The sequence below is a fragment of the Rutidosis leptorrhynchoides genome, chromosome 5, assembly GCF_046630445.1.
Source record: "Rutidosis leptorrhynchoides isolate AG116_Rl617_1_P2 chromosome 5, CSIRO_AGI_Rlap_v1, whole genome shotgun sequence".
Taxonomy (NCBI): domain Eukaryota; kingdom Viridiplantae; phylum Streptophyta; class Magnoliopsida; order Asterales; family Asteraceae; genus Rutidosis; species Rutidosis leptorrhynchoides.
Window position 1 is genome coordinate 377302332 of NC_092337.1, and position 288358 is coordinate 377590689.

Here is a 288358-nt window from a genome sequence, read left to right on the forward strand (position 1 = left end):
ATGGAAGATACGATGATATCTTAGAATTTCTAATATCAGAGGATGATGCGAAAAATCTGTCTGTGAAGGTTTAGAATAAGAAGTAAGATTCTTACTAATGGTTTCAGCAGACACTGAATTATTTGGATTCTTTGAAGGTAGATTTAGTCTTTGTGATTTATCCACAGCTTCCTTCATGGTCTGCTCAATCCGTTTTTCAGTTCCAAACCTTCTCTTTTTCTCAGCATTACCACCATACTATTCTTTATCATCAAACTTTTGACTGTTAAGGTCGTTTACAGTTTTTGTTGCTTCATCAGCATTGTTCCAATTTCAGAGAACTATTTCATAGTTTGGGATGTTTGTCAGAAACTTCACATTCGAAGTATGTAAGTCTAGAAGATAGATGTTATCTATATATAACTGTTGTCGTAGAAAATGCTGCGAGATTCAAAATACTGATTGCTAATTCCCGGTAGTTGGTATGGCAATTACCGTTACAAGATGTAGATGAGTACATGATAGGGTTTCAATGAGTATAATGACTTTTCAGAAGGTCAAGGATCAATGAAGTTGTTGGTAAATTTACTGCTAATGTGGTGGAACATAAAAGGTTCCTCGGTAACAAAAATGTATATGTCAAGGTTATAATAAGACTAATCTGAAAAGTCGAAATTGACTGGTTGAAAGTGGGGTAAAACTGGATACTTTGAAAAGGGATTGCAATATTATTTTCAGTAATAACAATGCTAAAGGATCTTTCACATTTTTGAAGTCAAAGTATAGCTTTGAAAGATGTAGAGATCTAAGAATGATGTCACCCGTTAAATCTTGACTTGGATTTTGATCCGTCAATATCAGAATATGTAATTGAATTTGTATGGAAACGATTGTATATCGCTGTGAGCATAGTTGATAATTTTTGTTTTTGAATCAAAGTTGAAGAATGTACAGTATAACATATTAATTGTGAACTTATATATTTCCCGGGAATTACCTACCTGTAAAAGATTTCACAAGTAATATTTTGTACAAAAGAATTTTCATTACAGTCTTTATGAAAATATATGTATGTATATTTATTCAGATGTAATACGGATTTAATGAGTTAATATCATATTAAGCTCATTTGATTTTCGGCTTGACTTAGAAATGATTAATCTCTAAAACATTAAAGATTACATAATCTTTGCGGAGTTTTTCACTAATGAAATCAACACTTCATTATTTATTCTTATTGATATTCCTCGGTGAAGGATGTGGTGCTCGTGGAATTTTTGTGAACCTTACAAGGCACAGATGATGTTTTCTGGAAAGTTTCGAGTATATCGAAATTGAAAATGTAAAATCAATTATGTAATTGATTAATACACTTGGTTTATTATGAAATGGAATTCATTGGGTTGAAACAGAGATTGTAGTTAACAATGGTTAAGTTGTTAAGGAAGGATGTACATCATTGCATATTACTAATATGAACTAATCGAGTAGTACCTACCAGTTAAGATTCACATGTAATAGCTTAGTACGAAAAGATTTATTTTGATTTCAAAATTCATATATATTAAATATACATAAAATTTCTTTAGGGGAAATGAGTTAATACTTCATCGGTTATTGTTGCTGGTATTTCTTGGTAACTACGGTGCGTATGACGTTGATGCTCGTGGAACAGATTGTGAAGTTGAGGTTTGCGATGCGGATGTTGTTGTTGGTGGTAATGGTAATGTTGGTGTTATTGTCGGTGGTACTGTTGATACCGGTGATGCTGCTGGTGCTTGTAACCTTTGCACCATATTCTCTAAAGCCACTACCCGAGCGCGAAGCTCGTTGACTTCTTCTACTACACCGAGATGATTGGCGGTTCGGACGAGCGGATGAATAAGATCCAGAATTTGAGATATTATATTATCGTGACGAGATACTCTGGAAATGAGAGAGAAAATGGTGTCTCGAACAGGTTCGCCGATAAGTGCTTCAGGTTCTTCGCTAAGAGGGCAATGTGGTGGATGGAAGGGATCGCCTTCTTCTTGTCTCCAATAATTAAGTAGGCTATGAACCCATCCCCAATTCATCCAGAATAGATGATGGCTAATTGGTTGATCCATTCCGGTTACACTGTCTTCGGAATTCAGGTGAATATCCATATCGGAATAGCTGTCAGAGTTTAAGGAATTTGAACTAGATACGGGATCCATCTTGTATAATTATGGAGATGATTTTTGATATGAATTAGATTATAGAATTTAGTTTGGTATTCTTCAATACATAATTTACATATGTATATATAATACCAAATTCCATAAATCACGGAGAAATTTTCGGAAGATATCAGGAAAAGTTTACAGTAGCAGATACGCTAAGATATGAATTTTTGTCTATACACTATTTATGCAATAAATGCAGGAAAACGTGTCTAGACTTAAGAATGATAAGCATGTAATTTCCGACAAGAAATGATAAGCAATACTTTTAACATGCAGACACGGTCGAAGTCCAGACTTACTAATGCATCTTAACAACTATCAGTTAGACACATTCATGCAAGACCTGGTTCGCTAGGACCAACGCTCTGATACCAACTGTGACGATCGCTCCAAATCCATATGGATGAACACGTCATTCATTGATTTCATTGCGAGGTATTTGACCTCTATATGATACGTTTTGTAAATATTGCATTCTTTTGAAAAGGCACACCATAAATGAATATTTAAATCAAAGGTTTTCGACATCTGATGATTTCTACATATAGACAATCACCGTATATAATAGTTTACAATAGTACTTCCGTTGACAATGCAGTCAAAATAAGGTACATGATGATGAATTGGTGAATGCAACGTTTTCTTGAAAAATATGCCATATAAGACTCCATGCACATAGCTTGTCTATCATATAAGCAAACAGTGGAAGACTTCTAGGGAACCTGAGAATAAACATGCTAACAAGTGTCAACACAAAGGTTGGTGAGTTCATAGTTTGTATGTTTCGCATAATCTGTATATAAAGATGGATCACAAGATTTCAGTTGTTTCATCCAGAAACGTTTACCAAAATATTCTACGAAATTGAGCACCCTGGTAACTAAACTTAACGTATATATAATTTGTACCCTTTGTATAATCATCTTAATAATACACGCAAACCAACGTGTACGCTTCTCAAATAGCATACGTCCGTTAAAAGGCTAATGCTCTAGCTCGGACGGGGATATCAAGCCCTATGGATCCATATACTACTACTCGCGCCCACCAGTTCTTATAACCGGCAGTTACTAGTTACCAAAGCTAAGGAATTTTCGGTTCAAACTCAGTGTAGAATTTAGTATGTACTTGTATCCATTGTGTTTAAAATAAATTGCATGTATTCTCAGTCCAAAAATATATATTGCAAAAGCAATTAAAAAGGGATCAATGAAACTCACCTTAGCAGCACATAAAGTTGTTCATCGTAATGTGACCGAAACTCGGTATATCAAATAATCGTAGATCTCAACCTAGAGAACATATGTTGGTCAATAAATGTCTATCAAGCTAGGTCAGGTCATAGTGTATCACAATCCTAATGCTCTAAATTGACATACAAAAGTTATTCAAAGTTGTTTCAAAAAGTCAATTTTGACAATAGTTCAACAAACGAGACGTACCTTATATAAGGATTCATTTACTCGGTTGGTAATTTTCAAAAATCCATTTTATCAATATCATAAACAAGTTGTTTAAGTATTAATTGCAGATTCAAAAAGCAATTCCAATTAATGTCAATTATAATTCAGTTGACCATATCTTTTGATTCGTTCCTCGAAACTATTCGATATCTAAATGAAAAGTTATTGATTTTTCGCCAGCTTTCCGAAAACATGTTTATCATATACCTTTTACCCGTAATATATGTATTTAATTTCGTGATTTATTATAAACTGTTTAACGACGAAATTTAGCATACAAACATGTATAAATATATACACTCGAGCACTAGTATGTATACACTATTAATTTATAAAATATAAAATATAAATGCTTACGTATTAATATTGAGATTCAATATTGTAGAAAAGTACGTGACATAACGGAGATGATAAACACTAAGTTTGATTCACAATTATACCCCCGAACATTACCCATAACCTCCTTGGCAATAACCCATAATTTTCTTAGCTTTAATTCACTCGAAAATCATTTTTGAAATCGTTTGAACATGACCTCGTCGTAGTATTTTATGTATAATACTAATAAAAAATATATTAATACTACTGATAATAATAAGATTAATATTAATATTAATCTTTAATAATAATAATTATAATAATTATAATAATAATAATAATAATAATTATAATAATAATAATAATAATAATAATAATAATAATAATAATAATAATAATAATAATAATATAAATAATATAAATATTACGGAGTATATATCTATATCTGTGTAAGTGTGTGTGATGTTCGAGTAAAACAATTGAATTTATAGTACCTTTTCTGAAAAAGCACCCCATGCGATCGCATGGGATTTGTGCTTCAAGGCCATGCGATCGCATGGCCCTCTGATCCAGCTCACAAACTTTTAACTTTTTGTTTGTCGACATAATTTTATATAATATATATAATATATTTAATTTATATAATTAATTATATATTATATTAAATTCACATGCATAGTTGACTTGTAATTTTTGTTCCGATAAGTCGTACGTCATCACTCGACTTATGTTCCGGTTCCGGTTTTTCAAATGTCCTTTCGTACGCTGATAAAACTTGTATTTTACATTTCGTGTCACGTACCTTTGTCAAAATATAGCCTTAAATTATCCCTAAACTATACCACTCAAAGTATATCTTAAACTTTCGAGTATTTTAATCATTTACTTCTATAAATCATCGTCTCGCTATTTGTTAATATATATATAATAACAATTCGTTTTTATGACCAAGTTAATATTACTACGTATATTTTATCGTATTGTTAAATATATATTTTCAATATTAATAAACACGTTTTAAAATACATATCGCAAGTTATTCATATATCTAATTCCAACAGTTGATATTCCTTATTATTGTATGTGTCCAAATTACGTTATTTAAACAAACACTTTACCATATATTCCGAATACCGTTAAGAATGAATGATTTCCCAAATCAACGTGGACCTTACAACAGAGACCCGTAATAATATCATAATCCTTAAGGGACTCAATAATTATCTTTTAATTCAATCGTTTGGCATAATCTTTTAACTCTGTATCTAAATATATCAATCAGATAATCAAACCAATAAGTTTAATGCACAGTATCATATACTCAATACTTTATTACGTTTTCAAGTTATGGTATATATATGTATCTATTTACCTATAATTGTTCACGAATCGTTGAGAACAATCGAAAGGTAATTGAATAGTTCAAAAATTTTGAGATTCAACTTTACAGACTTTGCTTATCGTGTCGGAAACGTTAAAGATTAAGTTTAAATTTGGTCAAAAATTTCCGGGTCATCACAGTTGAAAAGTGCTAATTCTATTTAATTATTTTAAACTAAAAAATAGATAACTTTTGAATCATAAATACTGCATTACTTTTTAAGAGATACTTATAAAGAGTTGAAAATATAGGTCACCGTGAACCAACCACACACATTTTGACCCTTTGAATCATAATGAATGTTTGTACCTGTAGTTATGAGTTTTTTTGTTATCGTTTGCTGAATAACTATATAGAAATATAGAAATATTATATGAATGTCGAGGTTACTAAAAACCATGCAAATAATAATATGATTCACATTTATTCATTTACAACAAATATTTGCTTAGTCCCATAAAGTAACCCTGCGAATTCGCGGGCATTAAGCTAGTAATAAGAATAAGAATAAGTATAATAATAACAATTATTATTATAATTAGTTAATAGTAATATAATATTAATAATATTTAATATTAATAATAATAAATAATAATAATAACAACCATAATTAATACTCTCTTCGTCCCACATTAAGTGTTCACATTTGACTTTCAAAGTCTTTTGTTATTAACTTTGATCGTAAATATTTTTTTTGTGTTATATAATATTTGATAACTTTTATATGAATGGATTGAGTTTTTAAACTCGTTTTTATCTATATATTTTTTATCAAATAATATGTAATATAAATAAAAATATTTACGGTAAAAGTTTTTTAAAAGTCAAACGTGGATGGAGGGAGTATTAAACTTTTATTTTTTTTAGACTGCTTTAGAGATATATATAGAGATAGAGAAAAGATAGTTGTGGAAGTGGTAAATGTAGATCAATGTAGAGAATTGATATGTACGCAATCATTTTTTACATGTACACAACCAAATATGCTTTACTGTATTGTACAGTACAACATTCAAAGCAATTTGATTGTGTACATATCAAAATCTGGTTGCGTACATATCATCGCCCCATGTATTTATAGTCTTAAATAAGTCAACATTAACCTACAAATCTGTAGTGACCCGAACTTTTCCATGTTTATATATATTAATTGAGATTGATATTTACATGATTAAATGTTTCCAACATGTTAAGCAATCAAACTTGTTAAGACTTGATTAATTGAAATATGTTTCATATAGACAATTGACCACCCAAGTTGATCGGTGATTCACGAACGTTAAAACTTGTAAAAACTATATGATGACATATATATGGATATATATATATAGTTAACATGATACTATGATAAGAAAACATATCATAAAGTATATTAACAATGAACTACATATGTAAAAACAAGACTACTAACTTAATGATTTTTAAACGAGACATATATGTAACGATTATCGTTGTAAAGACATTTAATGTATATATATCATATTAAGAGATATTCATACATGATAATATCATGATAATATAATAATTTAAAATCTCATTTGATATTATAAACATTGGGTTAACAACATTTAACAAGATCGTTAACCTAAAGGTTTCAAAACAACACTTACATGTAACGACTAACGATGACTTAACGACTCAGTTAAAATGTATATACATGTAGTGTTTTAATATGTATTTATACACTTTTGAAAGACTTCAATACACTTATCAAAATACTTCTACTTAACAAAAATGCTTACAATTACATCCTCGTTCAGTTTCATCAACAATTCTACTCGTATGCACCCGTATTCGTACTCGTACAATACACAACTTTTAGATGTATGTACTATTGGTATATACACTCCAATGATCAGCTCTTAGCAGCCCATGTGAGTCACCTAACACATGTGGGAACCATCATTTGGCAACTAGCATGAAATATCTCATAAAATTACAAAAATATGAGTAATCATTCATGACTTATTTACATGAAAACAAAATAACATATCCTTTATATCTAATCCATACACCAACGACCAAAAACACCTACAAACACTTTCATTCTTCAATTTTCTTCATCTAATTGATCTCTCTCAAGTTCTATCTTCAAGTTCTAAGTGTTCTTCATAAATTCCAAAAGTTCTAGTTTCATAAAATCAAGAATACTTTCAAGTTTGCTAGCTCACTTCCAATCTTGTAAGGTGATCATCCAACCTCAAGAAATCTTTGTTTCTTACAGTAGGTTATCATTCTAATACAAGGTAATAATCATATTCAAACTTTGGTTCAATTTCTATAACTATAACAATCTTATTTCAAGTGATGATCTTACTTGAACTTGTTTTCGTGTCATGATTCTGCTTCAAGAACTTCGAGCCATCCAAGGATCCATTGAAGCTAGATCCATTTTTCTCTTTTCCAGTAGGTTTATCCAAGGAACTTAAGGTAGTAATGATGTTCATAACATCATTCGATTCATACATATAAAGATATCTTATTCGAAGGTTTAAACTTGTAATCACTAGAACATAGTTTAGTTAATTCTAAACTTGTTCGCAAACAAAAGTTAATCCTTCTAACTTGACTTTTAAAATCAACTAAACACATGTTCTATATCTATATGATATGCTAACTTAATGATTTAAAACCTGGAAACACGAAAAACACCGTAAAACCGGATTTACGCCGTCGTAGTAACACCGCGGGCTGTTTTGGGTTAGTTAATTAAAAACTATGATAAACTTTGATTTAAAAGTTGTTATTCTGAGAAAATGATTTTTATTATGAACATGAAACTATATCCAAAAATTATGGTTAAACTCAAAGTGGAAGTATGTTTTCTAAAATGGTCATCTAGACGTCGTTCTTTCGACTGAAATGACCACCTTTACAAAAACGACTTGTAACTTATTTTTTCGACTATAAACCTATACTTTTTCTGTTTAGATTCATAAAATAGAGTTCAATATGAAACCATAGCAATTTGATTCACTCAAAACGGATTTAAAATGAAGAAGTTATGGGTAAAACAAGATTGGATAATTTTTCTCATTTTAGCTACGTGAAAATTGGTAACAAATCTATTCCAACCATAACTTAATCAACTTGTATTGTATATTATGTAATCTTGAGATACCATAGACACGTATACAATGTTTCGACCTATCATGTCGACACATCTATATATATTTCGGAACAACCATAGACACTCTATATGTGAATGTTGGAGTTAGCTATACAGGGTTGAGGTTGATTCCAAAATATATATAGTTTGAGTTGTGATCAATACTGAGATACGTATACACTGGGTCGTGGATTGATTCAAGATAATATTTATTAATTTATTTCTGTACATCTAACTGTGGACAACTAGTTGTAGGTTACTAACGAGGACAGCTGACTTAATAAACTTAAAACATCAAAATATATTAAAAGTGTTGTAAATATATTTTGAACATACTTTGATATATATGTATATATTATTATAGGTTCGTGAATCAACCAGTGGCCAAGTCTTACTTCCCGACGAAGTAAAAAATCTGTGAAAGTGAGTTATAGTCCCACTTTTAAAATCTAATATTTTTGGGATGAGAATACATGCAGGTTTTATAAATGATTTACAAAATAGACACAAGTACGTGAAACTACATTCTATGGTTGGATTATCGAAATCGAATATGCCCCTTTTTATTAAGTCTGGTAATCTAAGAATTAGGGAACAGACACCCTAATTGACGCGAATCCTAAAGATAGATCTATCGGGCCCAACAAGCCCCATCCAAAGTACCGGATGCTTTAGTACTTCGAAATTTATATCATATCCGAAGGGTGTCCCGGAATGATGGGGATATTCTCATATATGCATCTTGTTAATGTCGGTTACCAGGTGTTCACCATATGAATGATTTTTATCTCTATGTATGGGATGTATATTGAAATATGAAATCTTGTGGTCTATTGTTACGATTTGATATATATAGGTTAAACCTATAACTCACCAACATTTTTGTTGACGTTTTAAGCATGTTTATTCTCAGGTGATTATTAAGAGCTTCCGCTGTCGCATACTTAAATAAGGACGAGATTTGGAGTCCATGCTTGTATGATATTGTGTAAAAACTGCATTCAAGAAACTTATTTTGTTGTAACATATTTGTATTGTAAACCATTATGTAATGGTCGTGTGTAAACAGGATATTTTAGATTATCATTATTTGATAATCTACGTAAAGCTTTTTAAACCTTTATTGATGAAATAAAGGTTATGGTTTGTTTTAAAATGAATGCAGTCTTTGAAAAACGTCTCATATAGAGGTCAAAACCTCGCAACGAAATCAATTAATATGGAACGTTTTTAATCAATAAGAACGGGACATTTCAGTTGGTATCCGAGCGTTGGTCTTAGAGAACCAGAAAATTTGCATTAGTGTGTCTTATCGAGTTTGTTAGGATGCATTAGTGAGTCTGGACTTCGACCGTGTTTTCTTTAAAAATGATTGCTTAACATTTTTGTTGGAAACTATATATTTTTATCATATGAATATTATGTGATATATTAATCTCTTAACGTGTTTGATATTATGTGATAGATGTCTACCTCTAGAACAAGTCCCATTGACTCACCTAATAATAATGAAGAGTCAAATGTAAATTGGAATGATTTGTGGACTGATTCACAAGTTCCCGAAGAGGAACCGGAAGAAGAGTCAGAACCGGAAGAAGAATCGGAACCGGAAGAAGAATCGGAACCGGATGAAGAAGAATCGGAACCGGTGGGGGAAATAATAAAACGGTTAAGTAAAAGAAAATCCTCAACCAAACGACCAAAGTTAATTATGGTCAATGGTGTTTCCGCCAAGGAAGCAAAATATTGGGAGGATTACCAATTCTCCGATGAATCGGATTCCGACGAGAATTCCGATGATGTTATAGAAATTACCCCAACTGAATTTAAAAAGGCAAAAGAAAATAATAAGGGAAAGGGCATAAAAATAGAGAAATCTAATTCCAACCCCGATGAACTTTATATGTATCGTCAACCCCCGAAGTCCTTAAGTTGTAACAATGACCCGGGAACCTCTAAACCACCAGGTTTTTCTAAACCAATGTGGACAACGACGGCTCGTATTAGGGGAACATCATATATCCCTAGAAACTTGGCAAAACGAACCAAAACCGAAGAAGAAGAAACGAGCGAGTCGGAATAAGATAGTTGTATTCGTGTGGTGTAATATATGTAATATAGTGTTCTTATGCTTTATGATATATGTAAAAATTGCTTGTATTAATAAGTATTTTTTTTATGAATCTAACTCTTGTCTATTTTACAGTTTAAAAACACAAAATGGATAGACAACCCAATATTTTAAGAGACCTACCCGGAGACATGATTGATGAAATCTTGTCTAGAGTCGGCCAGAATTCTTCGGCACAACTATTTAAGGCGAGATCAGTTTGTAAGACATTCGAAGAACGTTCCAAGAATGTCTTGGTTTATAAGAGACTTTCGTTTGAAAGATGGGGGATATCACATTGGGAAACCCATAAGTTACGATGTGTTTACTTTGACGCATATATTGCGGGGAACCCAAATGCTATTTTACGCAACGGGTTAAGAAATTATTTTGACTCAATATATCCGAATATTGGACTTCGTGATTTAGAAAAAGCGGCTAACATGCAACATAAAGAAGCATGTTATGCTTACGGATTAGTAATGTTCGCTTCTCACCAAAGTGAGAACAAGAACATCGGGCTACAACTATTAAACAAAACGTTTCCACAAGTGACGGAGTCGGTAATTGGGGTAAGAAATGAGGTTTTTAGATTATTACGGGACTGTTGGACATTACGTAACCCTCGTCCCTTTGACGACGCTACAACACGCTGTCTTATCAACGGCCATAACGGTTATGTTGCACAAGACCAAGGATGGGAAGTAGTCCTAGTAAAACCAGAATGCATGACTTGTTTCTGAACGTATGAATTACGTGTCTTTATTGCCTTTGCTGAACGACTTGTGTACTAGCTAGAATTATCTTCACAACTATCTTGTATCAAAGTTATTGTGTGCTATATTTCATGCTTTATGTAAAATAAGCGGTATTGTAAGTTTGTAAAATATTGTATAAAAGTTTGAACGCGAAATATTATTATAATCAGTTTTTCATATAGAATTGTAGTAGTTGAATTGTATATTAGCTACTAAGTATGAACTTAACGGGTAGGTACTACCCGAATTTAAACTTATAAAACGCTAATATGAAGAAAAAGCTTTTATAAATGAGTTCATATTATGCTACGAAATACTATTAACTACTCTTAATATTCTGTATGATTAACTTGTTCCATTTAACTATTTTGAAGGAAATGGCACCGACTACTCGACACACCGTGAATATGAATGAAGAGGAATTCCGTACTTTTCTAGCTTCAAACATAGCCGCAGTACAGGCTGCGCTACATACCAACAATAACCTTGGATCTAGCAGTACAGGAAATCGTGTAGGATGCACCTACAAAGAATTCACTGCCTGCAAACCTTTGGAATTTGATGGAACCGAAGGACCGATCGGATTGAAACGGTGGACCGAGAAGGTCGAATCGGTGTTTGCCATAAGTAAGTGTACTGAAGAGGACAAAGTAAAGTACGCTACGCATACCTTCACAGGTTCTGCGTTAACATGGTGGAATACCTATCTAGAGCAAGTGGGACAAGACGATGCGTACGCACTACCGTGGTCAGCATTCAAGCACTTGATGAACGAGAAGTACCGTCCCAGAACCGAGGTCAATAAGCTCAAGACAGAACTTAGAGGGTTACGAACCCAAGGATTTGATATTACCACGTACGAAAGACGATTCACAGAATTGTGCCTATTGTGTCCGGGAGCATTCGAAGATGAGGAAGAGAAGATCGACGCATTTGTGAAAGGATTACCGGAAAGAATTCAAGAAGATATAAGTTCACACGAGCCCGCCTCCATACAACAGGCATGTAGAATGGCTCACAAACTAGTGAACCAGATTGAAGAAATAATTAAAGAACAGACTGCTGAAGAGGCCACTGTGAAGCAAGTCAAAAGAAAGTGGGAGGAAAACGGTGATAAGAATCACCAATACAACAACAACAGTAATTACAACAATAATCGCAACAATTATCCCAACAATCGCAACATCAATCGCAACTACAACAAACGGCCTAACAACAACAACAATAATAACAACAGCAACTACAACAATCATCCCAACAACAATAATAACCGCAACAACAACAACAATCAGAAGCAGCTATGCCAAAGGTGTGAAAAGAATCACTCGGGGTTCTGCACCAAATTTTGCAACAAGTGTAAAAGAAATGGTCATAGCGCGGCGAAGTGTGAGGTCTACGGACCAGGGGTTAATAGAACGAAAGGAACAAATGGTGTCGGAACGAGTAATGGTGGAGCAAGTAGTGTCGGAGCAAGTTATGCCAATGTAGTTTGTTATAAATGTGGAAAACCGGGCCACATTATTAGAAATTGCCCGAACCAGGAGAACACGAATGGACAAGGCCGTGGAAGAGTTTTCAATATTAATGCGGCAGAGGCACAGGAAGACCCGGAGCTTGTTACGGGTACGTTTCTTATTGACAATAAATCTGCTTACGTTTTATTTGATTCGGGTGCGGATAGAAGCTATATGAGTAGAGATTTTTGTGCTAAATTAAGTTGTCCATTGACGCCTTTGGATAGTAAATTTTTACTCGAATTAGCAAATGGTAAATTAATTTCAGCAGATAATATATGTCGGAATCGAGAAATTAAACTGGTTAGCGAAACATTTAAGATTGATTTGATACCAGTAGAGTTAGGGAGTTTTGATGTGATAATCGGTATGGACTGGTTGAAAGAAGTGAAAGCGGAGATCGTTTGTTACAAAAATGCAATTCGCATTATACGAGAAAAAGGAAAACCCTTAATGGTGTACGGAGAAAAGGGCAACACGAAGCTACATCTTATTAGTAATTTGAAAGCACAAAAACTAATAAGAAAAGGTTGCTATGCTGTTCTAGCACACGTCGAGAAAGTACAAACTGAAGAAAAGAGCATCAATGATGTTCCCGTCGCAAAAGAATTTCCTGATGTATTTCCGAAAGAATTACCGGGATTACCCCCACATCGATCCGTTGAATTTCAAATAGATCTTGTACCAGGAGCTGCACCAATAGCTCGTGCTCCTTATAGACTCGCACCCAGCGAGATGAAAGAACTACAAAGCCAATTACAAGAACTTTTAGAGCGTGGTTTCATTCGACCAAGCACATCACCGTGGGGAGCTCCTGTTTTGTTTGTCAAGAAGAAAGATGGTACATTCAGGTTGTGTATCGACTACCGAGAGTTGAACAAACTTACCATCAAGAACCGCTACCCACTACCGAGAATCGACGACTTATTTGATCAACTACAAGGCTCGTCTGTTTATTCAAAGATTGACTTACGTTCCGGGTATCATCAAATGCGGGTGAAAGAAGATGATATTCCAAAGACTGCTTTCAGAACACGTTACGGTCATTACGAGTTTATGGTCATGCCGTTTGGTTTAACTAATGCACCAGCTGTGTTCATGGACCTTATGAACCGAGTGTGTGGACCATACCTTGACAAGTTTGTCATTGTTTTCATTGATGACATACTTATTTACTCAAAGAATGACCAAGAACACGGTGAACATTTGAGAAAGGTGTTAGAAGTATTGAGGAAGGAAGAATTGTACGCTAAGTTTTCAAAGTGTGCATTTTGGTTGGAAGAAGTTCAATTCCTTGGTCACATAGTGAATAAAGAAGGTATTAAGGTGGATCCAGCAAAGATAGAAACTGTTGAAAAGTGGGAAACCCCGAAAACTCCGAAACACATACGCCAGTTTTTAGGACTAGCTGGTTACTACAGAAGGTTCATCCAAGACTTTTCCAGAATAGCAAAACCCTTGACTGCATTAACGCATAAAGGGAAGAAATTTGAATGGAATGATGAACAAGAGAAAGCGTTTCAGTTATTGAAGAAAAAGCTAACTACGGCACCTATATTGTCATTGCCTGAAGGGAATGATAATTTTGTGATTTATTGTGATGCATCAAAGCAAGGTCTCGGTTGTGTATTAATGCAACGAACGAAGGTGATTGCTTATGCGTCTAGACAATTGAAGATTCACGAACAAAATTATACGACGCATGATTTGGAATTAGGCGCGGTTGTTTTTGCATTAAAGACTTGGAGGCACTACTTATATGGGGTCAAAAGTATTATATATACCGACCACAAAAGTCTTCAACACATATTTAATCAGAAACAACTGAATATGAGGCAGCGTAGGTGGATTGAATTATTGAATGATTACGACTTTGAGATTCGTTACCACCCGGGGAAGGCAAATGTGGTAGCCGATGCCTTGAGCAGGAAGGACAGAGAACCCATTCGAGTAAAATCTATGAATATAATGATTCATAATAACATTACTACTCAAATAAAGGAGGCGCAACAAGGAGTTTTAAAAGAGGGAATTTTAAAGGATGAAATACCCAAAGGATCGGAGAAGCATCTTAATATTCGGGAAGACGGAACCCGGTATAGGGCTGAAAGGATTTGGGTACCAAAATTTGGAGATATGAGAGAAATGGTACTTAGAGAAGCTCATAAAACCAGATACTCAATACATCCTGGAACGGGGAAGATGTACAAGGATCTCAAGAAACATTTTTGGTGGCCGGGTATGAAAGCCGATGTTGCTAAATACGTAGGAGAATGTTTTACGTGTTCTAAGGTCAAAGCTGAGCATCAGAAACCATCAGGTCTACTTCAACAACCCGAAATCCCGGAATGGAAATGGGAAAACATTACCATGGATTTCATCACTAAATTGCCAAGGACTGCAAGTGGTTTTGATACTATTTGGGTAATAGTTGATCGTCTCACCAAATCAGCACACTTCCTACCAATAAGAGAAGATGACAAGATGGAGAAGTTAGCACGACTGTATTTGAAGGAAGTCGTCTCCAGACATGGAATACCAATCTCTATTATCTCTGATAGGGATGGCAGATTTATTTCAAGATTCTGGCAGACATTACAGCAAGCATTAGGAACTCGTCTAGACATGAGTACTGCCTATCATCCACAAACTGATGGGCAGAGCGAAAGGACGATACAAACACTTGAAGACATGCTACGAGCATGTGTTATTGATTTCGGAAACAGTTGGGATCGACATCTACCGTTAGTAGAATTTTCCTACAACAACAGCTACCATTCAAGCATTGAGATGGCGCCGTTTGAAGCACTTTATGGTAGAAAGTGCAGGTCTCCGATTTGTTGGAGTGAAGTGGGGGATAGACAGATTACGGGTCCGGAGATTATACAAGAAACTACCGAGAAGATCATCCAAATTCAACAACGGTTGAAAACCGCCCAAAGTCGACAAAAGAGCTACGCTGACATTAAAAGAAAAGATATAGAATTTGAAATTGGAGAGATGGTCATGCTTAAAGTTGCACCTTGGAAAGGCGTTGTTCGATTTGGTAAACGAGGGAAATTAAATCCAAGGTATATTGGACCATTCAAGATTATTGATCGTGTCGGACCAGTAGCTTACCGACTAGAGTTACCTCAACAACTCGCGGCTGTACATAACACTTTCCACGTCTCGAATTTAAAGAAATGTTTTGCTAAAGAAGATCTCACTATTCCATTAGATGAAATCCAAATCAACGAAAAACTTCAATTCATCGAAGAACCCGTCGAAATAATGGATCGTGAGGTTAAAAGACTTAAGCAAAACAAGATACCAATTGTTAAGGTTCGATGGAATGCTCGTAGAGGACCCGAGTTCACCTGGGAGCGTGAAGATCAGATGAATAAGAAATACCCGCATCTATTTCCAGAAGATTCGTCAACACCTTCAACAGCTTAAAATTTCGGGACGAAATTTATTTAACGGGTAGGTACTGTAGTGACCCGAACTTTTCCATGTTTATATATATTAATTGAGATTGATATTTACATGATTAAATGTTTCCAACATGTTAAGCAATCAAACTTGTTAAGACTTGATTAATTGAAATATGTTTCATATAGACAATTGACCACCCAAGTTGATCGGTGATTCACGAACGTTAAAACTTGTAAAAACTATATGATGACATATATATGGATATATATATATAGTTAACATGATACTATGATAAGAAAACATATCATAAAGTATATTAACAATGAACTACATATGTAAAAACAAGACTACTAACTTAATGATTTTTAAACGAGACATATATGTAACGATTATCGTTGTAAAGACATTTAATGTATATATATCATATTAAGAGATATTCATACATGATAATATCATGATAATATAATAATTTAAAATCTCATTTGATATTATAAACATTGGGTTAACAACATTTAACAAGATCGTTAACCTAAAGGTTTCAAAACAACACTTACATGTAACGACTAACGATGACTTAACGACTCAGTTAAAATGTATATACATGTAGTGTTTTAATATGTATTTATACACTTTTGAAAGACTTCAATACACTTATCAAAATACTTCTACTTAACAAAAATGCTTACAATTACATCCTCGTTCAGTTTCATCAACAATTCTACTCGTATGCACCCGTATTCGTACTCGTACAATACACAACTTTTAGATGTATGTACTATTGGTATATACACTCCAATGATCAGCTCTTAGCAGCCCATGTGAGTCACCTAACACATGTGGGAACCATCATTTGGCAACTAGCATGAAATATCTCATAAAATTACAAAAATATGAGTAATCATTCATGACTTATTTACATGAAAACAAAATAACATATCCTTTATATCTAATCCATACACCAACGACCAAAAACACCTACAAACACTTTCATTCTTCAATTTTCTTCATCTAATTGATCTCTCTCAAGTTCTATCTTCAAGTTCTAAGTGTTCTTCATAAATTCCAAAAGTTCTAGTTTCATAAAATCAAGAATACTTTCAAGTTTGCTAGCTCACTTCCAATCTTGTAAGGTGATCATCCAACCTCAAGAAATCTTTGTTTCTTACAGTAGGTTATCATTCTAATACAAGGTAATAATCATATTCAAACTTTGGTTCAATTTCTATAACTATAACAATCTTATTTCAAGTGATGATCTTACTTGAACTTGTTTTCGTGTCATGATTCTGCTTCAAGAACTTCGAGCCATCCAAGGATCCATTGAAGCTAGATCCATTTTTCTCTTTTCCAGTAGGTTTATCCAAGGAACTTAAGGTAGTAATGATGTTCATAACATCATTCGATTCATACATATAAAGCTATCTTATTCGAAGGTTTAAACTTGTAATCACTAGAACATAGTTTAGTTAATTCTAAACTTGTTCGCAAACAAAAGTTAATCCTTCTAACTTGACTTTTAAAATCAACTAAACACATGTTCTATATCTATATGATATGCTAACTTAATGATTTAAAACCTGGAAACACGAAAAACACCGTAAAACCGGATTTACGCCGTCGTAGTAACACCGCGGGCTGTTTTGGGTTAGTTAATTAAAAACTATGATAAACTTTGATTTAAAAGTTGTTATTCTGAGAAAATGATTTTTATTATGAACATGAAACTATATCCAAAAATTATGGTTAAACTCAAAGTGGAAGTATGTTTTCTAAAATGGTCATCTAGACGTCGTTCTTTCGACTGAAATGACCACCTTTACAAAAACGACTTGTAACTTATTTTTTCGACTATAAACCTATACTTTTTCTGTTTAGATTCATAAAATAGAGTTCAATATGAAACCATAGCAATTTGATTCACTCAAAACGGATTTAAAATGAAGAAGTTATGGGTAAAACAAGATTGGATAATTTTTCTCATTTTAGCTACGTGAAAATTGGTAACAAATCTATTCCAACCATAACTTAATCAACTTGTATTGTATATTATGTAATCTTGAGATACCATAGACACGTATACAATGTTTCGACCTATCATGTCGACACATCTATATATATTTCGGAACAACCATAGACACTCTATATGTGAATGTTGGAGTTAGCTATACAGGGTTGAGGTTGATTCCAAAATATATATAGTTTGAGTTGTGATCAATACTGAGATACGTATACACTGGGTCGTGGATTGATTCAAGATAATATTTATTAATTTATTTCTGTACATCTAACTGTGGACAACTAGTTGTAGGTTACTAACGAGGACAGCTGACTTAATAAACTTAAAACATCAAAATATATTAAAAGTGTTGTAAATATATTTTGAACATACTTTGATATATATGTATATATTATTATAGGTTCGTGAATCAACCAGTGGCCAAGTCTTACTTCCCGACGAAGTAAAAAATCTGTGAAAGTGAGTTATAGTCCCACTTTTAAAATCTAATATTTTTGGGATGAGAATACATGCAGGTTTTACAAATGATTTACAAAATAGACACAAGTACGTGAAACTACATTCTATGGTTGGATTATCGAAATCGAATATGCCCCTTTTTATTAAGTCTGGTAATCTAAGAATTAGGGAACAGACACCCTAATTGACGCGAATCCTAAAGATAGATCTATCGGGCCCAACAAGCCCCATCCAAAGTACCGGATGCTTTAGTACTTCGAAATTTATATCATATCCGAAGGGTGTCCCGGAATGATGGGGATATTCTCATATATGCATCTTGTTAATGTCGGTTACCAGGTGTTCACCATATGAATGATTTTTATCTCTATGTATGGGATGTATATTGAAATATGAAATCTTGTGGTCTATTGTTACGATTTGATATATATAGGTTAAACCTATAACTCACCAACATTTTTGTTGACGTTTTAAGCATGTTTATTCTCAGGTGATTATTAAGAGCTTCCGCTGTCGCATACTTAAATAAGGACGAGATTTGGAGTCCATGCTTGTATGATATTGTGTAAAAACTGCATTCAAGAAACTTATTTTGTTGTAACATATTTGTATTGTAAACCATTATGTAATGGTCGTGTGTAAACAGGACATTTTAGATTATCATTATTTGATAATCTACGTAAAGCTTTTTAAACCTTTATTGATGAAATAAAGGTTATGGTTTGTTTTAAAATGAATGCAGTCTTTGAAAAACGTCTCATATAGAGGTCAAAACCTCGCAACGAAATCAATTAATATGGAACGTTTTTAATCAATAAGAACGGGACATTTCAAAATCCATCACAATTTTACAATCCAAAGCCTGCAAATATACCATCATATGGAGAAACATATCAACATTGACCCAAAAAGCGGTTTCTGTAAATCAAATTCAATTTTCTACAGCAAACGAAAACCAATTGCATTACTGATAATGCTAAAAACGAACATATATTTCATAGCATTATTCCTCAAGAAAGACAAGCTTTTAGTTGCAATTGTTCTATTTACAAGTGATATTCGTTTAAATAATAAAAGGTGAAGACAAAAGACAGATTCGACGAATTGAAGACGCAAACGACCAAAAAGCTCAAAAGTACAAAATACAATCAAAGAGGTTCCAATTATTGATAAGAAAAGTCTCGAAATTACAAGAGTACAAGATTCAAAACGCAAAGTACAAGATATTAAATTATACGCAAGGACGTTCGAAAATCCGGAACCGGGACCAGAGTCAACTCTCAACGCTCGACGCAACGGACTAAAAATTACAAGTCAACTATGCACATAAATATAATATAATATTTAAATAATTCTTATAATTATTTAATATATTATATTATTTATAAAACCGTCGGCAGAAGAAAACAACCAAGAATAAGCCTCCCCAGCTGGCCATGCGATCGCATGGCCTGGAAGGCATAAATCCATGCGATCGCATGAGCCCCAGTTCCAGCCCACATGCCTATAAAAATCGAGCTTTGGTGCACCAAAAATCAATCTATCTTTCTCTTCTCTTCATATATACGTAAAATATATATTTATAATTTATATTTTAATTTTAATTTTAATTATAATTCTAATAATAAGGGTATGTTAGCGAATATTGTAAGGGTGTAAGTCGAAATTCTGTCCGTGTAACGCTACGCTATTTTTAATCATTGTAAGTTATGTTCAACCTTTTTACATTAATGTCTCGTAGCTAAGTTATTATTATGCTTATTTAATCCGAAGTAATCATGATGTTGGGCTAATTACTAAAATTGGGTAATTGGGCTTTGTACCATAATTGGGGTTTGGACAAAAGAACGACACTTGTGGAAATTAGACTATGAGCTATTAATGGGCTTTATATTTGTTTAACTAAATGATAGTTTGTTAATGTTAATATAAAGATTTACAATTGGGCGTCCCTATAAATTACCATATACACTCAATCGGACACGATGGGCGGGGTATTTATATGTACGAATAATCGTTCATTTAACCGGACACGGGAATGGATTAATAACCACTAGAATAATTAAAACAGGGGTGAAATTATGTACAAGGACACTTGGTATAATTGATAACAAAATATTAAAACCTTGGGTTACACTCAGTCGACATCCTGGTGTAATTATTAAACAAAGTATTAAAATCTTGTTACAGTTTAAGTCCCCAATTAGTTGGAATATTTAACTTCGGGTATAAGGATAATTTGACGAGGACACTCGCACTTTATATTTATGACTGATGGACTGTTATGGACAAAACCAGACGGACATATTAAATAATCCAGGACAAAGGACAATTAACCCATGGGCATAAACTAAAATCAACACGTCAAACATCATGATTACGGAAGTTTAAATAAGCATAATTCTTTTATTTCATATTTAATTTCCTTTATTTTATATTTAATTGCACTTCTAATTATCGCATTTTTATTTTTATTGTATTTAATTGCACTTTTAATTATCGTACTTTTTAATTATCGCAAGTTTATTTTATCGCACTTTTATTATTCGCAATTTCATTATCGTTATTTACTTTATGCTTTAATTTAAGTCTTGTATTTATTTTTAATATTTTACATTTGGTTTTAACTGCGACTAAAGTTTTAAAATCGACAAACCGGTCATTAAACGGTAAAAACCCCCCTTTATAATAATAATATTACTTATATATATATTTGTATTTCTATAAAAGTAAACTAATATAGCGTTAAGCTTTGTTTAAAAAGATTCCCTGTGGAACGAACCGGACTTACTAAAAACTACACTACTGTACGATTAGGTACACTGCCTATAAGTGTTGTAGCAAGGTTTAAGTATATCCATTCTATAAATAAATAAATATCTTGTGTAAAATTGTATCGTATTTAATAGTATTTTCTGTAAAAATATAAGCTATTTCGTATACCACGCTGCAAACATCAAGTATTTTTGGCGCCGCTGCCGGGGAGACTCTTAAACGCCGGAAGCGCAACGCTAATATAAAAAAAAAAGATTTTTAGTTTACTTTTATTAAAATTCATTTTTATAAAAATACGTTTTAAATATTCGAAAATATAAAAAGAAAATCAAAAGTATAAATATTTTTAGGAGTTTGATAAATATTTAAGTTTTATAAAGTTTATTTATTTCTATTTTTTTTAGTTTGTAAAAATATAAGTTTTATTTAATTAATAAATATATTTTATATTTTACAGCAAAAAAAAAATAATAATTAATTCGGCCCGAACACTGTAGCAGCCCAGCTCTTGGCCCGAAACCCTAGCCCATGCGATCGCATGGCTGGGCAACTGAGGACTCATGCGATCGCATGAGCCCATCTGACACGCCAGACTGCAACTGCATTAATTACGAATAATAATAATAATTATTATATTTAAACCCTAATTAGGGTTATATATAATATATATTAATTTAGTTTTTATTATTAATTTGTATTTTTAGTTTAATTAGTTTATTTAAATTGTAAAATTAATAGTTTTATAAAATAAATAATATAAAAATAATATTTTTATAAAAATTGTACTTTTTACAACTTTATATATATTTTTATATTTTGTCCCTTTTTAATCGTTTTAGCGTAACTTTTGTATTTTTCGCTCCTATTTAGTTTTAATTCATAGTCTTTGCCATAGTTATTTTTACTTCTAAATTTTTAGGCTTTGCCGTAGAATTCCTTAAGTGCTTTTTCTTTAGACTAAGATTTAGGTGCTTTAGAATTTTGCGACGCCTTTTTAAGTTTTAGTTTCTTTTTAAGTTATTTTCATTTGGGATTTAGTTTTCCTGTAAGCTTTAATATTTTTAGACACCTTTTACTATGTATCAATTATCATTTCAATTAGTAATTTCAATTTGCGATTATAATTTTAAGTTAGTTGTAGTAATAAGGTTAGGTTAGTCAAAGTACTTTTAAGTTTTATAAGTTTCTTTAATTTTTCCATCACCTTTTATTTTTCAACCATTTTTCTTTTCCGATCTTTTTCGACGAACTCTTTTTCTTTCTTATTTCTCGCTATTCTAGTTTTTAGGACATAGATTTTTATTCTACTTCTTATCTAAATTTCTTAAAATTACGAAAATTTATTTTAAGTGGTTAAATTGATAGACATCAAAATTTTCTGGTTCGTAGTAATAGTTGGATTTGTACGTGGACCGGGTTATTGGAGCCAAACAGTCCTCAATTATATTGAGACCAAACGAATCCTGCCCCTCTGCCGCATCTTTTGGCTATTCGAAACGTGGGCAAAATCAGAAAAGTCCATTAATTGGATAACTTATTATAATTTTTCTTTCCTTTTTAAAACTAATAGGATATTCAGTGAATGCACCGAGCAAGACGATCACCACCTTTTGTACGTTCACCACCTGTAACTAGATCAAGACATTTAGCAAATATAACCGCCGTTGATTTTTCTTTAGAATCGTCATCCAGTCGACCAAGTACTTCAGTTCAAATTTCCGATAATCCATTTTTTGAACCCGACCTCACAATTGAGAATCCGGAGAATATTCAGGAACGGTTCGTAGATCCTGAACCATTAAACTTTCCTCCGGAACCACCAATCATTCAAACAGAGATTGTTGAGGAACGAACCATTAAATCAGAATCCTCTAGTGATTCCGATTCAACAAATTCAATTATGGAAAATCTGGAACCTTTAAGTATGGAAGACCGAATGAGAGCTAAACGCACTGGCCAAGGTCACGCAATTACTCATCCAGACATTAATGCGCCAGATTATGAAATCAAAGGACAAATTCTACACATGGTGACTAATCAATGCCAATTTAGTGGTGCGCCAAAGGAAGATCCAAATGAACATCTACGTACCTTTAATAGGATCTGCACACTATTTAAAATCCGAGAAGTGGAGGATGAACAGATATATCTCATGTTATTTCCCTGGACTTTAAAAGGAGAAGCCAAAGATTGGTTGGAATCGTTACCTGAAGGGGCGATTGATACATGGGATGTTTTAGTTGACAAATTTCTTAAACAATTCTTTCCTGCATCTAAAACCGTAAGACTTCAAGCAGAAATTGTTACGTTTACACAGAAGCCAAATGAAACTCTATATGAGGCATGGACAAGATATGGAAAATTGTTAAGAGGATGTCCGCAACATGGTTTAGACACCTGTCAAATAGTACAAATATTCTACCAAGGATGCGACATCACTACAAGGAAAGACATAGATATAGCAGCTGGTGGTTCTATTATGAAGAAAACCGAAACTGATGCTTACAAAATTATTGATAACACTGCTTCCCACTCACATGAGTGGCACCAAGAAAAAGATATCATTAGATCATCTAAAGCATCTAGAGCCGATTCTAGCCATGACTTAGATTCCATTTCCGCAAAGATAGATGCTGTGGAGAGACGAATGGAAAAGATGACTAAAGATATTCACTCAATACGAATTAGTTGTGAGCAGTGTGGAGGACCACATTTGACAAAAGATTGTCTCAGTATTGAATTAACAATGGAACAAAGAGAGAATATTTCATACATAAACCAAAGGCCTGGAAATACTTATCAGAATAATTATCAACCGCCAAGACCGATTTACAATCAAAACCAGAATTATAACCGAAATATTCCATACAACAACCAACAAGGTCCTAGCAATCAACAAGTATCTAATAATAATTACAATCAGCAAAGACCGAATTTTCAAAACAAACCACCACAACAAACTGATGATAAAAAGCCGAATTTAGAAGATATGATGACGAAGCTAGTTGAAACTCAAACGCAGTTTTTCACATCTCAAAAACAAACCAATGAACAAAATGCTCAAGCATTTAGAAATCAACAAGCTTCTATTCAAAATCTGGAACAAGAAGTAAGTAACCTAGCAAGGTTAATAGGTGAAAGAAAACCGGGAAGTCTACCTAGTGATACAAATGCTAACCCCCGAAATGAAACAGCTAAAGCCATTACCACAAGAAGTGGTACAACACTTAAACCACCTGAAATACCTGTAACTTCTGATGAAGCTATTCCTACTCCACAAGAACCACAACCTGATCAAGATAAAGAAAAAGAACCGGTAGTTGAAAAGGTTAATGAAGATAACACAGTTAAGGATAAACCTTATGTTAAACCATACCAACCACCACTTCCTTACCCGAGTAAAATGAAGAAAGAGAAACTTGAAGCCGAGCAATCCAAATTCTTGGATATGTTTAAACAGATAAATGTAAATCTTCCTTTCATTGATGTGATTTCAGGAATGCCTAGATATGCTAAATTCTTGAAAGATCTAATCTCAAATAGAAAGAAAATGGAAGAACTCTCGGCTGTTACTATGAATGCTAATTGTTCAGCAGTGCTGTTGAATAAGATACCAGAAAAATTATCTGATCCAGGAAGTTTCACAATTCCATGTTTTCTGGGTAGTCTTAGTTCAATAGAAGCATTGGCAGACTTAGGTGTTAGTATAAATTTAATGCCATATTCACTGTACGCTAAACTAGACCTTGGAGAATTGAAACCAACCAGAATAAGCATACAACTAGCCGATAGATCAATAAAATATCCTAGAGGGATAATGGAGAACATGCTAGTTAAAGTTGGTACTTTAGTATTTCCAGTAGATTTTGTTGTTCTGGACATGGAAGAAGATTCTCAAGTTCCTCTCATATTAGGAAGACCATTCTTAAACACGGCTAAAGCAATGATAGACGTGTTCGGTAAGAAACTGACCCTAAGTATAGAGGATGAGAGTGTTACCTTTTCAGTTGATAGAGCAATGCAACAACCACAATCTGCAGATGATACATGTTATTATATTCAAACTATAGATGCACATGCAGAATTATTAGAAGAATTTCCAGAATTACAAGGAACAGGAGAATGTTCTTTAGGAGAAGGTAATGAACCAATTGATGAAGCTGAAATGTTAGCTACACTTATAGCTAATGGATATGAACCAACAACAGAAGAAATTCAAATGCTAAGAGAAGAAGACAGATATCGATACAAATCATCGATAGAAGAACCTCCGAAATTAGAGTTAAAGCCACTTCCAAACCATTTGGAATACGCTTATTTACATGGTAAATCTGAATTACCTGTAATAATATCGTCTTCTCTTACTGAAAATGAGAAATCACAACTCATTTCTGTGTTGAAAGCTCATAAACCAGCCATTGCATGGAAGATTCATGATATTAAAGGAATAAGTCCTTCGTATTGCACACATAAAATCCTTATGGAAGAAGGTCATAAAACGTATGTGCAACGCCAACGAAGACTAAATCCTAATATGCAAGATGTAGTTAAGAAAGAGATTATTAAACTGCTAGATGCAGGTCTAATTTATCCAATCTCTGATAGTCCATGGGTAAGCCCAGTTCAATGCGTGCCTAAGAAGGGTGGCATGACTGTCATTACAAATGAGAAAAATGAGCTTATTCCTACTAGGACTGTAACAGGATGGCGTGTATGTATTGATTATAGAAAATTAAATGACGCCACCAGAAAAGATCACTTTCCCTTACCTTTCATAGATCAAATGATGGAAAGATGAGCCGAAAATAGTTACTATTGTTTTCTAGATGGATTTTCCGGATATTTTCAAATTCCAATAGCACCCGAAGATCAAGAGAAAACCACGTTCACGTGCCCTTATGGTACTTTTACTTACAAACGCATGCCATTTGGACTTTGTAACGCCCCTGCAACCTTTCAAAGGTGCATGATGGCGATTTTTCACGACATGATAGAAGAATGCATGGAAGTTTTCATGGATGACTTTTCAGTCTTCGGTGATACATTTGAATCATGTCTAGTTAATCTCGAACGAATGCTTCTTAGATGCGAACAATCAAATCTAGTACTTAATTGGGAGAAATGCCATTTCATGGTTAAAGAAGGCATCGTTCTTGGACATAAAATTTCAAAAGAAGGAATTGAAGTGGATAGAGCTAAAGTAGATGTAATTGCTAAACTTCCACATCCCACCAATGTTAGAGGAATTAGGAGTTTTCTAGGGCATGCCGGTTTTTACCGACGTTTCATAAAAGATTTTTCTAAAATTGCCACTCCTATGAATAAACTCCTAGAAAAGGATGCTCCATTCATCTTTTCAGATGAGTGTATCAAATCTTTTAATATTCTTAAAGAAAAACTCACTAATGCACCGATCATGATAACACCAAATTGGAATCTACCATTTGAACTAATGTGCGATGCAAGTGATTTTGCAATGGGAGCCATTTTAGGACAAAGGATTGAAAAACGATTTCAACCTATATATTATGCTAGTAAGACGTTACAAGGAGCACAAACGAACTATACAACTACTGAAAAAGAACTCTTTGCTATTGTTTTTGCTTTTGACAAATTTCGATCATATCTCGTTCTAGCAAAAACGGTGGTCTATACCGACCATTCTGCTCTTAGATACCTATTTTCAAAACAAGATGCTAAACCAAGATTAATCCGTTGGATCTTACTCTTACAAGAGTTTGATATTGAAATCCGAGATAAAAGAGGAGCAGAAAATCTCGCCGCTGATCATCTTTCTCGTCTTGAAAATCTCGAATTAGAAGTTCTAAATGAATCGGCCATACAAGACAACTTTCCTGATGAATATCTATTGAAGATAGATTATAAAGAAATTCCATGGTTTGCAGACTATGCAAACTACTTAGTTTGTGGATTCCTTGAAAAAGGATTATCGTACCAAAGACGAAAGAAATTCTTCAGTGATATAAAACACTATTTCTGGGAAGATCCACATCTGTTTAAAAGTTGTCCCGATGGAATAATACGCCGATGTGTATTTGGAGATGAAGCTAGTAAAATATTAAACCATTGTCTCACAGGACCAACAGGAGGGCATTATGGGCCTCAACTAACAGCAAGAAAAGTTTATGATGCTGGATTCTATTGGCCTACAATTTACAAAGACGCACACCTTCTTTGCAAATCCTGTGATGCTTGTCAAAGGGCCGGAAAAATAAGTCAACGTGATGAAATGCCACAAAATGTCATCCAAGTATGTGAAGTATTTGACATTTGGGGTATTGACTTTATGGGTCCATTTCCAAAATCTCATAATAATCTATATATACTCGTAGCCATTGATTATGTATCTAAATGGGCGGAAGCACAAGCTCTCCCAACTAATGATGCACGAGTTGTAATCAACTTTTTAAAACATCTTTTTGCAAGGTTTGGAACACCGAAAGCTTTAATAAGTGATCGGGGTACTCATTTCTGTAATAATCAACTTGAGAAAGTTCTTAAAAGATATGGAGTAACTCATAAAATCTCCACCGCATATCATCCACGAACAAGTGGACAAGTTAAAAATACCAACCGAGCTTTAAAACGTATTCTAGAGAAAACCGTAGGATCAAATCCAAAGGAATGGTCCATTAAATTGGAGGATGCACTCTGGGCTTTTAGAACAGCCTACAAAACTCCAATTGGAACCACAACTTTTAGACTTGTTTATGGAAAAGCATGTCATCTTCCAGTAGAAATTGAACACAAAGCATTTTGGGCTTTGAAGACATGTAATCTTGATATACATGAAGCTGGATGTCTACGATTAAGTCAACTAAATGAATTAGAAGAATTAAGACATGAAGCATACGAAAATTCGTTAATCTATAAAGAAAGAACGAAGAAATGGCATGATAAAAGAATTAGAAGTTCAAAAGAATTTAAAGAAGGAGACAGAGTTCTTCTTTTCAATTCACGATTCAAGCTATTTCCTGGAAAATTGAAATCAAGATGGTCTGGACCATTCATAGTCAAAAGAGTTTTCCCATACGGAACGATAGAATTAATAAATTCAAATGGGATTGAATTTAAAGTTAACGGTCACAGAGTTAAACATTACATACATGGTCCGATGGAAGTCGACAACGAAGTTAATCACAATTTCGACACCACAGCTAACTAAGTGTGGGGAGAATCAAGTCTTTAAAGGATAATATGTATTTCTGTTAGAGTTTGATTGTCTATTTTCGTGTAGTTCTCGAAAATGGAACCTGAATGGTCTTTCCCTAGCAGACCCTAAAGAACTAGTCTTCTCCCCCCATTCTGAAAATTTTTTTTTTTTTAGGTTTTTACGAAATGAAGACTGCCTGTGAACTAAACCATGGTCTAATGCTACACGCTTTGATCACTAAACGTAATAATGACATACTACCGAGTGAATTAGTATCAGTAATCAGAGAAAGAATGGACGGAGTTAGAAAAGAATCCAGATGCGAAGATAATAAGTTACAATTTGGTAAAGGAAAATCAAAATCCGCAGCGAAAAGAAGAGCACGACACCTAGAAAGATGTCACAAATGCGGAAAATGGTCACATGGAGGTAAATGTTCAAATAATCAAACCTATTCAAATACCGAATTTGTTACTTTATGCAGAGACGGACCGTTCATATGTTTAGAAGAAAAGACACTGAATGCTCGAGGTTACGCCTATGTAGCCATGGAAAACCAATTAAACCGACTATCTTATGAATGGGATAGATCATATAACTAAGAAATCTATTTCACAGGTATGTTTTTACAGTTTTTATTTTTATTTTTATTTTTATTTTTAACCTTTTGATAATAAACGCTAATTTGTTCGCTAAAAAGTATTAAATTGGTATTGAATAAAATTAGGTTTGGCGACCGAAATTATTGATATCATTCAAAAATTTATTACATCACTACGAAATTTAACGTTTATTCTTAAGGTATAAATATCTTTAATCAATCAACCCAAAATATTTCAAAAATTCGTCATGAGTTAAATTAGGTCTTGGAACTGAAATTACTTTACCGAAAAGAGGGGCGCATATTTTTGATAATATTTGATTGATTAAAGTGGGATAAAAAGCCAAAAAGATTTTTAATTTTATTTTTACCATGTTTTTAAAATTAATATTTAAATCTTAAATTAATATTGTAAACTTTGTAAAAACAATATTTTTAAAAATTGTAAATATTTGAATTTTTAAATTAAGTTTGGTGTGAATTTTTAATTTTTAAAATATGAATTTTTAATTTTATGCATTTCAAATTTTAAGTTTGGTGTGAATTTTTAATATTAATTTTAAATTTTATATTTAAGTTGTGTGAATTTAAAAACAAAAATTTACTTTATCTCATTAAGTTAAAAATATGATTTTTAAAATTCTTCGTAAGTTGAAGACTAGGTCTTTGAACCGAAATTGCTTTACCCGAGGAAGGGACGAGAACTTTTATTATCATTATTTTTAATCTTATTGAATTAAAGTATGCCAAAAACATTAAAAAAAACCCAAAAATCTTTACTTTCAAAAACCGCGCTTCGATTTGACAAATTTTAAAATTTTGTCGAGGGACAGACTAGGACAACGATCCGAAACGCCCTCGCTCCTAAAGGAAAACAAAATTTTTAAAATTTAATTAATTATAAGTTTTATAAAGCATAAGGTTTTATAAAATAAAAAAAAAAAAAAAAAAAAAAAACCTGAAAACACTGTAGCCGGCACCCCATGCGATCGCATGGGGTTTGCACTTGGAACCCATGCGATCGCATGGGGACCAAATGCAGGTCAGAAACAAATAACAGCAGCTGTTCTGTCTTCCTCACCACAACACACACACATTCACGAAACTCACCCAAAAATTCACCAATTTTCGCCATTTTTCCACCGTAATTCGTCATTTTTCTTGCTCTAATCATGCCTAGATTCTCATTCTTCAGCAAATTGGTAAAAATTACACCCCTAAACTCTATAAATTCCTAGTTTTTGTGATAATTACCAATTTTTTATCTAATGCAATTTTGTTAATTTCAAGTGTAATTAGTAATAAATTGTTAGTATTTTATGCATGTATAACCTAGATTGATGCTATTTAACATGATTTGAAGCCAAAAACTTCAAAATTTTTAGAAATCTAGGGTTTGTGTTCTTGAGCAATTTGGGGCTTTTTGATATAAACAGGTTATGGCCGATTTTTGTCATGAATTATTGCTAAATTGAGTAGTGTAACATGTTTAGATAGTTAAATGATCCAAACAATGATCCTAAACATGATTTTTGGAGATTAAAGTGGACTTTTTAAGTCTAAAATTCATGAACTTGATTAATTTGATATATTTGCCATTTGAGACTTGTTTAATTATTAATAATGAATATTTTGACATGTTATTTGAGTTAAATGCTTATGAATTTTGTATACATTTTCATATGTGCTTATTTGAAAAGTGTAGAATTGTGAAAAATTGTGAAAATGTGTATAAGTTTAATTTTGATTTAACATGTTATAGTGATTGTTTTAAGTTGTTATTTTGCTAACACTAATGCATATTTGGATGCACAATTTTTGTGTTTAATGTGTTTTACAGAGAGCCGATACTGGAGGATCAGGAGCATCATCATCTAGACGACCAGCACCAGCACCAGAACCAGAAATGCAACACGAACAAGAACCGCAACAGGAACAACAACAGCCTGATCAGCACATACCTTATTATGATCCGGTACAGTTTGTTGATGAATTCATAGTATTCCCAATGAGGCCGCCAGTAGAATTCCCAACGATTCCTGAGCACAATCTACATCCTAATCTGAGATTTGATAGAAGATGGAGAGATTACGAGACATATCAAAGGAACAAATTCAAATTGGTAACAAAAAATGTAGAGGTGCCAAGGGTAATTGATTGGGCCCCTTTGGAAACGGTCCATCTAGCTGACCGTGTTAGACAGCTTTTAGTTCAAAGGTATGGCAGTTCTTCTTTTACAGATTGGGAACGTCTTTTCACCATTCGTAGACCTGTATATAAGGAATGGTGTGTTGAGTTGATGAGTACTGTATCACTTGATACAAATATAGTTAGGATAGATGATAGAAGATTTCTTAGGTTTATCCTTGGCGGTAGGATGTACAGAATGTCCATGCTGGACATGGCCAGGGCCTTACAGATATATACTCCTGGTGAGTTGCTATTACCCGATTGTACAAACTTGATTCATTATGGTGAACGGGTAGATAGTAACTTTGACGCTGACACCATTTGGAGGCGTATGTCACATTTTGATGTTTTTACACGAGCAGGAGGACACTCCTATACACATATTGACAGAGCCGAGCTTCGTATTATTCATAGATTTTTGGCTAACTCGATTACACAAAGAGGTCATAATAAAGAAAAAATTACCTTATATGATTTATTCTACCTAAAGTGTATTCGGGATCCTAGAAGCTTTGTCAATATCCCTTACTGTGTTGCTTTTTATTTATCTAAAATGGTAGAGGGATTGCAGGAAGGGAGTATAATAGGAGGAGGTATTTTTGTTACTCTCATTGGAGAGTATTTAGGTGTTGATAGGAACCAAGGGGGTCCATTACAGATTTGTAGAGAACAGGTTGAGCCCTTAGGATTGAAAGTTTATGTGGGTGCTAAGGTATTGAAAAGTAGACGTAACCAGGCAGTACCCTATGAGGGATCTCATCCTCAGGTAGAGAGAGGCTCAGACGAGGAAATGGAGGAGGCGGAAGACATTAGGGATGTCTTTCGAGATGCTATTCTTGACGTCCACGTTCGTATAAATGAGGAAGCAATGACGAACGCGGCCAGACATAGTATGTATGAGCAGTGGAACTCCGAGCGAGTATACGAGGATTATAGGCGACGCCAACACGATAGCTGGTTAGTTCATCAGCACTAAATCATGAGCCAGCTATCATATCAGGTACCAAATAACTATGTACCTACTCGACCTGCTCATTTTCCGCCACATAGCCCCGATATCCGACCACCCTTTAACCGGTATGACTATAACCAAGCCTATCAGAACACCTATAACCAACAATGGAACCCACCCGATGAGATGAACTGGAACCCCTATCCAGACTGATTTAGTTCCATTTGGTTATTTTTATGATTATTATGTTTTTATCTTTTGACTTTATCATGTTTAAACTTATGTTATTGGATATATTTGTGTAATTTTTATTATTTTATTATTATTGTGTACTAATATTTCATATTTAGAATTTGAAAGTGGGATATTAAGTCCCATTTCAAATTGCCATGCATGATTATACTTGTATGTATGTATATTGTCGATTGTTCAAAACAGGGTAAAACAGCGCACTTTCAAAGACTGGCATTAAGTTCAGCAAAAGCTACTAATTTTGACGACAAGATGACAAATAAATGTGATGTAACAACAGACGAAATGAACAAATGCTATACACCATTTATCATTCAGCAAACAAACGCCAATATATTTGGAAACTTTGGTAAAATTTAATCATTTCTACGCTAATCACCCTCAATAATTTAAATTGTACTGATTTCTTGCAAATGAGGGCATTGCAAGATCTTAAGTGTGGGAAGGGGTTAAATTCTTTCGGATTTTTAAAATTTTTATCTTTATACACTTGGTTACCATTAAAAATACTAGTAACGTAGTAGTTGTATTAGAATCTAGTGCTCTCTGATAATAAAGAACAGCCCTAGTCTTATATACTGACTACCCAATTCTAGTAAAAATTTTCAAAATTTTCAATTAAATGTACTCAAAATCATGTTTATACATATTTATGAACGATAAAACTATGTGTTAACACCGAAATTATTGTAACCTCGGAAAGGACATAAATTGAGAAACAAACCAAAATGTTGAAATTCATTTAAAATGGAATAGAGGACGATAAAAAAGAAAATAAAAGCCAAGTGTGGGAAAATTTACCAAGTTATCTTAAACATATGTCACATATAACTGTAACAAATAACTGAAAATACTTTTGCTTTGGACTAAACTAAACCATTTTACCCGATGAAAGAAAAGAAGAGATGGATCTACACGATGAATCAATTCCATCATTAAAAGGAAGTAAAGTCTTCCGAAAAAGACACGCGCTTCTTGATTTAGGTCAAGAAGTTGTCGTCCAGACCAGCTGTAGGTTGACGAAAAATCTAGAAAAGTCATCACTAAAATCAGCAGGAAATCCACGAACCTCAGCATTAAACAGGGTCGCCAAGTGGTCAGATTTATCCTAACCATGAGAAGGATTTATCTCGTACAATGGGGGGGCACCGTGCAAATTAGCTTGATAAGACTAATAAATCAGATCTCCAGAAAGGATAATCTCCTTAAAAGATCAAAAATCAGCTTTTAAGACTGATATTACTCAATCCTTGAGATTGACTTTAAAGATTGAGAATTACAAACTAATGGAATTCGATGATATCTAAACTCGAGTTTGAACGAGAAAATATTTTGATCAAATTAAAACCGATTTGTTTTCTGAAAACCCATTTTCAATGCGTTCATTACCATTGAACGTAAAATCCTAGGAATTCACCTGGAATTCATTAGGTCACCTGAACCAAATCGGGTGTCAACCGTAAGAACGGTGGTTGCATAGTGGTCAAAGACAGGACCTTGTGCCAGACCGAAAAATCATAAGGGTGAGCTTTACTATTGCTCCTACCAAGAATAGTAATTGCATCCGACACGTTATAGACCATAATTAAAAGCATGTCAGGGGACATTGCCTTAACAGTTGCTTGTTCAACGCTTTCCTTTACAACCGGACGGTAGTTTATCGAAAGGTAATATACGGGACAAGTAAACTGGACGTGTTGCTTTCCAAATACAAGGTTAGCAAGTGGGTGACACAAAACCGCAAGTTTTGAGCTAAAATTTTCAAATCTGAAACCCACCAAACCCACAAAAATATTTTGCAAACACCGGTGAAGGGTTATTCCGGAAAACTTATCTAGGGTAAAAGCTAGATTGAATTTTCAAAAGATCAAATATTTTCATAAAGATCCAATTTCCTTAAGGATCTACATTTTCATAGTCATGTGGGACTGTAAACCGCCTTTCAAATGTGCACTTTGCTTTGGAAACCGAAAGTAAATCGGCTATTTGATTGCAAGTGTCGTTGACCTAAACCCGAGGCAACTGTGGATGACACACCCACCTTTAACCATGGTTCTATCGTTACTATCATTGTTTATACCGCCGTATAGAAATCACTGATGTACAAAGTGTGAAGAATAAAGAAGTGATTCTAGTATTTCAAGACGATATTGCTTGAGGACAAGCAACGCTCAAGTGTGGGAATATTTGATAATGCTAAAAACGAACATATATTTCATAGCATTATTCCTCAAGAAAGACAAGCTTTTAGTTGCAATTGTTCTATTTACAAGTGATATTCGTTTAAATAATAAAAGGTGAAGACAAAAGACAGATTCGACGAATTGAAGACGCAAACGACCAAAAAGCTCAAAAGTACAAAATACATTCAAAGAGGTTCCAATTATTGATAAGAAACGTCTCGAAATTACAAGAGTACAAGATTCAAAACGCAAAGTACAAGATATTAAATTATACGCAAGGACGTTCGAAAATCCGGAACCGGGACCAGAGTCAACTCTCAACGCTCGACGCAACGGACTAAAAATTACAAGTCAACTATGCACATAAATATAATATAATATTTAAATAATTCTTATAATTATTTAATATATTATATTATTTATAAAACCGTCGGCAGAAGAAAACCACCAAGAATGAGCCTCCCCAGCTGGCCATGTGATCGTATGGCCTGGAAGGCATAAATCCATGCGATCGCATGAGCCCCAGTTCCAGCCCACATGCCTATAAAAATCGAGCTTTGGTGCACCAAAAATCAATCTATCTTTCTCTTCTCTTCATATATACGTAAAATATATATTTATAATTTATATTTTAATTTTAATTTTAATTATAATTCTAATAATAAGGGTATGTTAGCGAATATTGTAAGGGTGTAAGTCGAAATTCTGTCCGTGTAACGCTACGCTATTTTTAATCATTGTAAGTTATGTTCAACCTTTTTACATTAATGTCTCGTAGCTAAGTTATTATTATGCTTATTTAATCCGAAGTAATCATGATGTTGGGCTAATTACTAAAATTGGGTAATTGGGCTTTGTACCATAATTGGGGTTTGGACAAAAGAACGACACTTGTGGAAATTAGACTATGAGCTATTAATGGGCTTTATATTTGTTTAACTAAATGATAGTTTGTTAATGTTAATATAAAGATTTACAATTGAGCGTCCCTATAAATTACCATATACACTCAATCGGACACGATGGGCGGGGTATTTATATGTACGAATAATCGTTCATTTAACCGGACACGGGAATGGATTAATAACCACTAGAATAATTAAAACAGGGGTGAAATTATGTACAAGGACACTTGGTATAATTGATAACAAAATATTAAAACCTTGGGTTACACTCAGTCGACATCCTGGTGTAATTATTAAACAAAGTATTAAAATCTTGTTACAGTTTAAGTCCCCAATTAGTTGGAATATTTAACTTCGGGTATAAGGATAATTTGACGAGGACACTCGCACTTTATATTTATGACTGATGGACTGTTATGGACAAAAACCAGACGGACATATTAAATAATCCAGGACAAAGGACAATTAACCCATGGGCATAAAACTAAAATCAACACGTCAAACATCATGATTACGGAAGTTTAAATAAGCATAATTCTTTTATTTCATATTTAATTTCCTTTATTTTATATTTAATTGCACTTCTAATTATCGCATTTTTATTGTTATTGTATTTAATTGCACTTTTAATTATCGTACTTTTTAATTATCGCAAATTTATTTTATCGCACTTTTATTATTCGCAATTTCATTATCGTTATTTACTTTATGCTTTAATTTAAGTCTTGTATTTATTTTTAATATTTTACATTTGGTTTTAACTGCGACTAAAGTTTTAAAATTGACAAACCGGTCATTAAACGGTAAAAACCCCCCTTTATAATAATAATATTACTTATATATATATTTGTATTTCTATAAAAGTAAACTAATATAGCGTTAAGCTTTGTTTAAAAAGATTCCCTGTGGAACGAACCGGACTTACTAAAAACTACACTACTGTACGATTAGGTACACTGCCTATAAGTGTTGTAGCAAGGTTTAAGTATATCCATTCTATAAATAAATAAATATCTTGTGTAAAATTGTATCGTATTTAATAGTATTTTCTGTAAAAATATAAGCTATTTCGTATACCACGCTGCAAACATCAATTACCAGCAACAGAATCACTCGATATAACCAACTTCATTTCCGCACTAGCACACCACGGCACCACCGCATACATCGATGCGTCAACCGGCACCCGTCTCACCTTCAACGACGTTTGAAAATCAATCGAATCCGTCTCTTCATGGCTCTACGATTTCGGTATTCGTAAAGGCGACGTCGTTTTACTTCTTTCACCTAATTCAATTCATTTTCCTATTGTTTGTCTCTCAGTTATGTCAATTGGTGCCATAATCTCCACCACCAATCCAATCAGCACATTCACCGAAATTAATAAACAGATCGTTGATTCCAAACCGGTGATTGTGTTCACTGTAGTTGATTTATTACCTAAACTTGTAGGTTCAAATCTCCCAATTGTAGTTATGGATTCTGGAAATGGATGTGGTCACAATAGTATTGGAAATATTGTGAGTAATATAGAGAATATAATTAAGGAGCTGCCACGTCAGCAAAGAGTAAAGGAGCGAGTTAATAGCGATGATCCGGCTACGCTTTTGTACTCATCGGGTACAACGGGATTGATTAAAGGAGTGATCTCGACGCATGGGAATTTAATAGCAATGGTTCCAACTATCGCGGAACGATTTAAGCTACAAGAAGGTCCACAAACGTTTCTATGCACGATTCCGATGTTTCCCGTGTACGGATTAGTAGTGTTTGTATTGGCATTAATAGCGTTTGGAGAGACGATTGTTGTTTTACCAAAATTCGATATTGATAAAATGTTATCTGCGGTTGAGACGTTCAAAGTCAACTATGTACCGGTGGTGCCACCGGTACTTATGACTTTGGTCAACAACGCGGAACAAATAAGGAAGAAATATGATTTAAGAAGTATGAAGTGGATGATGTCGGGCGGGGCGCCGTTAAGTAAGGAGTTGATGGAAAGGTTTTTGAAAACGTATAGTGGAGTGATGATTATTCAAGGGTACGGGCTGACAGAATCAACGGGAACTGGGGGGTCCACTGATACGATTGAGGAGAGCAAGATGTACGGGACGGTTGGGAGGTTAGCGCCAAGTATGGAAGCAAAAATTGTTGATCCGGAGAGTGGAATTGCGTTACCCGCGAACCAAGTCGGGGAGCTTTTGCTCAAGGGTCCTACGATTATGAAAGGTAAGACTACTAGCTACACAACTACTAGTTCCATCGTAAACTAAATTTATTTATTTAACATGTGATAAACTTGAAGTGTCTATATATAAATGTTTGTGCATGTTACTTGCCAAAATGCATATATCCTGGTGATATGTGAGGATATATGTGAAATGCATAGAATATGCGGTAAGTTAAATGTAAGATTTCTTTTTACAAAAATACAAAAATACATATAAGTAGTTCAAACTTCTAATTCTAATACCATTTGTTAGAGTGTAGGGTTGTGAAAGTGGAATGAGACAATGTTGTCTTAAAGGTATTTTATTGTGGTAAAAAAATGTTCTGATAAAATATAATTGGTAATTAACTAATAGAAATTACAATAACAACAGTTAAATTCAATTCCACATAAAAAATATTTATTTTAAATTAAAAATCTTAAAATCAATGAAAATCAAGTATAGGATTGATGTTGCCGGTAGTTTTCTTCGCTCCATGCCATCAACAACGTAAAAATGCAACGCCCACAACTTTGTGTTGTGGCGTTGTAACGTGAACGATAGCATAACAAGTGGTCTAACTAGCAAAGGGTGGGTTCACGTTGTAGGGGCAAGAAAGTAAAATTGAAATGCTTTATAAAAAAAGATATTACTTTCTCTTCATTACAAGTACTCTGAAATTACGTTATGTACGTTATTTTAGAAAATTTCACTAACTTCATTCTCTATCCATCAAAAATTTTATATTGAAAATAATTTTCTGATTGGTTGAAATAAATAAGAGTTTAGAAATTATAAAATTAGGAACTGAATGATGAAAATGAAAAATAAAGAATTTTCTATTTGCTAGAGTAACTCTTGGCTACTCTTTTAGTATAAGGATAATAATATCTAACTAGTGAAATGACCCGTGAATTTTACGGGTTTGTTTAAACGAAACAATAAAATGACATATTTTAGGTATTAAATAAATGTAAATGCTAAATTCATTTATTTTAATGACCCGTTTAACTAAGAAGATTGTTGTTGTTTTTACAAATATATAGAGATATGTATTTTCGCATACATATGTAACGTAATTAATTTCGTAAAAAGAATACATATTTGAATATTAATAATAATATAATAATTATAATTATAATTATTATATTAAAAATAAATAATATACTGTAATAAAGTTCGCTCAAAGTTAGGTACTTATATTTATATTTTTAATAATAATAATAAATATTAGTAATAATAAATGCCTTTAAATTTTTTTAGAAAATTAAAATTACAATTTAGGAGAGATTAATGTTTCCTTTTATAAAAGATATCGTATTATTTTTTTAATTAAATTAATATATAATTATGACATCATCATTATGAAAAGTAAAGGGTAATTGGCTGAATGATGACATCATTATTTTAGAGCTTTATATGACTATATATACATAGATTGGATAGTATAGTAATTGAATGGTATTAATTTGATAAATACAAAATAAAACGTATCAACCAAGACGCCAACTACTGTTTTAAAACCTAATTATAAACAAAATAATTATAATTATAACTATAATTATATAATTGTTATTCACGTTATTAATGTTCTTATTATTATTAATTTATTATTAATTAATAATTAATAATTATAATTTATATTTTAATCTTTCATTTATTATTTTTATTTATTTATTTATTTATCATTATTAATATTAATATTAATATTAATATTAATTGTGGTTCCTATTCCTATATGATTATTAAGTATTTCTTTTTCTTTTTATTATTAATATTTTTATATTATTACTTATTATTATCAATTAATAATTAAAATTAATTATAATATAATAAATGGTGGTTAATCTCTTCGATTATTTTTTTTTTTTTTAGAACGGCAGAATTAAATTAAGCTAGCAAGAAGCTAGGAAAAAATTACAAAATGTTCAAAGGAAATTGAAGCCAAACATTCCAATCGATCTTAAATAACTTAGATCTAGAGGATAACCAATCAAAAGCATTAACAACAATGTAGTCTAAAAGATGGCTCTTCTTGAACAAACCGGAGCTGAAGACAATATCGTTCCTGAGCCTCCAAATAGACCAGAGAGATGCGATGCAGATGCAGTGTAAAACAAGCGTAACTTTTGGGTCTGGGGAGGCCGAAGCTAGCCAATTCCGAAGCTCCAACCCATTTGACCACCTAGGCAGGGAAATACCGGTCCATGAAGCAACAAAACTCCACACTTGAGAAGCAGACTGACAATGAAAGAAAATATGGTTCGAATCCTCCAAGAAAAATCCGCAATCAGAGCACGAGAAAGTAGAACAATACACATTTCGGGCCTGCAAATTCTTCTTATGGGGCAATCTATTAAGCAAAAGGCGCCAATAAAAAATAAGGACTTTAGAAGGGATCACTTTATTCCAGTACGTGTGTCGGGAGACGTCCATAGAGCTATCTAAAATATGCCGAAGAGAGCTAACCGAAAACACATTATCAGAAGTAAGAGACCAAACCCACTTGTCCACCTTATCCGTACATGAAACATTCTCCAATAAGTTGCAAAGAGAAGTGAGTTGATCAGCTTCTGCCCCACCACGAACACCTCTTCGCCATTGCCAAACCCAATTAAGGTTCTGCCATCTATCAGAAACCAAGCATTCCCTATTCACGTCAAGTTAGAAAAGACGTGGGAAAAGAGCACCAAGAGTGGAATCATGACACCATCTATCCATCCAGAATCTAGTATGAAGACCATTTCCAACATGAATGGACAAGATTGAAGGGTGAATAACCTGCAAAGAGTGCAAAGATAAAAGACAACTGTTAATTTTGCCCCAACAAGTAGCAGGAGCACGCGTGATGCAAGGATAAAGGCCATCCGGTTGAACACCATGAATAGCTTGAATAATTTTGACCCAAATTTGGTTCTTGTTATGGACATAACGCCACCTCCATTTATAAAGAAGAGAATTGTTGAGAGATTCCATGCTAATCACACCAAGACCGCCCTTATCTTTTTCTTTCAAAATGTCATCCCACTTGACCCAATGAATCTTTCTATCGCCCGGATTACCACCCCAAAAGAAATTTGCACGAATAGATTCAAGGCGATTAATAACACTCTTTGGGGCTTTAAAGATCGAAAAAAAATATGTACCAAGAGTGCCAAGAACCGACTTCACCAAGGTAAGTCTACCGCCATAAGATAATAGATTAACCTTCCACGATGCAAGTCTTTTCTCGACTTTATCAAGAACCGGGGACCAATTGTCAATACGACTCATGTTAGCACCCACGGGAAAGCCTAAGTACTTAAAAGGGAGAGGAGAATGAGCACACCCAATAAGAGAAGCCACACGAATCACTTCATCTTGAGGAATGCCAATCCCTAACAAGTTTGACTTATGAATATTTATACGTAAGCCAGAAACAGTATAGAAGCACTCGAGCAAGGTTATCAAGTTGCATATGTTATCGTCATTCCATTCTCCCACGAAAAGAGCATCATCTGCAAAAAAACAATGTGAAAGGAGACAGGAGGTGTTACGATTGCCAATACGAATACCCGCAAACAAGCTTGCGTCCATGGCATCTTGGATAGCCGCATGAAGCCCTTCCATACCAATAATAAAAAGAAACGGAGACAGGGGATCTCCTTGCCTCAATCCACGACCGATACGAAATTCCTCAGAAGGAGAACCGTTAACCAGAATGGAAGCACAAGAGGAGGTGAGGCATCCTTTGATCCACATAATCCATCTCTTACCGAATCCCAGGAAAGAAAGCATCGAAAAAATAAAATCCCAACTTATTGAGTCGAAGGCTTTTTCAAAATCCACCTTGAGAATCATGGCCTTTTTCTTGCGACGTTTGCACCAGTCTATGACTTCGTTAATAATTAAAGGTCCATCAAGAATTTGACGTCCCTTAATAAAACCAGTTTGCTCTGGACTAATGATATAATCGATGACCCCAGCAAGACGATTAGCAAGAATCTTCGCTAGGATCTTATATTGAATGCCAATCAAGCTAATCGGGCGATAGTCTTTGACAAACAACGGATTATCAACCTTCGGGATCATGGTGAAAAAGGATGAGTTGCAACCTTTTGGAAAGTGACCTGATGCATAAAAGTTTTCAACGAAATCAGTAATATTAGGCTCCAGAACAGACCAAAAATGTTTAATAAAGCGAAACGAGAAACCATCCGGGCCAGGAGCCTTATCATCTCCACAGTCCCAAACACCACGCTTAATTTCAAAAGCTGAAAAAGGTTGTTCAATAGTATCGGCAGTAGCAGGAGTCAGCTTCAAAAGGTGAGAACTTGGACTAATGATTTTAACACAATCTACGCGCATAAATTTCTCTTTAAAACAGTCAAGAAAAGCGCCTTTCACAGCCAACGGGTCAGCCTCCCAAACTCCGTTATACATGATGCCAGGAACAGCAAGCTTTTTTCTCTTCCTCTTAATAGAAGAATGGAAGAAAGCCGAATTTTCGTCGCCAAACTGAATCCATTGTTTCTTGTTCTTCTGAGCTACATCCATCGCATCAAGTTTGTTGATGCGTAAAAGATTGTTTAAGGCCTCAATACGACGAGGGAAAAGAGTAGCGGAATCACCTCCATTATCAAGCTCACAATCAATATTATCAATAAGGGTAAGCAAATTAGATCGATCAACAAAATTCACATCTTTTTTCGACTTATGCCACACCTTCAGCTTACCTTTAAGAAATTTCAACTTGTCTTTAAAGTAAACAAAAGAATTTACGTCGCAACATGCATATGAAGCATCGAATTCATCGCAAGCAGCAACAACAATTTGGTCAAAACCGTCAATGCAAAACCAAGAATTAAAGATCTTGAAGGGGATCGGGCCAAAGTCAGACTTGTCGACAGTTAGAATAATCGGGCAATGGTCCGACCACAAGTTAGGCAGGATTCTACCAACCATTGAAGGCCAATCATTAAAGCAGTCAGAAGACATTAAGAACCGATCCAACCGAGCTCTATTGTTGCAAAATTTATTGGAACGAGTAAACTTACGCCCGCTTAAAGGAATATCCACTAAGCTAGTGTTAAGAATAAAGCCATTGAGGTCGCCTGCAGTTAGGTGACAAAAGGAAGATCCATCTCGTTCATGAGGAGCCCGAACAGCATTGAAGTCACCAAAAAGTAAGAATTCACCAATATTATTAGCCATAAACGAAGATAAATAGGACCACAAAAGAATCTTCTTAGGTCTTTGTTGAGGAGCATAAATGTTAATAAGAAAACAGGGAGTTTGAAAACCTTTTCTAAAACCTTCAACGATCAGGAAATTATCGAAAGAAAGAATCCTTTTCTTCACAAAACTAGTAGGGTCCCAAATGGTTAAAATACCACCTGAACGACCACGGGCACTAGAAGAAGCCACCTCAAAAAGGGAGTTACCCCAAAGCGATTTAACGACAAAAATATCAAGTTGAGTAAGTTTCGTTTCTTGAATACCCAAAACGACAATACCATGATCTATGCAAAGACTTCTCACCCATTTTTGTTTGTTTAATGATCTCACCCCTCCACCAAGATTAATTGACAACGTATTCATTAAACAGAGTTATGAGCACCCAAACTAGCAAGCAGTTTCTTGAGATCTCTTTGACAACCTTTCATGTCATAGCCTAAGGAATTCCCAAAAGTGATATAGTTATCTAATTTTTCACAGAGCACCTCGTCCACGTTGACCGAAGGAGACTTGTTATTTCCCGTTGATTCGGTTGATAAAACTGGGTTCCCATTATTTTGTTTCGTTCCACTAAAACCAGGTGCTTTGGATAAGCTACTACCGTCTTGAGGCTGAGAATTACATTCCTCGGGAACAGGTTGTTCCTTTTTTTCATTGATACCAGAATTATTAAAGCCGATATTAGGAGAGTTGGCAACAGACTGATTGAAATCCTGCTCGCCTTGAGGTTGCACTTTGGGAATGGACTGAAATGTGTGTGGTTGCCCCAACAAATCAAAAGAATCATTGACGTATTCACCTTCCTCTATATCGTCGCTACTAGAATCATCAGAGAGAACTTTAAAGTTCTGATGGTCCTCATCATCAGATTTTTCTTCATTCGAATCTACTTGTGCCTTCAAAATAGTCGGATTCCAGTCAGCTACTTCTTTCACAAGTACAGAATATTCTTTATCTGCAACCGGGACCAAAGTCTTCTCGTGAATAAGGTTCAAGTTTGTGGATAGAATACAAACTTTTCCTGCTCCTTTTTTATCATTGATGTCAGTATCTTGAAAGAGGACTCTTCCAAAACGAAAGGCAATTTTCTTAAAAGCCTGTGCAGTCCACGCACGAATCGGTAAACCTGATATTTCGATCCAAATTGCACGCTCCTTAACAGAAAAAGTTTCAGAGTAAGGCAAAATATCAGCAAGGGTGTTATGTATTGCAAGGCATTTCTTAAAGTTCCAAACGGATTCGATGTTAGGGAATTCAATCCAAACCCAATCCCCACCAATGTAGCGGACAGAAACCTTCATCCAACCAAATTCGATTGAGATAAGGGATTTGGGTTGGTGTTTTTGCTCTACCCAAAAGGATCAGATCAGAGTTTTCCAATTGAAGACATTCCTCATCAACAATAGAGATCCGTTTCAGAGGTGTGTGAATCTGAGCATCCAAACGATTGCCAATAATGGCAGATGCATAAGAGTTAATGGGAGGTGGATTAACACGATTTACACGACTGGAATTGTGGTTTGCAAGCGTGGGGTTAACAGGAGTAGCTTGTGTACGATTAGGTTTAAAATTGGAAGACCTGTCAAAACGTACACGAGAGACAAAGACATGGAAATTGCTTACCCAAATCGACGCAGCCTCTTTGTCTAGGTTACGATTCGATGCTAGAGAGTGGAAACGAATGAAGGCAAATCGTTTATTCAATTTTGATAATTTCCTTGCGATGTATACATCTGCAATCGCTCCAAAACATGAAAACATCTCACGAAGGTCTGAAGAGGTAAAGTGGTGGGGGAAATTGGTGATGAAAAAGGTTGAAAGGGATTTGTTATTGCGTTGTTGATCGGAATCGGGGGCCATCTTCGATTATTTGTTTAGGAGTTTTCTTACCTGAGGCTAATGCTTTGGAAGCCCCTAATAGAGTTGTGTTTGAGTATTATGATTAAGATTAGAAGAATATCATCTATGATGTTAAGTTGGTTAAAGTGAAAAAAACGTTTAGTCGTTAATATTAAAATTAAAATCAAATGTCAATCAATATTCAATATTATTAATAAGTTTAAATTTTAACTTTAATTCTATTTACGCCGTTTAATTTTTATTTTCTATTTTCTAAACATCTATATAGTCATAAACATTGCTCGGAGATTTAATGACTTCATTGCTAATAATGAAGAAACAACAACAAGAGCAACATTCGTGGGTTATATGTTAACGGTTTGTGGATCGAATCGCCTTGCGAAATAAAGGAGGAGGTATTTAAGCACTTTGAAAGCAGATTCCAGGAAACTAATGTTGAAAGGGCAAGTATGGAAGATCTCTGCTATCCCTCCTTAACATCTAGTAATGTATCCGATTTAGAAGCACCTTTTGATGAACTTGAAATTAGGAATGCCGTTTTTGACTGTGGTAGTACTAAGGCACCTGGGCCGGACGGTTTTAATCTAAGATTTTTTAAGCAGTTCTGGGAAACAATTAAAGGTGATTTAATGGAGGCTTTTGGGATAAAGGTGAATTGTCACGCGGTTGTAATGCATCTTTCGTCACTTTAATTCCGAAGAAGCCTAATCCGTGTGGGCTTAACGACTTTCGCCCGATTAGCTTGATTGGGAGTTATTACAAGGTTATTGCAAAGATTCTCTCAAATAGTTTAAAGAAGTGTATCCCGTCACTTGTAGGATCGGAACAAAGTGCATTCATAAAAGGTAGATTTATTTTAGATGGTGCGTTGATTGTGAATGAAACCATTAATTTTCTAAAGGAGAACAAGCAACAAGGTATACTCTTTAAAGTCGATTTTGAAAAGGCGTTTGATTGCATCAATTGGAATTTTTTGATGGACGTGATGAAGTGTATGGGCTTTGGTGATAGATGGGGGAATTGGATTCTCTCATGTTTAAAATCTGCTTCAATTTCGGTTCTTGTTAACGGCTCTCCCACTAAAGAATTTTCTTTAGGGCGGGGTATCTGACAAGGGGATCCGTTGTCGCCTTTCCTTTTTATCCTCGCGACAGAAGGACTTAACATCTTAACGAAATCGGCAACTGAAAAGGGTCTTTTTGAAGGAGTTAAAGTTGGTAAAGATAATGTTTTAGTGTCTCATCTCCAATATGCCGATGACACCATTTTTCTTGGTGCTTGGAACCATGCAAATGCGTATAGCCTACAAAATCTTCTTAAATGTTTTGAATTAGTCTTGGGACTAATAGTAAACTTTCATAAAAGTTTTCTCTATGGTATTGGTGTTAGTGAGGTAAATGTGCAAAATATGGCTCAAAGGTTACATTGTCAAGTTGGTTCTTTCCCCTTTACATATCTTGGCCTTCCGATTGGTGGGAATATGAACAAAATAAGTAGTTGGAGCCCGGTTATTGACAAGATCAAGGCTAGGTTGTCAAGTTGGAAAATGCGATCGTTGTCTTTTGGTGGAAGACTAGTCCTAATTAAATCGATCCTCTCGAGTTTACCATTGTATTATTTCTTGCTTTTTCGTGCTCCGTCATGTGTTTTAAAGTCACTTGAGAGTGTGAGGCGAGTGTTCTTTTGGGGCGGGTCGGCTTCGAGTACAAAATTATCATGGGTTAAATGGGTTAATGTTCTTTCTTCATATGAACATGGGGGGCTTAATATTGGTTCTATAAAATATAAAAACTTAGCCTTACTTGGGAAATGGTGGTGGAGATTCAAAATAAAACCGAATCCTATGGGCTAAAATCATTAAAAGTATCTATGGTTCGTGTAGTGGCTTGGATTTAAGGAATGAAGCAATTCGCGCCTTAAAACCTAGCGTTTGGCGTTCTATTATTTTAGCAGGTCATGACATTCAGGAGCTTGGAGTGCAGTTCATCAATTCGTTCGTGAAAAAGATCAGTTCAGACTCGGCAGCAGCATTCTAGAACGAAGCTTGGTTAGGTGGAACCAAATTGAAGCTTGCGTATCCTCGGTTATTCAGGCTGGAAAGTAATAAAGACGTGGCCATTAAAGATCGGGTGGAACGCGTTGGTGACTCTCTGATATTGAAGTGGAGCTGGACAAGAACTCCTGCTGGAAGAACCGAAAGCGCACTCTTGGACTTGTGCAATCTGATTTCGATGTACTGTTTTTCGAATACTGGTATCGACTCCATGAGGTGGTCGCTCTCCAATGAAGGCAAATTCTCTGTTAAGAAATTGCGCAATGCCATAGAAGATCAAGTTATGTCGGGTACGTCTCATTTTTTTGAAACTCTACCCAATAATTTAGTCCCGAAAAAGCTAGAGGTTTTTGTGTGGAGATCAATTCAAAGACGACTTCCAACTTTGATTAATCTGGACAAGCGAGGCATCGATTTAAATAGTACGAGATGCCCGCTATGTGACGATAGTCTTGAGTCCGTGGAGCACTCGTTAATATTGTGCAAACATGCGTATGATCTTTGGTGTCGTGTGTATTCTTGGTGGGGGCATGGTACCTTTTCCAACCTAAGCATAAATGAGATTCTACGGGGCAATGGTTTGACATCTTGTTCAAGCTTAGGCAAAAAAAATATGGCAAGCAGTTGCATGGGTTTGTTCGTACCTAATTTGGAAGAATAGGAATAACAAAGTCTTTCGTGGAAAATGTTGGGGCACCCCGGGTGCGTTTAACGAAGTGCAAATTAAATATTTCGAGTGGATATCGCATCGCTTAAAAAAGAAGAAACTTGATTGGTTATCGTGGATAAATGACCCGAGTGTGTATTTAAAACTAATGTAATTTGTAACGTATACAGCGTGGTAGTTTGGTTTGCAAACTCTTCAAACGTGCATGTAAATTGTGTAGCCCTCTTATGGGTACTCGTGGTTTTCTCTATTGTTTCGATGTATTTGTTTTCGTTTTAGAAGTAATAAAATTTCCTTGCTTTTCAAAAAAAAAAAAAAAACAAGATATATTAATTTATAGTTGTATTATATTCACCACGTGATGCATGTTACGGAGTATAAATATCATGTGCGGATATTTTTATAAAGTCAAATACATACAGTTGTAAAGTAGACTAATTAAACGAATGAAACTACTCCGTATAATTAACTAAACAAAATAATCTCAATATGGTCAACTGTTGGTGCAACAAGCATCAAAATCGACATAACGTACTAAGTGGCTATTTATATTGCATGATGTAAATCTCTAGTTCACATTGCGTTTGTATTGTTTAATTCAGTCATTTGGTTCCGATTGAACAGTATTGTACATGGATATGTGTTGGACATTTGGATATTTGTTTGGTTGTTTCTTATGTTAGCTAAGTGATTGTGTTTTATACATGTTGATATAATCGTCGATTGTTTAGGTAACGAGATCGTTAAAGTTTATCAATCCTTGATTGTTTAGGTAACGAGATCGTTAAAGTTAACTCCAAAGTTAAATGGCTGGTTATTAGCACGGAAGTTAGAGACTTTAGCACGAAGGATGACTAACAATATATAAATAGGGGTTTCGGATTTCATTTACAAGTTACACCTTAGAAACCCTAGCCGCACTTAGAATTACTCTAATCGTTTTCCAACATCCCAATACTAATAACAATTTGAGACATCGATCTAATCTCTTACGACATCAATAGGTTTGACTTAATCGATCTCAAAAGTTAGATTTTATTTTTATTAAAGCTCTTTTTGTGATTTTCGCTACGTTTAGATTCTAGCAACATTAGGTTTAACACTATTCCGTATTTATGTCATATATATATATATATATATATATATATATATATATATATATATATATATATATATATATATATATATATATATATATATATATATATATATATATATATATATATATATATAAACAAAAATAAGTTAAAAGTCGCATAACATATTATTCAACCAGGTAACAATTTTGATAGACCAATCATAAATCTTGTATATTTCGGAAGCTACATCGTCAACGCTTTTGAAGCCTTGTAGCCGTTATTACCGAATGAATTTCTCATTTCAGGTTACTTTAATAATTCGGAAGCTACATCTCAACGCTAGACTCAAATGGATGGCTAAGAACAGGAGACCTTTGCTACATTGATGAAGATGGATTTCTGTTCGTAGTCGATAGGTTAAAAGAACTCAAGTATAATGGTTATCAGGTAACCAACAAGCCGCTAACATGCTATATGATGGCATTTACATATATATTCAATAATAGTAATAGTTTACAACAATGACTGTTTAGTCACACTTAGTACGAAGTTTAAAATGTCGATAAATAAAAAACACACTTTTTTGCCTGATATGTTGAACATAATTGTTCTCTTTTGATATGAAGTGAATAGTGATATATCCGGTATAGTTTTTGATATATCCATCAAAATTACACATGAGCTCTTAATTAACAATTTTTGACACCGATTTGACCAATGAAGCATACTGTCCAGGTTCAATTCCTGACTATGTCAAATTGTTTAAAAAGGGAGTCTGACTAGAGGGTGCGCATGATGCGCAAGTCACCCGGTAACATGTCTCGTGCTCAGGGGGCTGGCTTGATTACCCGAGATTTTACCTTCTATGGGGAGCCAATGTGCTCGTTTATAGGAGGGTTTCTTCGCTTACTAAGAAAAACTACTCCTTATATATGATCGATATATCATCACTGTTAGAAAAATAAAGAGTAATATTGTATTTATTTATCTATTATTTCAACCAATAGGTTCCACCGGCAGAACTAGAAGCTTTGTTACTAACTCACCCCGATATAGAAGATTGTGGTGTGATCCCGTAAGTTTACAGATGTTATAAAGTTCATGATTACATGAAATCATCAGAAACTAATTTTAACAATTTAAATTTTGTAACTTGTATTTCAGGTTTCCAGATAAAAATGTTGGCCAGTTTCCGATGGCATATGTAGTGAGGAAAAGTGGAAGCACTTTATCTGATAAGCAAGTTATGGACTTCATTTCTAATCAAGTAAACTTATATCTTCAATCTTTAACCCTTATAAATTGTCTAGGAATAGATGCTTGATCTTTTAAAGATTATAAATGACAAGATTATCCCTGCTTACAAAACTCTAACAAGATTACGTATTAATGTATCCGGAGGGTGGTATCCGCCCAACCTGAATTTGAAAAGAAAAAAAAAATAATTTACACTAAATTTTTTTTTTACTAAAAAATAATGTTTTTTTAGTATTTAACTCATGTCATTAGTTTTACTCCTCCTAAAATATGGTTCAAGTTCTGGCACTGAACTCTCGCATATATAAATCTTTTTTCTGAAGATACATATGTATGAATGAAAATCGATCTATTATGTTATATCGTATATATTATACAATTGTATTTAATGACAAGCTAATATACAAATTTTATTACACTTGAACACATTATATAGGTTGCTCCCTACAAGCGAATTAGGCGAGTATCCTTCATTAAGTCAATCCCGAAGAACCCGTCTGGAAAGTGTTGGGAAATTACGGTCTCACTAATTCCCACCACCCAGCCCAACAATAATAGTAAAGAAATAAGAACAATACACAACACAAGATTTAACGTGAAAACTCCAAAACAGTAGAAAAACCACCGACCCCCAAAGAGAGAATACACTATATCACAAATTGTTACAATGATATAGACGACTCTCTTAAGCCAACTACACTCTCCAAAATATTTAACTAATACAACTCTCAAACAATGGTAAGAAAGAAAGAAATAATCAAATACTTAAAGTGTATTGATTGGTGCAATTTGAAAGTAATCCCATAAGCTCCTTTTATAACCAAAGAGATTACTTCCCACTCTTTCCATCCACCGATGTGGGACTAAGCAAAAAATATTTCTTCTACTAGCCAAAAAATCAAACCAACAAATCTCCACCTTTTGAATAGAAGAAGATAACCATGCTTCCACATTGCAAGGATAACCGATGTAGACGCTTCCTCGACGACAACTTCAAGATCCTCATCTTCATGTCGTTGACATTATCTCCCAAGAGACAAAACTTGCATCTTCATCGAACATTGTCAAGACCCGACAATCATTGTCATAACAGACAATCATAACTCTAAACAGAATTATCATACTCCACCATAAAGAGTATAGCACTTAGAATATCACATTCCAAGCATTTTGTATCGGCACATGTTGTATACCCAGCTGAACTGTTATGGTGCAACTTCCTGTTTGGCTTTCCCAGGAAGTTTCATCAGCTACAACATTCGTTTCCACCACACAACCTGCATAAACGCCAAACCAATGCCCATGTGCAATTGTGGAACCGCTAACGAATATCCCTTTCCATGGTGGCGCGGACACACCATGAGGATGACGTGACTTCAGAGGAATTCGTCACTCTCCGTAACAACGGAGACAATGTTAGCATCTTTGGAGCCATTTGCCGGATTAGCTCCACCTGGACAATTATGTGATGAGCCGTACAAAACCATCGTGTACGAATCATCAACAACGGGATCATTACAAGGTCAAATACTATATGTTGTTCAAAATAAGTTTGCATTCATGAAAAAAGGTGACGTTTTAACCAACGTCAAATGTTTAACATCCGAAAGTATGCTTCTACGAATAGCAAGCAAAAATAATAGTACGTGACCCATAGGTCGTTACAAATACATTGTTTCAAAAAGTAACATAGTTTGAATGCAAAATAAACGTTTCATGCGAAGACATCTCTAATAAGCGCAGCGGGTGTCTACAAAGCATGACTAGTACAGCGGAAGCAAGCAAACCTTAAGCACCTGAGAAAAACATGCTTAAAAATGTCAACACAAAGGTTGGTGAGCTATAGTTTAAGTATAACAGTAATGTAAGGTAAGCCACGAGATTTCAGTGCTTCAACAGCGTTTCAAAACAGTATGAAAAGTATATGTATAACCGTGGGCACTTGGTAACTAACTTAACGTAAATAACACCCCCTAAAAGTACACTTGGTGAGTGCGTATATTTACGAAGTATTAAACACCTGTTAAATGCTAGTCCTACTAGCCCGAGTGGGGATGTCTAACCCTATGGATCCATATCTAAGATTCGCGTTCACCGGTTCAAAGACCAATGACTAAACGTTACCGAGCTAAGGGGAAAGTTTATGCCGTTGTGTAACCCACACATATATAAAGTTTAAGTACTCGTGCCTAGTATGTAAAATGTAAAATGCGCATGTATTCTCAGTTCTCAAAATAGTTAAAGTAAAAAGGGATGCTATAACTCACAGTGGAAAGTAGTAAAAGTCGATACGAGGGAAATGTAAACAAGTAGTTGGTCCGGAAGTTCCTCAACCTAAGTCAAAAGTTACTAAGTCAGTAAATTGTTCCCAAAGGTTTAAAAGTATGTAAATTAGGTCTTAAGTATCATCATCATTCATCATCAAACAAAAAGTGTAAAGTAAGTTTTAAGTCAAGACTAGGGTTTGAAACAAGGGCTGACTTTGTTCAGTCGCCACGACCTCTATAAAAACTGAAATGAGGTGAGACTAGTGGCCATGGCTCCGTATATGAGTCCCCTAGAGGCTGACCAATTTCCAGAACCAAACTCATCATCATTTGACCGTGGTGACGGTTTAAGTGCGAGTAGGTCAGAAATTTCAGCACAACGTTAATAGGGTGTAGTGACTTTCGGGAGGCCATAGATCCTAAACTGTAACTCGGATTAAGACGAGGTCTTAACGGAAAATAATCTACTCGAACCGAACTAACTGAAAATCAACTTTCCAGTAGCCCAGGTAGTCTGATCAGTTCCATAAATAGTAAGTAAAGGTGTTCCGGTGGGTTCTTGGTGTTTGATGCTCATCGCGGTCCTCATCCTTGATGCGTATAGCTTCAAGTGTACAACTCGTTGATGGGTTTGCATCATCTTAACCAAGGTTTGACCATCATAACACTAGTGTAAGTCTAAGATATGTAGCACAACTCACTTAAGAGTTGTATGTAGTTTGATGAACCAAAGTTACATCAAGATCTTAGATCCGACACATACTTGAGTTATAAAAGTAATATTAAGCTATAAACTTGAAAGTAAACTAAATAAACAAGATCTTAAGTTGTAGAACTTAGATCTTAGCTAGATCTTAAAGATCCTAGACTAGAAAGTCTAGATCTAGTGTTCTTAAGTTAGATCCTAAGTTACAAAACTTGGATCTACACTTTAATGAAATCATAAGTTATGAAACTTAGATTTTCAACTTGCAAAATGTATGTAAGCTTGTAAGCTCTTATTTACAACAAAATTAGAAGACCATAAGTTATATAAACTTAGATCCAACATAAGTATATGAAGTTATAACTAGAAAGTTAAACTTCCATGTTCTTGAACTTATAAAGTTAACTTTAGTTCAAGAAAAATGAGATCAAGATTAACTAGTAATACTTGACCAGAGAACAATAATCACGAATTTAAAAGTACATAACATGAAGAAATAAACTAAATTTACAAGTAATAAGTTCATGGTTGTTCATACTTAGAAAGATTCAATCCAATGCTTTGATCTTTTAAGAAAGTAAACCTTAAGTTTACAAACATGAACACAAGTATGATAATGAAACTTATGAACTTTAAATCTTTAAAACATTTAAGTGTAGAACCATAAACTAGAAAGTTTAGATTCTTGTTCTTGGTTCTTTACAAACAAAAGATGAAAGTAACCAAGATTACATGAAGATTCAAGCTAGATAACTTGATCTTTAACAACTACAAACAACTACAAGTAATTAAACAAATAAGAATGATGATGATGAATATTTAGGTTTCGGTTTTCCCAAGAAAAAAAGAAGAAGAAATAAAGTTTGTTTACTTACAAACTAGAGAGAAAAAGCTTGGAGGAAGAAAGTGTAAGTAAGTGTGTGTGAGAAATGAAGAATACTAGTAAATAAGTATACAAAAAAATTTGAAATGGAGCTCCCTCATACCCCTTGGTGACCGACGGTTTAGGAGCCAAAAGAGGGAAAGTCAAGTGCTTGCTTTCTTGCATGGGGAGAAGGTGTTAGCTTGAAATGGTATTAAAGCAAATTGGCATGGGAAAATGGTGTAAGTATGTATGTAACTAGATTCCTCATGTCACTAATTAATCTTGTTTATCATTAAGATGTTACTAGCATAAAGTGGGCTCTTAATTAATCCATTAAGAGAAGTAAGGTGGGCTTCCAAGTCCATGTTCATTAATAAAGGCCCAAGTCCAAGTATGTAACAATTAAATAAGCAAAGCCCAAGTAATTAACTAGTTACATTACTTAATTAAAAATGATCAATATTAATTAATCATGAATGTAAATAATATTCGAAAATATTATTCGTGAAAAGTACGTGTGTCACAAAGACAAGTCGGGCCATGAAAAGTTAAATACGGTAACAAGTAACACGTATAAGAACACGCTTATTAAAACACAAGCATTAATAATAAATATTAATAAATATACGTTGGAAAATCCAGGGTCGTTACATTACCCACCTGTTAAAGAAAATTTCGTCCCGAAATTTTAAGCTGAGGTAGATGGAGGAGCTGGGAAAAGGTGAGGATACTTCTGCATCATTTGATCCTCTCGCTCCCAGGTAAACTCAGGTCCTCATTTGGCATTCCATCGTACTCGGACGATCAGAATCTTGTTATGTTTCAAAGTTTTGACCTCACGGTCCATAATTTTGACAGGCTCTTCCACGAAGTGGAGTTTGTCATCAATTGTAAGTTCCTCCAATGGTATGACATGTTCCGGTTCAGCAAGACACTTTTTCAAATTCGATACATGAAAGGTAGGATGAACGAAGCTCAATTGAGTTGGAAGATCCAAACGGTAAGCAACGGGTCCAACACGTTCCAATATTTCAAAAGGACCAATGTATCACAGATTGAGCTTCCCATATTTTCCAAAACGGATCACACCTTTACAAGGCGCGACCTTCAACATTACACGGTCACCCACGTTGAATTCAAAGTCTTTACGTTTAAGGTCGGCATAACTCTTTTGGAAATCACGGGCCGTCTTGAGTCTCGCTTGAAATTGGACAATCTTCTCAGTTGTTTCATGGACTATCTCGGGTCCGGTGATTTGCGTTTCGCCTACTTCGGCCCAACAAATAGGAGATCGACACTTGCGGCCATACAACGCTTCAAAAGGTGCGGCATTAATACTCGAATGATAACTATTGTTGTAAGAGAACTCGGCTAGCGGAAAATGCCTTTCTCAAGCCTTTCCGAAATCAATAACACATGCACGCAACATGTCTTCTAAAGTCTGAATAGTACGTTCGCTTTGTCCGTCGGTCTGCGGGTGATACGCGGTACTCATGTCGAGACGGGTTCCCAAGGCTTCTTGAAAAGAACGCCAAAATCTGGAAGCAAAACGGGGATCGCGATCTGAGATGATCGATAAGGGCACACCATGACGAGATACAACCTCTTTTATGTATAGTTGAGCGAGTCTCTCCATCGTATCCGTTTCCTTCATGGCTAAGAAGTGTGCAGATTTAGTAAGACGGTCAACAATAACGCAGATGGTATCGTATCTGCCCACCATCTTTGGTAACTTCGTAATGAAATCCATTGTTATCCTTTCCCACTTCCATTGTGGGATTTTTGGTTGTTGAAGTAACCCAGAAGGCTTCTGATGTTCGGCCTTAACTTTTGAGCAAGTCAAACACTTACCGACATAAGTTGCAACGTCCTTCTTAAGATTAAGCCACCAGTACTGTTCCTTAAGATCGTGGTACATTTTACCCGCTCCTGGGTGAATCAAATATCTCGACTTGTGGGCTTCACCTAGTATAAGGTTCCATAGATCTCCATAACGAGGTACCCAAATTCTTCCGGCATAGCATCGGAGTCCAGTCTCTTTAACTTCAAATCGAGAAACGAGAATGTTCAAGTATTCATGAGATATATTCTCCTCCTTGAGAGCCTCATATTGGGCTACTCGGATTTGGCTATTGAGGTTCGAATGATTGGTGATGTTCAGTGCCCGAACACGAAGAGGTGTCATCCTCTCCATTCGGCTCAAAGCGTCAGCTACAACATTGGCCTTGCCAGGGTGATAACGAAGTTCACAATCATAGTCGTTCAGTGTCTCGATCCATCGACGCTGTCTCATATTCAGTTGCTTCTAATCGAAGATGTGTTGGAGGCTTTTATGATCGGTGAAAATAGTGCTCTCTGTTCCATAAAGATAGTGTCTCCATAGCTTTAATTCAAAGACAACGGCTCCAAGCTCGAGATCGTGCGTTGTGTAATTTCGTTCGTGAATCTTCAGTTGTCGGGATGCGTAAGCGATAACCCTTGTGCGTTGCATCAGTACACAACCAAAACCACTCTTCGAAGCATCGCAATAAATGACGAAATCGTCACTACCTTCAGGAAGTGATAAGATAGGTGCGGTGGTTAACTTCTTTTTCAAGGTTTGAAATGCTGATTCCTGTTCGGGTTCCCAAATGAACTTCTTCCCTTTGTGAGTCAGCGCGGTCAAAGGACGCGCAATCAGAGAGAAACCTTCAATAAATCTTCGGTAGTAACCGGCGAGGCCTAAAAATTGGCGGATATGAGTCGGAGTAGTGGGGGTTTCCCACTTGTTGATAGCTTCAATCTTTGCGGGATCAACTTTGATACCTTGATCGCTCACAACGTGACCCAGAAATTGGACTTCCTTCAACCAAAACTCACACTTGGAGAATTTTGCATAAAGTTGCTCTTGTCTCAAGAGTTCCAACACTAGGCGGAGATGTTGTTCATGTTCTTCTTCGCTTTTGGATTAGATGAGGATATCATCTATGAAGACGATAACGAACTTATCCAGGTATGGCTTGCATACACGATTCATGAGGTCCATGAATACGGCAGGTGCATTGGTTAAACCGAATGGCATCACGAGAAACTCATAATGACCATAACGAGTTCTGAATGCAGTCTTCATCACGTCACTCTCTTTCTCCCTCAACTAGTGATAACCGGATCGCAAATCGATCTTAGAGTAAATGCTTGATCCTTGCAGCTGATCGAAAAGATCGTCAATTCGGGGAAGAGGATACCGATTCTTGATCGTCAATTTGTTGAGTTCACGGTAGTCGATACATATGCGGAATGATCCGTCCTTCTTCTTCACAAATAAAACAGGTGCGCCCCAAGGCGAGAAACTTGGTTCGATAAATCCACGGTCTAGCAGTTCTTGTAATTGGCTCTACAACTCTTGCATTTCGGAAGGTGCGAGTCGATAAAGTGCGCGAGCTACAGGTGCAGCTCCTAGCACTAAATCGATCTGAAACTCTACTGCTCTCGGTGGTGGTAATCCAGGTAATTCTTCCGGAAAGACATCGGAAAATTCGTTCACAATTCGTACATCATCCACGCTCTTCACCTCAGTTTCTAACGTTTTCACATGTGCTAGAACAGCAAGACGTCCTTTCTTCATGATCTTTTGCGCTTTCATGCAACTAATGAGATTCAGTTTTGAGCTATATCTCTCTCCGTAAATAATCAGCGGCTCACCGTTTCCGTACGGTATACGAAGAGCTTTATCTCCACAGATAATGTCGGCCCTTATCTTGGTCAACCAGTCCATACCGACAATAACATCAAAGCTTCCCAACTTAATGGGTATCAAGTCAATCTAGAAATCCACACCATCTATGTTGATAATAGCTCCTCGGCTAACTTGGTCAACTTTCTCAAGTTTTCCATTGGCTACCTCTACAAGCATACTCTCCTTTAAAGGAACTAACGACCAATTTATCTTAGAGCAAAAGTGTCTACATACATAACTTCTATCGGCACCAGTATCAAACAGAACAGAAGCTAATAGATTGTTGATAGTGAATATACATGTGACCAAGTCGGGGTTCTCACGAGCATCCCTTGCATTTACATTGAAAGCTCTGCCACACGGTGGTCCGCCGTCCTTTCGCTTGTTGGGACACTCATTTCTGAAGTGGCCCGTCTGTCCGCATTCATAGCACTTTCTCGGTCCATTAGGGTTTGTCTTCACATTCAAGGTGGTGATCTTGCAGTCTTTGCCAATATGCCCAGTTCTTTTACATTTTTCGCAGACCACGTTGCAGTACCCGGTGTGATGCTTGTAGCATCTCTTGCACTGCGGCAGACTACCCTTGTAGTTAGAGTTCGAGCTAGTGTTCGGGTTGGGGTTGTTTCCCTTGAAACCTTCATGTCGCTTGGCTGGGTTTTGATCATAGACTCTCCCCTTGTTGTTGTCCCACTTACGCTTCTCACTACTACCCGATTCGAATTTTGCCTTTTCTGGTTCATCGATGATAATTTGGTTCATTAAGGTGTGCGCCATGCGCATAGCTTCCGGGACATTAGGTGGCTTAGACGAGGTGACATTTCCCTTAATGGACTTAGGAAGTCCCCACAAGTACCTTTCCATCCGCTTAAACTCCGGGGTAACCATCGTTGGACACATTAGAACTAATTCCAGATACCTACGGTTGTAACCATCAAGATCGTTTCCAACAACCTTCAACTGCCAAAACTCGGCCTCCATTTTCTGGATCTCTGTTCGGGGACAGTACTCTTCAATCATGGCCCCCTTGAATTCCTCCCACGGGGTAGCATACGCCTCATCAATACCCTTTTCTTGAGCCAGTGTGTTTCACCAGGTTAGTGCGCCGTCTGACAGCGTACAAGAGGCATACTTGGTTTTGTTCGTCTCTGAGCAGTTGCTAACTCGGAACACAGATTCTAATTTCTCAAACTACCTAGTGAGACCAACTGGCCCCTCAGTACCACTAAAGTTGTGGGGCTTGCAGCTTTGGAATTCCTTATAAGTACACCCATTACGAATGGGCTGGTTAACTGGTGGGGCTTGGGGGTTCATTTCCGCTAAAGCTGCGGCTACTCGTTCAGTGATCATTTCTTCGATCTGTGCTGCTGTGGGCGTTGATCTTTCGTTGGCCATTGATGTTCTAAACAAAAATTTTGACTCAAGTCAAAATCCAGTATTCGAATAATAGTAATACAGTATATGGTAACCAACATGGAATCAGCACAACACATGCTAATTAAGTAACGCAAATAGATTCAGATACCACAAAATCATCATACAGTAACGTAAATAAAACACTGTATAAAAGTTAAACAACCCAAAGTTCCATTAATTAATAAAAGTTGCATACATCCTTATAGGTTCGTACAATACATGAGTGAAACATGAAACTACAAACGGGATTACATAAAGAAATCTAATACAAAAGCCCTATGGTAACGGTAGGTAAAGGATGTCCATCATGTGGGACACCTGGTCCTCGAGCTCAGTTACCCGAGCACGGAGGATATCCACCTCCCTCGTCAGTTCCTCGACAGAGGGAGAGGCTGATGGAGCAGGCGGTGCTGATGGTGCAGGTGGTGCTGGTGGTGCAGACGGTCCGGTACCAGAAGTAGATGCTGCGTAACGGGGAGCCTTACGTATGAATGGATCGGCAGGATACGGCACAAGCCGCTTACGGGCGGTAACTCTAACCTTCAGTCCACGTACGTTAACGAACGACCTACCTCCGTTAACCCCCGAAATAAAAGTACCGTCGAAATGATACCGCTTCTTCGGTGGGGTGGAGGGTGGCTGTACGGGTGCCTCCTCGGGGTCCTCATCGGAATCATCGTCCCTGGAATCGTCGGATGTTGAGTCGTCAGATGATGAGTCATCGGAATCATTGGAAGGTGGATGTGCTCGGCCTGTAGTCATCAGTCGGTATCTGAAAGGCGGGATCGGCACGAGACGTCCATCAGGAAGGCGTCGGCACCAATGGTTATGCTCATTACGGAACGGACCTTCCCCATGTTCCCCAGGAATCACAGCACCACCGGAATGGTGCTGTGGCTCCGAGGGTCCTGGGGCAAGTGGAGCTGGAATCTCCTGTAGGTCCTCGGCTCCGTCTGAGGTGATCACTGGGTCGGGTGCATGGCTACTGGCTCCAGAGGACGGAGTGCCAGAGTCACTGGAGGGTGTTGACGACGGGATCTGAGAATCGACAACAATAGCAGGAGAGGTGGCGGATGAGTCTGAGTCGCTCTCCAAAATAATAACAGGCGGGACATCCGACATCTGAACAAGGAAAAATAACTTTTTCCATATCAATAAGTCATAAAGCAAGCACGTATTAGGCAAAGTAACTACGACAGTCTAGATCATCTATAGCAGTAAGTAGCATGGCAATAACGACAAGTATCATGCAATCGAAAGCAGATAATAGCATGCAGTAGTGAAAACAAGTAGCAGTATACGGCATATAGCAGTAAAAGTAAGCAGCAGCATGCAGCAAGTTCCGCGAAAACAAGTAAACTAGCAAGTTGTAGATTAGTCCTATTAGTGAATCCTACTCGGTCCGGTCTAGACTCACTAATGCAACCTAATTCCCTACAACCAATGCTCTGATACCAAATGTGATGCCCCGTACAAAATCATCGTGTACGAATCATCAACAACAGGATCATTACAAGGTCAAATACTATATGCTGTTTCAAAATAAGATTGCATTCATGATAAAAGGTGACGTTTTAACCAACGTCAAATGTTTAACATCTGAAAGTATGCTTCTACGAATAGCAAGAAAAAATAATAGTACGTGACCCATAGGTCGTTACAAATACATTGTTTCAAAAAGTAACATAGTTTGAATGCAAAATAAACGTTTCATGCGAAGACATCTCTAATAAGCACAGCGGGTGTCTACAAAGCAAGACTAGTACAGCGGAAGCAAGCAAACCTTACGCACCTGAGAAAAACATGCTTAAAAATGTCAACACAAAGGTTGGTGAGCTATAGTTTAAGTATAACAGTAATGTAAGGTAGGCCACGAGATTTCAGTGCTTCAACAGCGTTTCAAAACAGTATGAAAAGTATATGTATAACTATGGGCACTTGGTAACTAACTTAACGTAAATAATGTGACACCCCGTCCTAATCTATCTAGATGAAGTCATCAACATTTGATCCCAGAGCGATGATCGACTCCAAATAATGTCCTTAAAATGAGCAAAATGCACAACGGAAGATTTCTTTCATACCTGAGAATAAACATGCTTTCGAGTGTCAACCAAAAGGTTGGTGAGTTCATAAGTTTATAATAAAACAATAAAATTCATCATTTTGATAGACCACAAGATTTAAATGCTGCATGGTACAAATGGGCCCGAATCCTATACCCACTTGTAATGTACATGTGATATCTTTTAAATACAGTACACATTTCTCGTGTACGAAAATCATCTTTCATAAATCTTAGTAACCGTACACATATCTTGTGCACAAAATAACATACACATAACCTGTGTATAAAATCATTCTCTCGATACATAACATTCACTTCAATTGGTGGTAATTATCATGTGCACATAATTCAATGGTGGCAATTATCATATCCACATAATTCAATGGTGGCAATTATCATGTCCACATAATTCAATGGTGGCAATTATCATGTCCACAGAATTCAATAATAACCCGCAGAACTTCTGTCTGCATAATAATTCATTCGAGGAATGTTTTGCTTGTGTCTATCTCGTCAAACATTTATAAAAGCATTTCATGTATTCGAAATTCAAAATATATTTCAAAAGCATTTAATAAAGCAGTTGTAAAAACAGCGCATGTATTCTCAGTCCCAAAAATGTAAAGAGTAAAAGGGAGCAAATGAACTCACCATACTGTATTTTGTAGTAAAAATACATATGACGACATTTAACAAGTGCAGGGTTGGCCTCGGATTCACGAACCTATATCAAGTATATATATTAACACATATAATCACATAATTCCTTTTATATTTATATATTTTTAAGTGTTGTAGTTATGTATATATATATATATATATATATATATATATATATATATATATATATATATGTACTTTATTTATTTATTTATTTATTATTTATTTTATATCTTCAATTATATTTTATATATAGTTATTTTGTAAAATAATCAATATTCATACATATAGTTATATGAGAATATATATATATATATATATATATATATATATATATATATATATATATATATATATATATATATATATATATTTGTAATTGGTATTATATCAAAAATCAATAATTTGTTATATGTAATTATTTATAAATAAATTTTAATATGTTTAATATAATTTTTACGTAATATTAATATAAGCGTATAATATTTATAAAAATAATACTATTAGTAATAATAATAATAATAATACTTCTAGTAATAATAAAGGTGATAATAATAATAGTAATATTAATAATAGAAAACTACCTTAAAAAGCTCCAACAAAATAAATTGTCTCAGCCCGGGCTCGAACCCAAGACCCCTCGTTTAATAAACATCCCTTAAACCATTTGATCCATCAGACTTTTCTGGTATAATTGGTTCCCTAAAACATTTTAACCATTAAATCCTTCTATTCTCTTCTTCATACCCATTATCATCATTCTAATTATATATGTATCATCATCTTGTTTATCTTGCATCCATGATCATTTCTCCACCGCCATCATAATTATGTCATTAGCCATATCATCATAATCATAATCACAACGTATTCATAATTATAATCATACGCATAATGATATCATAATCATAACGTGATCATTAGTCCTTACTAACTCCATATCATAATCATGTTGTTACCACTCTTACCATCGTATACCTCATCATTTATTTCCATTTTAAACGTCATTATCATCACTATATATTTGTCATTATCACTAATCATCTAACTTCATCATCATGATATTAAACTCTAATTATTATTAACGCTATTATCTTGAAAACATGATAGATTCATCATCATACCACTCGGCCTAACTGAAACATGAACTCATGTCCCAAAGTTCACTAAATAACACGATAGCTACTTTGGTAGCTGGAATTCGAACCAAAGGGGAAAAAATAAAACGCCAAGAGATTCAGCTTATACTGGCCAAGGTATTCACGCCCCAAAAAAAATGAAATATGATGGCCCAAGAATTATGTCAGCCCAATCACTTAATGTATTCCATTTCGTCCCACCCCAAATTAAATCAACTTAGGATTCGTTTCTTTTTCATAAACCAATACGTGTGTTGTCATCCGAATTAAGAGAACAAGAGGTAGTGGATTTGTAAAATCTTGGCCCTACCATTAACTTCCCACTACTATATCTCTATGGAATGATAAAAGTTGCCTCCCACAAATTTAAATCCTTAAAAGCCACGAAATTAGTAACACAATTGTAGGTGATATTTGAAAGTTGTGTGGGTTTTCGTTTGAGTTTATTTAAACATAATTAGAAACAGAAGCAGTAGCTGTACTTAACTGCAGTCATGCAACCAGTGAAGTAGTGAAAGGATGGTGACTTGTGGTGGTTCGATTATAATCAAAACAGAAGAAAAGTTGCAGCCATACACACGAGTATGGGCGTACAAATAGAAGAAGACAGCAGTTTTAGGGTTGATCTTTAATGATTGTTTGGGTCATTAATATGGAAAACAGATACAAACACACGTAGCAGAGATAGATGACAGGAAATTAATCATGGTGGTGATTCGTTCTTGATAATGAAAGCAGAAAAAAAAAATGAGGTGGTTTTGGTGATAGGGTTATGGGGTCGTGGAAGGTGATTGATAAGGCTAAAAAGGAACATATATTTCATAGCATTATCCCCCAAGAATGACAAGTTTTTAGTTGCAATTGTTCCATTTTCAAGTAATATTCGTTTATATTTAATAAGTGCGAAGACAAAAGGCGAAAACGAAGATTTGAAGACAAAAAGGTCCAAAATGCTAAAAAGTACAAGATACAATAAAAAAGGTTCAAATTATTGATGAGGAACGTCTAAAAATGACAAGAGTACAAGTTACAAAACGCAAAGTACACGATATAAAATAGTACGCAAGGACGTTCGAAAATCCGGAACCGGGACATGAGTCAACTCTCAACGCTCGACGCAACGGTGTAAAAATTACGAGTCAACTATGCACAAGAATAAAATATAATATTTAAATAATTCATAATAAGAATAATATTAAATAATAAAAAGTTGTTAATTGAGCATAGTTCAGGGGTCGTAAATGAAAATTCAATTTCAAAATTCGCCTATAAAAGGCAGTGTATTCGATCAATTTTAGGGACAACTTTTTCCATCCTCTTTTTATCTATATATCGATCAAATATCTATATTCTATATCTCTATCATAATGTTAACTTAATAAGATATAACAATAATCTTAATTTTAATTTTAAATTATGATAATAATAAGATTTATGATAGAGATCGTTTGAGTGTGTAAGTCGAAATTCTGTCCGTGTAACGCTACGCTATTTTTAATCATTGTAAGTTATGTTCAACCTTTTTACATTAATGTCTCGTAGCTAAGTTATTATTATGCTTATTTAAAACGAAGTAATCATGATGTTGGGCTAATTACTAAAATTGGGTAATTGGGCTTTGTACCATAATTGGGGTTTGGACAAAAGAACGACACTTGTGGAATTTAGACTATGGGCTATTAATGGGCTTTATATTTGTTTAACTAAATAATAATTTGTTAATGTTAATATAAAGATTTACAATTGGGCGTCCCTATAATTTACCATATACACTCAATCGGACACGATGGGCGGGGTATTTATATGTACGAATAATCGTTCATTTAACCGGACACGGGAATGGATTAATAGCCACTAGAATAATTAAAACAGGGGTGAAATTATGTACAAGGACACTTGGTATAATTGATAACAAAATATTAAAACCTTGGGTTACACTCAGTCGACATCCTGGTGTAATTATTAAACAAAGTATTAAAATCTTGTTACAGTTTAAGTCCCCAATTAGTTGGAATATTTAACTTCGGGTATAAGAATAATTTGACGAGGACACTCGCACTTTATATTTATAACTGATGGACTGTTATGGACAAAAACCAGACGGACATATTAAATAATCCAGGACAAAGGACAATTAACCCATGGGCATAAAACTAAAATCAACACGTCAAACATCATGATTACGGAAGTTTAAATAAGCATAATTCTTTTATTTCATATTTAATTTCCTTTATTTTATATTTAATTGCACTTCTAATTATCGCATTTTTTTTAATTATCGCAAGTTTATTTTATCGCACTTTTATTATTCGCAATTTCATTATCGTTATTTACTTTATGCTTTAATTTAAGTCTTGTATTTATTTTTAATATTTTACATTTGGTTTTAACTGCGACTAAAGTTTTAAAATCGACAAACCGGTCATTAAACGGTAAAAACCCCCCTTTATAATAATAATATTACTTATATATATATATATATATATATATATATATGTATTTTTACAATTATTGTGTGTAAAAAAAATATAGTGTTATACTTCACGAGCTCCCTGTGGAACGAACCGGACTTACTAAAAACTATACTATAATACGATTAGGTACACTGCCTATAAGTGTTGTAGCAAGGTTTAAGTATATACACTCGATAAATAAATAAATAACTTGTGTAAAATTGTAGCATATTTAATAGTATTTCGCACTAAAAATAATACTATTTTGTATACACCCCCTACGACATCAAGTATTTTTGGCGCCGCTGCCGGGGACCGCTAAAACGCTATATTTTTAATTTATATTTGTGAATATATAAGTTTGTAAAAAAAAAAAAAAAAACTATTGTTTTTGGGTTGTTGTAAATTCTGGGACCCACCCATGTGGGATTGTCAAAAATTTGTAAAAAGTTAATATTGATGGACAAGAGACTAATGTCCAAGGGTGGACAAGTATTTTTTAAATTATTTCTGATATAATCAACATTTACCAAAAACACTTGTCGAAAAGTCAAATACTTCGACCATAGAATGTTTTATAAAATAAAGACCATAAATAATATTTCGTATACTATTAATCTATATTTGAGTAAAAATATATAATTTTTTAAAAAAAAAAAACATTTAAAAAAAAAAAACGAAAAAAAAAAAAACGTAAAAAAAAAAAACGTAAAAAAAAAACAAAAACGTAAAAAAAAAAAACACGAGCTTTGAATCTGCATCAGTTTTGAGCCTGCATAGTTTTGAATCTGCATCAGTTTTGAGCCTGCATAATTTTGAATCTGCATCAGTTTTGAACTTCCATCAGCTTTTGAACTTGCATTCAATTTTGAATCTGCACTCCCATTTTGAGCCTGCATATAAAAAAAAAAAAAAATTATTAAAAAAAATATATTTTTTTAAGATTTTGTCTATAAAAAAAAATGTTTTTTTAGTTTTATTACCTTTAGATTTTTAGACTATAGTCGCAACTTTTAGTATTAAGTTTAGTTTTGCCATAGTTATTTTCTTATTTTTATTTTTCGACGCCTTTTACCTATGTATCAATTACAATTCCAATTAGTAATCTTTATTTGTAGTTTTAATTTTAAGATAGTGATAGTTATAAGGTTGGATTAATCGCGTGTTTTTAAAGTCTTATAAGCCACTCTTCGCCTTTTTCATTTTTCGACACTTTTCGACGCGCAATCTATTTCTTCCTTATTTCTCGTCATTCTAGTTATAGGACATAGAATTTTATCTACATCTAATCTAATATTTCTTAAACGGAAAGAGAAATTATTTAAGCGGTTAAGTTAATAGACGTTGACATTTTTCTGGTTCGTAGTAATAGTTGGATTTGTACGTGGACCGGGTTGTTGGAGCCAAACAGTCCTCAATTATATTGAGACCAAACGAATCCTGCCCCTCTGCTGCATCTTTTGGCTATTCGAAACGTGGGCAAAAATCAGAAAAGTCTATTAATTGGATAGCTTATTTAAGTTTTTCTTATTATTTTTATAACTAATAGGATATTCTGTGAATGCACCGAGCAAGACGTTCACCGCCTGTCATACGATCACCGCCTATAACTCGATCAAGGCATTTAGCCAATATTGTCGCCGTTGATTTTTCTTTAGAATCATCATCTAATCAAACAAGAACTCCAACTCAAATTTCCGATAATCCATCTTTTGAACCCGATTTCACAACTGAGAACCCGGAGGATATTCAAGGACAATTCCAAGATCCTGAACCACTAATTATTCCTCCTGAACCACAAACCGTTAAATCAGAGTCCTCTAGTGATTCGTATTCAACGAATTCAATTATGGAAAATCTAGAACCTCTAAGTATGGAAGATCGAATGAGAGCTAAACGCACTGGCCAAGGTCACGCCATTATTAAGCCAGAAGTTAATGCTCCAGATTATGAAATCAAAGGACAAATTCTACACATGGTGACTAATCAATGCCAATTCAGTGGTGCGCCGAATGAAGACCCAAACGAACATCTTCGTACGTTTAATAGAATTTGTACACTATTCAAAATCCGAGAAGTGGAAGACGAACAAATCTATCTCATGTTATTTCCCTGGACTTTAAAGGGAGAAGCCAAAGATTGGTTAGAATCGTTACCTGAAGGGGCGATTGACACATGGGATGTTTTAGTTGAAAAATTTCTTAAACAATTCTTTCCGGCATCCAAAGTCGTGAGACTTCAAGGAGAAATTGTTACGTTCGCGCAAAATCCAAATGAAACATTATATGAGGCGTGGACAAGATTCGGAAGGATGTTGAGAGGATGTCCTCAACACGGATTAGATACTTTTCAAATAGTACAAATCTTCTATAAAGGCGTAGACATCGCTACAAGAAAAGACATCGACATAACCGCTGGTGGATCCATTATGAAGAAAACCGCAACTGAAGCATACAAAATTATTGATAACACAGCCTCCCACTCGCATGAGTGGCACCAAGAAAAAGATATATTTCGATCATCTAAAGCGGCTAGAGCCGATTCTAGCCATGACTTTGATTCCGTTTCCGCAAAAATAGATGCTTTCGAAAGACGAATGGAAAAGATGAATAAAGATATTCACGCAATACGAATCAGTTGTGAGCAATGCGGTGGACCACACTTATTGAAAGATTGTCACTTTGAACCAACCATGGAACAACGAGAGAATGTTTCCTACATGAACCAAAGGCCGGGAAATAATTATCAAAATAATTATCAACCGCCAAAGCTAAACTTCAATCGAAATCAAAACATTCTTTACAATCCAAATGGACCAAACAACAACTCGTATAACCAACAAGGTCCGAATAACCAACCAACTCAAAACAACACTTTCAATCAACAAAGACCTAGCTTGTATAAACCACCACAACAAACCGAAGAGAAAAAGCCAAATCTAGAAGAAATGATGGTAAAGCTAGTTGAATCTCAAACACAATTTATTACATCTCAAACCCAAACGAATGAGAGGTTTGATCAGTCATTAAGAACTCAACAAGCTTCCATTTTGAATCTAGAAAAACACGTTGGTACTCTTGCTAGCTTAATGAGTGAGAGGGAACAAGGAAAGCTACCGAGTAATACTGAAGCAAATCCTCGGAATGAGAATGTTAACATGGTTTCAACAAATTCTGAAAAACCAGCTCCGGAAGATGGGAAGGTTTTAGATGATAATAAAAATGAAGAAGTTACACCACCACCACCAGAGTATGTAAAGCCAGTGGTGGCACCATATAAACCATCCATCCCGTTTCCAAGAAAAAGAGTTGAGTATGAGCAAGTAATAGGTAATAAAGTTGGTGATACCTCTGGAAAGAAGAAGAAGAATAAGAATAAGAAAGTACAAGAAACAAAAACCGTAGAAGTAAACCCGGTGAATACAGTTCCACCAAAACCTCCACCTAGGGTAGGTGATCCGGGTGAATTTATTGTTCCTTGTCTACTTAGTGATTGTGTCATGTATGATGCACTAGCAGATTTAGGTGCGAGTGTAAGTGTTATGCCTCTTTCCTTATATAAGAGATTAGGAGTAGGTAAGTTAACTCCAACAGATATGAGTGTTCGACTCTTTGATCAAACCATTAAGCACCCAGTTGGAATTGCTGACAACCTACCCGTTCAAGTAGGTAATTTAACCTTTCTAGTCGAATTTATTGTCATTGACATAGAAGAGGACCCAAACGTTCCTCTAATTTTAGGCCGACCATTCTTAGCGTCCACCAAGACGTTATTTGATGTAAGAAAGGGTAGAATGACACTTAGTAGTGGTGACAAATCGATCACCTTTATGATTCGAAAGACTAAATCTCCACCAACCAAAACCGTTGAACCAACAAAAACGATTGGTAAGAACCATGTTGTTTTACCAACTCCAACGGTAATACTTAGCAATAATGAAACGCCTAAGTGTGGGGAAAATGAAGTAACACCTAATGATGACATGATAACAAAGAACCCCGTTGTTGATACGAAATTAAATGATCCCGTTATTAATAGTTCAATGAAGAAACTTATTAAACGGATTCGCGATGCTAGAACCAAGGGGAACTTTAAGTTATGTAACCGGTTAGTATCCAATCTATCACCTAAAGAAAAGGAGAAACTAGTTGAAATTGTGGATATTACACAGGAATCCGACCAATGGCTTAAAGAAAAAGTTACGGATATGCAAGTTGATTATGGACCAAGAGAAATTAACGATGAAGTTAATCACAATTTCGACACCACAGCTACCTAAGTGTGGGGAGATTTAAGTGTTCTAAAAAAATGCTATCTAGAATTAGTTGTTCTGTTCTCGTGTAGTTCCGAGAATGGAATCCGATTGGTCTTTTCCGCTAGCAGACACTAAAGAACTAGTTTTCTCCCTCCATTCTGAATCTTTTTATTTAGTAGGTTTTATATAAAATTAATATGCTTTTTAAATTTATGTTTTGAATGATTTTAAAAACAAAAATTTACTTTATTTCATTAAGTTTAAAAAATGATTTCTAAAATTCGTCGTGAGTTAAAGACTAGGTCGTTGAGCCGAAATTGCTTTACCCGAGGGCGGGGCGACAAATTTTGTTATCATTTAATTTTATTGATCTAAAGTATGCAAAAAAAAATATTATATTAATTTTTGAACGTAGGGGTTATATACCAAACTTCAAAAATATGTATATATGTTTGTATTTTATCTTATGTACAAAACAGGGTAAAACAACGCACTTTCAAAGACTGTCATTAAAGTTCAGCAAAAGGTACTAATTTTGACGACAAGACGCAAAACAACAAATATGATATAACAAATGAAGGAATGAACGATGAGGCGCCATCTATCATTCGACGAGCTTTGTAATTACAAACTCGGTATTTTTAATCACTTTTCTACGCTAATCACCCTCATGAATTTAAATTATAGTCTGATTTCATGCAAATGAGGGCATTGCATGATCTTAAGTGTGGGGAAGGGTTATAAATTCTCTCAGGTTTATACTTGGTTTATTTGCCAAATTTTGTGAAAATTTGAAAAATTTTCAATTAAATGAAGTCAAAATCATGTTTATACATATTTATGAACGGTGAAAACTAGGTGATAATACCGAAATTATCGTTACCTCGGAAAGGACATAAATTGAGAAACACCCTAAAACGCTTGAATTCATTTAAAATGAAATAGAAGAAAATAAAAAGGCAAAGAAAGAAACTAAGTGTGGGAAGAATGTACCAAGTTATTCAATTTAAAACATATATCACATATTTTTGTACAAGATTATTGCAGGTACTTTTGCTTTGGACGATACTAATCAGTTTTACCCGGTTTACTGTAATACATTTGAAAGAAAGATGGATCTACACGATGAATCAATTCCATCATTAAAAGGAAGTAAAGTCTTCCGAAAAAGACACGCGCTTCTTGATTTAGGTCATGAAGTTGTCGTCCAGACCAGCTGTAGGTTGACGAAAAATCTAGAAAAGTCATCTCTAAAATCAGCAGGAAATCCACGGACCTCAGCATCAAACAGGGTCGCCATGTGGTCAGATTTATCCTAACCATGAGAAGGATTTATCTCGCACAATGGGGGGGCACCGTGCAAATTAGCTTGATAAGACTAATGAATCAAATCCCCAGAAAGGGTAATCTCCTTAAAGATTAAAAATTAGCTTTTAAGACTGATAATACTCAATCCTAGAGATTGACCTTAAAGATTGAGAATTCAAACTCATGGAATTCGATGATATCTAAACTCGAGCATGAACGAGAAAATATTTTGATCAAAAATACAAACCGATTTGTTTTCTGAAAACCATTTTCAATGCGTTCATTACCATTGAACGTAAAATCCTAGAAATTCACCTGGAATTCATTAGGTCACCTGAACCAAATCGGGTGTCAACCGTAAGAACGGTGGTTGCATAGCATGGTCGGAGACAGGACCTTGTGCCAGACCGAAAAATCATAGGATGATCTTTACTATTGCTCCTACCAAGGATAGTACTAGCATCCGACACGTTAAAAGACCATAACCAAAAGCATGTCATTAGACATTGCCTTAACAGTTTCTTGTTCATCGCTTTCCTTTACAACCGGACGGTAGTTTACCGAAAGGTAATATACGGAACAAGTAAACTGGATGTGTTCTATTCGATACCGGGATAGCAGTGGATTACATGAACCTAAAAGTTTTTAGCCAAAATATTGATCCACAAACATATTTTGCAACACCGATGGTGGATCAAATCAGAAAACTTATCTAGGGTGAAAGCTAGAATGAATTTTCAAAAAGATCAAAAGTTTTCATAAAGATCCAATTTCCTAAAGGATCTACATTTTTATAGTCATGTGGGACTGTAAACCACCTTTCAAATGTGCACTTTGCTTTGGAAACCGAAAGTAAATCGGCTATTTGATTGAAAGTGTCGTTGACCTAAACCCGAGGCAACTGTGGATGACACACCCACCTTTAACCATGGTTCTATGGTTACTACCATTGATCATACCGCCGTATTGAAATCACTGATGTACAAAGTGTGAAGAATAAAGAAGTGATTCAAGTGTTTTTCAAGACTGTATTGCTTGAGGACAAGCAACGCTCAAGTGTGGGGATATTGATAAGGCTAAAAAGGAACATATATTTCATAGCATTATCCCCCAAGAATGACAAGTTTTTAGTTGCAATTGTTCCATTTTCAAGTAATATTCGTTTATATTTAATAAGTGCGAAGACAAAAGGCGAAAACGAAGATTTGAAGACAAAAAGGTCCAAAATGCTAAAAAGTACAAGATACAATCAAAAAGGTTCAAATTATTGATGAGGAACGTCTAAAAATGACAAGAGTACAAGTTACAAAACGCAAAGTACACGATATAAAATAGTACGCAAGGACGTTCGAAAATCCGGAACCGGGACATGAGTCAACTCTCAACGCTCGACGCAACGGTGTAAAAATTACGAGTCAACTATGCACAAGAATAAAATATAATATTTAAATAATTCATAATAAGAATAATATTAAATAATAAAAAGTTGTTAATTGAGCATAGTTCAGGGGTCGTAAATGAAAATTCAATTTCAAAATTCGCCTATAAAAGGCAGTGTATTCGATCAATTTTAGGGACAACTTTTTCCATCCTCTTTTTATCTATATATCGATCAAATATCTATATTCTATATCTCTATCATAATGTTAACTTAATAAGATATAACAATAATCTTAATTTTAATTTTAAATTATGATAATAATAAGATTTATGATAGAGATCGTTTGAGTGTGTAAGTCGAAATTCTGTCCGTGTAACGCTACGCTATTTTTAATCATTGTAAGTTATGTTCAACCTTTTTACATTAATGTCTCGTAGCTAAGTTATTATTATGCTTATTTAAAACGAAGTAATCATGATGTTGGGCTAATTACTAAAATTGGGTAATTGGGCTTTGTACCATAATTGGGGTGTGGATAAAAGAACGACACTTGTGGAATTTAGACTATGGGCTATTAATGGGCTTTATATTTGTTTAACTAAATGATAATTTGTTAATGTTAATATAAAGATTTACAATTGGGCTTCCCTATAATTTACCATATACACTCAATCGGACACGATGGGCGGGGTATTTATATGTACGAATAATCGTTCATTTAACCGGACACGGGAATGGATTAATAGCCACTAGAATAATTAAAACAGGGGTGAAATTATGTACAAGGACAAAGTATTATTAAACAAAATATTGATAACAAAATATTAAAACCTTGGGTTACACTCAGTCGACATCCTGGTGTAATTATTAAACAAAGTATTAAAATCTTGTTACAGTTTAAGTCCCCAATTAGTTGGAATATTTAACTTCGGGTATAAGAATAATTTGACGAGGACACTCGCACTTTATATTTATAACTGATGGACTGTTATGGACAAAAACCAGACGGACATATTAAATAATCCAGGACAAAGGACAATTAACCCATGGGCATAAAACTAAAATCAACACGTCAAACATCATGATTACGGAAGTTTAAATAAGCATAATTCTTTTATTTCATATTTAATTTCCTTTATTTTATATTTAATTGCACTTCTAATTATCGCATTTTTTTTAATTATCGCAAGTTTATTTTATCGCACTTTTATTATTCGCAATTTCATTATCGTTATTTACTTTATGCTTTAATTTAAGTCTTGTATTTATTTTTAATATTTTACATTTGGTTTTAACTGCGACTAAAGTTTTAAAATCGACAAACCGGTCATTAAACGGTAAAAACCCCCCTTTATAATAATAATATTACTTATATATATATATTTGTATTTTTACAATTATTGTGTGTAAAAAAAATATAGTGTTATACTTCACGAGCTCCCTGTGGAACGAACCGGACTTACTAAAAACTATACTATAATACGATTAGGTACACTGCCTATAAGTGTTGTAGCAAGGTTTAAGTATATCCACTCGATAAATAAATAAATAACTTGTGTAAAATTGTTGCATATTTAATAGTATTTCGCACTAAAAATAATACTATTTTGTATACACCCCCTACGACATCAGTGATGGTGATTTGTGGTTTGTAAAGAAGATGGTGGTTGTTCTCAATGTGGTGATCGAGAGTGGCATGGTGGTGGTGCTCTCAGTGGTAGCAGGCAGTTGATCGATTAAAGTAGTAAAGGTGATGATGGTTCGATGGGTTGTCACTGGTTTTCTTTCTGTTTTTTTTTTATTTTGTTTTTTCTGTTTCCATTCTCATTGTATTAGTTGTGATTTATATAAAGTTTAAGTAATAATATTACAACTAAATCGTATCAATTATGGTTTGTTTTGTAGAGTGATTGGTTCGACAATTTGTACCATCTGGAACAGAAGGATATTTAAAAAGATCACGACCTTTATCCTGATTTGTTTGTTATATACCAGATGGGAATCAATTAGTACAAGTTTATAATAATAAATCAATTTGTAAAACAGTTTGATTAAGATAGGGAACTGAATATTTATTTTTCGTTTTTACATAGGTATATAATCGTAGATATATATGTACATGTATATTATGCTTAAATATATATGTATTTTATATATATATATATATATATATATATATATATATATATATATATGTTTATATATGTAAGTATTTATATATATCTGTATGTATATCTAATTCTTAATTTTTGAAGATTAACTAGTATAATTATATCAATACTATTAATATTAATAATACTTCTAATTATATTATTAATAATAGTATTATTGACAAAGACTAATAATAATAAATGATGATTATTAATATGATAATATTAATACTACAATAATTATAAATTTAGTAATGTTAATAATACAAATGAAAATAATATTATAATAGTATTAATATTAATATTATCACTTATATATATCGAATTTTATATACATATAATTTATGTTAGATATAATATTATTATTAATACAAATTTTAATGTTACTATTAATAATAATACAAAAAGAAATGTTCGTATTATTAATATAACATTTTTACTTTATTTTGAAATTACATATAATATAATAACTTTTATTGAATATTTATTATTTATAAATTTTATATGTTATAATATACTTATAATAATATTTATGTATAAAAATCATATTTACGGATTTATCTTAATAACAACCTAATTATATTATACATTATTTTACATATCCAATTCTACTGAATGATTAGCATTTTATCATTTTACATTATTATATATACACATATATTTATGTTTATACATATAATTATATATGTACATATATATATATATACACAAATTTATTTATAAAAATAATTGTTCGTGAATCGTCTGTAATAGTCAAAGTCAAATGTATACATGAACACAGTTCAAAGTTTTCAAGACTCAACATTATAGATTTTGCTTATCGTGTCGAAATCAAATAAGAGTTAAGTTTAAATTTGGTCGGAAATTCCCGGGTCATCACAGTACCTACCCGTTAAAGAAATTTCGTCCCGAAATTTGAGTGAGGTGGTCATGGCTAACAATAAAAATGTTTTCATGATGAATATGAGTGGATAATTGGAGTTTTATCATTATTGACTAATATAGATAAAACAATTCGATTAGGTGAAACGTACGAATGAAGCTGTCACAATAGATTGAGATAGAGATTTAACTTTTGACGTAGTCACGATGGAACTTAGAAAATAAGGTGCGTCTTAGCTTTTGACGTTGACTTGGTTGAATTTCGGAATTCAAGGGATTTAAAGAAAATCTTCGAAATCTAAAAGATTTGATTCTTCGGCGAGTAATGAAATTAAGATCTCTATGATTAAATACGGTGATCTGCCTCGATTACTCGGTCTGATATTTCCATTATAAATAAAACTTTTCCGTTCCATTATTTTTTTACCATTACTATATTCAATTCCCAAAAAGATTGTGAAAATGCTTAATCCAGTTCTGATCCTTGTCCTTATCTTTACTTATCGCAACAATCATTCTCCTTTTTCAACTTCCACCAGAAAAATATGTTTACTTCTACTAGTACCTTGGGTGATACTATTCTTAATTATACCGTGTCTTTATATTGCTATTCGTATTAATATTCACTGTTTGTAACCTCCATGTTGTTATTGGCCCTTATATTTTCTCTTATATTTTGGAGCTCTTTGCCTTTTTATTATCTTCTTAACCTCTAGTAAACCGAGTAGCGGTCCAGATTTCGTAAGTATGAGTTTCGAATGAACTTAATATCCTAAACGAGAAAGAACGTAATCGCACGGTTTGATTTTTCAAATTACCTGAATCACTGAGAATGGAACTATCAAGAATATACTTTCTTGCTATGTTCAGAAGTTAAGCAGAATGAAAGAGTTATGTAACATGACACATGATGACATTATAATCTGTGAATCATCATGTTCCATTTAGAAACTCAGCATGACTTACTATAATATAATCACGTTGATCAAGTGTCATTATATTATACTAACTCATGCATCAGTTCCCAACATTACTTCAATAACATTCATATTTTAAGCTCGAAAGTTTACAGAATATAGAAACTAACAGTTTCTATATGATGTAACACTGATATCATGAAGAGATTAATGATTTCAGATAAGAATAGTTATGAAAATATCTTCGAAAATATAGAGGATATTTATAATGAAAGATACGATGATATCTTGGAATTTCTAATATCGAAGGATGGTGGAGAAAATTTGTCCACAAGAGTTTGGAGTCAGAAGCAAGGTACTCGCTAAAGATTTCATCAGAAACAGAATCATCAGGATTCTTAATGTACAAGTGTGGTCCTTGTGATTTGTTCAGAGACTCCTTCATAGTTTGCTCAATCAGTTTTTTAGTTTCAAACTTTTTCTGAGCTTTGCCAACATACAATTCTTTATCATCAACTTTAGGCTGTTGAGGTCATTTACAGTTTTTGTTGCTTCATTCAACATTTTCAAAATTCAGAGCATTAATTTGCAGACTGGGTGCTTTTCAGAATTTCAGAATTGGAATTCGTAAATCCAGGAGATAGAAGTTATATATATATATATATATATATATATATATATATATATATATATATATATATATATATATATATATATATATATATATATATATATATATATATATATATATATATATATATATATATATATATATATATATATATATATATATATATATATATATATATATAAAAATTGTTGTCATAGAATCGCTGAGAATTTCGAGATTATCGATTGATGTCTTCCGGTACTTGGTATGGTAATTGTCGTTACAAGATACCAATGAGTTCATGATAAGGCTTCAATAGATAAATATATTGATTTGTCGTAGAGATTTGAGCCAAGGAGCAAAGAGTTTATCATAGAGATTTGAGCCAAGGAGCAACGAGATGGCTGGTACGTCTGCTGGTAATATAGTGGAATATAAAAGAATTCTCCGGTATCAAAGGGTAATCTTATATATATCAGGATTATAGTAAGGCTACTTCGAATGAAAATTCGAAGTTGACTTGCTGGAGCTGTGACAAAATTGGCTACTTTGAAAAGGGATCGCAAAGTTATTTTTACTAATAAATGCCAAAGGATCTGACGCGGCTACGTGTTAAACTTTTACTCAGTTTCCGAGTATTTTCAGGTGCATAACTATATGTATCAATCTTTTCTTCCGTAGATGAAGTGCAGTTGGTTCATCCTCTCAATTGAGGTGTTTTCAAGAATTATGAAAGGTTCGATCGCAGATTAGAATTGTCATGATACAAATGGCGTTTAAAATGAAATCAAGTGGCAAACTTGAAGAATCGTTTAGTTTCATATGTTATAATCAATATTTTAATTCATTTTAATTGTCCAAAGTGGGTAGTCCACAGTTACTAATTCAATAATTCATATACAGTTTATAATATTCGAATTAATACGTATCGTGACCCGTGTACATGTCTCAGACTCGATCACAACTCAAAGTATATATATTATTATAGAATCAACCTCAACCCTGTATAGCGAACTCTAAAATTACAACATATAGAGTGTCTATGGTGATTCTAAATAATATATATATATATATATATATATATATATATATATATATATATATATATATATATATATATATATATATATATATATATATATATATATATATATATATATATATATATATATATATATATATATATATATATATATATATATATATATATATGCGTCGATATGATATGTCAAAACCTTGTATACGTGTCCCGATATTTACAGTATTTAAATGACGATAAATAAAGTGCGTTAAATAAATAACAGAAATTAAATGACGATAAATAAAATTGCGAGAATTAAAATTGCGATAAAATAAATTGCGATAATTAAATTGCGATAAATAAATTGCGATAATTAAAATGTAATACGGAATTAACAGTTAGCTAGGAACAGTTAGCGTGAATTCTTAAAAAAATTTCTCATAATTAATTTGTTTGTTTCTAACAAATTTTATTTTGTCCAATGTTTTCTTCATTATGCCACTTGTTGGATTCTGATAGGTCAAAATCCAAATATGAAATTGAATGAAAATGGTTATTCTGTGGTGAACGGATTTGTATATCTGGAGATGTAAGTAGGATATTAAATGACCGTTGAATCAGATTCGAAGAATATACAGTGTAACTTATTAATGTGAAGTCTAAATATTTCTAGGGTATTACCTACCCGTTAAAATATTTTCACAATTAACACTTTGTATGAAAGAATTTTTAATTACAATCTTTATGAAAACATATATACATATATATTTTCTTCAGATGTAATCATGGATTCATTGAGTTAATATGATATTAAACTCATTTGGTTTACCGTTAGAACTAGAATACATAATCTCTAAAACATTTAGAGATTTCTTAATCGTCATGAAGAACGAAGATAATCGATGTAGAACGATACGTAGAACGATGATTATACTCGAGGTACAGAATGAGATGTTGAGGCATGGATTGTTGATGGTACTGGTGTTGATGTCGGTGGTACTGTTGGTGTCGGTGATGTTGTTGAAGCTGGTACGTTTTGCACCATATTTTCTAGATTGATTACTCAAGCGCGAAGCTCATTGACTTCTTCTATTACACTGGGATGATTGTCGGTTAGAACAAGTGGATGAATAAGGTTGGGGATTTTGGGATATCATATAATCATTGCAAGATATCCTGGAACTGAGGGTAAATATGGTGTTTCGGACTGGTTCGCTGATAAGTGCTTCAGGTTCATCGCCAAGAGATGAATTCGGTTGGTGAAAAGGATCGCCTTCTTCGCGTCTCCATTGATTAAGTCGACTACGAACCCATCAGATGAATTGGGGATGGATGATTGGTTGATTCATTCTGGTGACACCGCTTCAGAGTTTAGGTGAATATCCGTGTCGGAATAGTTGTCGAAATAACTATCGGAATAATTATCGGAATCTAAGGGACTCGAACTGGTTGAGGGACTCATCTCATACGATCAGATGAAGGATTTTTGATAGGGAATAGAATAGGATGTAGATTAGTACCCTGCAATACATAATTTACATATGCATATATAATACAAAAATCCCATAAGTTACGGAGGAATCTACGGAAGCTGTCAGGCAAAGGTAACAATAACAGATACGCTAAGATATGAGTTTATCTATACACTGTCTATGCAATAGAGGCAGTAAGATGTGTCTAGACTTTAAGGATGATAAGCAAATAATTTTCGACACTAATGATAAGCAAAAATTTTGACATGCAGACACGGTCGAAGTCCAGACTCACTAATGCATCCTAACGACTTATCAGTTATACACACTAATGCAGATCTGGTTCGCTAAGACCACCGCTCTGATACCAACTGTAGACATACAGTGGGGACAACCACCGTCCCACCCAGTGCCTTAACTATACGGCGACCACTGAGTGTACCTCAGATACTGATTTTAGGGCCTGCCTCTCGGCTATTGTCAACCCTCGTAAGGGATCGCAAGGAGTAAGAGCCAATGCTTCGTCACAGGTCACACTGTGAGAACCTCCTTTACGACTAACCCGCCACACATGGACGGCGTTATACCAGCTCTGATACTAACTGTGATGCCCCGTCCTAATCCATCTAGACGAAGTCATCAACATTTGATCCCAGAGCGATGATCGACTCCAAATAATGTCCTTAAAATGAGCAAAATGCACAGCGGAAGATTTCTTTCATACCTGAGAATAAACATGCTTTCGAGTGTCAACCAAAAGATTGCTGAGTTCATAAGTTTATCATAAAACAATAAAATTCATCATTTTGATAGACCACAAGATTTAAATGCTGCATGGTACAAATGGACCCGAATCCTATACCCACCTGTAATGTACATGCGATATCTTTTAAATACAGTACACATTTCTCGTGTACGAAAATCATCTTTCATAAATCTTAGTAACCGTACACATATCTTGTGCACAAAAATAACATACACATAACATGTGTATAAAATCATTCTCTCTATACATAACATTCACTTCAATTGGTGGCAATTATCATGTCCACATAATTCAATGGTGGCAATTATCATGTCCACATAATTCAATGGTGGCAATTATCATGTTCACATAATTCAATGGTGGCAATTATCATGTCCACATAATTCAATAATAATCCGCAGAACTTATGTCTGTATAATAATTCATTCGAGGAATGTTTTGCTTGTGTCTATCTCGTCAAATATTTATAAAAGCATTTCATGTATTCGCAATTCAAAATATATTTCAAAAGCATTTAATAAAGCAGTTATAAAAACAGCGCATGTATTCTCAGTCCCAAAAATGTAAAGAGTAAAAGGGAGCAAATGAACTCACCATACTGTATTTTGTAATAAAAATACATATGACGACATTTAACAAGTGTAGGGTTGGCCTCTGATTCACGAACCAATATCAAGTATATATATTAACACATATAATCACATAATTCCTTTTATATTTATATATTTTTAAGTGTTGTAATTATGTAAATATATATATATATATATATATATATATATATATATATATATATATATATATATATATATATATATATACTTTATTTATTTATTATTTTTTTATATCTTCAATTATATTTTATATATAGTTATTTTGTAAAATAATCAATATTCATACATATAGTTATATGAGAATATATATATATATATATATATATATATATATATATATATATATATATATATAATATGTTTAATATAATTTTTACGTAATATTAATATAAGCGTATAATATTTATAAAAATAATACTATTAGTAATAATAATAATAATAATACTTCTAGTAATAATAAAGATGATAATAATAATAGTAATATTAATAATAGAAAACTACCTTAAAAAGCTCCAACAAAATAAATTGTCTCAGCCCGGGCTCGAACCCGAGACCTCTCGTTTAACAAACATCCCTTAAACCATTTGATCCATCAGACTTTTCTGTTATAATTGGTTCCCTAAAACATTTTAACCATTAAATCCTTCTATTCTCTTCTTCATACCCATCATCATCATTCTAATTATATATGTATCATCATCTTGTTTATCTTGCATCCATGATCATTTCTCCACCGCCATCATAATTATGTCATTACCCGTATCATCATAATCATAATCATAACGTATTCATAATTATAATCATAAGCATAATGATATCATAATCATAACGTAATCATTAGTCCTTACTAACTCCATATCATAATCATGTTGTTACCACTCTTACCATCGTATACCTCATCATTTATTTCCATTTTAAACGTCATTATCATCACCATATATTTGTCATTATCACTAATCATCTAACTTCATCATCATGATATTAAACTCTAATTATTATTAACACTATTATCTTGAAAACATGATAGATTCATCATCATACCGCTCGGCCTAACTGAAACATGAACTCATGTCCCAAAGTTCACTAAATAACACGATAGCTACTGTGGTAGCTGGAATTCGAACCAAAGGGGAAAAAAACGTCAAGAGATTCAGCTTATATTGGCCAAGGTATTCACGGTCCAAAAAAAATGAAATATGATGGCCCAAGAATTATGTCAGCCCAATCACTTAATGTATTCCATTTCGTCCCACCCCAAATTAAATCAACTTAGGATTCGTTTCTTTTTCATAAACCAATACGTGTGTTGTCATCCGAATCAAGAGAACAAGAGGTAGTGGATTTGTAAAATCTTGGCCCTACCATTAACTTCCCACTACTATATCTCCATGGAATGATAAAAGTTGCCTCCCACAAATTTAAATCCTTAAAAGCCACGAAATTAGTAACACAATTGTAGGTGATATTTGAAAGTTGTTTGGGTTTTCGTTTGAGTTTATTTAAACAGAATTAGAAACAGAAGCAGCAGCTGTACTTAACTGCACTCATGCAACCAGTGAAGTAGTGAAAGGATGGTGACTTGTGGTGGTTTGATTATAATCAAAACAGAAGAAAAGTTGCAGCCATACACACGAGTATGGGCGTACAAATAGAAGAAGACAGCAGTTTTAGGGTTGATCTTTAATGATTGTTTGGGTTATTAATATGGAAAACAGATACAAACACACGTAGCAGAGATAGATGACAGGAAATTAATCATGGTGGTGATTCGTTCTTGATAATGAAAGCAGAAAAAAATGAGGTGGTTTTGGTGATAAGGTTATGGGGTCGTGGAAGGTGATGGTGATTTGTGGTTTGTAAAGAAGATGGTGGTTGTTCTCAATGTGGTGGTCTAGAGTGGCATGGTGGTGGTGCTCTCGGTGGTGGCAGGCAGTTGATTGATTAAAGTAGTAAAGGTGATGATGGTTCGATGGGTTGTCACTGGTTTTCTTTCTGTTTTTTTCTGATTTTGGTTTTTCTGTTTCCATTCTCATTGTATTAGTTGTGATTTATATAAAGTTTAAGTAATAATATTACAGCTAAATCGTATCAATTATGGTTTGTTTTATAGTTGGATAGGTTCGATAATTTGTACCATCTGGAACAGAAGGATATTTAAAAAGATCACGACCTTTATCCTGATTTGTTTGTTATATACCAGATGGGAATCAATTCGTATGAGTTTATAATAATAAATTAATTTGTAAAATAGTTTGATTAAGATAGGGAACTGAATATTTATTTTTCATTTTTACATAGGTATATAATCGTAGATATATATGTACATGTATATTATGCTTAAATATATATGTATTTTATATATATATGTTTATATATGTAAGTATTTATATATATCTGTATGTATATCTAATTCTTAATTTTTGAAGATTAACTAGTATAATTATATCAATACTATTAATATTAATAATACTTCTAATTATATTATTAATAATAGTATTATTGACAAAGACTAATAATAATAAATGATGATTAGTAATATGATAATATTAATACTACAATAATAATAAATTTAGTAATGTTAATAATAGTATTATTGACAAAGACTAATAATAATAAATGATGATTAGTAATATGATAATATTAATACTACAATAATAATAAATTTAGTAATGTTAATAATAAAAATGAAATTAATATTATAATAGTATTAATATTAATATTATCACTTATATATATCAAATTTTATATACATATAATTTATATTAGATATAATATTATTATTAATACAAATTTAATGTTACTATTAATAATAATACAAAAAGAAATGTTCGTATTATTAATATTGTAACGACCCTGGTTTTTCCAACGTTTATTTATTAATAATTATTATTATTAATACGTGTGATTAAACAAATGTACGTTATTACATTTACATGTTGCCATGATACACTATACTTGACTTTTAAGTGCCCGAAACGTCTTTGTGACACACGAAACTTGCACGAATAATATTTTCAAGTATTATTTACATTCATGATTAGTTTTATTAATCATTTTAATTAACTAAGGTTTTTAGTTAATTACTTGGGCTTTAATTGGTTTAACTTGTGCATTATTGGAACTTGGGCCTTTATTAGTGTTATTGGACTTTAGAAGCCCACCCTACATCTTTTATGGACTCTTTAGCCCAACTCCCATGTAACTAGTCCATTTCTTTTACATGTAAGTAGTACTTACAAGGGTAGCTAGTAGTTTAAAAGACTTGGAATCTTGTTAGCTCATAATCCCCATGAACAACCATCCTTTTAACCAACTTTTGAAGCTTTACATGCTAGAGACCACCAAACAAATCCCTCCCCCCCTCCTTGAAGGCCAAAACCGTCGGCCATCTAGTATATGGGGAGAGATTTTCATTTTTTTTACTACATGTACACTAGTATCTTTCATTTACTTCTCATTCTCAAAACACACTTCAACTTGCACTTCAACTTTCCTTTCTTTTTCTCTCAAGATTGTAAGTAACTTGAGACAACTCTTTCTTCTCTTTTTCTTGCTAAAACCGAATTCCACATTCACATATCATCATCATCTTTGTTCTTTAATATTGTAAAATTACTTGATACTTGTTAGATGTTGTTGTTATTTAGTTACATGAACTTTATTGATATTATTTTCTTACTAGTTTCAAGAATCAACTCTTTAGTTGACTCTTCATAATATCTTGTATTTATCAAGAACACAAGAACATAAACTTACTAGTTTATGATTCTACATTTAATGTTTCCAAAGATTTAAGGTTCATGTGTTGAAAGCATACTTGTGATTCATGAGGTAAACTTTAAAGTTTACTTTCCTTAAAGATCAAGCTTAGGCTTGAATCTTTAAAGTATGCAACCCATGAACTCATTAACTTGTTTAAATTAGTTTGTTATTTCATTTATACACTTTACTAGTTGATAATCTAAGTTTTGTAACTTATGGTTTTACTAAAGTAAAGATACAAGTATTAATCCTTAAGATTTAACTCTAGACTTTTGAGTCTTGGATCTTCAAGATCTAACTAAGAACTATGTTCTACATTTTAAGATCTTGATTAGTTAGTTACTTTCAAGTTTATAGTTCTACATTACTTTCATATTTCATGTATGTGTTAAAACTAAGACTTTGATGTAACTTTGGTTCATCAAAACACTTACAACTCTTAAGTGAAGTTGTGCTACATGTCTTGGACTTGCACAAGGGTTATGATGGTCAAAACTTGGTAAATATGATGTAAACACATCAATGAGTTGTACACTTGAAGCTATAGGCATCAAGGATGAGAACCATGATGAACATCAAACACCAAACCCACCGGAACCCATTATTTTTCTGCTTACTGTTCTCTCCCTACTGTTCTGCTGTTTCTGTAAGAGACCAGTAGACCTGGGCTGTTGTGATTATGATTTTCAAATAGATCTTTTCGAGTAGATAACTTTTCATATAGGACTTGTCTTTATCCGAGTTACGGTTTAGGATTTATGGCCCTCCGATCGTCACTATGTCCTTTTAACGTTGTGCAGAAATTTCTGACCTACTCGCACTTAGACCGTCGCCACGGTCAAACAAAGACGAGTTTTCTTCTGGATATTTTACCACACTTAAGGGACTCATATACGGAGCCATGGCCACTGGTCTCACCTTAATTCAGTAAGGTTAGAGGCCGTGGTGACTGATCGAAGTCAGCCATTGTTTTAAACTACTTTCATAAACGAAACCTACTTTACGCCTTTTGTTTGATGATGAATGATGATGAACTTTATGACCTTAAATACATACTTTTAAACCTATTAAGACAATTTACTGACTTAGTACTATTTGCCTTAGGTTGAGGACCTTCGGACCGATTACTTGCACACTTTTCCGAACCAACTTTACGACTACATTATCATTGTGAGTTATAGCATTCCCTTTTTACTTTAACTTATTTTGGGAACTGAGAATACATGCAGATTTTATGTTTTACATACTAGGTACGAGTACTTAAACTTATATATGTTTGGGTTATACAACGGCATAAACATTCCCTTTAGCTCGGTAACGTTTAATCATTGGTTTTTGAACCGTGAACGCGAATCTTAGATATGGATCCATAGGGTTTCACATCCCCACTCAGGCTAGTAGCGCTAGCATTTAATGAGTGTTTAATACTTCGTAGACATACGCACTAGCCAAGTGTACTTTCAGGGGGTATAAACGTTAAGTTAGTTACCAAGTGCCCACGGTTAACATATACTTTATCATACTGTTTTGAAACGCTCTTTGTAGCACTGAAATCTCGTGGCCTACCTTACTTACTGTTATACTTAAACTATAGCTCACCAACCTTTGTGTTGATGTTTTTAAGCATGTTTTTCTCAGGTGCTTGAGGTTAGCTTCCGCTGTGTACTAGTCGTGTTGTAGACACCCGCTGCTTAGAGTTGTTATCGCATGAACTACTTTATTTTGCATTCAAACTTTAGTACTTTTGAATTATGACTTGTAACGACCATTGTGGTCACATACACTTATTATTTGCTTCTACTTAGTGGAGCATGCTTTTGGATTGTAAAACATTCGATGTTGGTTTAGACATCACTTTATTTATGAATGCAAACTCTTTTTGAAAACGCATATAGTACTTAACCTTGTAATGATCATGTTGTTGATGATTCGTACACGATGGTTTTGTACGGGGCATCACATTTGGTATCAGAGCATTGGTTGTAGGGAATTAGGTTGCATTAGTGAGTCTAAGACCGACCCGAGTAGGATTCACTAATATGACTAATCTACAATTTGCTAGTTTACTTGTTTCCGCTGAACTTAGTGCATGCTGCTGCTTGCTTTTACTGCTATATGCCGTATGCTACTACATGATTTCACTGCTGTATGATATTACTTGCTTTCGATTGCATGCTACCTTCGTACGATTTGCGGTTATTGCCATGCTACTTATTGTTATACATGATTTAAACTGTTGGCCTAATACGTGCTTGCATATGAATTACTGACATGGAAAATTTATTTTTCCTTGTTCAGATGTCGGATGTACCACCTGCTAGAGTTTTGGGCAGTTTAGACTCTTCAGCTACTCCACCTACCACTGTTGCCGATCCACCGATCTCGATACGCACAAGTGACCCCGGCGCTTCATCTTCCGGGACTAGCAGCCAGCCGCCTGCACCAGTGGCTACTTCTGATGGACACGTGAGCCCTACGGAGATTCCAGCTCCGTCTGCTCCCGAACCCTCGGATTCACAGCCCCGCATCGGTGGAGTTGTGATCCCCGCAGAGTTCGGGGAAGGGCCATTCTGCAACCATGTGCGTACGCCTTGCCGACGCACTCCCGACGGATGTTTAGTGCCGATTCCACCAGGCAGACACAGACAGATGTTGGCCGCCTTCGGACTACCAGTTCAGCCACCCGTGCCACCACCGCATGATTCGGATGACTCATCATCCGCCGATTCTTCATCAGATGATTCTTCATCAGACTCCAGTGACGACGAGGACCCTGCTGATATACCTATTCAGGCACCCTCCACCCCGCCGAAGAAGCGGTACCGTCCTGATGGCACCGTCATTCCAGGGGTGAATGAAGGTCGTGCTTTCACTGACGCTTTTGGTCAGCGTCGGAGGGTTACTGCCCATAAGCGGCTTGTGCTGTACCCTGCCGACCCACTCATACGTAAGGCACCTCGTTACGTGCTGACTATTTCTGGAGCCGGGACATCTGCACCCCGCTTCGTGCGGTCTGCACCACCCGCTCCACCAGCACCATTCGCTCCACCCGCACCACCTGCACCACCAGCACCACCTGCCCCACCATCTCCCACAGTCGAGGAATTGACAAGGGAGGTGGGAATCCTCCGAGCTCGGGTTACTGAGCTCGAGGAGCAGTTGACTCAGGTTTTAGACATCCTACACCCACCTTCACCATAGGACTTTTGTATTAGATTTCATGATGTAATCTAGTTGTAGATTCTTGTATTATTTATGTATTGTAAGAACTTATGCGAATGTATGAAACTTATTATTATTAATGAATGGAACTTTGCGTTATTTAATTTTTGCACGATGTTCTATTTACATTACTGTACGATGATTCTGTGGTATTTGTACCTAGATGCGTTCTTTAATAACATGTGATGTTTTGATTCCATGTTGGTTACTATATACTGTATTATTACTACTTGCATACTGGATTTTGACTTGAGTCAAAATTTTTGTTTAGAACATCATGGCTAACGATCGATCCACACCTACTGCTGCTCAAATTGAAGAGATGATCCAAGAACGTGTAGTCGCAGCCCTAGCAGAAAGAAACCTCCAAGCTCCACCGCCACCACCACCGGTTATCCCACCCGTTCGGAATGGGTGTACTTACAAGGAATTCCAGAGCTGCAAACTGCATAACTTCAGTGGAACCGAGGGACCGGTTGGTCTCACCAGATGGTTCGAGAAACTTGAATCAGTATTCCGAGTTAGCAACTGTTCGGAGGACAACAAGACCAAGTTTGCTTCGTGCACGCTATCTGACGGCGCGCTAAAGTGGTGGAACACGTTAGCTCAAGCGAAAGGCATTGATGAGGCGTATGCTACGCCATGGGAGGAATTCAAAGCTGCTATGATTGATGTGTATTGTCCGAGAACCGAAATTCAGAAGATGGAAATGGAATTCATGCAGTTAAAGGCCGTTGGGAACGACCTTGACGGTTACAACAGGAGATTCTTGGAACTAGCTCTTACGTGTCTGATAATGGTCACCCCAGAATTCAAGCGAATGGAAAGGTACTTCTGGGGACTCCCTAAGTCCATCAAAGGAAACGTCACATCGTCCAAACCACCGAATGTTCCCGAAGCAATGCGCATGGCGCATACCCTCATGAATCAGATTCTTATTGATGAGCCGGAGAAGGCTAAGTTTGAGGCTGGTAGTAGCGAAAAGAGGAAATGAGACAACAACCACAACAACCACAACAACAACAACCACAGGGGGAGAAACTACGATCAAATCCCCGCCAAGAGGCACAACAATGGTGGAAACCCTAATCCCAACAACAACACCAACACCAACCCGAACTACAAGGGAATCTTACCACAATGCAAGAGGTGTTACAAACACCACACTGGGTATTACAATGTTGTCTGTGAGAAGTGTCAACGGGCTGGGCATATCGGAAAAGACTGCAAGGTCACCACTTTGAATGGGAAGCCGAATACCAATGGACCTAAAAAGTGCTACGAATGCGGGCAGACGGGCCATTTCATAAATGCGTGCCCAAACAAGCGAAAAGATGGCGGACCACCCCGCGCTAGAGCTTTCAACGTTAATGCAAGGGACGCACGTGAAAACCCCAACTTGGTGACAGGTATATTCAAAATCAACAATCTTTTAGCTTCTGTCTTGTTTGATACTGGTGCGGATAGAAGTTATGTATGTAGACATTTTTGCGATAAGATTAATTGGTCATTAGTCCCATTAAAAGAGAGTATGCTTGTCGAGGTCGCCAATGGAAAACTTGAAAAGGTTGACCATATTAGTCATGGAGCTATTATCAACATAGCTGGTGCAGATTTCGAAATTGATTTGATACCCATCAAACTGGGAAGTTTTGACGTGATCGTTGGTATGGATTGGTTGAGCAAGATAAGAGCCGATATCATTTGTAGAGATAAAGCACTTCGTATACCACAAGGAGATGGCGAACCACCGGTTATCTATGGAGAGAGATGTACCTCGAAGTTGAACCTCATTAGTTGCGTGAAAGCACAGAAGATTATGAAGAAGGGACGTTTTGCTGTCCTAGCACATGTGAAAGTGGTAGAAACTGAGGTGAAGAGCATGAACGACATTCGAATTGTGAACGAATTTTCTGATGTCTTCCCGGAGAAATTGCCTGGATTGCCGCCGCAGAGAGCAGTAGAGTTTCAGATTGACTTAGTGCCAGGAGCTGCACCTGTAGCTCGTGCACCTTATAGACTCGCACCATCCGAGATGTAAGAATTACAGAGCCAACTACAAGAACTACTTGACCGTGGATTTATCCAACCAAGTTTCTCTCCTTGGGGCGCACCTGTTCTATTTGTGAAGAAGAAGGATGGATCCTTCCGTATCTGTATCGACTACCGTGAGCTCAACAAATTGACTATCAAGAATCGGTATCCTCTTCCACGAATTGACGATCTTTTTGACCAACTACAAGGATCGAGCGTCTACTCAAAGATCGATTTGCGATCCGGTTATCACTAGTTGAGGGTGAAGGAAAGTGACGTGATGAAAACTACATTCAGGACCCGTTATGGTCATTATGTGTTTCTCGTGATGCCATTCAGTTTGACAAATGCACCTGCCGTGTTCATGGACCTCATGAATCGTGTCTGCAAGCCGTACTTGGATAAGTTCATTATCGTCTTCATAGATGATATTCTCATCTACTCTAAGATCGAAGAAGAGCATGAGCAACACCTCCGACTAGTGCTTGAACTCTTGAGACAAGAGCAACTATACGCCAAATTCTCCAAGTGTGAATTTTGGTTGAAGGAAGTTCAGTTTCTGGGTCATGTTGTGAGCGACCAGGGTATCAAAGTTGATCCCACCAAGATTGAAGCTATCAGCAAGTGGGAGACCCCTACTACTCCGATGCATATTCGCCAATTCCTAGGTCTCACCGGGTATTACCGAAGGTTTATCGAAGGTTTCTCTCTGATTGCGCGTCCTTTGACTGCGCTGAATCACAAGGGCAAGAAGTTCATTTGGGAACCCGCACACGAATCGGCATTTCAAACTTTGAAGAAAAAGTTAACCTCCGCACCTATCCTATCACTTCCTGAGGGCAGTGACGATTTCGTTGTTTATTGTGATGCATCGAAGAGTGGTTTTGGTTGTGTACTGATGCAACGATCAAAAGTTATTGCCTATGCCTCCCGCCAATTAAAGATCCACGAGCGGAACTAAACTACTCACGATCTTGAACTTGGAGCCGTTGTCTTTGCGCTCAAATTGTGGAGACATTATTTGTATGGAACTAAGAGCACTATCTTCACTGATCACAAGAGTCTCCAACACATCTTCGATCAGAAGCAACTGAATATGAGACAGCATCGATGGATTGAGACGCTCAACAACTACGATTGTGAATTCCGTTATCACCCTGGCAAGGCCAATGTTGTAGCTGAAGCTTTAAGCCGAAAGGAGAGGACGGCACCTCTTCATATTAGGGCTCTGAACATCACCATCCATTCGAACCTCAACAGCCAGATCAGAGTAGCCGAAGATGAGGCTCTCAAGGAGGAGAATATATCTCACGAACATTTGAACATACTTGTCTCTCGATTCGAGGTTAGGGAGTCTGGACTCCGATGCTATGCCGGAAGAATTTGGGTACCTTATTACGGAGATCTCCCCAACCTTATACTCGATGAAGCACACAAATCAAGATATTCGATTCATCCTGGAGCTGGCAAGATGTACCACGACCTTAAAGAACAGTATTGGTGGCCGAATCTTAAGAAGGACATTGCAACTTATGTTGGGAAGTGTTTGACTTATGCGAAAGTTAAAGCCGAGCATCAGAGACCTTCTGGTTTACTTCAATAGCCGGAGATCCCACAATGGAAGTGGGAAAGGATAACGATGGATTTCATCACCAAGCTACCAAAGACGGTGGGCGGATACGATACTATTTGGGTTATTGTTGACCGCCTTACCAAATCTGCACACTTCCTAGCAATGAAGGAAACTGATACAATGGAGAGACTTGCTCAACTTTACATCAAGGAGGTTGTATCTCGTCATGGTGTACCTTTATCGATCATCTCCGATCGCGATCCCCGTTTTTCTTCTAGATTTTGGCGTTCTTTGCAAGAAGCCATGGGAACCCGTCTTGACATGAGTACTGCTTATCATCCTCAGACTGACGGGGCAAAGTGAACGAACGATTCAGATCTTGGAGGACATGCTGCGTGCATGTGTTATCGATGTTAGAAAGGCCTGGGAAAGGCATTTGCCACTCGCCGAATTCTCGTACAACAACAGTTATCACTCTAGCATTAATGCTGCTCCTTTTGAAGCATTGTATGGCCGTAAGTGCCGATCTCCTATTTGCTGGGCCGAAGTAGGCGAAAAGCAAATCACCGGACCCGAGGTAGTCCACGAAACGACGGAGAAGATTACTCAGATCCAAGCTAGACTTAAGACTGCCCGTGATCATCAAAAGAGTTATGCCGATCTTAAACGTAAAGACTTTGAATTCAACGTTGGTGATCGTGTAATGTTAAAGGTCGTACCTTGGAAAGGTGTGATCCGTTTTGGAAAACGTGGAAAGTTAAACCCACGATACATTGGTCCTTTTGAGATCTTGGAACGTGTTGGACCCGTTGCATATCGTTTGGATCTACCAGCACAATTGAGCTCAGTTCATCCTACCTTCCACGTGTCAAACTTGAAGAAGTGTCTTGCTGCACCTGAACTTATCATACCACTTGAAGAACTTACGGTTGATGACAAACTCCACTTTGTGGAGGAGCCAGTTGAAATTATGGATCGTGAGATCAAAACTTTGAAACGCAACAAGATTCCGATTGTATGAGTACGATGGAATGCCAAACGAGGACCTGAGTTTACTTGGGAGCGAGAGGATCAAATGATGCGGAAGTATCGTCACCTTTTCCCGACTCCTCCATCTACCTCAGCTTAAATTTCGGGACGAAATTTTCTTTAACAGGTGGGTAATGTAACGACCCTGGTTTTTCCAACGTTTATTTATTAATAATTATTATTATTAATACGTGTGATTAAACGAATGTATGTTATTACATTTACATGTTGCCATGATACACTATACTTGACTTTTAAGTGCCCGAAACGTCTTTGTGACACACGAAACTTGCACGAATAATATTTTCAAGTATTATTTACATTCATGATTAGTTTTATTAATCATTTTAATTAACTAAGGTTTTTAGTTAATTACTTGGGCTTTAATTGGTTTAACTTGTGCATTATTGGAACTTGGGCCTTTATTAGTGTTATTGGACTTTAGAAGCCCACCCTACATCTTTTATGGACTCTTTAGCCCAACTCCCATGTAACTAGTCCATTTCTTTTACATGTAAGTAGTACTTACAAGGGTAACTAGTAGTTTAAAAGACTTGGAATCTTGTTAGCTCATAATCCCCATGAACAACCATCCTTTTAACCAACTTTTGAAGCTTTACATGCTAGAGACCACCAAACAAATCCCTCCCCCCTCCTTGAAGGCCAAAACCGTCGGCCATCTAGCATATGGGGAGAGATTTTCATTTTTTTTTTTACTACATGTACACTAGTATCTTTCATTTACTTCTCATTCTCAAAACACACTTCAACTTGCACTTCAACTTTCCTTTCTTTTTCTCTCAAGATTGTAAGTAACTTGAGACAACTCTTTCTTCTCTTTTTCTTGCTAAAACCGAATTTCACATTCACATATCATCATCATCTTTGTTCTTTAATATTGTAAAATTACTTGATACTTGTTAGATGTTGTTTTTATTTAGTTACATGAACTTTATTGATATTATTTTCTTACTAGTTTCAAGAATCAACTCTTTAGTTGATTCTTCATAATATCTTGTATTTATCAAGAACACAATGTAATGACGCGAACTTTTCCATGTTTATATATATTAATTGAGATAGATATTTACATAATTAAATGTTTCCAACATGTTAAGCAATCAAACTTGTTAAGACTTGATTAATTGAAATAGGTTTCATATAGACAATTGACCACCCAAGTTGACCGGTGATTCACGAACGTTAAAACTTGTAAAAACTATATGATGACATATATATATGGTTATATATATAGTTAACATGATATTATGATAAGTAAACATATCATTAAGTATATTAACAATGAACTACATATGTAAAAACAAGACTACTAACTTAATGGTTTTGAAACGAGACATATATGTAACGATTATCGTTGTAACGACATTTAATGTATATATATCATATTAAGAGATATTCGTACATCATAATATCATGATAATATAATAATTTAAAATCTCTTTTGATACTATAAACATTGGGTTAACAACATTTAACAAGATCGTTAACCTAAAGGTTTCAAAACAACATTTACATGTAACGACTAACGATGACTTAACGACTCAGTTAAAATGTATATACATGTAGTGTTTTAATATGTATTCATACACTTTTGAAAGACTTCAAGACACTTATCAAAATACTTCTACTTAACAAAAATGCTTACAATTACATCCTCGTTCAGTTTCATCAACAATTCTACTCGTATGCACCCGTATTCGTACTCGTACAATACACAGCTTTTAGATGTATGTACTATTGGTATATACACTCCAATGATCAGCTCTTAGCAGCCCATGTGAGTCACCTAACACATGTGGGAACCATCATTTGGCAACTAGCATGAAATATCTCATAAAATTACAAAAATATGAGTAATCATTCATGACTTATTTACATGAAAACAAAATTACATATCCTTTATATCTAATCCATACACCAACGACCAAAAACACCTACAAACACTTTCATTCTTCAATTTTCTTCATCTAATTGATCTCTCTCAAGTTCTATCTTCAAGTTCTAAGTGTTCTTCATAAATTCCAAAAGTTCTAGTTTCATAAAATCAAGAATACTTTCAAGTTTGCTAGCTCACTTCCAATCTTGTAAGGTGATCATCCAACCTCAAGAAATCTTTGTTTCTTACAGTAGGTTATCATTCTAATACAAGGTAATAATCATATTCAAACTTTGGTTCAATTTCTATAACTATAACAATCTTATTTTAAGTGATGATCTTACTTGAACTTGTTTTCGTGTCATGATTCTGCTTCAAGAACTTCGAGCCATCCAAGGATCCATTGAAGCTAGATCCATTTTTCTCTTTTCCAGTAGGTTTATCCAAGGAACTTAAGGTAGTAATGATGTTCATAACATCATTCTATTCATACATATAAAGCTATCTTATTCGAAGGTTTAAACTTGTAATCACTAGAACATAGTTTAGTTAATTCTAAACTTGTTCGCAAACAAAAGTTAATCCTTCTAACTTGACTTTTAAAATCAACTAAACACATGTTCTATATCTATATGATATGCTAACTTAATGATTTAAAACCTGGAAACACGAAAAACACCGTAAAACCGGATTTACGCCGCCGTAGTAACACCGCGGGCTGTTTTGGGTTAGTTAATTAAAAACTATGATAAACTTTGATTTAAAAGTTGTTATTCTGAGAAAATGGTTTTTATTATGAACATGAAACTATATCCAAAAATTATGGTTAAACTCAAAGTGGAAGTATGTTTTCTAAAATGGTCATCTAGACGTCGTTCTTTCGACTGAAATGACTACCTTTACAAAAACGACTTGTAACTTATTTTTCAGACTATAAACCTATACTTTTTCTGTTTAGATTCATAAAATAGAGTTCAATATAAAACCATAGCAATTTGATTAACTCAAAACGGATTTAAAATGAAGAAGTTATGGGTAAAACAAGATTGGATAATTTTTCTCATTTTAGCTACGTGAAAATTGGTAACAAATCTATTCCAACCATAACTTAATCAACTTGTATTGTATATTATGTAATCTTGAGATACCATAGACACGTATACAATGTTTCGACCTATCATGTCGACACATCTATATATATTTCGGAACAACCATAGACACTCTATATGTGAATGTTGGAGTTAGCTATACAGGGTTGAGGTTGATTCCAAAATATATATAGTTTGAGTTGTGATCAATACTAAGATACGTATACACTGGGTCGTGGATTGATTCAAGATAATATTTATCTATTTATTTCTGTACATCTAACTGTGGACAACTAGTTGTAGGTTACTAACGAGGACAGCTGACTTAATAAACTTAAAACATCAAAATATATTAAAAGTGTTGTAAATATATTTTGAACATACTTTGATATATATGTATATATTGTTATAGGTTCGTGAATCAACCAGTGGCCAAGTCTTACTTCCCGACGAAGTAAAAATCTGTGAAAGTGAGTTATAGTCCCACTTTTAAAATCTAATATTTTTGGGATGAGAATACATGCAGGTTTTATAAATGATTTACAAAATAGACACAAGTAAGTGAAACTACATTCTATGGTTGAATTATCGAAATCGAATATGCCCCTTTTTATTAAGTCTGGTAATCTAAGAATTAGGGAACAGACACCCTAATTGACGCGAATCCTAAAGATAGATCTATTGGGCTTAACAAACCCCATCCAAAGTACCGGATGCTTTAGTACTTCGAAATTTATATCATATCCGAAGGGTGTCCCGGAATGATGGGGATATTCTTATATATGCATCTTGTTAATGTCGGTTACCAGGTGTTCACCATATGAATGATTTTTATCTCTATGTATGGGATGTGTATTGAAATATGAAATCTTGTGGTCTATTATTATGATTTGATATATATAGGTTAAACCTATAACTCACCAACATTTTTGTTGAAGTTTTAAGCATGTTTATTCTCAGGTGATTATTAAGAGCTTCCGCTGTCGCATACTTAAATAAGGACGAGATTTGGAGTCCATGCTTGTATGATATTGTGTAAAAACTGCATTCAAGAAACTTATTTTGTTGTAACATATTTGTATTGTAAACCATTATGTAATGGTCGTGTGTAAACAGGATATTTTAGATTATCATTATTTGATAATCTACGTAAAGCTTTTTAAACCTTTATTGATGAAATAAAGGTTATGGTTTGTTTTAAAATGAATGCAGTCTTTGAAAAACGTCTCATATAGAGGTCAAAACCTCGCAACGAAATCAATTAATATGGAACGTTTTTAATCAATAAGAACGGGACATTTCAGTTGGTATCCGAGCGTTGGTCTTAGAGAACCAGAATTTTGCATTAGTGTGTCTTATCGAGTTTGTTAGGATGCATTAGTGAGTCTGGACTTCGACCGTGTTTACTTGAAAAATGATTGCTTAACAAATTATGTTGGAAACTATATATTTTTAACATGTGAATATTATGTGATATATTAATCTCTTAACGCGTTTGATATTATGTGATAGATGTCTACCTCTAGAACAAGTCCCATTGACTCACCTAATAATAATGAAGAGTCAAATGTAAATTGGAATGATTCGTGGACTGATTCACAAGTTCCCGAAGAGGAACCGGAAGAAGAGTCGGAACCGGAAGAAGAATCGGAACCGGAAGAAGAATCGGAACCGGATGAAGAAATAGAACCGGTGGGGGAAATAATAAAACGGTTAAGTAAAAGAAAATCCTCAACCAACCGACCAAGGTTAATTATGGTCAATGGTGTTTCCGCCAAGGAAACAAAACATTGGGAGGATTACCAATTCTCCGATGAATCGGATTCTGACGAGAATTCCGATGATGTTATAGAAATTACCCCAACTGAATTTAAAAAGGCAAAAGAAAATAATAAGGGAAAGGGCATAAAAATAGAGAAATCTAATTCCAACCCCGATGAACTTTATATGTATCGTCAACCCCCGAAGTCCTTAAGTTGTAACAATGACCCGGGAACCTCTAAACCACCAGGTTTTTCTAAACCAATGTGGATAACGACGGCTCGTATTAGGGGAACATCATATATCCCTAGAAACTTGGCAAAATGAACCAAAACCGAAGAAGAAGAAACAAGCGAGTCGGAATAAGATAGCTGTATTCGTGTGGTGTAATATATGTAATATAGTGTGCTTATGCTTTATGATATATGTAAAAATTGCTTGTATTAATAAGTATTTTTTTTTATGAATCTAACTCTTGTCTATTTTACAGTATAAAAACACAAAATGGATAGACAACCCAATATTTTAAGAGACCTACCCGGAGACATGATTGATGAAATCTTGTCTAGAGTCGGTCAGAATTCTTCGGCACAACTATTTAAGGCGAGATCAGTTTGTAAGACATTCGAAGAACGTTCCAAGAATGCCTTGGTTTATAAAAGGCTTTCGTTCGAAAGATGGGGGATATCACATTGGGAAATCCATAAGTTACGATGTGTTTACTTTGACGCATATATTGCGGGGAACCCAAATGCTATTTTACGCAATGGGTTAAGAAATTATTTTGACTCAATATATCCGAATATTGGACTTCGTGATTTAGAAAAAGCGGCTAACATGCAACATAAAGAAGCATGTTATGCTTACGGATTAGTAATGTTCGCTTCTCACCAAAGTGAGAACAAGAACATCGGCCTACAACTATTAAACAAAACGTTCCCACAAGTGACGGAGTCGGTAATTGGGGTAAGAAATGAGGTTTTTAGATTGTTACGGGACTGTTGGACATTACGTAACCCTCGTCCCTTTGACGACGTTACAACACGCTGTCTTATCAACGGCCATAACGGTTATGTTCCACAAGACCAAGGATGGGAAGTAATCCTAGTAAAACCAGAATGCATGACTTGTTTCTGGACGTATGAATTACGTGTCTTTATTGCCTTTGCTGAACGACTTGTGTACTAGCTAGAATTATCTTCACAACCATCTTGTATCAAATTTATTGTGTGCTATATTTCATGCTATATGTAAAATAAGCGGTATTGTAAGTTTGTAAAATATTGTGTAAAAGTTTGAACGCGAAATATTATTATAATCAGTTTTTCATATAGAATTGTAGTAGTTGAATTGTATATTAGCTACTAAGTATGAACTTAACGGGTAGGTACTACCCGAATTTAAACTTATAAAACGCTAATATGAAGAAAAAGCTTTTATAAATGAGTTCATATTATGCTACGAAATACTATTAACTACTCTTAATATTCTGTATGATTAACTTGTTCCATTTAACTATTTTGAAGGAAATGGCACCGACTACTCGACACACCGTGAATATGAATGAAGAGGAATTCCGTACTTTTCTAGCTTCAAACATAGCAGCAGTACAGGCTGCACTACATACCAACAATAACCTTGGATCTAGCAGTACAGGAAATCGTGTAGGATGCACCTACAAAGAATTCACTGCCTGCAAACCTTTGGAATTTGATGGAACCGAAGGACCGATCGGATTGAAACGGTGGACCGAGAAGGTCGAATAGGTGTTTGCCATAAGTAAGTGTACTGAAGAGGACAAAGTGAAGTACGCTACGCATACCTTCACAGGTTCTGCGTTAACATGGTGGAATACCTATCTAGAGCAAGTGGGACAAGACGATGCGTACGCACTACCGTGGTCAGCATTCAAGCACTTGATGAACGAAAAGTACCGTCCCAAAACCGAGGTCAATAAGCTCAAGACAGAACTTAGAGGGTTACGAACCCAAGGATTTGATATTACCACGTATGAAAGACGATTCACAGAATTGTGCCTATTGTGTCCGGGAGCATTCGAAGATGAGGAAGAGAAAATCGACGCGTTTGTGAAAGGATTACCAGAAAGAATCCAAGAAGATATAAGTTCACACGAGCCCGCCTCCATACAACAGGCATGTAGAATGGCTCACAAACTAGTGAACCAGATTGAAGAAAGAATTAAAGAACAGACTGCTGAAGAGGCCAATGTGAAGCAAGTCAAAAGAAAGTGGGAGGAAAACGGTGATAAGAATCACCAATACAACAACAACAACAACAACAACAACAACAACAACAATTACAACAATAATCGCAACAATTATCCCAACAATCGCAACATCAATCGCAACTACAACAAACGGCCCAACAACAACAACAACAACAACAACAACAACAATAACAACTACAACAATCATCCTAACAACAATAATAACCGCAACAACAACAACAATCAGAAGCAGCTATGCCAAAGGTGTGAAAAGTATCACTCGGGGTTCTGCACCAAATTTTGCAACAAGTGTAAAAGAAATGGTCATAGCGCGGCGAAGTGTGAGGTGTACGGACTAGGGATTAATAGAACGAAAGGAACAAATGGTGTCGGAATGAGTAATGGCGGAGCAAGTAGTGTCGGAGCAAGTTATGCCAATGTAGTTTGTTATAAATGTGGAAAACCGGGCCACATTATTAGAAATTGCCCAAACCAGGAGAACACGAATGGACAAGGCCGCGGAAGAGTTTTCAATATTAATGCGGCAGAGGCACAGGAAGACCCGGAGCTTGTTACGGGTACGTTTCTTATTGACAATAAATCTGCTTACGTTTTATTTGATTCGGGTGCAGATAGAAGCTATATGAGTAGAGATTTTTGTGCTAAATTAAGTTGTCCATTGACGCCTTTGGATAGTAAATTTTTACTCGAATTAGCAAATGGTAAATTAATTTCAGCAGATAATATATGTCGGAATCGAGAAATTAAACTGGTTAGCGAAACATTTAAGATTGATTTGATACCAGTAGAGTTAGGGAGTTTTGATGTGATAATCGGTATGGACTGGTTGAAAGAAGTGAAAGCAGAGATCGTTTGTTACAAAAATGCAATTCGCATTATACGAGAAAAAGTAAAACCCTTAATGGTGTACGGAGAAAAGGGCAACACGAAGCTACATCTTATTAGTAATTTGAAGGCACAAAAACTAATAAGAAAAGGTTGCTATGCTGTTCTAGCACACATCGAGAAAGTACAAACTGAAGAAAAGAGCATCAATGATGTTCCCGTCGCAAAAGAATTTCCCGATGTATTTCCGAAAGAATTACCGGGATTACCCCCACATCGATACGTTGAATTTCAAATAGATCTTGTACCAGGAGCTGCACCAATAGCTCGTGCTCCTTACAGACTCGCACCCAGCGAGATGAAAGAACTGCAAAGCCAATTACAAGAACTTTTAGAGCGTGGTTTCATTCGACCAAGCACATCACCGTGGGGAGCTCCTGTTTTGTTTGTCAAGAAGAAAGATGGTACATTTAGGTTGTGTATCGACTACCGAGAGTTGAACAAACTTACCATCAAGAACCGATACCCACTACCGAGAATCGACGACTTATTTGATCAACTACAAGGCTCGTCTGTTTATTCAAAGATTGACTTACGTTCCGGGTATCATCAAATGCGGGTGAAAGAAGATGATATTCCAAAGACTGCTTTCAGAACACGTTACGGTCATTACGAGTTTATGGTCATGCCGTTTGGTTTAACTAATGCACCAGCTGTGTTCATGGACCTTATGAACCGAGTGTGTGGACCATACCTTGACAAGTTTGTCATTGTTTTCATTGATGACATACTTATTTACTCAAAGAATGACCAAGAACACGGTGAACATTTGAGAAAAGTGTTAGAAGTATTGAGGAAGGAAGAATTGTACACTAAGTTTTCAAAGTGTGCATTTTGGTTGGAAGAAGTTCAATTCCTCGGTCACATAGTGAACAAAGAAGGTATTAAGGTGGATCCGGCAAAGATAGAAACTGTTGAAAAGTGGGAAACCCCGAAAACTCCGAAACACATACGCCAGTTTTTAGGACTAGCTGGTTACTACAGAAGGTTCATCCAAGACTTTTCCAGAATAGCAAAACCCTTGACTGCATTAACGCATAAAGGGAAGAAATTTGAATGGAATGATGAACAAGAGAAAGCGTTTCAGTTATTGAAGAAAAAGCTAACTACGGCACCTATATTGTCATTGCCTGAAGGGAATGATGATTTTGTGATTTATTGTGACGCATCAAAGCAAGGTCTCGGTTGTGTATTAATGCAACGAACGAAGGTGATTGCTTATGCGTCTAGACAATTGAAGATTCACGAACAAAATTATACGACGCATGATTTGGAATTAGGCGCAGTTGTTTTTGCATTAAAGACTTGGAGGCACTACTTATATGGGGTTAAAAGTATTATATATACCGACCATAAAAGTCTTCAACACATATTTAATCAGAAACAACTGAATATAAGACAGCGTAGGTGGATTGAATTATTGAATGATTACGACTTTGAGATTCGTTACCACCCGGGGAAGGCAAATGTGGTAGCCGATGCCTTGAGCAGGAAGGACAGAGAACCCATTCGAGTAAAATCTATGAATATAATTATTCATAATAACCTTACTACTCAAATAAAGGAGGCGCAACAAGGAGTTTTAAAAGAGGGAAATTTAAAGGATGAAATACCCAAAGGATCGGAGAAGCATCTTAATATTCGGGAAGACGGAACCCGGTATAGGGCTGAAAGGATTTGGGTACCAAAATTTGGAGATATGAGAGAAATGGTACTTAGAGAAGCTCATAAAACCAGATACTCAATACATCCTGGAACGGGGAAGATGTACAAGGATCTCAAGAAACATTTTTGGTGGCCGGGTATGAAAGCCAATGTTGCTAAATACGTAGGAGAATGTTTGACGTGTTCTAAGGTCAAAGCTGAGCATCAGAAACCATCAGGTCTACTTCAACAACCCGAAATCCCGGAATGGAAATGGGAAAACATTACCATGGATTTCATCACTAAATTGCCAAGGACTGCAAGTGGTTTTGATACTATTTGGGTAATAGTTGATCGTCTCACCAAATCAGCACACTTCCTGCCAATAAGAGAAGATGACAAGATGGAGAAGTTAGCACGACTGTATTTGAAGGAAGTCGTCTCCAGACATGGAATACCAATCTCTATTATCTCTGATAGGGATGGTAGATTTATTTCAAGATTCTGGCAGACATTACAGCAAGCATTAGGAACTCGTCTAGACATGAGTACTGCCTATCATCCACAAACTGATGGGCAGAGCGAAAGGACGATACAAACGCTTGAAGACATGCTACGAGCATGTGTTATTGATTTCGGAAACAGTTGGGATCGACATCTACCGTTAGCAGAATTTTCCTACAACAACAGCTACCATTCAAGCATTGAGATGGCGCCGTTTGAAGCACTTTATGGTAGAAAGTGCAGGTCTTCGATTTGTTGGAGTGAAGTGGGGGATAGACAGATTACGGGTCCGGAGATTATACAAGAAACTACTGAGAAGATCATCCAAATTCAACAGCGGTTGAAAACCGCACAAAGTCGACAAAAGAGCTACGCTGACAGTAAAAGAAAAGATATAGAATTTGAAATTGGAGAGATGGTCATGCTTAAAGTTGCACCTTGGAAAGGCGTTGTTCGATTTGTTAAACGAGGGAAATTAAATCCAAGGTATATTGGACCATTCAATATTATTGATCGTGTCGGACCAGTAGCTTACCGACTTGAGTTACCTCAACAACTCGCGGCTGTACATAATACTTTCCACGTCTCGAATTTGAAGAAATGTTTTGCTAAAGAAGATCTCACTATTCCGTTAGATGAAATCCAAATCAACGAAAAACTTCAATTCATCGAAGAACCCGTCGAAATAATGGATCGTGAGGTTAAAAGACTTAAGCAAAAAAAGATACCAATTGTTAAGGTTCGATGGAATGCTCGTAGAGGACCCGAGTTCACCTGGGAGCGTGAAGATCGGATGAAGAAGAAATACCCGCATCTATTTCCAGAAGATTCGTCAACACCTTCAACAGCTTAAAATTTCGAGACGAAATTTATTTAACGGGTAGGTACTGTAATGACCCGAACTTTTCCATGTTTATATATATTAATTGAGATTGATATTTACATGATTAAATGTTTCCAACATGTTAAGCAATCAAACTTGTTAAGACTTGATTAATTGAAATAGGTTTCATATAGACAATTGACCACCCAAGTTGACCGGTGATTCACGAACGTTAAAACTTGTAAAAACTATATGATGACATATATATGGTTATATATATAGTTAACATGATATTATGATAAGTAAACATATCATTAAGTATATTAACAATGAACTACATATGTAAAAACAAGACTACTAACTTAATGGTTTTGAAACGAGACATATATGTAACGATTATCGTTGTAACGACATTTAATGTATATATATCATATTAAGAGATATTCGTACATCATAATATCATGATAATATAATAATTTAAAATCTCTTTTGATACTATAAACATTGGGTTAACAACATTTAACAAGATCGTTAACCTAAAGGTTTCAAAACAACATTTACATGTAACGACTAACGATGACTTAACGACTCAGTTAAAATGTATATACATGTAGTGTTTTAATATGTATTCATACACTTTTGAAAGACTTCAAGACACTTATCAAAATACTTCTACTTAACAAAAATGCTTACAATTACATCCTCGTTCAGTTTCATCAACAATTCTACTCGTATGCACCCGTATTCGTACTCGTACAATACACAGCTTTTAGATGTATGTACTATTGGTATATACACTCCAATGATCAGCTCTTAGCAGCCCATGTGAGTCACCTAACACATGTGGGAACCATCATTTGGCAACTAGCATGAAATATCTCATAAAATTACAAAAATATGAGTAATCATTCATGACTTATTTACATGAAAACAAAATTACATATCCTTTATATCTAATCCATACACCAACGACCAAAAACACCTACAAACACTTTCATTCTTCAATTTTATTCATCTAATTGATCTCTCTCAAGTTCTATCTTCAAGTTCTAAGTGTTCTTCATAAATTCCAAAAGTTCTAGTTTCATAAAATCAAGAATACTTTCAAGTTTGCTAGCTCACTTCCAATCTTGTAAGGTGATCATCCAACCTCAAGAAATCTTTGTTTCTTACAGTAGGTTATCATTCTAATACAAGGTAATAATCATATTCAAACTTTGGTTCAATTTCTATAACTATAACAATCTTATTTCAAGTGATGATCTTACTTGAACTTGTTTTCGTGTCATGATTCTGCTTCAAGAACTTCGAGCCATCCAAGGATCCATTGAAGCTAGATCCATTTTTCTCTTTTCCAGTAGGTTTATCCAAGGAACTTAAGGTAGTAATGATGTTCATAACATCATTCGATTCATACATATAAAGCTATCTTATTCGAAGGTTTAAACTTGTAATCACTAGAACATAGTTTAGTTAATTCTAAACTTGTTCGCAAACAAAAGTTAATCCTTCTAACTTGACTTTTAAAATCAACTAAACACATGTTCTATATCTATATGATATGCTAACTTAATGATTTAAAACCTGGAAACACGAAAAACACCGTAAAACCGGATTTACGCCGCCGTAGTAACACCGCGGGCTGTTTTGGGTTAGTTAATTAAAAACTATGATAAACTTTGATTTAAAAGTTGTTATTCTGAGAAAATGATTTTTATTATGAACATGAAACTATATCCAAAAATTATGGTTAAACTCAAAGTGGAAGTATGTTTTCTAAAATGGTCATCTAGACGTCGTTCTTTCGACTGAAATGACTACCTTTACAAAAACGACTTGTAACTTATTTTTCCGACTATAAACCTATACTTTTTCTGTTTAGATTCATAAAATAGAGTTCAATATGAAACCATAGCAATTTGATTCACTCAAAACGGATTTAAAATGAAGAAGTTATGGGTAAAACAAGATTGGATAATTTTTCTCATTTTAGCTACGTGAAAATTGGTAACAAATCTATTCCAACCATAACTTAATCAACTTGTATTGTATATTATGTAATCTTGAGATACCATAGACACGTATACAATGTTTCGACCTATCATGTCGACACATCTATATATATTTCGGAACAACCATAGACACTCTATATGTGAATGTTGGAGTTAGCTATACAGGGTTGAGGTTGATTCCAAAATATATATAGTTTGAGTTGTGATCAATACTGAGATACGTATACACTGGGTCGTGGATTGATTCAAGATAATATTTATCGATTTATTTCTGTACATCTAACTGTGGACAACTAGTTGTAGGTTACTAACGAGGACAGCTGACTTAATAAACTTAAAACATCAAAATATATTAAAAGTGTTGTAAATATATTTTGAACATACTTTGATATATATGTATATATTGTTATAGGTTCGTGAATCAACCAGTGGCCAAGTCTTACTTCCCGACGAAGTAAAAATCTGTGAAAGTGAGTTATAGTCCCACTTTTAAAATCTAATATTTTTGGGATGAGAATACATGCAGGTTTTATAAATGATTTACAAAATAGACACAAGTAAGTGAAACTACATTCTATGGTTGAATTATCGAAATCGAATATGCCCCTTTTTATTAAGTCTGGTAATCTAAGAATTAGGGAACAGACACCCTAATTGACGCGAATCCTAAAGATAGATCTATTGGGCTTAACAAACCCCATCCAAAGTACCGGATGCTTTAGTACTTCGAAATTTATATCATATCCGAAGGGTGTCCCGGAATGATGGGGATATTCTTATATATGCATCTTGTTAATGTCGGTTACCAGGTGTTCACCATATGAATGATTTTTATCTCTATGTATGGGATGTGTATTGAAATATGAAATCTTGTGGTCTATTATTATGATTTGATATATATAGGTTAAACCTATAACTCACCAACATTTTTGTTGACGTTTTAAGCATGTTTATTCTCAGGTGATTATTAAGAGCTTCCGCTGTCGCATACTTAAATAAGGACGAGATTTGGAGTCCATGCTTGTATGATATTGTGTAAAAACTGCATTCAAGAAACTTATTTTGTTGTAACATATTTGTATTGTAAACCATTATGTAATGGTCGTGTGTAAACAGGATATTTTAGATTATCATTATTTGATAATCTACGTAAAGCTTTTTAAACCTTTATTGATGAAATAAAGGTTATGGTTTGTTTTAAAATGAATGCAGTCTTTGAGAAACGTCTCATATAGAGGTCAAAACCTCGCAACGAAATCAATTAATATGGAACGTTTTTAATCAATAAGAACGGGACATTTCACACAAGAACATAAACTTACTAGTTTATGATTCTACATTTAATGTTTCCAAAGATTTAAGGTTCATGTGTTGAAAGCATACTTGTGATTCATGAGGTAAACTTTAAAGTTTACTTTCCTTAAAAATCAAGCTTAGGCTTGAATCTTTAAAGTATGCAACCCATGAACTCATTAACTTGTTTAAATTAGTTTGTTATTTCATTTATACACTTTACTAGTTGATAATCTAAGTTTTGTAAATTATGGTTTTACTAAAGTAAAGATACAAGTATTAATCCTTAAGATTTAACTTAATAACTTTAGATCTAGACTTTTGAGTCTTGGATCTTCAAGATCTAACTAAGAACTATGTTCTATATTTTAAGATCTTGATTAGTTAGTTACTTTCAAGTTTATAGTTCTACATTACTTTCATATTTCATGTATGTGTTAAAACTAAGACTTTGATGTAACTTTGGTTCATCAAAACACTTACAACTCTTAAGTGAAGTTGTGCTACATGTATTAGACTTGCACAAGGGTTATGATGGTCAAAACTTGGTAAATATGATGTAAACACATCAATGAGTTGTACACTTGAAGCTATAGGCATCAAGGATGAGAACCATGATGAACATCAAACACCAAACCCACCGGAACCCATTATTTTTCTGCTTACTGTTCTCTGCCTACTGTTCTGATGTTTCTGTAACAAACCAGTAGACCTAGGCTGTTGTGATTATGATTTTCAAATATATTTTTTCGAGTAGATAACTTTTCATATAGGACTCATCTTAATCCGAGTTACGGTTTAGGATTTATGGCCCTCCGATCGTCACTATGTCCTTTTAACGTTGTGCATAAATTTCTGACCTACTCGCACTTAGACCATCGTCACGGTCAAACAAAGATGAGTTTGCTTCTGGAAATGTTACCACACTTAAGGGACTCATATACGGAGCCATGGCCACTGGTCTCACCTTAATTCAGTAAGGGTAGAGGCCGTGGTGACTGATCGAAGTCAGCCTTTGTTTTAAACTACTTTCATAAACGAAACCTACTTTACGTCTTTTGTTTGATGATGAATGATGATGACCTTTATGACCTTAAATACATACTTTTAAACCTATTAAGACGATTTACTGACTTAGTACTATTTGCCTTAGGTTGAGGACCTTCGGACCGATTACTTGCACACTTTTCCGAACCAACTTTACGACTACATTATCATTGTGAGTTATAGCATTCCCTTTTTACTTTAACTTATTTTGGGAACTGAGAATACATGTGGATTTTATGTTTTACATACTAGGCACGAGTACTTAAACTTATATATGTGTGGGTTATACAACGGCATAAACATTCCCTTTAGCTCGGTAATGTTTAATCATTGGTTTTTGAACCGTGAACGCGAATCTTAGATATGGATCCATAGGGTTTGACATCCCCACTCGAGCTAGTAGCGCTAGCATTTAACGAGTATTTAATACTTCTTAGACATACGTACTTGCCAAGTGTACTTTCAGGGGGTATAAACGTTAAGTTAGTTACCAAGTGCCCACGGTTAACATATACTTTATCATACTGTTTTGAAACGCTCTTTGTAGCACTGAAATCTCGTGGCCTACCTTACTTACTGTTATACTTAAACTATAGCTCACCAACCTTTGTGTTGATGTTTTTAAGCATGTTTTTCTCAGGTGCTTGAGGTTAGCTTCCGCTGTGTACTAGTCGTGCTGTAGACACCCGCTGCTTAGAGTTGTTATCGCGTGAACTACTTTATTTTGCATTCAAACTTTAGTACTTTTAAATTATGACTTGTAACGACCATTGTGGTCACATACACTTATTATTTGCTTCTACTTAGTGGAGCATGCTTTTGGATTGTAAAACATTCGATGTTGGTTTAGACATCACTTTATTTATGAATGCAAACTCTTTTTGAAAACGCATATAGTACTTAACCTTGTAATGATCCTGTTGTGGGCATCACAAATATAACATTTTTACTTTATTTTGAAATTACATATAATATAATAACTTTTATTGAATATTTATTATTTATAAATTTTATATGTTATAATATACTTATAATAATATTTATGTATAAAAATCATATTTACGGATTTATCTTAATAACAACCTAATTATATTATACATTATTTTACATATCCAATTCTACTGAATGATTAGCATTTTATCATTTTACATTATTATATATACACATATATTTATGTTTATACATATAATTATATATGTACATATATATATATATATATATATATATATATATATATATATATATATATATATATACACACACACAAATTTATTTATAAAAATAATTGTTCGTGAATCGTCGGTAATAGTCAAAGTCAAATGTATACATGAACACAGTTCAAAGTTTTCAAGACTCAACATTATAGATTTTTCTTATCGTGTCGAAATCAAATAAGAGTTAAGTTTAAATTTGGTCGGAAATTCCCGGGTCGTCACCCTACACTTTTAAATGGACTTGTAAGCCCATGGACTATGTTAGTATTACATTAAGGATAATCATGGTTAATTAAGTTAATTAGGAGACCAAGTTGTCTCAAGCATGCAAGAGTTATTTTAACTTGTTACTCATTCTAGCTAACACCATATTCCCACATTAGAAAGTTGCCATTTGACTTCCCATATATGCTTGTAAACCGTCAGCACTAGGGAGGGATGAGGAGTTCATTTTTCACTTCACTTTGTTACTTATTCATTTTCAATTCATTTCCTTTACACACACTTACATACAACACTTCAAACTCTCTCAACTTTTCTCTCTTTTCTGGTAAGTAAAATGTTTAATTTTCTTTCTTTTTCTCTTCTAAAACCGTAGCACAAATTCATCATCATCATTGTTAGTTTGTAGTTTGTTACTTGTTTGTTGTAAAGATCAAGTTTCTTAGCTTGAATCTTCATGGATTTGATGAAGAACCAAGAACAAGAACTCAAACTTGTTAGTTTGTAGTTCTACATTTAAGTGTTTTCAAGACTAAAAGTTCATAAGTTTTATAATCTTCTTTATGTTTATGTTTTGTAGACTTGAATTCTTAAGATCTAAACTTTAATTTGAATCTTCTCAAGTATGAAGCAAATATAAACATAATACTTGTAGATCTAGTTTATTTCTTCATTTCATTTATTTAAAGTTGTAATGTTGTTAATTTGGTCAAGCATTACTAGTTAATCTTGATCTCATATTTCTTGAAACTACCTTGTAAGTTCAAGAACATGTAAGTAAACTTTTTGATTATAACTTTGTACACTTATGTTAGATCTAGACTTTTGGGTCTAGGATCTTCAAGATCTAACTAAGAACTATGTTCTACAACTTAAGATCTTGATTATATAAGTTTACTTTCAAGTTTGTAGCTTAATATTACTTTTAGAGTTCATGTATGTGTCGGATCTAAGATCTTGATGTAACTTTGGTTCATCAAACTACTTGCAACACTTAAATGAGTTGTGCTACGTGTCTTAGACTTACACATGTGTTATGATGGTCAAAACTTGGTAAAGATGATGCAAACACATCAACGAGTTGTACACTTGAAGCTATATGCATCAAGGATGAGAACCGTGATGAGCATCGAGCACCAAGAACCCACCTGAACACTAAACCTACTGTTTTTTGGGTCTGATAAAAATACCTGGGCTACTGTAAAGTTGATTTTCAGTTAGCTCTGTTCGAGTAGATAATTTTTCGTTTAAGACTCGTCTTACTCCGAGTTACGGTTTAGGATCTATGATCCTCCGAACGTCACTATGTCCTTTTAACGTTGTGCTGAAAATTCTGACCTACTCGCACTTAAACCGTCGCCACGGTCAGCCAAAGATGAGTTTGGTTCTGGAATTTTTACAGAAACTAAAGGACTCATATACGGAGCCATGGCCACTGGTCTCACCCTATTTCTGTTTGTATAGAGGTCGTGGCGACTGAATGAATTCAGCGTTTGTTTTAAACCCTAGTCTTTACTTGAAACTTACTTTACACTTTTTGTTAAATGATGATGATACTTAAGACCTAATTTACATACATATAAACCTATTGGGACGATTTACTGACTTAGTAACTTTTGACTTAGGTTGAGGACTTTCCGGACCTACATACTTGCTTACTTTCCCGAACTAACTTTACTACTACTTTACCACTGTGAGTTATAGCATACCTTTTTACTTTAACTATTTTGGGAACTGAGAATACATGCGCATTTTACATTTTACATACTAGGAATGAGTACTTAAACTTTATATATGTGTGGGTTATACAACGGCATAAACTTTCCCCTTAGCACGGTAACGTTTAGTCATTGGTCTTTGAACCGGTGAACGCGAATCTTAGATATGGATACATAGGGTTTGACATCCCCACTCGGGCTAGTAGCGTTAGCATTTAACGGGTGTTTAATACTTCGTAAATATAAGCACTCTCCAAGTGTACTTTCAGGGGGTTATAAACGTTAAGTTAGTTACCAAGTGCCCACGGTTAAACATATACTTTACATACTGTTTTGAAACGCTCGTTGTAGCACTGAAATCTCGTGGCCTACCTTACATTACTGTTATACTTAAAATATAGCTCACCAACCTTTGTGTTGACGTTTTTAAGCATGTTTTTCTCAGGTGCTTAAGGTTTCTTGCTTCCGCTGTTGTACTAGTCATGCTTTGTAGATACCCGCATCGCTTACTAGAGTTGTCACCGCATGAAATGTTTATTTGCATTCAAACTTATTTACTTTTGAAACAATGAATTGTAACGACCTAAGGGTCACGTACTATTATCTTTGCTTCTATTCATAGAAGCATACTTTTGGTTGTAAAATATATGACGTTTGTTATGACGTTACCTTTTATCATGAATGCAAACTTGTTTTGAAAACGCATTTGACCTTGTAATGATCCTGTTGTTGATGGTCCGTAGATGTTGATTTAGTACGGGGCGTCACATTTGGTATCAGAGCATTGGTTGTAGGGAATTAGGTTGCATTGGTGAGTCTGGATCTGACCGAGTAGGATTCACTAATAGGACTAATCTACAACTTGCTAGTTTACTTGTTTCTGCGGGACTTACTGCATGCTGCTGCTTACTTTTGCTACTATATGCTGTATACGCTACATGTTTACTCTACTGCATGCTACTATATGCTTCGATTGCATGATACTTGTCGTTATTTCCATGCTACTTACTGCTATACATGATTTAGACTGTCGTAGTTAATTTGCCTAATACGTGCTTGCTTTATGACTTACTGACATGGAAAAAGTTATTTTTCCTTGTTCAGATGTCGGATATTCCACCTGCTATCATTTTAGAGAGCAGTTCAGACTCTTCGGCCACTTCACCTACCGTTGTTGCTGACTCGATCCCGTCATCTACACCTTCCAGCGACTCCGGCGCTTCGTCCTTCGGAGCTAGTAGTCACGCACCCGGCCCAGTGATTTCCTCAGACGGAGCCGAGGACCCCCTGGAGATTCTAGCCAGGACCTCCGGAGCCACATCACCATCCCGGTAGTACTGTGATTCCCGCGGATCTTGGGGAAGGTCCGTTTCGAAACGAGCATAACCATTGGTGCCGACGCACTCCTGATGGACGTCTCGTGCTGATCGGGCCTGCCAGATACCGACAGATGATGGCCGCCCGAGGAGAGCCACTCGTGCCGCCACCCCCAGTCGATCTAGACGACCCATCATCCGCCGATTCTTCCTCCGACGACTCATCCTCTGACGACTCTAGTGACGAGGATTCAGATGAGGACCCTGATGATGCACCTGTACAGCCACCCTCCACCCCGCCGAAGAAGCGGTACCATTTTGATGGTACCGTCATTCAAGGATTAATTGAGGTCGACCATTCGTTGACGCTTATGGTCGGCGTCGTAAGGTTACCGCCCGAAAGCGGCTTGTGCCGTACCCTGCTGATCCTTTTGTGCGTAAGCCTTACCGCTTTGCAGCCTCTACTTCTGGAGCCGGACCGTCTGCACCACCGGCACCACCCGCACCACCAGCACCGCCTGCCCCACCATCTCCCACTGTCGAGGAACTGACAAGGGAGGTGGAGATCCTCCGTGCTCGGGTAGCTGAGCTCGAGGACCAGATGTCCCATGTAATGGACATCCTTCACCCGCCATCACCATAGGGCTTTTGTAGTAGATTTCATTATGTAATCTAGTTGTAGTTTTATGTTTTACTTATGTATTGTACGAACCTATGCGGATGTATGCAACTTATTATTAATGAATGGAACTTTGGGCTGTTTAATCTCTGTATGGTGTTCTATTTACGTTACTGTATGATGATTCTGTGGTATTTGTACCTAGATGAGTTACTTAATAAACATGTGATGTGTTGATTCCATGTTGGTTACCATATACTGTATTATTATTTATTGAATACGGGATTTTGACTTGAGTCAAAATTTTATTTATAACACCAATGGCCAACGGACGATCAACACCCACCGCAACCCAAATCGAGGAGATGATCAATGAACGAGTCTCTGCAGCTTTAGCGGAAAGGAACCCCCAAGCTCCATCGCCACCGGTTATCCAGCCCATTCGTAATGGATACACATACAAAGAGTTTCAAAGCTGAAAACCCCACAACTTTAGTGGAACGGAGGGACCAGTTGGTCTCACTAGGTGGTTTGAGAAATTAGAATCTGTGTTTCGAGTTAGTAACTGCTCAGAGGCGGACAAAACCAAGTATGCTTCATGTACGCTGTCTGATGGCGCCCTAACTTGGTGGAATACACAGTCTCAAGCAAAAGGTATTGATGAGGCGTATGCTACGCCATGGGAAGAATTCAAAGGGGCCTTGATCGAGGAATATTGCCCTAGGACAGAGATCCATAAGATGGAGATTGAGTTTATGCAGTTGAAGGTTGTGGGAAACGATCTCGATGGTTACAACCGTAGGTATCTGGAGTTAGCCCTAATATGTCCTACCATGGTTACCCCGGAGTTCAAGCGTATGGAAAGGTACTTGTGGGGACTTCCTAAGTCCATTAAAGGAAATGTCACCTCATCTAAGCCACCCAATGTCCCGGAAGCAATGCGCATGGTGCATACCTTAATGAACCAAATCATCATCGATGAACTGGAAAAACCAAAATCCGAAGCGGGTAGTAGTGATAAGCGTAAGTGGGATAACAACAAGGGGAGGGCCTATGATCAAACCCCTGCTAAGAGGCACAACAACGGTGGGAATCCCAACCCAAACACAAGCTCAAACCCGAACTACAAGGGTACCTTACCGCAATGCAAGAGGTGCTACAAGCACCATACCGGGTATTGTAATGTGGTTTGTGAAAAGTGCCAACGGACTGGGCATATCGGTAAAGACTGCAAGGTCACCACCCTGAATGTGAAGGCGAACCCCAATGGACCGAAAAAGTGCTACGAATGCGGACAGACGGGCCACTTCAGAAATGCGTGTCCCAACAAGAGAAATGACGGCGAACCACCGCGTGGCAGAGCTTTCAACGTTAATGCAAGGGACGCCCGTGAGAACCCCGACTTGGTGACAGGTATATTCACTATCAACAATCTATTAGCTTCTGTCTTATTTGATACTGGTGTCGATAGGAGTTATGTATGTAGACACTTTTACGATAAGATAAATTGGTCATTAGTTCCTTTAAAGGAGAGTATGCTTGTAGAGGTAGCCAATGGAAAACTTGAGAAAGTTGACCACATTAGCCGAGGAGCTATTATCAACATAGTTGGTGTGGATTTCGAGATTAACTTGATACCCATTAAGTTGGGAAGCTTTGATGTTATTGTCGGTATGGACTGGTTGACCAAGATAAGGGCCGACATTATCTGTGGAGATAAAGCTCTTCGTATACCACACGGAGAGGGCGAGCCACTGGTTATTTACGGAGAAAGATGTACCTCGAAACTGAACCTCATTAGTTGCGTGAAAGCGCAAAAGATCATGAAGAAAGGACGTCTTGCTGTTTTGGCACATGTGAAAACATTAGAAACCGAGGTGAAGAGTGTGAACGATGTACGAATAGTGAACGAGTTTTCCGATGTCTTCCCAGAAGAATTGCCTGGATTACCGCCACCGAGAGCAGTGGAGTTTCAGATCGATTTAGTACCAGGAGCTGCACCTATAGCTCGCGCACCTTATCGACTCGCACCTTCCTAGATGCAAGAATTGCAGAGCCAATTGCAAGAACTGCTAGACCGTGGATTTATTCAACCAAGTTTCTCGCCTTGGGGCACACCTGTTTTGTTTGTGAAGAAGAAGGACGGATCATTCCGCATGTGTATCGACTACCGTGAACTCAAAAAATTGACGATCAAGAATCGGTATCCTCTTCCCCGAATTGACGATCTTTTTGATCAACTACAAGGATCAAGCGTTTACTCTAAGATCGATTTGCGATCCGGTTATCACCAGTTGAGGGTGAAGGAGAGTGATGTAATGAAAATTGAATTCAGAACTCGCTATGGTCATTATGAGTTCCTCGTGATGCCATTCGGATTAACCAACGCACCTGCCGTGTTCATGGACCTCATGAATCGTGTCCGCAAACCAGACTTGGACAAGTTTGTTATCGTCTTCATAGATGATATCCTCATCTACTCTAAGAGCGAAGAAGAACATGAACAACATCTTCGATTAGTGCTTGAACTCTTGAGACAAGAGCAACTTTATGCCAAATTCTCCAAGTGTGAATTTTGGTTGAAGGAAGTTCAATTTCTGGGTCATGTTGTGAGCGACCAGGGTATCAAAGTTGATCCCACCAAGATTGAAGCTATCAGCAAGTGGGAAACCCCCACTACTCCGACTCACATTCGCCAATTTTTAGGTCTCGCCGGTTACTACCGAAGATTTATTGAAGGATTTTTTTCTGATTGCGCGTCCTCTGACCGCACTGACTCACAAAGGGAAGAAGTTCATTTGGGAACCCGCACACGAATCAGCATTTCAAACCTTGAAGAAGAAGTTAACCACCGCACCTATCTTATCACTTCCTGAAGGCAGTGACGATTTCGTCATTTATTGCGATGCTTCGAAGAGTGGTTTTGGTTGTGTACTGATGCAACGCACAAAGGTTATCACTTACGCCTCCCGACAACTGAAGATTCACGAACAAAATTACACAATGCACGATCTCGAGTTTGGAGCCGTTGTCTTCGTATTAAAACTGTGGAGACACTATCTTTATGGAACTAAGAGCACTATTTTCACCGATCATTAAAGTCTCCAGCACATCTTCGACCAGAAGCAACTAAATATGAGACAGCGTCGATGGATTGAGACGCTGAACGACTATGATTGTGAACTTCGTTATCATCCTGGTAAGGCAAATGTTGTAGCCGATGCCTTGAGCCGAAAGGAGAGGATGGCACCTCTTCGTGTTCGGGCACTGAACATCACCATCCATTCAAATCTCAACAGCCAGATCTGAGTAGCCCAAGATGAGGCTCTCAAAGAGGAGAATATACCTTACAAATATTTGAACATTCTTGTCTATCAATTCGAGGTTAGGGAAACTGGACTTCGATGTTATGCCGGAATAATTTGGGTACCTCGTTATGGAGATCTACGGAACCTTATACTAGATGAAGCCCACAAGTCGAGATATTCGATTCATCCCGGAGCGGGTAAAATGTACCACGATCTTAAAGAACAGTATTGGTGGCCAAATCTTAAGAAGGACGTTGCAACTTATGTTGGTAAGTGTTTGACTTGCTCGAAAGTTAAGGCCGAGCATCAGAGGCCGTCTTGATTACTCCAACAACTGGAAATTCCGCAATGGAAGTGGGAAAGGATAACGATGAACTTCATTACTAAGCTACCAAAGACGGTGGGTGGATACGATACCATCTGGGTTATCGTTGACCTCCTTACCAAATCTGCACACTTCTTAGCGATGAAGGAAACGGATACGATGGAGAGACTTGCTCAACTATACATCAAAGAGGTTGTATCTCGTCATGGTGTACCTTTATCGATCATCTCAGATCGCGATCCCCGTTTTGCTTCCAGATTTTGGCGTTCCTTACAAGAAGCCATGGGAACTCGTCTCGACATGAGTACAGCTTATCACCCACAGACCAATGGACAAAGCGAACGAACAATTTCAGACTTTGGAGGACATGTTGCGTGCATGTGTTATTGATTTCGGAAAGGCCTGGGAAAGGCATTTTTCGCTAGCCGAATTCTCCTACAACAGCAGTTATCACTCGAGCATTAATGCTGCACCTTTTGAAGCGTTGTATGGCCGTAAATGCCGATCTCCTATTTTTTTGGCCGAGGTAGGCGATAAGCAAATCACTGGACCTGAGGCAGTCCATGAAACAACCGAGAAGATTGCTCAGATTCAAGCAAGACTTAAGACGGCCCGTGATCGCCAAAAGAGTTATGCCGACCTAAAACGTAAAGACTTTGAGTTCAACGTGGGTGACAGTGTAATGTTGAAGGTTGCACCTTGGAAAGGTGTGATCCGTTTTGGAAAACGTGGAAAAGTTAAACCCACGATACATTGGTCCTTTTGAAATCTTGGAGCGTGTTGGACCCGTTGCTTACTGTTTGGATCTCCCAACTCAATTGAGCTCAGTTCATCCTACCTTCCACATATCAAATTTGAAGAAGTGTCTTGCTGCACCAGAACTTGTCATACCACTGGAAGAACTTACAATTGATGACAAACTCCACTTCGTGGAAGAACCTGTTGAAATTATGGACCGTGAGGTCAAAACTTTGAAACGCAACAAGATTTTGATCGTTCGAGTACAATGGAATGCCAAACGAGGACCTGAGTTTACCTGGGAGCGAGAGGATCAAATGATGCAGAAGTATCCTCACCTTTTCCCTACTCCTTCATCTACCTCAGCTTAAAATTTCGGGACGAAATTTTCTTAACAGGTGGGTAATGTAACAACCCGGAATTTTCCAACGTTTATTATTAATATTTATTATTAATACTTGTGCTTTAATAAATGTATTTATATACATTTACTTGTTATCGTATTTGAATCTCCATGGCCCGACTTGTCTTTGTGACGTGCGTACTTTTCACGAATAATATTTTTGAATATTATTTACATTCATGATTATTTATTATTAATCATTTTAATTAACTAAGGTTAGTAGTTAATTACTTGGGCTTTATTTATTTAAATTGCATACTTACTTGGGCTTGGACCTTTTATTAATGGATTTGAACTAGTAAGCCCACCCTACACTTTTAAATGGACTTGTAAGCCCATGGACTATGTTAGTATTACATTAAGGATAATCATGGTTAATTAAGTTAATTAGGAGACCAAGTTGTCTCAAGCATGCAAGAGTTATTTTAACTTGTTACTCATTCTAGCTAACACCATATTCCCACATTAGAAAGTTGCCATTTGACTTCACATATATGCTTGTAAACCGTCGGCACTAGGGAGGGATGAGGAGTTCATTTTTCACTTCACTTTGTTACTTATTCATTTGCAATTCATTTCCTTTACACACACTTACATACAACACTTCAAACTCTCTCAACTTTTCTCTCTTTTCTTGTAAGTAAAATGTTTAATTTTCTTTCTTTTTCTCTTCTAAAACCGTAGCACAAATTCATCATCATCATTGTTAGTTTTGTTACTTGTTTGTTGTAAAGATCAAGTTTCTTAGCTTGAATCTTCATAGATTTGATGAAGAACCAAGAACAAGAACTCAAACTTGTTAGTTTGTAGTTCTACATTTAAGTGTTTTCAAGACTAAAAGTTCATAAGTTTTATAATCTTCTTTATGTTTATGTTTTGTAGACTTGAATTCTTAAGATCTAAACTTTAGTTTGAATCTTCTCATGTATGAAGCAAATATAAACATAATACTTGTAGATCTAGTTTATTTCTTCATTTCATTTATTTAAAGTTGTAATGTTGTTAATTTGGTCAAGCATTACTAGTTAATCTTGATCTCATATTTCTTGAAACTGCCTTGTAAGTTCAAGAACATGTAAGTAAAGTTTTTGATTATAACTTTGTACACTTTTGTTAGATCTAGACTTTTGGGTCTAGGGTCTTCAAGATCTAACTAAGAACTATGTTCTACAACTTAAGATCTTGATTATATAAGTTTACTTTCAAGTTTGTAGCTTAATATTACTTTTAGAGTTCATGTATGTGTCGGATCTAAGATCTTGATGTAACTTTGGTTCATCAAACTACTTGCAACACTTAAATGATTTGTGCTACATGTATTAGACTTACACTTGTGTTTTGATAGTCAAAAATTGGTAAAGATGATGCAAACACATCAACGAGTTGTACACTTGAAGCTATATGCATCAAGGATGAGAACCGTGATGAGCATCGAGCACCAAGAACCCACCGGAACACTAAATCTACTGTTTTTCGGGTTTGATCAGAATACCTGGGCTACTGTAAAGTTGATTTACAGTTATCTCTGTTCAAGTAGATAATTTTTCGTTTAAGACTCGTCTTAATCCGAGTTACGGTTTAGGATCTATGACCCTCCGAACGTCACTATGTCCTTTTAACGTTGTGCTGAAAATTCTGACCTACTCGTACTTAAACCGTCACCACGGTCAACTGAAGACGAGTTTGGTTCTGGAATTTTTAAAGCAACTAAAGGACTCATATACGGAGCCATGGCCATTGGTCTCACCCCATTTCAGTTTGTATAGAGGTCGTGGCGACTGAACAAAGTCAGCCTTTGTTTTAAACCCTAGTCTTTACTTGAAACTTACTTTACACTTTTTGTTAAATGATGATGATACTTAAGACCTAATTTCCATACTTATAAACCTATTGGGACGATTTACTAACTTAGTAACTTTTGACTTAGGTTGAGGACTTTTCGGACCTACATACTTGCTTACTTTCCCGAACTAACTTTACTATTACTTTACCACTGTGATTTATAGCATCCCTTTTTACTTTAACTATTTTGGGAACTGAGAATACATGCGCATTTTACGTTTTACATACTAGGCATGAGTACTTAAACTTTATATATGTGTGGGTTATACAACGGCATAAACTTTCCCCTTAGCTCGGTAACGTTTAGTCATTGGTCTTTGAACCGGTGAACGCGAATCTTAGATATGGATCCATAGGGTTTGACATCCCCACTCGGGCTAGTAGCGCTAGCATTTAACGGGTGTTTAATACTTCGTAAATATACGCACTCGCCAAGTGTACTTTCAGGGGGTTATAAACGTTAAGTTAGTTACCAAGCACCCACGGTTAAACATATACTTTACATACTGTTTTGAAACGCTCGTTGTAGCACTGAAATCTCGTGGCCTACCTTACATTACTATTATACTTAAACTATAGCTCACCAACCTTTGTGTTGATGTTTTTAAGCATGTTTTTCTTGGGTGCTTAAGGTTGCTTCTTCCGCTGTTGTACTAGTCATGCTTTGTAGACACCCGCAGCGCTTACTAGAGTTGTCACCACATGAAATGTTTATTTGCATTCAAACTTATTTACTTTTGAAACAATTAATTGTAACGAACTAAGGGTCACGTACTATTATCTTTGCTTCTATTCATAGAAGCATACTTTTGGTTGTAAAACATATGACGTTTGTTATGACGTCACCTTTTATCATGAATGTAAACTTGTTTTGAAAACGCATTTGACCTTATAATGATCCTGTTGTTGATGGTCCGTACATGTTGATTTAGTACGGGGCATCACACTACTAGCCCGAGTGGGGATGTCAAACCCTATGGATCCATATCTAAGATTCGCGTTCACCGGTTCAAAGACCAATGACTAAACGTTACCGAGCTAAGGGGAAAGTTTATGCCGTTGTATAACCCACGCATATATAAAGTTTAAGTACTCGTGTCTAGTATGTAAAACGTAAAATGCGCATGTATTCTCAGTTCCCAAAATAGTTAAAGTAAAAAGGGATGCTATAACTCACAGTGGAAAGTAGTAAAAGTCGATACGCGGGAAATGTAAGAAAGTAGTTGGTCCGGAAGGTCCTCAACCTAAGTCAAAATTTACTAAGTCAGTAAATCGTTCCCAAAGGTTTAAAAGTATGTAAATTAGGTCTTAAGTATCATCATCATTCATCATCAAACAAAAAGTGTAAAGTAAGTTTTAAGTCAAGACTAGGGTTTGAAACAAGGGCTGACTTCGTTCAGTCGCCACGACCTCTATACAAACTGAAATGAGGTGAGACCAGTGGCCATGGCTCCGTATATGAGTACCCTAGAGGCTGCCCATTTCCAGAACCAAGCTCGTGTTCGTTTGACCGTGGTGACGGTTTAAGTGCGAGTAGGTCAGAAATTTCAACACAACGTTAATAGGGTGTAGTGACTTTCGGGAGGCCATAGATCCTAAACCGTAACTCGGATTAAGACGAGGTCTAAACGGAAAATCATCTACCCGAACCAAAATAACTGAAAATAAACTTTCCAGTAGCCCAGGTAGTCTGATCAGTTCCAGAAACAGTAAGTAAATGTGTTTCAGTGGGTTCTTGGTGCTTGATGCTCATCACGGTTCTCATCCTTGATGCGTATAGCTTCAAGTGTACAACTCGTTGATGGGTTTGCATCATCTTAACCAAGGTTTGACCATCATAACACTAGTGTAAGTCTAAGATATGTAGCACAACTCACTTAAGAGTTGTATGTAGTTTGATGAACCAAAGTTACATCAAGATCTTAGATCCGACACATACTTGAGTTATAAAAGTAATATTAAGCTATAAACTTAAAAGTAAACTAAATAAACAAGATCTTAAGTTGTAGAACTTAGATCTTAGCTAGATCTTAAAGATCCTAGACTAGAAAGTCTAGATCTAGTGTTCTTAAGTTAGATCCGAAGTTACAAAACTTGGATCTACACTTTAATGAAACCATAAGTTATGAAACTTAGATTTTCAACTTGCAAAATGTATGTAAGCTTGTAAGCTCTTATTTACAACAAAATTAGAAGACCATAAGTTATATAAACTTAGATCCAACATAAGTATATGAAGTTATAACTAGAAAGTTAAACTTCCATGTTCTTGAACTTATAAAGTTAACTTTAGTTCAAGAAAAATGAGATCAAGATTAACTAGTAATACTTGACCAAAGAACAATAATCACGAATTTAAAAGTACATAACATGAAGAAATAAACTAAATTTACAAGTAATAAGTTCATGGTTGTTCATACTTAGAAAAATTCAAGCCAAGGCTTTGATCTTTTAAGAAAGTAAACCTTAAGTTTACAAACATGAACACAAGTATGATAATGAAACTTATGAACTTTAAATCTTTAAAACATTTAAGTGTAGAACCATAAACTAGAAAGTTTAGATTCTTGTTCTTGGTTCTTTACAAACAAAAGATGAAAGTAACCAAGATTACATGAAGATTCAAGCTAGATAACTTGATCTTTAACAACTACAAACAACTACAAGTAATTAAACAAGTAAGAATGATGATGATGAATGTTTAGGTTTCGGTTTTCACAAGAAAAAAAGAAGAAGAAATAAAGTTTGTTTACTTACAAACTAGAGAGAAAAAGCTTGGAGGAAGAAAGTGTAAGTAAGTGTGTGTGAGAAATGAAGAATACTAGTAAATAAGTATACAAAAAAATTTGAAATGGAGCTCCCTCATACCCCTTGGTGACCGACGGTTTAGGAGCCAAAAGAGGGAAAGTCAAGTGCTTGCTTTCTTGAATGGGGAGAAGGTGTTAGCTTGAAATGGTATTAAAGCAAATTGGTATGGGAAAATGGTGTAAGTATGCATGTAACTAGATTCCTCATGTCACTAATTAATCTTATTTATCATTAAGATGTTACTAGCATAAAGTGGGCTCTTAATTAATCCATTAAGAGAAGTAAGGTGGGCTTCCAAGTCCATGTTCATTAATAAAGGCCCAAGTCCAAGTATGTAACAATTAAATAAGCAAAGCCCAAGTAATTAACTAGTTACATTAGTTAATTAAAAATGATCAATATTAATTAATCATGAATGTAAATAATATTCGAAAATATTATTCGTGAAAAGTACGTGTGTCACAAAGACAAGTCGGGCCATGAAAAGTTAAATACGGTAACAAGTAACACGTATAAGAACACGTTTATTAAAACACAAGCATTAATAATAAATATTAATAAATATACGTTGGAAAATCCAGGGTCGTTACAAATTAACCCTTACATGCCCAGTCTTTCCTCACTTCCAGCATGTCAGATTCTTTCTAGAGTTTCTCTTCTGCCTATCCGAACACAACAGTACCGTAGCTTCTGATGACGAGATTCCGTTACCTTCCAATCTTTTCTCCTCGGATAGGAGCTTGCTAGTAACATCTTCAAACTTCAACGTTTCTTTCCCGTACATTAGAATAGGTTTCATGTGCTCATAGGACGATGATAAAGATAATATCAACCTCAAAGCTTTATCTTCATCATCCGTATTAACTCCAATAGCCTCCAGTTCCGAAATAATACCGTTAAGAATACTTAGATGATCTGAAATCTTTGAACCCCCATCCATACGCAGAGTATGAAATTGTTCTTTAAGACACAACCGATTTGAGATGCCCTTACCCTGGTACAACTGCTCTAGTTTAACCCAAAGCTCATTTGTCGTTGATAACCCGTGCACATTTGCAAGCACGTTCTTTGTAAGACACAAACGAATCGCACTTGCTGCCCTCAAATCCATATCATCCCATTCTTCTTCATCGAACTTACTGCTAGAATCATTGCCGGGAACAAAGGTGGGTTTACCCTTCAAAGTCTTGTGTAAACCGGACTGAATCAACACATCCTTGACTTGAACCTGCCATAAGCCAAAATTGATCATCCCATCAAATTTCTCTACATCAAACCTCATTAGACTGAACTTCGACATCGTATCCGTATCTTATAAACAACACTTTCTCTGATTTTGCTCACGTTTCGAATAGCCAAAAGATGTAGCAGGTAGCCAGGACCCTTTAAATCGGAAATCCACAACTCGCCACTAACAAATCCAACTATTACTACGAATCAGAAAAAATATTGTCTAACCAGATACCCTATACGATCAATAGAAATAGAACTCGTTTCTGATGTGGACGATCCACTCCCGTGGCAACCACAGAGCATACTCCGACTCCTATAAGCGAGACCCCCGTCAAACCTGACGCTCCGATACCAGTTGTTGGAAAATTACGGTCTCACTAATTCCCACCACCCAGCCCAACAATAATAGTAAAGAAATAAGAACAATACACAACACAAGATTTAACGTGAAAACTCCAAAACAGGAGAAAAACCATCGGCCCCCAAAGAGAGAAATACACTATATCACAAATTGTTACAATAATATAGACGACTCTCTTAAGCCAACTACACTCTCCAAAATATTTAACTAATACAACTCTCAAACAATTGTAAGAAAGAAAGAAATAATCAAATACTTAAAGTGTATTGATTGGTGCAATTTGGAAGTAATCCCATAAGCTCCTTTTATAATCAAAGAGATTACTTCCCACTCTTTCCATCCACCGATGTGGGATTAAGCAAAAAACATTTATTCTATTAGCCAAAAAATCAAACCAACAGAAAGATATTGAGGAAAGACTTGATTAAACTTGCAGCCTCGAAATTGTAAAAGAGATACACTCATACACGCTCTTTTTTGGAAGCTCTTTTTCAAAGAGTGAAGTGAATTATACATTTTTTTTTTAGTCAAAACTCACAAACACTTTATACAAATATTTACAATAATTCACGAAATATGTCTACAACGGAACTTGAACCCTCAACTTTTTGGTTAAAAGGGCCACTAAAATACCGCTAGGTCAATGGCCCTTTGGTGAAGTGAATCATACATTACTTAAAGTTCGGTCTTGTAGGATGATTACTAATGCATATTTTTTTTTTTTTTAAGTAAAACTGGTATTGGGTTCAATGTATTGATCGAGTATTAACGCTCAACTTGTAGAGCATGTTTGTCAAAGAACTTTTAGGAGCTTTTAGGAGCTTTTAGGAGCTTCTAGCTTTTACTTTTTAAGAAAAATCTCCTATTACAAAAAAAAAAAAAAAAAAAAAAAATCTTTGTTTGGCTACACAAGCTTAAAGTTTTTTGTGTGATCAAAAAGCTTCTACTTGAAACGCTAATGTTGGTAGCGTTTAAAATTCATGCAGAGCTTTTTGTTGTTATATTACTGCAATACCCCATATATTGATATAATTCCCACGTAAGTTAATGTTTATCCGAATAAAGAGATAATTCAATTCTCTTTTTCACGTTATATTTTAACGGAGTATTATATGATATATTAATATTTAATATATTAATTAATAATAAATATTAAATATAGTTACAACTAGAGTATTATCAGTGGCGATTCTAGGATCGGAACTCAATGAGTTCCCGAATTTTTTTCAGTACTAATTATATTTGAAAGATATATGTAATCCGAGTAGTTAAATTTAGTGGAGTCATATATAATTTATAGAAAAAACTACAAATTCGAAAAATATATGGGCTCCTATAATTAAATTTAGTGGTGTCCTATAAAATTTAAAGAGTATTTTTTACGTAAAAATTTTAACTACGGGTGTCCCGTGACCTCACGGGTCTTTACCTAGCCTCGCCAGTGAGTATTATGTGCATTTATATTTAGATTGTTTGTTATATTTATATGTTTTTCTAAATTATTAGAGACTAAGATGTGTTAATTAATTATCCAATATACTAACCTCCAACTTGTATATACTATGTTATCTAGATTTTTGCAACGTTATTTGTGATTCAGTATTATGTATATTATACCGTTTGCTATTTTTTTTCTTTGAAAAACGATTAACTTTATATAACTAATCGGGAAGATTCATAAAAATGAAATCAACAAAACACATACAATCACATGCAAAACGGCCGAGTTTGACTAAAACAACCAACCTAACATGCAGTGGCGGATCTAGGAATAATGGTCACTGGTGTCACTGGTTAAAAGCAAAAAAAAAAAAAAAAAAAAAAAAAAATCTTGTAGATGGCTAGTGGCGGATTCGAGAATTTTATTGGATGGGGGGCGAAAGTTCTGCTATATTGTTTGAATTCTTGGAAGACGCTGAGAGTTTGTTGTCCTTCTCATTAATTATGAATACCGACACATAAAAAATGAGTTCATATAAAAGTTAATAATACATATATCAAATATCAAATAATAATACTAAAATGTCACTAATCGATTTAAATATCACATTTTAACGTTAGTTTTAATAGATAGAGTGAGTGAATTTGAGTAGATAAACTATGAGTAAAATGGTACTCCGTAATTTATTTGGTGAATAGGTGAATAACTAGTACGAAGTAAAATGATACAGGGTACTGTACTACGTACGACTTTGTTGATTTGATTTAAAATTTACTACGTAATAAAGAAGTTAGGAAAGGTAAAACAAGGTTTATATGGAGTCGGAAAAAAAAAAAATACTCCGTATCAATCACACCTATTTGTACTTTTTTATTTATAATGATGTACTCTAATCTTGTATATAATCTTGTAATATACAGGAACTTTACACACCCCAAAGCAAAAGCTAGCAATTAAATTGGGTTTTTTTAATAGGATATACAAGTAATTTAATACGAGTACAAGTAATATATGCATCAAAAATAACCCCATATTTAAATTTCTCTTTCCTTTTTACTGTCTTCTTCTACCTTTCTTCTTCCCTTTCATTATCATTTCTTCACCTGCAACTCACAAACTTTATACAAAAAATCAAGATCACTATCTGATGCCCCTTTCATGTTGATGCACTAGGCGGTCGATCATGTGGTGCACTGGCGTCTATTCACTGTGTCACTAGTAAAAAACCCGAATTTTTCCCCACTAGATTGCGTATTTCAGTGGTGTCCTGTGACACCACTGAGTACACTACAGATCCGCCCCTGCTAACATGTGCTCACAACTTTTAATTACCGAGCTCATGTGTTTTTTAATAACTATGTTTTATTTACTAAATCAAAAATGATAATACTAGCATTAAGTGTTTTTTCCTCGTGTCTATTTTTGTCATTTTTTTTTTTTTTTTTTTAAGTTTCAGTTACTTTGTCAAACACTTAAATATATCTACCAGCTTCCAGCTTCCAGCTACCAGCTAACAGCTACCAGCTTCCAGCTAGTTTTGCCAAACATACCCTAGTAAATGATATTGAACAAGCAGGTGTGGTGTAGTCAGTCGTGCGTTGCGGCGGTCAACCTTATATTTTTACTGGTTGAAGTCGAAATAATTCTGCATTCTATTGTGTAATAAGTTTTGAAACTATCTACATATTTTGCCACATTAATTTAAACAAACTTGTACACCGACTAACTTAATTTTAGTGCTTCCATTTGACTACTTTACCCGTACTAAAAAAGATATAACGCGGTTCAACAGAAAAAACAACAAAAACTATGTGTTTAGGTCAATAAAATAAATCCCAAATCTGAATTTCAAAACGTAAAATTATATAATTTACATTAATTCAATAGTTTAATAAAATAAAAAAAAAATACGAAGTCTATAGAATTATATGATCATAAATTTAAGCAAATTGGGTCAACATTAGTTAACACTTCTAAATTTTAATATTAGTAAAAGGTTAAGTAAGAGCGAATTCTGGTTAAGTTTTTACCGAGAAAAATCATTTCAAACGAATGTCTGAAAGAAAATAACAATATTTCTATTTTAGCTTATTAGCATGACTTGATAATTTGTTTGTAGTGTTTAGGTTTTAGCTCTTGAGGTCGTTTTAGTTGGATTCGATGAGGCTCGGTGTTAGATAGTTTTAGTTGTTTTCTTGCTTTCTAGGTTCGAGCCTCTTCTCTCATTCGTTGTAATTCTAATTGTGAACATGTTATTTTGGAAAACGTTTCGTTTGTATACAAGTATTCTGGTTAAGTAAAAATCAATTCAAATGATAGTTTGAAAGAAAACAACAATGTTTCTATTTTAGCTGATTAGCATGACTTGATAATTTTTTTGTAGTGTTTAGGTTTTAGCTCTTGGGGTCGTTTTAGTTGGATTCGACGAGGCTCGGTGTTAGATAGTTTTAGTTGTTTTCTTGCTTTCTAGGTTCGAGCCTCTTCTCTCATTCGTTGTAATTTTGATTGTGAACGTGTTATTTTGGAAAACGTTTTCGTTTGTATACAAGTATTCTGGTCAAGTAAAAATCAATTCAAATGAATGTTTGAAAGAAAACAACAATGTTTCTATTAGCTGATTAGCATGACTTGATAATTTGTTTGTAGTGTTTAGGTTTTAGCTCTTGGGGTCGTTTTAGTTGGATTCGATGAGGCTCGGTGTTAGATAGTTTTAGTTGTTTTCTTGCTTTCTAGGTTCGAGCCTCTTCTCTCATTCGTTGTAATTTTGATTGTGAACGTGTTATTTTGGAAAACGTTTTCGTTTGTATACAAGTATGCATTGTTTTTGCCAAGAAAAAAATCACGTGGAAGGAAGTGACATACGTTATATATTATATAATAATACTATATATTTTAAAAAATAAAATACTATAAACCAAGTCATGGAATCGAACTCGGATGCCAAAGAATGAATACACCAGCCAACAACCAAGCTAACTAGCAGACAATACCTAAATCGAGTAACACTAAAATATATCACATAAATATTAGTTGTTGTATAAAAAGACGAAAAAGCTCAAACTCAACAATGACTTTTGCTTTCTCAAATTGATATATAGAGTAATATTGATTATTAATTAATATATTAATAACTATAGATAAAATAAAAAAATATCTTTCCTTTTTTACTAATTCATTGTGTAACTTGATTTTAACGAGTGTAACAATAGCTCGTGCGTCTATGCAGAAAATGATTTCACTCGATAATTTAAAAATTGTTTGAGTAGTAGAGATGTACGTTGAATTGTGACGAAAAAGCCTTTGCAGAAATACATGTTTTTGCAATATACACTAAATACTTTTTCGATACTTTAGAATTACAATCCGAATATCGAAAGTTTGTCCAACTTATCAAATTAGTAGGAAATGAAAACAAGTAACAAAAAGACTCGAATATGCATCCATTAGTTTAACACATGCTTACATTATCCACTAGGGCAAGGTAGTAGCTGAATATATTTTGGAAAGAAAATTACTCTCTCCCTTTCACCACAAGTGTTCACATTTCCATTTTGGGATATCTTATTTTAAGTGTCAATTATGTATTTTAATCAATGAGAAAGAGTTATTCTGGAGAGAAAAAATTTCTGATTGGTGGAGAATAAAGTTAGTGGAATTTTTTAAAACTGTGTTCAAAAAAATAAATGAACACTTATAATGGGAAGGAGGGAGTATATAACTTCTATCTTCTAAGCAAGGTTGAAAAAGACGCGAGACGGGACCGAAACGGTAGCGACCTCAAAACGTCGCAACGGAAAAAACGGGGCCGAGACGGGGTCGAAACGGATGTTGACTAATGTTGACTTTTATATATATAAATATATATACACATATTTTAGAGTTAAAAACCTTCGTTGACAAGTTTGTACCTATAATTGAAATGTCCCGTTCTTATTGATTAAAAACGTTCCATATTAATTGATTTCGTTGCGAGGTTTTGACCTCTATATGAGACGTTTTTCAAAGACTGCATTCATTTTAAAACAAACCATAACCTTTATTTCATCAATAAAGGTTTGAAAAGCTTTACGTAGATTATCAAATAATGATAATCTAAAATATCCTGTTTACACACGACCATTACATAATGGTTTACAATACAAATATGTTACAAAAAAATAAGTTTCTTGAATGCAGTTTTTACACAATATCATACAAGCATGGACTCCAAATCTCGTCCTTATTTAAGTATGCGACAGCGGAAGCTCTTAATAATCACCTGAGAATAAACATGCTTAAAACGTCAACAAAAATGTTGGTGAGTTATAGGTTTAACCTATATATATCAAATCATAATAATAGACCACAAGATTTCATATTTCAATACACATCCCATACATAGAGATAAAAATCATTCATATGGTGAACACCTGGTAACCGACATTAACAAGATGCATATATAAGAATATCCCCATCATTCCGGGACACCCTTCGGATATGATATAAATTTTGAAGTACTAAAGCATCCGGTACTTTGGATGGGGTTTGTTAGGCCCAATAGATCTATCTTTAGGATTCGCGTCAATTAGGGTGTCTGTTCCCTAATTCTTAGATTACCAGACTTAATAAAAAGGGGCATATTCGATTTCGATAATTCAACCATAGAATGTAGTTTCACGTACTTGTGTCTATTTTGTAAATCATTTATAAAACCTGCATGTATTCTCATCCCAAAAATATTAGATTTTAAAAGTGGGACTATAACTCACTTTCACAGATTTTTACTTCGTCGGGAAGTAAGACTTGGCCACTGGTTGATTCACGAACCTATAACAATATATACATATATATCAAAGTATGTTCAAAATATATTTACAACACTTTTAATATATTTTGATGTTTTAAGTTTATTAAGTCAGCTGTCCTTGTTAGTAACCTACAACTAGTTGTCCACAGTTAGATGTACAGAAATAAATCGATAAATATTATCTTGAATCAATCCACGACCCAGTGTATACGTATCTCAGTATTGATCACAACTCAAACTATATATATTTTGGAATCAACCTCAACCCTGTATAGCTAACTCCAACATTCACATATAGAGTGTCTATGGTTGTTCCGAAATATATATAGATGTGTCGACATGATAGGTCGAAACATTGTATACGTGTCTATGGTATCTCAAGATTACATAATATACAATACAAGTTGATTAAGTTATGGTTGGAATAGATTTGTTACCAATTTTCACGTAGCTAAAATGAGAAAAATTATCCAATCTTGTTTTACCCATAACTTCTTCATTTTAAATCCGTTTTGAGTGAATCAAATTGCTATGGTTTCATATTGAACTCTATTTTATGAATCTAAACAGAAAAAGTATAGGTTTATAGTCGGAAAAATAAGTTACAAGTCGTTTTTGTAAAGGTAGTCATTTCAGTCGAAAGAACGACGTCTAGATGACCATTTTAGAAAACATACTTCCACTTTGAGTTTAACCATAATTTTTGGATATAGTTTCATGTTCATAATAAAAATCATTTTCTCAGAATAACAACTTTTAAATCAAAGTTTATCATAGTTTTTAATTAACTAACCCAAAACAGCCCGCGGTGTTACTACGACGGCGTAAATCCGGTTTTACGGTGTTTTTCGTGTCTCCAGGTTTTAAATCATTAAGTTAGCATATCATATAGATATAGAACATGTGTTTAGTTGATTTTAAAAGTCAAGTTAGAAGGATTAACTTTTGTTTGCGAACAAGTTTAGAATTAACTAAACTATGTTCTAGTGATTACAAGTTTAAACCTTCGAATAAGATAGCTTTATATGTATGAATTGAATGATGTTATGAACATCATTACTACCTTAAGTTCCTTGGATAAACCTACTGGAAAAGTGAAAAATGGATCTAGCTTCAACGGATCCTTGGATGGCTCGAAGTTCTTGAAGCAGAATCATGACACGAAAACAAGTTCAAGTAAGATCGTCACTTGAAATAAGATTGTTATAGTTATAGAAATTGAACCAAAGTTTGAATATGATTATTACCTTGTATTAGAATGATAACCTACTGTAAGAAACAAAGATTTCTTGAGGTTGGATGATCACCTTACAAGATTGGAAGTGAGCTAGCAAACTTGAAAGTATTCTTGATTTTATGTAACTAGAACTTGTAGAATATATGAAGAACACTTAGAACTTGAAGATAGAACTTGAGAGAGATCAATTAGATGAAGAAAATTGAAGAATGAAAGTGTTTGTAGGTGTTTTTGGTCGTTGGTGTATGGATTAGATATAAAGGATATGTAATTTTGTTTTCATGTAAATAAGTCATGAATGATTACTCATATTTTTGTAATTTTATGAGATATTTCTTGCTAGTTGCCAAATGATAGTTCCCACATGTGTTAGGTGACTCACATGGGCTGCTAAGAGCTGATCATTGGAGTGTATATACCAATAGTACATACATCTAAAAGCTGTGTATTGTACGAGTACGAATACGGGTGCATACGAGTAGAATTGTTGATGAAACTGAACGAGGATGTAATTGTAAGCATTTTTGTTAAGTAGAAGTATTTTGATAAGTGTATTGAAGTCTTTCAAAAGTGTATAAATACATATTAAAACACTACATGTATATACATTTTAACTGAGTCGTTAAGTCATCGTTAGTCGTTATATGTAAGTGTTGTTTTGAAACCTTTAGGTTAACGATCTTGTTAAATGTTGTTAACCCAATGTTTATAATATCAAATGAGATTTTAAATTATTATATTATCATGATATTATCATGTATGAATATCTCTTAATATGATATATATACATTAAATGTCTTTACAACGATAATCGTTACATATATGTCTCGTTTAAAAATCATTAAGTTAGTAGTATTGTTTTTACATATGTAGTTCATTGTAAATATACTTAATGATATGTTTACTTATCATAGTATCATGTTAACTATATATATATATATATATCCATATATATGTCATCATATAGTTTTTACAAGTTTTAACGTTCGTGAATCACCGGTCAACTTGGGTGGTCAATTGTCTATATGAAACATATTTCAATTAATCAAGTCTTAACAAGTTTGATTGCTTAACATGTTGGAAACATTTAATCATGTAAATATCAATCTCAATTAATATATATAAACATGGAAAAGTTCGGGTCACTACAGTACCTACCCGTTAAATAAATTTCGTCCCGAAATTTTAAGCTGTTGAAGGTGTTGACGAATCTTCTGGAAATAGATGCGGGTATTTCTTCTTCATCTGATCTTCACGCTCCCAGGTGAACTCGGGTCCTCTACGAGCATTCCATCGAACCTTAACAATTGGTATCTTGTTTTGCTTAAGTCTTTTAACCTCACGATCCATTATTTCGACGGGTTCTTCGATGAATTGAAGTTTTTCGTTGATTTGGATTTCATCTAACGGAATAGTGAGATCTTCTTTAGCAAAACATTTCTTCAAATTCGAGACGTGGAAAGTGTTATGTACAGCCGCGAGTTGTTGAGGTAACTCTAGTCGGTAAGCTACTGGTCCGACACGATCAATAATCTTGAATGGTCCAATATACCTTGGATTTAATTTCCCTCGTTTACCAAATCGAACAACGCCTTTCCAAGGTGCAACTTTAAGCATGACCATCTCTCCAATTTCAAATTCTATATCTTTTCTTTTAATGTCAGCGTAGCTCTTTTGTCGACTTTGGGCGGTTTTCAACCGTTGTTGAATTTGGATGATCTTCTCGGTAGTTTCTTGTATAATCTCCGGACCCGTAATCTGTCTATCCCCCACTTCACTCCAACAAATCGGAGACCTGCACTTTCTACCATAAAGTGCTTCAAACGGTGCCATCTCAATGCTTGAATAGTAGCTGTTGTTGTAGGAAAATTCTGCTAACGGTAGATGTCGATCCCAACTGTTTCCGAAATCAATAACACATGCTCGTAGCATGTCTTCAAGCGTTTGTATCGTCCTTTCGCTCTGCCCATCAGTTTGTGGATGATAGGCAGTACTCATGTCTAGATGAGTTCCTAATGCTTGCTGTAATGTCTGCCAGAATCTTGAAATAAATCTGCCATCCCTATCAGAGATAATAGAGATTGGTATTCCATGTCTGGAGATGACTTCCTTCAATTACAGTCGTGCTAACTTCTCCATCTTGTCATCTTCTCTTATTGGTAGGAAGTGTGCTGATTTGGTGAGACGATCAACTATTATCCAAATAGTATCAAAACCACTTGCAGTCCTTGGCAATTTAGTGATGAAATCCATAGTAATGTTTTCCCATTTCCATTCCGGGATTTCGGGTTGTTGAAGTAGACCTGATGGTTTCTGATGCTCAGCTTTGACCTTAGAACACGTCAAACATTCTCCTACGTATTTAGCAACATCGGCTTTCATACCCGGCCACCAAAAATGTTTCTTGAGATCCTTGTACATCTTCCCCGTTCCAGGATGTATTGAGTATCTGGTTTTATGAGCTTCTCTAAGTACCATTTCTCTCATATCTCCAAATTTTGGTACCCAAATCCTTTCAGCCCTATACCGGGTTCCGTCTTCCCGAATATTAAGATGCTTCTCCGATCCTTTGGGTATTTCATCCTTTAAATTTCCCTCTTTTAAAACTCCTTGTTGCGCCTCCTTTATTTGAGTAGTAAGGTTATTATGAATCATTATATTCATAGATTTTACTCGAATGGGTTCTCTGTCCTTCCTACTCAAGGCATCGGCTACCACATTTGCCTTCCCCGGGTGGTAACGAATCTCAAAGTCGTAATCATTCAACAATTCAATCCACCTACGCTGCCTCATATTCAGTTGTTTCTGATTAAATATGTGTTGAAGACTTTTGTGGTCGGTATATATAATACTTTTGACCCCATATAAGTAGTGCCTCCAAGTCTTTAATGCAAAAACAACCGTGCCTAATTCCAAATCATGCGTCGTATAATTTTGCTCGTGAATCTTCAATTGTCTAGACGCATAAGCAATCACCTTCGTTCGTTGCATTAATACACAACCGAGACCTTGCTTTGATGCGTCACAATAAATCACAAAATCATCATTCCCTTCAGGCAATGACAATATAGGTGCCGTAGTTAGCTTTTTCTTCAATAACTGAAACGCTTTCTCTTGTTCATCATTCCATTCAAATTTCTTCCCTTTATGCGTTAATGCAGTCAAGGGTTTTGCTATTCTGGAAAAGTCTTGGATGAACCTTCTGTAGTAACCAGCTAGTCCTAAAAACTGGCGTATGTGTTTCGGAGTTTTCGGGGTTTCCCACTTTTCAACAGTTTCTATCTTTGCCGGATCCACCTTAATACCTTCTTTGTTCACTATGTGACCGAGGAATTGAACTTCTTCCAACCAAAATGCAAACTTTGAAAACTTAGCGTACAATTCTTCCTTCCTCAATACTTCTAACACCTTTCTCAAATGTTCACCGTGTTCTTGGTCATTCTTTGAGTAAATAAGTATGTCATCAATGAAAACAATGACAAACTTGTCAAGGTATGGTCCACACACTCGGTTCATAAGGTCCATGAACACAGCTGGTGCATTAGTTAAACCAAACGGCATGACCATAAACTCGTAATGATCGTAACGTGTTCTGAAAGCAGTCTTTGGAATATCATCTTCTTTCACCCGCATTTGATGATACCCGGAACGTAAGTCAATCTTTGAATAAACAGACGAGCCTTGTAGTTGATCAAATAAGTCGTCGATTCTCGGTAGTGGGTAGCGGTTCTTGATGGTAAGTTTGTTCAACTCTCGGTAGTCGATACACAACCTGAATGTACCATCTTTCTTCTTGACAAACAAAACAGGAGCTCCCCACGGTGATGTGCTTGGTCGAATGAAACCACGCTCTAAAAGTTCTTGTAATTGGCTTTGTAGTTCTTTCATCTCGCTGGGTGCGAGTCTGTAAGGAGCACGAGCTATTGGTGCAGCTCCTGGTACAAGATCTATTTGAAATTCAACGGATCGATGTGGGGGTAATCCCGGTAATTCTTTCAGAAATACATCGGGAAATTCTTTTGCAATGGGAACATCATTGATGCTCTTTTCTTCAGTTTGTACTTTCTCGACGTGTGCTAGAACAGCATAGCAACCTTTTCTTATTAGTTTTTGTGCCTTCAAATTACTAATAAGATGTAGCTTCGTGTTGCCCTTTTCTCCGTACACCATTAAGGGTTTTCCTTTTTCTCGTATAATGCGAATTGCATTTTTGTAACAAACGATCTCTGCTTTCACTTCTTTCAACCAGTCCATACCGATTATCACATCAAAACTCCCTAACTCTACTGGTATCAAATCAATCTTAAATGTTTCGCTAACCAGTTTAATTTCTCGATTCCGACATATATTATCTGCTGAAATTAATTTACCATTTGCTAATTCGAGTAAAAATTTACTATCCAAAGGCGTCAATGGACAACTTAATTTAGCACAAAAATCTCTACTCATATAGCTTCTATCCGCACCCGAATCAAATAAAACGTAAGCAGATTTATTGTCAATAAGAAACGTACCCGTAACAAGCTCCGGGTCTTCCTGTGCCTCTACCGCATTAATATTGAAAACTCTTCCGCGGCCTTGTCCATTCGTGTTCTCCTGGTTCGGGCAATTTCTAATAATGTGGCCCGGTTTTCCACATTTATAACAAACTACATTGGCATAACTTGTTCCGACACTACTTGCTCCGCCATTACTCGTTCTGACACCATTTGTTCCTTTCGTTCTATTAACCCCTGGTCCGTAGACCTCACACTTCGCCGCGCTATGACCATTTCTTTTACACTTGTTGCAAAATTTGGTGCAGAACCCCGAGTGATACTTTTCACACCTTTGGCATAGCTGCTTCTGATTGTTGTTGCTGTTGCGGTTATTATTGTTGTTGGGATGATTGTTGTAGTTGTTGTTGTTGTTTTTGTTGTTGTTGGGCCGTTTGTTGTAGTTGCGATTGTTGGGATAATTGTTGCGATTATTGTTGTAATTGCTGTTGTTGCTGTATTGGCGATTCTTATCACCGTTTTCCTCCCACTTTTTTTTGACTTGCTTCACATTGGCCTCTTCAGCAGTCTGTTCTTTAATTCTTTCTTCAATCTGGTTCACTAGTTTGTGAGCCATTCTACATGCCTGTTGTATGGAGGCGGGCTCGTGTGAACTTATATCTTCTTGGATTCTTTCCGGTAATCCTTTCACAAACGCGTCAATTTTCTCTTCCTCATCTTCGAACGCTCCCGGACACAATAGGCACAATTCTGTGAATCGTCTTTCATACGTGGTAATATCAAATCCTTGGGTTCGTAACCCTCTAAGTTCCGTCTTGAGCTTATTGACCTCGGTTCTGGGACGGTACTTCTCGTTCATCAAGTGCTTGAATGCTGACCACGGTAGTGCGTACGCATCATCTTGTCCCACTTGCTCTAGATAGGTATTCCACCATGTTAACGCAGAACCTGTGAAGGTATGCGTAGCGTACTTCACTTTGTCCTCTTCAGTACACTTACTTATGGCAAACACCGATTCAACCTTCTCGGTCCACCGTTTCAATCCGATCGGTCCTTCGGTTCCATCAAATTCCAAAGGTTTGCAGGCAGTGAATTCTTTGTAGGTGCATCCTACACGATTTCCAGTACTGCTAGATCCAATGTTATTGTTGGTATGTAGCGCAGCCTGTACTGCGGCTATGTTTGAAGCTAGAAAAGTACGGAATTCCTCTTCATTCATATTCACGGTGTGTCGAGTAGTCGGTGCCATTTCCTTCAAAATAGTTAAATGGAACAAGTTAATCATACAGAATATTAAGAGTAGTTAATAGTATTTCGTAGCATAATATGAACTCATTTATAAAAGCTTTTTCTTCATATTAGCATTTTATAAGTTTAAATTCGGGTAGTACCTACCCGTTAGGTTCATACTTAGTAGCTAATATACAATTCAACTACTACAATTCTATATGAAAAACTGATTATAATAATATTTCGCGTTCAAACTTTTACACAATATTTTACAAACTTACAATACCGCTTATTTTACATAAAGCATGAAATATAGCACACAATAACTTTGATACAAGATAGTTGTGAAGATAATTCTAGCTAGTACACAAGTCGTTCAGCAAAGGCAATAAAGACACGTAATTCATACGTCCAGAAACAAGTCATGCATTCTGGTTTTACTAGGACTACTTCCCATCCTTGGTCTTGTGGAACATAACCGTTATGGCCGTTGATAAGACAGCATGTTGTAACGTCGTCAAAGGGACGAGGGTTACGTAATGTCCAACAGTCCCGTAACAATCTAAAAACCTCATTTCTTACCCCAATTACCGACTCCGTCACTTGTGGAAACGTTTTGTTTAATAGCTGTAGCCCGATGTTCTTTTTCTCACTTTGGTGAGAAGCGAACATTACTAACCCGTAAGCATAGCATGCTTCTTTATGTTGCATGTTAGCCGCTTTTTCTAAATCATGAAGTCCTATATTCGGATACATTGAGTCAAAATAATTTCTTAACCCGTTGCGTAAAATAGCATTTGGGTTCCCCGCAATATATGCGTCAAAGTAAACACATCGTAACTTATGGGTTTCCCAATGTGATATCCCCCATCTTTCAAACGAAAGTCTCTTATAAACCAAGACATTCTTGGAACGTTCTTCGAATATCTTACAAACTGATCTCGCCTTAAATAGTTGTGCCGAGGAATTCTGACCGACTCTAGACAAGATTTCATCAATCATGTCTCCGGGTAGGTCTCTTAAAATATTGGGTTGTCTATCCATTTTGTGTTTTTAAACTGTAAAATAGACAAGAGTTAGATTCATAAAAAAAATACTTATTAATACAAGTAATTTTTACACATCATAAAGCATAAGCACACTATATTACATATATTACACCACACGAATACAACTATCTTATTCCGACTCGCTTGTTTCTTCTTCTTCGGTTTTGGTTCGTTTTGCCAAGTTTCTAGGGATATATGATGTTCCCCTAATACGAGCCGTAATTTTCCACATTGGTTTAGAAAAACCTGGTGGTTTAGAGGTTCCCGGGTCATTGTTACAACTTAAGGACTTCGGGGGTTGACGATACATATAAAGTTCATCGGGGTTGGAATTAGATTTCTCTATTTTTATGCCCTTTCCCTTATTATTTTCTTTTGCCTTTTTAAATTCAGTTGGGGTAATTTCTATAACATCATCGGAATTCTCGTCGGAATCCGATTCATCGGAGAATTGGTAATCCTCCCAATATTTTGCTTCCTTAGCGGAAACACCATTGACCATAATTAACCTTGGTCGGTTGGTTGATGATTTTCTTTTACTTAACCGTTTTATTATTTCCCCCACCGGTTCTATTTCTTCATCCGGTTCCGATTCTTCTTCCGGTTCCGATTCTTCTTCCGGTTCCGACTCTTCTTCCGGTTCCTCTTCGGGAACTTGTGAATCAGTCCACGAATCATTCCAATTTACATTTGACTCTTCATTATTATTAGGTGAGTCAATGGGACTTGTTCTAGAGGTAGACATCTATCACATAATATCAAACGCGTTAAGAGATTAATATATCACATAATATTCACATGTTAAAAATATATAGTTTCCAACAAAATTTGTTAAGCAATCATTTTTCAAGTAAACACGGTCGAAGTCCAGACTCACTAATGCATCCTAATAAACTCGATAAGACACACTAATGCAAAATTCTGGTTCTCTAAGACCAACGCTCGGATACCAACTGAAATGTCCCGTTCTTATTGATTAAAAACGTTCCATATTAATTGATTTCGTTGCGAGGTTTTGACCTCTATATGAGACGTTTTTCAAAGACTGCATTCATTTTAAAACAAACCATAACCTTTATTTCATCAATAAAGGTTTAAAAAGCTTTACGTAGATTATCAAATAATGATAATCTAAAATATCCTGTTTACACACGACCATTACATAATGGTTTTCAATACAAATATGTTACAACAAAATAAGTTTCTTGAATGCAGTTTTTACACAATATCATACAAGCATGGACTCCAAATCTTGTCCTTATTTTAGTATGCAACAGCGGAAGCTCTTAATAATCACCTGAGAATAAACATGCTTAAAACGTCAACAAAAATGTTGGTGAGTTATAGGTTTAACCTATATATATCAAATCATAATAATAGACCACAAGATTTCATATTTCAATACACATCCCATACATAGAGATAAAAATCATTCATATGGTGAACACCTGGTAACCGACATTAACAAGATGCATATATAAGAATATCCCCATCATTCCGGGACACCCTTCGGATATGATATAAATTTTGAAGTACTAAAGCATCCGGTACTTTGGATGGGGTTTGTTAGGCCCAATAGATCTATCTTTAGGATTCGCGTCAATTAGGGTGTCTGTTCCCTAATTCTTAGATTACCAGACTTAATAAAAAGGGGCATATTCGATTTCGATAATTCAACCATAGAATGTAGTTTCACGTACTTGTGTCTATTTTGTAAATCATTTATAAAACCTGCATGTATTCTCATCCCAAAAATATTAGATTTTAAAAGTGGGACTATAACTCACTTTCACAGATTTTTACTTCGTCGGGAAGTAAGACTTGGCCACTGGTTGATTCACGAACCTATAACAATATATACATATATATCAAAGTATGTTCAAAATATATTTACAACACTTTTAATATATTTTGATGTTTTAAGTTTATTAAGTCAGCTGTCCTTGTTAGTAACCTACAACTAGTTGTCCACAGTTAGATGTACAGAAATAAATCGATAAATATTATCTTGAATCAATCCACGACCCAGTGTATACGTATCTCAGTATTGATCACAACTCAAACTATATATATTTTGGAATCAACCTCAACCCTGTATAGCTAACTCCAACATTCACATATAGAGTGTCTATGGTTGTTCCGAAATATATATAGATGTGTCGACATGATAGGTCGAAACATTGTATACGTGTCTATGGTATCTCAAGATTACATAATATACAATACAAGTTGATTAAGTTATGGTTGGAATAGATTTGTTACCAATTTTCACGTAGCTAAAATGAGAAAAATTATCCAATCTTGTTTTACCCATAACTTCTTCATTTTAAATCCGTTTTGAGTGAATCAAATTGCTATGGTTTCATATTGAACTCTATTTTATGAATCTAAACAGAAAAAGTATAGGTTTATAGTCGGAAAAATAAGTTACAAGTCGTTTTTGTAAAGGTAGTCATTTCAGTCGAAAGAACGACGTCTAGATGACCATTTTAGAAAACATACTTCCACTTTGAGTTTAACCATAATTTTTGGATATAGTTTCATGTTCATAATAAAAATCATTTTCTCAGAATAACAACTTTTAAATCAAAGCTTATCATAGTTTTTAATTAACTAACCCAAAACAGCCCGCGGTGTTACTACGACGGCGTAAATCCGGTTTTACGGTGTTTTTCGTGTCTCCAGGTTTTAAATCATTAAGTTAGCATATCATATAGATATAGAACATGTGTTTAGTTGATTTTAAAAGTCAAGTTAGAAGGATTAACTTTTGTTTGCGAACAAGTTTAGAATTAACTAAACTATGTTCTAGTGATTACAAGTTTAAACCTTCGAATAAGATAGCTTTATATGTATGAATTGAATGATGTTATGAACATCATTACTACCTTAAGTTCCTTGGATAAACCTACTGGAAAAGTGAAAAATGGATCTAGCTTCAACGGATCCTTGGATGGCTCGAAGTTCTTGAAGCAGAATCATGACACGAAAACAAGTTCAAGTAAGATCATCACTTGAAATAAGATTGTTATAGTTATAGAAATTGAACCAAAGTTTGAATATGATTATTACCTTGTATTAGAATGATAAACTACTGTAAGAAACAAAGATTTCTTGAGGTTGGATGATCACCTTACAAGATTGGAAGTGAGCTAGCAAACTTGAAAGTATTCTTGATTTTATGTAACTAGAACTTGTAGAATATATGAAGAACACTTAGAACTTGAAGATAGAACTTGAGAGAGATCAATTAGATGAAGAAAATTGAAGAATGAAAGTGTTTGTAGGTGTTTTTGGTCGTTGGTGTATGGATTAGATATAAAGGATATGTAATTTTGTTTTCATGTAAATAAGTCATGAATGATTACTCATATTTTTGTAATTTTATGAGATATTTCTTGCTAGTTGCCAAATGATGGTTCCCACATGTGTTAGGTGACTCACATGGGCTGCTAAGAGCTGATCATTGGAGTGTATATACCAATAGTACATACATCTAAAAGCTGTGTATTGTACGAGTACGAATACGGGTGCATACGAGTAGAATTGTCGATGAAACTGAACGAGGATGTAATTGTAAGCATTTTTGTTAAGTAGAAGTATTTTGATAAGTGTATTGAAGTCTTTCAAAAGTGTATAAATACATATTAAAACACTACATGTATATACATTTTAACTGAGTCGTTAAGTCATCGTTAGTCGTTATATGTAAGTGTTGTTTTGAAACCTTTAGGTTAACGATCTTGTTAAATGTTGTTAACCCAATGTTTATAATATCAAATGAGATTTTAAATTATTATATTATCATGATATTATCATGTATGAATATCTCTTAATATGATATATATATACATTAAATGTCTTTACAACGATAATCGTTACATATATGTCTCGTTTAAAAATCATTAAGTTAGTAGTCTTGTTTTTACATATGTAGTTCATTGTAAATATACTTAATGATATGTTTACTTATCATAGTATCATGTTAACTATATATATATATCCATATATATGTCATCATATAGTTTTTACAAGTTTTAACGTTCGTGAATCACCGGTCAACTTGGGTGGTCAATTGTCTATATGAAACATATTTCAATTAATCAAGTCTTAACAAGTTTGATTGCTTAACATGTTGGAAACATTTAATCATGTAAATATCAATCTCAATTAATATATATAAACATGGAAAAGTTCGGGTCACTACAATAATTGCTATTAGCGTTAATATAATACAAAATGGAATACTAAACTAACTCAATTTTGATTGATTTGACCGACTTATGACCGATTTTAATAGAATTTCTGACTTTTGACCGGCGTTGACCCAATTTTTCCTGCATTTGACCTGACTTTTGACAGTTGACCGGCTTATAAGAAAACGGGACGGGGTCGAACATGGTTGTAAAACTCGGTCAACTCGGCCGAGTAATCGGCGATTACTCGGTTGGAAGAACAAAACGAGTAATCGGTGTCTAACTCGTCCAATTACTCGGTCAACGCCGGTCAACGGTGCTCAAACGGCGGTCAGCGGTGGTCAACGGCGGCCAAATATCCAATTGATGTGCGTGAGTCCGTAGATCTGAAAACTTACCCGGTTTAAAGCTTGTAGAAGGGAAGAAGAGGAATAGATCGATGAAGTTGAAGTTGCAATGGACATGTTTTGAGTGAACATTTTTTAGGACATTGTAAAAGATAAATCAGAGTAAAGGATTGAGTTGTCCCCATCAATCCCTTTTAGATCTAAACACCTACTCCGTATTAAATATCTTTTTCTTTTTACAAATGGCAATAATAGCCCTTAAACTTTTATCAAACGTTAATAATAGGAACAAACTTGATATCCACTCTTAAACCTTTTATTAATTGATATCAAACTCCCTCATATTACAAATACATTGAGAATTCGGTCCTTAAATTTTAATTTACCAAGTTAAAACATAAAACATTATTAGTTTGAGATATAATTAATTAGGTTTTATTAAAGAAGTTTAATATTTAACATATATATATGAGAATATATATATTTATCTTAAAAAGTCAACGAAAGTCAACATCCGATTACTCCCCCGAGTACTCCCCGAGTCGCCGATTACTCCTCAAAAACCTCCTGCCGAGTACTCCCCGAGTCGCGAGTTTTACAACCTTGGGGTCGAAACAGTTTAGTCACCAAAACGCCGCAACGGGCATCGCAACGGACGTAACGGACGCAACGGACACCGTGTACAACAGTGCTTCTAAGTCAATCAAAACGACATGGTTACAACAAAAAACGATCAAATGTTTTATTTCTTTTAGTATGTATAAGTCAACTATGCAAGGCACCTCTCGGACTCAAGGTTGATGTAAGGTGTCAGAAATTGTAGATCTATGTTATGTATAAAAAAACACAAATATATCAAAATATACCATAACCAAACGTATAACAAATCTCCAAAAATTTAAAATTTACCCGCCCATTATTTGGGCACAGCGAAGTGGCCGGGCCACTTTCTAGTTTATCATAAAGAATCGCTCCAGTAAGTCTAATACATGATCCATTAATAAGTGTACAGATCCAATAGGTTTACATAACTGATTCGATGGGTTTAATTTGCAAATTGAAACGTGGTTTGAAAGTTTAAAGCGAGAAAAACAACGAAACTTTGTTTTGAAGTACTGCAAATTGACGATTTGTATATTGGAATTGGAATTGGAATCATAATAATAATAATCTGATTATCTCTTCCAATTAATTATTTATAGATAGATACTTTTTATTTTGAAACTAATAATAATTAAGTTAGGGGTTTTTTTTTTTCTGGTCACCAATTGAATTTGCGTAGCTAAAAGTAACTGTTTAGCTTTGGATTTGAAGCAAAATATGACGGATTGGAAGAAGAAGAAGAAGAAACAGGTGGTGTTGGTGGTTGAAGGTACTGCAGCCTTATGTCCTTATTGGCCTACCATTCTCAATGATCAGCTCAACAATCTCATCAGGTTTCTTACTATACTCTCTTTTTTATTTTTATTTTTTTATTTTTTTATTTTTATTTTTTTGAAATATCTCTGGTGTAATAATATGTTGAATTGAATGTTGAAGTTAAGTTCTGATTCAATTGACTGATGCTGTATTACTGTTTTGCATAATCGTGTTCGCATTTAAATAAATTATCAAAAGACGACTTGCTTCTAGCTACCCTAATTCAAAGGAAGATGTATACTTTCTACCTCAATTTTGGAACCAAAGGACTCTTATTGGCCTAACTATATCATATGAATTTCTTAGACTATTCCTAACCCTGACTGTGATGTCAGAGTTGGATTGTGCACTTTTTGGTAAAAAAATTAGTTTTTGACTGTGACTGTATTTGACTCTCGTTAACCCAAAATGTCAAGTATTTGTGTCAAATATTTGATGAGTGATGTGGTAAAATCTGATTGGAAAGTGGGTATGAAAAATTAATAAATAACAAAAATATATACACTCTCTCTCACCTGATTGATCCATCTCTTCCTCATCTCTCCCTCACACTCCATCTCTCCACCGTCAACATTCCGACTGAAGCCGGATTCCGTCAAAAACTGACGCCGCGATATCAGGCGTCAGATCTGTCACCATTTGCCAACTCATTTGACGGAAGTGATTTGACGCTGGGTTAAGCTAAAAAAAAAATATGCTTGTATAAACATAACGTGGGTTAACGAACAGAACATAAGTATAAGTTATGTATACTTGTTATGTCTACCATTAATTAAGGTAGCTTTCATAAATAAAAGAATATACATAATTCTATTGGTAGTAAATTATGCTTTGTATCGACTCGATAACTTTGCCTTGAGTTTTTTTTTTTTACATGCAATGTTTGTTTGCAGATCATTTTGTGATAATGGATCTTCTTCTTCTGTAAGTGCATATAACTCATTTTTTTTTTTACTTTATTTTCTAATTAAGCTCGCTGCTACTAGTTGCAGCAGCTAATATACATATTTTTAATTATTTGAATTGGTGTGTATCAGGAGGATGATGATACAGCAGATAATCCTAACGTTGAGTTTGCTTTTGTTGTATTCAATGCTCGTGGATCTCTCAATTGTGTGTTTACTTACTTATTCATTTGCTTTTCTTTTTTCTTTCTTTCATTGTAAATACAACATATATATATATATATATATATATATATATATATATATATATATATATATATATATATATTATTTCATCAAAATATCATATTATTCATCTTTTTTGTTGTAGCTACTTGGTTGTTACATGAGTCAAACTGGACAAATGATGTGAACTGTTTAATAAAGTGGCTATCTGCTATCGACTTCAATTCTGATACCACCTTTTCCGATGCCGCAACTTCTCGAGGACTTGCTCAAGCGCTAACGGTATGCATTGTTCACCTGTGTATGACTAGTTTTTATACCCCTAGCTTTCAGAGTCTTACATCTCCTTTTGACTTGTGCGTCGTTCATTAAACTTATTATAACTAACAATTATCAGTTTTATTATAATGAATGACAATCAGATGTTTTGTTCTTCAAATGTAATCCAAAATGACAGTCTTCAAAGACATTGCATTCTTATCGCTGCAAGTAATCCAGATTCGCCTGATGCCGAGAAAGTGGCCAAGCTTTTTCCACAGGTATTTAATTAACTATGGATGGATGGATTTTTCTTAGTTGTAAATAAATTATTAATAATATATATAAAAATTGTTAATTCCAAACACCAAGTTGCTAATCCTTTTTCTTTTAAACGGTCGAATGTTTCTCTATTGGTTCTAAATCCGTTGAAGCTTCCTAAACTTGAAGCAATTTGCAATGCGGTAATTAAATAATAATTTAGAATTTATCACCTTCAAATAGTATATATTTATTAATTTATTATTATTAATTATAATTATGCTTTGGTGACCATGTACTTACAGGGTAAAAGTAACCCTACAGTTGCGGTTGATAGTGACGTTGAAACTACTATAGAAAAGTTACATCATATAGGTCCCAGTGGTACGAAATTAAAGATCAGGTCAATAGCTGAGCTAAACTATGTCAAAGTATGGGAAGTAATTACTGAAATGATTTTGTTTTATATATCTGTTATAAAATATATTCATTGGATTAATTTGGTTTACAATTTCATACTTTTCTTTCTGTTTTCATGAGATTTCGATTATTACGTGATATAAAGTAGTGTGCATGTTGATGCAGGGAGACTTATATGGTCTGCCACTAGGCAAGCCTATCTTACTTACCAGATTACAAGTATGCCTCAAATCTTTCTTTCTTTTAATATACTAATCCTCCACTAAACTTATTTGAACTTCAAAAGTTAAACTCAACCCTTGTGTGTGTTTTTTTTTTTTTTTTTTTTTTTTTTTTTTTTTTTGATAGGCTTATCTGCATTCGTCAGCCTCTAAGCTGTAAGTGTATTTAATTTACTTTGCAAAGTACTAGAAGCAGCTAAATATAAACCTTTGCGAAAAAACACACACACACACACAAAAAGCCTCGTTTTTACTACTGTATATTTTTAATGCTCTGTTTCAGAGTTAAAGATTGGCCATCGTCGATTCAGATTCGAACGATTTCTCAGAGCAGTGTGGCAACCTTGCAAAAGTATGATTGATCAGATCTCAACATGACTACATGCATGTTGTCTTGTTTATTGATGTCGTGTCTTCACAAGTTATAGTACCAATTTTTCTCATTTGTCAAAAAAAAAATTTCCTTTTCCATGCGATGTACTCTCCTGAATTACTCCAAAAACTGAAGCTTGTAAGACAACATATTTCCCTGAGCACTTACCTGAATTAGTTACTAATCTTTATTCTTATAACGTCCATTAAAAATAAATAAATACATAAATACTCCCTACTTAGACCACTCCCAACGGGCCCCGTCCTCACTCCTTCTTGAGCTCCGCCCTCGAGGGCGCCGATGGCATTCAACCCGCCCTTGGCCACCCTCGGCGCCCTCATTTCTCTTTCTTCCTTCCGTCCTGCTTTCTGTCATGTGTATAATATTTTGAGGACGGCACATTTTTTCTCTTTCCTACTTTTGTACATTATTTTTTTTACCCATAGCATAAACAACTTGTACCTTAATTTATTAATTAATTTTGTGGGGTATGTGATGGGGAGGAAGTATGTCATGATTGGTAGTGGTGTGTGATGGGGAGGAAGTGAAAAATAAATGGAGAGAGAAAGCTGATGTGGCGCTGATGTGACGGTGTGTCCTGGGGAAGAAGTGCGTCATGGTTGAGAGTGGTCTTACTTGTACAGTGTGGAGTCATAAAATTACCGTCACAAATCGTGATATTCACGGTCACAAACAACCCATCTCGCTTTCTCGGAATGATTTTTAAATTCGTAAGTTGTGTTTATTTTTATTATTATTCTAACTTTTTTCTGTTATCTTTGCTCTTTTGTTTATTTTGTCTTAACTAATTTACGGTATAGTAAGTTGTGTAGTGACCCGAACTTTTCCATGTTTATATATATATATTAAATAAAATTGTTATTTACATGATTAAGTGTTTCCAACATATTAAGCAATCAAACTTGTTAAGATTTGATTAATTGAAATAGGTTTCATATAGACAATTGACCACCCAAGTTGATCGGTGATTCACGAACGTTAAAACTTGTAAAAACTATATGATGACATATATATGGTTATATATATAGTTAACATGATATTATGATAAGTAAACATATCATTTAGTATATTAATAATGAACTACATGTGTAAAAATAAGACTACTAACTTAATGATTTCGAAACGAGACATATATGTAACGATTATCGTTGTAACGACATTTAACTGTATATATATCATACTAAGATATATTATATATCATAATATCATGATAATATAACAATTTAACATCTCATTTGATATAATAAACAATGGGTTAACAACATTTAACAAGATCGTTAACCTAAAGGTTTCAAAATAACATTTACATGTAACGACTAACGATGACTTAACGACTCAGTTAAAATGTATATACATGTAGTATTTTAATATATATTCATACACTTTTGAAAGACTTCAAGACACTTATCAAAATACTTCTACTTAACAAAAATGCTTACAATTACATCCTCGTTCAGTTTCATCAACAAATCTACTCGTATGCACCCGTATTCGTACTCGTACAATACACAGCTTTTAGATGTATGTACTATTGGCATATACACTCCAATGATCAGCTCTTAGCAGCCCATGTGAGTCACCTAACACATGTGGGAACCATCATTTGGCAACTAGCATGAAATATCTCATAAAATTACAAAAATATGAGTAATCATTCATGACTTATTTACATGAAAACAAAATTACATATCCTTTATATCTAATCCATACACCAACGACCAAAAACACCTACAAACACTTTCATTCTTCAATTTTCTTCATATAATTAATCTCTCTCAAGTTCTATCTTCAAGTTCTAAGTGTTCTTCATAAATTCCAAAAGTTCTAGTTTCATAAAATCAAGAATACTTCCAAGATTGCAAGTTTACTTCCAAGTTTTCTAAATCCATTCCAAGTAATCATCCAAGATCAAGAAACCTTTGTTACTTACAGTAGGTTATCTTTATAATAAAAGGTAATAATCATATTCAAACTTTAATTCAATTTCTATAACTATAACAATCTTATTTCGAGTGGAAATCTTACTTGAAATTGTTTTCGTGTCATGATTCTGCTTCAAGAACTTTCAAGCCATCCAAGGATCCTTTGAAGCTAGATCCATTTTTCTCATTTCTAGTAGGTTTATCCAAGGAACTTGAGGTAGTAATGATGTTCATAACATCATTCGATTCATACATAAAAAGCTGTCTTATTCAACGTTATAAACTTGTAATCACTAGAACATAGTTTAGTTAATTCTAAACTTGTTCGCAAATAAAGTTAATCCTTCTAACTAGACTTTTAAAATCAAGTAAACACATGTTCTATATCTATATGATATGCTAACTTAATGATTTAAAACCCGAAAACACGATAAACACCATAAAACTGGATATACGCCGTCGTAGTAAAACCGGGGGCTGTTTTGGTTGGGATAATTAAAAGCTAAGAAGAACTTTGATTTAAAAGCTATACTTCTGGAAAAATGATTTTTCTTATGAACATGTAACTATATCCAAAAATGATGATTAAACTCAAAGTGAAAGTATGTTTTTCAAAATGGTCATCAAGATGTCGTTCTTTCGACGGAAATGACTACCTCTTTCAAAAACGACTTGTAACTTGTATTTCTGACTATAAACTTATACTTTTTCTATTTAGATTCATAAAGTTAAGTTCAATACAAAACCGTGGCAACTGGAATCACTCAAAACGGATTAGAAACGAATAAATGGCGAGTAAAACAAGATTGATAAAAACTACTCATTTTACCTACGTGAAAGTTAGTAATAAATCTATTCCAACCATAACCTAATCAATTTATATTGTATATTATGTAATCTTGAGATACCATAGACACGTATACAATGTTTCGACCTATCATGTCGACCCATCTATATATATATATATATATATATATATATATATATATATATATATATATATATATATATATATATATATATATATATATATATATATATATTGCGGAACAACCATAGACACTCTATATGTGAATGTTGGAGTTAGCTATACAGGGTTGAGGTTGATTCCAAAATATATATATAGTTTGAGTTGTGATCAATACTGAGATACGTATACACTGGGTCGTGGATTGATTCAAAATAATATTTATCGATTTATTTATGTACATCTAACTGTGGACAACTAGTTGTAGGTTACTAACGAGGACAGCTGACTTAATAAACTTAAAACATCAAAATGTATTAAAAGTATTGTAAATATATTTTTAACATACTTTGATATATATGTATATATTGTTATAGGTTCGTGAATCAACAAGTGGCCAAGTCTTACTTCCCGACGAAGTAAAAATCTTTGAAAGTGAGTTATAGTCCCACTTTTAAAATCTAATATTTTTGGGATGAGAATACATGCAGGTTTTATAAATGATTTACAAAATAGACACAAGTACGTGAAACTACATTCTATGGTTGAATTATCGAAATCGAATATGCCCCTTTTTATTAAGTCTGGTAATCTAAGAATTAGGGAACAGACACCCTAATTGACGTGAATCCTAAAGATAGATCTATTGGGCCTAACAAACCCCATCCAAAGTACCGGATGCTTTAGTACTTCGAAATTTATATCATATCCGAAGGGTGTCCAGGAATGATGGGGATATTCTTATATAAGCATCTTGTTAATGTCGGTTACCAGGTGTTCACCATATGAATGATTTTTATCTCTATGTATGGGATGTGTATTGAAATATGAAATCTTGTGGTCTATTGTTACGATTTGATATATATAGGTTAAACCTATAACTCACCAACATTTTTGTTGACGTTTAAAGCATGTTTATTCTCAGGTGAATACTAAGAGCTTCCGCTGTTGCATACTAAAATAAGGACAATATTTGGAGTCCATGTTTGTATGATATTGTGTAAAAACTGCATTCAAGAAACTGATTTCGATGTAACATATTTGTATTGTAAACCATTATGTAATGGTCGTGGGTAAACAGGATATTTTAGATTATCATTATTTGATAATCTACGTAAAGCTTTTTAAACCTTTATTTATGAAATAAAGGTTATAGTTTGTTTTAAAAATGAACGCAGTATTTGAAAAACGTGTCATATAGAGGTCAAAACCTCGCAACGAAATCAATTAATATGGAACGTTTTTAATCAATAAGAACTGGACATTCAGTTGGTATCCGAGCGTTGGTCTTAGAGAACCAGAAAATTTGCATTAGTGTGTCTTATCGAGTTTGTTAGGATGCATTAGTGAGTCTGGACTTCGACCGTGTTTTCTTAAAAAAATGATTGCTTAACATTTTTGTTGGAAACTATATATTATTAACATGTATATATTATGTGATATATTAATCTCTTAACATGTTTGATATTGTGTGATAGATGTCTACCTCTAGCACAAATCTCATTGACTCACCTAATAATAACGAAGAGTCGAATATATATTGGACTGATTCACAAGTTCACGAAGAAGAACCGGAAGAAGAATCAGAACCGGAAGAAGAATCAGAACCAGAAGAGGAGGAACCGGAGGAGGAAATAGAATCGGTGGGGGAAATAATAAAACGGTTAAGTAAAAGAAAATCCTCAACCAACCGACCAAGGTTAATTATGGTCAATGGTGTTTCCGCCAAGGAAGCAAAATATTGGGAGGATTACCAATTCTCCGATGAATCGGATTCCGACGAGAATTCCGATGATGTTATAGAAATTACCCCAATTGAATTTAAAAAGTCAAAAGAAAATAATAAGGGAAAGGGCATAAAAATAGAGAAATCTAATTCCAACCCCGATAAACTTTATATGTATCGTCAACCCCCGAAGCCCTTAAGTTGTAACAATGACCCGGGAACCTCTAAACCACCAGGTTTTTCTAAACCGTTGTGGAAAACGACAGCTCGTATTAGGGGAACATCATATATCCCTAGAAACTTGGCAAAACGAACCAAAACCGAAGAAGAAGAAATGAGCGAGTCGGAATAAGATAGTTGTATTCGTGTGGTGTAATATATGTAATATAGTGTGCTTATGCTTTATGATATATGTAAAAATTGCTTGTATTAATAAGTAATTTTTTTTTATGAATCTAACTCTTGTCTATTTTACAGTATAAAAACACAAAATGGATAGACAACCCAATATTTTAAGAGACCTACCCGGAGACATGATTGATGAAATCTTGTCTAGAGTCAGTCAGAATTCTTCGGCACAACTATTTACAGCGAAATCAGTTTGTAAGACATTCGAAGAACGTTCCAAGAATGTCTTGGTTTATAAGAGACTTTCGTTTGAAAGATGGGGGATATCACAATGGGAAACCCATAAGTTATGATGTGTTTACTTTGATGCATATATTGCGGGGAACCCAAATGCTATTTTACGCAACGGGTTAAGAAATTATTTTGACTCAATGTATCCGAATATAGGACTTCATGATTTAGAAAAAGCGGCTAACATGCAACATAAAGAAGCATGCAATGCTTACGGGTTAGTAATGTTCGCTTCTCACCAAAGTGAGAAAAAGAACATCGGGCTACAACTATTAAACAAAACGTTCTCACAAGTGACGAAGTCGGTAATTGGGGTAAGAAATGAGGTTTTTAGGTTATTACGAGACTGTTGGTCATTACGTAACCTTCATCCTTTTGACGATGTTACAACACGTTATCATACTATCGGTCACAACGGTTACGTTCCACAATACCAAGGATGGAAAGTGGTATTAGTAAAACCAGAATGCATGACTTGTTTCTGGACGTATGAATTACGTGTCTTTGTTGCCTTTGTTGAACGCCTTATTTATTAACTAGAATTATCTTCGCAACTACTTTGTATCAAAGTTTAATGTGCTATATTTCATGCTATATGTAAAATAGCGGTATTGTAAGTTTGCAAGTTATTGTATAAAGGTTTGAATATGATTTTTTTTTTGGTGATTAGATTTTCATATAGAATTGTAGTAGTTGAAATAGTATGTTAGCTACTAAGTATGAACTTAACGGGTAGGTACTACCCGAATTAAAGAGTATAAAACGCTAATATGAAGAAAGCGCTTTTATAAATAAGTTCATATTACGCTACGAAATACTATTGACTACTCTTGATATTCTATATGATTAACTCGTTTCATTTGACTATTTTGAAGGAAATGGCACCGACTACTCGACACACCTTGAATATGAGCGAAGAGGAATTTCGTGCCTTTCTTGCTTCAAACATAGCCGCAGTACAGGATGCGCTACATACCAACAATAACCTTGGATCTAGCAGTACAGGAAATCGTGTAGGATGCACCTACAAAGAATTCACTGCCTGCAAACCTTTGGAATTTGATGGAACCGAAGGACAAATCGGATTGAAACGGTGGACCGAGAAGGTCGAATCGGTGTTTGCCATAAGTAAGTGTACTGAAGAGGACAAAGTGAAGTACGCTACGCATACCTTCACAGGTTCTGCGTTAACATGGTGGAATACCTATCTAGAGCAAGTGGGACAAGATGATGCATACTCACTACCGTGGTCAGCATTCAAGCACTTGATGAACGAGAAGTACCATCCCAGAACCGAGGTCAATAAGCTCAAGAAAGAACTTAGAGGGTTACGAAACCAAGGATTTGATATTACCACGTACGAAAGACGATTCACAGAATTGTGCCTATTGTGTCCGGGAGCGTTCGAAGATGAGGAAGAGAAGATCGACGCGTTTGTGAAAGGATTACCGGAAAGAATCCAAGAAGATATAAGTTCACACGAGCCCGCCTCCATACAACATGCATGTAGAATGGCTCACAAACTAGTGAACCAGATTGAGGAAAGAGTTAAAGAACAGACGGCTGAAGAGGCCAATGTGAAGCAAGTCAAAAGAAAGTGGGAGGAAAACGGTGATAAGAATCACCAATACAACAACAACAGCAATTACAATAATAATCGCAACAATTATCCCAACAATCGCAACATCAATCGCAACTACAACAAACGGCCCAACAACAACAACAACATCAGCAACTACAACAATCATCCCAACAACAATAACAACCGCAACAACAACAACAATCAGAAGCAGCTATGCCAAAGGTGTGAAAAGTATCACTCGGGGTTCTACACCAAATTTTGTAACAAGTGTAAAAGAAATGGTCATAGCGCGGCTAAGTGTGAGGTCTACGGACCAGGGGTTAACAGAACGAAAGGAACAAATGGTGTCGGAACGAGTAATGGCGGAGCAAGTAGTGTCGGAGCAAGTTATGCCAATGTAGTTTGTTATAAATGTGGAAAACCGGGCCACATTATTAGAAATTGTCCGAACCAGGAAAACACGAATGGACAAGGCCGCGGAAGAGTTTTCAATATTAATGCGGCAGATGCACAGGAAGACCCGGAGCTTGTTACGGGTACGTTTCTTATTGACAATAAATCTGCTTACGTTTTATTTGATTCGGGTGCGGATAGAAGCTATATGAGTAGAGATTTTTGTGCTAAATTAAGTTGTCCATTGACGCCTTTGGATAGTAAATTTTTACTCGAATTAGCAAACGGTAAATTAATTTCAGCAGATAATATATGCCGGAATCGAGAAATTAAACTGGGTAGCGAAATATTTAAGATTGATTTGATACCAGTAGAGTTAGGGAGTTTTGATGTAATAGTTGGCATGGACTGGCTGAAGAAGGTGAAAGCAGAGATTGTATGTTATAAAAATGCAATTCGCATTGTACGAGAAGAAGGAGAACCCTTAATGGTGTACGAAGAAAAGGGCAACATGAAGCTACATCTTATTAGTAATTTGAAGGCACAAAAAATAATAAGAAAAGGTTGCTATGCTATTCTAGCACACGTCGAGAAAGTACAAACTGAAGAAAAGAGCATCAATGATGTTCCCGTCGCAAAAGAATTTCCCGATGTATTTCCGAAAGAATTACCGGGATTACCCCCACATCGATCCGTTGAATTTCAAATAGATCTTGTACCAGGAGCTGCACCAATAGCTCGTGCTCCTTACAGACTCGCACCCAGAGAGATGAAAGAACTGCAAAGCCAATTATAAGAACTTTTAGAGCATGGTTTCATTCGACCAAGCACATCACCGTGGGGAGCTCCTGTTTTGTTTGTCAAGAAGAAAGATGGTACATTCAGGTTGTGTATCGACTACCGAGAGTTTAACAAACTTACCATCAAGAACCGCTACCCACTACCGAGAATCAACGACTTATTTGATCAGCTACAAGGCTCGTCTGTTTATTCAAAGATTGACTTACGTTTCGGGTATCATCAAATGCGGGTAAAAGAAGATGATATTCCAAAGACTGCTTTCAGAACACGTTACGGTCATTACGAGTTTATGGTCATGCCGTTTGGTTTAACTAATGCACCAGCTGTGTTCATGGACCTTATGAACCGAGTGTGTGGACCATACCTTGACAAGTTTGTCATTGTTTTCATTGATGACATACTTATTTACTCAAAGAATGACCAAGAACACGGTGAACATTTGAGAAAGGTGTTAGAAGTATTGAGGAAAGAAGAATTGTACGCTAAGTTTTCAAAATGTGCATTTTGGTTGGAAGAAGTTCAATTCCTCGGTCACATAGTGAACAAAAAAGGTATTAAGGTGGATCCGGCAAAGATAGAAATTGTTGAAAAGTGGGAAACCCCGAAAACTCCGAAACACATACGCCAGTTTTTAGGACTAGCTGGTTACTACAGAAGGTTCATCCAAGACTTTTCCAGAATAGCAAAACCCTTGACTGCATTAACGCATAAAGGGAAGAAATTTGAATGGAAGGATGAACAAGAGAAAGCATTTCAGTTATTGAAGAAAAAGCTAACTACGGCACCTATATTGTCATTGCCTGAAGGGAATGATGATTTTGTGATTTATTGTGACGCATCAAAGCAAGGTCTCAGTTGTGTATTAATGCAACGAATGAAGGTGATTGCTTATGCGTCTAGACAATTAAAGATTCACAAACAAAATTATACGACGCATGATTTGGAATTAGGCGCGGTTGTTTTTGCATTAAAGACTTGGAGGCACTACTTATATGGGGTCAAAAGTATTATATATACCGACCACAAATGTCTTCAACACATATTTAATCAGAAACAACTGAATATGAGGCAGCGTAGGTGGATTGAATTGTTGAATGATTAAGACTTTGAGATTCGTTACCACCCGGGGAAGGCAAATGTGGTAGCCGACGCCTTGAGCAAGAAGGACAGAGAACCCATTCGAGTAAAATCTATGAATATAATGATTCACAATAACCTTACTACTCAAATAAAGGAGGCGCAACAAGGAGTTTTAAAAGAGGAAAATTTAAAGGATGAAATACCTAAAGGATAGGAGAAGCATCTTAATATTCGGGAAGACGGAACCCGGTATAGGGCTGAAAGGATTTGGGTACCAAAATTTGGAGATATGAGAGAAATGGTACTTAGAGAAGCTCATAAAACCAGATACTCAATACATCCTGGAACGGGGAAGATGTACAAGGATCTCAAGAAACATTTTTGGTGGCCGGGTATGAAAGCTGATGTTGCTAAATACGTAGGAGAATGTTTGACGTGTTCTAAGGTCAAAGCTGAGCATCATAAATCATCTGGTCTACTTCAACAACCCGAAATCCCGGAATGGAAATGGGAAAACATTACCATGGATTTCATCACTAAATTGCCAAGGACTGCAAGTGGTTTTGATACTATTTGGATAATAGTTGATCGTCTCACCAAATCACCACACTTTCTGCCAATAAGAGAAGATGACAAGATGGAGAAGTTAGCACGACGATATTTGAAGGAAGTCATCTCCAGACATGGAATACCAATCTCTATTATCTCTGATAGGGATGGCAGATTTATTTCAAGATTCTGGCAGACATTACAGCAAGCATTAGGAACTCGTCTAGACATGAGTACTGCCTATCATCCACAAACTGATGGGCAGAGCGAAAGGACGATACAAACGCTTGAAGACATGCTACGAGCTTGTATTATTGATTTCGGAAACAGTTGGGATCGACATCTACCGTTAGCAGAATTTTCCTACAACAACAGCTACCATTCAAGCATTGAGATGGCGCCGTTTGAAGCACTTTATGGTAGAAAGTGCAGGTCACCGATTTGTTGGAGTGAAGTGGGGGATAGACAGATTACGGGTCCGGAGATAATACAAAAAACTACCGAGAAGATCATCCAAATTCAACAATGGTTGAAAACCGCCCAAAGTCGACAAAAGAGCTACGCTGACATTAAAAGAAAAGATATAGAATTTGAAATTGGAGAGATGGTCATGCTTAAAGTTGCACCTTGGAAAGGTGTTGTTCGATTTGGTAAACGGGGGAAACTAAATCCAAGGTACATTGGACCATTCAAGATTATAGATCGTGTCGGACCAGTAGCTTACCAACTGGAGCTACCTCAACAACTCGCGGCTGTACATAACACTTTCCACGTCTCAAATTTGAAGAAATGTTTTGCTAAAGAAGATCTCACTATTTCGTTGGACGAAATCCAAATCGATGAAAAACTTCAATTCATTGAAGAACCCGTCGAAATAATGGATCGTGAGGTTAAGAGACTTAAACAAAACAAGATACCGATTGTTAAGGTTCGATGGAATGCTCGTAGAGGACCCGAGTTCACCTGGGAACGAGAAGATCAGATGAAGAAGAAATACCCGCATTTATTTTCAGAAGATACATCAACACCTCCAACTGCTTAAAATTTCGGGACGAAATTTATTTAACTGGTAGGTACTATAGTGACCCGAACTTTTCCATGTTTATATATATATTAAATGAAATTGTTATTTACATGATTAAGTGTTTCCAACATATTAAGCAATCAAACTTGTTAAGATTTGATTAATTGAAATAGGTTTCATATAGACAATTGACCACCCAAGTTGACCGGTGATTCACGAACGTTAAAACTTGTAAAAACTATATGATGACATATATATGGTTATATATATAGTTAACATGATATTATGATAAGTAAACATATCATTTAGTATATTAATAATGAACTACATGTGTAAAAATAAGACTACTAACTTAATGATTTCGAAACGAGACATATATGTAACGATTATCGTTGTAACGACATTTAACTGTATATATATCATACTAAGATATATTATATATCATAATATCATGAAAATATAACAATTTAACATCTCATTTGATATAATAAACAATGGGTTAACAACATTTAACAAGATCGTTAACCTAAAGGTTTCAAAACAACATTTACATGTAACGACTAACGATGACTTAACGACTCAGTTAAAATGTATATACATGTAGTATTTTAATATATATTCATACACTTTTGAAAGACTTCAATACACTTATCAAAATACTTCTACTTAACAAAAATGCTTACAATTACATCCTCGTTCAGTTTCATCAACAAATCTACTCGTATGCACCCGTATTCGTACTCGTACAATACGCAGCTTTTAGATGTATGTACTATTGGTATATACACTCCAATGATCATCTCTTAGCAGCCCATGTGAGTCACCTAACACATGTGGGAACCATCATTTGGCAACTAGCATGAAATATCTCATAAAATTACAAAAATATGAGTAATCATTCATGACTTATTTACATGAAAACAAAATTACATATCCTTTATATCTAATCCATACACCAACGACCAAAAACACCTACAAACACTTTCATTCTTCAATTTTCTTCATCTAATTAATCTCTCTCAAGTTCTATCTTCAAGTTCTAAGTGTTCTTCATAAATTCCAAAAGTTCTAGTTTCATAAAATCAAGAATACTTCCAAGATTGCAAGTTTACTTCCAAGTTTTCTAAATCCATTCCAAGTAATCATCCAAGATCAAGAAACCTTTGTTACTTACAGTAGGTTATCTTTCTAATACAAGGTAATAATCATATTCAAACTTTAATTCAATTTCTATAACTATAACAATCTTATTTCGAGTGGAAATCTTACTTGAAATTGTTTTCGTGTCATGATTCTGCTTCAAGAACTTTCAAGCCATCCAAGGATTCTTTGAATCTAGATCCATTTTTCTCATTTCTATTAGGTTTATCCAAGGAACTTGAGGTAGTAATGATGTTCATAACATCATTCGATTCATACATAAAAAGCTGTCTTATTCAACGTTATAAACTTGTAATCACTAGAACATAGTTTAGTTAATTCTAAACTTGTTCGCAAATAAAGTTAATATTTCTAACTAGACTTTTAAAATCAACTAAACACATGTTCTATATCTATATGATGTGCTAACTTAATGATTTAAAACCCGAAAACACGATAAACACCATAAAACTGGATATACGCCGTCTTAGTAAAACCGGGGGCTGTTTTGGTTGGGATAATTAAAAGCTAAGAAGAACTTTGATTTAAAAGCTATACTTCTGGAAAAATGATTTTTCTTATGAACATGAAACTATATCCAAAAATCATGGTTAAACTCAAAGTGAAAGTATGTTTTTCAAAATGGTCATCAAGATGTCGTTCTTTCGACGGAAATGACTACCTCTTTCAAAAACGACTTGTAACTTGTATTTTCGACTATAAACTTATACTTTTTCTATTTAGATTCATAAAGTTAAGTTCAATACGAAACCGTGGCAACTGGAATCATTCAAAACGGATTAGAAACGAATAAATGGCGAGTAAAACAATATTGATAAAAACTACTCATTTTACCTACGTGAAAGTTAGTAATAAATCTATTCCAACCATAACCTAATCAATTTATATTGTATATTATGTAATCTTGAGATACCATAGACACGTATACAATGTTTTGACCTATCATGTCGACCCATCTATATATATATTGCGGAACAACCATAGACACTCTATATGTGAATGTTGGAGTTAGCTATACAGGGTTGAGGTTGATTCCAAAATATATATATAGTTTGAGTTGTGATCAATACTGAGATACGTATACACTGGGTCGTGGATTGATTCAAAATAATATTTATCGATTTATTTCTGTACATCTAACTGTGGACAACTAGTTGTACGTTACTAACGAGGACAGCTGACTTAATAAACTTAAAACATCAAAATGTATTAAAAGTATTGTAAATATATTTTGAACATACTTTGATATATATGTATATATTGTTATAGGTTCGTGAATCAACCAGTGGCCAAGTCTTACTTCCCGACGAAGTAAAAATCTTTGAAAGTGAGTTATAGTCCCACTTTTAAAATCTAATATTTTTGGGATGAGAATACATGCAGGTTTTATAAATGATTTACAAAATAGACACAAGTACGTGAAACTACATTCTATGGTTGAATTATCGAAATCGAATATGCCCCTTTTTATTAAGTCTGGTAATCTAAGAAGTAGGGAACAGACACCCTAATTGACGCGAATCCTAAAGATAGATCTATTGGGCCTAACAAACCCCATCCAAAGTACCGGATGCTTTAGTACTTCGAAATTTATATCATATCCGAAGGGTGTCCAGGAATGCTGGGGATATTCTTATATATGCATCTTGTTAATGTCGGTTACCAGGTGTTCACCATATGAATGATTTTTATCTCTATGTATGGGATGTGTATTGAAATATGAAATCTTGTGGTCTATTGTTACGATTTGATATATATAGGTTAAACCTATAACTCACCAACATTTTTGTTGACGTTTAAAGCATGTTTATTCTCAGGTGAATACTAAGAGCTTCCGCTGTTGCATACTAAAATAAGGACAAGATTTGGAGTCCATGTTTGTATGATATTGTGTAAAAACTGCATTCAAGAAACTGATTTCGATGTAACATATTTGTATTGTAAACCATTATGTAATGGTAGTGGGTAAATAGGATATTTTAGATTATCATTATTTGATAATCTACGTAAAGCTTTTTAAACCTTTATTTATGAAATAAAGGTTATGGTTTGTTTTAAAAATGAACGCAGTATTTGAAAAACGTCTCATATAGAGGTCAAAACCTCGCAACGAAATCAATTAATATGGAACGTTTTTAATCAATAAGAACGGGACATTTCAAGTTGTCTTTTATCGTCTTGTATTTGAACCACAGACACCCGAGCAGCAAGAGATCCTGTTTAAGAAATATGGATGGGACAGGAATGAGTCTATTTTCAGGAGGCGCTCAACAGATCACTCAACCTATGATCGGCTTTTTGTTTGGTTAATATGTTTGTATTTTTTCGAGATGTTAGGGAGGCTCGCTTATAGATAGTTTTTTGTTTAGATGCGAGCCATCCCGTTCTCCCTTAGTCCTTTTGTATTCCCTGTTGAGAGAGTTTTCTTTTAGAAAACGACCTCGTTTCTATATGAGTATTCGTTTTTTCGCTCCAAAAAAAAAAACAGATCACTCAACAGATCATGGTCAAGTTTTTTCTACGGGCCCAATCATTCGGCAAAGCCATCGGTAAAAAACCTATGATCGAGGACTCAAATGTTGCAAAACCGAATCTCAATTCGAATTTTAGTTATGTTGAATCTCAGTACCAAAAGTATCAACACGATTTTATCAATTCCAAAGATCCCCTGAAACAACCCAACCCGTATTCCATACGATAAATTTTTTTTTAAAATAACTCACATTTACGCGCCAATTAAATATGTAAACCATTCCACAAGTTCCATTTAAAACGTACCACAATTTAAATGTTTACAAGGCACGAAGGCCATTACATAAGTTTAATACGAGTTCGACCCACTACAAATGATAGTTTATAATTCAAACGACACTTCAAGCATGGTTTGGGACTAAACTACCCAAAACATTAGGCCAACTTCCAAAAGCTCCAACAAAACATCATCAAGGGACACCTAATGCCCGATAACCCCTTTGCCCTTATCCACACCTGCATCTAAAAAGATAAACAACGAGAGGGGTAAGCTAATGCTTAGTGAATGCAATAATTATACATGTTCATATATAACCTACTTATTTGCAACCACTTACGCAACACCGCATACAAGCTAGCAATACGACAACCATGCAAACATCATGCGTAAACTACTATCCACAATTCACAAGAAGCTAGCAACCCCAATAGCATATAGTTCAATATTAAATATGCTAATACCAAATTCACACAACCATGGTTAACCAATAGTAAAAGGAATGGTACTCGAATTTTCCATCGGTGTTCATAACAACCATTAGTGTACAACACATATATCACCAACCCTTGGACAACACATATCCGTTCATAAGATCGTTAGTGTACAACACATATATCACCAACTTGGACAACACATATCTATTTATAAAACCGTTAGCGTACAACACATATATTGCTAACTTGGACAACACATATCAATTCATAAATCGTTAGTGTACAACACATATATCACTACCTAGGACAACACATATCCTTACGTACAAATAAACACATCATATACGTACAAGTATACTTATTCCACTCACCTTGACACAAGGATGATGATTATGCACGTCCGAACTTTAAGGCAATGTACCTAATTCATTAAGTACACATTCAATCACACAACTAGTGGAATTAACCACAATACTTACACTTGAGCATTTAATGACCCAATTTGCATTAAATGACTCAACTACACCACAACCGCCCATAAATGGCCAAGACTCATATTAAATCACTAAGGCTAGTGATTTAAAGTCTACTAACATCAATTAACATAACTTAGGGTAATTCATACCCATTTTACCCAATTAGGTCAACTAGTACTCATTCGACCCATTTTAAATACTTAGACTCACAATCGAGTCAAACTCACCCATTAACAATTCTTTCATCAATTTAAAAGTGTATTAGTGACTAACAACACCATTTAACACTTACAACCACAAATCATAAGACCAAACCCTAGGTTATGGCTATTAGGGTTTACTTTCAACAATTTATCCCAAAATCCACCTATTTAACCCTCAAATGGGTCACACAAGTTCCAAGTGAACAAACCCTAGCATAAACCAATTAAAACACAAAACATAGAATTAGAACTTACCAACACTATCCACTTGTAGCTAAGAACAAGGAGAACAACTTTAATTCTTGCTCCAAATATCAACTCTCAATCCTTCAATCCCAATTCTCACTTTTAATTCAAATGGGTTTTATGTTTTGGAAGAGAAAATGGAAAGAAAAGAGAAAAGAAAATGAATTAAATGGATAAGTGGTGGAGATTTAATGCTCCCATCAGATCTACACGTCAAATTACCAAATTGCCCCTTAAAATTCCTTAAAATGAGCTAAGTTCGAAATCTGTCCAGTACGACTGCCGCGGCGCGGCTCTATTTGTCGCGACGCGACGTATAAAGGGAAATCCGACCCTTCTTAGCAGGCCTCCTGACTTCAGTTTTGCTAGAGATGCCGCGGCGCGAGCCCCTTTTCCGCAGCGCGGTGAACAACGTGCACAAGTGATCTATTTAAACCCCTTCCTGACTATGGTTTGCGTTTATTGTCGCGGCGCGACTATGGTCATCGCGGCGCGGCTTAAGGCTGCACCTGACCAGCTCGACAACCTTAAACAAATTTCCGATTTAAATAATTTGTACATTCCATTCCCGCTTCCTATATCCACCTAGCCTTTAACAATAGTCTCACAAGACTTAACGCTATCAAAACCCATGTATATACTTGTACATGCACACATTCTCAAATATATATATATATATATATATATATATATATATATATATATATATATATATACACACACACACACACACACACACACACATACATCTATACATTTACACATAAACTAACGGGTTACAAACGTACTAATGATTAAGTATGTTCCTTTAGATATGTACGGGAAAAGCGGGATGTTACAACTCTCCCCCACTTGAATCGGAGCGCGTCCTCGCGATCCAAGCCGCATGACAAGCTGGAAGATAAACTAAAACAAACTCTTCAGATTCCCATGTAAATTCGGAACCCTTTCGATGTCACCATTGTACTTTGAAGGTTCTAACTTCCTTGTTCCGCAACATCTTAACCTTTTCATCAAGGATTGGAATCGGCTCTTCCGAATATTCTAGCTTGTTGTTCAAGGTGATTTCATCTAACGGCACCCAAGTCGAGTCATCCGCAAGACACCTACGGAGACGGGAAATGAAACGTGTTATGGATCCCCGCAAGCTCTTCGGGCAACTCTAGTCTATAAGCAACCTCACCAACATGTTCCAAAACCTTGAAAGGACCAATAAATCGAGGAGCTAACTTTCCTCGCTTTCGGAACCGAATAACACCTTTCCATGGAGAGACCTTAAGCATCACCATGTCACCTTCTTGAAATTCGATCGTTCGTCTACCTTTATCGGCATAAGACTTTTGTCTATCTTGCGCCGCTATAAGTCGAGCCCGAATCATCTCAATTTTACTATTCGTCTCTAGGACTAAATCGGTACTCCCGATTTATCGTTGTCCCACTTCACCCCAACAAATAGGAGTTCGACACCTACGCCCATAAAGCATCTCATAAGGTGGCATTCCAATACTAGTGTGGTAACTATTATTGTACGAGAATTCCACCAATGGTAAGTGCTCATCCCAACTACCACCAAAATCAATAATACATGCCCTTAACATATCCTCCAACGTTTGGTTCGTACGCTTGGTTTGACCGTCCGTTTGAGGATGATACGCCGTGCTCATTTTCAATTGAGTACCCATATCTTCATGAAATTTATTCCAAAACCGAGACGTGAAACTAGTATCTCGATCCGAAACAATAGATATAGGAACCCCATGTCTCGATATCACCTCCTTGATAAACAACTTAGACAAAGTCTCCGATGATATCGTTTCCCGAATGGGAAGAAACAAAGCACTCTTCGTCAATCGATCAACTATCACCCAAATCGTATCATATTGGGTTCTCGTCGTCTTTGGTAACTTGGTAATGAAGTCCATGGTAATGTGCTCCCATTTCCATTTCGGGACTTCCAATGGTTGTAACTTACCGTACGGCTTTTGATGTTCGGATTTAACTTGCAAACATGTGACGCATTGCTCAACATACTTAACAACATCACGTTTCATGCCCGGCCACCAATACTCCTTCTTTAAATCAAGGTACATTTTCGTTGCACCCGGATGAATGGAATACTTTGACTTATGTGCTTCATCAAGGAGCACTTGTCGGTAACCACCCATCTTAGGCACCCACACTCTTCCTTGAAAAGATAACAAGCTATGCGGGCCTAATGTAATAGACTCCATTTGCCCCACAATCCGCTCTTCATGCTTGTTGTGAACGAAAGCTTCAATTTGAATCTCACCAAGCTTTACAAGAAAATCGTTAGTAATAATCATGCGTAACGATCCTACTCGTATCGCTGGATGTTGGCTCTTTCTAATTAACGCATCCGCGACCACATTAGCCTTGCCCGGATGATATAAAATTTCACAATCATAATCTTTTACCACATCCATCCACCTACGTTGACGATAATTCAAATCTTGTTGATTAAAGAGATGTTTTAAGCTCTTGTGATCCGAATAGATCGTACACTTGACACCATAAAAGTAGTGGTGCCAAATTTTCAACGCATGAACCACCGCCGCCAATTCAAGATCATGAGTCGGGTATCTCTTTTCGTGTTCCTTTAATTGTCGAGAGGCGTAAGCGATGACTTTACCCCTTTGCATTAGAACACACCAGAACCCATTTAAAGAAGCATCACAATAAACAGTCATGTCTTCTACCCCTTCCGGCAACACTAACACCGGAGCTTGACACAACTTCTCTTTTAACAATTGAAAAGCAATTTCTTGCTCGTTTTCCCAATTGAACCTTACGTTCTTCCTTGTCAACTTCGTCAAAGGAGAAGCAATCTTAGAAAAGTCTTGGATAAACCGACGATAATAACCGGCCAACCCGAGAAAACTTCGGATTTCCGTAGGCGTAGTTGGTCGTCCCCAACTCTTCACCGTTTCTATCTTCCCCGGATCTACTTGAATACCTTCTTGATTCACAATATGGCCAAGGAATTGAACTTCCCTTAGCCAAAATTCACATTTGGAGAACTTAGCATACAATTTCTCCTTTCGCAACTTCTTCAACACTTCACGCAAATGGTGCTCATGTTCCTTCATACTCTTAGAATAAACAAGTATGTCGTCAATGAACACAATTACCAACTTGTCCAACATAGGTTGGCACACTAGGTTCATAAGATCCATGAATGCCGCCGGTGCATTCGTAAGACCAAAAGGCATAACTACAAACTCAAAATGTCCGTAACGCGTTTGAAAAGCCGTTTTCTCTATGTCTTCCTCACGGACCCGCACTTGATGATAGCCGGACCGTAGGTTAATCTTAGAAAAATACGTTGCACCGTGGAGTTGGTCAAACAAAGCGTCAATCCAAGGCAATGGATATAGATTCTTGATTGTCACTTTATTCAACTCCCGATAATCGATGCACATCCGCATACTACCGTCTTTCTTCTTCACAAATAAAACCGGAGCACCCCATGGCGAGGAACTCGGTCAAATAAAACCATTTTCAAGCAATTCTTGGGTTTGATTTAACAACTCTTGCATTTTCGTCGGCGCTAAACGATAAGGAGTTTTAGCAATGGGAGTAGCTCCCGGAACCAACTCAATGCGAAATTCGACTTGTCTTCCCGCCGGAACACCCGGTAACTCATCCGGAAAAACGTCTTCAAACTCATTAACCACCGGAATTTTACGAATGGGTGGTGGCTCGTCACGAGTATCAACTACATGAGCAAGATAACATACACCACCACTCTTGAGAAAACGTCGCGCCCGTGCATAATGGTACGAGTCTTCTTCGTTTATCACCATGAATAATCAACTCTCCCCCATTTGAGGTTCTCGCACGAATGAATTTATCATGGCATGCAATATCAGCTCTATAACGATCGAGCCAATCCGTACCAACAACAATATCAAACTCACCCAAAGTCATCGGAATGAGATCAATTTTAAACGTTTCGGTACCAAACACGACATTACAACCTTTACACACATCAACCCCTAGCACCGTCTTACCATCCGCTATTTCAACTTCTACCGGATGACTTAACTTAGCTAGCGGTTTGTTAAGCTTAGATACGAATCGAGGCAACACAAAAGACAAATTAGCACCGCTATCAAATAATATCTTTGCCGGATTAGAGTTAACCATGAAAGTACCTGAGACAACTTCGTTCGATAGCTTGGCTTCGTCATTGGTCATCAAATAATTTCGACCCCTAGCCGTATCCGCCACCTTCTCTAGCTGCTTAACATTATCATTGCGCAACTCGGGACACTCGGGCCTCTTGTGCCCTTCTTTACCACAATTGTAACATGTAACCTTGTTTGGCGCATTTGGACAATCACGAGCCATGTGTCCTTTTTGCCCACAAGTATAGCAAGTGACCACATGACCACCGGAACCACCCTTCTTTACGCTATTAACACTTTCGGAGCCCTTATTGTTCTTTTTGTTGGAAAAATTCGATTGACTCGAATTCTCGAACTTCCTCTTACCAAAAGTAAAGCCACCCTTTCTTAACACGAGCGCCTCAAAACCTTTATCCATATTGAACAATTCGTCAAAGCTCTTCACCACATTCACGCTAATCTTCTCTTGATAATTATCATTTAAGATTCGATAGAAATCTTCCTTCAACATCTTATCATTTCCGACATACTCCGGGCAAAATTGGGTCTTTGACAAAAACACGAATTTGAGAGTGTTCAAGTCCATCGACCCTTGCCTCAAGGAACGTAACTCGTCCTTAAGCCTAGTAAGATTGGCCAAAGTTCGGTATTCATCGAAAAACTCCGCCTTGAACTCGTCCCAAGTAAAATCCATGCATTGTTCTTCACCATAGACTTGGATTTTCGCGTCCCACCATAACTTAGCATCACCTCTTAACATGCTACTACCATACCTCGCCTTTTTATCAAGAGGGCATTCACAAGTTCGGAAAGCCCCCTCCATATCGGAGATCCAACGGGCACTCTTAAGTGGGTCCCGTTCACCATCAAAGGTGGGAGGTTGAGAGTCCTTGAAATTCTTATAAAAAAAGTCCCGTCTCCCCACATTATCCCCTTGTAGAACAAGCTTAACTTGTTCCCTAACCACATTAACTATTTTCTCGTCAATCGTATCTAGAAACATCTTCTTAACGTCTTCGAGAAACTCCGCTTTTTGACGATTAAAGATGGCCTTAACTTTGGCCGTGATCTCGGGGTCCTCGCTCGTGCCCCCATTATCGGTGTCGTGTCCATTTCTCATCTTCATTCTATAAAACGAAAGATGTTAAACAACCAATGAAAAGACATGACACGCATATATACACATATACACCTTACCGCCCCATCTTGCTCAACAATCATCGTACATCGCTCGTTTGACACGATTTGCACCCATAACAATGGTAGCTAGTCATTGCTACGCGAGCACGTCACATTAACTCTCTAGTACAACGTCTATCTCGCTCGATGATTACAACTACAATACAAAACAATTAGTGCAAGGTTAAATCACATAAACCTAAGCATTAACAATTCCCGATCCGACCCGAAGTCTTACAAGTCCCACATAAAGCGCACACACAATAAAGTCTAAGTCTAGGCACCTATCTCAAGTCGCCTAAATTCCTTAGACCATGCTCTGATACCACTTGAAACAACCCAACCCGTATTCCATACGATAAATTTTTTTTTTAAAATAACTCACATTTACGCGCCAATTAAATATGTAAACCATTCCACAAGTTCCATTTAAAACGTACCACAATTTAAATGTTTACAAGGCACGAAGGCCATTAATTAAGTTTAATAAGAGTTCGACCCACTACAAATGATAGTTTATAATCCAAACGACACTTCAAGCATGGTTTGGGACTAAACTACCCAAAACGTTAGGCCAACTTCCAAAAGCTCCAACAAAACATCATCAAAGGACACCTAATGCCCGATAACCCCTTTGCCCTTATCCACACCTGCATCTAAAAAGATAAACAATGAGAGAGGTAAGCTAATGCTTAGTGAATGCAATAATTATACATGTTCATATATAGCCTACTTATTTGCAACCACTTACGCAACACCGTATACAAGCTAGCAATACGACAACCATGCAAACATCATGCGTAAACTACTATCCACAATTCACAAAAAGCTAGCAACACCAATAGCATATAGTTCAATATTAAATATGCTAATACCAAATTCACACAACCATGGTTAACCAATAGTAAAATGAATGGTACTCGAATTTCCCATCGGTGTTCATAACAACCATTAGTGTACAACACATATATCACCAACCCTTGGACAACACATATCCGTTCATAAGATCGTTAGTGTACAACACATATATCACCAACTTGGACAACACATATCCATTTATAAAACCGTTAGCGTACAACACATATATTGCTAACTTGGACAACACATATCAATTCATAAATCGTTAGTGTACAACACATATATCACTAACTAGGACAACACATATCCTTACGTACAAATAAACACATCATATACGTACAAGTATACTTATTCCACTCACCTTGACACAAGGATGATGATTATGCACGTCCGAACTTCAAGGCAATGTACCTAATTCATTAAGTACACATTCAATCACACAACTAGTGGAATTAACCACAATACTTACACTTGAGCATTTAATGACCCAATTTGCATTAAATGACTCAACTACACCACAACCGCCCATAAATGGCCAAGACTCATATTAAATCACTAAGGCTAGTGATTTAAAGTCTACTAACATCAATTAACATAACTTAGGGTAATTCATACCCATTTTACCCAATTAGGTCAACTAGTACTCATTCGACCCATTTTAAATACTTAGACTCACAATCGAGTCAAACTCACCCATTAACAATTCTTTCATCAATTTAAAAGTGTATTAGTGACTAACAACACCATTTAATACTTACAACCTCAAATCATAAGACCAAACTCTAGGTTATGGCTATTAGGGTTTACTTTCAACAATCTATCCCAAAATCCACCCATTTAACCCTCAAATGGGTCACACAAGTTCCAAGTGAACAAACCCTAACATAAACCAATAAAAAGTCAAAACATAGAGTTAGAACTTACCAACACTATCCACTTGTAGCTAAGAACAAGGAGAACAACTTTAATTCTTGCTCCAAAGATCAACTCTCAATCCTTCACTCTCAATTCTCACTTTTAATCCAAATGGGTTTTATGTTTTGGAAGAGAAAATGGAAAGAAAAGAGAAAAGAAATGAATTAAATGGATAAGTGATGGAGATTTAATGCTCCCATCAGATCTTCACATCAAATTAACAAATTGCCCCTTAAAATCCCTTAAAATGAGCTAAGTTCGAAATCTGTCCAACCGGACTGCCACGACGCGGCTCTATTTGTCGCGGCGCGACTTATAAAGGGAAATCCGACCCTTCTTAGCAGGCCTCCTGACTTCAGTTTTGCTTGAGATGCCGTGGCGCGAGCCCCTTTGCCGCGGCGCGGCGAACAACGTGCACAAGTGATCTATTTAAACCCCTTCCTGACTCTGGTTTGCGTTTATTGTCGCGGCGCGACTATGGTCATGGCGGCGCAGCTTAAGGTTGCACCTGACCAGCTCGACAACCTTAAACAAATTTCTGATTTAAATAATTTGTACATTCCATTCCCGCTTCCTATATCCACCTAGCCTTCAACAATAGTCTCACAAGACTTAACGCTATCAAAACCCATGTATATACTTGTACATGCACACATTCTCAAATATATATATATATATATATATATATATATATATATATATATATATATATATATATATATATATATATATATATATATCTACACATACATCTATACATTTACACATAAACTGTAACAACCCAAACCAACCCACGACTAAACCACGTGAAAATACGGAGTAAAAAAAAAATTTCCTGTTGCTGCAACTCGCGCGCCGCGCCCCCTTCCTGGCGCGCCGCGCCAAAACGGGCTGTCCCCGGGACTTTTTAATGCGAAAATGTTTGACTAGTTCCCGACATATTTAGGCAAAACGCTTTTAACCACATGTTCAATATATGAAAACTAACACGAATCAAACATAAAATGATGTTTTACAAACCCGGGCCCACATACGCCCAAATTACCCTTTGAGTACAAAAATACAAGTTCGACCACAAAAGTTTACGTTCCAACAAAAACTACGAGCATGATGTTGGGGATAAACTACCCAAATCCTAGGTCGAATCCAAAAGTAAGCCAATCAAGCATCAAAAGGGATAATCATCTAATCCCGAGCATACCCTTGCCACGTCCGCCTTCGAACCTAAAAATGTAAACAACGAGAGGGTAAGCTAATGCTTAGTGAATGCAATACTTATACATATACATATGTAATTTACCTACACGCATCCACTTACAAACCATATATACAATGATAAACGAGCTAGCATCAACAAACACACGACTAGCAATAACGTTAGTATAATAATCAACACAATAATATACTAAACATAAAAGGCATAAACACGCTAACCGTTCACCGCTTGCTACTACCGACTTGTAGCCGACCAAGTTCATCGAGTCTCACTCGTATCATGTCACCGACTTGTGACTCGTCATATGGTGTCACCGACTTGTGAATCACCACGTAGCATCACCGACTTGTGAAGCCCCACCTAGTGTCACCGACTTGTGAACACTAAGTAATGTCACCGACTTGTGACTCATCATAAGGCGTCACCGACTTGTGAACGCCGTGTGGCATCACCGACTTGTGAAGTACCACCAAGTGTCACCGACTTGTGAACACTATAGGGTGTCACCGACTTGTGCACCACCCGCCATTACATATGAGGCCACCGACTTGTGAACCTCCAAGAGGTGTCACCGACTTGTGAAGCACCACTAAGTGCCACCGACTTGTGAGCACTATGAAGTGTCACCGACTTGTGAATCACTTCCCCGACCTAAGGCATCACCGACTTGTGATCCACCACAAAGTGTCACCGACTTGTGAACACTAATAGGTATTACCGACTTGTAATCACCTAACGAACATCTAATAAGGGTCACCGCCTTGTGAACCACCATGAGGTGTCACCGACTTGTGAGGCACCTAGCGAGATACTACCGACCCGTAGTTCTCTTCACCCAAATCCCAAATAAGTCACCAACTTGTGACATAACATCAAATACTCACGAAGTGGCGCCAAAGGCCCACATCGCGTACGAGTAAATAAACCACATACATACATGTATAAATATTCCACTCACCTTGAACACTTGAAGAACGTATCCGCGATCTTACTTCTTCCACCGACTTCACGCGAATCACCTACGCAAAGTATCAATGCAAATAAGCTACACAAAATGCTTATTCGACTCGAACAACACTTATGTTCTTCTAGAACATCCTATTGACCAACTTTGACCAAAGACCATTTTTCGCTCGAAAACCTTCATAATCACAAATGACTTGTGATTATGCCTCAACAACATCATTTAAACATGGTTTGGTCATTCGATCACTCATTTAAACACACGACCCGCCCATTTGGTCCTAAAGTGTGTTTTACACCCTAATATGCATAAAACGATACTCACAAGTCCAAAACTTATGAAATCACATCCCGCGCTCCCGAAATAGCTAATCTTAACTCTTTTAGCCCTTAAACGCCATTTATAGGGTCGTTTACTCAAAAGCCCATTTTGACCTAAAACTAGTCAAAACACCAAATTGTAAGTTTACACCTCTAATCACCAACAATCCAAGTAGCTAGTGATTTCATCAACTAATTTAGTTTTACAAACCCACCAACAATGGTTACTAACACCACTTACTAATTCAATCATCCAATTATCAACTAGTGGGTTTACTCAAGAACACCCTAATCAAAACCCCAATTATAAACACTAATCATAATATGAAAACTTGGAGTTAGGACTTACCAAAACAACCAAAATGTGGCTAAGAACGATGTGCACAACTTTAACACTTGGACTTTAAATCGATTCGTGCTCCTTCTTCTTCAAATTGCCTAATCTCTCACTAGAAATCTCTCCCTCTCTAAGAATGAAATGAGAGTGTTTATGGACTTGAAATATGATCCAAAACTAGATCCAAAACTGATCTAAAAGCCACAAATCCGTCCACAAGTGAAAGGACCATAATACCCTTCATTTAGGCACTTAAAATGCTGAAAAAAACGCATCAGACCCATTCGGCGCGCCGCGCCAAAAGGTCGCGCGCCGCTCCACACTGCAGGTCAGATTCCAGAAACTTGTTTTGGCCATAACTTTTTGACCGTAGCTCCGTTTTCGATGAACCAAATATCGTTGGAAACGTAATAAGATTTCCTTTCCAATGGTAAGGCTTTGAAACATCAACTCAAACTTTATTTGGGGTTGAAAAGATACGCACACCCCTTGTACCTCCAGCAACGTCCAGTTTTCTTCGACATTCGAGCAAGCAGCACGTACATGCTTCGTACACTTCATATACGCATCGTACACCATAAATACAATATGTACAATAAATATTTGGGTCTTACAACTCTCCCCCACTTAAACTCGATCACGCCCTCGTGATCTTCGTAACTTAACCATTCAGACATACACTTCGCGGTCCTTCGACTCGCTCACAAACTCGAAACCTTTCGAACGTTTCCAAAATTCTCATATTTTTTTCATAACTCCTTTGGCAACTTCTCTCCATAAATTGCCATTTTGATTAAGATCACCGCTAACGACCCATCAATACCACGATTTCGAGCGCTACACCTCGCTCACCACCTTCTTAAACAAGAAGAAATTCAACAAGTCGCCTCTTTACTAGAGTTCACCACATTCTTACCTCGAGTAGCAACTTAATCTTATCCAAAAAGGCGCTTTAATCCGAACCGAACTCTACATTGAACCGACCAATCCTAGGTCTCGACACCAAATTCCGAATTTAACACGAACACCATTCGGAATTTTCGTCCACAAACACTTTCGTGCGGGAGTGAAACTCCCCCACTTGGTACCTTGTTCCATAAACTCATCAATCAATGACCCAAAGTCAACTCGACTTGTACATTGTACATCAATTAACGCTACCCGCAAGGTAGTCTTTACGAAACATCGGGTTAACTCGACCCCGTTACCGTAAACTCTTCCGGATAAAACACGATGTTCCTTCATCACCTCACACGAAGGAATTTCCCACATAGCACACAAACCTCACTAACATCAAGGTCAACTATCACGTCAACCCCTTGTCACAACGTCATGTAATTGGAAGCAATGTAAATAATCTCTTACCACGTCATGGTTACGCCCGACTCGGCTGAGCTTCCAATAACAGCAACTAATCCCGATGTTGATAAGTCAACATCCTAAACCAATCCGACCAAGTCAACACTTAGTATCTAGTGACCACCCGACTCGGTTAAGTCAAATACTCCCGGTCAACTCTCAACTTAGTCAACCCTCTAACACTTGTTGATTAACCCGGCTTGGTTAAGTCAACTCTCTTGGTCAATCCTTTATAAAATTTAACTAACCCGACCCGGTTAGTCAAATACGCTCGGTCAATCCGCCTCGATCAAAATTTACCACCAAATCAATTAACCCGACTCGGTCAACTCGTACACATTAGGTCAACCCGACTTGGTCAACACTCTCCTAACAACAAATGTTTAACCCGACTCGGTTAAGTCAAATCCACTAGGTCAACCCGACTTGGTCAAACCTCTAACAACAATTGACTAACCCGACTTAGTTAAGTCAAATACACTAGGCCAACCCGACTTGGTCAAACCTCTAACAACAATTGACTAACCCGACTTAGTTAAGTCAAATACACTAGGCCAACCCGACTTGGTCAAACCTCTAACAACAATTGACTAACCCGACTTGGTTAAGTCAAATACACTAGGTCAACCCGACTCGGTCAACACCTAACATCCAATTAATTAACCCGACATGGCTAATCGAAACGCAAGGACTAACCCGGCTTAGCTAGTCACTACAACACATGGGTAAACCAACCCAAACACAAGGTCACGCATACAACAAAATAAGGTAGGTACCAAAATCAAATAATACCTTACATACACGTCGCGAGAGTCATCACTTCAACTCGGGACACTCCGACCTCCGGTGTCCCTCTTTTCGGCACTTAAAACATGTGACCTTCCCCGACGGACAATCACGAGACTTATGCCCCGTTTGCCCACAATTATAACACGCGAACTTAGAACCACCCGCGTCATTCACCTTTACGCTTCCGACGCCTTCGGTAGCGCTTTTACTTTTCTTGTTCGAAAACATCGTAGTCTCGAACTTCCGCTTACTAGTATCGGAAACACTTTTCCTTAGAACAAGCGTCTCAAAACCTTTCGCCATGTCAAACAACTCGTCAAAATTTTTCACCACGTTCACGCTAATCTTCTCTTGGTAACCATCGTTCAAGATTCGATAGAAATCCTCTTTCAACATCTTATCGTTACCGACATACTCCGGGCAAAATTGGGTCTTTGATAAGAAAACGGATTTGAGAGTGTTTAAATCCATTGACCCTTGCTTCAAAGCACGCAACTCGTCCTTAAGCCTAGAAAGATCGGCCGAAGTTCGATACTCATTGAAAAATTCTGCCTTAAACTCGTCCCATGTAAAGTCCATACATTGTTCCTCACCATAAAGTTGGATTTTCGCGTCCCACCACAACTTGGCGTCGCCCCTCAACATACTACTACCATACCTCGTCTTCTTATCGAGAGGGCACTCACTAGTACGAAAAGCCCCCTCCATATCGGAGATCCATCGAGCACTCTTAAGCGGATCCCGCTCTCCCTCGAAAGTGGGAGGTTGAGCATCCTTGAAGTTCTTATAGTAAAAGTCCCGCCTTTTCACATTATCTTCTTGAAGAGCAATCTTAACTTGTTCCTTGACCATATCGACTAATTCCTCTTTAATCGAGTCCCGGAACATCCCTCTAACGTCCTCTAGAAGAGCCGCTCGTTGACTTTGTATAATGGCCTCGACTTTGGCCGTGAACTCGGAGTCATCGCTTTGATCTTCGTTATCATGTCCGTTCCTTGTCCTCATTCTAAGAAATGAATTCGATTAGGAACGCAACACAAATAAGTCACATACACCGCCATGAACAATAATCACATTCATATAAGTATGACAACGTTCGCGCATCCCATCTAGTCCAATAATTGTTGTACATCACTTGCATGACTTGGCTTGCAACCGTAATAATGTTCGCGACGCATTATTACGCTCACACGCCATGCCGAGCTCATGAATACAACAACCATCTCGCTATATATTCAACGCAAAACAACACGGTTAGTAGCAACATAGACAACACGTAGTTAAAGCACCTATTCTCAAAGGCACAAACTAGAAACCCGAACCGACCCGCAATCCTACAAGTCCCGCATAATAGCACACACAAAAGTCTAAGTCTAGGCGCCTATCTCAAGTCACCTAAATCCCTTAGACCATGCTCTGATACCACTTGTAACAACCCAAACCAACCCACGACTAAACCACGTGAAAATACGGAGTAAAAAAAAAATTTCCTGTTGCTGCAACTCGCGCGCCGCGCCCCCTTCCTGGCGCGCCGCGCCAAAACGGGCTGTCCCCGGGACTTTTTAATGCGAAAATGTTTGACTAGTTCCCGACATATTTAGGCAAAACGCTTCTAACCACATGTTCAATATATGAAAAATAACACGAATCAAACATAAAATGATGTTTTACAAACCCGGGCCCACATACGCCCAAATTACCCTTTGAGTACAAAAATACAAGTTCGACCACAAAAGTTTACGTTCCAACAAAAACTACGAGCATGATGTTGGGGATAAACTACCCAAATCCTAGGTCGAATCCAAAAGTAAGCCAATCAAGCATCAAAAGGGATAATCATCTAATCCCGAGCATACCCTTGCCACGTCCGCCTTCGAACCTAAAAATGTAAACAACGAGAGGGTAAGCTAATGCTTAGTGAATGCAATACTTATACATATACATATGTAATTTACCTACACGCATCCACTTACAAACCATATATACAATGATAAACGAGCTAGCATCAACAAACACACGACTAGCAATAACGTTAGTATAATAATCAACACAATAATATACTAAACATAAAAGGCATAAACACGCTAACCGTTCACCGCTTGCTACTACCGACTTGTAGCCGACCAAGTTCATCGAGTCTCACTCGTATCATGTCACCGACTTGTGACTCGTCATATGGTGTCACCGACTTGTGAATCACCACGTAGCATCACCGACTTGTGAAGCCCCACCTAGTGTCACCGACTTGTGAACACTAAGTAATGTCACCGACTTGTGACTCATCATAAGGCGTCACCGACTTGTGAACGCCGTGTGGCATCACCGACTTGTGAAGTACCACCAAGTGTCACCGACTTGTGAACACTATAGGGTGTCACCGACTTGTGCACCACCCGCCATTACATATGAGGCCACCGACTTGTGAACCTCCAAGAGGTGTCACCGACTTGTGAAGCACCACTAAGTGCCACCGACTTGTGAGCACTATGAAGTGTCACCGACTTGTGAATCACTTCCCCGACCTAAGGCATCACCGACTTGTGATCCACCACAAAGTGTCACCGACTTGTGAACACTAATAGGTATTACCGACTTGTAATCACCTAACGAACATCTAATAAGGGTCACCGCCTTGTGAACCACCATGAGGTGTCACCGACTTGTGAGGCACCTAGCGAGATACTACCGACCCGTAGTTCTCTTCACCCAAATCCCAAATAAGTCACCAACTTGTGACATAACATCAAATACTCACGAAGTGGCGCCAAAGGCCCACATCGCGTACGAGTAAATAAACCACATACATACATGTATAAATATTCCACTCACCTTGAACACTTGAAGAACGTATCCGCGATCTTACTTCTTCCACCGACTTCACGCGAATCACCTACGCAAAGTATCAATGCAAATAAGCTACACAAAATGCTTATTCGACTCGAACAACACTTATGTTCTTCTAGAACATCCTATTGACCAACTTTGACCAAAGACCATTTTTCGCTCGAAAACCTTCATAATCACAAATGACTTGTGATTATGCCTCAACAACATCATTTAAACATGGTTTGGTCATTCGATCACTCATTTAAACACACGACCCGCCCATTTGGTCCTAAAGTGTGTTTTACACCCTAATATGCATAAAACGATACTCACAAGTCCAAAACTTATGAAATCACATCCCGCGCTCCCGAAATAGCTAATCTTAACTCTTTTAGCCCTTAAACGCCATTTATAGGGTCGTTTACTCAAAAGCCCATTTTGACCTAAAACTAGTCAAAACACCAAATTGTAAGTTTACACCTCTAATCACCAACAATCCAAGTAGCTAGTGATTTCATCAACTAATTTAGTTTTACAAACCCACCAACAATGGTTACTAACACCACTTACTAATTCAATCATCCAATTATCAACTAGTGGGTTTACTCAAGAACACCCTAATCAAAACCCCAATTATAAACACTAATCATAATATGAAAACTTGGAGTTAGGACTTACCAAAACAACCAAAATGTGGCTAAGAACGATGTGCACAACTTTAACACTTGGACTTTAAATCGATTCGTGCTCCTTCTTCTTCAAATTGCCTAATCTCTCACTAGAAATCTCTCCCTCTCTAAGAATGAAATGAGAGTGTTTATGGACTTCAAATATGATCCAAAACTAGATCCAAAACTGATCTAAAAGCCACAAATCCGTCCACAAGTGAAAGGACCATAATACCCTTCATTTAGGCACTTAAAATGCTGAAAAAAACGCATCAGACCCATTCGGCGCGCCGCGCCAAAAGGTCGCGCGCCGCTCCACACTGCAGGTCAGATTCCAGAAACTTGTTTTGGCCATAACTTTTTGACCGTAGCTCCGTTTTCGATGAACCAAATATCGTTGGAAACGTAATAAGATTTCCTTTCCAATGGTAAGGCTTTGAAACATCAACTCAAACTTTATTTGGGGTTGAAAAGATACGCACACCCCTTGTACCTCCAGCAACGTCCAGTTTTCTTCGACATTCGAGCAAGCAGCACGTACATGCTTCGTACACTTCATATACGCATCGTACACCATAAATACAATATGTACAATAAATATTTGGGTCTTACATAAACTAACGGGTTACAAACGTACTAATGATTAATTATGTACCTTTAGATATGTACGGGAAAAGCGGGATGTTACATGTTTGGTGTGCAAGTTTATACTTGTGAGACTTGCAAAGAGTGAATAATCACTAGTATTAGTGATTATTTATGTTTTGGAGACCATTAGGGTTCATGTGGTTGACCAATTTTGACTAGAGTCAAAATTAGGGTTTGATGATGATTATGACCCAATTGTCGATTTAATAAGGTTTATAAACTTAAAATGGATTAAGTTGAAGTATAAAACCGAGTTAAATATGTTTGGTGTTAAAACTTGCTAATGGCGTGATGTTGACTTCTTATGGGTCAAAATTTGGGTTTAAGTGTCATTATGGGCAAGATAGGTGTTTAACACCTATGATTGAGTTTAATTGGCATATTAGGACCATTCTCACTTGTGTTAGTGATTATTAGTTAGTTTGGGCGCGGTTTGTGCTTGGAAGTGCTTTTGGGTCGAAATTGCATTAGTTGTCAATTTGGGTTGATTTGTATATCCACCCTAAGTGTGTTACTTGTTATGTGATAAATGGAATAGGTACTTTCCATTGGCGATTGCGGAATATTCGGTGTGATAAATGGAATATTCAGTCAACCCAATTTTGTCTATGTTTCAACATGTTCGACAACAACTTCCATACTACCTTAACCAACAACCGCCTTTGACACATTATATTCTAACAACAAACACGACACCAAACTCGACACCTTATATTCCAACGTCCGCACTTCATGATGATATCCCAACGATCTATAATTACCTTGCTCTATTAGAATTATACGACCCGTATGTGATCAATTCAATAGCAGCCTAAGAATCGGATTCAAAAATGGATCCATTGAAGTTGTGATGTGGTCCAGCGGTTGGTGGTCTGCCTCTTTTAGAGGAGGTAAGGAGTTTAACCCCCGTTGGCTACGTATTAACTCACAATTTCATTCTTGCTATAAAGTTCCACCCATTGCACCTTTTCCGCATCGCATTGTGGCTAAAGGGGAGGGGGTTTTACCGTCCATGCCCCGTATGGGATTGGTGCGGGTTTACTCCTTGGCACGCAGTTGGGGACGGATATAACTGTTTAGGAGATGAACGTGTGGGTAGTTAAGTCCCGGGACGTGATCATAATAGCTGTCCAAAAAAAAGAAAAGAATGGATCCATTGAGGGCAAGTCTTTCCAAAAGCAACAATCCATTATAAATTCCATGGATTTTAGATGTGGATAATCACTAATACAGATAAACACTCGAACTCATCTGCCATGATCATATCTTAACATTCCTCCAAACCCACTTGGTCCTCTCTTGACACCATCATCCGGAATGGTTCGAACGTACCCATAAACAGCTTGGCGGGTTGACAAATGACAATTGCCCTCGGTTTGCATTTTGTAGCGACCAGGAGACGTAAGCAAGTGTTTTTGAATTTTATAATTTGAAAAATATAATGCAATGAAACTATTTTGAAGTCATGACATACATTGAAATATGTATACGTCATTTTTAGTCAAATCATTTTGTAAAAGATTTATATTTATAACATATACTATTTATAGGTATCATCGATTTGACATGTGGACATTAAATTCAACTTTAGTTTGATACACAGTGTATTCTTTGAAAAAAGTTTTTGTGGAATTGATATTTGTTCTAGACAGAATCACATATCGTGACTTTAACTTGAATAACTCGTTGCAAGAATACTTAATTTGTTGTAATTTAGTAGTATATAACTACCTTTAGTGGTATGTGAAAGAAGAAAGAAGAGAGTAAATTCTTATTGAAGAATAGTGTACATATCCTTACAATTGAGTGAGTATTTATAATACTAAAACTTAACTGTACATTACTCGTTTTCATCTTCAATTATAGAGTAGGTGAAATAGTAATCAATAATTCATAATTTTACTATGCAAATAACTATTCCTCTGCATGCGTATGTAAACAGAATTATCATCCATATTTGACTTTTACTCCATATATCATAACACTCCCCCTTGGATGATAATTTTGTTTCGTTACAGATCAACTAGTACTGCCGCGTTAAAAACCTTGCTAAAGAAAAACCCAGTGGGATAAAAACTTTAGCCAAGGGAAAAAGAGTGCAGCATAGAGTTGACTCCCCCTCAAGTAGACATCGTTGAGTCGTCACATCTTTTGAACTTGATTCATGCCAATATTGTGAACGCGTGTTCTGAAAACAGCAGTTGGAAGTGCTTTGGTTAAAAGATCGACAGAGTTTTGCTGGATTGAACATATCTCATTTCAATCTGGTTGTCCTTGATGAGATCTTGAGTATATGAGAATAATCTAGGAGGTATGTGTTTTGTTCGGTCACTTTTGATATACACTTCTTTCATCTGTGCTATGCAAGCTGCATTATCTTCATAGGTAGTTGTTGGACTTTTATCGCGTTCTAGTCCACAAGAATCAGTAATGAGTTGTGTCATTGATCTCAACCAAAAACATTCCGGAGTGGCTTCATGTAATGCAATCACTTCGGCATCATTTGATGATGTTGCAACAAGTGTTTGTTTTTTAGAACGCCATGATATTGAGTGCCTCCATTTAGGAATTCATATCCAGTTTGAGATTTAGCTTTATGTGGATCAGATAAATAATCTGCATTTATATAATCAAACAAATCTTGTTTCGAGTTGTTAGAATAAAATAATTATAAATCAGTAGTTCCCTGAAGGTATCAAAATATATGTTTGATCCCATTCCAATGTATTTTGGTAGGGGCTGAGTTGAACCTTGTCAACAAATTAGCTGCAAAAGAAATGTCATGTCTTGTATAATTTGTAAGATACATAAGAGCCCCAATTGCACTAAAATATGGAACTTATGAACCAAGAAGATCTTCATGATCTTCTAGAGGATGGATCAATATCAATATTGAGATCTAACAACCATAGGAGTACTTACTAGTTTTTGTCTTGTCCATATTAATATGTTTTAAAATCTTTTCTGTATAAGTTGTTTGATGCATAAGTAAGTCATTAGTCATATGCTCAATATGTAAATCAACGTAATACTTGATTTTTCCATTTCAAAATATTTCTTTAGAAGTTGAATGGCTTCATAGATTTCTTTATTTAAGATAATTAATATAAACAATTATGATCACATATCCGAACATTGTTTTTATAAAACACACGTGCAAATAAGTTTATATGTATACCCTTTTCTTATCAAGTACTTGTATAAACCCATATAAAAATCTTTGTGATTTAATGGAATACATCCCCTTGGGTTTTGTATTAGATGCTTATGATACCTTAAACCCTTCAGGTATATTCATGTATATCACTATCAAGTGGTCCATACAGATAAGTAGTAACAACATCCATGATATGCATTTAAGTAACTACCAAGTTGATTAAGTATCTAATAAGTAACTGTATCCATTACAGGAGGATAAGTCTTCCTCGTAATTTATTTCTGGTCTTTGTGGGAAATCTTGAGTTACAATTCTAGTTTTGCCTTGTAACTTCATTTGCACATTTCTTTTTTGGATAAAAATTCATTTGTATCCCATACGTTTCACCCATACGTTTCACATCTTTAAAAGTGATAACGATTGATCCGAAAACTTTTCTTTTATTGAGCGATTCTAATTCAGGTCATATTGCTCCTTTCCATTGAGCTCAGTCATGTCTATTTTGATATTCAATGACAGATTTTGGTTCCAGCTCATCATCTTTATTCATGATGTCATTGTAACATTATATGAAAATATCTCATGAAGATTTTTCATTTCATTTCGGTTCTATAATATTGCATAATTTATCGCAATTTATGTATTTACATTTATCAATATCCTCTGCAGAAGGAATATTGATTTGTAGTTATTCTTGAACACTTTCTTTTACCTCATTATCAGCTGATTTTCCTTTTCGAGGATTTTCATCTTTGGAACCAATTGGTCTTCCACGTTTCAGACGTAGCAAAGACTCATGAGTGACATTATTGTCAGCTTTTGGAATTTCAATTCGAGCTGGAGCATTTCCTGCTATTATATATGATTTAGTCACTCTTTTTGTATCTTTAAATGTATAAAGTAATTAATTTACAAGTTCTTGCATATGCATTATTTTTGAACTTTCGTTTCGCATTCTTTTGTGCGAGTTCTATATACCTTAATTTATGTTCACATTATGAAGCATCTTTTTCTTTATTTTTCATTTTTTCCCCTAATATAGGGAATAATTTTTTTAAAATGACAATCAGCAAAACGTGCTGTAAAAACATCACCCGTCATGGGTTCAATATATCTTATGATTGAAGATGTTTCATATCCAACATATATTTCTATTCTTCTTTGAAGAACCATTTTAGTGCGTTGTGGTGGTGCAATTGGAAAATACACTGCACAACCAAATATTCTAAGGTGGAAAATATTTGGCTCTCGACCAAAATTAAGTTGGTAGGGGGAATATTTATGACTTGCACTTGGTTTAATGCGAATTAATGTCGCATCATGTAAATTTACATGTCTCCATCTAAATATTGAGAGTTTTGTACTCATTGCCAATTGTCTAGTTATTAGCTGAAAGCGTTTATCTATTGATTAAGCTAAACCAGTTTTTTTGAATGCACATAAGTAATAGGATGTTTAACAATAATCCCAATAGAAATATAATAATCATTAAATGCTTGAGATGTTAACTCATCAGCATTATCAATTTGCATTCTTTTAATGGTGTAATTAGAAAAATGTGCTCTTAATTTAATAATTTGTGCAATAAACTATGCAAATGCCATTTTACGGCTTGATAATAGACAAACATGAGACCATCTACTAAATGCGTCTATCAGAACATGAAATGTCTAAATGGTCCACATGGTGGATGAATTTATTCACATATCTCACCTTGAATTCTTTCAAGAAACATTTGTGATTCCTTTTCACAATATACTTTTCATTAATCATCATATGTGCTTTCCATTAATCACCATATGTGCTTTTTCATTAATCACCATATGTGCTTTTCATCATATATCCTTTTCACCATATGCGCTTTTAATCATATGCACTGTGTTTTTCATCATATGCGCTTTTTATCATATGCGTTTTTCATCATATGCGCTGCGCTTTTCATCGTATGCGCTTTTTATCATATGTGCTTTTCATCATATGCACTGCGCTTTTCATCATATGCGCTGCGCTTTTCATCATATGCGCTTTTCATCATATGCGTTTTTCATCATATGCGCTTTTATCATATGTGCTTTTCATCATATGCGCTGCGCTTTTCATTTGTAGTTTACGGATTCCAAGTGATAAAAGGTTGGGTTTGAACGATTCTTAACAGGAAAAGGAAAAGAATACATAATATGGGTCCATAAAGGTTTTAAAGCACAATTAAATTCGATATGTGTAAGGCATGTGATGTAGTGGAAGACCAAAATATCACCATGATCTATTCCATCATTAATAATTCTATATCATCTATTATCATAATCTTAACTATATTTTTCTTTTCTTAAAGTATTATCATTTCATTCCATTACCTATTATTAAATCCTTAATGTTCATCTATCATCATTAGCATCCACCATCAATTTCTAAACTTTCTTAAACTCCCATTTTATTTTCTTCTTATTAAATGGTTTTACCCCTACCATTTTGTACAGCACATCATAATAATTCTAAAAGGCTTTAAACTTATTATTGAAAGGACATGCTTCATTCCTATATAACCCAACATCCTTACTTACGTATTTAATTTCCAACCGAGACATCGAGGTACAGTTGCAGTGTGAATAAATCGAAGCAAGCATAGCATAAAACGAAGCAGTAGCAGTCATCTATAGGCTCATCGATGATTGTGTGGTTTAAGTGTTGTTCGAGGGAATAGTAAACAGAAGTGCAGGTGGTGGTGATAGAACGAAATAGAAACAGAAAAATGACTTTTATTTGAGTTGAAGTCGAAGCAAAAACACAGAAAAGGTATTGCATGGGTTTCGAATGATAGTAGAAACAGATAAACAGATTTAGTAGCGGCATAGTTTGATTAATCTACTAAGGTTAGTGTTAGTAATGGCCCAGGTTTTTACGGCCCATCTAGAGAAGTCCAATCCGATCAAATTCTAAAAACGTAGCTTGGTTTTCTTCCAATTCATTTACCTCTTTTGTCGGCCATAAAGCTTCATATTATCGCACATGCACTAACCCTTGTCTAAAACTTTGATAAAGCATTATATAATAATACCCAATTTGCCAAATTCTAAACTGTGACTCTTTGGGGTTTTTTTTTTATTTAGTCCTTTTTTTTTCCTCAACAACTCCATCTCCATCTTATCTCTTTCCTTTAGATCTAAAACCACCACCCTCTAAAAATGTCATTTTTCTCCTTGTTTTCACAATACCGCTAACACCATTAAACTCTAAATCTCGTTACGATCTCAATGAGACTAACTTTTACTTCGTCTGACAACTGACGCGCTTCGATCGCCGGAACTTCGCCGGAATAATTTTCCGGCCAGATTTGTGTTTTCTCTTCCTAAGTTGGCCTCATTTAGAAACGTTGGTTTGGTCTCTACTTTTGTATACTCAGTATTATTTATGAAAAGGTACAACACCTTTAGCACAATGTACATGTTTGTATATATATAGATTTTTTAAGAGATAAAAAGTCAGTCATAGAGGATTGGAAAAAGAAAATGAACGAGTGATATGACTTGATTTCTGATATACGATGGGCCTGGTACTTTTCAGATAAGTAGACCAATTATTGTAAGTTTTATTATTTCTATCATTTTTATTACAATTTGAAAATATTGAATATGCATATGTTTGTAAGTTGTTTGTATTATCTATCGGAATTTTTTTCTTAAGAGTATATAAACAAAAATTCAATAAATTAAAAGAAATTATATGTGAACCACAACAAAAAAAAAAAGGTGGATGTATGTTCTGTTTTCATAAAGACATCTAAATTCAAGTAGTAGCTAACTACATAGGTAATCCTTAACTTAATATAAGTAAATTGGTCAAGTGTCGAGTACCACAAATGTGTTTTAATTATCAAAAAAATCATCTTACAATTTGTAGTCGTTATTATTATTTTTTATTTATTTCTTTTTATCATGTGTTCATTTAGTAGATATTTAAATCATGTATAGAGTACCTGATGAATCAGTGGTGGAAGAACCCAAGCTAATAAATCTTGATCAAAAGTCACATATGAGGTTTCAAGATCTTCCAGCGGTGGAGGACGGTGGCCGACGGGAGCTCTTCGTGCTGATAACGTGTTGTAATTTAGTAGTATATAACTATCTTTAGTGGTATGTGAAAGAAGAAAGAAGAGAGTAAATTCATATTGAAGAATGGTGTACATATCCTTACAATTGAGTGAGTATTTATAATACTAAAACTTAACTGTACATTACCTTTTTCATCTTCAATTATAGAGTAGGTGAAATAGTAATCAATAATTCATAAATTTACTATGCAAATAACTATTCCTCTGCATGCGTATGTAAACAGAATTATCATCCATATTTGACTTTTACTCCATATATCATAACATAATTGATTTTGTAGAAGAAGTGGAGCTTAATGAAGAATCTGGTTTAGTTTTCCACTTCTTATTTGACAATTGTTTAAAACGTATTCATTTTAGGTTCACAAACAATATCAATTTTCTTATGTGAGGTTATCCCAAATCCAATGAAAGGTTTCTTGGATTTGTATGGAAACCATCCATAATGATCAAGACCTTAATCTCCTCTTTTTTCTCCTAAATAGCTTTGTTAGTTTGTAATCCAACGTTAATATTCAAATGTGGATATTTTGATGATGAAATTTACCTTGAGTGATTGACAAGAGTGTTATAGTAAAAACGCGAGTTCACAACATCTAGCATATAAATCTAAAGTGTCGTTTTTACAAAAGAAGCATGCATACGGTCGAAACTACCGATGGACCGTATAATCGACCGTCCATGATTAGTCCACATGTTTCTAAAACAAAATAACTTATGGAACGTACGGTCAATGCCTCGGCTATGCCACGAACAGACCGTGGTGATCTCTGATCAAAATACTCTTTCAAAGTTTAATGATCACTTATGATTTGACAACTTTGATGATATATATATATATATATATATATATATATATATATATATATATATATATATATATATATATATATATATATATATATATATATATATATATATATATATATATATATATATATATATTAGTTTCAAAACAATAATTAACAAGGTTCAACAACTTTCATATTTGAACTTAATTATTACCATCTATCACCATAAGATTAAACTTTTATATATAAAACTAAATGACTTTAATTTTGCTAGATTTGTAAGTTTATAAATAGTCATTAAGTCCCGCAATTAGAGATGTTATCCTACCATACATAAGGTGACAAAAGTGCACGCTTATACTACACTATGTGTATCATGCGAATAATCTTGATTACGTTTAAGAAATCTGCAGAAAATATTCAAACTAAAGTAGTTTTGATATTTATGGTGGTCTAATAGAATAAAAGTTTTCCATCCCTAATAGCGATCTATGCATATTATCCTTTAACAATGATTTTGGAAGGTTACTACTTGTCTAAGAACTGAAATTTAAGATTACCCTTTTGGAGTTGATGACAAAAAGATAAAGCAAAGATTTCCTCTTGTGTAAGCTCATGTCCACTTCAAGAGTGGAACTTCAAGGTAAAAAATAATGGTCAACGACTTTCAAGTGATCTGGCATCCTTTTGCAACTATCTAATATGGGAAAAAGGCCCAAGAAAGCAAGTCTCAACAGCTATCAACGGATAGAAATCCATGAACAACAAAAGTACGATTAAGTGACTGTTAACTGTGAAATCGAGCGTAGGCTCGTCTGAAGGATTATCTCTCCTCCCTATAAATACAATGCCTTGGAGTCATTGAAGACTCACATATTGCACTCTAAATTTCATAGTTCTACAGATATCATTCAAGTTTCAAAATTTAAGATCCTTTTGAGTGGATTTAACAACAGAGATTTTACTTAGTAGAATTATATTGTAAATTTATTATTTCATATCTTCGTTGATTTTACGTGTGAGGTACTTCTGTAAATGGATTTAGAAAGTAAAAAAGGTTAAGTTCTTGTGATAAAAACACGTTGTGATTGAGGTGATCTTAATTCTCTCAACGGGACATAGAGATTCGTGTGGTTTGGATTATTGAAGAGCTTGTGTTGTTATCGGCTCTCCACCCGGTTTGGAGAATCATGGTGGAACTAACTTTCAATTTGAAAAAATTGAGTGGATTAAGGAGGATTAATTAACATCTTCCTCATACACTATAAATCCTTGTGTTTGTTCTCTTTACTCTAAACTTTTCTTTAATTTCTTGCATTAGTACAGCTTGTGAACAAACTTATTAAATCTCATGTAACAACCCAACCCGTATTAAACCGGCCCATAAATTTTTTTCCTTTTTAATATACATTAAATAACACTTTAGGTCCCATTACACAATTTCCAAAACGTATTTATTACCAAAGTAAGTTGAACGAACTTGAAAACATACAATAATAATTAAAACTCCTTAATACAATAATACGTTGGTTAAATCATAAACCGGTTATAATCATTATGACCCGACTAGTTACGTTTACACAAAACCGAGCATGGTGATTTCGGACTACGCTACCCAAATCCTAATCGAGTCCAAAAGTAAGATCTTCTAAAGCAACCTAGCTAAGATCTCTAATCCCCACGCTTACCCGAGCTGCCAACGCGCGAACCTATAAAAATATCAACAACGAGAGGGTAAGCTAATGTTTAGTGAATGTAAAGATACTATACACATACATATGCATAAAATGGCTACGCATCACCAAGCATCAAATAAACACATACCGGCTCCGCATGGTAAACAAACTACAAAAGAGCACATACACAAAGTAGCTACACGCTACATAATCGCCAAGCTAACGTCACAAGATTAGCTACAACACGACAATAAGTATATACGCGTATATAACAAATATAATCAACAATAACGATAAGGTTAACCCCTTAACCCAAACCACATGAAGGTCGACCGAACTACTCGAGCCTTAGTGAATTCGCACTACCCGAGATTCACTTCCTTCACCACTTCTACAACCGAGGTTGGCCGAACGACCCGAGCCTTAGTGAATTCGCACAACCCGAAATTCACTACCTCATCACCAAGATGACCGAAACAACCCGAGTCATCATGAATCCGCACTAACCGAGATTCATTTCCTCAAAAACAAATGCTAGCAACCCATCGCCAAAAGGGTTATCCAAAACGCTAGCCAATTCACAACACTGATAATGCTAAAAACGAACATATATTTCATAGCATTATCCCTCAATAAAGACAAGCTTTTAGTTGCAATTGTTCTATTTACAAGTGATATTCGTTTAAATAATAAAAGGTGAAGACAAAAGACAGATTCGACGAATTGAAGACGCAAACGACCAAAAAGCTCAAAAGTACAAAATACAATCAAAGAGGTTCCAATTATTGATGAGAAACGTCTCAAAATTACAAGAGTACAAGATTCGAAACACAAAATACAAGATATTAAATTGTACGCAAGGACGTTCGAAAATCCGGAACCGGGACCAGAGTCAACTCTCAACGCTCGATGCAACGGACTAAAAATTACAAGTCAACGGAGTACAAGAATATAATATAATATGTATATAATTAAATTTTATTATATATATTATATTATATAATAAATAAATAAACAGCCCACGTGTTTGAAGACTTTTGAGCCTCCCCAGCTGGCCATGCGATCGCATGGCCTTGAAGGGCAAAGCTCATGCGATCGCATGAGCCTCTTTTCCAGCCCACATGTCTATAAAAATCGAGCTTTGGTGCACCATTTAACACATCCTTTTTCCTTCTTCATTCATCAACGTATTATATATATATATATATATATATATATATATATATATATATATATATATATATATATATATATATATATATATATATATATATATATATATATATATATATATATATATATATATTATAATTTTAATTTTAATTTTAATTCTAATAATAAGGGTATGTTAGCGCATATTGTAAGGGTGTAAGTCGAAATTCTGTCCGTGTAACGCTACGCTATTTTTAATCATTGTAAGTTATGTTCAACCTTTTTAATTTAATGTCTCGTAGCTAAGTTATTATTATGCTTATTTAAGCCGAAGTAATCATGATGTTGGGCTAAAAATATTAAAATTGGGTAATTGGGCTTTGTACCATAATTGGGGTTTGGACAAAAGAACGACACTTGTGGAAATTAGACTATGGGCTATTAATGGGCTTTATATTTGTTTAACTAAATGATAGTTTGTTAATTTTAATATAAAGATTTACAATTGGACGTCCCTATAAATAACCATATACACTCAATCGGACACGATGGGCGGGATATTTATATGTACGAATAATCGTTCATTTAACCGGACACGGGAATGGATTAATAGTCTATGGACTTATTAAAACAAGGGTGAAATTATGTACAAGGACACTTGGTATAATTGATAACAAAATATTAAAACGTTGGATTACACGCAGTCGATATCCTGGTGTAATTATTAAACAAAGTATTAAGACCTTGTTACAGTTTAAGTCCCCAATTAGTTAGAATATTTGACTTCGGGTATAAGGATAATTTGATGAGGACACTCGCACTTTATATTTATGACTGATGGACTGTTATGGACAAAAACCAGACATATTAAATAATCCAGGACAAAGGACAATTAACCCATGGGAATAAACTAAAATCAACACGTCAAACATCATGATTACGGAAGTTTAAATAAGCATAATTTCTTTATTTTCATATTTAATTGCACTTCTAATTATCGCTTTTTTATTTATTGTTATTGTATTTAATTGTACTTTTAATTATCGTACTTTTTAATTATCGCAAGTTTATTTTATTGCACTTTTATTTATCGCAATTTCATTATCGTTATTTACTTTACGTTTTAAATTAAGTCTTTTATTTATTTAATATTTTACATTAGGTTTTAACTGCGACTAAAGTTTTTAAATCGAAAAACCGGTCATTAAATGGTAAAAACCCCCCTTTATAATAATAATATTACTTATATATATATTTTTATTTTTTATAAATTAAAACTAATATAGCGTTAAGCTTTGTTTAAAAGATTTCCCTGTGGAACGAACCGGACTTACTAAAAACTACACTACTGTACGATTAGGTACACTGCCTATAAGTGTTGTAGCAAGGTTTAGTTATATCCATTCTATAAATAAATAAATATCTTGTGTAAAATTGTATCATATCTAATAGTTTTTCGTTGTAAAATATAAGCTATTTCATATACACCTCTACGCACATCAAGTATTTTTGGCGCCGCTGCCGGGGAACAAATCTAGCTTAAAAGCCGGAAGCGCAACGCTAATATAAAAAAAAAGATTTTTATTTTTTAGTTTACTTTTATAAAAAAAAATACGCTTTTGTAAAAATACGTTTTAAATATTCTAAAATATAAAAAGAAAAAGAAAAATATAAATATGTTTAAGAGTTTGTTAAATATTTAAGTTCTATAAAAGTTTCTTTATCTTTATTTTATAAAAATATAAGTTTTATTTAAATTATAAAAATATATTATATATATTTATTTCAACACAGCAAAACAGAAAAAAAAAAAAACATACTCGGCCCGATCACTTTTGCAGCCCAGAGCCTGGCCCAATTTCGCAATACATGCGATCGCATGGAAAATCAACTAACACCTCATGCGATCGCATGAGGTGATTTGACAGGCCTGGTAACCTCAGCCGCCTGCTTAGGGTTTTAATTAATATATAATTATTATTATTATAACCCTAATTAGGGTTTAGTTTTTAATTATTAATTTAGTTTTTATTATTAATTTGTATTTTAAAGTTTAATTAGTTTAAATAATTTATAAAATTAATAGTTTTATAAAATAAATAATATAAAAATAATATTTTTATAAAAATTGTAATTTTTACAACTTTTAGTATATTTTTATATTTTGTCTCCTTTTAATTGTTTTAGCGTAATTTTTGTATTTTTCGTTCGTATTTAGTTTTAAGTCATAGTTTTTACCATAGTTATTTTTATTTCTAGATTTTTAGGCTTTGCCGTAAAATCTCTTAAGTGCTTTTTCTTTAGACTAAGATTTAGGTGCTCTAGAATTTTGCGACGCCTTTCTAAGTTTTAGTACCTTTTTAAGATATTGCCATTTGGGATATAGTTTTACTTGTATGGTTTAATATTTTTAGACGCAACTTTTAATTCTTAGTTTTTAGTTCCTTTTTAAGTTTCAACACGCTACTTTCTTATTTTTATTTTTCGACGCCTTTTACCTATGTATCAATTATCACTCCAATTAGTAATCTCAATTTGCAATTTTAATTTTAAGTTAGTGATAATAATAAGGTTGGGTTAGTCGAGTGTTTTAAAGTTTTATAAGTCACTCTTTTTCTTTCTTATTTCTCCAATTTTAATACCGACGCGCTCTTTTTCTTTCTCATTTCTCGCCATTCTAGTTTTTAGGACTTAAAATTTTCTCTACTTCTTCTCTAAATTTCTTTAAATTACGAAAATTTATTTTAAGTGGTTAAATTGATAGACATCAAAATTTTCTGGTTCGTAGTAATAGTTGGATTTGTACGTGGACCGGGTTATTGGAGCCATACAGTACTCAATTATATTGAGACCAAACGAATCCTGCCCCTCTGCTGCATCTTTTGGCTATTCGAAACGTGGGCAAAATCAGAAAAGTTTATTAATTGGATAACTTATATAATTTTTCTTTCTTTTTAAAACTAATAGGATATTCAGTGAATGCACCGAGCAAAACGTTCACCACCTTTTGTACGTTCACCACCTGTAACTCGATCAAGACATCTAGCAAATATTGTCGCCGTTAATTTTTCTTTAGAATCGTCATCCAGTTGACCAAGTACTCCAATTCAAATTTCCGATAATCCATTTTTTGAACCCAACCTCACAATTGAGAATCCGGAGAATATTCAGGGACGATTCATAGATCCTGAACCATTAATTTTTCCTCCGGAACCACCAATCATTCAAACAGAGATTGTTGAGGAACCAACCATTAAATCAGAATCCTCTAGTGATTCAGATTCAACAAATTCAATCATGGAGAATCTGGAACCTTTAAGTATGGAAGACCGAATGAGAGCTAAACGCACTGGCCAAGGTTATGCAATTACTCATCCAGACATTAATGCGCCAGATTATGAAATCAAAGGACAAATCCTACACATGGTGACTAATCAATACCAATTTAGTGGTGCGCCGAAGGAAGATCCAAATGAACATCTTCATACCTTTAATAGGATCTGTACTTTGTTTAAAATCCAAGAAGTTGAAGATGAACACATATATCTCATGTTATTTCCCTGGACTTTAAAGGGAGAAGCCAAAGATTGGTTGGAATCGTTACCTGAAGGGGCGATTGATACATGGGACGTTTTAGTTGAAAATTTTCTTAAACAATTCTTTCCGGCATCTAAAGCCGTAAGACTTCAAGGAAAAATTGTTACATTCACACAGAAACCAAATGAAACTCTATATGAGGCATGGACAAGATTTGGAAAGTTATTAAGAGGATGTCCGCAACATGGTTTAGACACCTGTCAAATAGTACAAATATTCTACCAAGGATGCGACATCACTACAAGGAAAGACATCGATATAGCAGCTGGTGGTTCTATTATGAAGAAAACCGAAACTGATGCTTACAAAATTATTGATAACACTGCTTCCCACTCACATGAGTGGCACCAAGAAAAAGATATCGTTAGATCATCTAAAGCAGCTAGAGCCGATTCTAGCCATGACTTAGATTCCATTTCCGCAAAGATAGATGCTGTCGAGAGACGAATGGAAAAGATGACTAAGGATATACACTCAATACGAATTAGTTGTGAGCAGTGTGGAGGACCACATTTGACAAAAGATTGTCTCAGTATTGAACTGACAATGGAACAAAGAGAGAATGTTTCATATCTAAACCAAAGGCCTGGAAATAATTATCAGAATAATTATCAACCGCCAAGACCGATTTACAATCAAAACTAGAATTATAATTGCAATGTTCCATACAACAACCAACAAGGTCCTAACAATCAACAAGTATCCAATAATACTTACAATCAGCAAAGACCTAATTTTCAAAACAAACCACCACAAACCGATGATAAAAAGCCAAATTTAGAAGATATGATGATGAAGCTAGTTGAATCTCAAACACAGTTTTTCACATCTCAGAAACAAACCAATGAACAAAATGCTCAAGCATTTAGAAATCAACAAGCTTCTACTCAAAATATGGAACAAGAAGTAAGTAACCTAGCAAGGTTAATAGGTGAAAGAAAACCGGGAAGTCTACCTAGTGATACAAATGCTAACCCCCGGAATGAAACAGCTAAAGCCATTACCACAAGAAGTGGTATTACACTTAAACCACCTGAAATACCTGTAACTTCTGATGAAGCTATTCCTACTCCACAAGAACCACAACCTGAACAAGATAAGGAAAAAGAATCGGTAGTTGGAAAGGTTAATGAAGATAACACAGTTAAGGCTAAACCTTATGTTAAACCATACCAACCACCACTTCCTTACCCGAGTAAGATGAAAAAAGAGAAACTTGAAGCCGAGCAATCCAAATTCTTGGATATGTTTAAACAGATAAATGTAAATCTTCCTTTCATTGATGTGATTTCAGGAATGCCTAGATATGCTAAATTTCTGAAAGATCTAATCTCGAATAGAAAGAAAATGGAAGAACTCTCGGCCGTTACTATGAATGCAAATTGTTCTGCAGTGCTATTGAATAAGATACCAGAAAAACTATCTGATCCAGGAAGTTTCACAATTCCATGTTTTCTGGGTAGTCTTAGTTCAATAGAAGCATTGGCAGACTTAGGTGCTAGTATAAATTTAATGCCGTATTCACTATACACTAAACTAGACCTTGGAGAATTGAAACCAACAAGAATAAGCATACAACTAGCCGATCGATCAATAAAATATCCTAGAGGGATAATGGAGAACATGCTAGTTAAAGTTAGTACTTTAGTATTTCCAGTAGATTTTGTTATTCTGGACATGGAAGAAGATTCTCAAGTTCCTCTCATATTAGGAAGACCATTCTTAAACATGGCTAAAGCAATGATAGACGTGTTTGGTAAGAAATTGACCCTAAGTATAGAGGATGAGAGTGTTACCTTTTCAGTTGATATAGCAATGCAACAACCGCAATCTGCAGATGATACATGCTATTATATTCAAACTATAGAATGACATGCAGAATTGTTAGAAGAATTTTCAGAATTACAAGGAACCGGAGAATGTTCTTTAGGAGAAGGTACTGAACCAATTGATGAAACTGAAATGTTAGCTACACTTATGGCTAATGGATATGAACCAACAACAGAAGAAATTCAAATGCTAAAAGAAGAAAACAGATATCGATATAAATCATCGATAGAAGAACTACCAACATTAGAGTTAAAGCCACTTCCAAACCATTTGGAATATGCTTATTTACATGGTGAATCTGAATTACCTGTAATAACATCATCTTCTCTTACTGAAAATGAGAAATCACAACTCATTTCTGTGTTAAAAGCTTATAAACCAGCCATTGCATGAAAGATTCATGATATTAAAGGAATAAGTCCTTCGTATTGCACACATAAAATCCTTATGGAAGAAGGTCATAAAACATATGTACAACGCCAACGAAGACTAAATCCTAATATGCAAGATGTTGTTAAAAAAGAAATTATTAAACTGCTTGATGCAGGTTTAATTTATCCAATTTCTGATAGTCCATGGGTAAGCCCAGTTCAATGCGTGCCTAAGAAGGGTGGCATGACTGTCATTACAAATGAGAAAAATGAGCTCATTCCTACTATGACTGTAACAGGATGGCGTGTATGTATTGATTATAGAAAATTAAATGACGCCACCAGAAAAGATCACTTTCCCTTACCTTTTATTGATCAAATGTTGGAAAGATTAGCCGGAAATAGTTACTATTGTTTTCTTGATGGTTTTTCCGGATACTTTCAAATTCCAATAGCACCCGAAGACCAAGAGAAAACCACGTTCACGTGCCCTTATGGTACTTTTGCTTACAAACGCATGCCATTTGGACTTTGCAACGCCCCTGCAACCTTTCAAAGGTGCATGATGGCGATTTTTCACGACATGATAGAAGAAATCATGAAAGTTTTCATGGATGACTTTTCAGTCTTCGGTGATACATTTGAATCATGTCTAGTTAATATTGAACGAATGCTTATTAGATGCGAACAATCAAATCTAGTTCTTAATTGGGAGAAATGCCATTTCATGGTTAAAGAAGGCATCGTTCTTGGACATAAAATTTCAAAGGAAGGAATTGAAGTGGATAGAGCTAAAGTAGATGTAATTGCTAAACTTTCACATCCCACCAATGTTAGAGGAGTTAGGAGTTTTCTAGGGCATGCCAGTTTTTACCAACGTTTTATAAAAGATTTTTCTAAAATTGCCACTCCTATGAATAAACTCCTAGAAAAGGATGCTCCATTCATCTTTTCAGATGAATGTATCAAATCTTTTAATATTATTAAAGAAAAACTCACTAATGCACCGATCATGATAACACCAAATTGGAATCTACCGTTTGAACTTATGTGCAATGCAAGTGATTTTGCAATGGGAGCCGTTTTAGGACAAAGGATTGAAAAACAATTTCAACCTATATATTATGCTAGTAAGACGTTACAAGGAGCACAAACGAATTACACAACTACTGAAAAAGAACTCCTTGCTATTGTCTTTGCTTTTGACAAATTTCGTTCATATCTCGTTCTAGCAAAAACGGTGGTCTATACCGACCATTCTGCTCTTAGATACCTATTTTCGAAACAAGATGCTAAACCAAGATTAATCCGTTGGATCTTACTCTTACAAGAGTTTGATATTGAAATCCGAGATAAAAAGGGAGCAGAAAATCTCGCCGCTGATCATCTTTCTCGTCTTGAAAATCCCGAATTAGAAGTTCTAAATGAATCGGCCATACAAGACAACTTTCCTGATGAATATCTATTGGAGTTAGATTATAATGAAATTCCATGGTTTGCAGAATATGCAAACTACTTAGTATGTGGATTCCTTGAAAAAGGATTGTCGTACCAAAAACGAAAGAAATTCTTTAGTGATATAAAACACTATTTCTGGGAAGATCCACATTTGTTTAAAAGTTGTCCCGATGGAATAATACGCCGATGTGTATTCGGGAAGGAAGCTAGTAAAATCTTAAACCATTGTCACACAGGACCAACAGGAGGGCATTATGAGCCTCAACTAACAGCAAGAAAAGTTTACGATGCCGGATTCTATTGGCCTACAATTTACAAAGACGCACACCTTCTTTGCAAATCCTGTGATGCATGTCAAAGGGCCGAAAAAATAAGTCAACGTGATGAAATGCCACAAAATGTCATTCAAGTATGTGAAGTATTTGACATTTGGGGTATTGACTTTATGGGTCCATTTCTAAAATCTCATAATAATCTATACATTCTCGTTGCCATTGATTATGTATCTAAATGGGCGGAAGCATAAGCTCTCCCAACTAACGATGCACGAGTTGTAGTCAACTTTTTAAAACGTCTTTTTGCAAGGTTTGGAACACCGAAAGCTTTAATAAGTGATCGGGGAACTCATTTCTGTAATAATCAACTTGAGAAAGTTCTCAAAAGATATGGAGTAACTCATAAAATCTCCACTGCTTATCATCCACAGACAAGTGAACAAGTTGAAAATACCAACCGAGCTTTAAAACGTATTCTAGAGAAAACCGTAGGATCAAATCCGAAGGAATGATCCATAAAATTGGAGGATGCACTCTGGGCTTTTAGAACAGCCTGTAAAACTCTAATTGGAACCACACATTTTAAACTCGTTTACGGAAAAGCATGTCATCTTCCAGTAGAAATTGAACACAAAGTATTTTGGGCTTTGAAGACATGTAATCTTGATTTACATGAAGCTGGACGTCTACGGTTAAGTCAACTAAATGAATTAGAAGAATTAAGACATGAAGCATATGAAAATTCGTTAATCTATAAGGAAAGAACGAAGAAATGGCATGATAAAAGAATCAGAAGTTTAAAAGAATTTAAAGAAGGAGACAAAGTTCTTCTTTTCAATTCACGATTCAAGCTATTTCCTGGAAAATTGAAATCAAGATGGTCTGGACCATTCATACTCAAAAGAGTTTTCCCATACGGAACAGTAGAATTAATAAATTCAAATGGGATTGAATTTAAGGTTAATGGTCACAGAGTTAAACATTACATAGATAGTCCAATGGAAGTTGACAACGAAGTTAATCACAATTTCAACACCACAGCTAACTAAGTGTGAGGAGAATCAAGTCTTTAAAGGATAATATGTATTTCTGTTAGAGTTAGATTTTCTGTTTTCGTGTAGTTCTCGAAAATGGAACCCGAATGGTCTTTCCCTTGCAGACCCTAAAGAACTAGTCTTCTCCCCCCATTCTGAATTTTTATTTTTTTTAGGTTTTTCGAAATGAAGACTTCCTGTGAATTAAACCATGGTCTAATGCTACATGCTTTGATCACTAAACGTAATAATGACACCCTTCCAAGTGAAATAGTATCATTAATCAGAGGTAAATTGGACGGAGTAAGAAAAGAATCCAGATGCGAAGATAATAAGTTACAATTTGGTAAAGAAAAATCTAAATCCGCAGTGAAAAGAAGAGCACGACACCTTGAAAAATGTCACAAATGCGGAAAATGGTCACACGAAGGTAAATGTTCAAATAATCAAACCTATTCAAACACCGAATTTGTTACTTTATGCAGAGACGGACCGTTCATATGTTTAGAAGAAAAAACGTTAAATGCTCGAGGTTACGCCTATGTAGCCATGGAAAACCAATTAGTCCGACTATCTTATGAGTGGGCTAGAGCATATCACTAAGAAATATATTTCACAGGTAAGTTTGTACAGTTTTTATTTTTATTTTTATTTTTATTTTTAACCTTTTGATAATAAACGCTAATTTGTTTGCTATAAAGTATTAAATTGATATTCGATAAAATTAGGTCTTGCGACCGAAATTATTGATATCATACAAAAATTTATTACATCACTGCGAAATTTAACGTTTATTCTTAAGGTATAAATATCTTTAATCAATCAAACCAAAATATTTCAAAAATTCGTCATGAGTTAAATTAGGTCATGGAATCAAAATTACTTTACCGAAAAGAGGGGCGTATATTTTTGATAATAATTGATTGATTAAAGTGGGATAAAAGACCAAAAAGATTTTTAATTTTATTTTTACTTTGTTTATAAATTTAATATATAAATATTAAAATACTATTGTAAACTTTTAAATCAATATATTTAAAATTGTAAATATTTGAAAAATTAATATTTTTAATATAAGTTTGTATGTATAAAAATAAAAATATAATTTAAGTTTGGTGTGAATTTTTAATATGAATTTTTAATTTTATGCATTTTAAATTTAAGTTTGGTGTGAATTTAAAAACAAAAATTTACTTTATTTCGTAAGTTAAAAATATGATTTTTAAAATTCGTCGTGAGTTGAAGACTAGGTCGTTGAACCGAAATTGCTCTATCCAAGGGAGGGACGAGAACTTTTATTATCATTATTTTTAATATTATTGAATTAAAGTATGCCAAAAATATTTAAAAAACCCAAAAATCTTTGCTTTTAAAACCGCGTTTACAAAGTGACAAATTTTAAAATTTTGTCGAGGGACGGACTAGGACAACGATCCAAAACGCCCTCGCTCCTAAAGGAAAACAAAATTTTTAGAATTTTATTAATTATATGTTTTAGAAGTTATAAGGTTTATAAAAAAAAAAAAAAAAAAAGGCCAAAGTACTGTTCCCGGATACCCATGCGATCGCATGGGTATTGCACTCCAACTCCATGCGATCGCATGGAGCTGGAAATCAGGCCAGAAACAAAAGGCAGTCTGTTCTGTCTTCTTCACCACAATACACACACATACACGAAAAACACTCAAAATCCTCTCAAATTTTATCATTTTTCCACCGTAATTCATCAAATTTCTTGCTCTAATCATGCCTAGATTCTCATTCTTCAGCAAAAAGGTAAAAATTACACCCCTAAACTCTATAAATTCCTAGTTTTTGTGATAATTACCAATATTTTACCTAATGCAATTTTGTTGATTTCTAGTGTAATTAGTGTTAAATTGTTAGTATTTTATGCATGTATAACCTAGATTGATGCTATTTAACATGATTTGAAGCCAAAAACTTCAAAAATTTTAGAAATCTAGGGTTTGTGTTCTTGAGCAATTTGGGGCTTTTTGATATAAATAGGTTATGACCGATTTTTGTCATGAATTATTGCTAAATTGAGTAGTGTAACATGTTTAGGTAGTTAAATGATCCAAACATTGATCCTAAACATGATTTTTGAAGATTAAAGTGGACTTTTTAGGTACAAAATTCATGAACTTGATTAATTTGATATATTTGCCAATTGAGACTTGTTTAATTGTTAGTAATGACTATTTTGACATGTTATTTGAGTTAAATGCTTATGAATTTTGTTTACATTTTCATATGTGCTTATTTGAAAAAGTATAGAATTGTAAAAAAAAAATTGTAAAAATGTGTACAAGTTTAATTTTGATTTAACATGTTATTGTGATTGTTTTAAATTGTTATTTTGCTAACACTAATGCATATTTGGATGCACAAATTTCGTGTTTAATGTGTTTTGCATAAAGCCGATACTGGAGGTTCAGGAGCATCATCATCTAGACGACCTGCTCCAGCACCAGAACCAGAACCAGAAATGCAACACGAGCCAGAACCCGAACAAGAACCACAACAGAAACCACAACAACAGCCTGATCAACACGTACCTTATTATGATCCGGTACAGTTTGTTAATGAATTCATAGTATTCCCAATGAGGCCACTAGTAGAATACCCAACGATTCCTGAGCACACTTTGCATCCTAATCTGAGATTTGATAGAAGATGGAGAGATTACGAGACATATCAAAGGAACACATTCAGATTGGTAACTAAAAATGTAAAGGTGCCAAGGGTAATCGATTGGGATCCTTTGGAAAGAGTTTAGCTAGCTAATAGAGTCAGACTGCTACTGATTCAGAGGTACGAGAACTCTTCTTTTACAGATTAGGAACGTCTTTTCCCATTCGTAGACCTGTATATAAGGAATGGTGTGTTGAGCTCATGAGTACTGTATCACATGATACAAATATAGTTAGAATAGATGATAGAAGATTTCTTAGGTTTATCCTTGGCGGTAGGATGTATAGAATGTCCATGCTGGACATGGCCAGGGCTTTACAGATATATACTCCTGGTGAGTTGCTACTACCCGATTGTACAAATTTGATTCATTATGGTGAAAGGGTAGATAGCAACTTTGACGCTGACGCCATTTGGAGGCGTATGTCACATTTTGATATTTTTACACGAGCGGGAGGACACTCCTATACACATATTGACAGAGTCAAGCTTCGTATCATTCATAGATTTTTGGCTAACTCGATTACACAAAGAGGTAACAATAAAGAAAAAATAACCTTACATGATTTATTCTACCTAAAGTATATTCGGGATCCTAGAAGCTTTGTCAATATCCCTTACTGTGTTGGTTTTTATTTATCTAAAATGGTAGAAGGAATGCAGGACGGGAGTATAATAGGAGGAGGTATTTTTGTTACTCTCATTGGAGAGTATTTAGGTGTTGATAGGAACCAAGGGGGTCCATTACAGCTTTGTAGAGAACAGGTTGAGACTTTAGGATTGAAAGTTTATGTGGGTGCTAAGGTATTGAAAAGTAGACGCAACCAGGCAGTACCCTATGAGGGACCTCATCCACAGGTAGAAAGGGGCTCAGACGAGGAAATGGAGGAGGCGGAAGACATTAGGGATGTCTTACGAGATGCTATTCTTGACGTCCACGTTCGTATAGATGAGGAAGCAATGACGAGCGCGGCCAGACATAGTATGTACGAGCAGTGGAACTCCGAGCGAGTATACGAGGATTATAGGCGACGCCAACATGATAGCTGGTTAGTTCATCAGCACCAAATCATGAGCCAGCTATCATATCCCGTACCAAATAATTACGTGCCTACTCGACCTGCTCATTTTTCGCCACACAACCCCGACATCCGACCACCCTTTAACCGGTATGACTATAACCAAGCCTATCAGAACACCTATAACTAACAATGGAACCTACCCGACGAGATGAACTGGAACCCCTATCCAGACTGATTTGGTTCCATTGGTTATTTTTATGATTTTTATGTTTTTATCTTTTTACTTATTCATGTTTAAACTTATGTTATTGGATATATTTATGTAATTTTTATCATTTTTATTATTATTGTGTACTAATATTTCACATTTAGGATTTGAAAGTGGGATATTAAGTCTCATTTCAAATTGTCATGCATGTTTATATTTGTATGTATGTATATTGTCGATTGTACAAAACAGGGTAAAACAGCGCATTTTCAAAGACTGGCATTAAGTTCAGCAAAAGCTAGTAATTTTGACGACAAGATGAAAAATAAATGTGATGTAACAACAAGATGGAATGAACAAATGATATGCACCATTTATCATTCAGCAAACAAACGCCAATATGTTTGGAAACTTTGGTAAAATTTAATCAGTTTTCTACGCTAATCTCCCTCAATAATTTAAATTGTTACTGATTTCTTGCAAATGAGGGCATTGCAAGATCTTAAGTGTGGGAAGGGGTTAAATTCTTTCGGATTTTAATTTTTTTTTTTGATTTAAACACTTGGTTACCATTAAAAATACTAGTAACGCAGTAGTTGTATTAGAATCTAGTGCTCTCTGATAATAAAGAACATCCCTAGTCTTATATACTGACTACCCAATTCTAGTAAAATTTTTCAAAATTTTCAATTAAATGAATTCAAAATCATGTTTATACATATTTATGAACGATAAAACTAGGTGTTAACACCGAAATTATTGTTACCTCGGAAAGGACATAAATTGAGAAACAATCCAAAATGTTAGAATTCATTTAAAATGGAATAGAGGACAATAAAAAGGCAAATAAAAGAAAATAAAAGCCAAGTGTGGGAAGATTTACCAAGTTATTTTAAACATATGTCACATATTTTTGTACAAATAACTGAAGATACTTTTGCTTTGAACTAAAATAAAAAGTTTTACCCGATTTACTGTAAGAAAGATGGATCTACACGATGAATCAATTCCGTCATTTAAAGAAAGTAAAGTCTTCCGAAAAAGAAACGCGCTTCTTGATTTAGGTCAAGAAGTTGTCGTCCAGACCAGCTGTAGGTTGACGAAAAATCTAGAAAAGTCATCACTAAAATCAGCAGGAAATCCACGGACTTCAGCATCAAACAGGGTCGCCAAGTGATCAGACTTATCCTAACCATGAGAGGATCTGTCTTGTAAAATGGGGAGGACGCCGTGCAAATTAGCTTGATAAGACTAATGAATCAAACCCCCAGAAAGGATAATCTCCTTAAAAGATCAAAAATCAGCTTTTAAGCCTGATATTACTCAATCCTAGAGATTGACCTTAAAGATTGAGAATTACAAACTCATGGAATTCGATGATATCTAAACTTGAGCTTGAACGAGAAAATATTTTGATCAAAATTACAAACCGATTTGTTTTCTGAAAACCCATTTTCAATGCATTCATTACCATTGAACGTAAAATCCTAGGAATACACCTGGAATTCATTAGGTCACCTGAACCAAATCGGGTGTCAACCGTAAGAACGGTGGTTGCATAGCATTGTCGAAGACAGGACCTTGTGCCAGACCGAAAAACTATACGGTGATCTTTACTATTGCTCCTACAAAGGATAGTAATTGCATCCGACACATTATAGAACATAATCAAAAGCATGTCACGGGACATTGCCTTAACAGATGCTTGTTCAATGCTTTCCTTTACAACCGAACGGTAGTTTACCGAAAGGTAATATACGGAGCAAGTATACTGGATGTGTTACTTTCCCAATACAAGGTTAGCAAGTGGTTGACACAAAACCGCAAGTTTTGAGCTAAAATTTTCAAATTTGAAACCCACCAAACCCACAAAAACATTTTGCAAAACACCGGTGAAGGGTTATTCCGGAAAACTTATCTAGGGTAAAAGCTAGAATAAATTTTCAAAAGATCAAATGTTTTCATAAAGATCCAATTTCCTTAAAGGATCTAAATTTTATAGTCATGTGGGACTGTAAACCACATCCTTACTACCATTGTTTATACCGCCGTATAGAAATCACTGATGTACAAAGTGTGAAGAATAAATAGGTGATTCTAGTATTTCAAGACTATATTGCTTGAGGACAAGCAACACTCAAGTGTGGGAATATTTGATAATGCTAAAAACGAACAAATATTTCATAGCATTATCCCTCAAGAAAGACAAGCTTTTAGTTACAATTGTTCTATTTACAAGTGATATTCGTTTAAATAATAAAAGGTGAAGACAAAAGACAGATTCGACGAATTGAAGACGCAAACGACCAAAAAGCTCAAAAGTACAATATACAATCAAAGAGGTTCCAATTATTGATGAGAAACGTCTCAAAATTACAAGAGTACAAGATTCAAAACACAAAATACAAGATATTAAATTGTACGCAAGGACGTTCGAAAATCCGGAACCGGGACCAGAGTCAACTCTCAACGCTCGACGCAACGGACTAAAAATTACAAGTCAACGGAGTACAAGAATATAATATAATATATATATAATTAAATTTTATTATATATATTATATTATATAATAAATAAATAAACAGCCCACGTTTTTGAAGACTTTTGAGCCTCCCCAGCTGGCCATGCGATCGCATGGCCTTGAAGGGCAAAGCTCATGCGAACGCATGAGCTTCTTTTACAGCCCACGTGCCTATAAAAATCGAGCTTTGGTGCACCATTTAACACATCCTTTTTCCTTCTTCATTCATCAACGTATTATATATATATATATATATATATATATATATATATATATATATTATAATTTTAATTTTAATTTTAATTCTAATAATAAGGGTATGTTAGCGCATATTGTAAGGGTGTAAGTCGAAATTCTGTCCGTGTAACGCTACGCTATTTTTATTCATTGTAAGTTATGTTCAACCTTTTTAATTTAATGTCTCGTAGCTAAGTTATTATTATGCTTATTTAAGCCGAAGTAATCATGATGTTGGGCTAAAAATATTAAAATTGGGTAATTGGGCTTTGTACCATAATTGGGGTTTGGACAAAAGAACGACACTTGTGGAAATTAGACTATGGGCTATTAATGGGCTTTATATTTGTTTAACTAAATGATAGTTTGTTAATCTTAATATAAAGATTTACAATTGGACGTCCCTATAAATAACCATATACACTCAATCGGACACGATGGGCGGAATATTTATATGTACAAATAATCGTTCATTTAACCGGACACGGGAATGGATTAATAGTCTATGGACTTATTAAAACAAGGGTGAAATTATGTACAAGGACGCTTGGTATAATTGATAACAAAATATTAAAACGTTGGATTACACGCAGTCGATATCCTGGTGTAATTATTAAACAAAGTATTAAGACCTTGTTACAGTTTAAGTCCCCAATTAGTTGGAATATTTGACTTCGGGTATAAGGATAATTTGATGAGGACACTCGCACTTTATATTTATGACTGATGGACTGTTATGGACAAAAACCAGACATATTAAATAATCCAGGACAAAGGACAATTAACCCATGGGAATAAACTAAAATCAATACGTCAAACATCATGATTACGGAAGTTTAAATAAGCATAATTTCTTTATTTTCATATTTAATTGCACTTCTAATTATCGCATTTTTATTTATTGTTATTGTATTTAATTGTACTTTTAATTATCGTACTTTTTAATTATCGCAAGTTTATTTTATCGTACTTTTATTTATCGCAATTTCATTATCGTTATTTACTTTACGTTTTAAATTAAGTCTTTTATTTATTTAATATTTTACATTAGGTTTTAATTGCGACTAAAGTTTTTAAATCGACAAACCGGTCATTAAACGGTAAAAACCCCCCTTTATAATAATAATATTACTTATATATATATTTTTATTTTTTATAAATTAAAACTAATATAGCGTTAAGCTTTGTTTAAAAGATTTCCCTGTGGAACGAACCGGACTTACTAAAAACTACACTACTGTACGATTAGGTACACTGCCTATAAGTGTTGTAGCAAGGTTTAGTTATATCCGTTCTATAAATAAATAAATATCTTGTGTAAAATTGTATCATATCTAATAGTTTTTCGTTGTAAAATATAAGCTATTTCATATACACCTTTACGCACATCAAACACCAAGGGTAAAAACCCACAACGTATAAGCGTATCACATGGACCCGAAGCACAAGGTCCATTCTCCCACACAAACATAGAGTAAACTCGAACAAGGGTCACCCTACACACACGCACCCATTTTACACATACACATGTGCATAGTAAATTTACACTCTCCTTGTCGCCTTGATGAATGCCACCGAATATTCCGCAATCACCAATGGAAAGTACCTATTCCATTTATCACATAACAAGTAACACACTTAGGGTGGATATACAAATCAACCCAAATTGACAACTAGTGCAATTCCGACCCAAAAGCACTTCCAAGCACAAACCGCGCCCAAACTAACTAATAATCACTAACACAAGTTAGAATGGTCCTAATATGCCAATTAAACCCAATCATAGGTGTTAAACACCTATCTTGCCCATAATGACACTTAAACTCAAATTTTGACCCATAAGAAGTCAACATCACGCCATTAGCAAGTTTTGACACCAAACATATTTACCTCGGTTTTATATTTCAACTTAATCCATTTTAAGTTTATAAACCTTATTAAATCGACAATTGGGTCATAATCATCATCAAACCCTAATTTTGACTCTAGTCAAAATTGGTCAACCACATGAACCCTAATGGTCTCCAAAACATCAATAATCACTAATACTAGTGATTATTCACTCTTTGCAAGTCTCACAAGTATAAACTTACACACCAAACATGTAACATCCCGCTTTTCCCGTACATATCTAAAGGTACATACTTAATCATTAGTATGTTTATTACCCGTTAGTTTATGTGTAAATGTATAGATGTATGTGTAGATATACATATATATATATATATATATATATATATATATATATATATATATATATATATATATATATATATATATATATATATATATATATATATATATATATATATTGAGAATGAGTGCATGTACAAGTATATACATGGGTTTTGATAGCGTTAAGTCTTGTGAGGCTATTGTTGATGAAATGTCCCGTTCTTATTGATTAAAAATGTTCCATATTAATTGATTTCGTTGCGAGGTTTTGACCTCTATATGAGACGTTTTTCAAAGACTGCATTCATTTTTAAAACAAACCATAACCTTTATTTCATAAATAAAGGTTTAAAAAGCTTTACGTAGATTATCAAATAATGATAATCTAAAATAACTTGTTTACACACGACCATTACATAATGGTTTACAATACAAATATGTTACATCGAAATTAGTTTCTTGAATGCAGTTTTTACACAATATCATACAAACATGGACTCCAAATCTTGTCCTTATTTTAGTATGCAACAGCGAAAGCTCTTAATATTCACCTGAGAATAAACATGCTTTAAACGTCAACAAAAATGTTGGTGAGTTATAGGTTTAACCTATATATATCAAATCGTACAATAGACCACAAGATTTCATATTTCAATACACATCCCATACATAGAGATAAAAATCATTCATATGGTGAACACCTGGTAACCGACATTAACAAGATGCATATATAAGAATATCCCCATCATTCCGGGACACCCTTCGGATATGATATATATTTCGAAGTACTAAAGCATCCGGTACTTTGGATGGGGTTTGTTAGGCCCAATAGATCTATCTTTAGGATTCGCGTCAATTAGGGTGTCTGTTCCCTAATTCTTAGATTACTAGACTTTAATAAAAAGGGGCATATTCGATTTCGATAATTCAACCATAGAATGTAGTTTCAATTACTTGTGTCTATTTCGTCAAACATTTATAAAAGCGCATGTATTCTCAGTCCCAAAAATATAAAGGGTAAAAAGGCAAATGAAACTCACTTTCACAGATTTTTACTTCGTCGAGAAGTAAGACTTGGCCACTATTGATTCACGAACCTATAACAATATATACATATATATTAAAGTATGTTCAAAATATATTTACAACACTTTTAATATATTTTGATGTTTTAAGTTTATTAAGTCAGCTGTCCTCGTTAGTAACCTACAACAAGTTGTCCACAGTTAGATGTACAGAAATAAATCAATAAATATTATCTTGAATCAATCCACGACCCAGTGTATACGTATCTCAGTATTGATCACAACTCAAACTATATATATTTTGGAATCAACCTCAACCCTGTATAGCTAACTCCAACATTCACATATAGAGTGTCTATGGTTGTTCCGAAATATATATAGATGTGTCGACATGATAGGTCGAAACATTGTATACGTGTCTATGGTATCTCAAGATTACATAATATACAATACAAGTTGATTAAGTTATGGTTGGAATAGATTTGTTACTAATTTTCACGTAGCTAAAATGAGAAAAATTATCCAATCTTGTTTTACCCATAACTTCTTCATTTTAAATCCGTTTTGAGTGAATAAAATTGCTATGGTTTCATATTGAACTCTATTTTATGAATCTAAACAGAAAAAGTATAGGTTTATAGTCGGAAAAATAAGTTACAAGTTGTTTTTGTAAAGGTAGTCATTTCAGTCGAAAGAACGACGTCTAGATGACTATTTTAGAAAACATACTTGCACTTTGAGTTTAACCATAATTTTTGGATATAGTTTCATGTTCATAATAAAAATCATTTTCTCAGAATAACAACTTTTAAATCAAAGTTTATCACAGTTTTTAATTAACTAACCCAAAACAGCCCGCGGTGTTACTACGACGGCGTAAATCCGATTTTACGGTGTTTTTCGTGTTTCCAGGTTTTAAATCATTAAGTTAGAATATCATATAGATATAGAACATGTGTTTAGTTAATTTTGAAAGTCAAGTTAGAAGGATTAACTTTTGTTTGCGAACAAGTTTAGAATTAACTAAACTATGTTCTAGTGATTACGAGTTTAAACCTTCGAATAAGATAGTTTTATATATATGAATCGAATGATGTTATGAACATCATTACTACCTCAAGTTTAGTAGGTAAACCTACTGGAAGTGACAAGAAATGATCTAGCTTCAAAGGATCTAGGATGGCTTGAAAGTTCTTGAAGTAGGATCATGACACAAAAACAAGTTCAAGTAAGATTTTTACTCGAATTAAGATAGTTTATAGTTATAGAAATTGAATCAAAGTTAGAATATGAATATTACCTTGAATAAGAAAGATAACCTACTGTATATAACAAAGGTTTCTTAATCTTAGATGATTACTTGGAATGGATTAGAAAGCTTGGAAGTAAATTAGTAAACTTGAAGGGATTTTTGAAGTGTTCTTGAAGTGTTCTTCCTATGATGATTATAGCTTGATTCTTGAAGTGATTTTTGATGAAGATGATGATTAACTACTGGAAAAATACGTTCATAATAGTGTGGGTGTGTTGAGAGAGAATTAGAAAGAGAATTGGAAGTGAAATGGAGTGAATGATGAGTGGTAATTGGTGAGTGGTGAGTGGGGTTAAAAGGAATTCTAGTTAGTTGACTAGCTCATGGTAGAAGTTAAAATTGATTAGTCATACATGACATAATCAAGAGTGGAATCCCATGCTAGTTCCTATTGGTATATACCCATAGTAAGTACGTTTTGAAGCTGTGTATAATACGGGTAAGAATACGACTAGAATTCTTGATGAAAGAAAAGATTGGGAAAGTAACTGTAACCATTTTCGTTAAGTATGAGTGTTTTGATATATGTCTTGAAGTCTTCCAAAAGTATTTTAATACATCTAAATACACTACATGTATATACATTTTAACTGAGTCGTTAAGTCATCGTTAGTCGTTACATGTAAGTGTTGTTTTGAAACCTTTAAGTTAACGATCTCAATTAATGTTGTTAACCCATTGTTTATTATATCTAATGAGATGTTAAATTATTATATTATCATGATATTATGATATATTAATATATTTTAATATGATATATATACATTTAAATGTCGTTACAACGATAATCGTTACATATATGTCTCGTTTCGAAATCCTTAAGTTAGTAGTCTTGTTTATATGTATATAACTCATTGTTAATATACTTATGGAGATACTTAATTATCATAATCTCATGTTAACCATATGTATATCCATATATATATCGTCATGTCGTTTTTACAAGTTTTAACGTTCGTGAATCGCCGGTCAACTTGGGTGGTCAATTGTCTATATGAAACATATTTCAATTAATCAAGTCTTAACAAGTTTGATTGCTTAACATGTTGGAAACATTTAATCATGTAAATATCAATATCAATTAATATATATAAACATGGAAAAGTTCGGGTCACTACAGTACCTACCCGTTGAATAAATTTCGTCCCGAAATTTTAAGCTGTTGAAGGTGTTGACGAATTTTCTGGAAATAGATGCGGGTATTTCTTCTTCATCTGATCTTCATGCTCCCAGGTGAACTCGGGTCCTCTACGAGCATTCCATCAAACCTTAACAATTGGTATCTTGTTTTGCTTAAGTCTTTTAACCTCACGATCCATTATTTCGACGGGTTCTTCGATGAATTGAAGTTTTTCGTTGATTTGGATTTCATCTAACGGAATAGTGAGATCTTCTTTAGCAAAACATTTCTTCAAATTCGAGACGTGGAAAGTGTTATGTACAGTCGCGAGTTGTTGAGGTAACTCAAGTCGGTAAGCTACTGGTCCGACACGATCAATAATCTTGAATGGTCCAATATACCTTGGATTTAATTTCCCTCGTTTACCAAATCGAACAACGCCTTTCCAAGGTGCAACTTTAAGCATGACCATCTCTCCAATTTCAAATTCTATATCTTTTCTTTTAATGTCAGCGTAGCTCTTTTGTCGACTTTGGGCGGTTTTCAACCGTTGTTGAATTTGGATGATCTTCTCGGTAGTTTCTTGTATAATCTCTGGACCCGTAATCTGTCTATCCCCCACTTCACTCCAACAAATCGGAGACCTGCACTTTCTACCATAAAGTGCTTCAAACGGCGCCATCTCAATGCTTGAATGGTAGCTGTTGTTGTAGGAAAATTCTGCTAACGGTAGATGTCGATCCCAACTGTTTCCGAAATCAATAACACATGCTCGTAGCATGTCTTCAAGCGTTTGTATCGTCCTTTCGCTCTGCCCATCAGTTTGTGGATGATAGGCAGTACTCATGTCTAGACGAGTTCCTAATGCTTGCTGTAATGTCTGCCAGAATCTTGAAATAAATTTGCCATCCCTATCAGAGATAATAGAGATTGGTATTCCATGTCTGGAGATGACTTCCTTCAAATACAGTCGTGCTAACTTCTCCATCTTGTCATCTTCTCTTATTGGCAGGAAGTGTGCTGATTTGGTGAGACGATCAACTATTACCCAAATAGTATCAAAACCACTTGCAGTCCTTGGCAATTTAGTGATGAAATCCATGGTAATGTTTTCCCATTTCCATTCCGGGATTTCGGGTTGTTGAAGTAGACCTGATGGTTTCTGATGCTCAGCTTTGACCTTAGAACACGTCAAACATTCTCCTACGTATTTAGCAACATCGGCTTTCATACCCGGCCACCAAAAATGTTTCTTGAGATCCTTGTACATCTTCCCCGTTCCAGGATGTATTGAGTATCTGGTTTTATGAGCTTCTCTAAGTACCATTTCTCTCATATCTCCAAATTTTGGTACCCAAATCCTTTCAGCCCTATACCGGGTTCCGTCTTCCCGAATATTAAGATGCTTCTCCGATCCTTTGGGTATTTCATCCTTTAAATTTCCCTCTTTTAAAACTCCTTGTTGGCCTCCTTTATTTGAGTAGTAAGATTATTATGAATCATTATATTCATAGATTTTACTCGAATGGGTTCTCCGTCCTTCCTGCTCAATACTTCTAACGAATCTCAAAGTCGTAATCATTCAATAATTCAATCCACCTACGCTGCCTCATATTCAGTTGTTTCTGATTAAATATGTGTTGAAGACTTTTGTGGTCGGTATATATAATACTTTTGACCCCATATAAGTAGTGCCTCCAAGTCTTTAATGCAAAAACAACCGCGCCTAATTCCAAATCATGCGTCGTATAATTTTGTTCGTGAATCTTCAATTGTCTAGACGCATAAGCAATCACCTTCGTTCGTTGCATTAATACACAACCGAGACCTTGCTTTGATGCGTCACAATAAATCACAAAATCATCATTCCCTTCAGGCAATGACAATATAGGTGCCGTAGTTAGCTTTTTCTTTAATAACTGAAAGCTTTCTCTTGTTCATCATTCCATTCAAATTTCTTCCCTTTATGCGTTAATACAGTCAAGGGTTTTGCTATTCTGGAAAATTCTTGGATGAACCTTCTGTAGTAACCAGCTAGTCCTAAAAACTGGCGTATGTGTTTCGGAGTTTTTGGGGTTTCCCACTTTTCAACAGTTTCTATCTTTGCCGGATCCACCTTAATACCTTCTTTGTTCACTATGTGACCGAGGAATTGAACTTCTTCCAACCAAAATGCACACTTTGAAAACTTAGCGTACAATTCTTCCTTCCTCAATACTTCTAACACCTTTCTCAAAAGTTCACCGTGTTCTTGGTCATTCTTTGAGTAAATAAGTATGTCATCAATGAAAACAATGACAAACTTGTCAAGGTATGGTACACACACTCGGTTCATAAGGTCCATGAACACAGCTGGTGCATTAGTTAAACCAAATGGCATGACCATAAACTCGTAATGACCGTAACGTGTTCTGAAAGCAGTCTTTGGAATATCATCTTCTTTCACCCGCATTTGATGATAACCGGAACGTAAGTCAATCTTTGAATAAACAGACGAGCCTTGTAGTTGATCAAATAAGTCGTCGATTCTCGATAGTGGGTAGCGGTTCTTGATGGTAAGTTTGTTCAACTCTCGGTAGTCGATACACAACCTGAATGTACCATCTTTCTTCTTGACAAATAAAACAGGAGCTCCCCACGGTGATGTGCTTGGTCGAATGAAACCATGCTCTAAAAGTTCTTGTAATTGGCTTTGCAGTTCTTTCATCTCGCTGGGTGCGAGTCTGTAAGGAGCACGAGCTATTGGTGCAGCTCCTGGTACAAGATCTATTAGAAATTCAACGGATCGATGTGGGGGTAATCCCGGTAATTCTTTCGAAAATACATCGGGAAATTCTTTTGCAATGGGAACATCATTGATGCTCTTTTCTTCAGTTTGTACTTTCTCGACGTGTGCTAGAACAGCATAGCAACCTTTTCTTATTAGTTTTTGTGCCTTCAAATTACTAATAAGATGTAGCTTCGTGTTGCCCTTTTCTCCGTACACCATTAAGGGTTTTCCTTTTTCTCGTATAATGCGAATTGCATTTTTGTAACAAACGATCTCTGCTTTCACTTCTTTCAACCAGTCCATATTGATTATCACATCAAAACTCCCTAACTCTACTTGGAACTTAAGTTAGGGTTTGTTCACTTGGAACTTGTGTGACCCATTTGAGGGTTAAATGGGTGGATTTTGGGATAGATTGTTGAAAGTAAACCCTAATAGCCATAACCTAGGGTTTGGTCTTATGATTTGAGGTTGTAAGTGTTAAATGGTGTTGTTAGTCACTAATACACTTTTAAATTGATAAAGAATTGTTAATGGGTGAGTTTGACTCGATTGTGAGTCTAAGTATTTAAAATGGGTCGAATGAGTACTAGTTGACCTAATTGGGTAAAATGGGTATGAATTACCCTAAGTTATGTTAATTGATGTTAGTAGACTTTAAATCACTAGCCTTAGTGATTTAATATGAGTTTTGGCCATTTATGGGCGGTTGTGGTGTAGTTGAGTCATTTAATGCAAGTTGGGTCATTAAATGCTCAAGTGTAAGTATTGTGGTTAATTCCACTAGTTGTGTGATTGAATGTGTACTTAATGAATTAGGTACATTGCCTTGAAGTTCGGGCGTGCATAATCATCATCCTTATGTCAAGGTGAGTGGAATAAGTATACTTGTACGTATATGATGTGTTTATTTGTACGTTATGATATGTGTTGTCCTAGTTAGTAATATATGTGTTGTACACTAACGATTTATGAATTAATATGTGTTGTCCAAGTTAGCAATATATGTGTTGTACGCTAACGGTTTTATAAATGGATATGTGTTGTCCAAGTTGGTGATATATGTGTTGTACACTAACGATCTTATGAACGGATATGTGTTGTCCAAGGGTTAGTGATATATGTGTTGTACACTAATGGTTGTTATGAACACCGATCGGAAATTTGAGTACCATTCCTTTTACTATTGGTTAACCATGGTTGTGTGAATTTGGTATTAGCATATTTAATATTGAACTATATGCTATTGGTGTTGCTAGCTTCTTGTGAATTGTGGATCGTAGTTTACACATGATGTTTGCATGGTTGTCATATTGCTAGCTTGTATGCGGTGTTGCGTAAGTGGTTGCAAATAAGTAGGTTATATATGAACATGTATAATTATTGCATTCACTAAGCATTAGCTTACCCCTCTCGTTATTTATCTTTTTAGATGCAGGTGTGGATAAGGGCAAAGGGGTTATCGGGCATTAGGTGTCCCTTGATGATGTTTTGTTGGAGCTTTTGGAAGTTGGCCTAACGTTTTGGGTAGTTTAGTCCCAAACCATGCTTGAAGTGTCGTTTGGATTATAAACTATCATTTGTAGTGGGCCGAACTCGTATTAAACTTAATTAATGGCCTTCGTGCCTTGTAAACATTTAAATTGTGGTACGTTTTAAATGGAACTTGTGGAATAGTTTACATATTTAATTGGCGCGTAAATGTGAGTTATTTTAAAAAAAAAATTATCGTATGGAATACGGGTTGGGTTGTTTCAAGTGGTATCAGAGCATGGTCTAAGAGATTTAGGTGACTTGAGATAGGTGCCTAGACTTAGACTTTATTGTGTGTGCGCTTTATGCGGGACTTGTAGGACTTCGGGTCGGATCGAGAATTATTAATGCTTAGGTTTATGTGATTTAACCTTGCACTAATTGTTTTGTGTTGTAGTTGTAATCATCGAGCGAGATAGACGTTGTACTAGCGAGTTAATGCGACGTGCTCGCGTAGTAATGACTAGCTACCATTGTTACGGGCGCAAATCGTGTCAAACGAGCGATGTACGACGATTGTTGAGCAAGATGGGGCGGTAAGGTGTATATGTGTATATATGCGTGTCATGTCTATTCATTTGTTGTTTAACCTCTTTCGTTTTATAGAATGAAGATGAGAAATGGACACGACACCGATAATGGGGCCACGAGCGAGGACCTCGAGTTCACGGCCAATGTTGAGGCTATCTTTAAACGTCAAAAAGCGAAGTTTCTCGAAGACGTTAAAAAGATGTTTCTAGATACGATTGACGAGCAACTAGTTAGTGTGGTTAGGGAACAAGTTAAGCTTGTCCTACAAAGGGATAATGTGGGGAGACGGAACTTCTTTTATAAGAATTTCAAGGACTCTCAACCTCTTACCTTCGATGGTGAACGGGACCCACTTAAGAGTGCCTGTTGGATCTCTGATATGGAGGGGGCTTTCCGAACTTGTGAATGCCATTAATTAAATATGGGTGATGCTAAGTTATGTGGGACGCGAAAATCCAAGTCTATGGTGAAGAACAATGCATGGATTTTACTTGGGACGAGTTCAAGGAGGAGTTTTTCGATGAATACTGAACTTCGGCCGATTTTATTAGACTTAAGGACGAGTTACGTTTCTTGAGGCAAGGGTCGATGGACTTGAACACTCTCAAATCCATGTTTTTGTCAAAGACCCAATTTTGCCCGGAGTATGTCGGGAATGATTAGATGTTGAAGGAAGATTTCTATCGAATCTTAAATGATAATTATCAAGAGAAGATTAGTGTGAATGTGGTGAAGAGCTTTGACGAATTGTTCAATATGGCCTAAGGTTTTGAGGCGCTCGTGTTAAGAAAGGGTGGCTTTACTTTTGGTAAGAGGAAGTTCGAGAATTAGAGTCAATCGAATTTTTCCAACAAAAAGAACAAGAAGGGCTCCGAAAGTGTTAATAGCGTAAAGAAGGGTGGTTCTGGTGGTCATGTGGTCACTTGCTATACTTGTGGACAAAAAGGACACATGGCTCATGATTGTCCAAATGCGCCACACAAGGTTACATGTTACAATTGTGGTAAAGAAGGGCACCAGAGGCCCGAGTGTCCCGAGTTGCGCAATGATAATGTTAAGCGGCAAGAGAAGGCGGCGGATACGACTAGGGGTCGAAATTATTTGATGACCAATGACGAAGCTAAGCTATCGAACGAAGTTGTCTCAGGTACTTTCATGGTTAACTCTAATCCGGCAAAGATATTATTTGATATCGGTGCTAATTTGTCTTTTGTGTCGCCTCGATTTGTATCTAAGCTTAACAAACCGCTAGCTAAGTTAAGTCATCCGGTAGAAGTTGAAATAGCAGATGGTAAGACGGTGCTAGGGGTTGATGTGTGTAAAGGTTGTATTGTCGTGTTTGGTACCAACACGTTTAAAATTGATCTCATTCCGATGACTTTGGGTGAGTTTGATATTGTTGTTGGTATGGATTGGCTCGATCGTTATAGAGCTGATATTGCATGCCATGATAAATTCATTCGTGTGAGAACCCCAAGTGGGGGAGAGTTGATTATTCATGGTGATAAATGAAGAAGACTCGTACCATTATGCACTTATGCATGGGCGCGACGTTTTCTCAAGAGTGGTGGTGTATGTTATCTTGCTCATGTAGTTGATACTCGTGACGAGCCACCACCCATTCGTAAACTTCCGGTGGTTAATGAGTTTGAAGACGTTTTTCCGGATGAGTTACCGGGTGTTCCGGCGGGAAGACAAGTCGAATTTCGCATTGAGTTGGTTCCGGGAGCTACTCCCATTGCTAAAACTCCTTATCGTTTAGCGCCGACGGAAATGCAAGAGTTGTTAAATCAAACCCAAGAATTGCTTGAAAAGGGTTTTATTCGACCAAGTTCCTCGCCATGGGGTACTCCAGTTTTATTTGTGAAGAAGAAAGACGGTAGTATATGGATGTGCATTGATTATCGGGAGTTGAACAAAGTGATGATCAAGAATCGTTATCCATTGCCTCGGATTGACGATTTGTTTGACCAACTCCAAGGTGCAACGTATTTTTCTAATATTGACCTACGGTCCGACTATCATCAAGTGCGGGTCCGTGAGGAAGACATAGAGAAAATGGCTTTTCGAACGCGTTACGGACATTTTGAGTTTGTAGTTATGCCTTTTGGTCTTACGAATGCACCGGTGGCATTCATGGATCTTATGAACCGAGTGTGCCGACCTATGTTGGACAAGTCGGTAATTGTGTTCATTGACGACATACTTGTTTATTCTAAGAGTATGAAGGAACATGAGCACCATTTGCGTGAAGTGTTGAAGAAGTTGTGAAAGGAGAAATTGTATGCTAAGTTCTCCAAATGTGAATTTTGGCTAAGGGAAGTTCAATTCCTTGGCCATATTGTGAATCAAGAAGGTATTCAAGTAGATCCGGGGAAGATAGAAACGGTGAAGAGTTGGGGACGACCGACTACGCCTACGGAAATCCGAAGTTATCTCGGGTTGGCCGTTATTATCGTCGGTTTATCCAAGACTTTTCTAAGATTGCTTCTCCTTTGACGAAGTTGACAAGGAAGAACGTAAGGTTCAATTGGGAAAACGAGCAAGAAATTGCTTTTCAATTGTTAAAAGAGAAGTTGTGTCAAGCTCCTGTGTTAGTGTTGCCGGAAGGGGTAGAAGACATGACGGTTTATTGTGATGCTTCTTTAAATGGGCTCGGGTGTGTTCTAATGTAAAGGGGTAAAGTCATCGTTTACGCCTCTCGACAATTAAAGGAACACGAAAAGAGATACCCGACTCATGATCTTGAATTGGTGGCGGTGGTTCATGCATTGAAAATTTGGCGCCACTAGTTGTATGGTGTCAAGTGTATGATCTATTCGGATCACAAGAGCTTAAAACATCTCTTTAATCAACGAGATTTGAATTATCGTCAACGTAGGTAGATGGATGTGGTAAAAGATTATGATTGTGAAATTTTATATCATCCGGGCAAGGCTAATGTGGTCGCGGATGCGTTAAGTAGAAAGAGCCAACATCCGGCGATACGAGTAGGATTGTTACTCATGATTATTACTAACGATTTTCTTGTAAAGCTTGATGAGATTCAATTTGAAGCTTTCGTTCACAACAAGCATGAAGAGTGGATTGTGGGGAAAACGGAGTCTATTACATTAGGCCCGCATAGCTTGTTATCTTTTCAAGGAAGACTGTGGTTGCCTAAGATGGGTGGTTACTGACAAGTGCTCCTTGATGAAGCACATAAGTCAAAGTATTCCATTCATCCGGGTGCAACGAAAATGTACCTTGATTTAAAGAAGGAGTATTGGTGGTCTGGCATGAAACGTGATGTTGTTAAGTATGTTGAGCAATGCGTCACATGTTTGCAAGTTAAAGCCGAACACCAAAAGCCGTATGGTAAGTTACAACCATTGGAAGTCCCGAAATGGAAATGGGAGCACATTACGATGGACTTCATTACCAAGTTACCAAAGACGGCGAGAACCCAATATGATACGATTTGGGTGATAGTTGATCGATTGACGAAGATTGCTTTGTTTCTTCCCATTCGGGAAATGATATCATCGGAGACTTTGTCTAAGTTGTTTATCAAGGAGGTGATATCGAGACATGGGGTTCCTATATCTATTGTTACGGATCGAGATACTCGTTTCACGTCTCGGTTTTGGAATAAATTTCATGAAGATATGGGTACTCAATTGAAAATGAGCACGGCGTATCATCCTCAAACGGATAGTCAAACCTAGCGTACGAACCAAACGTTAGAGGATATGTTAAGGGCATGTGTTATTGATTTTGGTGGTAGTTGGGATGAGCACTTACCATTGGTGGAATTCTCGTACAATAATAATTACCACACTAGTATTGGAATGCCACCTTATGAGATGCTTTTTGGGATTAGGTGTCGAACTCCTATTTGTTGGGGTGAAGTGGGACAACGAGAAATCGGGAGTACCGATTTAGTCCTAGAGATGAATAGTAAACTTGAGATGATTCGGGCTCGACTTAAAGCGGCGCAAGATAGACAAAAGTCTTATGCCGATAAAGGTAGACGAACGATCGAATTTCAAGAAGGTGACATGGTGATGCTTAAGGTCTCTCCATGGAAAGGTGTTATTCGGTTCCGAAAGCGAGGAAAGTTAGCTCCTCGATTTATTGGTCCTTTCAAGGTTTTGGAACGTGTTGGTGAGGTTGCTTATAGACTAGGGTTTCCCGAAGAGCTTGCGGGGATCCATAACACGTTTCATGTTTCCCATCTCCGTAGGTGTCTTGCGGATGACTCGACTTGGGTGCCGTTAGACGAGATCACCTTGAACAACAAGCTAGAATATTCGGAAGAGCCGATTGCAATCCTTGATGAAAAGGTTAAGATGTTGCGGAACAAGGAAGTTAGAACCTTCAAAGTACAATGGCGACATCGAAAGGGTTCTGAATTTACATGGGAATCTGAAGAGTTTGTTTTGGTTTATCTTCCGGCTTGTCATGCGGCTTGGATCGCGAGGACGTGCTTTGATTCAAGTGGGGGAGAGTTGTAACATCCCGCTTTTCCCGTACATATCTAAAGGTACATACTTAATCATTAGTACGTTTGTAACCCGTTAGTTTATGTGTAAATGTATAGATGTATGTGTAGATATATATATATATATATATATATATATATATATATATATATATATATATATATATATATATATATATATATATATTTGAGAATGTGTGCATGTACAAGTATATACATGGGTTTTGATAGCGTTAAGTCTTGTGAGACTATTGTTGAAGGCTAGGTGGATATAGGAAGCGGGAATGGAATGTATAAATTATTTAAATCGGAAATTTGTTTAAGGTTGTCGAGCTGGTCAGGTGCAGCCTTAAGCCGCGCCGCGATGACCATAGTCGCACCGCGACAATAAACGCAAACCATAGTCAGGAAGGGGTTTAAATAGATCACTTGTGCATGTTGTTCGCCGCGTTGCGGCAAAGGGGCTCGCGCCGCGGCATCTCTAGCAAAACTGAAGTCAGGAGGCCTGCTAAGAAGGGTCGGATTTCCCTTTATACGTCGCGCCGCGACAAATAGAGACGCGCCGCGGCAGTCCTGCTGGACAGATTTCGAACTTAGCTCATTTTAAGGGATTTTAAGGGGCAATTTGGTAATTTGATGTGTAGATCTGATGGGAGCATTAAATCTCCACCACTTATCCATTTAATTCATTTTCTTTTCTCTTTTCTTTCCATTTTCTCTTCCAAAACATAAAACCCATTTGGATTAAAAGTGAGAATTGAGAGTGAAGGATTGAGAGTTGATCTTTAGAGCAAGAATTAAAGTTGTTCTCCTTGTTCTTAGCTACAAGTGGATAGTGTTGGTAAGTTCTAACTCTATGTTTTGAGTTTTAATTGGTTTATGCTAGGGTTTGTTCACTTGGAACTTGTGTGACCCATTTGAGGGTTAAATGGGTGGATTTTGGGTATGATTGTTGAAAGTAAACCCTAATAGCCATAACCTAGGGTTTGGTCTTATGATTTGAGGTTGTAAGTGTTAAATGGTGTTGTTAGTCACTAATACACTTTTAAATTGATGAAAGAATTGTTAATGGGTGAGTTTGACTCGATTGTGAGTCTAAGTATTTAAAATGGGTCGAATGAGTACTAGTTAACCTAATTGGGTAAAATGGGTATGAATTACCCTAAGTTATGTTAATTGATGTTAGTAGACTTTAAATCACTAGCCTTAGTGATTTAATATGAGTCTTGGCCATTTATGGGCGGTTGTGGTGTAGTTGAGTCATTTAATGCAAATTGGGTCATTAAATGCTCAAGTGTAAGTATTGTGGTTAATTCCACTAGTTGTGTGATTGAATGTGTACTTAATGAATTAGGTACATTGCCTTGAAGTTCGGACGTGCATAATCATCATCCTTGTGTCAAGGTGAGTGGAATAAGTATACGTGTACGTATATGATGTGTTTATTTGTACGTAAGGATATGTGTTATCCTAGTTAGTGATATATGTGTTGTACAGTAACGATTTATGAATTGATATGTGTTGTCCAAGTTAGCAATATATGTGTTGTACGCTAACGGTTTTATAAATGGATATTTGTTGTCCAAGTTGGTGATATATGTGTTGTACACTAACTATCTTATGAACGGATATGTGTTGTCCAAGGGTTGGTGATATATGTGTTGTACACTAATGGTTGTTATGAACACCAATGGGAAATTCGAGTACCATACCTTTTATTATTGGTTAACCATGCTATTGGTGTTGCTAGCTTCTTGTGAATTGTGGATAGTAGTTTACGCATGATGTTTGCATGGTTGTCGTATTGCTAGGTTGTATGCGGTGTTGCGTAAGTGGTTGCAAATAAGTAGGTTATATATGAACATATATAATTATTGCATTCACTAAGCATTAGCCTACCCCTCTCGTTGTTTATCTTTTTAGATGCAGGTGTGGATAAGGGCAAAGGGGTTATCGGGCATTAGGTGTCCCTTAATGATGTTTTGTTGGAGCTTTTGGAAGTTGGCCTAACATTTCGGGTAGTTTAGTCCCAAACCATGCTTGAAGTTTCGTTTGGATTATAAACTATCATTTGTAGTGGGTCGAACTCGTATTAAACTTAATTAATGGCCTTCGTGCCTTGTAAACATTTAAATTGTGGTACGTTTTAAATGGAACTTGTGGAATAGTTTACATATTTAATTGGCACGTAAATGAGAGTTATTTTAAAAAAAAAATTTATCGTATGGAATACGGGTTGGGTTGTTTCAAAACCCAAAACCCGCCAACATCAACAATAACCCAAATCTTGGTGTTAATCTTCAATTAACAACTAATGGGGTTCCATTTATGAACTCACAATTAAAATCCCAAAATTTAGATGATGAACACAAAAATGAAATTCGGAGTTAGAGCTTACCGCTTGTATCAAATTGTAGCTAAGAACGAGGAGAACAAAGTTGCCTCTTACGCCTTCGATCAAAACCCGGATCTTCCTTTCCAAAAATCCCTTTGAATCAATTGGGGTGTTTGAGTTTTTGAGAGAAAATGAAGAAGAAAAGGAAAAAGATAAAAAAGGAAATGAAATGAATGGACCAGATTTGAGGCTATAATCTGCCTCATACGCGAAAAGACCAAAACGCCCTTGAATATCTTTTAAAATCACAAAATTGGTATCATATCGCCGCGCCGCGGCCCCAATTCCTCACGCCGCGCCATTTAACGTGGTCTGGTGGTTGCCTCGACATACCTCCTGATTCTGAAGCTAGTTAATTGTCGCGCTACGACCCATTCTATCGCGCCGCGACCTTCTACACAGTCTGATTCTGACTCTGAATTTCAGGAACTGAACTTGCCTAACTCTGATTCTGATGTAAATTCTGAAAATGCATAAGTGTTAGGTTCACTTTTAGTGGCGCTTTCTGCTGCGCACATTTACTGACACTTTCAGGAACCTTTTCTGATGCACAAAAATTCGGGATCTTACAACTCTCCCCCACTTAATTTCGATCACGTCCTCGTGATCCTAGTCACTTAACCAATCCGAACCTACACTCGGTGGTTTTCAAACAACGTTCCAATCCGACTTCCACCACACTTATCGTTAACCCGAAGGCTAATCCATTAACTAAAATACACACTAGCACGCATTCTGAGCCGTGCAACACATGCACTATCCGAAGCCTATAACAATCACTTGGAATATGCGGAATCGCTACGTATTCTTCCAACCCCTCTAGGCAATTCCTCTCGAAGAGTCACCTTTAACAACTAAATCGTCACCCGCGACTCGTCAAATTCACAAGTCCGAGCACTAACACTTGCTTAACTCCTCCTATCGAGAAACACTCAACCAATCTCGTACCGAGATATCAACTCCTAGCGTACCATACCAAGTACATCGCTAGTAACAACCACATACCAAAATGAAGTCAACTCCCAAACCGATGAAGACCAAATAAAAGTGAATCCTTACGGATTAACACTTACCACTTAACAACCCTTGTAGTGCGCAAACACGGCTATTACGCAACTACCGCAACCTCATAAGTAAACGGCTAAAACCGACAGCGCCCAAAACGACTATCGCAACGCAAATCCCAAGGTGTACAAAATCGACCATTGTCATACCCGTAACAACATGTGAGCGAAACACGGCTATCGCATCACTAATCACCCAACATGGTCCTCACGACCCCACCATTGGTGTATAAAACAACCAATAGTTCACAATACAAACCACACCAACATGGCCGAAACAACCCGAGCCTAAACACATATGGAGGATGGTCGAAACAACCCGAACCTTAGTGAATTCGCAACAACCCGAAATTCACCAACCCAATCCATATTTCCCACAAAGAAATGACCGCACAACCCGATTCATCGTGAGTACGCGCAAACCGATACTCACTACCTCCACCCCATAGTATAACCGAGGATGGCCGTACAACCCGAGCCTTAGAGAATCCGAACTACCCGACATTCACTACCTTAAACTATGAGTCCAACCAACAGGGACAATCGTACTACCCGAAATATTGTGAATACGAACAACCCGATATTCACGTCCCAAACCACACGCAAAGAATGGTACTCCCATTCCCTATCGCTACTCGAATTTCCCGATAACGTTATACCATACCGATATAACACTCCACCCATTATGAAGTTAGCGGACCGAATCAACGACCATAACCCACCAATCACATACGCTCTTTTGGCCTCAAACAACGAGTAGTGCAACATCGCGCACTGCTACACTATAGTGAATCCTAACGGATTACACTAACCATTCACCACAAACGAAGTATATACGCATGCTTAAAATCATTCCACACCGCCTGGAATTTCTGCACACAAATCATACGCACACGCGAACATTGCTATCACAATCAAGCAAGAACCACCAATATCGCACATAGGCATAAAACAATAATTCTCTAGAAGAGAATCCGACACACACATCCCTTAACTGAGGGATTTCACCTTGCTCGTCAAATACGCCCATTATCTCTCAACGAGATTCACCACATTACCACCTCGGTGATAATTCAAATCCGAAACCATAAGTACAATTTAACCGAAATTGTATTCTACCACAAATCGACCAAATCTAGGTCCCGACACTAATTCTGGATCTACTATGAGCATTATCCGAAATCTCACACTAAAACCTCCTCGTGCGGGTGTGTAACTCCCCCACTTGGAACTACGTTCCATAACCGCATCGCCGTGGCAACATCATCCGCGATAATTACCACTCTCCGACATACGTGACCAATTTCTCCATCGGTCGTAATACTTGAATCCTCACGAATTCATTTCGTACATTAGAAATTGACGCATGTAGTAACCTGAAGTTTTCCATGATTATATATTAAATGAAAACTATATTTGCATGATTAAATGTTTCCAACATGTTAAGCAATCAAACTTGTTAAGACTTGATTATTTGAAATGAGTTTTATGTAGACAATTGACCACCCAAGTTGACTAGCGATTCACGAACGTTAAAACTTGTAAAAACTATATGATGATGATGATGATATATATATATATATATATATATGTAGATATATATATATATATATATATATATATATATATATATATATATATATATATATATATATATATATATATATATATATATATATATATATAGTTAACATGATATTATGATAAGCAAGTATCTCACTAGGTATATTAACAATGAGTTATATACATAAAAATGAGATTACTAAGTTAAGAAATACGAAATGATATATATAACGATTATCGTTATAACAATGTCTTACTAAATATATATGTATCATATTAAGATATTGTTACACTATATTTAACATGATAAAATGATAATTAAATATATCATTAAGTGTGTTAACAATGAACTACATATGTAAAAACAAGACTACTAACTTAAGGATTTCGAAACGAGACATATACGTAACGATTATCGTTGTAACGACACTTTAATGTATATATACCATATTAAGATATATTCATACATTATGTTATCATGATAATATAATAATTTAACATCTCATTAGATGTAATAAACAGTGGATTAACAACATTAAATGAGATCGTTAACTTAAAGGTTTCAAAACAACACTTACATGTAACGACTAACGATGACTTAACGAATCCATTAAAATGTATATGCATGTAGTGTATTTAAATGTATTTGAACACTTTTGAAAGATTTCAAGACACATATCAAAGTACTTCTACTTAACAAAAATGCTCACAATTACATTTCCATTCGTTTTCATCAACAATCTTACTCGTATACACTCGTATTCGTACTCGTACAATACACAACTTCTAGATGTATATACTATTGGTATATACACATAAAAATCTGCTCCTTAGCAGCCTTAAATGATTAAGGAACATGTGGAACCAACCATTTGTCAACTAGCATGAATTATTTAGCATGAAAACAAACTTAAGAATCTTTTATTTCTTTATAATAAGTAAAAATGTTTTTATGCATGCACACCATTTCTTCATTCTAATTTCTCATACTTACCCTCCAAATTCTCTCTCAAAATACTCCTAACTTCATACTTGATCATCTCCAAGCATTTTCCCCATCTTTTAGCTTCATTTACAAGCTTTAATCATCATAAAAACAACCATTCAAGAACACTTCAAGAAATCTTTCAAGATTACTTCCAAGCTTTCTAATCCATTCCAAGTAATCATATAAGATCAAGAAACTTTTGTTATTTACAGTAGGTTATCTTTATTATTCAATGTAATACTCATATTCAAACTTTGGTTCAATTTCTATAACTATAACAATCTTATTTAGAGTAATAATCTTACTTGAACTTGTTTTCGTGTCATGATTCTACTTTAAGAACTTTCAAGCCATCCAAGAATTCTTTGAAGCTAGATTAATTTTTGTCACTTCCAGTAGGTTTACCTACTAAAATTAAGGTAGTAATGATGTTCATAACATCATTCAATTCATATATATATAACTATCTTATTTGAAGATTTAAACTTGTAATCACTAGAACATAGTTTAGTTAATTCTAAACTTGTTCGCAAATAAAGTTAATCCTTCTAACTTTACTTTTAAAATCAACTAAACACATGTTCTATATCTATATGATATGCTAACTTAATGATTTAAAACCTGGAAACACGAAGAACACCGTAAAATCGGACATACGCCGTCGTAGTAACACCGCGGGCTGTTTTGGGTTAGAAAAATAAAAAGTATCTTAATCTTTGAATTGAAAATTTGTTTTCTAGAAAAATGATATTACATATGAATATTATACTATATCCAAAAATCATGGTTAAACACAAAGTGGAAGTATATTTTTTCAAAATGGTCATCAAGATGTCGTTTTTTCGACGGAAATGACTACCTCTTTAAAAAATGACTTGTAACCTGTATTTCCAACTATAAACTTATACTTTTTCTGTTTAGTTTCATAAATTTCAGTTCATTATGAAACCATAGCAATTTGAATCACTCAAAACGGATTTGAAAGAAGAAATGACGGGTAAAACAAAATTGGATAAACTTGCTAGTTTTAGCTACGAAAATTTTGTAACAAATCTAGACTAAACATATCCTAACTAATTTATATTGTATTATACATATTATGTAATCTTAGGATACCATATATACGTATACAATGTTTTGACATATCATATCGACTCATCTATATATATTATTTGGAACACCCATAGACACTCTATATGCAGTAATGTTTGAGTTACCTATACAGGGTTGAGGTTGATTCCAAAAATATATATACTTTGAGTTGTGATCTAGCATGAGACGTGTATACACTGGGTCTTGGATTGATTCAAGATAATATATATTGATTTATTTATGTACATCTAACAGTGGACAACTAGTTGTAGGTTACTAACGAGGACTGCTAACTTAACAAACTTAAATCAAAAAAACGTAATAAAAAAGTTGTGAATATATTCCGATCATAATTTGATATATATGTACATATTTGTTATAGGTTCGTGAATCGACAAGTGGCCAAGTCTTACTTCCCGACGAAGTAAAAATCTGTGAAAGTGTGTTATAGTCCCACTTTTTAAATCTAATATTTTAGAGATGAGAATACATGCAGTTTTATAAATGATTTACAAAATAGACACAAGTACGTGAAACTACATTCTATGGTTGAATTATTAAACCGAATATACCCCTTTTTAGTCTGGTAATCTAAGAATTAGGGAACAGACACCCTAATTGACTCGAATCCTAAAGATAGATCTATTGGGCTCAACAAACCCCATCCAAAGTACCGGATGCTTTAGTACTTCGAATTTATCATGTTCGAAGGGAGTCCCGGAATGATAGGGGATATTCTATATGCATCTTGTTAAGGTCGGTTACCAGGTGTTCACCATATTAATGATTTTTATCTCTATGCAGTTTGCGAAATGCCTGATACGAGATGTGTATTTATGAGAAATGAAATCTTGTGGTCTATTATTACAATTTGATAAATATATAGGTTAAACCTATAACTCACCAATATTTTTTTGTTGACGTTTTAAGCATGTTTATTCTCAGGTGATTTTTAAGAGCTTCCGCTGTTGCATACTAAATTAAGGACAAGATTTGGAGTCCATGCTTGTATAATATTGTTTAAAAACTGCATTCGAAGGCATATATTGATGTGTAATATTATTGTAAACTATTATGTAATGGTCATGTGAAAACGCTATATTTTAGATTATCATTATTTGATAATCGTTGTAATATTTTAAAAGTTATGGTTTGTTTTAAAATCGAATGCAGCCTTTGAAAAACGTCTCATATAGAGGTCAAAACGTCGCAACGAAATCAATTAATATGGAACGTTTATAATCAATATGAACGGGACATTTCAGTTGGTATCCGAGCGTTGGTCTTAGAGAACCAGAAATTTTCATTAGTGTGTCTAACCGAATTTGTTAGGATGCATTAGTGAGTCTGGACTTCGACCGTGTTTTCTTTAAAAACAATTGCTTAACATTTTTTGTTGTTGGAAACTATATATTATTAACATGTAAATATTATGTGATATATTAATCTCTTAATGTGTTTGATATTGTGTGATAGATGTCTACCTCTAGTACAAATTCCATTGACTCACCTAATAATAATGAAGAGTCGAATATATATTGGGAAGACTCACAAATTCCTGAAGAGGAACCAGAAGAAGAGGAACCGGAAGAAGAAGAGGTTCTGGAGGAGAAAATATTAGAAACCACTGAAAAATAGATAAATAAAAGAAAACCCTCAACTAATGGACCAAAATTAATAATGGTCAATGGTGTTTCCGCCGAGGAAGAAAAATATTGAGAAGATTACCAATTTTCCGATGAATCGGATCCCGATGAGGATTCCGATGATGTTATAGAAATTACCCCGACACAATTTGAAAAGGCAAAAGAAAATAATAAGGGGAAAGGCATAAAAATTGAAAAACCCGAGTCCAACCCCGATGACCTATATGTTAACATGAAATGTCCCGATGGAAAATACCATCAACACCCGTATTTCTTAAGTTTTAGCTATAACTCGGGAACATCTAAGCCACCGGGTCCTTCTAGACCATTTGTGAAAAGAACGGCTCGTATTAGGGGAGCACCATATATCCCTAGGAAATTAGCGAAACAAACCCAGTCCGAAGAAGAAGAAACAAGTGAGTCGGAATAAAGAGTTGTAATCATGCGGTGTAATATATGTAATATAAGTGTGCTTGTACTTTCTTGTTGTATGTAAAAATTGCTTGTATTATTTGATAATTATCTTTTACGAATCTAATTCTCGTCTGTTTTACAGTATAAAAACTCAATGGACGTTAAGGATAGACAACCAAAAATTTTAGAAGACCTACCCGGGGCCATGATTGATGAAATCTTGTCTAAAGTCGGTCAGAATTCGTCGGCACAATTATTTACGGAAAACTTAGTTTGTAGAACATTTGAAGAACATTCCAGGCATGCCTTAGTTTATAAAAGGCTTTCATTTGAAAGATGGGGTATATCACATTGGGGACACCGTAAGTTACGCCGTGTTTTCTTTAAAGCGTTAAATGCGGGGAACCCAAATGCAATTTTACGCTAAGGGTTAAGAACCTATTTTGACTCAACATATCCCAATGTAGGACTTCGTGAGTTAGAAAGAGCTTCTAACATGCAACATAAAGAAGCATGTTATGCTTACTGGTTAGTGATGTTCGCTTCTCACCAAAGTGAGAAAAAGAATATCGGATTACAACTTTTAAATAAAACCTTCCCACAAGTGACGGATTCAGTAGTTGGGGTGAGAAACAAGGTTTTTAGATTATTACGGGGCTGTTGGGCATTATGAAACACTTGTCCCTTTGACAACGTTACAACATAATGTCTTATCAACGGCCACAACGGTTATGTTCCACAAGACCAAGGATGGGAAGTAGTCTTAGTAAAACCAGAATGCATGACTTGTTTCTGGACTTATGAATTACGTATTTTTATTGCCGTTGCTGAACGACTTGCGTATTAACTAAGATTGTTGTCACAACTGTTTTGTATCAAAGTTATTGTGTGCTATATTTCATGCTATATGTATAATAGCGGTATTGTAAGTTGGTAAAATATTGTATAAAAATTTGAACGCGAAATATTATTATAATCAGTTTTTCATATAGAACTGTAGTAGTTGAATGGTATATTAGCTACTAAGTATGAACTTAACGGGTAGGTATTACCCAAATTAAAACTATAAAACGCTAATATGAAGAAAAAGCTTTTACAAATGAGTTCATATTATGCTACAAAATACTATTTACTACTCTTAATATTCTATATGATTAACTTAATTCTTTTGGGCTATTTTTGAAGGAAATGGCACAGACGACTCGTCAGAATTTGAACATGAGCGAGGAAGATTTCCGTGTTTTCCTTGCAGTAAACATAGCCGCAGTACAGGCTGCAATGCAAAACAACAACAATAACTCTGAATCTAGCAATGAAAATAACGCCACAAGAAATGGTGTAGGATGCTCCTACAAAGAATTCATTGCCTGTAAACCTCTAGAATTCGATGGAACCGAGGGTCCAATCGGATTGAAACGGTGGACCGAAAAGGTTGAATCAGTGTTTGCCATAAGTAAGTGTACTAAAGAAGACAAAGTAAAGTACGCTACGCATACCTTCATAGGCACTGCGTTAACATGGTGGAATACCTATCTAAAGCAAGTGGGACAAGATGCTGCGTACGCACTACCGTGGTCAGTATTCAAACATCTGATGACTGAGCAGTATCATCCCAGAAACGAGGTCAATAAGCTCAAAGTAGAGCTTAAGGGATTACGAACACAAGGATTCGATATTACCACATACGAACGACGATTCACGGAGTTGTGTTTATTGTGCCCAAGAGCGTTCGAAGATGAAGAGGAGAAAATCACGCATTTGTAAAAGGGTTACCATAAAGGATCCAAGAAGATATAAGTTCACACGAGCCCGCCTCCATACAAAAGGCGAGTCGAATGGCTCATAAACTCATAAATCAGATTGAGAAAAGAATTAAAGAGCAGGCGGCTGAAGAAGCTAACACGAAACAAATCAAGAGAAAGTGGGAAGAAACCAGTGACAAGAGTCACAGTTTTAACAATCAACACAGCAATCACAACTTCAATCGCACCAAATTTTGCAACAACAACCGCAACAACAACCATCTCAACAACAATAACCATTACAACCACCGTCCCAACAATAATAACAATCGCAACAACAACCATTTCAATAACAACAAACAACAGAAACAACCATGCTTTAGGCGTGCAGAGTACCATCCGAATGTGTTCTGTACAACATTTTGCACCAAGTGTAAGAGAAGTGGTCATGGCGCTGCAAAATGTGAGGTTTACGGACCAAAGAACAACAAAAATAAAGAAACAAATAATGTCAGAACAAATAATGCCAACGTAGTTTGTTATAAATGTAAAAAACCGGGCCACATTATTAGAAATTGCCAAAACCAGGGGAATACTAATGGGAAAGGCCGCGGAAGAGTTTTCAATATTAATGCGACAGAAGCGCAGGAAGACCCGGAGCTTGTTACGGGTACGTTTCTTATTGACAATACATCTGCTTATGTTTTATTTGATTCGGGTGCGGATAGAAGCTATATGAGTAGAGATTTTTGTGCTAAATTAAGTTGTCCACTGACGCCTTTGGATAATAAATTTTTACTCAAAATAGCAAACGGTAAATTAATTACAGTAGATAATATATGTCGGAATCGAGAAATTAAACTGGTTAGCGAAACATTTAAGATTGATTTGATACCAGTAGAGTTAGGAAGTTTTGATGTGATAATTGGCATGGACTGGTTGAAAAGGAGAGAGCAGAGATCGTATGTTACAAAAATGCAATTCGCATTGTACGGGAAAAAGGAAAACCCTTAATGGTGTACGAAGAAAAGAGAAACGCGAAGCTAAATCTTATTAGTAATTTGAAGGTGCAAAAGCTAATTAGAAAAGGTTGCTATGCTGTTTTAGCACATGTCAAGAAAGTACAAACCGAAGAAAAGAACATCAATGATGTTCCCGTCGCAAAATAATTTCCCGATGTATTTCCGAAAGAATTATCGGGACTACCTCCACACCGATCCATTAAATTTCAAATAGATCTTATAGCAGAAGATGCACCAATAGCTCGTGCTCCATACAGACTCGGACCCAGCGAAATGAAGGAACTCCAAAGCCAATTACAAGAACTTTTAGAGCATGGTTTCATACGACCAAGCACATCACCATGGGGAGCTCCTATTTTGTTTGTCAAGAAGAAAGATGGTACATTCAGGTTGTGTATCGACTACCGAGAGTTGAACAAACTTACCATCAAGAACCGTTATCCACTACCGAGAATTGATGACTTATTCGATCAACTACAAGGCTCGTCGGTTTATTCGAAGATCGTTTTACGTTCTGGGTATCATCAAATGCGGGTGAAGGAGGATGATATTCCAAAAACTCCTTTTAGAACGCGTTACGGTCATTATGAGTTTATGGTCATGCCGTTTGGTTTAACTAATGCACCAGCCGTGTTCATGGATCTCATGAACCGAGTGTGTGGACCATATCTTGATAAGGTTGTCATTGTTTTCATCGATAACATACTTATTTACTCAAAGAGTGAGCAAGAGCACGAAGAACATTTGAGAAAAGTGCTAGAGTTGTTGAGAAAAGAAAAACTGTACGCTAAGTTTTCAAAGTGTGCATTTTGGTTGGAAGAAGTTTAATTCCTCGGTCACATAGTGAACAAAGAAGGTATTCAGGTGGATCCGGCAAAGATTGAAACCATTGAAAAATGGGAAACCCTGAAAACTCCGAAACACATGCGCCAATTTTTAGGACTAGCTGGTTACTACAGAAGATTCATCTAAGATTTTTTCAAAATAGCAAAACCCTTGACTGCATTAACGCATAAAGGGAAGAAATTTGAATGGAAGGATGAACAAGAAAAAGCATTTCAATTGTTGAAGAAAAAGTTAACTACGGCACCTATATTGTCATTACCTGAAGGGAATAATAATTTTGTGATATATTGTGACGCCTCAAAGAAAGGTCTCGGTTGTATATTAATGCAATGAACGAAGGTAATTGCCTATGCGTCTAGACAATTGAAGATTCACGAGCAAAATTATACGACACACGATTTGGAACTAGGCGCTGTTGTTTTTGCATTAAAAACTTGGAGGCACTACTTATATGGGGTCAAAAGTATTATATATACCGACCACAAAAGTCTCCAACACATATTTAATCAGAAACAACTGAACATGAGGCAGCGTAGGTGGATTGAGTTATTGAATGATTACGATTTCGAGATTCGTTACCACCCGGGGAAGGCGAATGTGGTAGCCGATGCCTTAAGTAGAAGGACAGAGAACCTATACGGGTAAAAGCTATGAATATAATTATTCGTACTAACCTTACTACTCAAATAAAGGAGGCGCAACAAGGAGTTGTAAAAGAAAGGAATTTGAAGAATGAAATACCCAAAGGATCGGAGAAACACCTTAATATTCGAGAAGACGGAACCCGGTATAGAGCCGAAAGAATTTGGGTACCAAAGTTTGGATATGTGAGAGAAATGGTACTTGGGAAAGCACATAAAACCAAATACTCAATACATCCTGGAGCGGGAAAGATGTACAAGGACCTCAAGAAACATTTTTGGTGGCCGGGTATGAAAGCCGATATTGCGAGATATGTAGGAGAATGTTTGACGTGTTCTAAGGTCAAAGCTGAACATCAGAAACCATCAGGTCTACTTCAACAACATGAAATCCCGGAATGGAAATGGGAAAACATCACCATGGATTTCATTACTAAATTGCCAAGGACTGCAAGTGGTTATGATACTATTTGGGTAATAGTCGATCGTCTCACCAAATCAGCACATTTTCTGCCAATGAGAGAAGATGATAAAATGGAGAAGTTGGCGCGATTATATTTGAAGGAAGTTGTCTCCAGACATGGAATACCAATCTCTATAATCTCTGATAGTGATGGCAGATTTGTTGCAAGGTTTTGGCAGACATTACAGCAAGCATTAGGAACTCGTCTAGACATGAGTACTGCCTATCATCCACAGACTGATGGGCAGATCGATAGGATGATAAAAATGCTTGAAGACATGCTACGAGCATGTGCTATTGATTTTGCAAACAGTTGGGATCGACACCTACCGTTAGCAGAGTTTTCCTACAACAACAGTTACCACTCGAGTATTGAGATGGCACCGTTTAAGGCACTTTATGGTAGAAAGTGCAGGTCTCCGATTTGTTGAAGTGAAGTTGGAGATAGATAAATTACAGGTCCGGAGATAATTCAAGAAACTACCGAGAAGATCATTCAAATTCAACAACAGTTAAAAACCGCCCAAAGTCGACAAAAGAGCTACACGGACATTAAAAGAAAAGATATATAATTTGAAATTGGAGAGATGGTCATGCTTAAGGTTTCACCTTGGAAAGGCGTTGTTCGATTTGGTAAACGGGGGAAACTAAATCCAAGGTACATTGGACCATTCAAGATTATTGACCGTGTCGGACCAGTAGCTTACCGGCTGGAGTTACCTCAACAACTCGCGGCTTTACATAACACTTTCCACGTCTCGAATTTGAAGAAATGTTTTGCTAAAGAAGATCTCACTATTTCGTTAGACGAAATCCAAATCAACGAAAAACTTCAATTCATTGAAGAACCCGTCGAAATAATGGATCGTGAGGTTAAAAGACTTAAGCAAAATAAGATATCAATTGTTAAGGTTCGATGGAATTCTCGTAGAGGAACCGAGTTCACCTGGGAGCGTGAAGATCAAATGAAGAAGAAATACCCGCACCTATTTCTAGAAGATTCGTCAACACTTCCAACAGCTTAAAATTTCAGGACGAAATTTATTTAACGGGTAGGTACTGTAGTAACCCGAACTTTTTCATGATTATATTTTAAATGAAAACTATATTTGCATGATTAAATGTTTTCAACATGTTAAGCAATCAAAATTGTTAAAACTTGATTATTTGAAATGAGTTTTATGTAGACAATTGACCACCCAAGTTGATCGGCGATTCACGAACGTTAAAACTTATAATGAGTTATATACATAAAAATGAGATTACTAAGTTAAGAAATACGAAATGATATATATAACGATTATCGTTATAACAATGTCTTACTAAATATATATGTATCATATTAAGATATTGTTACACTATATTTAACATGATAAAATGATAATTAAATATATCATTAAGTGTGTTAACAATGAACTACTTATGTAAAAACAAGACTACTAACTTAAGAATTTCGAAACGAGACATATACGTAACGATTATCGTTGTAATGACATTTTAATGTATACATATCATATTAAAATATATTCATACATTATGTTATCATGATAATATAATAATTTAACATCTCATTAAATGTAATAAACAGTGGATTAACAACATTAAATGAGATCGTTAACTTAAAGGTTTCAAAACAACACTTACATGTAACGACTAACGATGACTTAACGAATCCGTTAAAATGTATATACATGTAGTGTATTTAAATGTATTTGAACACTTTTGAAAGATTTCAAGACACATATTAAAGTACTTCTACTTAACAAAAATGCTCACAATTACATTTCCATTCGTTTTCATCAACAATCTTACTCGTATACACCCGTATTCGTACTCGTACAATACACAACTTCTAGATGTATATACTATTGGTATATATACATAAAAATCTACTCCTTAGAAGCCCTAAATGATTAAGGAACATGTGGAACCAATCATTTGTCAACTAGCATGAATTATTTAGCATGAAAACAATCTTAAGAATCTTTTATTTCTTTATAATGAGTAAAAATGTTTTTATGCATGCACACCATTTCTTCATTCCAATTTCTCATTCTTACCCTTCAAATTCTCTCTCAAAATACTCCTAACTTTATACTTGATCATATCCAAGTATTTTCTCCATCTTTTAGCTTCATTTACAAGCTTTAATCATCATAAAAACAATCATTCAAGAACACTTCAAGAAATCTTTCAAGATTACTTCCAAGCTTTCTAATCCATTCCAAGTAATCATCTAAGATCAAGAAACCTTTGTTATTTATAGTAGGTTATCTTTCTTATTCAAGGTAATACTCATATTCAAATTTTAGTTCAATTTCTATAACTATAACAATCTTATTTCGAGTAATAATCTTACTTGAACTTGTTTTCGTGTCATGATTCTACTTCAAGAACTTTCAAGCCATCTAAGAATCCTTTGAAGCTAGATCAATTTTTGTCACTTTCAGTAGGTTTACCTACTAAAATTAAGGTAGTAATGATGTTCATAACATCATTTGATTCATATATATATAACTATCTTATTTGAAGATTTAAACTTGTAATCACTAGAACAAAGTTTAGTTAATTCTAAACTTGTTCGCAAACAAAGTTAATCCTTCTAACTTGACTTTTAAAATCAACTAAATACATGTTCTATATCTATATGATATGCTAACTTAATGATTTAAAACCTGGAAACACGAAGAGCGCCGTAAAACCGGACATACGCCGTCGTAGTAACACCGCGGGCTGTTTTGGGTTAGAAAAATAAAAAGTATCTTAATCTTTGAATTGGAAATTTGTTTTCTGGAAAAATGATATTACATATGAACATGATACTATATCCGAAAATCATGGTTAAACACAAAGTGGAAGTATGTTTTTTCAAAATGGTCATCAAGATGTCGTTTTTTCGACGGAAATGACTACCTCTTTAAAAAATGACTTATAACCTGTATTTCCGACTATAAAATTATAATTTTTCTGTTTAGTTTTATAAATTTTAGTTCATTATGAAACCATAGCAACTTGAATCACTCAAAACGGATTTGAAACGAAGAAATGACGGGTAAAACAAAATTGGATAAACTTGCTCGTTTTAGCTACGAAAATTTTGTAACAAATCTAGACTAAACATATCCTAACTAATTTATATTGTATTATACATATTATGTAATCTTGGGATACCATAGACACGTATACAATATTTTGACATATCATATTGACCCATCTATATATATTATTTGGAACAACCATAGACACTCTATATGCAGTAATGTTTGAGTTAGCTATACAGGGTTGAGGTTGATTCCAAAAATATATATACTTTGAGTTGTGATCTAGCCTGAGACGTGTATACACTGGGTCGTAGATTGATTCAAGATAATATATATTGATTTATTTCTGTACATCTAACAGTGGACAACTAGTTGTAGGTTACTAACGAGGACTGCTAACTTAACAAACTTAAATCATAAAAACGTAATAAAAATGTTGTGAATATATTCCGATCATAATTTGATATATATGTACATATTTTTTATAGGTTCGTGAATCGACTAGTGGCCAAGTCTTACTTCCCGACGAAGTAAAAATCAGTGAAAGTGAGTTATAGTCCCACTTTTTAAATATAATATTTTTGGGATGAGAATACACGTAGTTTTATAAATGTTTTACAAAATAGACACAAGTACGTGAAACTACATTCTATGGTTGAATTATTAAACCGAATATGCCCCTTTTTAGTCTGGTAATCTAAGAATTAGGGAACAGACACCCTAATTGACGCGAATCCTAAAGATAGATCTATTGGGCTCAACAAACCCCATCCAAAGTACCGGATGCTTTAGTACTTCGAATTTATCATGTCCGAAGGGAGTCCCGGAATGATAGGGGATATTCTATATGCATCTTGTTAAGGTCGGTTACCAGGTGTTCACCATATTAATGATTTTTATCTCTATGCAGTTTGCGAAATGCCTGATACGAGATGTGTATTTATGAGAAATGAAATCTTGTGGTCTATTATTACAATTTGATAAATATACAGGTTAAACCTATAACTCACCAACATTTTTTGTTGACGTTTTAAGCATGTTTATTCTCGGGTGATTGTTAGGAGCTTCCACTGTTGCATACTAAATTAAGGACAAGATTTGGAGTCCATGCTTGTATAATATTGTTTAAAAACTGCATTCGAAGGCATATATTGATGTGTAATATTATTGTAAACCATTATGTAATGGTCGTGTGAAAACGCTATATTTTAGATTATCATTATTTGATAATCGTTGTAATATTTTAAAAGTTATGGTTTGTTTTAAAATCGAATGCAGCCTTTGAAAAATGTCTCATATAGAGGTCAAAACCTCGCAACAAAATCAATTAATATGGAACGTTTATAATCAATATGAACGGGACATTTCAACGCACACCGTCACCCATTGGCTTTATTTAAACAATGACACAAAACCAACACAACACACCTTGTACAACCGTACAATTCTACCGAAAGGTAGACTTTTCTAATAATTGGGTTCACACGACCCATCACCACATCTTGCTCCAACCTTGAGCATACGAAGGATTTTTAACCTATCCTTCATCACTTCGAATTTAAACGTTTACCACAAATTTCACAAACTTCATTCTTGCAATCCTCCAATTGCCATAGCTTGTCACATTTCCACCTAGTCACTCATGTACCTAAGGGTTTCTATAGGGTACCCTAAGTACAATGTAACCGCAACACCATCGGAGTCGAACACTACGCTAGTAGGTATGAAAGAGGCACCTAACATCGCGTCACATAGACTCCATTACCAACATACGTCGAGATCAAACACTCGATCTCAAGGGTTCTATCCACCCGATGAACCTCATGGTTCACCATCTTCAACACAAAAGCGAACACGCTCTAACAACCGAACACCAAAGCCCGTAACCATGGCTTGGTAGAAACATTTCCCAACACTAAGGAATGCTTGGTTGCACCAAGTCTTATGCCCTTCGTCCGCTAACCAAACGTCACCATAGGGTAATTCCACTAGGAACGTCACCCATAACAAAATGTGCACAACACAAATGCTTTCAACGAACTCGTACACAACGACACATAATAAATATCCAAAGGACATATTTATTAAAACGAAACGTACCTTAACGTCTCCTTGTGGCATTCGCCGCCGCCAACTCGGGACAATCCAGCTTGCGATGTCCTTCTTTATGACAATAGTAGTACATTCCGTCATCACTTCTTGGCATTGTACATTCCCATAACTTGTGGCCCCTAACACCACAATTGAAACATCTAGGCGCACGAGAATCCATCATGCCTTTACCCACATTACCCGTACTCGCACTTGCACCCTTATTTTTCTTACTTGGGGTGCCGTACGAATTAACCCTTCTCTTACTCGGAGCATTATCGATTATCTCCCAAGGATATGGCTCAAAACCCTTAGCCACGGCAAATAGCTCGGTGAACGAGTTCACTTGCCCAAGGCTTATCTTCCCACGTAACTCATCATTTAAGGCCTTACGGAAGTCTTGCATCAACAACCTTTCGTTATTCATATACTCGGGGCAAAATCGCGCCTTAGACATAAAAGTAGCCCGTAGAGTATTTAGGTCCATAGACCCTTGTCTCAACACGCATATCTCCTCACGCATTCTTGTCAAGTCGGCTTGCATTCGGAATTCTTCAAAGAATTCCTTCTTAAAATCGCCCCATGACAAACTCATGAACGGTTCTTCGCCGACCGTATCAATCTTACCATCCAACCAATCTTTCGCACCATCTCGTAAAAAACTAGTAGCGATTCTCATCTTCTTGTCCGGAGGACACTCACTTGTACGAAAACATCCTTCGATCGCCGAGATCTAACAAGTACTCACTAACGGATCCGGTTCTCCATGATACATAGGTGGTTTAGTCGCTCGAAACTCCTTGTAACGAAACTCCTTCTTACCATTACCCCGAGGCTCGATAAGCCTTCTTTCGAACTCTTCTCGGATTGTTTTCACTTGTTTTGCAACCTCGGCCTCAACCCTAGCCGCAAATTCATCGTCATTCGTCTCGATCTCGTTTCGCGTCGTCATTCTAAGGAATGCAAAACGATTAGTCCACGAACGTATAAACTACACACACAACACCACCCCATCTTGCTAAACACTTGTTGTACATCACTTGTTAGACACGATTTGCACCCGTAATAAGGTTTGCAAGTCCTTGTTACGCACACACGCCGTATCAACTTGTTAGTACAATGACCGCCTCGCTCGATGATATAAACAACACAACCAAATATTCTATGCGACATAAACACACGCAAGAATAATGTCACAACACAAGCCAATACCCTAGTTAGTTCACCTACACGCTAAGGCACTATCCAAGTTCCTATTTCGACCCGTAATCCCTACAAGTCCCACAAAAAATAAGCACACACAAAAGTTTAAGTCTAGGCACCTATCTCAAGTCACCTAAATCCCTTAGACCATGCTCTGATACCACTTGTAACAACCCAACCCGTATTAAACCGGTCCATAAATTTTTTTCCTTTTTAATATACATTAAATAACACTTTAGGTCCCATTACACAATTTGCAAAACGTATTTATTACCAAAGTAAGTTGAACGAACTTGAAAACATACAATAATAATTAAAACTCCTTAATACAATAATACGTTGGTTAAATCATAAACCGGTTATAATCATTATAACCCGACTAGTTACGTTTACACAAAACCGAGCATGGTGATTTCAGACTACGCTACCCAAATCCTAATCGAGTCCAAAAGCAAGATCTTCTAAAGCAACCTAGCTAAGATCTCTAATCCCCACGCTTACCCGAGCCGCCAACGCGCGTGAAATGTCCCGTTCTTATTGATTAAAAACGTTCCATATTAATTGATTTCGTTGCGAGGTTTTGACCTCTATATGAGACGTTTTTCAAAGACTGCATTCATTTTTAAAACAAACCATAACCTTTATTTCATAAATAAAGGTTTAAAAAGCTTTACGTAGATTATCAAATAATGATAATCTAAAATATTCTGTTTACACACGACCATTACATAATGGTTTACAATACAAATATGTTACATCGAAATCAGTTTCTTGAATGCAGTTTTTACACAATATCATACAAACATGGACTCCAAATCTTGTCCTTATTTTAGTATGCAACAGCGGAAGCTCTTAGTATTCACCTGAGAATAAACATGCTTTAAACGTCAACAAAAATGTTGGTGAGTTATAGGTTTAACCTATATATATCAAATCGTACAATAGACCACAAGATTTCATATTTCAATACACATCCCATACATAGAGATAAAAATCATGCATATGGTGAACACCTGGTAACCGACATTAACAAGATTCATATATAAGAATATCCCCATCATTCCGGGACACATTTCGGATATGATATAAATTTCGAAGTACTAAAGCATCCGGTACTTTGGATGGGGTTTGTTAGGCCCAATAGATCTATCTTTAGGATTCGCGTCAATTAGGGTGTCTGTTCCCTAATTCTTAGATTACCAGACTTAATAAAAAGGGGCATATTCGATTTCGATAATTCAACCATAGAATGTAGTTTCACGTACTTGTGTCTATTTTGTAAATCATTTATAAAACCTGCATGTATTCTCATCCCAAAAATATTAGATTTTAAAAGTGGGACTATAACTCACTTTCACAGATTTTTTACTTCGTCGGGAAGTAAGACTTGGCCACTGGTTGATTCACGAACCTATAACAATATATACATATATATCAAAGTATGTTCAAAATATATTTACAATACTTTTAATATATTTTGATGTTTTAAGTTTATTAAGTCAGCTGTCCTCGTTAGTAACCTACAACTAGTTGTCCACAGTTAGATGTACAGAAATAAATCGATAAATATTATCTTGAATCAATCCACGACCCAGTGTATACGTATCTCAGTATTGATCACAACTCAAACTATATATATTTTGGAATCAACCTCAACCCTGTATAGCTAACTCCAACATTCACATATAGAGTGTCTATGGTTGTTCCGAAATATATATAGATGTGTCGACATGATAGGTCAAAACATTGTATACGTGTCTATGGTATCTCAAGATTACATAATATACAATACAAGTTGATTAAGTTATGGTTGGAATAGATTTGTTACCAATTTTCACATAGCTAAAATGAGAAAAATTATTCAATCTTGTTTTACCCATAACTTCTTCATTTTAAATCCGTTTTGAGTGAATCAAATTGCTATGGTTTCATATTGAACTCTATTTTATGAATCTAAACAGAAACAGTATAGGTTTATAGTCGGAAAAGTAAGTTACAAGTCGTTTTTGTAAAGGTAGTCATTTCAGTCGAAAGAACGACGTCTAGATGACCATTTTAGAAAACATACTTCCACTTTGAGTTTAACCATAATTTTTGGATATAGTTTCATGTTCATAATAAAAATCATTTTCCCAGAATAACAACTTTTAAATCAAAGTTTATCATAGTTTTTAATTAACTAACCCAAAACAGCCCGCGGTGTTACTACGACGGCGTAAATCCGGTTTTACGGTGTTTTTCGTGTTTTCAAGTTTTAAATCATTAAGTTAGCATATCATATTGATATAGAAAATGTGTTTAGTTGATTTTAAAAGTCAAGTTAGAAGGATTAACTTTTATTTGCGAACAAGTTTAGAATTAACTAAACTATGTTCTAGTGATTACAAGTTTAAACTTTCGAATAAGATAGCTTTATATGTATGAATCGAATGATGTTATGAACATTATTACTACCTCAAGTTCCTTGGATAAACCTACTGGAAATGAGAAAAATAGATCTAGCTTCAAAAGATCCTTGGATGGCATGAAAGTTCTTGAAGCAGAACCATGACACGAAAACAATTTCAAGTAAGATTTCCACTCGAAATAAGATTGTTATAGTTATAGAAATTGAATTAAAGTTTGAATATGATTATTACCTTGATTAGAAAGATAACCTACTGTAAGTAACAAAGGTTTCTTGATCTTGGATGATTACTTGGAATGGATTTAGAAAACTTGGAAGTAAACTTGCAATCTTGGAAGTATTCTTGATTTTATGAAACTAGAACTTTTGAAATTTATGAAGAACACTTAGAACTTGAAGATAGAACTTGAGAGAGATCAATTAGATGAAGAAAATTGAAGAATGAAAGTGTTTGTAGGTGTTTTTGGTCGTTGGTGTATGGATTAGATATAAAGGATATATAATTTTGTTTTCATGTAAATAAGTCATGAATGATTACTCATATTTTTGTAATTTTATGAGATATTTCATGCTAGTTGCCAAATGATGGTTCCCACATGTGTTAGGTGACTCACATAAGCTACTAAGAGCTGATCATTGGAGTGTATATACCAAGAGTACATACATCTAAAAGCTGTGTATTGTACGAGTACAAATACGGGTGCATACGAGTAGAATTGTTGATGAAACTGAACGAGGATGTAATTGTAAGCATTTTTGTTAAGTAGAAGTATTTTGATAAGTGTCTTGAAGTCTTTCAAAAGTGTATGAATACATATTAAAACACTACATGTATATACATTTTAACTGAGCCGTTAAGTCATCGTTAGTCGTTACATGTAAGTGTTGTTTTGAAACCTTTAGGTTAACGATCTTGTTAAATGTTGTTAACCCAATGTTTATAATATCAAAAGAGATTTTAAATTATTATATTATCATGATATTATGATGTACGAATATCCCTTAAAATGATATATATATACATTAAATGTCATTACAACGATAATCGTTACATATATGTCTCGTTTCAAAATCATTAAGTTAGTAGTCTTGTTTTTACATATGTAGTTCATTGTTAATATACTTAATGATATGTTTACTTATCATAATATCATGTTAACTATATATATAACCATATATATGTCATCATATAGTTTTTACAAGTTTTAACGTTCGTGAATCACCGGTAAACTTGGGTGGTCAATTGTCTATATGAAACCTATTTTAATTAATCAAGTCTTAACAAGTTTGATTGCTTAACATGTTGAAAACACTTAATCATGTAAAATAACAATTTCATTTAATATATATATAAACATGGAAAAGTTCGGGTCACTACAGTACCTACCCGTTAGATAAATTTCGTCCCGAAATTTTAAGCAGTTGGAGGTGTTGACGTATCTTCTGGAAATAAATGCGGGTATTTCTTCTTCATCTGATCTTCTCATTCCCAGGTGAACTCGAGTCCTCTACGAGCATTCCATCGAACCTTAACAATTGGTATCTTGTTTTGCTTAAGTCTTTTAACCTCACGATCCATTATTTCGACGGGTTCTTCGATAAATTGAAGTTTTTCGTTGATTTGGATTTCATCTAACGGAATAGTAAGATCTTCTTTAGCAAAACATTTCTTCAAATTCGATACGTGGAAAGTGTTATGTACAGCCGCGAGTTGTTGAGGTAACTTAAGTCGGTAAGCTACTGGTCCGACACGATCAATAATCTTGAATGGTCCAATATACCTTGGATTTAATTTCCCTCGTTTACCAAATCGAACAACGCCTTTCCAAGGTGAAACTTTAAGCATGACCATCTCTCCAAATTCAAATTCTATATCTTTTCTTTTAATGTCAGCGTAGCTCTTTTGTCGACTTTAGGCGGTTTTCAACCGTTGTTGAATTTGGATGATCTTCTCGGTAGTTTCTTGTATTATCTCCGGACCCGTAATCTGTCTATCTCCCACTTCACTCCAACAAATCGGAGACCTGCACTTTCTACCATAAAGTGCTTCAAACGGCGCCATCTCAATGCTTGAATGGTAGCTGTTGTTGTAGGAAAATTCTGCTAATGGTAGATGTCGATCCCAACTGTTTCCGAAATCAATAACACATGCTCGTAGCATGTCTTCAAGCGTTTGTATCGTCCTTTCGCTCTGCCCATCAGTTTGTGGATGATAAGCAGTACTCATGTCTAGACGAGTTCCTAATGCTTGCTGTAATGTCTGCCAGAATCTTGAAATAAATCTGCCATCCCTATCAGAGATAATAGAGATTGGTATTCCATGTCTGGTGATGAATTCCTTCAAATACAGTCGTGCTAACTTCTCCATCTTGTCATCTTCTCTTATTGGCAGGAAGTGTGCTGATTTGGTGAGACGATCAACTATTACCCAAATAGTATCAAAACCACTTGCAGTCCTTGGCAATTTAGTGATGAAATCTATGGTAATGTTTTCCCATTTCCATTCTGGGATTTCGGGTTGTTGAAGTAGACCTGATGGTTTCTGATGCTCAGCTTTGACCTTAGAACACGTCAAACATTCTTCTACGTATTTAGCAACATCGGCTTTCATACCCGACCACCAAAAATGTTTCTTGAGATCCTTGTACATCTTCCCCGTTCCAGGATGTATTGAGTATCTGGTTTTATGAGCTTCTCTAAGTACCATTTCTCTTATATCTCCAAATTTTGGTACCCAAATCCTTTCAGCCCTATACCGGGTTCCGTCTTCCCGAATATTAAGATGCTTCTCCGATCCTTTGGGTATTTCATCCTTTAAATTTCCCTCTTTTAAAACTCCCTGTTGCACCTCCTTTATTTGAGTAGTAAGGTTATTGTGAATCATTATATTCATAGATTTTACTCGAATGGGTTCTCTGTCCTTCCTGCTCAAGGCATCGGCTACCACATTTGCCTTCCCCGGGTGGTAACGAATCTTAAAGTCGTAATCATTCAACAATTCAATCCACCTACGCTGCCTCATATTCAGTTGTTTCTGATTAAATATGTGTTGAAGACTTTTGTGGTCGGTATATATAATACTTTTGACCCCATATAAGTAGTGCCTCCAAGTCTTTAATGCAAAAAAAACCGCACCTAATTCCAAATCATGCGTCGTATAATTTTGTTCGTGAATCTTCAATTGTCTAGACGCATAAGCAATCACCTTCGTTCGTTGCATTAATACACAACCGAGACCTTGCTTTGATGCGTCACAATAAATCACAAAATCATCATTCCCTTCAGGCAATGACAATATAAGTGCCGTAGTTAGCTTTTTCTTCAATAACTGAAACGCTTTCTCTTGTTCATCCTTCCATTCAAATTTCTTCCCTTTATGCGTTAATGCATTCAAGGGTTTTGCTATTCTGGAAAAGTCTTGGATGAACCTTCTGTAGTAACCAGCTAGTTTCGGAGTTTTCGGGGTTTTCCACTTTTCAACAGTTTCTATCTTTGCTGGATTCACCTTAATACCTTCTTTGTTCACTATGTGACCGAGGAATTGAACTTCTTCCAACCAAAATGCACACTTTGAAAACTTAGCGTACAATTCTTCCTTCCTCAATACTTCTAACACCTTTCTCAAATGTTCACCGTGTTCTTGGTCATTCTTTGAGTAAAAAAGTATGTCATCAATGAAAACAATGACAAACTTGTCAAGGTATGGTCCACACACTCGGTTCATAAGGTCTATGAACACAGCTGGTGCATTAGTTAAACCAAACGGCATGACCATAAACTTGTAATGACCGTAACGTGTTCTGAAAGCAGTCTTTGAAATATCATCTTCTTTCACCCGCATTTGATGATACCCGGAACGTAAGTCAATCTTTGAATAAACAGACGAGCCTTGTAGTTGATCAAATAAGTCATCAATTCTTGGTAGTGGGTAGCAGTTCTTGATGGTAAGTTTGTTCAACTCTCGGTAGTCGATACACAACCTGAATGTACCATCTTTCTTCTTGACAAACAAAATAGGATCTCCCCACGGTGATGTGCTTGGTCGAATGAAACCACGTTCTAAAAGTTCTTGTAATTGACTTTGCAGTTCTTTCATCTCGCTGGGTGTGAGTCTGTAAGGAGCAAGAGCTATTGGTGCAGCTCCTGGTACAAGATCTATTTGAAATTCAACGGATCGATGTGGGGGTAATCCCGGTAATTCTTTCGGAAATACATTGGGAAATTCTTTTGCGACGGGAACATCATTGATGCTATTTTCTTCAGTTTGTACTTTCTTGACGTGTGCTAGAACAGCATAGCAACCTTTTCTTATTAGTTTTTGTGCCTTCAGGTTACTAATAAGATTTAAGTTTGCGTTGCTCTTTTCTCCGTACACCATTAAGGGTTTTCCTTTTTCTCGTATAATGCGAATTGCATTTTTGTAACAAACGATCTCTGCTTTCACTTCTTTCAACTAGTCCATACCGATTATCACATCAAAACTCCCTAACTCTACTGGTATCAAGTCAATCTTAAATGTTTCGCTAACCAGTTTAATTTCTCGATTCCGACATATATTATCTGCTGAAATTAATTTACCATTTGCTAATTCGAGTAAAAATTTACTATCCAAAGGCATCAATGGACAACTTAATTTAGCACAAAAATCTCTACTCATATAGCTTCTATCCGCACCCGAATCAAATAAAACGTAAGCAGATTTATTATCAATAAGAAACGTACCCGTAACAAGCTCCGGGTCTTCCTGTGCCTCTGCCGCATTAATATTGAAAACTCTTCCGCGGCCTTGTCCATTCGTGTTCTCCTGGTTCGGGCAATTTCTAATAATGTGGCCCGATTTTCCACATTTATAACAAACTACAATGGCATAACTTGCTCCGACACTACTTGCTCCGCCATTACTCGTTCCGACACCATTTGTTCCTTTCGTTCTGTTAACCCCTGGTCCGTAGACCTCACACTTCGCGGCGCTATGACCATTTCTTTTACACTTGTTTCAAAATTTTGTGCAGAACCCCTAGTGATACTTTTCACACCATTGGCATAGCTGCTTCTGATTGTTGTTGTTGTTGCGGTTATTATTGTTGTTGGGATGATTGTTGTAGTTGCTGTTGTTATTGTTGTTGTTGTATTGGTGATTCTTATCACCGTTTTCCTCCCACTTTCTTTTGACTTGCTTCACATTGGCCTCTTCAGCAGTCTGTTCTTTAATTCTTTCTTCAATCTGGTTCACTAGTTTGTGAGCCATTCTACATGCCTGTTGTATGGAGGCAGGCTCGTGTGAACTTATATCTTCTTGGATTCTTTCCGGTAATCCTTTCACAAACGCGTCGATCTTCTCTTCCTCATCTTCGAACGCTCCCGGACACAATAGGCACAATTCTGTGAATCGTCTTTCGTACGTGGTAATATCAAATCCTTGGGTTCGTAACCCTTTAAGTTCTGTCTTGAGCTTATTGACCTCGGTTCTGGGACGGTACTTCTCGTTCATCAAGTGCTTGAATGCTGACCACGGTAGTGCGTAAGCATCATCTTGTCCCACTTGCTCTAGATAGGTATTCCACCATGTTAACGTAGAACCTGTGAAGGTATGCGTAGCGTACTTCACTTTGTCCTCTTCAGTACACTTACTTATGGCAAACACCGATTCGACCTTCTCGGTCCACCGTTTCAATCCGATCGGTCCTTCGGTTCCATCAAATTCCAAAGGTTTGCAGGCAGTGAATTCTTTGTAGGTGCATCCTACACGATTTCCTGTACTGCTAGATCCAAAGTTATTGTTGGTATGTAGCGCAGCCTGTACTGCGGCTATGTTTGAAGCAAGAAAGGCACAAAATTCCTCTTCGCTCATATTCAAGGTTTGTCGAGTAGTCGGTACCATTTCCTTTAAATAGTTAAATGAAACAAGTTAATCATACAGAATATTAAGAGTAGTCAATAGTATCTCGTAGCATAATATGAACTCATTTATAAAAGCTTTTTCTTCATATTAGCGTTTTATAAGTTTAAATTCGGGTAGTACCTACCCGTTAAGTTCATACTTAGTAGCTAATATACAATTCAACTACTACAATTCTATATGAAAAACTGATTATAATAATATTTCGCATTCAAACTTTTACACAATATTTTACAAACTTACAATACCGCTTATTTTACATATATCATGAAATATAGCACACAATAACTTTGATACAAGATAGTTGTGAAGATAATTCTAGCTAGTACACAAGTCGTTCAGTAAAGGCAATAAAGACACGTAATTCATACGCCCAGATACAAGTCATGCATTCTGGTTTTACTAGGACTGCTTCCCATCCTTGGTCTTGTGGAACATAACCGTTATGGCCGTTGATAAGACAGCGTGTTGTAACGTCGTCAAAGGGATGAGGGTTACGTAATATCTAACAGTCCCTTAACAATCTAAAAACCTCATTTCTTACCCCAATTACCGACTCCGTCACTTGTGAGAACGTTTTGTTTAATAGTTGTAGCCCGATGTTCTTGTTCTCACTTTGGTGAGAAGCGAACATTACTAACCCGTAAGCATAACATGCTTCTTTATGTTGCATGTTAGCCGCTTTTTCTAAATCACGAAGTCCTATATTCGGATATATTGAGTCAAAATAATTTCTTAACCCGTTGCGTAAAATAGCATTTGGGTTCCCCACAATATATGCGTCAAAGTAAACACATCGTAACTTATGGATTTCCCAATGTGATATCCCCCATCTTTCGAACAAAAGCCTTTTATAAACCAAGGAATTCTTGGAACGTTCTTCGAATGTCTTACAAACTGATCTCGCCTTAAATAGTTGTGCCGAGGAATTCTGACCGACTCTAGACAAGATTTCATCAATCATGTCTCCGGGTAGGTCTCTTAAAATATTGGGTTGTCTATCCATTTTGTGTTTTTATACTGTAAAATAGACAAGAGTTAGATTCATAAAAGATACTTATTAATACAAGCAATTTTTACATATATCGTAAAGCATAAGCACACTATATTACATATATTACACCGCACAAATACAACTATCTTATTCCAACTCACTCGTTTCTTCGTTTTCGAACTTGGTTCTTTTTGCTAAGTTTTTAGGGATATATGATGTTCCCCTAATACGAGCCGTCGTTTTCCACATTGGTCTAGAAAAACCTGGTGGTTTAGAGGTTCCCGGGTTATTGTTACAACTTAAGAAATACGGGTGTTGACGATACATATAAAGTTCATCGGGGTTGGAATCAGATTTCTCTATTTTTATGCCCTTTTCCCTTATTGTTTTCTTTTGCCTTTTTAAATTCAGTTGGGGTAATTTCTATAACATTATCGGAATCCTCGTCGGGATCTGATTCATCGGAGAATTGGTAATCCTCCCAATATTTTGCTTCCTTGGCGGAAACATCGTTGACCATAATTAACTTTGGTCGGTTGGTTGAGGATTTTCTTCTACTTAACCGTTTTATTATTTCCCCCACTGGTTCTTCTTCTGGTTCCGATTCTTCTTCCGGTTCCGATTCTTCTTCCGGTTCCGACACTTCTTCCGGTTCCTCTTCAGGAACTTGTGAATCAGTCCACGAATAATTCCAATTTACATTCGACTCTTCATTATTATTAGGTGAGTCAATGGGACTTGTTCTAGAGGTAGACATCTATCACATAATATCAAACACGTTAAGAGATTAATATATCACATAATATTCACATGTTAAAAATATATAGTTTCCAACAAAATTTGTTAAGCAATCATTTTTCAAGTAAACACGGTCGAAGTCCAGACTCACTAATGCATCCTAACAAACTCGATAAGACACACTAATGCAAAATTCTGGTTCTCTAAGACCAACGCTCGGATACCAACTGAAATGTCCCGTTCTTATTGATTAAAAACGTTCCATATTAATTGATTTCGTTGCGAGGTTTTGACCTCTATATGAGACGTTTTTCAAAGACTGCATTCATTTTTAAAACAAACCATAACCTTTATTTCATAAATAAAGGTTTAAAAAGCTTTACGTAGATTATCAAATAATGATAATCTAAAATATTCTGTTTACACACGACCATTACATAATGGTTTACAATACAAATATGTTACATCGAAATCAGTTTCTTGAATGCAGTTTTTACACAATATCATACAAATATGGACTCCAAATCTTGTCCTTATTTTAGTATGCAATAGCGGAAGCTCTTAGTATTCACCTGAGAATAAACATGCTTTAAACGTCAACAAAAATGTTGGTGAGTTATAGGTTTAACCTATATATATCAAATCGTACAATAGACCAGAAGATTTCATATTTCAATACACATCCCATACATAGAGATAAAAATCATGCATATGGTGAACACCTGGTAACCGACATTAACAAGATGCATATATAAGAATATCCCCATCATTCCGGGACACCCTTCGGATATGATATAAATTTCGAAGTACTAAAGCATCCGGTACTTTGGATGGGGTTTGTTAGGCCCAATAGATCTATCTTTAGGATTCGCGTCAATTAGGGTGTCTGTTCCCTAATTCTTAGATTACCAGACTTAATAAAAAGGGGCATATTCGATTTCGATAATTCAACCATAGAATGTAGTTTCACGTACTTGTGTCTATTTTGTAAATCATTTATAAAACCTGCATGTATTCTCATCCCAAAAATATTAGATTTTAAAAGTGGGACTATAACTCACTTTCACAGATTTTTTACTTCGTCGGGAAGTAAGACTTGGCCACTGGTTGATTCACGAACCTATAACAATATATACATATATATCAAAGTATGTTCAAAATATATTTACAACACTTTTAATATATTTTGATGTTTTAAGTTTATTAAGTCAGTTGTCCTCGTTAGTAACCTACAACTAGTTATCCACAGTTAGATGTACAGAAATAAATCGATAAATATTATCTTGAATCAATCCACGACCCAGTGTATACGTATCTCAGTATTGATCACAACTCAAACTATATATATTTTGGAATCAACCTCAACCCTGTATAGCTAACTCCAACATTCACATATAGAGTGTCTATGGTTGTTCCGAAATATATATAGATGTGTCGACATGATAGGTCAAAACATTGTATACGTGTCTATGGTATCTCAAGATTACATAATATACAATACAAGTTGATTAAGTTATGGTCGGAATAGATTTGTTACCAATTTTCACGTAGCTAAAATGAGAAAAATTATTCAATCTTGTTTTTACCCATAACTTCTTCATTTTAAATCCGTTTTGAGTGAATCAAATTGCTATGGTTTCATATTGAACTCTATTTTATGAATCTAAACAGAAACAGTATAGGTTTATAGTCAGAAAGATAAGTTACAAGTCGTTTTTGTAAAGGTAGTCATTTCAGTCGAAAGAACGACGTCTAGATGACCATTTTAGAAAACATACTTCCACTTTGAGTTTAACCATAATTTTTGGATATAGTTTCATGTTCATAATAAAAATCATTTTCCCAGAATAACAACTTTTAAATCAAAGTTTATCATAGTTTTTAATTAACTAACCCAAAACAGCCCGCGGTGTTACTACGACGGCGTAAATCCGGTTTTACGGTGTTTTTCGTGTTTTCAGGTTTTAAATCATTAAGTTAGCATATCATATAGATATAGAAAATGTGTTTAGTTGATTTTAAAAGTCAAGTTAGAAGGATTAACTTTTATTTGTGAACAAGTTTAGAATTAACTAAACTATGTTCTAGTGATTACAAGTTTAAACCTTCGAATAAGATAGCTTTATATGTATGAATCGAATGATGTTATGAACATCATTACTACCTCAAGTTCCTTGGATAAACCTACTGGAAATGAGAAAAATAGATCTAGCTTCAAAGGATCCTTGGATGGCTTGAAAGTTCTTGAAGCAGAATCATGACACGAAAACAATTTCAAGTAAGATTTCCACTCGAAATAAGATTGTTATAGTTATAGAAATTGAATTAAAGTTTGAATATGATTATTACCTTGTATTAGAAAGATAACCTACTGTAAGTAACAAAGGTTTCTTGATCTTGGATGATTACTTGGAATGGATTTAGAAAACTTGGAAGTAAACTTGCAATCTTGGAAGTATTCTTGATTTTATGAAACTAGAACTTTTGGAATTTATGAAGAACACTTAGAACTTGAAGATAGAACTTGAGAGAGATAAATTAGATGAAGAAAATTGAAGAATGAAAGTGTTTGTAGGTGTTTTTGGTCGTTGGTGTATGGATTAGATATAAAGGATATGTAATTTTGTTTTCATGTAAATAAGTCATGAATGATTACTCATATTTTTGTAATTTTATGAGATATTTCATGCTAGTTGCCAAATGATGGTTCCCACATGTGTTAGGTGACTCACATGGGCTACTAAGAGCTGATCATTGGAGTGTATATACCAATAGTACACACATCTAAAAGCTGTGTATTCTACGAGTACAAATACGGGTGCATACGAGTAGAATTGTTGATGAAACTTAACGAGGATGTAATTGTAAGCATTTTTGTTAAGTAGAAGTATTTTGATAAGTGTCTTGAAGTTTTTCAAAAGTGTATGAATACATATTAAAACACTACATGTATATACATTTTAACTGAGTCGTTAAGTCATCGTTAGTCGTTACATGTAAGTGTTGTTTTGAAACCTTAAGGTTAACGATCTTGTTAAATGTTGTTAACCCAATGTTTATAATATCAAAAGAGATTTTAAATTATTATATTATCATAATATTATGATGTACGAATATCTCTTAATATGATATATATACATTAAATGTCATTACAACGATAATCGTTACATATATGTCTAGTTTCAAAATCATTAAGTTAGTAGTCTTGTTTTTACATATGTAGTTCATTGTTAATATACTTAATGATATGTTTACTTATCATAATATCATGTTAACTATATATATAACCATATATATGTCATCATATAGTTTTTACAAGTTTTAACGTTCTTGAATCACCGGTCAACTTGGGTGGTCAATTGTCTATATGAAACCTATTTTAATTAATCAAGTCTTAACAAGTTTGATTGCTTAACATGTTGGAAACACTTAATCATGTAAAATAACAATTTCATTTAATATATATATATAAACATGGAAAAGTTCGGGTCACTACAGCGCGAACCTATAAAAATATCAACAACGAGAGGGTAAGCTAATGCTTAGTGAATGTAAAGATACTATACACATACATATGCAAAAAATGGCTACGCATCACCAAGCATCAAATAAACACATACCGGCTCCGCATGGTAAACAAACTACAAAAGAGCACATACACAAAGTAGCTACACGCTACATAATCGCCAAGCTAACGTCACAAGATTAGCTACAACACGACAATAAGTATATACGCGTATATAACAAATATAATCAACAATAACGATAAGGTTAACCCCTTAACCCAAACCACATGAAGGTCGGCCGAACTACCCGAGCCTTAGTGAATTCGCACTACCCGAGATTCACTTCCTTCACCACTTTTACAACCGAGGTTGGCCGAACGACCCGAGCCTTAGTGAATTCGCACAACCCGAAATTCACCACCTCATCACCAAGATGACCGAAACAACCTGAGTCATCATGAATCTGCACTAACCGAGATTCATTTCCTCAACAACAAATGCTAGCAACCCATCGTCAAAAAGGTTATCTAAAACGCTAGCCAATTCACAACACCAAGGGTAAAAACCCACAACGTATAAGCGTATCACATGAACCCGAAGCACAAGGTCCATTCTCCCACACGAACATAAAGTAAACCCGAACAAGGGTTACCCTACACACACGCACCCATTTTACACATACACATGTGCATAGTAAATTTACACTCACCTTGTCGCCTTAATGAATGCCATCGAATAATATGCAATCACCAATGGAAAGTACCTATTTCATTTATCACATAACAAGTAACACACTTAGGGTGGATATACAAATCAACCCAAATTGACAACTAGTGCAATTCCGACCCAAAAGCACTTCCAAGCACAAACCGCGCCCAAACTAACCAATAATCACTCACACAAGTCAGAATGGTCCTAATATGCTAATTAAACCCAATCATAGGTGTTAAACACCTATCTTGCCCAGAATGACACTTAAACCCAAATTTTGACCCATAAGAAGTCAACATCACGCCATTAGCAAGTTTTGACACCAAACATATTTAACTCGGTTTTATACTTCAACTTAATCCATTTTAAGTTTATAAACCTTATTAAATCGACAAGTGGGTCATAATCATCATCAAACCCTAATTTTGACTCTAGTCAAAATTGGTCAACCACATGAACCCTAATGGTCTCCAAAACATCAATAATCACTAATACTAGTGATTATTCACTTTTTGCAAGCCTCACAAGTATAAAATTGCACACCAAACCCAAAACCCGCCAACATCAACAATAACCCAAATCTTGGTGTTAATCTTCAATTAACAACTAATGGGGTTCCATTTATGAACTCACAATTAAAAGCCCCAAATTTAGATGATGAACACAAAAATAAAATTCGGAGTTAGAGCTTACCGCTAGTATTAAATTGTAGCTAAGAACGAGGAGAACAAAGTTGCCTCTTACGCCTTCGATCAAAACCCGGATCTTCCTTTCCAAAAATCCCTTTGAATCAATTGGGGTGTTTGAGTTTTTGAGAGAAAATGAAGTAGAAAAGGAAAAAGATAAAAAGGAAATGAAATGAATGGACCAGATTTGAGGCTATAATCTGCCTCATACGCGAAAAGACCAAAACGCCCTTGAATATTTTTTAAAATCACAAAATTGGTACCAGTCCGCCCAGATCGCCGCGACGCGGCCCTAATTCCTCATGCCGCGCCATTTAACGTGGTCTGGTGGTTGCCTCGACATACCTCCTGATTCTGAAACTAGTTAATCGTCGCGCCGCGACCTTCTGCACAGTCTGATTCTGACTCTGAATTTCAGGGACTGAACTTGCCTAACTCTGATTCTGATGTAAATTATGAAAATGCATAAGTGTTAGGTTCACTTTTAGTGGCGCTTTCTGCTGCGCACATTTACTGACACTTTCAGGAACCTTTTCTGACGCACAAAAATTCGGGATCTTACATCTCACTATATCAAGTTGAAGCTGTTCAAAACCAAATTGAAAAATTTTAAAAAACTCAACTAAGTAACTATTCACCCCCTTCTAATTGTTATAATGTTATAATTCACCCATGATTCTTATTGATCAAAGAGGCCAAATATATAGTACATGATCTGATCTCATATCCCTTGATTTTAGGGATCCCACATTTAATATGAGATATGGATAGATATGCCAACATTTAATGCTAGATATTACATAAGATATTGTCTACGTCTAATATCCGTTAACATCTCCCCGCAGTTTGAGCGGGAGAGGAATGAACGGTCAAACTGGATTAAAACGATAAAACTAAATAGCATTCTTCTTTCCAAGCAGACTGATATTCGTTGATGTGGTTGCGTATTTCTTGACTGCGTTTCCTTTTCCGTAACGTTTTTTTTTACGTCGTGGCTTGCTTTGCCTAAGGATTGAGCAGGACTTGGGCATTGAACTTTATCGACGATAACCAGTCTTTATCAGAAGAGATTATTATTCTTATTCTTATTATTATTTTTATTTTTATTTATTCGAGGTTTGGAACCTAGTCTAGCTAGGCAGCTCATCCTCACGCCGATTATAAACGGAAAAACTTCATTTTGATTTGAGTGGAAGAGAAATATAGATGTAGGGTGAGAACCGAGAAGAAATTCTAGAATGAAAATAGGGATATAGAAAGGAGAAATTTTGATGGTGGTTATTGGGTCAAGAAAAATAGTAATATTTTCTATTCGTTAATGCATATTGATGGAAACATGTGGAACCTACAATGACTAATATCTACACATTCATGTCATAATCCACTTTTTCTATCCCATAAATTATTGCTTGTACTTTTATAGAGAGAAAAACATAAAGCATTTTACAAACAACTTGAAAAAATAAGACTCATTGGAAGATCTGAGATCCAAATCATATTCATATAAATAAATTCAAAAATCAACCAGTAAAGTACAAAATCGAGAATTCTCAAAAAAATCAAGAATGAGGAAACGTCTATAAGAACTATCAGGTGAGCTGAGTCAACTCAGAAAAGAAAACACTCAGATTGAGAAAGAAAGGAAAATGATGATTATGTTCATCGTGAAGAAAAAGAAATGAAGAACATAGAAGAGGGAATCTCCGTGGGTGATTTCAGAGGTACGTTTTTTTATATATATTTTTTTTGAAAGAAATTGAAGAAGAAAAGAAAGATAGATAGAAGACCGAATTAAAGGTTCGGTATTGATGGTGGATAGGAAGAAGATTTGATGGGTGGTAGACAGAAGCGGCACATAACGGCCGACTAGGTTTTGGATCAAACCCTCTGATACCATGTTAGAATGTTATAATTCACCCATGATTCTTATTGATCAAAGAGGCCAAATATATAGTACATGATCTGATCTCATATCCCTTGATTTTAGGGATCCTACATTTAATATGAGATATGGATAGATATACCTACATTTAATGCTAGATATTACATAAGATATTGTCTACGTCTAATATCCGTTAACACAAATTACTTACAAGTTTCTAGAAACAGACGGTTTGTTTTGTTTTAGTAACTGGAGTATACCTTTTTGCTCGCAGAAACAGATTTTTCGGGTTCAGTAACTTGGAGGTCTGTTGGTTTCGAGGTGGACTTCCTTAGTTTCTTTGTAGACTTTGAAGGACCTTGATAGTTCAGCTTAGGAGTCTCCTAAGGTCTTTGGTGTTTTACTTGAAACCGGCTTCGAGTACATCAAATATACGGTTTGGTTCAATGTACGGTTCAATTTATGCAAAAGTTGTAGGATTAATGTGCAAGGTACAACATAAAACTATATGGCTAAATTTATTTGAGCCTTCGGGATCACACACATATACACCTAGATGTCAAATTAAATATATATATATATATATATATATATATATATATATATATATATATATGTATATATATATATATATATATATATATATATATATATATATATATATATATATATATATATATATATATATATATATATATATATCATGTATATATATTACTCAAGTAACGGGACAAGTTAAAATATCTAATTGTGAAACAATTAATTTAGTTATTTTAATTAATTAATTGAGAGATTAATTAATCAATATTAGTTAATTGATTGAAAAACTAATTTTGGGCCAAATACAAAAGACAAGTAGATGGTGAATTAGATTTGGAAACATATGTATACACGGTTTCTTATTTTGGAGTAGGTTTACTTGCTCCATATTAATTTGGAAAATAGAATCATTTCGTTACCGACTCCAAATTCGATTAACATAATACTCCTATTATACATATTGGTTTTTGGTTTTAGTGACTAACTAGACTACAACCAACTACACCACAACTAATAAGTTGCAAGTATATTATATATTCTCTGTACAATGGTTTTTGGGGGTGAAGTCCCAAGAACAAATTCAGAAAACACACAAAAGAAAACAAGCTCTCAAATCAATACATGTTATTTGTTATTGCGTACGAAAAATAAGGCACATAACATATTCTTATTTTTCCGTTTTAAACTACAAGAAAAGAAGTCGAAACATATACGGAGTATTATTATTGTTTCATTATATTAATCAAAGGTTGATTAATTGTTACTTGGGTTTGGACTAGCATCCATTGAAGGTCGTTTGAAGTGTAATGTGGACTATTGTGATAATCCGTCCTTATCCACCTGGACGAAGTCATCAACATTTGGTCCCATTGCGATGATCGACTCCAAAATAATGTCCTTAGAATGAGCAAATGCACAGCGGAAGACTTAATTCGTACCTGAGAATAAACATGCTAAAAAGTGTCAACCAAAAGGTTGGTGAGTTCATAGGTTTATCGTAAATAATCATTTTAATATTTTAATAGACCACAAGATTTCATTATTTATAAACATAATACACTCGCAAGTGTATGTAAAGCATTCTAAGTGGTTGAGCACTTGGTAACCATACTTAACATTTAATCAACGTCGCATATTCCCTTTATTATGAAATCTCCCTACACCGTACCAAGTGTAGTCACCGAAACGAAGTACTGTGCAACCGTTGAATGCTGGTCTTCTAGCCCGGTTGGGATTGTCAGGCCCGATAGATCTATCAACAGGATTCACGTTTACAATACCCATGTAAATAGTAGTTACCAAGCTACAGGGAAATATGCCAGTGGTACAACTCAACGTAGAATATATTTTTAAGTACTTGTGTCTATTTTGTAAACATTTATTAAAGCAACGCATGTATTCTCAGCCCAAAAATATATATTGCAAAAGCAATTAAAAAGGGAGCAAATGAAACTCACCATACTGTATTTTTTAGTAAAAATACATATGACGTCATATATCAAGTGTAGGTTTGACCTCGGATTCATGAACCTATATCATTTATATATATTAACGCACATATACACGTAATCGAACGAATTTATATATCATTAGTGATATACTCGTTATCTTAATAGATTATATGTTTTGCTAATAATTTAATTAATATATTTATTTTATATGCATTTAAATAAACAATTAATATTTATTATAAGAATATTAATATAGTTTTTGTTAAATATAATAATTTTAATGTTAAAATAATAATAATAATGATAATGAAAATAATAATAGTAATAATAATAATAATAATAATGATAATTCTAATAATAATAATAATAATAATAATAATAATAATAATAATAATAATAATAATAATAATAATAATAATAATAATAATAATAATAGTTTTTATGATAATAAAATGATAATTTTACTAAAAATAATAATTTTAATAATAATAATAATGAAAATTTTAAAATGATAATAATTATAAGTTAACAATAATAATAAATAAATAAGTAACTACCTTAACGAAGTAATCCTTAAAAGAATGCCCAAGTCCGGGTTTGAACCCACGACCTCCCGCTAACCCGATAACAACCTTAACCATTCATGCTATCTTATTTTCTGCTATTATTCACATCAATTATCCACATCATACGTAAATTTAACCCGTTTTCATCTTATAAATAATCTAGACCCCTTACCTAATTCAGAATTCTCGGCTCAATGGCTAATCCTCACGGCCCAATTAATTAAGCTACGACCCATCTGGAATTAATCTATTTCGGTCCAACACTTCAAGTTTTGATAACAGCCCAACTTTTGTTGTAAATAAAAAAAATGATATCGACTAGGCCTAGGTTCGAACTCATAACCTCTCGTTCCCCCATCATACTACCAAACCATTCTTCTGCTTTGTCATTTCTGTTTATATTCAATTGTTAATTTTATTAACCCGTCACTTCCTGTTTTCATCTTCTTCCATAAAAACCAAAACCCATTACAACTTCATCATCAATATTTCGATCCATCTATCATCTATATCATTATCAATCATCATCCTAACTTGTAATCATAATCCTAAATTATAACTATAATCATACATCATAGTTCATAAATTATAATCTTTTCATCATCAATATCACATACCACGTATCATATTTCAGATCATCATCATCCTTTTTTTTCATATTACATCACCATTATTATTACACATCAAGCATCACTTTTTTCATCATCTATTATTATCAATCTTATATTATCATCGCCCTAACCATCGAACACACAGTATCACCGCATCATTTACTATTGTATCAGACATTAGAAACAGATAATTTAAATTGTAGTAGCCTGGTTAACTATTCGACCCAGATTAGTAGCGAAGGCCCAAGTGTATCAAAAGCCCAAGTTGTAACAAGTGGCCCAAGTAATATCCGAAATAAATTAGATTCATAAATCAACTTGCAGCAACGACAAACGGTGGGGTTCATGCTTGAAGTTTTTGTCTGCCAATAACTAAAAGGATCACCTATAACAATGACTTGGTTTGTCAATACCTAAGATCATCAACATTTTAAAATGGAATGTTGGAACCAGCAGACGACTTCACGGGTTTCTTTGGATATTAAAACAATACCACTTTAAGTGGGATTTTCGAACAACAACCGGCGAGACAAACGGTTTTAGCAGTAGCATAAGTAGGATAATGACAATTTTCTAACCACACCGAAAAGAGAGATAGAGGAGAGAGAGGAAAGAGGTGGAGAGAGGAGAAAGAATTGTGGTGGTTCAAGGTGGCGTGGTTGAGGAGGATGGTGGTTTCGATTGGTTTGCCATGACTGGAACAGTAGCATGAACAACAAAAATACCGTAGTAGCGATCGTTGATTGTTTATGGTGTTGCTTGATGATCTTGGGTTCAATGGTTTAGAAAAGATAGATAAAAGGTGGCGGTGAAGATGATTGTTCTCGGGTGTGCAAATCGTAGAGAGAAGGAAGAAACACAAGTTGTGTGTGGTGGACTCATGGTAGTTTCAACGTGATGAAAGGTGTTGGTGGTTGCCGGTGGGTGAGGTGGTAGAATGATATCGTCTAGCAAAGAAAGCAGAGGATAATATGCAATGAAATTGATGAGCAAGGAAGGAGCATTAGATGGGTGGTGATGACACTCTATTTCTCCTCAACAAACTCTCACTCACACACACACACACACATATATATATATATATAATATGTAACATCCCGCCTTTTCCGTCAACTTTTCCGTTTAACTATTTTAAACTCCGTTATATGTTTATAACATCTCCCGTTAATACGCGTTTCAATTATCTTGTTTTAGGTAATTTAACGCACCCGATTGCAACTTGAGGGACTAGTTTCGCCAAGACACCAAAGTGGTGACTAGCCACTTGACTAGTCAACCTCTTCCACCTCATTTCTCCATTTAATTTTCCTTTTCATCTAATACTTCCACCATTTCTTTAATTCCATCAAAAAGCAATTCATCATCCATATTCAATCGATCAAGCTTCGGGCCAAACAAATTACATATTTGAACTCCTCGTGATCTCCTCTTCGATTCCATACCAATTTCATCAAATTTGGGTAACTTTCTAAAATCACTAATTTTATGTGTTCTTGAGTTTTTGAGTTAAAAGGTTGTTAATTAGTGTCTATGGCTCAAGTCTAGTATGATTATGTGTTTTGTATGCTTGTTCTTGCTATTTTGGTGTAACTAGCTCATATTGAAAGAATGCTTGTTTAATCTTGAGTTTTAGGTGTACATATGTTATTTGATGATGAAAATTCATGTTTTAATTGTGTTCCTAACATCACTAGCTTCAAATTGGTATGTAGTTTGACATGGATTAGTTTCATAAGCAAGATTGTTGATTTTATGATTTTGGGTTAGGGTTTGATAAAAGTAAATTGAATATTTGATGCATTAAATGCTTAGCAATGTTAATTGTAAGTGTCTAGTTGTGTTGTATGCTTGATTATCTTCAAAACGGCGTATTACACATGTGCATTAATTTACCGAATCATAATATGGCATTTATGAACTTGGAGTAATAAATGATGAGCATTAATGGTGATTTTGATATAAGTTGTTTGGTTTTGATTGAGTAAATGCGTTTAGTTATTCTCCTTGTCAAATTACCTTTCTCATGTTATATGATATGTGTTTTAAGTGTTTTCGGTGCATGAAATATGTTAAAATGAGTTTTGGTTCGTTACTTAAGTTATTTTTTTTCTGCAATCAGCACTTCCCCAGGTTATGCGCGCCGCGCGTGCACCTGCGCACCGCGCAAATCAGAAAAACCAAATAAATGGTTCCCTTGGTCGAGTTCTGACCTGGTATTGCACATGGGTGCGCGCCGCGCAACCCATTGCGCACCGCGCAAATGGCCCAGGCCAACTTCCTTGTCTTTAAACGCTCCCAAAATGTTTCCCGCTTAACCGTAACTCCGATTAACATGAAACTTGACTATTATGCTCGTATATGACTTCTCATCATGAGAAAATTGTCGGACACCCGACCCGACCTCGTTGACTTTGACTTTGACCAAGTTTGACTTTTAGTCAACCTTAACCAACGATTATACAATCGTTCTAACATGCTCAACTACTTGTATCTTGCATGAAACTTGACAATTTGATTCACATGCTTTATTAATCGAGTCGTATTGAGCCATAGGACTAACTGAACATCTTTGACCTTTCGTGACTATCGTTATTGATACAACCTATTTGTTTAGGTCAAGACTAGCATTGTTCTTTACACACGTTACTTGTCGAAGTACTTTTTGTTCGTGCATACAAGGTGAGATCATAGTCCCACTTTTACTTTTTTTTTGAACTTACTTTTGGGATGAGAAAACATAAACGTTCTTTTAAACTAAGTGAACACAAGTACAGGAAAACAAACATTCTACATACGAGTTTGAACACAAATCCTCAATTCGATTATCATTAGTTACACTTGACGGGTGTAAGCGAGAACTTATGTTATATGGCCATATGGGTTTGACAAACCCTCACTTCGGACGGTTCGCTACCGTCTACGGGTGAAATATATTTTCGAGAAACAGTGTATGTTCTAACACTATTATGATGGGGTTCAATGGAAGGAAACGTTAAGCCTTGATAATTGGGTGCTCGTGAATATTAACTTTTAGAATGTATTACTACTTTATTAATGTTGCAAATCTTGTGGTTCGACTTACCTTCATTCACTTACTTATTTAAACCTATGATTTCACCAACGTTTTCGTTGACAGATTCTCTATGTTTTTCTCAGGTCCTTGAACTTAGGTGATACATGCTTCCGCTCATACTTTTTGATACTTGCATTGGATGTCGAGTATACTTGCATACGTGGAGCGTCTTTTTGGCTACTTTAAACTATGTCGCACGTGTTTCATATGAACTATAACTTTTGTTATGTACTTGTCTTGGGAATTACTTTTGTAAACATTGAAACATCCTTTTATGAAATGAATGCGACATATTTTCGGTCAAACTTTGTTATAAATGCTTATAACCATGTAATGGGACCATACGTAGTCGACGCCGTCACTTGACGATTTGTCGGGGTCGCTACGAGTGGTATCAGAGCCTTGGTTGTAGGGATTTAGAGTTCATTGGTGTCAAACCCAAGTCATAGGGTACATTGGTGAGTCTAGACTACAACCGGCATATAGACTTGACATAGGAATTACTTGACTACTTGTGCATTTATACTCGAACTCTCTCACTCATATCTACTCTTATTCTATCTAAACCTTGCGTTGTATAATTTAATTGACACGCCACCTTGACTATATGATGTAATGTCGAATGCACATATGAATTAGGGTAATATAATTCCCGGAAATTATATTACGGTGACTCATATGAACATACCGACATTATGACATAAAGAATTTAAGGCAAGTCAAGGATAATTTTCTCTTTATCTTTATTCCATATCACGGTTAGTATTATTTAGAATACTAACCAACGGTATTCTTGTGTTTTGAAGGAACAATGGCTCGTCGACGCGCCCCTCCCGAAACTCCTGAACAAGCTTTGCAACGCATGATAGCCACCGCCGTGGATGCGGCCATGGCCGGTCACTCGTCCAACAACAACAATAATAACAACAACAACAACCAAGGAGCCGGTAAATCTAGCGAAGGGTGCTCCTACAAAGCTTTCATGGGGTGCAAACCTCACTCTTATGATGGGACCGGTGGACCGGTTGTGCTTACTCGTTGGTTTGAACAAACCGAGGCCGTCTTTAGCATAAGCGGTTGTCGGGATCAAGACAAGGTCAAATACTCCACCCACACTTTCTCCGGGATTGCTCTAACATGGTGGAACACCTATGTTCAATCGGTGGGTACAGATGAAGCTCATGCCCTCTCTTGGGCCGATCTAAGGGAAAAGATGATTGTTGAATATTTTCCGCGTGAAGAAACCCGCAAGCTTGAGGAAGAACTAAGAGCTTTGAAAGCGGTAGGAAACGATCTTAAAGCTTATAATCAACGCTTCGCCGAACTATCCTTGATGTGTCCTAATCTTGTTAACCCCAAATCTCAAAGGATTGAGCTCTACATGCTCGGTCTTCCAAAAAGCATCAAACAAGGGGTGATGTCATCCAAACCCACTACTCATCAGGCCGCTATGAACATGGCTCGCCAATTAATTGAAACGGTTGACGAAATCGTAGTACCGGCTCCTAAGGCCGAGGACAAGTCGGGTGGCAACAAAAGGAAATGGGAAGCCACTCCATCAACTAACTACAACAACAACACCTTCACCAAAAAGCCTTTCAACAACGACGGCAAGAAGGGTTATGTCGGAAACTTACCTCTTTGCAACAAATGCCACAAACATCATTACGGCGAATGTAACAAGCTAGTTTGTCACCGTTGCCAAGGAGTTGGTCATAGGGCCAACAATTGCACAAGCGCCGCCCCCGTCGCTCGAAAGGGGCCCAATCCTTCAAGAACGGCCACTTGTTATGAATGTGGTCAACCGGGTCACTATAGGAACGAATGCCCGAAGAAGAAAGCCAACCCCAACAACCGAGGCCGAGCCTTCAACATCAACACCGAGGAAGCCCGAGACGATAACGAATTAGTCACGGGTACGTTTCTTCTCAACAACACTTATGTTACATGCTTATTCGATTCGGGTGCCGATAAATGTTTTGTGTCTAAGACTTTGGCTCCTACTCTTTGCACTCCACCACACCCTTTAGATACTACTTACTCCATCGAAGTGGCTGATGGAAAACTCTTAAGTGCCGACACATATTACCGGGGGTGTACTTTAAACATTTTGGGTAATAAATTTGAAATTGACTTGATACCCATGGAACTAGGGAGTTTTGATGTAATAATCGGTATGAATTGGATGGTCAAAAATAAATCTCACATTCTTTGCGATCTTCACGCAATCCGAATTCCTATCGAGAATGGTGAACCATTGATTGTCTATGGCGACAAAAATTGCACCGAACTCAATCTCGTTTCGTGCCTTAAAGTTCGAAAGCTACTTCGCAAGGGTTGTTTCGCGATTCTTGCTCACGTTAAGAAAGTCGAGGCCGATGAAAAGCGCATCGATGATGTTCCAATTGTTAGTGACTATTCCGATGTATTTCCCGACGAATTACCGGGTCTTCCACCTCATCGACCGGTTGAATTTCAAATCGATCTTATTCCAGGAGCCGCACCCGTAGCGCGTGCACCGTATAGACTCGCTCCATCCGAATTGCAAGAATTGCAAAGTCAAATCCAAGAGTTACTTGAACGTGGTTTCATTCAACCTAGCCATTCACCATGGGGCGCTTCGATTTTGTTCGTTAAGAAGAAAGACGGATCCCTACGAATGTGCATTGATTATCGTGAACTAAACAAATTGACGGTTAAAAACCGATATCCTCTTCCTCGCATCGATGACCTCTTTGATCAACTACAAGGGTCTTGTGTATATTCAAAAATCGATCTCCATTCGGGTTATCATCAACTAAGGGTTAAGGGGGAAGATGTCTCCAAAACCGCTTTCCGGACTCGTTACGGTAGTTACGAATTCCTTGTCATGCCTTTTGGTCTCACTAACGCTCCGGCGGTGTTCATGGATCTCATGAACCGCTGTGCAAACCATACCTCGACAAATTCGTTATCGTGTTCATTGACGATATTTTGGTCTATTCTAAAAGCGAAGAGGAACACAAAGAACATCTCCGACTCGTGCTTGAACTCTTGAGAAAAGAACAACTCTATGCCAAGTTCTCCAAGTGTGAATTTTGGCTGAAGGAAGTTCAATTCCTCGGTCACGTCGTAAGTGATCAAGGCATTAAAGTCGATCCCGCAAAGATCGAAGCCATTAGTAAATGGGAGGCTCCTACTACTCCTACTCAAATTCGTCAATTCTTGGGTCTTGCCGGATACTACCGTAAATTCATCAAGGACTTCTCCTTAATCGCTCGTCCTTTAACCGCGTTAACTCACAAGGAACGAAAATTCGTTTGGACATCCGAACAAGAAACCGCATTCCAAATCTTGAAAACTAAGCTAACCACCGCTCCTATCTTGTCACTTCCCGAAGGCAATGATGATTTTGTTGTATATTGAGATGCCTCGAAAAACGGTTATGGGTGTGTGCTAATGCAACGAAAGAAAGTCATTGCTTATGCCTCTCGACAACTCAAGGTTCACGAACGAAACTACACGACACATGATCTTGAACTCGGTGCCGTCATCTTTGCACTTAAGTTATGGAGACACCATCTTCTTGGTACCAAAAGTACCATCTTTACCGATCACAAAAGTCTCCAACATATCTTCGATCAAAAGCAACTAAACATGAGACAACGAAGGTGGATTGAGACCTTGAACGATTATAATTGCGAGCTTCGTTACCACCCCGGGAAGGCAAATGTAGTGGCCGATGCCTTAAGTCGAAAAGAAAGAGCGGTGCCTCTTCGTGTCCGAGCTTTAAACATCACCATTCACTCCAACCTTAATAGTCAAATTCGTGTAGCCCAAGAGGAGGCTCTTAAAGACAACCACATCGGACGTGAACTTTTAAACATCCTCGTCTCTCGATTCGAAGTTAAGGAGAACGGACTTCGATATTACACCGGAAGAATTTAGGTGCCTAGATATGGCGACTTACGAAACCCCATCCTAGACGAAGCCCACAAATCGCGATACTCGATTCATCCCGGGGCCAATAAGATGTACCATGACCTTAAAGAACAATATTGGTGGCCGAATATCAAAAAGGAAGTTGCCAGATACGTTGCCAAATGTTTGACTTGCGCTAAAGTCAAAGCCGAACACCAAAGACCGTCCGGGTTACTTCAACAACCCGAGATCCCACAATGGAAGTGGGAAAGGATCACGATGGATTTTATCACCAAACTACCGAAAACGTCGGGGGGTTATGATACTATTTGGGTCATTGTTGACCGCCTCACTAAATCCGCGCACTTTCTTGCCATGAAAGAAACCGACAAAATGGAGAAACTTGCACGACTTTACGTTAAGGAGATTGTAGCCCGACACGGTGTACCTTTATCGATTATCTCCGACCGAGATGGTCGTTTCATCTCTAGATTTTGGCGTACGTTACAAGAAGCGTTGGGGACGCGTTTAGACATGAGTACCGCATATCATCCCCAAACCGATGGGCAAAGTGAACGTACCATACAAACATTGGAGGATATGTTAAGGGCTTGCGTTGTTGATTTTGGAAAAGCTTGGGACAAGCACTTACCCCTCGCCGAGTTCTCATATAACAATAGTTATCACGCGAGTATTAAGGCCGCACCTTTTGAAGCATTATATGGCCGAAAATGTCGCTCTCCTCTTTGTTGGGCCGAAGTGGGTGACGTGCAAATTTCCGGGCCCGACCTCATTCACGAAACCACCGAGAAGATTCTTCAAATCCGAGATAGGCTTCGGACGGCCCGGAGTCGTCAAAAATGCTATACCGACAAAAGACGCAAAGACCTCGAATTTCAAGTCGGTGACCGCGTCATGTTAAAAGTCGCACCTTGGAAAGGTGTCATCCGTTTTAGGAAACGTGGGAAACTAAATCCGCGGTACGTTGGTCCTTTCGAAATCTTAGAACGTGTTGGAACCGTTGCGTATCGTTTGGATCTTCCGCCTCAACTAAGCTCCGTCCATCCTACTTTTCATGTATCTAACTTGAAGAAATGTCTTGCCGAGCCCGATATCGTCGTTCCTCTCGAGGAACTTACTATTAATGACAAACTTCATTTTGTGGAGGAACCGGTTGAAATTGTGGACTACGTCGAGAAGGAATTGAAACAAAGCCGGATCCCGATTGTCAAGGTCCGTTGGAACGCCAAAAGGGGACCCGAGTTTACTTGGGAAAGAGAAGATCAAATGCGAAAGAAACACCCTCATCTATTCCCGGTTCCGGAAACGTCAGATTCTGAGGAAGAAACAACGACTACTACGCCTACCTAAATTTCGGGACGAAATTTCTTTTAAGGTGTAGGTAATGTAACATCCCGCCTTTTTCCGTCAACTTTTCCGTTTAACTATTTTAAACTCCGTTATATGTTTATAACATCTACCGTTAATACGCGTTTCAATTATCTTGTTTTAGGTAATTTAACGCACCCGATTGCAACTTGAGGGACTAGTTTCGCCAAGACACCAAAGTGGTGACTAGCCACTTGACTAGTCAACCTCTTCCACCTCATTTCTCCATTTAATTTTCCTTTTCATCTAATACTTCCACCATTTCTTTAATTCCATCAAAAAGCAATTCATCATCCATATTCAATCGATCAAGCTTCGGGCCAAACAAATTACATATTTGAACTCCTCGTGATCTCCTCTTCGATTCCATACCGATTTCATCAAATTTGGGTAACTTTCTAAAATCACTAATTTTATGTGTTCTTGAGTTTTTGAGTTAAAAGGTTGTTAATTAGTGTCTATGGCTCAAGTCTAGTATGATTATGTGTTTTGTATGCTTGTTCTTGCTATTTTGGTGTAACTAGCTCATATTGAAAGAATGCTTGTTTAATCTTGAGTTTTAGGTGTACATATGTTATTTGATGATGAAAATTCATGTTTTAATTGTGTTCCTAACATCACTAGCTTCAAATTGGTATGTAGTTTGACATGGATTAGTTTCATAAGCAAGATTGTTGATTTTATGATTTTGGGTTAGGGTTTGATAAAAGTAAATTGAATATTTGATGCATTAAATGCTTAGCAATGTTAATTGTAAGTGTCTAGTTGTGTTGTATGCTTGATTATCTTCAAAACGGCGTATTACACATGTGCATTAATTTACCGAATCATAATATGGCATTTATGAACTTGGAGTAATAAATGATGAGCATTAATGGTGATTTTGATATAAGTTGTTTGGTTTTGATTGAGTAAATGCGTTTAGTTATTCTCCTTGTCAAATTACCTTTCTCATGTTATATGATATGCGTTTTAAGTGTTTTCGGTGCATGAAATATGTTAAAATGAGTTTTGGTTCGTTACTTAAGTTATTTTTTTTTCTGCAATCAGCACTTCCCCAGGTTATGCGCACCGCGCGTGCACCTGCGCACCGCGCAAATCAGAAAAATCAAATAAATGGTTCCCTTGGTCGAGTTCTGACCTGGTATTGCACATGGGTGCGCGCCGCGCAACCCATTGCGCACCGCGCAAATGGCCCAGGCCAACTTCCTTGTCTTTAAACGCTCCCAAAATGTTTCCCGCTTAACCGTAACTCCGATTAACATGAAACTTGACTATTATGCTCGTATATGACTTCTCATCATGAGAAAATTGTCGGACACCCGACCCGACCTCGTTGACTTTGACTTTGACCAAGTTTGACTTTTAGTCAACCTTAACCAAACGATTATACAATCGTTCTAACATGCTCAACTACTTGTATCTTGCATGAAACTTGACAATTTGATTCACATGCTTTATTAATCGAGTCGTATTGAGCCATAGGACTAACTGAACATCTTTGACCCTTCGTGACTATCGTTATTGATACAACCTATTTGTTTAGGTCAAGACTAGCATTGTTCTTTGCACACGTTACTTGTCGAAGTACTTTTTGTTCGTGCATACAAGGTGAGATCATAGTCCCACTTTTACTTTTTTTTTGAACTTACTTTTGGGATGAGAAAACATAAACGTTCTTTTAAACTAAGTGAACACAAGTACAGGAAAACAAACATTCTACATACGAGTTTGAACACAAATCCTCAATTCGATTATCATTAGTTACACTTGACGGGTGTAAGCGAGAACTTATGTTATATGGCCATATGGGTTTGACAAACCCTCACTTCGGACGGTTCGCTACCGTCTACGGGTGAAATATATTTTCGAGAAACAGTGTATGTTCTAACACTATTATGATGGGGTTCAATGGAAGGAAACGTTAAGCCTTGATAATTGGGTGCTCGTGAATATTAACTTTTAGAATGTATTACTACTTTATTAATGTTGCAAATCTTGTGGTTCGACTTACCTTCATTCACTTACTTATTTAAACCTATGATTTCACCAACGTTTTCGTTGACAGATTCTCTATGTTTTTCTCAGGTCCTTGAACTTAGGTGATACATGCTTCCGCTCATACTTTTTGATACTTGCAATGGATGTCGAGTATACTTGCATACGTGGAGCGTCTTTTTGGCTACTTTAAACTATGTCGCACGTGTTTCATATGAACTATAACTTTTGTTATGTACTTGTCTTGGGAATTACTTTTGTAAACATTGAAACATCCTTTTATGAAATGAATGCGACATATTTTCGGTCAAACTTTGTTATAAATGCTTATAACCATGTAATGGGACCATACGTAGTCGACGCCGTCACTTGACGATTTGTCGGGGTCGCTACATAATATACATATAACGTTGATGATAAAAAAAAATCAAACACAGTATTATAAAAATCAAACACAGTATTTTCCAAATCCTTAATCAATTAGTCACAGTGTAATTAATAATGGAAGTAGATAATCGAATCACTTTTCAACATTTGAGGAAATTGATGGTTAAATAAAGCAAACGTGTGTTGACAGGAGGAATCAAGTATGAGATGAAGACAAAAGGAAAAATTAAAATAGATGGTGACTTGTAACCAAATTTGTATCCGTCTATTTAAAGATTGAAAATGAAGTGTAACAGACTGAATTCGATTTATCTGTTTTTATGATTCGTAATATTGATAATTAATAACTAAAACATATTGATAATATTAATAATACTAATTAATAGTGGTAATACGTCTACTAATAATAATATTGTTTATAGAGACACTACTAAAATAAATGGTATAAGTAATAATAACAATAATGTAACAATTTGCATGTATCAAACTTTGTATCTATTTATAATTGAATGTTCGTGAATCGTCGAGAGCAGTCGAAGGTCAATTGAATATATGAAACAGTTCAAAATTTTTGAGACTAATCCTAACAGACTTGGCTTATCTTGTTAAAAATATAATATCCTATCGAGAGTTTGGTTTAAAATTAGTCGAAATTTTCCGGGTCGTGACAGTACCCACCCGTTAAAGAAATTTCGTCCCGAAATTTGAGTGAGGTCATCATGGCTAACAATAAAAATGTTTTCATGATCAATATGAGTTGATAACTTGGATTTTATCATCATTGAGTAATATGGATAAAAATAATTCGATTATTTGAAGAGTACGAATGAAGCTATCGGAAAAGAATGAAATGAGAGAATGAAGATTCGACTTAACCGGTGACGTAGTCACGATTGAATTTAGAAAAATAAGTTGCGTCTTAACTTTTGATGTAGACATGGTGGATTTTCGAAATTCAAGGAATTTACAGAAATCTTCTAATCAGAAAGAAAATGTAATAACACGATTTATTAGCAAACTGTTGGAATTACGGAAGAACAGAAATATCAAGAAAATATTTTCGTGATATGCTTAGAGATTAAATAGAATGAAAGAGTCGTGTAACATGGCACATGATGAGGGTAAGATCTGTGGATCATCATCACGTTCCATTAGAAATTTAGCATGACTTACTGTAATATAACCACGTTGGCCCGGCGTCATTATATTATACTAACTCATGCTTCAATTCCCCACACTTCTCCAAAAATCATCCATAATTTAAATTCAAATGTTATAGAAGAATAGAAACTGAAACAGTTTCTTGTATGAGGTAACATAGATAGCACGATAAGATGGATAATTTCGGACAAAGATATTTATGAAGATATCTTCAGAAATATTTAAGATATTTATGATGATATTTTGAAATTTCTAGATCGAAGGATGATGAAGAAAATGTTTCCGCAAGGATTCAGAATAAGTAAGGAACAAGATATTCGTTTAAATGTTTCAGTAGATACTGAATCATCTGGATTCGTTAAGTATAGGTTTAGTGTTTGTGATTTGTCCACAGTCTCCTTCATGGTTTGCTCAATCCGATTTTCAGTACCAAATTTTCTATCGAGCATTCCTAACACTTCCTTCTTTATCATCAACTTTTGGCCATTAAGACCATCTACAACATGCTACTTCGTCAGCATTTTCAAAGTTAACGGATCTGAGTCATCGGTTATTAAACCGAGGTGGTTTCAGGAGAATTGTGTTTTTAGATGATTAAACGCTGATGGTAATATGGTGGAATATAAAAGGTTCCCCAGTAACAATAAAGAGTACGCATATATATCAAGGTTATAATAAGGTTGTTTCGGATGAAAAGTCGGAGTTGACTTGTTGGAGCTGTGACGAAATTGGCCACTTTGGAAAGGGATTGCAAAATGATCTTCAGTAATAACAATGTCAAAGGAACTAGAACAGATATGTGTTAAACGTTTACTCAGGTTTTCGAGTGTTTTCAGGTGCATAACTATATGCATCAATCTTTTCTTCCGTTAATGAAGTGCGACTAGTTCATCCTCTCGTTTGAGGTGTTTTCAAGAATCATGAAAGGTTTGAACGTAGATTGTAACTGTCGAGGTACAAATGAGGTTTAAGATGAAATCAAGTGGCAAACTTGAAGATTTGTTTAGTTTCATATGTTATAATCAATATTTTAATTCATTTTAATTGTCCAAATTTAGCAGTCCAATTGTCCAATAGTCCAATGCATTCATATATAATTTAATATATAATATTCGAATTAATTAATACGTATCGTGACCCGTGTACCGGTCTCAGTATTGATCACAACTCAAACCATATATATATTTTGGAATCAACCTCAACCCTGTATAGCCAACTCCAACATTCACATATAGAGTGTCTATGGTTGTTCCAAAATATATATATATATATATAGATGGGTCGATATGATAGGTTGAAACCTTGTATACGTGTCCCGTTATTTAAAGTGCGTAAAAGTAAATAACAGAAATTAAATGACGATAAATAAAATTGCGATAATGTAAATTGCGATAAATAAAATGTAACCAGTTAGCTAGGAACAGTTAGCTAGGAACAGTTAGCGTGGAATCTTAACAAAATTCATCATAGTTAATTTGTTTGTTTCTAACACTTTTTATTTTGTCCAATGTTTTCTTCGTTATGCCACTTGTTGGATTCTGATAGGTCAAAATTCAAATATGTAATTTGAATGGAAATGGTAGTTCTGTGGTGAATGGATACGTATATCGGTAGTTGTAAGTAGGATAGTAAATGACCGTTGAATCAGATTCGAAGAATGTACAAAGTAACTTATTAATGTGAAATCTAAATATTCCTCGGGTATTACCTACCCGTTAAAATATTTTCACCATTAACAGTTTGTACAGAAGAATTTTTAATTACAATCTTTATGAAAATATACTTACATATATATTTTCTTCGGATGTAATCATGGATTTAATGAGTCAATAAGATATTAAACTCATTTGATTTATCGTTAATACTAGATTACATAATCTCTAAAACTTTAGAAATTACATAATCGCCATGTCGAACGAAGATAAATGAGGTAGAATGATACGTAAAACGAAGATAATCGATGTAGAACGATATGTAGAACGAAAATCATACTCGAAGTATAGATGGTGATATTGAGGCGTGTGATGTTGATATCCGAGGTACAGATTGTGATGTTGAGGTTTACGATGCTGTTGTGGTTGGGGTGATAAGGGTACTGTCGGCGTTGATGATGGTAGTGCTGATTATGCTGCCGGTGCTGTTGCTGGTGTTTGTAACCTTCGCACCATATTCTCTAAAGCCACTACCCGAGCGCGAAGCTCGTTGACTTCTTCTAGTATACCGGGATGATTGGCGGTTGGAACGAGCGGATGAATAAGGTTTAGAATTATAGATAGAATATACTCGTGACGAGATATTCGGGAACTGAAGGTGAAAATGGTGTTTCGAACAGGTTCGCCGGTAAGTGTTTCGGGTTCTTCGCCGAGGGTGCAGGTTGATGGGTGAAAAGTATCGCGTTCTTCTTGTCTCCATTGATTAAGTCGACTACGAACCCATCAGATGATTTAGGAATGGATGATTGGTTGATTCATTCTGGTGACGCTGCTTTCGGAGCCGGAGTGGGACTCCATATCGGAATCCGAGAGGCTTGAACTAGTGGTGAGTTCCATTTTGCTCGGTTAGATAAAGAGTTTTTGGTATGAAATAAATTTCGGATATCGGATGATATTCTAATTACATAGAATATCTATGTATAGTACAGAAGATCTCGTAGATTACGGAGAGAATTAAGGAAACGTGTCAGATAAAGTCTACAGTAACAGATACGCTAAGATACGAATTAGCAGATACGCTAAGATATGAATTTATTTGTACACTATCTATGCAATAAAGGCAGTAAGACGTGTCTAGACTTAGGAATGCTAAGCAGAAATTTTCCACTAGAGATGATAAACAATACTTATAATATGCAGCTAAGGTCGAAGTCCAGACTCGCTAATGCATCCTAACAACTATCAGTTAGACACACTATTGCAAGACCTGGTTCACTAGGACCAACGCTCTGATACCATCTGTGATAACCCGTCCTTATCCACCTGGACGAAGTCATCAACATTTGGTCCCATTGCGATGATCGACTCCAAAATAATGTCCTTAGAATGAGCAAATGTACAGCGGAAGACTTAATTCGTACCTGAGAATAAACATGCTAAAAAGTGTCAACCAAAAGGTTGGTGAGTTCATAGGTTTATCGTAAATAATCATTTTAATATTTTAATAGACCACAAGATTTCATTATTTATAAACATAATACACTCGCAAGTGTATGTAAAGCATTCTAAGTGGTTGAGCACTTGGTAACCATACTTAACATTTAATCAACGTCGCATATTCCCTTTATTATGAAATCTCCCTACACCGTACCAAGTGTAGTCACTGAAACGAAGTACTGTGCAACCGTTGAATGCTGGTCTTCCAGCCCGGTTGGGGTTGTCAGGCCCGATAGATCTATCAACAGGATTCGCGTTTACAATACCCATGTAAATAGTAGTTACCAAGCTACAGGGAAATATGCCAGTGGTACAACTCAACGTAGAATATATTTTTAAGTACTTGTGTCTATTTTGTAAACATTTATTAAAGCAACGCATGTATTCTCAGCCCAAAAATATATATTGCAAAAGCAATTAAAAAGGGAGCAAATGAAACTCACCATACTGTATTTTGTAGTAAAAATACATATGACGTCATATATCAAGTGTAGGTTTGACCTCGGATTCACGAACCTATATCATTTATATATATTAACGCACATATACACGTAATCGAACGAATTTATATATCATTAGTGATATACTCGTTATCTTAATAGATTATATGTTTTGCTAATAATTTAATTAATATATTTATTTTATATGCATTTAAATAAACAATTAATATTTATTATAAGAATATTAATATAGTTTTTGTTAAATATAATAATTTTAATGTTAAAATAATAATAATAATGATAATGAAAATAATAATAATAATAATAATAATAATAATAATAATAATAATAATAATAATAATAATAATAATAATAATAATAATAATAATAATAATAATAATAATAATAATAGTTTTTATGATAATAAAATGATAATTTTACTAAAAATAATAATTTTAATAATAATAATAATGAAAATTTTAAAATGATAATAATTATAAGTTAACAATAATAATAAATAAATAAGTAACTACCTTAACGAAGTAATCCTTAAAAGAATGCCCAAGTCCGGGTTTGAACCCACGACCTCCCGCTAACCCGATAACAACCTTAACCATTCATGCTATCTTATTTTCTGCTATTATTCACATCAATTATCCACATCATACGTAAATTTAACCCGTTTTCATCTTATAAATAATCTAGACCCCTTACCTAATTCAGAATTCTCGGCTCAATGGCTAATCCTCACGGCCCAATTAATTAAGCTACGACCCATCTGGAATTAATCTATTTCGGCCCAACACTTCAAGTTTTGATAACAGCCCAACTTTTGTTGTAAATAAAAAAAAATGATATCGACTAGGCCTAGGTTCGAACTCATAACCTCTCGTTCCCCCATCATACTACCAAACCATTCTTCTGCCTTGTCATTTCTGTTTATATTCAATTGTTAATTTTATTAACCCGTCACTTCCTGTTTTCATCTTCTTCCATAAAAACCAAAACCCATTACAACTTCATCATCAATATTTCGATCCATCTATCATCTATATCATTATCAATCATCATCCTAACTTGTAATCATAATCCTAAATTATAACTATAATCATACATCATAGTTCATAAATTATAATCTTTTCATCATCAATATCACATACCACGTATCATATTTCAGATCATCATCATCCTTTTTTTTTTTCATATTACATCACCATTATTATTACACATCAAGCATCACTGTTTTTCATCATCTATTATTATCAATCTTATATTATCATCGCCCTAACCATCGAACACACAGTATCACCGCATCATTTACTATTGTATCAGACATTAGAAACAGATAACTTAAATTGTAGTAGCCTGGTTAACTATTCGACCTAGATTAGTAGCGAAGGTCCAAGTGTATCAAAAGCCCAAGTTGTAACAAGTGGCCCAAGTAATATCCGAAATAAATTAGATTCATAAATCAACTTGCAGCAACGACAAACGGTGGGGTTCATGCTTGAAGTTTTTGTCTGCCAATAACTAAAAGGATCACCTATAACAATGACTTGGTTTGTCAATACCTAAGATCATCAACATTTTAAAATGGAATGTTGGAACCAGCAGACGACTTCACGGGTTTCTTTGGATATTAAAACAATACCACTTTAAGTGGGATTTTCGAACAACAACCGGCGAGACAAACGGTTTTAGCAGTAGCATAAGTAGGATAATGACAATTTTCTAACCACACCGAAAAGAGAGATAGAGGAGAGAGAGGAAAGAGGTGGAGAGAGGAGAAAGAATTGTGGTGGTTCAAGGTGGCGTGGTTGAGGAGGATGGTGGTTTCGATTGGTTTGCCATGACTGGAACAGTAGCATGAACAACAAAAATACCGTAGTAGCGATCGTTGATTGTTTATGGTGTTGCTTGATGATCTTGGGTTCAATGGTTTAGAAAAGATAGATAAAAGGTGGCGGTGAAGATGATTGTTCTCGGGTGTGCAAATCGTAGAGAGAAGGAAGAAACACAAGTTGTGTGTGGTGGACTCATGGTAGTTTCAAGGTGATGAAAGGTGTTGGTGGTTGCCGGTGGGTGAGGTGGTAGAATGATATCGTCTAGCAAAGAAAGCAGAGGATAATATGCAATGAAATTGATGAGCAAGGAAGGAGCATTAGATGGGTGGTGATGACACTCTATTTCTCCTCAACAAACTCTCACTCACACACACACACACACACACACACACATATATATATATATAATATACATATAACGTTGATGATATTATAAAAATCAAACACAGTATTTTCCAAATCCTTAATCAATTAGTCACAGTGTAATTAATAATGGAAGTAGATAATCGAATCACTTTTCAACATTTGAGGAAATTGATGGTTAAATAAAGCAAACGTGTGTTGACAGGAGGAATCAAGTATGAGATGAAGACAAAAGGAAAAATTAAAATAGATGGTGACTTGTAACCAAATTTGTATCCGTCTATTTAAAGATTGAAAATGAAGTGTAACAGACTGAATTCGATTTATCTGTTTTTATGATTCGTAATATTGATAATTAATAACTAAAACATATTGATAATATTAATAATACTAATTAATAGTGGTAATACATCTACTAATAATAATATTGTTTATAAAGACACTACTAAAATAAATGGTATAAGTAATAATAACAATAATGTAACAATTTGCATGTATCAAACTTTGTATCTATTTATAATTGAATGTTCGTGAATCGTCGAGAGCAGTCGAAGGTCAATTGAATATATGAAACAGTTCAAAATTTTTGAGACTAATCCTAACAGACTTGGCTTATCTTGTTAAAAATATAATATCCTATCGAGAGTTTGGTGATGTGCAGCGAGGTGTATATAAAATAGTTTATATTTTACTAGGAAAAACTATTAAATACGATACAATTTTACACAAGATATTTATTTATTTAGAGAATGGATATACTTAAACCTTGCTACAACACTTATAGGCAGTGTACCTAATCGTACAGTAGTGTAGTTTTTAGTAAGTCCGGTTCGTTCCACAGGGAAATCTTTAAACAAAGCTCAACGCTATATTAGTTTACTTTTATAAAAATACAAATATATATATAAGTAATATTATTATTATAAAGGGGGGTTTTTACCGTTTAATGACCGGTTTGTCGATTTTAAAACTTTAGTCGCAGTTAAAACCTAATGTAAAATATAAAATAAATACAAGACTTAAATTAAAGCGTAAAGTAAATAATGATAATGAAATTGCGAATAATAAAAGTGCGATAAAATAAAATAAATAAAAGTGCGATAATTAGAAGTGCAATTAAATATAAAATAAAGGAAATTAAATATGAAATAAAAGAATTATGCTTATTTAAACTTCCGTAATCATGATGTTTGACGTGTTGATTTTAGTTTTATGCCCATGGGTTAATTGTCCTTTGTCCTGGATTATTCAATATGTCCGTCTGGTTTTTGTCCATAACAGTCCATCAGTCATAAATATAAATTGCAAGTGTCCTTGTCAAATTATTATTATACCCGAAGTTAAATATTCCAACTAATTGGGGATTCGAATTGTAACAAGGTTTTAATACTTTGTTTAATGAATACACCAGGTTATCGACTGCGTGTAAACCAAGGTTTTACTACTTTGTTAACAATTACACCAATTACCCTTGAATGTAATTTCACCCCTGTTTTAATTATTCTAGTGGCTATTAATCCATTCCCGTGTCCGGTTAAATGAACGATTATTCGTACATATAAATACCCCGCCCATCGTGTCCGATTGAGTGTATATGGTAATTTATAGGGACGCCCAATTGTAAATCTTTATATTAACATTAACAAACTATCATTTAGTTAAACAAATATAAAGCCCATTAATAGCCCATAGTCTAATTTCCACAAGTGTCGTTCTTTTGTCCAAACCCCAATTATGGTACAAAGCCCAATTACCCAATTTTAGTAATTAGCCCAACATCATGATTACTTTGTTTTAAATAAGCATAATAATAACTTAGCTACGAGACATTAATATAAAAAGGTTGAACATAACTTACAATGATTAAAAATAGCGTAGCGTTACACGGACAGAATTTCGACTTACACCCTTACAACATTCGCTAACATACCCTTATTATTAGAATTATAATTAAAATTAAAATTAAAATATAAATTATATATATATATATATATCGTATATATTGAGAGATGAGAGAAAATAAGATATGAAATTTGATCAGAATTCGGTTTGCTTTATAGCCAGAGTTGAATTTTGGGGCTCCGCGACTCGCGGCAAAAACCCCTTTAAACTCTGCGAGTCGCGGAGGATGTATTTACAGCTCAGTCCTTGGAGTTTTCTCTGCCGACGGTTTTTTAATATATATATATAATATATATATATAATTAATATAATTAATTATATATTATATTATATTTATATACATAGTTAACTTGTAATTTTTAGTCCGTTGCGTCGAGCGTTAAGAGTTGACTCTGGTCCCGGTTCCGGATTTTCGAACGTCCTCGCGTACAATTTAATATCTTGTACTTTGCATTTTGAATCTTGTACTTTTGTAATTTCGAGACGTTTCTTATTAATAATTGGAACCTTTTTTATTGTCTTTTGTACTTTTGAGCTTGTTGGTCGTTTGCGTCTTCAATTCGTCGAATCTGTCTTTTGTCTTCACCTTTTATTATTTAAACGAATATCACTTGTAAATAGAACAATTGCAACTAAAAGCTTGTCTTTCTTGAGGAATAATGCTATGAAATATATGTTCGTTTTTAGCATTATCAAATATTCCCACACTTGAGCGTTGCTTGTCCTCAAGCAATATTGTCTTGAAATACTAGAATCACTTCTTTATTCTTCACACTTTGTACATCAGTGATTTCTATACGGCGGTATAAACAATGGTAGTAATGATATGGTTTACAGTCCCACATGACTATAAAAATTTAGATCCATTAAGGAAATTGGATCTTTATGAAAACATTTGATCTTTTGAAAATTAAATCTAGTTTTTACCCTAGATAAGTTTTCCGGGATAACCCTTTACCGGTGTTTGCAAAATATTTTTGTGGGTTTGGTGGGTTTCAGATTTGAAAATTTTAGCTCAAAACTTGCGGTTTTGTGTCACCCACTTGCTAACCTTGTATTTGGAAAGCAATACGTCCAGTTTACTTGTCCCGTATATTACCTTTCGGTAAACTACCGTCCGGTTGTAAAGGAAAGCGTTGAACAAGCAACTGTTAAGGCAATGTCCCGTGACATGCTTTTGATTATGGTCTATAACGTGTCGGACGCAATTACTATCCTTGGTAGGAGCAATAGTAAAGCTCACCCTTATAATTTTTCGGTCTGGCACAAGGTCCTGTCTTTGACCATGCTATGCAACCACCGTTCTTACGGTTGACACCCGATTTGGTTCAGGTGACCTAATGAATTCTAGGTGAATTCCTAGGATTTTACGTTCAATGGTAATGAACGCATTGAAAATAGGGTTTTCAGAAAACAAATCGGTTTGTAATTTTGATCAAAATATTTTCTCGTTTAAGCTCGAGTTTAGATATCATCGAATTCCATGAGTTTGTATTCTCAATCTTTAAGGTCAATCTCAAGGATTGAGTAATATCAGTCTTAAAAGCTGATTTTTAATCTTTAAGGAGATTATCCTTTCTGGGGATCTGATTCATTAGTCTTATCAAGCTAATTTGCACGGTGCCTCCCCATTGTACGAGATAAATCCTTCTCATGGTTAGGATAAATCTGACCACATGGCGACCCTGTTTAATGCTGAGGTCCGTGGATTTCCTGCTGATTTTAGAGATGACTTTTCTAGATTTTTCGTCAACCTACAGCTGGTCTGGACGACAACTTCATGACCTAAATCAAGAAGCGCGTGTCTTTTTCGGAAGACTTTACTTCCTTTTAATGATGGAATTGATTCATCGTGTAGATCCATCTCTTCTTTTCTTTCATCGGGTAAAACAGTTTAGTTTAGTTCAAAGCAAAAGTATTTTCAGTTATTTGTTACAGATATATGTGACATATGTTTAAAATAACTTGGTAAATTTTCCCACAGTTGGCTTTTATTTTCCTTTTTATCGTCCTCTATTCCATTTTAAATGAATTTTAACATTTTAGTTTGTTTCTCAATTTATGTCCTTTCCGAGGTAACAATAATTTCGGTGTTAAAACCTAGTTTTATCGTTCATAAATATGTATAAACATGATTTTGAATTCATTTAATTGAAAATTTTGAAAAATTTTACTAGAATTGGGTAGTCAGTATATAAGACTAGGGCTGTTCTTTTTTATCAGAGAGCACTAGATTCTAATACAACTACTGCTTTACTAGTATTTTTAATGGTAACCAAGTGTTTAATATAAAAATTTTAAAATCCGAAAGAATTTAACCCCTTCCCACACTTAAGATCTTGCAATGCCCTCATTTGCAAGAAATCAGTAACAATTTAAATTATTGAGGGTGATTTGTGTGAAAATGATTAAATTTTTTCCAAAGTTTCCAAATATATTGGCGTTTGTTTGCTGAATGATAAATGGTGCACATCATTTGTTCATTCCATCTTGTTGTTATTTCACATATATTTTGCATCTTGTCGTCAAAATTAGTTGCTTTTGCTGAACTTAATGCCAGTCTTTGAAAATGCGTTGTTTTACCCTGTTGTGTACATAAGATAAACTGCAAACATATATACATATTTTTGAAGTTTGGTATATTACCCCAACAAAAATATTAAATGTATCAATAATTACAAATTACAAAATAAAAAAAAATAATAAGTAAACTAAGGATGATATTGGTACTAATAGGGGTTCCAGGCATAACCATAAGTGCTATAGAATGCTTCGGCAGGGTCATACGTAGGATATGGTGGCTGCATCTCTATCGACCAAGGAGGGAAGACGGGTTTCGGTGTAGGAATATAGTTTCTACCTATATGTTGGCAATGAGCTATGATCTGGTTCTGATGAACTTGCCAATCTTCAAATGCTCTTTGTCTAGCATTTTCGTATTCCTGAGAAGCTATAAACCTATGCATTTCTTGCATCTCATTCCCCCCTCCTACATTACCTTGTTGCTGGTTTCTCTCCACCTGTGGATGTCTACCATGGTATCGTACTGCGGCGTTATTTCGCCGCTTCAAAACTTTCGCACCATGGTATACATTTAAACCTATAGTATCGCGGGGTTCCGGCTCTTCTAGTAATAATCCCCCCCGACTTATATCCACACCGAGATATTCACCAATCAAAGTAATAAAAATACCACCTCCTATTATGCTATGTGGTCGCATCCCCCGAACCATAGCTGATAAATAATAACCCACACAATATGGTATACTTACAGCGCTCTGTGGGTCTCGAATACACATATGGTAAAACAAATCCTGCTCATTTACTTTTTCTTTGTTCTTACCCCTTTGTGTAATCGAATTAGCTAAAAACCTATGTATCACTCTTAATTCGGCTCTATCTATATCCAAATAAGAGTAATTTCCCCCTTTGAAACGGTGATGGCTTGTCATTTGACTCCACACACCGTGTGTATCAAAATTCTCATCTATCTTTCTACCGTTTAGTATCAATCCTCTACAATCGGCAGACGCTAACTCCTCAGGCGTATATATACGTAAAGCCTGAGCCATGTCCAGTAAAGACATGTGGCGCATCGAACTTCCTAACAAAAATCTAATAAAAGAACGATCGGTTAAACTAGCTACCCGATCATTCAACTCTATACTACATAACAACTCTTCACACCATACTTTATATACAGGTCTGCGTATGGTGAATAAACATATCCAGTCATTAAAAGAAGAATTACCATACCTCTGTACAAGTAATTCCCTAATTGGCCCGGCCAATTCTACAGCTTCTAAGGGTCCCCATTCTATGACCCTCGGTACCTCAACAACCTTAGAGTGAAGAGTATGCAAACCCCGTTGATATTTTGGATAATCTATCCAAAGTCTGTCAAATCTCAGGTTCGGGTGCAACTCTTCCAAATGCATATCGGAAAAGGTCATGACTGGATGAGGTACATCCTGCTTGTAGTAGTTATCCACCTCCTGTTGTTCCAAATTCTCAGTAGGAGCATTGCGGGCTTGGGATGAAGATTCACCCCTTTCATTCTGCAAAACACATCAAACACAAATTTTGTGCATCCAAATATGCATTAGTGTCAGCAAAATCATCAATCAAAATAATTACAATGACATTATAAATTTATATCAAACTTAAGCTCATTTTCATATTTTCATCAAATCTACACTTTTTCAAATAAGCATATATGAAAATTTTCGCCAAGTTCATAAGCATTCAACTCAAATAACATGTCAAAATAATCATTACTAGCAATTAAACAAGTCTCAAATGGCATTATCTTTCAAAAATCAAGTTCATGAATTTTAGACTTGAAAAAGTCCACTTTAATTCTCAAAATCATGTTTAGGCTCAAAGTTTGGATCATTTAACTACCTAGACATGTTACACTACTCAATTTAGCAACAATTCATGACAAAAATCGGCCATAACCTGTTTATATCAAAAAGCCCCAAATTTGCTCAAGAACACAAACCCTAGATTATTCAAAATTTGAAGTTTAAGGCTTCTAATCATGTTAAACAGCATCAATCTAGGTTATACAAGCATAATACATAAACAATTTAAGTCTAATTACACTAAAAAGCATCAAAATCAAATTGGGGAAAAAATAGCTCAAGAACACCTAATTTCGAATTAAATGGTGTTTAGGTGTAGAAATTTACCGTTTTTCTTGAGTAATTCTTAGATAGCATCCTTCTCAACATGATTTTAGCAAAAGATTTGGTGATTAACGGTTAAAAATTGTGATTTTGGGGGGTTTTTTTCGTGTTTTTGCGGAGTGTTTCGAGCTGTATTTTTGTTATTTTGGGTTGGGGACTGATCTGTTCTGCAGTTATATTTTTTTTCCGGTTTTTAGTCCCTCCGCTAGTCGCGGAGGTTTTGTACTTCAAACTCCGCGAGTCGCGGAGTTTGCTCTTTTTTTTTTTTTTTATAATCATTAACTTATTAAAACAATTAAGTAATTAATTTTAAAATTTTGTTTCCATTGTTATTTAGGACGAGGTCGTTTCGGATCGATGTCCTAGTCCGTCCTTCGACAAAATTTTAAAATTTGTCTTTTTGTAGCGATTGTCTTAAAAGCTAAGATTTTTGGGTTTTTTTTCAATGTTTTTGGCATACTTTAAATCAATAAGATTAAAAATAATGATAATAAAAGTTCTCGTCCCTCCCTCGGGTAAAGCAATTTCGGTTCAAAGACCTAGTCTTCAACTTACGACGAATTTTAAAAATCATATTCTTAACTTAATGAGATAAAGTAAATTTTTGTTTTTAAATTCACACAACTTAAATATAAAATTCAAAATTAAAAATTAAAAATTAAAAATTCACACCAAACTTAAAATTTGAAATGCATACAATTAAAATTTCATATTTTAAAAATTAAAAATTCACACCAAACTTAATTTTAAAAATTTATAAATTCATATCAAACTTATATTAATTTTTCAAATATTTTAAATATATTGTTTTTACAAAGTTTACAATATTAATTTAAGATTTAAATATTAAGATTAAAAACATGGTAAAAATAAAATTAAAAATCTTTTTGTCTTTTTATCCCACTTTAATCAATCAAATATTATCAAAAATATGCGCCCCTCTTTTCGGTAAAGTAATTTCGGTTCCAAGACCTAATTTAACTCATGACGAATTTTTGAAATATTTTGGGTTGATTGATTAAAGATATTTATACCTTAAGAATAAACGTTAAATTTCGCAGTGATGTAATAAATTTTTGAATGATATCAATAATTTCGGTCGCCAAACCTAATTTTATTCAATACCAATTTAATACTTTTTAGCGAACAAATTAGCGTTTATTATCAAAAGGTTAAAAATAAAAAATAAAAACTGTACAGACATACCTGTGAAATAGATTTCTTAGTTATATGATCTATTCCATTCATAAGATAGTTGGTTTAATTGATTTTCCATGGCTGCATAGGCGTAACCTCGAGCATTCAGTGTCTTTTCTTCTAAACATATGAACGGTCCGTCTCTGCATAAAGTAACAAATTCGGTATTTGAATAGGTTTGATTATTTGAACATTTACCTCCATGTGACCATTTTCCGCATTTGTGACATCGTTCTAGGTGTCGTGCTCTTCTTTTCGCTGCGGATTTTGATTTTCCTTTACCAAATTGTAACTTATTATCTTCGCATCTGGATTCTTTTCTAACTCCGTCCATTCTTTCTCTGATTACTGATACTAATTCACTCGGTAGTATGTCATTATTACGTTTAGTGATCAAAGCGTGTAGCATTAGACCATGGTTTAGTTCACAGGCAGTCTTCATTTCGTAAAAACCTAAAAAAAAATAAAAATTCAGAATGGGGGGAGAAGACTAGTTCTTTAGGGTCTGCTAGGGAAAGACCATACGTGTTCCATTTTCGAGAACTACACGAAAACAGACAATCTAACTCTAACAGAAATACATATTATCCTTTAAAGACTTGATTCTCCCCACACTTAGTTAGCTGTGGTGTCGAAATTGTGATTAACTTCGTTGTCGACTTCCATCGGACCATGTATGTAATGTTTAACTCTGTGACCATTAACTTTAAATTCAATCCCATTTGAATTTATTAATTCTATCGTTCCGTATGGGAAAACTCTTTTGACTATGAATGGTCCAGACCATCTTGATTTCAATTTTCCAGGAAATAGCTTGAATCGTGAATTGAAAAGAAGAACTCTGTCTCCTTCTTTAAATTCTTTTGAACTTCTGATTCTTTTATCATGCCATTTCTTCGTTCTTTCTTTATAGATTAACGAATTTTCGTATGCTTCATGTCTTAATTCTTCTAATTCGTTTATTTGACTTAATCGTATACGTCCGGCTTCATGTAAATCAAGATTACATGTCTTCAAAGCCCAAAATGCTTTGTGTTCAATTTCTACTGGAAGATGACATGCTTTTCCATACACAAGTCTAAAAGGTGTGGTTCCAATTGGAGTTTTGTAGGCTGTTCTAAAAGCCCAGAGTGCATCCTCCAATTTAATGGACCATTCCTTTGGATTTGATCCTACGGTTTTCTCTAGAATACGTTTTAAAGCTCGGTTTGTGTTTTCAACTTGTCCACTTGTTTGTGGATGATATGCGGTGGAGATTTTATGAGTTACTCCATATCTTTTAAGAACTTTCTCAAGTTGATTATTACAGAAATGAGTACCCCGATCACTTATTAAAGCTTTCGGTGTTCCAAACCTTGCAAAAAGACGTTTTAAAAAGTTGACTACAACTCGTGCATCGTTAGTTGGGAGAGCTTGTGCTTCCGCCCATTTAGATACATAATCAATGGCTACGAGTATGTATAGATTATTATGAGATTTTGGAAATGGACCCATAAAGTTAATACCCCAAATGTCAAATACTTCACATACTTGGATGACATTTTGTGGCATTTCATCACGTTGACTTATTTTTCCGGCCCTTTGACATGCATCACAGGATTTGCAAAGAAGGTGTGCGTCTTTGTAAATTGTAGGCCAATAGAATCCAGCTTCATAAACTTTTCTTGCTGTTAGTTGAGGCCCATAATGCCCTCCTGTTGGTCCTGTGTGACAATGGTTTAAAATTTTACTAGCTTCATCTCCAAATACACATCGGCGTATTATTCCATCGAGACAACTTTTAAACAGATGTGGATCTTCCCAGAAATAGTGTTTTATATCACTGAAGAATTTCTTTCGTCTTTGGTACGATAATCCTTTTTCAAGGAATCCACAAACTAAGTAGTTTGCATAGTCTGCAAACCATGGGATTTCTTTATAATCTATCTTCAATAGATATTCGTCAGGAAAGTTGTCTTGTATGGCCGATTCATTTAGAACTTCTAATTCGGGATTTTCAAGACGAGAAAGATGATCAGCGGCGAGATTTTCTGCTCCTTTTTTATCTCGGATTTCAATATCAAACTCTTGTAAGAGTAAGATCCAACGGATTAATCTTGGTTTAGCATCTTGTTTTGAAAATAGGTATCTAAGAGCAGAATGGTCGGTATAGACCACCGTTTTTGCTAGAACGAGATATGATCGAAATTTGTCAAAAGCAAAGACAATAGCAAGGAGTTCTTTTTCAGTAGTTGTATAGTTTGTTTGTGCTCCTTGTAATGTCTTACTAGCATAATATATAGGTTGAAATCGTTTTTCAATCCTTTGTCCTAAAACGGCTCCCATTGCAAAATCACTTGCATCGCACATTAGTTCAAATGGTAGATTCCAATTTGGTGTTATCATGATCGGTGCATTAGTGAGTTTTTCTTTAAGAATATTAAAAGATTTGATACACTCATCTGAAAAGATGAATGGAGCATCCTTTTCTAGGAGTTTATTCATAGGAGTGGCAATTTTAGAAAAATCTTTTATAAAACGTCGGTAAAAACCGGCATGCCCTAGAAAACTCCTAACTCCTCTAACATTGGTGGGATGTGGAAGTTTAGCAATTACATCTACTTTAGCTCTATCCACCTCAATTCCTTCTTTTGAAATTTTATGTCCAAGAACGATGCCTTCTTTAACCATGAAATGGCATTTCTCCCAATTAAGTACTAGATTTGATTTTTCGCATCTAATTAGCATTCGTTCCAGATTAACTAGACATGATTTAAATGTATCACCTGAAATGTCCCGTTCTTATTGATTAAAAACGTTCCATATTAATTGATTTCG

The 288358-nt window shown here is 35.4% G+C and overlaps 1 pseudogene; it reads left to right on the forward strand.

Moving 5' to 3' along the window:
* Positions 1 to 19612: 19612 nt before the first annotated feature.
* Positions 19613 to 146548, forward strand: LOC139849762 (probable CoA ligase CCL5; annotated as a pseudogene).
* Positions 146549 to 288358: the final 141810 nt, after the last annotated feature.